The 260,765-nt window shown below is 45.9% G+C and overlaps 4 protein-coding genes and 2 long non-coding RNA genes across 23 annotated transcripts in view; 3 read left to right on the top strand and 3 right to left on the bottom strand.

Annotated features, from left to right (window-relative positions):
• Positions 1-20,759: 20,759 nt before the first annotated feature.
• Tulp4 (TUB like protein 4) lies at positions 20,760-149,974 on the bottom strand. Its single transcript, XM_005065919.4, is given in 16 exon segments — positions 20,760-25,162; positions 26,821-28,869; positions 28,871-29,337; positions 31,258-31,401; positions 35,284-35,377; positions 36,873-37,017; positions 37,751-37,895; positions 41,535-41,769; positions 41,928-42,152; positions 45,131-45,297; positions 58,147-58,281; positions 60,971-61,151; positions 75,106-75,267; positions 83,805-83,933; positions 122,349-124,282; positions 149,840-149,974. Coding segments are annotated over 15 exon segments (4,647 nt in total). The 5' UTR covers positions 122,601-124,282; positions 149,840-149,974; the 3' UTR covers positions 20,760-25,045.
• Positions 32,504-35,116, top strand: LOC121144444. Its single transcript, XR_005881796.1, has 3 exons — positions 32,504-32,926; positions 34,410-34,468; positions 34,965-35,116. It is a non-coding gene; the product is annotated as an uncharacterized LOC121144444 (long non-coding RNA).
• Positions 149,975-173,559: 23,585 nt separating the features above from the next.
• On the bottom strand, positions 173,560-178,219 carry Gtf2h5 (general transcription factor IIH subunit 5). 2 transcript variants are annotated; one of them, XM_005065918.4, is made up of 3 exons: positions 178,110-178,219; positions 177,201-177,273; positions 173,560-174,118 (listed from the first exon to the last, which is right to left on the bottom strand). In XM_005065918.4, exons 2-3 carry the CDS (start codon positions 177,233-177,235, stop codon positions 173,938-173,940), a joined length of 216 nt encoding a protein of 71 aa, XP_005065975.1. In that variant the 5' UTR covers positions 177,236-177,273; positions 178,110-178,219; the 3' UTR covers positions 173,560-173,937. The 2 variants fall into 2 exon arrangements, with proteins under 2 accessions (XP_005065975.1, XP_012982392.1); XM_013126938.3 differs by lacking the exon at positions 178,110-178,219 and adding an exon at positions 177,804-178,022.
• A 51-nt stretch (positions 178,220-178,270) lies between these two features.
• Positions 178,271-214,767, top strand: Serac1 (serine active site containing 1). Of its 6 annotated transcripts, none has more exons than XM_005065916.4 (17): positions 178,271-178,395; positions 183,452-183,552; positions 186,372-186,408; positions 187,101-187,237; positions 188,678-188,767; positions 189,531-189,662; positions 190,977-191,098; positions 192,928-193,056; positions 196,091-196,204; positions 197,332-197,494; positions 202,499-202,649; positions 205,251-205,392; positions 206,272-206,366; positions 207,499-207,596; positions 208,507-208,689; positions 211,802-211,945; positions 213,351-214,767. In XM_005065916.4, exons 2-17 carry the CDS (start codon positions 183,453-183,455, stop codon positions 213,458-213,460), a joined length of 1,947 nt encoding a protein of 648 aa, XP_005065973.2. In that variant the 5' UTR covers positions 178,271-178,395; position 183,452; the 3' UTR covers positions 213,461-214,767. The 6 variants fall into 6 exon arrangements, with proteins under 6 accessions (XP_005065973.2, XP_012965672.2, XP_005065974.2 ...); XM_013110218.3 differs by having other exon boundaries at positions 183,452-183,567; XM_040758138.1 differs by lacking the exon at positions 178,271-178,395 and adding an exon at positions 184,170-184,377.
• Positions 214,768-220,757: 5,990 nt separating this feature from the next.
• Positions 220,758-260,765, bottom strand: part of Synj2 (synaptojanin 2) — a 103,638-nt gene continuing 63,630 nt past the window's right edge. For 6 of the 11 annotated variants that reach the window (XM_005065914.4, XM_040758134.1, XM_013110188.3 and 3 more), the window contains 22 exons: positions 255,626-255,687; positions 253,099-253,195; positions 250,469-250,641; positions 248,783-248,864; positions 247,988-248,137; positions 247,717-247,882; positions 245,488-245,679; positions 243,422-243,503; positions 241,670-241,810; positions 239,844-240,036; positions 237,041-237,199; positions 235,049-235,205; positions 234,015-234,132; positions 232,752-232,970; positions 232,579-232,657; positions 231,993-232,161; positions 230,703-230,870; positions 229,338-229,472; positions 227,186-227,298; positions 226,117-226,225; positions 223,936-224,084; positions 220,758-221,879 (listed from right to left, as the gene is read on the bottom strand). In XM_005065914.4, the coding sequence (XP_005065971.1) occupies positions 221,151-221,879; positions 223,936-224,084; positions 226,117-226,225; positions 227,186-227,298; positions 229,338-229,472; positions 230,703-230,870; positions 231,993-232,161; positions 232,579-232,657; positions 232,752-232,970; positions 234,015-234,132; positions 235,049-235,205; positions 237,041-237,199; positions 239,844-240,036; positions 241,670-241,810; positions 243,422-243,503; positions 245,488-245,679; positions 247,717-247,882; positions 247,988-248,137; positions 248,783-248,864; positions 250,469-250,641; positions 253,099-253,195; positions 255,626-255,687 (3,642 nt within the window). In that variant the 3' untranslated portion in view covers positions 220,758-221,150. Of the gene's footprint in view, positions 221,880-222,742; positions 222,892-223,935; positions 224,085-226,116; positions 226,226-227,185; positions 227,299-229,337; positions 229,473-230,702; positions 230,871-231,992; positions 232,162-232,578; positions 232,658-232,751; positions 232,971-234,014; positions 234,133-235,048; positions 235,206-237,040; positions 237,200-239,843; positions 240,037-241,669; positions 241,811-243,421; positions 243,504-245,487; positions 245,680-247,716; positions 247,883-247,987; positions 248,138-248,782; positions 248,865-250,468; positions 250,642-250,952; positions 251,130-253,098; positions 253,196-255,625; positions 255,688-256,083; positions 256,290-260,765 lie in introns of those variants that run through there. The other 5 variants (XM_040758136.1, XM_013110192.3, XM_013110194.3 and 2 more) reach the window with 5 other exon arrangements.
• On the top strand, positions 251,210-255,039 carry LOC121144443. 2 transcript variants are annotated; one of them, XR_005881794.1, is made up of 3 exons: positions 251,210-251,335; positions 253,147-253,367; positions 254,472-255,039. It is a non-coding gene; the product is annotated as an uncharacterized LOC121144443 (long non-coding RNA). The 2 variants fall into 2 exon arrangements; XR_005881795.1 differs by having other exon boundaries at positions 251,213-251,335; positions 253,183-253,367; positions 254,472-254,661.

Genomic DNA, 260,765 nt, shown 5'->3' with positions numbered 1-260,765 from the left:
CCTAGTTCTGAACCGAGGAAAGAAGCTGGAAGAGAAATGAGCAGGAGAAACCGGCTGGAGAGCGGGTCCCGAGGCCTGTTTTGCAGGGAATGTCCAAGGCTGGAAGCTGACAACCGCGTTCAGCACCGCGGACAGATCCCAATAACACTCTCCCATTGTGGGCAAGGAAAGCATTAAAAATAAACTCCTGTGGTTGAAGAGGTGGCTCAGTAGTTAAGAGCATTTGTTTGTTGTTCTTGCAAAGGACCTGCGTTCGGTTCCCAGCACCCGCATGGTGGCTCACAGCTTCTAGTAATCCAGCTTCTTCTGACAGCCATAGGTACGCACAAGGTGCACATGTATCCAGGGAAGAGACACAACCACAGAAGACATACACAAAAATGTAAAAGAAATTATATATAATATATATTATATAATATATATTAAAGCCGGGCGCTGGTGGCACATGCTTTTATTCCTAGCACTCAGGAGGCAGAGGTAGGCAGATTTCTGTGATTTCTGTGAGTGTTAGGACAGCCAAGGCTACACAGAGAAACCCTATCTCGAACCACCGCCACCCCAAAATGGGTAGGGTTGGAGTACAGTTGCAGGTAGCAGAAAAGACATGGGAATTATGTGTAACTTAAGTCACCTGGGAGCCCAGGCAAACCACATTCCAGGGCCACAGTGATGGTTAGCTTTGTCAACTTGACACAATCTAGAAGAGAGTGTCAATGACAGGTCATCTGAGTTGGTTCTGTAACTGAGGTGGGAAGATTCGTGCTAAGGATTGCACCATCCCCTGGGCTCAGGATCCTGAACTGTGTGAATGGAGAACCAGGGCTGACTGCAAGCACACATGTGTTGTTTCATTCCTCTGTGTCTTCACTGTGGATGCAGTGTGACCATCTCTCAGGATTCTGCAATATGACTTCCTCGCTATGATAGATCAAACCATGAGCTAACAAACTTTCCTTCCCCAAGTTGGTTTTGTGAAGGCATTTTGTATGGCAGCAGAAACAAAACCAAGGCAGACTCATATTCCAAAAGTTAAACTTAATAGTAGGGACACACTGCTTTTTATTTCTTCCTCTTAAATTTTGATAATTCACCAACCAGTGGTAGCACCCACCTTTAATCACAGCACTTGAGAGGCAGAGGCAGGTGATCTCCACAGAGCAAGCTCCAGGTCAGGACTGTTACACAGAGAAACCCTGTCTCGAAAAACAAAAACAAAATTGATTTAACTCTTTGTTGACTAGCCAAGCTCTTCCTCTAGGCCTTATAAATCTTCCCATAACTATGAGAATGTTCACTTATAGAAAATCCTGTTCCTGTCTCATGGATGCAGTGGCCTTCAAGTACCCCCAACACATACAGGCATGTGTGTGCCCGTGACAGATTCTCAAATAGCTGAGGCTGGCCTTGAATTCATCCTCCTGGCTCTACTTGCCAGGTGCTGGGATTACAGGTGTGCACTGCCATGCCTAGCTCGTCTTTTGTAGAGATTTTCTTGAGGTGTCCAGAGATGTGGCTAAATGATCCTGCTTACAAGTGAGGCACAGAAACACCCAGGAACTCTGTGTTTGCAGGGGGTAGGGGTACACCTTGTATTTAATTGTCTAAGCACATATGCTTTCAATGGGCAAACACCTCAGGACCACACATGCCCCGAGACACTCCTCTGCTACAGCAAGGCCGCCTCCAAGCTCCCTGAGATCTCAGTTGCCCATGGCAACTCTCTTGTCATCTCCTTGTCCACTGGGGTCCACAAGAGAGATTCCGTCTGTGAGACAGAGACCCACTCCTATGAAACATGGATAGGTGACGTGGCTGATGGAGCCGATGGCTCCACGGCCCCACTGTGAATTTCCTTAGAGGGCCTGTCATGCCAATTTTCTACCGCCTGTGACTGAACCGGTGCTGAAGGCTGTGGCTTTGCGTGACATCTGCCATGGCAAAGCTTGATGGAGTAGACATGTCTCGAGTCCTTTTCAGAGACAGAGGAACCACCTTGTACAGGTTAGCAAGGCTGGGCCGGGGTGCTAACATGGTGCCAGATTATGTTGCATCACACTCCTAGAGTCTGCCACGCCTTCCATCAGGGTGAGATATGGAAACTGAGCTCTGTAACTTGCACGGACAAGCACAGTGGGTGTGACTGGTGTGACACTACATGGACGGGTGTGGCATCTTCTGTGGGCAGCTCTGGGGAAGGAAGGACCTCCACTCTGGAGTTAACATGTGGAGAAAGACTTGGAGGTTGAGAGACTGTGTGGAGGGAACCTGAGGTGCCCGCCACACACCACACCAACCACCGCGCGGGGGGGGGGCTGACGATAGGGTTTTCCTCAAGGCAGCAGACTTCACTCTTCAGTCCTCAGCTGCAGCAGCCACAGGAGCAAGCCCAGAGAAAGCAAGTGGCCCAGGCGATGCCACTCCACCAGCCCGTCCAGCACTGCTGATGGCACAGGCTGGTAAGTTTTCAGAATGGTCTCTTGCTAGAACAGAACAGACACAACTTGTCTGGTTTGTAGAAAAGGGTCCTGTCATTTCTTACTGGAGAGGGAGGGTCTGGTGGCCAGCATTCAAGGGGCCAGAATAAGGCACAGTGATGGAAACCACCAAAGAGGAACAAAATACATAATGTGTGCGAGGTGTGTGGAGTATTCAGACTTGCACATACATGCTCACCCGAGACCACACGGAGCTGAAGACACAGCCTGGTCCCGGCGCTCCAGAAGGCGCTGCTGTGTCCTTTTCCAGGACGAACCTTTTAAGCCTGACCTCTATTCTGGTTTCTACCATTGGACATGATGTCTTGTCTGTTTTTGAGCATTATACAAATGGGGCCACGTAGCACACCTTCCTCTGTTTGCTGAATATTATGTTGAGTATGAACATTTATGCTGTTGTATATTATGGTAGTTTTTGATACATAATATTCACATAATTAATCAGTCCCAAATGACTTAATTTTGTAAGATTTATGCAGGTGTCACCAGGTCAGCCCATTATCACCTGCCACTCTGCGTGTTCAGCTTAAGACAGGACAGCAACTACTTTAAGCTGGAGCGGCATGTGTGTGTGTATGTGACATGTTCACATGCCTTGCAGAGTCCTGGGGTAGCTTCCTTACAATCTACAACACAGTGCATATGTATTTCCTCCCATATGCCAGACCCAGAATTTTCCTCAGTCCCTTATGTGTCCATTCTGCCTTGATACTAAGTATCTTACATGACTGGAGCCATGATACATATGCTACCTGGAATTCTGCTCTTTCCCTAGTGACTGACAGCTGACAGAGGTACATCTTTATGAGATTTTTAAACACAGCAGTGTGTATTACAGTTCACAGAATCAGCTCCCTCTCATTTGCCGTTTTGTCGTTTTGATGGTTTTGTTGTTATAAGTAATGCTCAATAGTGCTTCAATGAATATGGATGAGGATAAATCTTCCTATTTCAGATTATACCCTTATAGTAAAAAAATGAAGCTACCGGGCTAAAAAGAATGTAAACATTATAAACATTCTTATCATGGAAAACATCAAACATATAAAAAGTTAATGAGTCCTTATTTTACGTGAACTCATGTGGTACTTTGAATTGGCTCTTGTCAGCTCATTAGGAGGTGTGACCTTGTTGGAGGAAGTGTGTCACCGTGGGGGTGGGCTTTGAGGTTCCCTATGCTCAAGATACTGTGTAGCAACACAGCCCATTTCCTGTTGCCTTCTGCTCAAGATTGTAGCCAGCACTATGTCTGCCTGCATGCCACCATGCTCCCTGCCATGATGACAATGGACTAAACCTCTGAACTGTAGCCACCACTTCAACTAAATGTTTTCTTTCAAAGAGTAGCCATGGTCATGGTGTCTCTTCACAACAATAGAAACCCTATGAATACCAGCTCAATAAACACCCATTCCAGCTTCAAACTGGGATTTACACTTATGTGGAGACAGCTTTAAATGAAAATAATGAATCTCCAAATATCTTAAAGGTGGAATTTAAGGCAAAAACTACTACCTGTGTTAAAAGAGGAGATACTTTGCTAGGCATGGCGATAAACACCTATAATCCCAGTGCTTGGGAGGCAGGAGGCAGAGGCAGAAGGATGGATAAAAATGAGATGAGCCTGATCTGCAGAGCAAGTTCTGGACCAGCCAAGGCTGCATAGTGGGGGTGGTGTGGGGTTGGGAGAATCTGTAGAACATTCTGAAGCCAAGGCTGCAGAGTGGGGGTGGTGTGGGGATGGGAGAGTCTGTAGAACATTCAGATTAATGTCTCTCAAGTCGTAGGTAACTGCGTGTCCTATCAATTTTCTTGCCTCTCCAATCTCCACAACAAATGTTGCCCATGATCAAGCATTTGACAAATACTGTTTACTGACGGAAGACTATAATATCCCTGTAGCTTAACTGGGAACTGACATCCAACCAAGGACTACGAGAGACTGAGAATTCTGTGAACACAATGACAGAGGGTCTGTGGACACAAGGTTTTCTATGAACGTCTAGTGTCAACACACATGCATAAGCACATACACTCCCATACAGCTGTGCACTCACAAATATGCAACAACATGCACACCACACACATACATATGCACAGAAATTAAGGGTATCTGCAGCTGAAGGGAATACAGGCGACCTTGCCTCAGAAAAAAGATGACAACATCCAAATACCACTTGAAATGAGTCCTTTGCCTCTTTGTCTTTTTGAAACAGGAAGTCTCAGGGGAAGAGAGAATGTTCCATCTACAGTCACTGCCTGCTTATTGATGACATTCTAAAGGGCATTGTTCCTCTTGAGAACACACGAGACTCTACAAAGAACCATCACACGGAAATGACTGCTCAGATCATTTTCGTTCTCTGAGATGAATTAAATAAAGGTCATTGAGAAGACCTAGAAAACAAGCTGGGAAGGACAATGAATCACAAATAGCCAAATGTGAGGGTTTGCGTCATCCTTCCTGAGAGAAGGGTCCTGTTTTCACGGCTCTTAGCTGAGACACCCTGAATGCATTGTCCACCAACAGCTATGAGAAGGTGCAGTTTTCCTGAGTGTGTACTCTGCGCCTGGATGCTTGGCTATCCAGCACTGTCTTGCTTGGTGTTCTCTGCCATCTTTGAGACAGGCATGATTAGTTTGCCTACTTTGATACAGGTAAGGCTTTCAGAAAATTTGCCCAGCATTGTCTCAGATTCTATCTGTATGCTGGAGAGGCTTTCCTTCTGCACAATGTGACAACACTTTTACCTCCAAGTGTCCTGCGGATTTCATTCTTGGATAGAGTGTACCATTTTCAGTGAGTATCTTCACCACAAGGAATGGGTGTGATATTTGGTCATGGTGCTTTTTGTGGCATGTTATTTGCATGTTTACACAGAATTAATTCATTTCTAATCAACTTTCTTCCCCAAGATTCCCCCAATCATCTGTGAGATGTCAATGATTTCAATGCAGGAAACAGAATTCATTCTTTCTCTTCTCAGTCATATACATCCAAGGTCAAATGTTAATTTATGTTGTATCCTAGTATGTAGGGACACAGTAAGATCTCCTTCTAGATGTATACCAACAGCTTTCAGCTACTCACACTTGCTTTGTCTTGATAAGGCTAGAGAGCCAGCCCATTACTGCAAGTGGTGGTACACAGAGCCCAGGAGTATAGCTCAGTGCCTGGCATGCATGAGGCCATGGGCTCTACTTCCAGACCCAACTCCGTGCTTTTCATGTTGCATCTATATTGGAGACTCATTGGCCTCCTCCAAACTTCAAAGTCTCATCAGTAAAGTTCCACTTGGACACCTGGATAGCAGTCACCAGTGTATTGTACATAACTTGACATTTCTGGACACTGATATTCAGAGTCTCCTCAGAAAAACGCTCATTGTCTTGTGGGCTGTTGTTGTGATGCAACAGAAAATTTACTTCTACATTATTTCTAGAATGCAACAAGAAGCTTTGTTCTTTGATAACCTCCCTTCCTGGAGTTCTATTACGCTATTATCATGGTACCCTAGTATATGATGTAGCTATTTGTCTCTGTCTAGGATTGTGTATCTAAGTATGTTAAAGAAATAAAAACTACTTGAGTCAAAATTCCCCAGAGAGAATAAATAAGAGATACATTTCTTGGATTTTTGATTTTTTTTTTAACAGTGACTCTCTACATAGCCCTGGCTATCCTGGAACTCATTATATAGATCAGACTGGCCTTGAACTCATGCAGATCTGCCTGCCTCTGGCACTAAAGGCATGTGCCCTCAACAGTCTTCAGTTAGCTGTTAACCCAAAAGGAAACTCAAATGTTCTAAGTCATTCTTGACCTTGGCTGATGAGTTTGCTGTTGTTATACCAGTTTCTAGAGGGAGAAAGAGAAAGAAAATGGCAAGTGAGGTCTAGTTTCCCTTCCTCTTGTCTTGTCTGGGTAGCATCAAAAGCTTTATGTTGGGAGCTGGGGTCAGGAAGAAATGTGCCATGGCTTCCTCTACCCAACCCTTCCCCTGGAATTATGTGAAGAACAGAAGTTCCTTCAGACTTGATGTAACTCACCAGTAAGATCATTTGTCTTTGACATTACTTTGCAGGCAGGTTTTCTACTAATGACTCAATTTCTGAGTGTTCAAAAGTATGGCACACAACATTACAACATTCATTTGATTATTCTTTACAATGGTCTCCATGTGAACTGATGTCCCTTTTCATCCTTAGAGTCATCTCCATGCTTTCCCTTTTATGTATCAAGCTGATATTTGTCTAGTTTTCCATTATGTGTTGGGAGCCCTGCCACCTACTTTTAGACCAGTACAATGGTCTCCAGATGAGGCAAAAGCCCACAGGAACAGTTATCATGGAAATGTTAAGCTACACAAAGTAGGGATGTCCTATGATATTTTACTGAGGGAGAAATCACTTATGTGAGAAGCCAAGAAAGCTGAGAACCAAAGGTACGCTTGCTGCTTTCTGAGATTCAAACCCAAAACAAGAGCAAGTCTCCTTCCGCCCAGCACTTTTATTGCTCATCCGTTCTATGTACCTGTGACTATGCCTGCTTGGGTGTGGTCAGCACTGCAGGTACATAAGATCTCTCCCTACAATTCCCCTTTTAGTCTAAAGAAAAGATTTAAACTTAAAAAAAAACTAAACACAATAAGACAAATTACGACAAACAAATTATAAATCACCAGGAGATATAATAATCTACCTATATCCTATCCTAAGCATATCTATTCCATCTAAACCTAACTTAATATGAAAGAGATGCCCAAGTCTGAACACCTCCTTCCAATCCTAACCCTAAAGAATTGAAAACTAACTCTAAACAGGTGTAATGTCAACAGTAGGAAAAGGAGGTGTAGTATTCTCAGAATACTTCCTGCTGAAATGGGATGACAATACCCTCATGGGATCCTGTAAGAAGAAAATGTTAATGTAGTGAAAGTCTCAGGAGGACAGGTTACAATATTTGTACCCAGTCTCTGTTTGGAGGGAGATGCTTGATTGAAGTTCTTGATTGGAGTACTTATCTTTACTGAAGTTCTTGTCTGAGGCTCTGGCCAGAGTGTAATAAGAAGGTGCACCATGTCAGCTAATTAGTCTGGAGTTGTCTAGAGCGATGTAATTCCATATAGGTTTCAGGGTGGTAATTGTCAGCTCAGATGCATCAAGTAGAATTGGGTGGAGTCGATGAAGTGGGGCCCCATTTTCTTTCTGAAGTTTTTGAAGATTGCTGTTAGGAAATTCCAAATGTTATTGTCAAAAAATTTCAATTTTATATGTATGCATATTGGGAAAGGCAACAATAAGGAAGATAGTGAATATGAGGGAAGTTAGACTTTCAGAGAAGAACTGAGTATAAACAGATGACAGTCCCTAGATTTTGTTTTCTTCTGTCTTACATCAATGCCTCCTTGATATAATACAATAACTCTTAATTTTATTTTAACCACATGCTTAGATTTAGAGGAGCAGAACCAAATCCAACTCCAAAGCCAGTGTTGGTTTAAGTGAATTGGGACCAAAAGAGTATTAGGAAGTAAAGAGAAATAGATTTTATAAGGATGTAAGTTGAGAGAATTAGACATTGATACCAAATATCAGAGTCTTCGTTGTTTGATGGTTCTTTTGGCTAGGAATCCTCTCTTTTTTAGGCATCTACACGTTAAGTGTCTTCCTGCCTTTTGGAGATAGGTTTTCCTGTTAAGAAAAGAATAAAACACTTCCCTTTCCTTTGTGAGGTCTCTGTATATGGCATGGAATATGACTTTGTAGATGAGCTGTCATCTTTTCTCCTCCCAAGGTTTTTCCTGTTCTGATCGAATCTTGATCAATTTTGATGGAGTCCAAAGCTTTTCTTCTCCTGCAGAAATAAAGGCAAAAACCCTTCTCCAACATAACACAAACCCTGGTTTCCAAACTGAGGTCATTACATCCTTGAAATATGCCAGCTGATTTAGTTCACAAGTTTTTCTTTTTCTGTAGTCCAGTGTATTTCTGCAGCTGTTTGTCCTTTCTCATTAGCATTAAGAAAGTTTAGTGTTAATAAAGCATTATGTAGTCTGTGTTTGGGGGTCTTTGTTCCCCCTGGCTGTTGATGGAGCATTTCTTTTAATGTGCGGTTAGATCTCCCAACCAGTGCTTGTCCTGTGGGATTGTATGGTATACCAGTTATGTGCTTTATGTTATACTATTTGAAAAACTGTTCCAATTTGCTGGAAACATGCTGGAGCACTGTCAGTTTTTATTTCTGCAGGTATACTCATAATGGCCATCACCTCTAAGAGGTGTGTGATAACAGAATCAGCCTTTTCAGAGCTAAAAGTAGTGGCCCACTGAAACCCTGAAAATGTGTCTATGGTATGGTGCACATATTTTAAACTTCCAAATTCTGGGAAGGGAAACACATCCATTTGCCAAATTTCATTTTTGCGAATACCTGTGGGATTACTGCCTGCTGGTAAGAGTTTGATTATAGAATGAACAGGTGGGGCAGTTTATTATTTCCTTGGCTTGTTGCCAAGTGATAGAAGCATCATTATTTAAGCCTTTGCTATTAACATGGTGTTTTTAAAAATGAAATTCTGAAGTTTCTAGCACACTTCCTATTAATAAATAATCAATCTCATCATTACCTTGTGTCAGAGGACCTGGCAGACCCGTATGGGATCTAATGTGTGTTTTATATATATAAGATGAGTTCTATTTCTGATAGTTTTCTGTAATTGTAAAAACAATGAGGTTAATTCCATATCATCAGGAATAAATTCAGCAGTCTCAATGTGTAAAGTGACACTCTCTGCATATGTTAAGAGGTTCTGTAAAATCCATAAGTATCATGAGAATGGCATACAACTTTGCCTTTTGTACAGAGTTGTAAGGGCTTCGAACTACTTTGCTTATATTTCCTGATTTATAACCTGCCTTTCCTGACTTGTTTGCAACAGTATAGAATGTAGGGACTCCAGGGATTGGCTTTTTTCTTACAATATGTGAAAGGATCCAAATTGTTTTATGAATTTGATTCTCTCTCTTTTGGGATAATTGTTACTAATAGTTCCCAAAAAGTTACTGCAAGCACTTTGCCAATATTCATTATCTTTCCATAAGGAGGAAATTTCCTCATTAGTTAAGGGCACAATAAACTCTGTTGGGTCCCTTCCAGCTAGTTGATGAAGCCTTAATTTGCCTTTAAAAATCAAATCAGAGATCTTTTCTGTAACATGTAGTTTTTCCTGCCACCTGCCTTCTCAGTCCCTAAATAACACACAATACACTATATTAATTATGAAGCCGTTAGCCATTTTCTTGGTCTCTTTTCAACTAGCTCTGACTTCATTATTAACCCATAACTGCTAATCTGAGTATTTCCACATGGTCTTCTCTTACTGGAGAAAGGCTCCGGACCTCTTATACCTCTGGTGTTCTACATGGTGACTGACTGTGCCTCTGTTTCCCAGAACCCTCCTCAACTCCTAGTCCCACTTATCTTTCTTCCCTATTGGGAAGCTTTATTTAATCAACCAATAAGACAACATATATATATAGAAGGACTTCCCGATCACTTTTCTATATATGTCTTCAGTTTTTTATTCTGTTTATGTGGCAGAAATATTCATTCTAGTATGATATCTTCCCTCTGCATCAAAATCCCTGAGGGGTATTCTCTAGAAGGTAACATAACCAGAATACAGTTTAGTTTTGGATCCACATGGTCCACATGTGCTTCTAGTATTCTTTTTTCTGCCCATTCTAATAATTTTTAAGCCTCAGCTGATAGTATTCATGGACTATTTAAGTCCTTGTCTCCTTTTAGGGCCATCTTTAGGTGTTTTTTTTTTTTCTTTAGGTGTTTTAAAGCACACCCTTCTACTCCAATAATTGTCTGTAGTTGAGAAATCTCTCCTAGTAGTTTTTGAAGATCATTTAGAGTCTGGTAACAGTCTCTCCTGATCTGTACTTTCTGTGGTCTAATTTTTTGTAGATCTATTTTATAACCTAAATAATTAATAGAATCTCCTCTTTGTATTTTTTCAGGGGCACTCCGTGATCCCCAGCGAGGTAAAATTTCCTTTACTGCCTGAAACATCTTTTCAAATGTTCCTTCCTTTGAATCAGTCAACAGTATATCATCAATATAATGGTAAATTATGGATTGTGGAAATTGTTTGCGAATTATTTCCAAAGATTTTTTTGCACAAAATCCTGGCACAAAGTAGGACTATTTAACATTCCTTGTGGCAAAACCTTCCATTGAAATCTTCTAATGGTTGAGAATTGTTATAGGTAGGTACTGTGAAGGCAAATTTTTCCCTATTTTTTTCTTGTAAAAGTATAGTGAAGAAGCAATCTTTAAGATTGGTTACTATAATAGACCATCCTTTAGGTATCAGAGAAGGCAATGGCATCCTAGGCTGTAGAGAGTCCATAAGCTGAATTACTTTCTTGATGGCTCTCAGATCAGTAAGCATCCTCCATTTACTAAATTTCTTTTTGATAACAAAAACAGGAGAATTCGACAGACTGGTAGATTCTTCAATATGTCCAGCATTTAGCTGTTTCTGAACCAGCTTTTCAAAGGCCTTTAGTTTATCAGAGGTCATAGGCCATTGCCCTACTCAGACAGGTTCATCTGTAATTCATTTTAAGGGTAGGGCTTTTGGTTGCTCTGTGGGTGTGGCACTATTATCCTGTGTCTGTATAGCCTGTATGGTTGGCATCTGTTTTCTGTAGTGCCTTACAATATTTTTTCTACCACCAAGAGTGTGTTTATGATTCATATCTGATACTGGAGGAATGTTAATCTGGGTATTTCATTGCTGTAATAGATCACAACTCCAGAGATTTATAGCAATGTCTGCGACACATAGCCTCAGTCTTCCTCTGTGTCCTTCTGGCCCTATACACTGAACCCATCTTGTGCTTTGTTTTACATGAGACAGAGTTCCAATCCCTAAGTATTGAACATTTACTTCTTGTAGGGGATTTTTGAGTTACGACTGGTGACATCAGTTCCAGTATCTACAAGGCTGATAATCACGTTATTATTTACCTTATATTACTTACCTTAACTGGTAATTTGGGTCTGTGATTCTGTATAGAAGTTTGCCAAAATATATGGTTTTTTTTGTTTCCTCCAGTTACGACTGGTTAATCCTCAGTAGCTAATCTATCATCCAGAGCAGCATTTATAATAGGCAGTGGATCTTCTAATTGTCCTAGGAGAGATTGACCTCCACAGTTACTGTTAATGATTGGACCACTTTTGACATGGGGGCCTTCCAGAGTCCCCTTGAGGAGTTTCCTGATTTTAACGAGTTACCTTGTTTGTCTGTGGTCGACCTATATTCATTGGTCCAGTGGCAGCCTTTGCCACATGGCCTACATAATCCAGAAGGCAGACCTTCTGTTTGAGTCATTCCTAGGAGGAGCAATATTTCTAACAATGCTTTGCGTACAATTTCTTCTTAGGTGTTCTATTCTACCACAGTTAAAACATCTGGTATTTCTATGTCTTTTTAAACCTCCAGAGATTGCTTTTCCTACCCAAGTTTCTATAGCCTCGCAGTTAAAGCATTTGACATCTTGGGGCCTCTTCAAAACTTTAGAAATAGCCTCTCCTACCCAAGCTTCTGTATCTTGATCTTTATATTCAAGGTTAGCTGTATACAGGACCCATTCCTCCAATGGTGTCGATCTTATTTTTAATGGCCAAAGTACTTGTTTGCATTGTGGATTTGCATTTTCATATGCCAAAGATTCTATAAGGAGTCACCTAGAATCTGAATCTGTTACCTGTACTTCTACTGCTCTGGACAATCTTTGTAAGAATTCAGTGAACCTTTCTCTTAGACTCTGTTCCACTTTGGTATAGGGTTGTATTTTCTCTTCTGGGTCATGAACCTTATCCAAAGCATTCAGAGCTGCTGTACATCACAAAGACAAGATGTGTTCATCATACGCAGCCTGAGCCTGTGAATCAGCATAAGCAACCTCACCAAGAATCTATCTTGGGGAGCTTCATAATCTTTCTTTAGGCCTGGAAGCTCGAGGGCTTTTGCTTCTTCCCTCCATTAAGCTCTCCATTCTATTTGAGATGAATTTTCCAGCACCGCTGAGGCTAATTGGCTCCCTTCCTTAAGAGTCACTCTGTTCGTGGTTGCCCATGAATTCAGGAGCTCCCTGGCATAGGGTGAATGAAGATCGTAATTAATAATGGCTTCCTTGATTCCCTTCAAATCCTTCATCAGTATTGACTCCCATCGATAAGAAACAAAGCCATTTGGGTCCTTTTTCATTGCTGGTTTTTCAGTGATAGATACTGGGAAGACAATAGGAGAGGGCATAATAACCTTAGGGAGGTCTTCCCAGCATCTGAGAGGTGTAGGTAAACCTCTGTCATGACCTGTTGCTTGTATGTCTGATTCTAATGTATAGATTGGAGGTCATCTAAGACTTGAGATCTATTTATTATTGTTTCCCTGAGCACTTGAAGTTCTTGGGTCAAATAAATTTCAAAGGACTTCATAGACTCTGTCAGCTTCTTGGATTCATTATTTATATGTGATTCCAAACATTTAATTTTCTCATCCTTAGATATTATCTGAATGGCATGTAAATTGTCCTCCAGGAACAGTGTTCTGTCTGATAGCTGGTGGTTATCCTCAGACATGGAATGAATTTTTCTGTAAGTTTTCCAACCTGAAGTTTCAATATTTGAATTTTATTAATGGAGTCATCAGACATGGAACGAGTTGCTTCTGATAGCCTTTTCATGTCATCCTGAGTTTATCCTATTTTGGCCATTAGGGCAGCAGTCATGGAACCAATCCTGTCCCCTAGTGGCCATTGTTACATTCTAGGGTGTTCAACCTGTCTGTCATTTCTCCATTGTCCTCAAGATTTTGGATTCTTGTCTCTAATTTACCAATAGTTTGCACAACTTCCCTCCTTACTCCCCTATGATCAAGCTCTCTCTTCCAGGATATTATGTGGATTATGAAGCTAATCGTTAGCATTAGACATAAATATATTTGGGGCATGTTATAATCCTCTCCCAGGATGTCATTCATTTAAGAAGCAATGAGATCCTAACCTTCTGCACCATAAGATTATCCGCCATTGGTATAGAGTAGTTAATGTTAAAGTACCAGAATACTAAGCTTACCTTCAACGATTTCGGGCTGAGGTACGGATCGTTACTTGCAGTAACTCGGTTTGGCCAGCAGGTGGCATAGGTGTACCGCCAAACTGTTCTATCGCGGAAGCTAAGCATATTCCAAAGAAAATCTGAAAAACTCTAAGCCTCTTTTACAGAAAATTAGTGGACAGTATTTTGTTGAAAGGAATGGAAAAGAGCCCCGCGCAGATTGCGGGAACCTGCGGGAAGGAAGGGGCCAAGTTCGGCAGAGGCTGGTAAGGGAGAAGACGGCTGCTCAAGAAATCCCGGGTGGGGCTCCCGTGGTTCCGAGCCTGCGGCGGGAACAGGACATGCTGGCAAGCAGGGATTCAGCGACTCTGTGGCGTGTGGGGCTGGGGCTGGCAGTGGCTGGAGAACAAAGGAGATGGAACCCCGTTCTGAGGAAGAAAACCCCGCCAAGCGGGAGAACCGGACTGCGTTGGGAAACCCCGTGACTTAGGGGGGACCACTCTGGGGGGGGGCATAGGCCACGCACGGCGGCTGGGTAAACTTACTTCCTGACTCCTGACACTGGACATCGTGTCAAAGTAGGGATGTCCTGATATTTTACTGAGGGAGAAATCACTTACGTGAGAAGCCAATAAAGTTGAGAACCAAAGGTCTGCTCGCTGCTCTCCGAGATTCAACTGGAACCCAGAGAGAGAGCATGTCTCCTTCCCCCAGCACCTTTACCCCTGTACGTATGGGTGTGGTCAGCGCTATGCCGTAAGATCTCCCTACACAGTCTGGCTTGGCTGGGACGGACTGCGTGACCTACACTCTCTCTTCTCTCTGATAGGGTTGATTCTCTTGGCAGTTTTAGTGGCATTTTATCAATCATGCATGGGAACCCCATTTTCTCTCAAATATTTCTCTTTGGGAGCTGATGCTTCTGGGGATGCCAGCTGTCACTTCAGACCCCGGAGCTGTTCTGATTCAGTGCTGCCAGAACTGGAGTCAGATCACCCCTATTTTGGTAAATATGTTCTGAACAATATTGTTCTTGAAAATGCGTGCCTATGTTTATCACCTTTTAGTTTGTAAAAACAGGATGTACCTGGCTTGATAATTGGCCAAGCTAGCAAAATGGTTAAGTGTTGTTTTGGGCTTAAAGATGTTTTGATGTAGAAGTTGGGAAAAACATATTTGACATATTTTTTTTTTTTGCTGGAGGCTAATGTTGGATGGGGAAAACTTGTTATTATGGAAAACATGCTTTTTTGACGTATAAATAAAGATGGTTGGAGCTATTCAGGGCCAGGCACTTGTGTGAAGCTCATCTGGTGGTTGACACTTTATTTCTTCGAGCCGATGCCTCTTTCCTGTCTCAGGACCGGAGTCCAGGCTGTGGCTGGACCGCAATACTCATGGATGGCCTAACAGGTGATCTTAGAAGGCTTTTTAGCCCTGGCCACCATTAGAGGACAGTAAGCAGCTGGCCTTCACCAGATCTTCACCATGCTGGCGTCATGACTTCATCCTTTACTCTCCAGAGTTGTGAGAATCCGCTGCAGTCCATGTAAGTCTGAGACAGTACTGGTGGTCTTCATTCTGCAATGCAGAAACATGGGGAGATGACTATCACCATCCCCAGTCACCCAAGTGCTGCCAATGGCTTTAAGCTGAGGAATACTGTAACACTAGTGACTTCCTTAAAATAATGTATGACATAGCAAACACAAGCACTCCACTCTGGTTGCCAAGTGGAATGGCCTGGGAAGAGGGGTAGGCAGCTCAGAGAGGCCTCTGCAGAGGTCAGTGAGGGAGGAGAGTCACAGAGGGTTTGGGCAGCAGTACGGGCCAGCAGGACTTGGGGGGGGGGCTCCAGGGAACAGGAAGGAGAAGAGGTACAGGTGTGACCCCGTCTCCGGGGCTCTGGAATAATAGATGTTGGGTGGATGAGAAAGAGCAAGGCCTGGCCCTGTCTCCTCCAAAGCATAGCTGGCTCCCAAGCCAGGCATCACGGTGACAGACACCACACGTGCTCACTCCGTGTGCCAGGCATCATGGTGATAGACACCCCACGTGCTCAGTCCATGTGCCTGCTGCGTGCTTACTGCCGAACCAAACGTTAGCCTCCACTGCCACTGCATCTGAGACAGGCCTGTTTGGGGTCTGAAACACACACACACACACACATCAGCTCAGACACGCTGGGATCGCTTCCAAGCAACCCAGAGAGTTTTCCAGGAATCTGAAAAGTGCTGCTGACTGCATAGCGGCCACTTCCCCTTTCAGGGACCTCTGGGAATGGACTATGGTGGGACAGTTACACCTCAGGTTGCTTTACACCAGACTTAAGTATGAGCCTGGGGCTGTGTAAATGTTAGCTAAACGCTCTATCACTGAGCTATAGTCCCGACCCTTATTTGACAGTACCTGCCTTCAACCTGCAATCCTCCTGCCTCAGCCTCCATGGTAGCTGGGTTGATGGCTTCGATGCCACCAGGCCTTGCCCATGACTCCTGTTTTCATGGGAAACAAACAAGAGTCAGGGGAGTTACATGAATGCTGTATCTGCCTCACATTAACAAATGACTATCCAGAGCGACAAAGAAGTTGCCACTGAACACCTGAGGGAGGTTACAACCGCATTCCAGACGTTTCACTGAACACACGCTTTCTACTTTTGTCTCACTTAAAAATGAACATGAAAATATCAACCAACATTCATATTGGAACTGCCAACTGGAACCAAGGTTGTTGCTAGAAAAATGGCCGGCAAGAGCTTTCTGCACCGGTAAGTTGGTTACGTGGGTTCCGATGGAAGTGCACTGCATACTTTATTATTTATAATCATATCCTGATTCGGGGTGCTTGGGTGCATGTGTATCACTCAAGCTTTTGTTCACACTTCTGATTCTGGAGTGGCGGTTGGTAAGCACTGGGTGGCACATCACTGTCCTCGGCGCTTTCCTCGGGCGAGCCGCATGAAGGCCAGGCCCACATCAGGGAACGCTGCGCTGGCATGGGCAGGGCATAACTTTTACTCAGCAGCAGGGTCCAGTGCAGCTGGGGCACCAGGGAATGAAATCCATGTAGCATGACTTCTAACAGGTCTTAACAATAAAATCCCAGAGTCAGAGGGCAGGGCTAGCCACTAGTTAACCATGGAGGCCTGGAGGTCTGCAGACAGACAGGAGGTGGTAAGGCCGGAGGGGACAGGAGCTCAGTCTTTTCAGCTGGGAAGGGGAGGTAAGGTGGCTGTAGTTTGCTCCTTCATGTCTCCAAACTCTCAGCATTCAACCCGATCTGACCTTCAGACAAGCAAGATGTTACCACAAATCCACGCCCCGATCAAGTAGCCCCTCACAGTGAACACCCACCACTCTACCAGCAGGCTTAATGGGTATGGAAACTGGGTCGGTAGACAGTGACCTGCTTCTTACATTTTCACAATTTAGAACCACACTGACGTCTGACCTCCCCCTGCTCTCACCTCTCATTGTTCTGACGCAAGCTAGAGCCATCCGAGAGGGGGGACCTCAGCTGAGAAAATGCCTGCATAAGATCCTGTTGCAGGGCATTTTCTTGTTCAGTGTTTGACGGGGCGGGGCCTAGCCCATGTGGGTGGGGCCATCCTGGGCTGGTGGTCCTCAGTTTTATAAGCAAGCACACAACCAGTAAGCAGAACCCTTTCCTGGCCTCGGCATCAGCTCCTGCCTCCTTCGGTGATTAACAGAGATGTGCCAGCATAAGGCAAATGGCTCTTTTCTCCTCTGGTCGCCTTGGTTATGTTTCGTCACAGCTGTCTTTGGGAGGACTGTGGAAGGACTTTGGCCTAGAAGAGCCACTGAGTGTTGAGGCCTCGTGGGCTGTTCTGAAGGAGCTTGGAAGGCAAGTGTGTAAAAGCGGTGCAGACGATGAAGGTTCAGAAGGAGGTAAACCCTCTACCCGGCCATCTGAAGTAATAATCTGTGGTTCTGGTCAGCTGACTCAAGAATCAGCTGGCTGCGATTATCAAGGGACCAGAGCCACTGAAGCAAAGCCTTTGCTTCTCTGGGACACTTGATGTTGGTCAGCTGGGGCTGAGGAACTGTGTGACATCAGCCCGGCATCACTGAGGTGAAATCTTCTGGGAAGTGTTTCCTCAGGGTCAGCTCACAGAAGCTGCTCCAGAGACAGCCAAGGTTGTGCCTCATGCTGGCAGCTGGACTTGGTGGTGCTGGTTTTGAAGGCACAAGGGGATCCTGGAGGGCAGCTGAGGCTTGGCACAGAGAGAGGCCAGGAGAAGCCATTGGTGAAGGCGCCCGCGGCCTTGGTGGCAGTTGAAGGCCCAGGATAAAAGGTGTCATGCAGAGAAGTTGAGGCTCACTGCTTTGGTGAGCCTGACCCACCGACCCTTCCTGGGAGCTGTATGTGGAGGACACTAGTCCATGCGGGAGTTTGGTTCTGAACACTCTCGCCCTCTTCCTCCACGCCCTGGGCCGTGCTAAAAACCATTGGATTACATTCCTAAAGCTAGACATCGAGGTCTGACCACCTCCTCTCCTGAGGCTGACTACCAGAGCCCAACCATCAAAAGCCCCCTTTGGCTCACCTAATTAACATGCCCACTTAAAATCAAACACCTCATCCTACCGTGGGGCTTCCCTTTATAAACAAACCATCATTTGCCTATGCTCGGCATCAGTCTCCTCCATGCAGACGTAGTCCATCTGGGACAGATGTCCCTGCCGCCAACCCCGTGTCCCCTTCCCTCCCCCCTCACCCTCTGCTTCCTTTATCACCACACCCTGTTCCGTTCTAACCCAGACCCCCCCCCCTCTTCTCTTCAGAAGGACACCTGCAAGGCCATCGCTGTTTTTCTGCCTGGGTCAGAAATGAGCCGCTGTAACTTCTCTTCCCTCTTTAGTAAAGGATCTCTCTGTGGAAACAGGTGTTTGGGTGTGGTTGTGCCTAATCCAGGGTCTGGAAGGCAGCCCCTGGCGTGTGGGAGTCCCCTTCAGCGCTCACTCTCCTGCCAGCTTCCATGGAGCTAAAGTTAGCTTTGCAGCTTAGCATCTGCTCGGAGGTGTGGTTAAAAGCTTATAAGCTCATCTCAGGCGAGGAAGCGTTTTAAGCAAGGGGAGACCCTTGCAATTGGGAACTGATGGGCAGGAAGAAGCTGAGGCTTAACTCCTAGGGGCCTGGGATGGATCAGAGTCTAACAGTTCTACAAGCTATGACCTACAACCTGCCCTTCCCAGCCTACATGGTGAGGTCTGTGGTCATCAAAGACACCACTTGGGCTTGCTTGAAACTTTTCCCGTAACTGCTGGAGAAGAGGCCCAAGCAGGGACTGACTCTTCTACTGGATGAGTGAGGGCCAGAGCAGTGGTTTTACACACTTTCACAACAAAGGAGCTGGAACATCCACCATTGGTAAGAAACCATACTCCTAGCCTCCTCCAGTCAAGCAGCAGGGGCTTGAGAAAGGCAGGAAGCAGAAGTCAGGATCTCGGATCCCGACAGCACCCAGAAAGAAGTACATCCCTTGAGAACAACCCTCCTACAGGGGCGTCACCTGAGTTGTACTCTGGTGTTTGGGCTGCTGGCATTTTCACTTGGAGGACAGAAAACCAGACAACACAAAGCAAAACAAAAGCCAACCCAAACGGGTCAGGTTCAGCTTTCCGTGACCTGTGAAGAGGAACTGTGCAAGACGTTGGTAGGTTCAACACCAGATCCATGAGGTAACGTCTCGGGACGTTTCGTGTCAAAGGAGGAATCATTAAGACCTTCTTTAGTCCAAGGAAGAGCTGACAGAGCTATGGCAGCCTCGGTTCCCATCAAAGAACGGGAATGGCATCAGGGTGACCCCAGGACCTGTCTACCCCGAGAGCCCAGGAGGGGAGGGCTGGCTGGCCCTGCCCAGGGGAGGCGGCTGGGATAGCGGCTGAGGACTGCTATGCATCCAGCCACTATCCATCGCGCTTCCTCCGTCTTTCGGGGTGTTGTGGAGGGGAGCGAGGCAGCCATAGCTGGGCGTTTGATGAGTGACTGCAAGAGCGCCTGCAGAGGAGCACGGGCGACAGGGGCAAATGGGACTCCTGAGTCTCTCAAGCGCTGAGCTGGAGGAGCTTCAGACTGCGTGTGACCGAGAGAAACAAGCTGGAGTTGAATAAATCCTCCAGACTCGCTTCTCAGTAACACTGGCAGTCACTTCACTTTTATGGTTCTGTAACTCCCCAGGAGCTCTCTTACCTTGTCTCCAGCTTCACTGAAGGTTCCCGCCGACTCGAGAGAACAGAGTGCTGGTTTTCATATCCTGCACAGTGCAGGAGCACACCTCCCTGTGGAGAGAGCACGGAGCAGGACACCCAGGGAAGAAAACGGAAGGGGGTGTGCACTGTCTGTACCTGACACTGGGCTCCTGCTGGCTTCTGCTCCACAGTGGAGTCACCTTCTTCACTTGAAGCCATCCGTCTGGCGGAGACTTAAAAAGACACCAGGAGCCAGGTTGCTTGGCATACGGATAGCTTTGGACGTTCAGCAGACAGCACAGATGTTTCTAAGAAGTGCAGAGAAGCAAACGTGCATTGATCTGTGCCCTTGCGAGGCCTGGCTGTACAACACAGCCGGTGACACAGCTTCGGAGCTCGAAGACCCACATGTGAAAGGACGGACACGGGAACACCTCCGCAAGGGCAAGGGCGGCCCGTCCGTCTTCCCTCCTAGGTGACTGGTTACAAACAGGTTATTATTACTAAACAGGGGTGGGAAACTGGGAGCCTGGCGTGACACAGGCCTTTAATCCCAGCACTAAACATGTGTTAGAAAAAAATTAATAAGCAGCACAGATCAGGTTACATGATCTGGTAAACTCAGTGTCATCTAAGATTATACAAATATTCCTAATGGGAATTCTTTCAAAAGGAAGAAGAAATAAGAAGTCAAAACAATTCACCAAGCAAACAACACAATCTGACCCCTCAAACTCAGCAGTGGAATGGACGGACAGGGACATTTCAGGGTTTTCAGTCATGCTGGCATTTCCCAAGCCAGCAACTGGGGGCAGGGATGGGTCAGAAGGTCATGCCAATAAAGGAGGTTAATTTTTTTTTCTCAAATGACCCAAGACCCATAATTCAACCTTGGCACACATGTAATTTTTTTGATCTGCAAAATTTTATTAAGCAACAGCTGGACAAATTACAATTTCAAATCATCAAGGAAAAAAAAGAGAGTATCTCATCTCAACAATAAAGGCAAAGTAATCTGGACAAACTACACCATTTTGAATGCAAACTATTAATCCCTTCTAGAAACTTCCTGCACAATTGCGTATACAAAGTACATACAAAGATAGGCAAATAAAGGAGAGTTCACTGAGAAGCAAGGGTGACTCTCAACAGATCTTGTCTGGAAAGTTAAACAAAGCAAGATGCTGGATTAAAAACAAAATAATAAATAAACAACAGCAGGGCAGGGAGGGGCTGATGTGTGCACAACAGGGCACGCTGTTCCCCAAGTGTGGACAAGAACATGCTGGTGGTCTCGTTGGGTCTGTGACCCATGCACCCCACAATGCACATTCATTGAAAAGTCAGAGAGGGGGAAGGTAGAAGCCAGCAGTAGCAAGAGTAGAGAACGTGGAAATTCCGCCCAAATTTACAGTACTAAAATAATGCATTTATGAACAAATGGATACAACACACCTTTGGTAAGTAATACAGGGCCTTTTTTCACTCAAATGTATAACCCATGCTTTTCTACAACACGAGAAAAAAATTATCTACAATAAACAAGATCTTAAAACCCGACCCTTCCCCTTAAAACAACTTGTAAACAGAAAATACAGACTCAGTTAAAGTCACAAGAAAACTGCACAAAGCTGGGGGTAAAAATGGAAACAGTATAACCCACAAGCCTCCAGAGTTCATCAGGAGACACACACAGTGGTGCAGAGTTCTGAACTGTATGCTACCATAAGGTCCCAGGAAATCAACTGACAGCTGGAGCCCCGCTAATGTTGTCAACCCATCCACAGCCCACACAGGGACAGCACAGGTTCCCATCCCACAGGCCCCTTTGTCAGAAAGTCTTTTGAATGAGAAGATGCAGCTCTCTTGCACACGAATGCTCTAAAGGAGGCAGGCTGTGAACACTCCTTTCTCGGCCTGCCCTCAATTTGAGGCACACACAGTCCCTTATTTTACTTAAGGGTGCCCACTGAGGGAAAGCACACTCACAGGAACTTACACTGTACTTGGATTTGGAGCTTCTGTAATTTTAGTAGACTAAAGATGATTCCAAACACACTTTAGGGGTGCTGGTTTCTGTTCAAGTAGACAGCTCCACCTCAGGATAAAAAACCTTTTTCTTTTCCTACAAAAAGACTATGTTTTGAAACATACTGTCACCCTCATGAAGGGGAAGATGAGTTGCTGAATTAGGCTACTGAAGCTAGAATGGAGTTTTCAAATTTGTGTAGACAACCCTTTCATTAAGAGATGGACAAAGTAGGCCAGGTACCCCCCCGGGACTCGCTCAAAGTACTCTCCAGCCCTGTGACAGAGCAATTCGACCCTGACCCCCTGACCTTTGATTACAGAATGGGCATTACACAAGGGAGCAGGGCTATGGGTGAAAATTACCAATACACAAAAGCTTTTGCTTCCTATGTCCATTAGAGCTCTGAGTATTTCTAGACTCACTGGTCCAGTTTTTCTCAGGATACAGATTGAAATGGGTAATTGCACTAACATCCATGACCTCTGTTGTGATGAGGTTAGAGTCAAACAAAACCTAAGGCTGGTTTCTGTTTACTAATATACTGTTTTCGTGCAAGGCTCTATGAAGCTGACTTTTTAAATTTAGGGATCTAATGAGACACTGCGACATTCACAATTGCTATTATAGCCATGAAGTATCTACAATTCTGTTTAAACTTGAGGAGAATCGAATCAAATGATGTTGACTGGATGAAACAATTTTTAAAAGAAGCCAATATCTTAAGTGACACTGTGTTACAACTGCTGCAGCCAGCAGCTTAGGGCATGTGTGGCACCCAGACTCACTCCTTAGCCTGGGAGAGGAGCAGACTGGGTGGCAGCTCACAGGCCAAGTCTCACTAAAGACAGGAAGCCTGCATTCCCATGGATGGAAAGTATCTTTTAGGAATGACTTCCTCCATATTTGATTTTATTTAGCACAGTTATAAAGAATGGCTTCTGCAGGTTCTGCAAAAACCCAGTTTGAGCTAAAAAAAAATGAGTGAAGATTATTAAGGTCTCTTTTTTGCTACTCTTATCTCAGGGATCTCTCGCTTCTTACTTTTAACTAAAATTTTCAAAATAAGGAGAAATACTATCTCAGGTTATGGTAGGTCAAAGAAACAGCCTATTTTGCATATAATCAATACCGAGATAAAGCACAAATGTATTTTTTAAGGGATTAAAGGATTTTCTCCCAATTCTCAAGAAAGTCACAAATTACTCAGCAAAAAACTGTTCTGTCATATTCTCTTTATTTTTAGCAGCAAAATATATTGCCACCAAGTAAGTCATTACAAAGGTACTATTTTTCTAAATAAATAATAAATTTGGCATAAATCACCAATACATAGCAACAAAATAGTTCCCTTGAATACCATAAAGAGTAAGATAAATAACTATCTTAGACAACAAAACAAAGGAAATTGCATTTAAGTTACTCCATAAACTCAAAGACTACAACGACATTGCACAACTAATGATAAGCACTGAAACACCTTATTAAGCAACAGAAATTTACGTAAACCAGCACAGTAATTCCCAACATACTATTCAACTCTTTCTGGGACAACTGACCCACCTAAGAATCAGCTCCCATACTTTAAATTATACAGTGGAAAACTCCAGTATCAGCTGGGAGATGTCCTTGTCAACATTTCTTTGGAATTTGGAAAGAATGATGAGTGACTTAATTTTGCCTAGATAAAGAAATCAGTTTCTCTTCTAATTCTTAAACCAAACACAAGAAAAACAAAAACAAAAACACAAAACAATGTTTAAGGTCAAAATAGTTTTCCTCTAGCATCTTCCACTTGTCAGTTTTCAAATAAAACCCCAACTTATGAGTCAAAGGCAGCAGGCAGTTCTTGTGCTCTGGTAATGAACAGCATCACAGGTAAGAACTACAGCATAGACGGGCTCTTACTATCAGGCTTGGATACTCGCCCAAGGCGTGTTCCCACGAGGAGAAGGAAGTGGGCAAAGAGTCTACAATCAGAGTGAAGTATAAAGAGCCAACTCCCTAAGCCTGACGTCGCAACACGCCTTCTCCAGTGGTCCGTCCGTTAGCACAGTCTATGCACCAAAGACAGTTCTTTTCTCCCTTACAGAAAGAACACTGCGGAGCTTTCCCCAAGATCTGACCACATCCCTGTCTTTTAATATCCTGGGAAGTGCGCAGATACTGCACTTATAACTGAGGGAAGCATTCAAATCAACTTTAATACGGCCGAGGGAAGGAAGGGTGCAACTTCAAATCAAGTCCCACTCACACTTTAGAAAACACAGAGCCATGAGACCTAAAGAGAAAGATGTTTCCAGTAAAATGCTCCAAAGGAGTAGACAGTGGAGGTATCTGGTGATTGACCAGTCTAATGACTGTGACAGAAGCCCAGCTCTGCCCCAGCCTGGATCTGGCCACTGGCGGCCCTGACCTCCCAAAGTCAGGTGGGACTCTGACACGAAAAACTCGTGTACCCTCGAGAGAGCAGCCCTTTTTACCAGTCACCCCACCAGCTCACCCAGGGTCTGCAGAGTGATGTGAGGCTGTCCCCACGGCAATCTCTCCCCTCGCACACCGCCTGCCAAGTCACTTTCACACTGGTGGCAGCACCATTGACCTTGGCTTACATGAGCACAGCAAAGGGCATTTGCATGCATGTCCTTCATTCATACAGGTACCTCCTAGTGAGCAGCACATACGTGCGAATTAATCACTGTCCTCCCTCACAAGACAAGCTGAATCTTCCAGAGTTTTGGTTGTGTTGAAAAAAATTACTTTGCACTAGGGATAATGTCAGAAGGGCAACAGAGGGCAGAAAAGATGAAGAATGAGCACTAATACACACTCCGTACATCTAAAAGAGCAGGCTTGAAGCAATCTGTCTTCTTTCCAAAGGCCCTTGTCCTAGTCACTGAAAAGTAAATCAGTAAAACATTCTATAGCCAAGCTACATTGCCTTCAAGAACACAAGATACCTCAAATTCTTGGCTTCCAAATACCACTCTATCAAAAGAAGAAAGGAGGGACGACAAAGGATAACTCAACAATTGACCATGCCTAGCGATCAGCACCCTTCTGGCCTGCTGGCTTCTTCTACTGCCGGTGTCTCTGGTCCTCCTGGGTAGTAGCAGCACATCTCCCTCCGAAGGCCCTGGCACGTCTCCTCCTGCATCTGTCTTCATTTTAGGCGCTGAGTCACATTGGCCAGGGCCACAGCGAAAGCCTGCACAGCTGAGAAGGGGTACTGGAAGTCTAGGATGTACGCGTTCCCGTCAATGCGTCCAAACTGCATCACCTAGGGAAGAGGTGCAGAGAGCAAACCCATGACTGGAAGAAAAAGCCAGCAAACAGCCGAGGTGCCAACTCCCAGGGAAGCAGAGAGCACTGTCCAGTGGAGCTCCAGAAACCCACAAAACTGAGTCTGGGGGCTCCTAGAGCTGACTATAGGTGTGTAGGAGAGGACAGAGGGTCATGGTTGATAATGCAAGGGGAGGCCAGGTGCTCGCACGAGAGCTACAGGGGCGATAAAGTGGGTTCCCCAGGGACGACGAAAGAAGACTTCACCTTCTGAGAGAGACCAGAGATGTGCCAACTGTGTCCAAGGTCTTTGCCCCAGAGCAGGCTTCCCTGTCACCTCTCTAGAATATCACGGCCTCCTTTCTACCATGTTCCTCCTTGTCCTGCTCAACTTGTGACTTTGGCCCTTCCTATGGCCTCGGAACATGAGATTACAGCATCACAGCATAGGGTACACACTTACTTCTTTGTAGTCTTTTCCCATTTTGAAAGACACACGAGAACAATTACCTCCATGTCTTTCAATACTCTTAAGTCCACTTAGAATAAGGGCTGGCAAGCTTTCTGTAAAATGCTGACAAACATGTTAGGCCTGTAATTAATACTTTGTAGAACCACTCAACTTTGCTTATGTTAGATAAAAGTAGTTGTAGACTTGAGCAGAAAGAACTGTGTTTCAACAAAACTTTATTTGTAAACAGAGGGAAGGGTCTAGATTAATCCATGGGTCAGTATGCCAATTCTTGGCTTCGAAACTGCCGGCAGTAAAAGTATTTGATGAGTTAATCAGGCAAAAATGAAATTTTAAGATGGACGGACTTCTCAGGGTAGTCAAGGGTGAAGGGAAGTGAGGGTTACAGAGGCCACTGTGCTGTAAGAGACATGGCTTGTCGTCTACGGTCCTGATCTGCACCGAGAAGACTGCCTCCTATTAGAGAACTAGAGGGTGAATTAGCCATAAACAGAGACACAAGCAAACAGTAACTAGGCAATTAAAACATTTAGGAAACGCTCACCCAAGGATCAGCCATGACTCCCATGACATGATGCAGTGTCACCAATGCCTGCAGCTTAACCTGGGAAAGTGGGGCCGGTTCTCACGTGTACATATGAGGTAGGGAGGATGGGGGGGTAACACTTCTCCACAGCTGGTGAGGAACAGCTGAGAATATATACGATATCTGTCTATCCAAACTGCACTGTCTTGGGGGAAGCAAAGCCACAAAACGAAAAAGCAGGAAAGAGGTAACCAGGTTTGCCAGCTCCTGAGGGAAGCAGGGCGCACAATCCACAGAAGGAGGAGGAGGGCAATACACAATGGCAAAAATACAAATATCAGTAATAAAAATGTACGCTCTTTGCAGATATAATAACAGATCCAGAAAACCCTAAACTCTAGGAGAAACCTGCACCTGAATGACGAGCCGGCCAGGGAATGGGTGGGGCCTGTGGTCTTTCTAGTCTCACAGGGTCATCAGACTAGTGATGTGTGCATCACTTGGGTTTAAAGTACATGAGCAGGCATCAGAAGGCACTCTGATGATGAGAACCCCAACCAGCTAGCGCCCCAAGAGATGGGAGATGTTCCGCGTTTCCTGCCTGGCCTTTCATGGGCTTCCTCCTCCAGTCCACAGCACTGGCCCGTTTGCTCCTTACCTGCCGCCCCTCCAGCTCGATCTGGAAGTTCTTGGCGGATTCCTGCGTCACCCTTCCTCCAAAGTCCAGCTGGTACACCTGTGTGGCTTCGTTCCACAGGGGCTGCTTGTTGGCCATCACATACACGAAGCCCTGGCTGCCCAGCCGCCCGTCCTCCTTCTCACTGGCCTTGCGGCCCTTGAACTCGTCCAGCTCACTGGCCGTCCGCAGGCTGCGCTTGCTCTTCCAGCCCTTCCTGCTGCCCTGGCCCTGGTTCATCAGCTCGTCCCCGCTGATGAACAGCTCGGGCTCGCTCTCCGAGCTGTCCTGGAACTCGCTCGTCTTGTTCAGCTTCTTGGACTTCAGCTGCTCCTTCTGACTTTTCACCTTCTTCTTCTCCCTCCCCAGACGGGGGCTGGAGATGAGAGAGTTAAAGTCACTCAAAGTCCTGGCGTCCTTTCTCACTTTGCCCTCAGTGATGGCCTGAACGCTGCCTTCCTCTGCTCGGCTATCCAGGCGCTTCCGGTTCTTCTTCCCAAATTTTTCTGTTCTCTGGGGGACGGGGCTTTCTGTCAGAGAGAGGACTTCTTGGAAATTGTCTGCAGTCTCTACCATCACGTCTGTGCCCATGTGGCTCTGGAGCTCGGCGGGTGGCGGGGACACGAGAGGCTTCTCCACCAGTAAGTGGGACTTGGAGGGGAGCGTGCCCTGGGGGTTCTGCACAGTCGGGCAGGTGCCGTAGGAACTCCAGGGGTGCAAGGCGATGGGTGGCAGCTGTAAGCTGGAGCAAGTGCTGCTTCCCGGGTACGTGGGGGGCAGGGTGCAATAGGAGAGACGGGGTGGGTATGCTGGCTGCAGTGCAGCTGCAGGCTCCTGCTGTGCAAACTGTGCTGGGGGCAGGACATCCTTAGGGGCACACGGGGCTTGCAGTCCAGGCAGAGAGGGGTTGTTATAGCTGCCTGGAAATGGCACTCCTATGCCATAGCCTGTCTGGAAGGTGGCAGTAGGGCTGACTGGAGACTTGGGAGACACAAAGGGCACTCGAGCTACATCCAGGTGCTGGCCTTGCCCTAGCATCAGAGGGGACAGTTTTAAGGGGTTGGGCACCGCAGGCTGTGCTGTCCTTTCCTGAGGGATCCAAACGTCCTCACCCAGCACAGGGTCCCACTGGTAAGGGGGAGGCCGCTTCACTGTGACAGTAGCTTCCGGAAGTGGGGGATGCCTCAGAGGCTTCTCCAGCTGACAGTGCTGAGACAGGGCCTCGTCCTCTGTGAAGGCTGAATTGACATAATCAGTTCGGTCCCGGGAGGCGTCAGGAGGGCTCAGTAGGTTGTAGGAGGACTGGGAGGCCAGCGGGGAGGTGCTGACAGCATGGGCCAGGGCTGCACTTGGCTGTGGGCTGGACCCAGCTCCGCTGCACTGGCTGCAGGTATACAGGGCAGGTGCAGGCCTTGCCGGCAGCTGGGCCACAGCCCCACTGGGGCCACCCTTGGGCTTGGCCAGGGGCTGCAGTGGGGCACGGGAGCTGTCCGCCAGCTGAGCCATCTTCAGTGCAACCTCGCGGTTGTTCCTTCGCAGGGTGGCATGGATGAGGCTGTTGTCCAGTCTCTGAGCAGCACTCCGCCCCTGGGCCAGATGACTAACAATTTCAGGGTACGGAGGCGGGTCCCCTGTGGGGATGGAGTATCGAGGGACAGTCAGGCGGTTCAGAGTGGCACTGGTGCAGGGCTGGAGGACCTTCTTCTCAGTAGCGGTGAGCCTCAGGGTGGCAGAGCTGCCCGGGCCAGGAAGAGTGTAGGTGCTCTGGGAACAGAGCACCCGCGTGCGAGGCCGGCACACCTCCTCCACATTGCCACTGCTGTCAAAGGTGGTGATCCTCTCATAGCCTAGCGGGGGCTGGTAGTGTGCTGCGGGAGGGCAGAGGGAGAAGTCGGCCTTCTTCAGACACACGTCCACTGGGGGCTGCGGTGGTGGCAGAGGGGGTGGGGGTGCTGCTGTGGTGGGAGCAGCAGGGATAGTTCCTGGGTAGGGGGGTGGGGGATTCATCTTTGCCACCTGGACCTCCTGGGGGGGCACTGAAAACCACCGCATCCCCCTCGGCTGCCAGCTGAGGCACGGGCCGCAGGGCCTTGGCCGACTTCTGCAGGTGCTCATGGTCTCGATCGCCATGGTCCACCACAGACAGCTGCAGAGGCCCCTGTGGGGGTGGCGGGGGTGGCGGTGGCGGCAAAGGCAATTGAGGAGGGTTCTGAATGATGCGGCCCATGTCTACACCTCCAAAAATCACCTGTCCAGGGTTGGAGTACCGACTGGAAACTGGGTATTGGGTGGCAGCTTCACTTGCATGCTCTGCTGCCCCTACAGCTGTTGTCTGATTGGTCAAGACATCCAGCTGCACATTTTGATTGGCCAGCAGGGACTGCACCAACCCTATGCTCTGTGTGGGTGACAGAGCTTGAGCAGAGCTGTGGATTGGTGCAATTGGGATGTTCACGGTACAAGGTGGGTTGTTTTCAGGGACACCCGATGCTCCGGTAACTGGGAGAAAAACAGAAAAAATAATGAATTGCAAACAGTGCTGTAGAATTGGGACAGAATAATCTGATCCTTTACAAACAAAATTAAACTATTAAGACTGAGATGCTCCTGCTTGGAGACAACGAGGCTGTCCACCAAGCTTCCCTAACATCTCAACCAACCAGGGAGTCTGCAGCATGGCCTGCCTGCTGAACATGGGCTGAGGCACAGTCAGAACATCTCAATGAACATGTTTGAACCTTCTGAATTTGGTACCAGGTGCCTAAGTAATACCACCATACACAAATGTCTAAAGAACTCTTTAGTGGTTATACTCACAGAATGCCTATGTAAAATAAAGTGGAAAACCAAAGACTCCCCTAGAATTATGTGTATTAGCTGAATGACCTTTCCCTATTTACTGGTTTTTAGCATTTCAAATAGCATTTAAGGTATAGCCAACCAAATAAAAGCATGTGGATATTCCATTTACTATCCAGTGGTCACTTCACAAGCCATGAGTGACTGTGGACAGGTGCTCAGAGCCACAGTCTGCGCCCGTGTTGGTGGCAGTGGGCTGGCTCCGACTTTGCTTCACTGACTAGCAGTGTCTCTTCCTCAGAGCCTGGTGTCAATGCTGCACAGAAATGAATAACTGAGCAGCAAACAGGTTCTAACAGGCTCATTATATAGGTTGTCTGACTCTGCACCCAAATAGCAGAATGCAGCCACCCAGATATCAAGTTAAGCCTGACCTCTGGGTCTGTAACTGTCTCTTCCCTGGGGCCTTCACTGAGATAGCTCATCCTCTGGCTGCAGGGATCTGGACCCCACCTCAAGCTTCTTGTCATTCCTTTGATCAAATAGTCTTTCGTGTCCAGGGAACAATGGCCCTAGGTATGTGCCTCTGCAGTGGAGAGTCTCTGTGGAGTTACAGCCACTGCCTGTGAGCCCTGAGGCTGTGCATTCCATGCTCTCAACTGAGGGCTACACACAGCAGTGGTAGTCACTGCAGCAACTGAACGTACAGGAAGCTGTTTATTGCCTCTGGAAGAACAGACATCAAAGGGAAATTATAAGCTGTATCTAAACTGGAGATTCTGAAATAGCAGAGCATGTGTCGAGCTTAAGTACCCAAAGCTCATTCATCAAAGGGTAGGTACTGGTGCTGGAAGTAGAGTCAAGTTTCTCAAGTGCCCTGGAGTAACTGAGAATAGTTAGACACAACTCCCTGGCAGCCAGTGGAAAATACTCTGACCTGTAAACAAGGCAGAACCTTTAAGAATGCCCCACTACAGTAAACAAATCTAAAGCTCACAGTTTGTAAAGTGAAATTTAAAAACGGTGTGCTAAATGCATCTCTAACTGCAACCAGGCCTCTATGAGGAGGCTTGCATTGCCTGGTGGAAGAGGCGTTCAAATGCAAAGGCTCTGAGTCCTGGAGACAGGGCAGGCCTGAGGAGCTGGGATCTGTGAGCACTACAGTCTCCAGAGAGACGCTGTCTAAGCAGGGATAAGAAGGCCAGTGGGTGGGGAGACACTGAGACAGAGTTTAGCTCTGACTTTACATAGCACCTCTTGTCTCGAGCTTCCTGCTTTGAGTTCCTTCCTGATGTCCCTTCATCAAAGACTGTAAGCTGTGAGGTGAAATGATCCTTTTCTTCGCTAATCTGCTTTTGGTCATGGCGTTTATATAAGCAACAGAAAGCACAGAAGACTGACAACATACGAGGTGAGACGTGCTCTGTGTCCATGCTCTGGTAGCTGCCCTCGTGACAAAAGACAGGTACTGTGGTTTTCCTCCCAAGCACCCCGAGTTTACTGAGTGAGGCGGGCCTTTCCAAACCGCACCAGCAACTGCACTCAACGACTCACCACTCTACCCCTTTGCATGACACACAAAGAAGGCACTGTGACAGACAAGTCCATGTAGTGACACACCTGGTAAGTCATCTTCATCTTCACTGAAAACATTTGGGTTGAAGACAGGTAGGTTAATATAGTCCATGGAAATCTTCCTAACTTCTGGGAGATAAATGGTCATCTGCCGCGGCTGGAGATGCAGCAGGCTGGTTTTATAGATGACTGGTGGGAGAAAGGAGCACAGTTAATGGAGGCATGCCAGCCGCGAGTCAGAGACTTAGCAGTGTGCTGGAGAGACAGGGAGGTCCATGGATCCCTCTGTTGGCAGGCAGATCCACCCAGGCTGGACCAGGAGCTTGAGTGGAGTGCTTAGCTTCTGCTGATGTATACAGAGCCATGTGAGATCAGAAAATTCTTAGTCTGTCCACAGAACCACAATTTGTAAATGACAAAAACATACCTTAGACTTAACTCCTTTGCCAAGAGTGGCAAGCTCAGGAGCTATCTGATGTCTGTGGGAGCCGGGTACCACAGATGCAGAAACAGCTGCTGCTGTTCAGAGCTCAGCTCTTATCTCACTGACTTTCACCTTTAGTGATCTGCAAAGGGACTTACAGGGACTTCCAGATTCTACTTACACCATAAGATTTAATTTGATTAACACAGATAATTAGGATAAAGCCTAAGTTGCAAATGAAATAGAAGGGATAAAATTAATTGAAAAAATATAAATCTAAGTTTCATAAGCAGGTTAAAAATGTTACATTTTTGTCAACTCTTTTATATTTAAATACTATTAATTTAATTGTGTATGTGTGCTTGTCTATATGCACATACATGCAGATACATGTGTGCCATGACACACATGTGAGGTTAGTTCTATCCCACCATCTCATAAAATTAGGGCATCAAACTTAGGTTTCCCAGCCTTTGCACAAGTGCCTTGACCCACTGAGCAACCCTTGTGGCCCATCCTTTATGTCTAAAGCTTCTTCCGTCCCATGACATTGCGCACGGAGACACTCGTACTCAGCCTGCTCGTAAGAGACGCCTCATCCTCTCTCTGCCACTGTCCCTCAACTAGCTCGGCCTGACAAACCAGTGCTGCTCCAGAAGCAGCAGCTTCTGCTGAGTCCTCTGTAAGAGGTGTCTTTTCCTACCCAAAAGTAAGAGAAGCTTTATTCACAGTCTCATCACTCTTGTCCACAATACAAATTATGAATTTTGGTGGGAAAGTTCTATATTGTTATGAGTTAGTGCAAAAGAGCTATTCTTTATTAGATCAATAAAGGAACTTTTTTTTAAATTGAGGAATTATTATAAATACCACTTGTCTACAGGGGAGAAAAACTCAGTAGACTACAATAATGATGGGAAGTTTTATTATTATTACTTTTTAAACTATATGTCCCCCTTTAATATAGCTTCTATGTAGCCCTCAAGCTACATGAAAAATTAAGAATAAAGAAGATTCATGGGTCATCACAGACACCATGGCTCTGTGTACCCATGGTCACAGGACTTAATGAAGGCCAACGGTGAGGACAAAGGTGGGCAAGCCCAGGCACAGCAATGAGCTTCTGGGGTCACCAGCAAACACATCAGGGCCATGTGGGACATGACCCTGCAAGTGTGTGGCTTTCCCCCTGGACCAGCAGAGGACGCAAGTTAACAAGAGGGCGGAGGGCTACACAGTGAGCCCATCTCAGGACGGTGATGGAGGAGGCGGGGCCATGAAGACAGAGAGGTCAGTAGTGGTGAGGTGCTGGCTACCATGACCCTCTTTCTGTCCCTCCCTCCTCTCAGGATCGCTTTCTCATTTCATGGGCGAAGTCTGTTCTAACGGATGGAGACATTATTAAACATAGGGGATACTAACTTTCTAAGCCCATTAGTGCATCATCTATTGTATTTGAAAAGATTAACAAGGTAACATGAGTAGCATACTTTCTTCAATCTAAAACTTGGCTTCTCTAATATAATCGAATGAAGAATTCTTTAAGCTTGGCAATAGCAACTATACAAACCAAATCCCTTTTCTAAAAAGTCAATGATTATGGGGCTGAAGAGATGGCTCAGCAGTTAAGAGCACTGGCTTCTCTTCCAGAGGACCCAGGTTCAGTTCCTAGGACCCATAGAGCAATCCATAACTGTTTGTAACTCCAGTTCCAGGGGATCTGACACACACACACACACACACACACACACACACACACACACACACACACACATATGTGTAGGCAAAACACGAATGCACATTGAATTTTATTTATTTAATTTTTTGGGTTTTTGGAGACAGGGTTTCTCTGTGTAGTTTTGGAGCATGCCCTGGAACTCACTATGTAGGCCATGCTGGCTTTGAACTCACAGAGATCCACCTGCCTCTGCCTCTGCCTCCTAAGTGCTGGGACTAAAGGCATGTGCGTGCCATCACCGCCTGGCAGAACATAATTTTTTTTTAAAAGTAAGTGATTAGGAGAACAACTCACATTGGACTAGCGTGGGCCCCGAAGACACCCCTGCTCTTGTTTAAGATCCTTATTGGCTTAGCTGTGGATCTACCTACCATAAAAGAAGGGTCAATAAATAAATAACTTTTCTTTATCCCAATCTTTATTTTAGGAAGGCAAAGCTTTCAGCTTATTGAGATGGAGGTAATGTTATTTAAACAAGTTAGCAAGACACAGGTGAATAAGAACATTTTTGTGGTCATCAGAGGGTTTCCATGTTATTGAAATATTGTGACAAACTTTCTGTGCAGGCAAGAGAGCTGTGCTGAGGAAGAAAACGAATTAGGGAAAAGGAAGGCGACTGCTCATGTAATGAATTTGACACTTCCTGGTCACACCCACGTGCACACTGCTGCACACTCATATCACACATAGCAAGCCCCACTTAGTGAGGTGGAGAACTACATCCAATTCAATTTTATGTTCCTTGCTTTAATTTTATTTGACCTAAAAAACTCCACAATGAAAGCTGTAGACCAGCGCTGTTTTAACAAACACCTGTAGGTGCACATAGGGCAATGGGTCTTCTGATTTGCAGGGAAGGTGATGGTGTCAGAGATGACACCTAGGGCCTCAAGCATGCGATGTGAGCGTTCACTGCTGCATGCTATGTAGATGCTCACTACCGCACCCTGCAGCTCCATCTCAAATGGGTTTTTAATGTTTGGATACAACTTCTATAGGCAGAATTCTTGAAAAACAATTTTCATTTGGTTGCAGAGAGCACATACTGGATGAAGGGCCAGGACCTACTTGGCCTCACCAACAGAGGCATGGAGGTAAGGAGACGACCTGGAAGATGAGGTGGAGGTGTGTGTGTGTGTGTGTGTGTGTGAGTGTGTGTGTGTGAGTATGTGTGTGTGAGTGTGTGTATGTGTGTGTGAGTGTGTGTATGTGTGTGTGCGTGCGTGTGTGCGTGCATGTCTATGACAACACATGGCAGGGAGAACAGCACAGCCGACAGCCATGCATCCAGAGGCCCAGCAAGCAGAGGGTCGCCGCCTGCCATGGGCAGGCCCTGGCAGCACTCCCACCTCTCCCCACCCCTGAGGTAAGGGCAGTGAGATACTACTGCTCACTTGGGTAGCGACTCTGATGAAGACCACAGACTGGGCTCTGGCCCAGCCTCCACTCCCCATGCATACATTTCCTTCTGTGTCTCAAACCGTCATGGGCAGGATGTTTATCAGATGACAAAAACAAGACTGATAAACATGTACTTCTTAACAGCCGACTAACTCCCTGGTCTTTAAGGCCCTGTTTCCTTCTCTTTAGAAGTTCCTTGTGCCTCAAGACCTGGACCCTGGAACCTGAATCTGCTCACAATGGACAATGTCTTCTAGAGATTCTGGCTACGCTAACTAGTTTCATAACAGAGCTTCTCAGGGGGAAAAAAATAAAAGTGCCGGGAACAAAACCCAGTAAGTACAGGTCTGTCTTTCTGACATCACAGTAGCTGGAGTCAGGGTGACAGACACACCAATCCTGTACTGTCTTAAGAGCTCACTTTCTACTTTAAGCTGTCACAGGTTGAAATTGCAACTTTTATTCTGATTTCCAAGTGGGACAATAAGAAAATGGAGTGAGTCTTTACCTGCACCGAGGTTGGTTGGCAGGAACGCAGCCAAGCCCACAATCTTAAATTTGGTTCCCCAGATATTGGATGTGACCTGAGCAAGATAGTTGTGCTGTGGGGAGAAGAGAGAAGAAAAGAAAGAATCTCAGTCTGTTTTCACACTGTCTGCTGTCCACTTAGTGCGAGTGCTAACATGAAAAGCACTGCGGGCAGACACCATCAGAAACATGAAATCTCCAACTTCTGCCACTTTTAAGATGAGAGATTAATTATAGCACAGTGAGCTCCCATGTCCCAGAGGTGGTGCACTGAGTTGGGAGTGCTCGCTCTGTCCCAGTGTACAGGGTCATTAGCAGCGGGGGAGGCGGCTCAGCAGTTGAGAGCATGTGCTGCTCTTACAGAGAAGTGGGGTCTGTCTCCAGTGGGCACACATATGCACTTGGTGCACACAGACACACATGCATGCATATATAAATATATCTTGTAAAAGCTACTAAAAGGTTGCGGATGTGGGTCAGTTTGCAGAATGTCCATTCAGCATGCATGAAGCCCTTAGTTCATCTCCAACACTGTATAAACTGGCCTGGCAATGCAGTCCTGTAGTTCCAGCTGGGAGAATCAGAAGTTCAAGGCCATCCTTGCCTACATGGCAAGTTTGAGGCCACTCTGGTCTAGAAGAGACCCTGTTTCAGAAACCTTTTTTCTTTTTTCAAAAAGGCCATTTCGGAGTAGTGATGTATGTTTATAGTTCCAACTAGTGAGGAGGATGAAGTGGGAATTTGAGGCCAGCCTGGACAAAAGAGCATGATCTTATCTCAAAGATAAGTAAAAAATAAAACAGGTGTGGAGGACTGTAATCTCAGCAATTGGGAAGCTAAGGTAGGATTACACTGAGTTGCAGATCAGACTGGGCTACTAGCTATATCTAAAGCAAACAAACAAACAAATTTGTAAATTAATAAAATAACAAAGCAATAACAACATAATGTGAAATAACAAAAACAATGTTAAATAAAATTGTAAAGGTTAAAAGGCCACCAAAGTGATTGGAACACCATTTTGCTCATTTCTCCCTTTCATCATTGATAGATTCTGCAGAAGTCAGCTGAGCTGAAAGCATTTTGTCTTTAAACCTCCCAGCTATCCCGCTGTTGCACCTCTATGCTCAGGGTGGGTATGGGTAAACTGCAATGGGCCAATGGTTCAAGCACAAAGAAGTGTTTAGGGAGCACCAGAAGGGTTAGGCACCACATGTGTGGGCCGGGCCAGGGCAGAAGCCTGAATTCACAGAGAAGGCATGAACTGAGCTAGGGCTGGAAGTGGAGGAAAGTTAGGAAGAGGTGGAGGAGGAGACTCAGGCATAACACAGGTACAGAGCACAAAGGCTGAGGAAGGAGGCGGGGCTGCCGTGGGGCTGAGGCCAGCATTCCCTCCCTAGAGCTGAACTTTAGTGCCACTGCAGGGCAGCAGGCAGAAGTTAGAGCCACTGTGTCGGCTCAGGTGCAGCAGTAAGCAGGACAGGAACGCTGGGAAGCAGAGCGGTGCTCCCAGGTAGCCTGATGGTTACAGACAGCACGGAGATGCCACTGTTAGCTATGCACGCCTACCTGCGTGATGTCTTCAAAAGGAAACTCTCTCCGAGTCAGGCTGGGCGAGCCCATGGAGGGCTTGCGCATGGGCAACCGGGGAGAACGAGAAATCTCTTGAGCAGCCCGGGGCAACTTGGGTGACTTTCGGGCCTCAATGCTGATCCTGTGGAGACAAGGCCAGATGGGTGAGACATGCAGAGAGGGATGTATCTGGGTCCACAGCTACCCAGTGAACCAGCAGTTTAAAAGATGAGCATCTGGGCATGTGTAAGGTGGTATGTATATCACACCTGATTCTGCATGCTATGACAGAACTGCAAACAAGCAAGAGTCTGTCAGTTACTGCCCACAGGTAAGCCTTGTCTGTCTAGTCACATAGCCATGACAACAAGAGAAGGAATATAGCGGTGGTGACACTGGCCCCTCTGCCTTCAGACAGCGTTACAGGCATAGAACTTGGCATTCTCTTCAATGCAACATGTCTACTATAAACATTTGTTTTCTTTTCTTAAACTGAAGGGGAAACAGAGGAGCTGGGAAGCAACGGCTGCTGACCTGAGTGAAGTCTGCAGGCCTTAGCATGCCCCTTTCTACCCTGGGAGAGAAAGAAAGGCAGGAGGAAAGAAAAGCTGTAACTATTCCACACAGACTCTTCCAGAATGAAAAGTGATAAGAAAACAAAAGTGGAATTGATCTTGCTGCTGTTCAAGTGTGAACTTCCTTTCCTTCATCCTCTCAAGGTTAATTTAGGCAGAGAAAATTCTAGACTTGAGCATCATTCTAGACCTAAGGTAGTTCAGAGTTCTCATTACAGTCAGCTTCAATGGAACTCTACTTTGAGAACAAACGATGCCATGTCATGTTGAAGGCACAAACAAAGGGATGCCTCTGGTTACCTTGGAAGTTTGGGCGATTTGCTAGCTCTGGAAATTTTGGGAGACTTCTTGGCAGCCCAGTCATCACTCAGTTCAATGTCACTGGAGTCTGAGCAGTTGCAGCTGTCAACCACAGTAGAAATCAAGCTGCTCCCATAGACCTCATCTGTAAGACACCAGACATCAGGTGTAAGCAACTGTCACTGCTATATAGGGCAGGCGGACTTCACTGACTTTCTCATTAGGCCAGAGGTTAAAAGAGAAAGAAGCAGTCCTTTCCTTTTACATTTTCATGCCCTTTCTAAGCAGAAGTAGACAATTTCTACTATTCTTCACTATGCCAAAAGCTGAGAATAAAAAGTTGACTATTGAGCCTCAGAACACTCAGATGACTACCTACCCAGGCTTGTGTAAACTTTCAATTAGACTAGAAAACTAGGCAGAGGGGCTAGTCAATAGATTTACTGGAACCTGCTTCTGACCTGGGAAGGCCCAGGCCATCCAGGCCTGCAGGAATCTTGCCGAGTTGGGCCCATGTCAAGGTCTCTGGGCAAGTCTTTTTAGGATGACAATTCTGGAACTGCCACAGGCTCTCTGGTGCCTGACGATTCCACCTTGTACAGCTGACCCCGTCAGAGAAAGGCAGACTCTGGGCAGAGGACTCGCACTGGTAGTTTTGGGTGGTTCTATGAGGACTCCACATGGAAGCCATTCCTGGAACTTCACTAGTTGGCCAGCAGACGGAGGTGCAGGGGCCCAGAATAGAGGGTAAGGCAAAGTGCCGAGTGGACAACACAGAGAACTACAAGCAGACGCCCTGCCACCACAGGTCTCTTCTGATCCCACCGCCCACACTCGTGTGCCACAGTCCTGCCTACGCCTTCCTTAATGTCAGTACCCATTCTTCAAACGGTTGTGCTGACAAAGGTTCACTCTCTGAAGAGCCTCACCAAGTAATCAGAGCGCAACATTCAAACATAATTAATTCAGAGAAAATGATGTGATCCCAACATTTAAAACATGTTATCCGGGCATTGGTGGCACACATCTTTAATCCCAGCACTCGGGAGGCAGAGGCAGGTGGATTTCTTTGAGTTCGAGAACAGCTTGGTCTACAGAGCGAGTTCCCAGGACATCCTCCAAAGCCACAGGGAAACCCTGTCTTGAAAAAACAAACAAACAGATGTTGATATTTCAAAGGATGAGTTTGTTAATTCCATTTGTCACTGAGTTTTTGAGTAGATGGTGGTAACAGGTGGACAGAAGCCTCTTTGTAACACATAGAAAAGAAGCTGGTACCCACTTTATGTCCCTTGTCACCCCTTTTTAAAGCTATTTACCAAAGCAGTGGCACATACTTTATATCTAGCAAGCCACAGTGTTGTGTCAGAGTTTGAGCACATAAAAAGGTTTGGTCCACATACAATGAACAGTGCTTTCTATGATTTAATTAATGTACTAGTCACTAGACCAAAGGAAGCTTAGTCATGACTCAAACCAAGAGGCAGGCTCAGGGAATATCTCCAAGTGTGTGAACTACACATCACTCAGACTTCCTCTCCCTGTCAGAGAGACAGGATGGTCTTGAACTTGCTACAGTGACTCTGTTCTTCAGATCTTCCTACTTTTCATTCTGAAATGTGAGAATTATAGACATGTCACACCATGCCTGGTTTATGGGGACACTGAACTCAGGATTTTGTGTGCTGGACAAGCACTGTATAGACCAAGCTAAATTTCCAACCCCATAATGGTAATTCTAATTGTCAAGACACTTGGTGAAAATTCCTTGCAGTAAATCATAAAAATCTGCCAAGGAACCCTGGTCCCAAAGCAGACCTCATCAGCTGATGTAAGAGTGAGCCTAGGACTTACAGTAGAATAGACCTATCTGGTGCTTTCAATGGTAGTGGTCCAAGGGCCATCCTGAGAAACAATGTTGTGGAGCCTAGCAAGGCTACATAGCTTCTCGTCATGAGACAGTCCTGGCTTTTCAAAATTGCAAACCACCTGCATCCTCTGAGATACTTTATCTGTACCATTTAGTTGTCAATTAGTCATACTGTGCCTTGTGACACAGGTTCTATTTCTGTCATGAGGTGTTTGAATTTGATGAACTTTTCAAGTGCTTAAACTGTCCTGTGCTCTTCAGGGTTCCCAGGGGCTCAAGTACCACAAAAAGTGGGCACTGACTTGGTGTTTGTGTATTCACTTTATAACTTTAAATTATAAAATTATTAAGATAAAACACTTCATTTCTCAAACGTGTTAGCAACTGAGCAGTCTGTATTTGGAGTGAGCTGGCAGTATGAACATTAAGAAAAACCAGGGCCGGGCATTGGTGGCGCACGCCTTTAATCCCAGCACTTGGGAGGCAGAGGCAGGTGGATCTCTGTGAGTTCGAGGCCAGCCTGGTCTACAAGAGCTAGTTCCAGGACAGCCTGCAAAGCCACAGAGAAACCCTGTCTCGAAAAACCAAAAAAAAAAAAAAAAAAAAAGAAAAACCAGGCAGCCAGGCAGGTAAGTCAGGACGTAAGTCAGCCTGGCCTTGGGAGGCTGCGGCCCCTTCTGCAAAGGAATTCAGACACATCAGGGAGAAAGAAAAGCATTCCCCCAAGAGACCTTAATACTCAGTCACAGCCCACGCTCTTAGAGCTGTGCCATGAAGGTCCTGGGAGAGAGATGCACAGTGAGAAGGATGCAGGCTTTGAGGTGCCTGGCCCTGCACCCTGCCTGACATCAGCGAGCTGTCCTCCCGAAGCCGTTCTGTGCAGTGTCCATTTCCTCCCCGCTTCCTGACCTCATGCCCACAATTCTACTCCTCCCTCCTACCCTTGGTAGAAAGATGAACATTCAGCATTGGAAAACTGCTTGTTTGTTTTTGCTTTTTATTTTACATGGGGACATTGGCAGAGAATACTACCATGATGTTGTGATAATGCCTAACCAACACACTTTGCGAAGACATGTAAATACTAGCATTGCCAAGGGAGGTTGAGGGTGAACAAGGCCACTGCTTTAAGAACTAGGGAGACCTTGGTCCCACGTGCTATGGTAGCTTCAGGGACACCACGGGAGACAAAGGCTAGTCCAACAGTGAAGTAGTAAATTGACACTATGCTATGACAGGTGATGGACACCAAGGCCAGTGCTGTGCACTCTGTGGCAGGGTTCACAGGGAGGTGGCAGGATTTATAAGCCTCAGGCACTCGCAGGTGCACAGACATTTGGCTGACAGCTAACTGGCATAAAACCCACAGTCCCTTCCTGGGGAGCCTCAGTCTAGGATCCTGTAGAGAGAGGCACCTTTAACATGTCTAGGCACTATTGCCCAAGAGGGGTTTTCACAAGAACAGATTGTCGATTCATGCTGGAACTACTGAAACTTCCACGGGAACCTAATGCACATAGCAGGTAACAGAGGCAAGAGCCCAGCGCTGAGGAGGCCTGAGGCTTCTGTCGTTGTTCTGGGATGGCAGGGACACCGCGTTTTCTACTTCCCCAGCACTACAGTAAGGTGCCCAGCGGCTGCGGGAGGGCCTGTCCCTGGTACTAGAAGGCTTGCAGGAGTAGCTTTTCCTGGGATGGAAGCTGACGTTCCCTGACACACATCGCATGCTGTGAAGACCGCCCAACAAGGGCGTTTACACAACTGCTCACTTAGCTGGGAACCAGGAAATGGAGTAACTTCCCAGAATGTTCCACAAGAGCATGTCTCAGAAACCGGAATTCTCACTGCATGGCTTTAGGAGTGACATTCCACAACCACACAAGAAGGGCTGCAGCTACTGCAGCAAGGGCCCACCTGACTTGCTGTCTGTCCGAGGGTCCATGATGACAAACTCTGGCCGCAGCTTGCTGATGCGCCTCCCCTTGAGGATGGGCACGAGTCCTCCCAGGTACTCCAGGTAGAGTGTGTAGCAGGGCCCCCCGACCTCTGGGTCATCCTCTGTTCGCTTCATGGTGCAGTGCAGCCGCTCATTGCCAGCTGAGGGGTAGCTGACAAAGTCTCGCATGTTGTTGGGGTCTGGAATCGGGGGCTAGAGGCAGGACAAGGTAGAAAAAGCACATCTGGGATCCCAGAAAGGGCAAGCGGACAGGCAGAGCACAGTCTCTGTGCCGCCCGGCTCCCCCTGCATCTCGCAGTCTCTCGTGGTGGAAAGGCAGGAAGGAAGACCAGGGAGGGTGAGAAGGCTACCTTGATGGTGGGGATGAAGGCAGTGGACAAGTAGGAACAGAGTCGAGGGGGCAAGGTCAGCTTGCTGACGTCCTTATCTTCTCGAAGGGTGCTGGCAATGGCTTGCTGGCACAGAAGCTGGAGGCTGGACACTCGGTGCTCTACTCGAACCACATACAGGGCTGGTCCTGAGGCCATAAGCAGCCGGGAGTCCCGATGGCCCCAACAGATGGAGATGATGGGGCGCTGCCAGGAAAAGGGGGGCAAGGGTCAGTTAAACTTACTTCAGGAAATTTCGTCCTCTGACAGTTTTGACAATGTTGGTTTTTCAAAGGACAGCAAAGAATACCAGCTATGTATGAACTGGGTTCTAAAAGCAGGGGTGACTAACTCAGGGCACACTCACCGATACTTCTTACACAGTGCTGGCCATCTCGATCCTCAAATTACCCAGTGCTGTTCCAATGAATTACAAGGGGATGAAGAGGTAAATCATGTGACCTTTTTCAATCAATTTTTCCAAGAGACAGCATTTCAAGGTCAAACTAACAATGGATGTGGGGCCCCAGACATGAACCCTGGGACAAATCCCCCGCTCTAAGCCTCACACTTTTTATGAGTCCAATGGGAACGCTGTGAGCATCACAGGAGAAGGCAGCACCATGGTCCTCTGGGACCCGTTACAGCTACAACTCAGGACTAGGTCATTGCTGCTCTCAACCATCCTCAAAGCAACAGGCCAGGAAAGGCAAACATCTCCCTTTGGAAAAGGGAGACTTGGGGCAGCAGAGATCCCAGGTAAGACTCTAGGGGTTATGAGAATCTCTGAAATCTCAAGCTGCAATCCAAATGTGCATATGTTAGCAACTTCTCGCACTGAAATAAATCTCAAACTCAAGAGCATTATCTAAGTAAGAATATTACATAAGCTGAGCAAGGCAGAAAAGACATGAAGGGTTGTGACAGAGAAACAGAGATTTGTTCACACAGATAGTGTGCTAATTTGATGAGGTCTCAGAGATTACAAGTAGAGATGTTGCATCCTTTATATGAATGACAGATAGGAACAGAATTTCCACAACACTTTAGTGGCAGCAAACATCAAGATAAAAGGAACACACAAAGACAATTCCTTAAAATAGCCCGCAGGGTCAGCTAATGTTAGTTTCAACTTCAAAGCAAGATACAAGGCTGCAGACAATTTATCTTGTATGTTTATCCATGAGGCTAGGCCACAGCTTTCCAGCCAAAGATGATGATGTGTTTATTAGTTATGGATCCAGGAACTCAAATCTGAGGGCTTCTAGAACATTTCAAGCTGGGCTTCTCCAACAAGGTGATTCCACAGAGGGTAGATCATTGAGGGAGGAACCCTGTTACCTCACAGAAGGCTTGATCATTGACAGCAGACCAACACTGTGTGCATGTGCCATTAAGCTCCGCAGCTACGCATTAGGACAGAGGCTCTAGTAGCAGCAAACTTACATTTACTCACTTATTTGCTGGTGGCACTGGAATCCTGCTGTGGATGCACACTAAGACTGAGCAAAATCCCCGGCCCTTGGCCTTCATTTCACAGACACTGGCTAACCCTTTACCTCTGCACGCGCCCTGTCCTCAGTGTAACATTGCTGACTTACAGCATGAGAACCAGTCCTCGACTTGTATAACAGGACACACTAGAGCTGGCTGCAGAGATACAACTTCTTCCCTGTGGTTTCCCACTCTCTCTGATAGATGAATGGATCTGCTAGGACAGCAGTGCTGGGACTGCAGGAGGCAGACTCCTGTCCTCTCTCCTACTCCTGCTTTCCAGGAAGTCTCTGTGTGATGGCTGATTATACGTCAGATAGAAAGTTATCCTAATCATGCATCTCTTCTTTATACCAAGAATTTACACTACTAATCCAGACTGTCCAGGAGGGGAAAGTTCCAATCGCCATCCATTTTAACAAAGGAAGCACATCTTCAGACCCCACTACAGCCTGGAGTCACAATAAGTGCTCACACGTATTGCCTAAGTCCTCTCGGCAGTCACACAGGCACTCCTGTTCCCGTTAAAGCCGGAGGAAAGTGAAATCAAGAGAGCTGGGTAATGTACGTCCAGCTACTGCTTGTCTTACTACGAGTGGCCACCTCTCCTAAGTACTGGTGTCCTGATACAACAAACAGCCTGAAGAACATGTACTACCTCACTCAGAAACTCAAATACCTGTCACTCAGAAGTAATGAATCCCACTCTCTCCCTAGCCCTTAGGTCTAGGCTATTCTACTGAACAAACAACAACAAAGCATGTTTACAATAAGACAACAGGACAGGAGAGACAGGCTCCACAGAGAGCACTGGCCAATGACCTAGTTTTCTACGGCAGGAAAGAACCCACAGGTTGGGTGGGGTACGAGCAAGGGTGCCCCACCCAGGGGAAGGAGTGGAGGACAGGAGAAAGCAGAGCTGCAGTGCTTCTGCACGGTCCAAGCAGGGCACAACACGAAAAGAAAATCAAGGAAAACATGCCTTGGCTTAAAGAAAGTGAGACAGTAAAGTAATACATGCTAGAGGCATTCTACACTACAAGGGTTCGGTGAAAAGAAGGTCAAAACTTTTGGACAGATTTGAAAGCGCACATTATGCAGTAGGTGTTAGGGTGCAGTTCTCTGAACTACGAAAGCAGAGCAAGACTTCTCTATCCAGAATGCTGCTGGGTCACAGTCTCTGGGACAGAATCATGAGCTATGTTTCAGGCTGCATTCACAAATACCCAATTAAACACAAAAGTCTTATGAATTTAGAAATACTGAAAAACTTCCCATCCTCTCCTATCTACCTGCTATGAAGGGGCCCCAGCTGCTACTCTTGCGTAACCCTGCCGTCTAGTGCGGTCTGAGACTGCCTTAGAGCTCTGTCAGTTCTACAACTGCTGCTCATATATTGAGTCTCCACGTTTCTATTTTGCACACACCTAAAGTCCGTCATCTCCGGGTTTCCTCTCAAGTGTCCAGATCAGAAGCAGATCCCTCTATTTTCTCTCTACTCACTTGATTTCAAACTGGAATTAAGCATTTTGGCTAAAAGGTAAAAAATGTTTTCTTCCCCATTTCCCTGGTTTACATGACATGAATCAATTGAGGGGGGAAAAAAACCTTGCCAAAGGTAATTACAGTAAGTCACTTATGATTATTTACTAAAGATGGAGCATAGCAACTGGCATTTCAAGTGTCCTCACCTGTACCAGCGTGTCCAGTGTGAAGATGTGCTCCCCTCTAACATTGTAGAACTTGACCACGGCACACTTCAGAAGAGGACCGTTGGGCAGCTCGCTGAGCTGGGGCTGCTGCTCCATCCCAGCAACTGCCAGTAAGTCTCCCTGTGTACACCACTGGGCCACCACCTCTGAAACCACACAGAAGGGCTGGTTAGCATGCAGACACAGCCTGCTTAACAGTCACATGACTGTCTTGAGTAGATTCAAACACAGAGCTCCCAGACAAAGTCAACAGCGGCTCAGCCTCTTTTTTCATGAAGGTACACCTCTTACAAGACAACACTCTACTGAAAACAGGCATTTATCACACAGGTGGGGATTGCCGTTCCTCTGGAACACAACTAACTCAGGGCAAAAACCAGATCTAATAAAATAGACACGTTAAAGCCAGGTATGAGCCTATAATCCCAGCTAATCAGTGGGCTAAGGCAAAAGAGTCATAGGTGTAAGGCTGGCCTGGGCTACATAGTAAGATCTCACTATTAAAGTATATATAGAGATATATACACACAAGAGAAAACTAAACAAATGCTGGCATGTTAAATATCTACCTCCAGTAGCATCATTCCCATAATAAAATTGTGAACTGCTATAAGAAAAGACCTGTGGCTGAGGCACGTTCTATCAGGGCTTTGCTACTTCAGGCCCATAGGCGACTAAAAGAATTTACTCATAAATTCTCCAGCTAAAAGATGAATCAAGGCAAAACCCAAGTTTACTAATTAATTAACGATGTTCAGGCATTGGACGCACATCTGCAGGAGAGCTCTGGCTTTTGTTGGACACCTATGACGATGTAAGACCAGGGGAAAGAACAAAGGCGGTCCTGTTAAGTTGTGGGAACACCAGACCTTGTTCAGAGACCCACTTCCCCATCAGCCTGGGAGTAGGTAGCTGTAAGACAATGTTTACTAAAAACATGTTTACTAAAAACAATACAATGCCCGGGGCAATAAGTTCCTGAAAAGGGCTGGCCCACGGGAACCACCCTGACCTCGACCTTTTCCAAAGACTATCCGCCTCTTCAGACCCACCCACCTCTACCTCTGGTGTCAGGGTATATAATAACCAGCCAGAATAGGAATAAAAGAGAGCCTTCTTGAGGAGCCTTTGGGGTCTGTGTTGTCAATCCCCGACACCCTCCGCACATTCTCGGACACAGACTGAGCAGCGGATGCGGCAATTGGAGGTTCCACTGAGATCGTGAAAGCGAGGTAAGTGGACAGGGTTAAGAAACGATGGGGAATAGTTCCGGGAAGCTAGAATCATTACAGTATCAATTTAAAAAGTTACTTAAAGGACATGGGACTGCAGTCAAGTCTAAAACCCTAGAAGGCTTTCTAAAATCCATTGAACGAGCCAGTCCATGGTTCATTACTGGGGGAAGCTTAAATATCCCAGATTGGGAGGAGGTTCGCCGTGATCTTCATAGACTTTTACGAAAACAGGGATCTTAGTCCTTGCCCCCTACGACATTCTCCTTATGGAGATTAGTAAGGGGTGCACTTTTGACATATAAGGTTCGTCATCGCCAGGTAGTTCAGGACACAAAAGAGGCTTTTTTAGAGTTACAAGAGACAGAGACTCAAGCCTCCTTGAGTTCAGGGGCAGAGAGTGATGATGAATCATCTGAAGAGACCCTGACTGAAACTAGAGGCTCCATTGTTAGTGAGGATGAGGATGAGTCTCTTAGGAACAACAAAAAACATGTAGTGGTCTCCGGGCACGACCCAAACAGAAGAACTCCGGTCAGAATCGGTTATATCCTTCTCTATCAGACCCAGAAAATGGATGTAGCTCAGACTCAGACTCGTCACAGTCTGAAAAGGACTGAGATCGCGGTCCTTAAAAAAGAACTAAAAAATACTTGAATTAAGGAAAGACAGAACAGGAAGAGAAACCCTTCTCCATACTCTGAAAAAAGGGACTCCTCCTATGATATAACCCAGTCCTTCTCCGACCTGGAGGGAAGACCCAAAGGAGGGGTCCAATACTGCCCAGTGGTGACCCCGGTAATAGAAGCTCCAGACCCGAACAATTCTGGACAGGTCATTTAGCGTCACAACCCTTTAAGTTTTAAAGATATAAAACAACTTAAAGAGGCAACTTTAAATTATGGAGTGCAGGTTCCCTTTACACTTTCCTTAATGGAATCTTTTGTGTCTCTTAACTTGACACCTAGTGATTGGCAGCAGCTTTGCCGAGCGACTCTATCAGGGGGAGATTATTTGATTTGGAGGGGTGAGTTTCAGGAAAGATGCAGCCAGACAGCCCAAAGAAATGCACAGGCTGGACAGCCCCAGAGAAATGTGGAGATGCTTACCGGGAGTGGTCAATATGCCACCATTCAGCAACAAATGCAATATGACATCGCAGTCTATGCCCAAGTGGCAGCAGCGGCCCAAGGGGCTTGGAAAGCATTGCCTTCCAAGGAAGGAGGGGATCATCTGTCCAAAGTCCTTCAAGGACCCTCTGAACATTTCCAAGACTTCGTAGACCGTCTCAGTCAGGTAGCAGAAAGAATATTTGGGGGCATTGGGCCTGCGATGCCAGTCATCAAGCAGATGGCTTTTGAAAATGCAAATAAATATTGTAAGGAAGCCCTTCGCCCCTATCGCAATAAAAGTCTAAATGACTATATCCAGATCTGTAGGGACATTGATGGGAACTTCATCCAGGGCATTCAAACCTTTGGAAAGAATCCTGATAAAATTATCCTTCCTTATGGTAAGGAGGAGGTGGAACATCTACAGATCTTCCATGATGGGTGGACCCTGTTTATTACATCTACAGGCGCTCAGGTTGATAACCATTATCCCAATAGCCCCTTGATGTCTTTTTTTAAACAACACCCTGTGATTTTTCCCAAGATTTTAAAGGAGAACCCTCTAGTTGGAGCTTGCGCAGTCTTTACAGACGGCTCCTCCAAGGGTTTCGCGGTGGTGGTTTCTTCTCAGGTGCAGAAGAGGGTACCCATAGGGCAGATGTCAGCACAAGCCGCAGAGTTGTTTGCTTGCTTGATGGCTTTCCAAATGTTTGAGGGAGAGCCCTTTAATTTATATACTGATAGTTTTTATGTTGCCAACATTGTTAGACCTTTAGAAACTTCTCCATATGTTCTTCCAACCTCCCAGGTTCGTTCTTTATTAGTTCAGCTCCAACATCTTATTTGGCAGCGCATCTACCCTGCTTATGTGGGATTTATTTGTGCACATACTAACCTTCCAGGACCCCTTGCCCAGGGCAATCAAATTGCTGACTCCTTGACCCGCCCTAGGGTCTTATTTACTCAGGAGCAGCTGGCCCACCAGCTCCATGAGCGGTATCATCTAAATGCCCGCTCCATTAAATTTCACACTGGGTGCCCCTTATCCATAGCTATACAAATTACCTCTCAGTGCCCTGATTGTGCCCCTTATCATAATTATCCCAATGAGGGGGTAAATCCCCGGGACCTCAGGGCCAACCATCTCTGGCAAATGGATGTCACTCACCTGCCACAGGCAGGGAAATTAAAATACATGCATGTCTCGGTGAATACGTATTCTAAACTGATTTTTGCCTCTCTCCACTCAGGAGAGAAGATTAAAGACGTTATTTCTCATTGACTGCAGGCCTTTGCCTACATGGGCGTTCCCGATGCCCTAAAAACAGACAATGGCCCTGCCTATGCCAGCAATCGCTTTGCTGCCTTTTGCAGGGAACATCACATTGTCCTTTCTTTTGGTATTCCTCACAACCCCACGGGACAGGCCATTGTGGAGCCCACCCATGCCACTCTCAAACAATATTTTAAGAAAATAAAAAGGGGGGGAGTATGTTACCTCCCCCAATATTCAGTTATCCACCATACTTTACATTTTAAATTTTTTGACCATAGACTGTAATAATTTGTCTGCTATGGAGAGAAATTTGAACAAACCCTCCCAGTCTTTGGGATGGGTCAGATGGAAGGATTTGATTACAGGAAAATGGCAGCCACCCACTCCCCTACTAGCTAGGGTCTGAGGGGCTATTTGTGTTTTCCCTCCAGGAAATGAGAAGCCCATTTGGGTCCCCAAACGGTGCATCAGGCATGTCGACCCCAATACTACTCTGGATACTAGGAATGCTCACCATGATAAAGATGATCCAACCATTGCTGAAGACTTAGGTAAGGGAAATATGGGCGCTGGTGAGGATCCCCCCCATGTTGATGCCAGTTAGTCATTCCAGCTCCCTGTTCATCAATTTTTATAGCACCAATAATACATTGGGAGCGGCTGCTGCCAATGAGAGATTAAAAACTCAGAAACTAAACATTCTGAGTTTCCCCCTCCTAAAGGGGAATCTCTGTTTTATTAAAAATATTTATTATCTCCTAGATTAAATCTCTAGGCCTTAGTCTGACCAAGGTCAGGAAAGAAGGGAACCCAAGAGATTGCCAGTGGCATATGCCTTTAATACCAGCGGCATACGCCTTTAATCCCAGTACTCAGGAGACACAGGCAGGCAGATCTCTTGAGTTCAAGGCCAGCCTGGCCTACAGGGCGAGTTCCAGGACAGCCTCCAAATAATACAGAGAAACCCTGTTTCGAAAAAAAAAAGGTAACAGTAAAGAGGTACTGGTATTAAGTAAAGAAAAAGAAAAAGACAAAGGTATATGGAATGGAAAATTTTGTTTGCATTTAAGTTGTATTTTGTGAGTCATCTCTAAAAACCTTTGGCCAAAAGCCTGGCCTCTCCACCTTGCATCTACGGAGTTACAAGGAGTAAGGTACGGCTGTACCCCATGACTGTTGCTCAAATGGAGGAATGATGAAGGGCATACAGGACTTTTTAACCTTTTTAGTTCAAGGATTGGCTGGAGTTGTTCCTTTACATAGATTTAAATTAAGGAAGTTTCATTTCAACAGACTAATCATGACCTAGGAAAAAAGGATGACCAAAAGATGCATGTATGTTCTGAATGTACGGTGTGGCTACACTGGTATGTATGACATGTGATTGTGAATGTGTGAGTATGAACTGCTTATATGATTAAAAGGATACTTAAATCCCTTCAAAAATAGTTAAGAAGCTACCTAGATTGCTTTAAATATAGCCAAAAGGAACATCCAGCCAGTCTGTTAATGTTTTAACAGAAAAGTTAGGATACAAATGAGGCCTTGTCAGCTAGTGAGAGATCTACAGGTTAGATTGGGAAAGACTGCTCACAGACTTCAAATAATTTTCAAAAGTTATTTGGACACAGTATATAGTTTACAATCTTTGAGTGATTTTCAGAAGTTTTTTGGGAACTATTTAATGGATATGTCCTTTTTAAAGGGCATCTACAAATAACCTAAGTAGTGATCCCAATTCACCTAGATAACCCAGTTAACCAAGGAGGATAGACAAATCCTTCTACTACTGTTATGGTCCAGCTTCAACAGTTCAAAAAATTTTTTTAGAAAATAAAAAAGGGGGAATAATGTCCCCAGTCCCCACATAACTCACCAAATAATACACTCCTCATTTAAAAATTTTAAAATGTGAATGCCAGTGAGCAATCTGCTTCAGACAGATTCTGGCATGATGGAACTTGAGCAACCATTGCTCAGGTCAAATGGAGACATCCATGCACTAGACAGTGGAGAAGACCCTAATTTGGGGTCGAGAGCATGTTTGTGTTTTCTTGCAGGAAAAGAATAAAGCTTTGGCAGCTGTCGGACCATTTGGTGAGATGCATGGAGCAGAGAAAAACTGGACCTGAGACCATGGGAGCCTACCTAAGCCAGTTTGAGTGAGATCTCCTAAATCAGTGTTCCAGACCCTTGATGTCATCGAATCTACAGCCTGAGAAAGAAAGAAAACAGTCGGTTCGAATTTCCAGTTTCTCAACAGGCCTGCTGCATCAACCTCCCGGACCCGAGAGTTTTCGTCCCGAAGCCAACAAAGAACTGGAAAGACTGTCTGCCCTTGACATACCTTGAAACAACAGAATTCATTTTGCCAGTTTTTCCCTTTGGGGGAAAAAAAGGACCCATTTAAAACATTTGGACATTGGTATGAACTGTGATGAGTGGCAAAAGCCTCTTTTCAGTATTTGAACAGGACATGGTCACTTGAAATATCAGATAGTGGTTCCTGTTTCTGGAATCGCACCTATGACAGTGTATTTTTCTGGAGAAATGCAACTTGTCTTAATGAGACAAAAAGGAGACTTTGGCTCAAGTCACATTCAGCTGAGGCTAGTGAGGTTAAATCAACAAACTGTATCACCACAGGAACAAATTGGTGCTCTGTGGATAGTGCAACAAGCTTCTTGTTCATATTTTTTATAATGCTACATGTGTAACGTCAATGATTGTGCCTAATGTATCTGTGCAAGTGCACTTTCTTAATGCTTTCCTGAGCAGATCGTGGAATGATTGCAAACTTTATCAAATTGTAAATGTAAATCACATGCGGGTTACCCTTGTAACAGAATATAAATCATGTGCGGGTTACCCTTGTAACAGACGAAGGCTGGTAGAATGTTATGGCCCAGATCTGGTGATGGGTATGGTGATGGAGAGGCGCTATGTCAATGGGGGTCCTGGAAATGGTGGCAATGGCGGTAGGCATTCTGGCTTTATGCCGAGCTCAAGCGTGCCTTGTTCCAGAGGCAAGAGATCCGTAACCAAGTATTGCTTTGCTTAGCCCATGGCAATCCCGATAGCCATGAAATTTGGTTACAGATGATTTAAGGATGAGGTTCTTCTGTTGACGGACAACCTGTGGGGAAGACCCCTCCCACCTAAGACAGGGGTTCAATGTCCCCAGAAGACGGGCAAGGGAGGGTGACCCTACTTGACCTAAGCCAGGAGTGCCTCATTAGAAAATAAAAAAGGGGGAATTGTGGGAACACCAGACCTTGTTCAGAGACCCACTTCCCCATCAGCCTGGGAGTAGGCAGCTGTAAGACAATGTTTACTAAAAACATGTTTACTAAAAACAATACAATGCCCGGGGCAATAAGTTCCTGAAAAGGGCTGGCCCACAGGAACTGCCCTGACCTCGACCTTTTCCAAAGACTATCCGCCTCTTCAGACCCACCCACCTCCACCTCTGGTGTCAGGGTATATAATAACCAGCCAGAATAGGAATAAGAGAGCCTTCTTGAGGAGCCTTTGGGGTCTGTGTTGTCAATCCCCAACACCCTCCGCACGTTCTTGGACACGGGCTGCACAGCGGACACGGCACTAAGTGGCAGGGAGCATTATGAGAAGAGACACCCACCTACAAATACTGGATCTTATTCTAGTACGAGCAATCATCTCTTGGTAAGATAAACAAATAAACAAAGTAATTAACACCCATTAACACTAATAAGATTCACAGTCCTTTCCCTCTCTCGGTGTTTTAAAATCACCATCTGGCTATAGAGCTCTCACAAGTCTATATCCACTTGGTAGCGATGTCGAACTGAATCACTGAAGGGGATTCACCATAACAACCACATACTTCAGAAGCCAGCGCTAGAATTCAGTGCCCAGTCTATACCAGGTCACATGTGATCAAACCCAAGTGGCAGAAGAAATTCTGATGCTAAAGCCAACACACTCTGTAGTAACTGAAGTTCTTTAATGTCCTCAAGAAGCTCAGAGAGCAATCCTGAGGCAGTTTGGCCTCCTGAAGCTTTCTCATTGAGCCAACACTAGCAGAGTAGGAAATAGGGCTGAGGTAAACAGTTACAAACAGAAAAGGCTGTAAGCACCCGAAATCATGCAACCATCAATAAAGTGGATTTTTTCATATAAGTTAAATTCAAACCAGGAAAAAGGGAATAAAAAAATCAGGTAAAATACCCTGGTTAACAAGATATTCACTACAACAGGAGAGGGACCCTAAAAGACACATGCACATTCAGAGTGCTCTGCACAGCTGACGCCAGACTGTGTCTAGAGAAGCTAGGTTATGATCAGGAGACTGAAATGACCTTGGGATGACATCATTCTGTCCATAAAGAAACCAGAGAAAATCACAGCAAAGCAGAAACAGCTGGATGGGGAAAAAATAGAGACAGCAATGTTTCCAAGGCTCCTCATCTAACACACCCCGCTTCATGGGTGAATGAACAACTGTACCCCGCCTCTCTCTCTCTCCCCCGCCCTTTTCATTTTGGACACAAAGTGGATTTGAAAGAAAACAAGTTGTTGTCTCTGCAGCACAGACGCACAATGCCTTCAAATGCTCAGAGCCAAGGCAAGCACACACTGAGAACTTATGGGATGTCTCTCGTACAGGTGCGAATTCAGACGAAGTAAGAGTTGTCATCTGCAGGGTGAGGTCTTCTCTCCCACGGTGGCTTCTGCACTGGCAAGGAGAGAACCTGTAACCCCACGGGACGCAACACAAAGTGTTGGCTTCTCTGAGACTTAGCAGGGCCCAGCTGTGCTCCATGGTACACTGGGTTACCTATGAAGCTCTGGCAACTAAGAAAAAAACACCTGGAATTCTCCACCATAACCAAGGTACTAAGTTCTCTACTGGGACAGAGTTCCTGGGACTAAAACTTCAAATAGTCATAAACGGCGGGGAAACCAGAAGAAAAGCAAGTATTCATTTGATTGCCAGCTGATGAGAACGACAGAGAAGCCCAGGCACGAACTGGGCTTTTTTTTTTTTTGTTTTGTTTTTCGAGACAGGATTTCTCTGTATTGGATGCTTTGGATGCTGTCCTGGAACTCACTCTGTAGACCAGGCTGGCCTCGAACTCACAGAGATCCGCCTGCCTCTGCCTCCCAAGTGCTGGAATTAAAGATGTGTACTACCATGGCCAGTTTGGGATTGTATGTATGTATACACACACACACACACATATATTGCTTGAATCACTTTGAAAAATAATCTCCAATGTTCTTCCCAAGATCCTTAATAATTTTATTAACCCTCTGAAGATGGTATTTGGAATACCAGTAGAGATGGCCAGCAAGTGCTTTTTGCAGAAGCCCCTTTTACTTTTGTTACAGCTCCTAGCATGCACGGGCCTGGCAGCTGCAAAGCATCTGAGTGGTCTGTTTCTATCTTCAACTACTTTTCTCGATATTTCAGGAGTCTGGGCATCTGGACCTTCTTACATTTACACACAGAAACTAGCAGATGTGTACTAGTCTTGTCCTGGTTGGCTTTAACAGTCAAAGTGACACAGCCTAGAAGGGTCTCACCTGAGGGACTGGCCTATGGGAATGTCTGTGGGGATTACCTTGACTACGATTTAAGTGGGAGGGTCCAGCCTATTGTGGGAGGTACCATTTTCCTGGGCAGGTGGTCCTGGGCTTTTTTGGAAGCTGGTTGAGTATAAGTCTGTCTGCAAGACAACAAATAGCATTCCTCTAAGTTTCCTGCTTTGAGTGCTGCAGGAGTTCCTGCCTTGACCTCCGTCTTTGATGGGCTATGACCCACAAATCCAATTGAAATAACCCAGTAGGGCATGCTTGGTACTTCACTGCTAGGCAGGTGGCGGAGACAGTTGAAACCCAATGAGCAACCCTATGTCAAAGAAAGCAGGCAGTATTTCAGAGGATGACACCCCAGGTTATTCTCTGGCCTCCAGACATACTCATATACTACATGGACACACACACACATACAAGCACGCATGCGCTCACACACACACACACGCACACGCACGCATGCGTGCACAGAAATAAAAAGAGGGTTACTTCTCCTTCTCCCCTCTCCTCTGGGGAACAGGGTAAGGACTGAAAAGTAGAGCATGTACTACATGAGGGCAGTGACAACAAATCCACATGAGCTAAGCCACAGAAGTCACAGCTTTCACTAAGTGACACCAACCATCTCAAAAACGGCTTGATTCTCAGAGAGTCCAATGAATTCATAGAAGGGGCAATTCTGGGCCTGGAGAGATGGTCAGCCATCACGAGTACTTGGTGCTGGAGGACTGTTCATAAAATGAAAAAAAAAAAACTATGCGCATGGGGGCTGGGTGGGAACACAACGGGACACTACGATGACACCTTTTGTCTTTTGCTCCCTGATACATTTGGTAAGCAATGTGAAGGGTCTCTGGAAGTCCATTACACCACCTGGGGATGTGCTGCCATTGCCTGTGTCAGAATACCTGAGCTCGTAACTCAAAGAAGGGGAGAAGGGAGCGAGGGCAGGCGGGAGGAAGGCAGGGAGGGCGGGAGGAAGGCCACAACAAAAGCCCATCTCTACCCCTTATATGCTATGCAGCATCTGAGATGAGTTACTCAGCCAAGTTCATCCCAAGAGGAGCTCCTCGGCAGCTGCAGAGAAGGCAGACAGAACCCAGACCTGCAGCCCCCAGAGGCTGCAGCACAAAGCCAACCCCGACAGGTGCTGCAGAAGAGGCTGGTCATAGAGGCAGGAGTGCTGTGGAACTGTGAGATCCACACGTGACAAGAGTTACAGCACTGGTGATAAAGGACATCACGAGTCCCCGTCTCCCCTGGCAAAGTTCTCTGAGATACTATACAAAGACCAAGGGGATCAGAGACCCTCAGCCTTCATCTGATCCTGAGGGGACGAGACTTTTTCCAAAGAACCAGGGTCACATCATCTTTAGTAGTCTTGAACCACAAGATCTGAACTCTCAGTGTCTCTGCCCACTCATTTTTCTCACATTACCATTGTCATGAGGTAAGGACTAGGCATCTCTGAACTTAGTGCTTGCTTCTTTCTATTATTTACTAATACAGACCGTGAGATAATTGTGTTAGTTAGGGTTACTATTGCTGTGAAGAGACACCATGACCATGGCTACCTTATAAAGGAAAACATTTCATTGGGGTGGTTTACTGTTTCAGAGGTCTAGTCCATTATCATCATGGTGTGACATGGTGGCATGTAGGCAGACATGGTGCTGGAGGAGGAGCTGAGAGTCCTAATCTTGATGCACAGGCAACAGGAAGTGGTCTGAGACACCAGATATGGCTTGAGCATATGAGTCCTCAAAGCCCACCTCCTCAGTGACACACTCACTTCCTCCATCAAGGCCACATCTACTCAAAAAAGTCACACCTACTAATAGTGCCACTCCCTATGAGCTTATGGGGGCCAATTACATTCAAACCTCAATAACAAATTAAAAATAAAATCTAAAACCAAGAACCACTGTTGCTGTTCATACCATATGTAAGACTGAATCTAAGCCATTTGATATCAGATCAGAAACAAACACTCTGATACCAAGGCAGGAAAAAAACTTACTTTCATACAGTAGCTAGTGGATGATAGTATCTCGGGTGAATCTAACTCTGAGAGACAGCACAGCACAGCACAGTAGTACATAACCATCCCCAGCTACAAGGCCATAAATAACTCAGACATCTCAGACTAGATTTACATTTCTCATAGATAATGACTATATGCGAAATTTATAGAAAATAATGAACTTAAAAACACACTACAGGGGCTGGAGAGGTGGCTCAGATGTGAAGAGCACTGACTGTCCTTCCAGAGGTTCTGAGTTCAATTCCCAGCAACCACATGGTTGCTCACAGCAATCTGTAATGAGATCTGATTGCCCTCTTCTGGTCTGCAGGCATACATGCAGACAGAACACTGTATACATAATAAAATTTTTTAAAGTACATTTAAAAAAGACTAACTTGGGTCACCTATTGTTTTCCTATTACCATAATGCATATTTGATAAGCCAAGGTGTTGATAACTATTCAAGGAGCAGATAGAGGGACAGGTAGATAACACACAGATAAATAAAAAGGTAAGAGCTTCCATAGCAAGGAGGGAGCTCTATGAAGAATAAATAGGAATGGAATGAAAATTACATTGCTTCGAACTGTAATAAGATAATTGATAGAGAACAAAATTCAGGATTCTACAGCTAGAGGCAGATCAAGAAAAAAGCAAATGTGGTTAAAAAGTTTAAAAAATGTTTTTTGAAGAAAAATAGAACTTCAGGTTAGGAGGTACATGGAGGAATTATAAGGGTCAGCCCCTATTTTTAAATTCATGGAAGACAGAACATTCAGAAAATAATTAACAGTGCATCACAAGAATTCAAGTTTGCCAGCAACAGAAAGAGTTACTTAACTCCTAAAGGGATTATCTATCTGTGGTATGAAGAGTTTCTGTTCTAGGGGAGCTGGAAGAGTAAATAATTCCTTACAAGTGCAGTTCTGAAACAGCAAAATGAAACAGACACCTAAGAACAAGTACAATTTCCTTTAAAATAGTAACTGTGTGGGTGGTACAGTTAAGTGCAATATACTGCTGCCAAGTGTGATGTGTATAGACATGACTCATTATATCCTCGAGGTTCCGGAAGTACCTAGAGAAGTAGCAGCTGCTGTCATAGCAATGACTCTTGATGATGGCCAGCTTAAGACAGTAACCAGCTGTCTCCCCACTCAGACCATAATAGGTTCCTATGCCATCTAGGACCAGAACCAGACCAGGATTAGCATTTAAATTTTTTTTCTATTTTGTCCCAGTGATCTCAAAACATGCAAGATTTTCTTTTTTTCAAAAAACCCAAGGTCACTATGTGTAAGTGATCTTGAATTGCACCATCAGAACAACCCCAGTAGCTCTGAGCACTAATTTTTCTCCTGAGAAAACATTTCCTCACAGGAAGGTACCAGCACTTATCATTGGCCCTCATGTACATGACAGTCTGGAACCTCCACAGGTCTTTCAAGGTAACCCACCCTACTGCATAATGATCAACTCCTTAGTCAGCCTGCCAAAATCCTAAGTGCTTCTGTGTAAAGGAAGCCTGTGTGCCATCTGCTGCCTCACAAGTGACAGATGCTGCCACCTGAGTAAAGCGACAGTCAGATGTAAACATCATCAACAACAGGCCACCCTGTGGAAGCAGACAAAGGAGGTGAAGATGAAGACTGAGCACTGGGACGCCAGATCCAAGGGCAGCTACAGACTTGGTAAGGTAAGCAGGGAGCTTAGCAGAGCGCCCACGTCAGGTGTACACAGCTCCCGCCTGTTGGGATAGGTGGATTTTGTACCTTTCAGCCCTGAACGGATGACAGTGGGGGACAAGTCATCGTAGTTGTTCATTAAGCTGATGTCTCCCGAGGTGAAGCTGACAGTGAGCAGGGGCTTGATGTTCTGCACAGGGATGGGGTACGCCGCAGGACCATCTGTGGAAACACAGGCACAATGGAGGGCAGACAAGGAGCACAAAACCCCATCCAGGTGTCTAGAGCTGCACTGCTGCAGTGCCTGCCTTAGTGACAAAACATCATGACTAAGGCAACTTACAAAAGAAAACATTTAATTTGGGGCTCATGGCTGCAAGGGGTCAGAGTCAGCAGGCAGGCAGGCATGGTATTGGAACAGTAACCGAGGACTTGCATCCTTATGTGTAAGTAAGAAGCAGAGAGAGCTAAATGGGGATGGAATGGTTTTTTGGAGCCCCAAATTCCATACCCAGTCACACACTTCTCCAAGGCATACCTCTCCAAGTGACATGTCTCTTAATCCTTCCCAAATAGTTCATCATCTGGGGACCAAGTGTTCAAACATGTGAGTCTATGGGGTCACCCTCACTCAAACCACAATGCCTAAAAGTTGTCTAACAATATAGATCCCAGGCTGTATGTTAGAGCATTATGTGTTTCTTCAGATATTAAGTGTAAATTATTTAAATGGTGTATAACATAATGAATGGTGGGAAAGGGGACAACAATGTTTTCTTAATTGTGGTCCAAAGCACAGAGCAAAAAGCTTCACTGAATGCTACAGGCAATAAGCATCCAAGGCAGCCAGTATTCGTTCCTTAAGTGTTCAGAGAGGGCAGGGCCCACTGTGACTCATAAAGTACTTTATCATGTGTGAAGTACATGGCCAACTGCCTCACCTACACATTACATAAGGAAGCAAAAGGCTGCAGAGATGGCTCAGCAATTAAGAGCACTCTCTGCTCTTCCAGAGGCCCTGGGTTTGATCCCCAGCACACACATAGTGGCTTACAACCATTCTTGTAACTTCAGTACCCAGAATCTACTGCCCTCTTCTGGCTTCTGCAGGCACTGCAGGCATGCGGTACACAGACACAGATGCAGTAAGAATATCCATACATGTAAAATGAATTCTTAAAAGCTGTTTCCCCCCCAGGGGGTGGTGAGACAGAGTTTCTCTGTATAACACTAGCTGTCTTGAAACTCACTCTGTAGACCAGGCTAGCCCCAAATTCACAGCGATCTGCCTGCCTCTGCCTCCTAAATGTTGGGATTAAAGTTGTGCACCACTATTGCCTGGCCAAAAATAAAAAATAAAAATTAAGAAACAGCCTCTCTGAACAGCTGGATGGTGAGAGCCCTCAGAAGCTCCTGTAGGTGCCACAGTCACTCTGAACTCATCTCCAACAGCCAGTCGGGGTGGCCTACTGGACACTCACCTGCTGGGTAACCCTGGATCACATCCCTTGTCAAATACCTCTGCACTCAATACCGCTACATCTAAAGGCAAGTGTGTGTGAGTCCTAGAGCAGCTCGTTGCTTCTGAGAAGTGCAGCTCTGGGTAGATGTCAGCAATCGCCTGCTGCCTCAGATGAACTTTAGACCTGCTCTGTAACCTTGGTCTTCGTACCCCACTTACTATAGTAAAATAAGGAGGAGTGAGTCTGGATCCCATTTATTTAAAGACAAGCATTTCATAGAAATTGGCTACTCTGAGGCTACAGAAATGTGACCAACATTTTATCAAGGCCGTGTCCCATCAGGAAAGGGTTAACTGTGGGTAACGAACACTCTCCCTTCTGCCACCCTTCTGGTAACTTGCTTTCCACATGTGACAGGAGGGGGAGACAGGTGCCAGGTAGACATGGCTGATAGTGGTCAAGCCCTTCACAGGATGGGATGCCTCACGATGGCAGGAAAGAAGAGAAACTATTCAATGCGTGGCTTCAACTCCAGGGTGCACAATAAAATCAACAGAGGACAGGGCCAGGAGTTGCATGACACCCTTTTAAACCAGGAGCCGTTCCTTCCCACCATTCCATAATGCATGTTCTAAAAGAAAGAAAGGAAACAAGGCAGTGCAGGCAGAGGCCAGCAGGGTAGTCAAGGCTCCCTTCAACTTTAGTTTCTTCCCTTTGGTCTCTTCCCCATCTGAAAAACAAACGCACTAGCAGAGGTAGGGGAGGCCTGAGTCTCAAGTCATCATCACTCCAAGTATCTAACACCAATAAAGCCTGCAGAGCAGCAATGGTCTTGCGACTGAGAAAGGGGACAGAGCACAAACAAGGACATGAAGGACCAGCTCCTGCTGCTGGTCTCTGGAACAGCAGAATGAATCTTTCTTTTAGACAACTGAAGCTAAGCTACTGGCTTTGAAACTGCTAGGGATTTGGCTATACCACATATTAAATTATATTAATAATACAGAATTTTTCATCTGCAGTGATCTTTATTCCCATTAAACAGCCAAGTCCCACAAAACCCTAGGGACAGCAGGAGACATATGTCTCATTTTATGTCTAGGAAACCCTAAGCCTCTGGAGTGCAATCAGCTCCAGCAGTGATCTTGAGAAAAGGGCAGCAGGGAAGGCTCACATCAACAAGAGAAAGCGCAGGCCAGTTCTGCTTCATTTCAGCCTAAGAGCTCTCTCCAGTAAGTTAGGAGAAGTGTGTGCGTGCGTGCGTGTGTGTGTGTGTGTGTGTGTGTGTCTGTGTGTGTGTCTGTGTCTGTGTGTGTCTGTGTCTGTGTGTCTGTGTGTGTGTGTGTGTGTGCGCGCGCGCACAGTGAACCTTCACTAAGTGGTGTCATTGTCTTTAAAGAAGTTCTCTCTGGAAATGCAGTAGAAGTGAGGGACAGCACACTGGTTACCTTGGGGAGGAGAGTAGTCATCTGAGTCTGTGTCACTCTCACTGCTGTCCTCCACCAGGAAGATGGGGTAATTCCAGGACATGCTGAGGATGCCATCGGATTCATGCAAGAGGACATGGGCCAGCATTCTGCCATGGCAGTCCATGACGATCACCTGTCCATCTGCTGTGCCAAACAACACCTGCAACCAAAGACCAGGGCCCGTGAACAAGCAGCAGTAAACCTCAGTCGCAATTTGTTTTAGTAACACAGAACACACAAACCACTGAGAACTGAAGATGAGAGCACAATGTCTCAGTTTCCTTTCTGTTGCTGTGATAAAACACCCTACAGAGGCAACATCAAATGGTCTGTTTTGGCTCTTAGTCCCAGGCAACAGTCCCCATAACGAGGAAACCACAGAGGCAGGAGGAGCTTTAGGTGCTGCCCACAGTCCCACATTCAGGGTCAGAGAAGAGTGAGGGCACATATGCATGCTCAGCTCACTGTCCCCTTTATACAGCCCAGGATCGCAACCGAGAGTGAGTGCTGCAACCCAGAGTGAGTGATCTTCCCACTCAACTAATGTAATCAAGATAACCCTCAGCAGCATGCATGCCCAGAGGCCACTTCCCAGGTGAGTCTAACCTTTTTTTTTTTTTTTTGCCAAGTTGACAACCATCAGAATTTTGGATACATAATGTTACTGGCATCATAATGACTAGATTATGCTATTCAGACATTTTCAAATACCAGAAAAACTTGCTTTACTGTTTTTGTTTCTTTTGTCTTCTGGCTAAAAGAAAGGGATTAAGAAAAGCTAATCATTTATTTTGAAAAATAAAAATTCAGCAGGAATTCATTAATACATTTGGTTGTGTAAGCATGTAAGCATGCTCCTAAAATAACTTTTTAATTAAAATTTTAGATGGCTTATAAAATAATGGGTTTCATTAATATATTCCCATACAAGCATACTTTTTCCTAGAAAAGTTTTTAATTAGCATGATTAGAATTCTTTGCACATGACAGTAACATCAATGAGTTAATAATGCAGTGGCACAGGCATGGCACTAACGTATCCAACTAATGCTTACTCTGGAGCTAAGCATGAAGCTAACCGCGTCATCACAGCAACAGGAACTTAGGGTTCACGTTGGAATGGACCTCAGAGGAGCCTGACACCTCAGTACGCTCAGGGCTACTCCCGAGGTGTTCTCTCTGATCCCACAATGAATGTAGGCAGGGTGTCAGCTCCCACTGAGAGCACCATGGGCCACCCCACACAGGTAAGTGTGTCACCAGCTAGACATCGCAAGAAGACCCTTGGGTCTCAAGAAGCATGATGAGCTCTACCACCGGCTCTGTGACAGTCTCTAGAGTGTTGTATTTTGTGCTCAACATCCATGTCTCACTGTATGAAGCATCTCAATCACCATCTGTATTTCAGACACAAGTAGCTTAGGAGACACCATGCAACCTGATCAAGTCACAAAATTGTCAAACCAGGGCTATCTGAAGCCTGCAGAGGGGTTAGATCTAGATAATGTCACAAGAATGGGACCATCAAGGTGGGATTAGGGATTGGTACCCTTCTAGGAGGAACTACAAGTTGTAGTTTCTCCCTCTCTACCTCCAAGCTTCAAAGAGATGTGAGTACCCAGGGCCAGCCATCTGCAAGGTGAAAGAAGTCCTCACCAGTAACCAAACTGGCTGACACCTTTATCTTGACCTTCTCATATTCCAGAAATGCGAGAAGTTGATGTCTGTTTCCGCCAACCCATTTACAGAACTTTGTTCTGGCAGCCTGAGTTGAAATCTGAAGGATGGGAGCTTTGTGCATCAGCATGCGTCTCCCCACGACCTGCTGTTGTGCGTTAAGCTCAGCAAAGTGTCTGCAAAGGGCAGGACAGGCCTCTGCATGCAGTGAGCTCAGTTTCTATTTTAGAGAGTGAACAGAGAGAGAGCAGCTAGAGAGTAGACATGTAAGTCTTTAAAATAAAGGACTGGCAATTTAATGAGTGACTGCCATTCAAGATCCACCCCAAAGCAAGAGAGAACACAACACCAGCCCCAAGAGTCCACTATGAGTTCATTCCAACCATGGCTCCCACAGGAGACAGTCCACTGCTGAGACGACTGAGGAGGATGAAGCCCACACCACCAGTCTAGCTGTCGGCAATGACTGAGAAAGCAACCGTTATGGAACAAGCATGCCACAGATAACTGAAGAACACTAATGCAACATGACATCAGATTTGAAAAACAAAAATCTCCATTCCGAGTTCTTCCTCACACCTCACACTTCCAATGAGAAAGGCTTATGTGAGGAAAGGCCTTCGGCAGAACAAGACAGGCAATAGTGAATGTGGGTGTGGAGGACTCAGTCTCTGGCCACAGTACTAGACAGGAAGGAGCGCAGCTGAGGCCACCCGGTGCCAGGGCTTCCTCCCCAGCACAACAGCCCCTTCCAAGCTCGTCCTTGTCTTACTGTTCAAGGTTAGGCCTAAGTCTTTTCTCTTAGAGACTACAATCATGGCAATAGCCCAAAAGACCTCAGAGCTATAGTCAACCCCTTGCTAAGTCTCTCTCCTAGGCCTTGGAATCACATATCAAACTGCCCACCTGCTAGATTCTCCCGGAAGTGTCAAAAGCCCTTGCACGACAGCATGTCCAAGGAGAAACGCGTGCTCCTGTCTTGGCACCACAGGCCTGCTTCCTGCCAGTACAGACTGGCTTTGTTCAGGCTCCAATGGCCAGCGTTTGTCTAGTACACAACGGTACTCTTGCCTCATGAGGGCTTCAGGGTTATCTGTCGACACTGAATGGATCTTATGCTAACCACAGCCTTCACTCACGGCACTCTATACGCCATTCTGGTACGGGCCAGTCTCTACAATACCCTTCAAGGGCAAGTCTGTACCCCAAGATGTCACCAGGTTCTGTGAAGAATGATCAGAGACTAACTGTACATTAATTTCTGCAAAACTCACTGGCTTTTGGCCAAATATTTCTATCAATCAAAATCTTGACTTTTTCTTTTCTTCTTTAAATTAAACCCAATGTTCATGTACTCCCATTTTCTTCCTACTGTGTCTTCAGGTAAGAGTTCGCATGAGACTCTGTAAGGTAATGCCGCGATTTATCCGCAGACAGCTAGTTAACGCTATCTCTGCATTTCAATCACTTTTCAGCAGAAATATAAAGTATTAGGCAGTTTCTTCTTAAAATTTGTTTTATTATATTTTTCAAATTATGCATCCTGTGTGTAGGTATATGTCCATCAGTGCTGATGCCTGCCCACAGAGACCAAGAGTCAGATCCCTTGGAGATGGCATTACAGATGACATGGTAGGTCACTTGACCTAGGTGCTGGGAACTAAACTCGGGGTGTCTGCTAGAGTAGGAAGCACTCTTAATGGCTGAGCCATTTCTCTAGCTCCATTTTTTAAAATCAACAATGTGATTTTAGTAATTCATATTTGTGCTGGGTAATTTTACATCAACATGACACAAGCTAAAGTCATCTGAGAGGAGGGAACCTCAATTAAGGAAATGCCTTCAACCTAGAGACCTAGGATAGAACCAAACACAACCAAGACAATGAAATGACTCCTAATGATATTTGCTATAATCATAGATTGGTGCCTAGAGCAACAGTCATTAGAGAGGCTTCACCAAACAACTGATGGAAACAGATGCAGAGACCCACAGCCAAACATCAGATGGACTTGGGAAATCCTGTGTAAGATGGGGAGGAAGAACTGTAGGAGTCAGAGGGGTCAAGGACACAAGAAAACCCACAGAAGCAAATAACCTGGGCTCATAGGTGCTCACAGAGACTGAACTGACTGACAACCAGGAACCTGCTCGGGCCTGACCAAGATCCTCTGCATGTATGTTTCAGCTGCATAGCTTGGTTTTCTTGTGGGGCCCCTAGCAGTAGTTGCCTGATTTAGGGACCCTTTCCTCCTACCAGGTTGCCTCAATCAATCTTAAAAAAAAAAAAAAAAAAAGGATGTGCCTAGTCATATCGCAACTTGATATACTATGGCTGGTTGACATCCATGGGAGGTCTGTCCTTTCCTAAAGACAAATGGACGAGGAGGGGCAACTGAGAGGACAGGAGGGACGGACACACATACACAGAGAGAGAGAGAGAGAGAGAACACCTCAATGAAATTGGGCTACAGTGCTTAATTAATGGGGATGGACCCGGCCCATTGTGGGTGGTGTGATCCACGGGCTGGTGATTGGTGGTCCTGGGCTCTGGTAAAGAAAGCAGGCTGAGCAAGCCATGAGGAACACACCAGTAAGCAGGACTCTATGGACTCTGCATCAGCTCCTTCCTCCAAGTTCCCATCCTCTTTGAGTTCCTGTCTTGACTTTCTTTGATGATGAAATGATGTGGAAATGTAAGCCAAATAAAGTCTTTGCTCCTAAGTTGCCTTTTGGTCATGGTGTTTGATTGCAGCACTAGAAGCTTTAACTAAGGCAGTATGTACATCTTTTTAGACGAGCACAAATGTTACCAGTGGTTTACAGTGAACTGTGAGCCACACTCTAACCCTGAGCGGGAAGAGAGGAAGATGAAGCGCCATTCCCAGGACTCTTATTTTGGAAGCAGCAGCATCTCACCAGTACCATTATCTTCTGACAGAATCCTCATCTACATTCTTGAGTAAGACTGGACCAGTGAACTGCATGTCAACAACACATGCTTCCACGAACACCTCTTGGTAACAGTGTGTAATTAGCAGCACTGGAATTAGTTCCTGAAGGAGGTGGCAACTTTTCCATAAGGGAGAAACATTAGCACGGCTAGTGGCAGACCTGAATGGGCTGCTGAGGACCAGAATGAAAGGACATCCTCCTTTTCTTCAGCGGAAGCCTCTGCTCTGACACACAACTCACACAAACTTCCCTCTCAAATGCAACAGTGGCCTTCAGAGGAGCTGCAAGGCTAGACATTACTTAACTAAAGAATCAGCTTCTAAAATGGGGCAGTTGTAAATGAAAGAACGGCTCACCTGACAGACTACTTCCTGGTTCATTCTGAAAAGACATGAAATGAAGTTTCATACCTGACTGCAACAACCATCACTCCTCAATCTGTGTCTTAGGGATAAATATGCAATTCTGTAATTCTGAGGACATCTCATTGCTTTGCTGCAGAAAAGACCACTTACTTCTAACCCAGCAGCTTCGTGCAGTTACCCTCTGCTGCCCAGAAATGAGTCTGTCCATTAAAGCAATGCCACAAGTTCTCTCCCCTCCTCCCTATAGATAGGTCCAGGAATGACTCTGTAGCGGTGCTACACTGCACAAGGGAGGCCCATCCTTATTTTAAGCCCTAAACTAATCATGCATGGGAAAGTTGAGGAGGACATGAGTCATCACAACTGAGGAAACAAGGGAAGAGTGAGCAGACAGACTTCTGCCTTTTCTGCGATCTCATCCTACCAGTATGCTACTTTATTTCTAGTTAGGAGCATTTTGTTTTGTTTTGCATGCATTCTGAAATTCTTGAGTGCTTGGTGGCAGAAATTTCTTTAACTGAAAGAGGTGCAGCTACTGTATTTTTACATTGTGTTTCACTTTTGTTGCTGTTTTGGTCACTGAGGGTAGCAATTAAGACCCAAAGCTGGGCACAGTGGTACACACCTGTAATCTCTGTACCCATCTGAGCCCAGCCTGAGCTGCTTAGCAAGACCCTGCTCCAACACACATTAGAATTCTGATTGTTCTTGGCGCTCTCTGGGCTCAGCTAATTACAGAATCACTAGATGTAATAAATTGTAAGATATATTGGGGGCAAGGCCGTCCCCTGTGGCCTCTATGCTGGCTGTGGGTCTGTTGTTCTGCTATGGGCATGGTTGAAAAAGAAGGAAATCAGGAGTTCTCTTCCAAGATGGAGAGCAAATCAGATTCAACATCCACCAAGATGGAGAGCAAATCAGATTCAACATCAACTTTACCTGACACTCCCAAGACGAGCGACACTCCACCATCACCCCAAACAAATTGTTTGGGAAAACAAGCTGTGAGTGGAACACTTAAAGAAAGATTAAAGAAGACAAGGCCTTCATCTCATTCTTTCTGAAGCTACTTAAAGTAGAGAAGGAGGAAAATGATGAGACCTTCTCGGAACCAGGAGCATGGTCAAAAGAAAAGAGCTCTTCAGAGTTCCGAGGAAGTCTGAAACACAAAGACAGTGCATCTGGAAAGGACAGCTCAGAGAATGTAAACACATGCAAATCTAAGTCACATGGTCTTGGGTCATCCAGTGCCCTCCAAAATGATTCTGAGAGTGAGAATACCAAAGGAAGATTAAAGGAAGATAAAGCAAATTGGCAAAGCAGGTTCAAGAGAAGGAAGCCTTCAGAGATTAAAACTCATCAAAATGTATAGAGTAAAGAACAGCCTGTCTGACTTGGAGTTGTTACTAAAGAAGTGGCGGAAGTACAGCCAGCAGCTGCTGTCTGAGCTGCAGGCAGGCATGTCTGAGGGTGACGAGAAACAGCCTCACCGAGCTGATCCACTATGATGGGGTAGACGAGAAAGTCGTGCACTATAATCCAAGTGAACAAGAATTTATAGAGGTTTCATTAGTTGTTGTTTTTCCTCCAGGCTTTTTTTCCTCTCCTTTCGGGGTGATGGGATCATGTCCAGGGCCTCAAATGTGCTCTATTCCTGAGCTATAATCTTGGCCCCTCTACAGAATATGTTTGAGAATGACAATGTGAAAGAGTGTTTTGAAGGGAAGAAAGATGTAAGCTGTTGTTGTGGCTTAGAGAAAGGTATCTTGAACAGTTTAGGATATTCTGATATATAAACAAAATTATAACATGAAGCTTTGTATTTTGGATATGTTTGCTAAAGAAAACATTTAAGTATTAAAAAATTAAATGATGTTTAAAAGCAAGTTTGGATAATTTTGGAAACCAGGTATAATATATTGATTTTGTGGCAAAAGAGTTTATATTCAGTATTAAAAAGTATTCTATTGAAAGTCTAATCTTCACCTGGCCTAAATGTAACCTGCCCCTCTTGAGTTTATGAACCTTGTCTTCATCTACTAATATATCTTTCGGTCTGCTCATCTAGCAAATAATTAAACCTATGTCCACAGAAACCATATTAATTAGAGATCTTTCATGAAATGTACACTAAACAAATGAAGAATGGGATGTGGGAGAAAACTGTTGTCTACACATCTTAAAGTCAATCTTCTGTTAGACTCTCTTATATGTTTTCCTACTACCACAGTCTGAGGATGGTTACCTGAGGGCAAGTGCCTGACCGATGGGTGACCTCCAGAACAAACTTTCCAGGTCTCCACAGGCATTCCTGTGGAATTGTCATGGCTGTCTTTTCATGCTTGCCCACAACAGCCTATGCAACATGTTTGCCATTGACACTGAGGGCATATATGTCTTGTCAGAGAGAGGAGATATGTGCTATTTTAATATAAAAACCATTCCCAATCACACTCCACTCAAAGACTTTGAGCCCTGACCTTGATTACACCTAACTGTGACCTAAGACAAGGCAGGATTTCAACACAAATGTTTCATTCACGCCCCTTCTACCTCTCCCAGCCTTGAGTGAACACTGATACTGTTTCTAAAAACTCAGGGTCATGTCCCTAGAATGACACTGGCCTCCCTCAAGTTCCCGCCTATGAAAGCTCAAGGTGTCTAAGAGAACTGGTTCCGGGCCACAACCCAAGACAGGTCCTATCTCCTGCTTTTGCTGGAGGTCAGCTAAGTGGATCCGAATCTTAACTCCACTTCCCGGTGCGTTCTTCCTGCTTTTCTCCTTCTTAACCGACACAGGGTCAGTGGGCCTCTTGAAAACAGCCTGTCAGGTCTGCATAGATGGCAGAGCAGCTCAATCAGCTTCCCCAGTCACTGCCAGCTAAAACCTGTCCTTCCTGGGTTAGCTTGTGCTGGGCTTGGTTTGTCCTTGGCACCAGTGACAGTTAGTCCTGTAGACTCTGCTCTGGTCACTACATATCTCAAGTACTGTGAGCAGCACAGACCCAGATGTTAGAACCTCTCAAATCCTAGGCTATAAGAGGAAGATTCCATACACAGGATAGGGATGTCATATGTTATTTTATTAGGGAAAGATCACTTACATGACAAACCGATAATCCAGGGTCGGTGCTCCCTGAGAAATGACCAGAACCCCAAGAGAGCGATACCTGCCTCTCCCTAGGTCTTATCCCACACCCCACTTACGTACCTGTGGCCATGCCCAAAGGGGTGCGGTCAGCACCACAGGTACCTAGTAAGATCTCTCCCTACACTAGGCTGGCCTCTGCCCAAATGCACCATGCCCAGCCTGCCACTCAGCGCTTTGGTGAAGAAGCTTATTAGTAGCCACAAGAAAGAAAACTGTTTTCATCGTATTTAGGAATGTGGTTGGAGAAATTTGAAGCATTTTAAAATCAGACTGGAAAGTTTTATAGCTGGCAGAGGAGAGGCAGGAGCCGTGTTTGAAAGTAGGAATTACATTAGGACGAGGTGAGCACAAACTCGCCCTGGTCCTGGGTCCTTTGCACAGGAAAGGATGCTTCCCAACAAGTCTAGACAGTCCACATTGACTTCTCCAACAAGTTAGGAAGATCCTAGCATCACTTGGAATCATTCATAAAAACTCAAGTGTAGATAACCACCTTGGGCCTCCTTTTTGGTGAGTGGCAAACTGGGCATTTGTGTTATTTCACAGGCCTGTGTTTTAGAGGCATGTCATTCTTCCTCCTTCATGCAACACATATTTAAGCACTGCTTGCACTGCTCATTTCCAAGCACAACTTCACTTGCTCCCTGGAACAGAATGAGAGCTGGGATACAGCTAAAACCACGGCTCCCTCCCCGCCATGGCAACCAGCTGACTGCCCCACGTGCTTCTGCTCTCTTGCTTGCCTGTGCTACCTTGTGGCTTTGGGGTAAATGAGAACTCAGCTAGATCAGAGGCTCCCAGGAGCTACCCTGGCTTCAGTCCACCAAGACTTCTCTTTTCCACTCTCACTGGCGTTGGAGTATTTATTTCAGAAAGATTCCCGTAACACATTACAAACGAATTTCCCCTATCCTGAAGCCAAGCACTGCTAACAACCGGAGTGTTAGGTAAAGATTTCTCCTTTGACAGCACACAGTCCTGCGGCAGGCACCCTGTCGCCATCAGAGGAAAGTCCCTGGGGACTGTTTTTTCTTGGGATTCTTCCAGGAAAAACAAGACCACAGAATCTCTTCCCATGTTACTACAGGTATGCATTCATCTTTTAGAATACATTCCCAATATTTGATTTTGAGGCTTTTGTCAGACAGACAAAGCCTGTCTGGTCAGCAGCTGGAGGGCTGTTACTCCGTTTGCCTTTCTGAAGAAGGGAGATCAATGTCAAGCTCTCAGCAACATTCATCAGTGGCAGCACAGGGGGCCAAGACCTTAAACCCACTGGTGCAATAGTGCAAATGTCTATGTTTCAAAGCACTTTCATATTCAAATGGGCTGGTCTCCCAAACCCAAGAAGACACAGGAAACCAATGTCAGTGGGTTCTTACAATGACAAAAACATCACTGCTTCATCACCCTGGACCAGTGTACGACCTACAGACTCTTTTGCTGATCATATCTGTTATTTTTTTTATGTATGCCATCCTTCCCCAGAAACCCTACAATTGTTCTAATATAAATACATGTTCTAATATAAACACTTCCCAAGTTTACTGAATGGTTTATACTAGTGCTGAATAAATGACAGTGACAGTCTAATCCAACAGGTATAGGCATCCTGGGAGAGAGACTCCAAGGCTGCAGGTGTCTTGTGGAAGACACGTAAGGACACTGTAAGCACTGGCCATTCATAAGCCAAAGACACAATGCTAGTGTCTCAGTCTTGACCTCAGCCTCAGAACCATGAAAAGTGAGTTTCTGCTGGCTAAGCCACCCTACCTGTGGTGCTTTGCTATGGTAGCCCGAGTAAAATATGCACAGTCCTCATCCACTACCCAATACCCAGACAGGGCTGCACTCCCTAACACAACACAGACTTCTAACACGAAGCAAATCCAACTTCCAGTACAATACTGAAGAGGTATGGGGAGAGGGGACAGTCTTCTCTTGTTCCTGATTTTAGAGGAATTGCCTTGAGTTTCTCTCCATTCAATTTGATGTTGGCTGTTGGTTTGCTGTATATATCTTTTATCATGTTTAGGTATGTTCCTGTTATCCCAGATCTCTCCAAGACCTTTATCATGAAGGGGTGTTGGATTTTATCAAAGGCTTTTTTAGCATCTAGTGAGATGATCATGTGATTTTTGTTTCTCAGCTTGTTGGATTACATTGATTGATTGAACCATCCCTGTATCCCTAGAATAAAGCCTACTTGATCATGGTGGATGAGTTTTCTGATGTGTTCTTGGATCCGATTTGCCAGTATTTTATTGAGTATTTTTACATCAATGTTCATGAGGAATATTGGTCTGAAGTCCTCTTTCTTAGTTGAGTCCTTGTGTGGCTTTGGTATCAATGTTATTGACACCTCATAAAAAGAGTTTGGCAAAGACCCTTCTGCTTCCACTGCATGGAATACTTTGAGGAGAATTGGTATAACCTGTTCTTTGAGTTTCTGGTAAAATTCTGCACTGAGGCCATCTGGGCCTGGGCTTTTTTTGATTGGGAGACTTTTGATGACTGCTTCTATTTCCTTAGGTGTTACAGATCTATTTAAATTGCTTATCTGTTCTTGATTCAATTTTAGTAAGTGATATCTATGCAGAAAATTGTCCATTTCCTTTAAATTTTCAAATTTTGTGGAGTATAGCTTTTCAAAATATGACCTGATGATTCTCTGGATTTCCTCAGTGTCCGTTGTTATGTCCCCCTTTTCATTTCTGATTTTGTTAATTTGCATGTTCACACTCTCAAAGAACCAACTTTTTGTTACATTGATTCTTTGTATCGTTTTCCTAGTTTCTACTAGATTGCGATTTCAGCTCTCAATTTAATTATTTCCTGGCATCTGCTATTTGTATTGTTGTTGTTGAATTCTAACTTTAAAGCATGGTGGTCTGATGAGATACATGGAGTTATTCCAATTTTTTTGTACCTGTTGAGGTTTTCTATGTTGCCAAGTATGTGGTCAATTTTTGAAAAGGTTCCATGTGGAGCTGAAAAGAAGGTATATTCTTTTGTGTTTGGATGGAGTGTTCTATAGATGTCTGTTAAATCCAATTGGGCCATAACTTCTATTAGATCCTTTGTATCCTTGTTAAGTTTCTGTCTAGTGGTGAGAGTGGGATGTTGAGGTCTCCCACTACAATACAAGAGTGTGAGGTTTTATATGTGCTTTGAGTTTTAGTAATGTTTCTTTTACGAACGTGGATGGCTTTGTATTTGGGGCATAGATGTTCAGAATGGAGATTTCATCTTGGTGGGTTTCTCCCGTGATGAGTATGAAGTGACCTCTTCATCTATTTTGATTGATTTTAGTTAAAAGTCTTATTTGTTAGATATTAGGATTGCTACCCCCATTTGTTTCTTGGGTCCATTTGATTGGAAAATCTTTTCCCAACCCTTAACTCTGAAGCATCATCTGTCTTTGAAGCTGAGGTGTGTTTCTTGTATGCAGCAGCAGGATGGGTTCTGTCTTCGAAGCCATTCTGTTAACCTATGTCTTTTTATGGGAGAGTTAAGACCATTAATTTTGAGGGAAATTGATGACCACTGATAGCTCATTCTCGTTTGTTTTAGAATGGTTGGTGGTAGTGGATTTGTATGTGGATTTCCACCACTTTTCCTTTTACCTGTTGGTAAAGTGGGATTATCTATTGCCTATGTTTTTCTGGTTGTAGTTAACTTCCTTGGGTTGGAGTTTTCCTTCCAGAACTTTCTGTAGGGCTGGGTTGGTGGATATGTGCATTGTTTAAATCTGGTTTTGTCATGAAATATCTTGTTTTCTCTATCTATATTTATTGAGAGCTTTGCTGGGTATAGCAGTCTTGGCTGGCATCCGTGGTCTTTTAATGTTGGGAGAATATCTATCCAGGACCTTCTGGTTTACAGAGTTTCCATGGAGAAGTTTGGTGTAATTCGGATAGGTTTGCCTTTATATGTTATTTGTCCTTTTTCCCTAGCTGCTCTTAATATTCTTTCTTTATTCTGTATGTTTGGGGTCTTGATTTTTATGTGTCGAGGGAATTTTTTTTTTTGGTCCACTCTATTTGGTGTTCTATAAGCTTCTTGTACTTTCATTGGCATGTCTTCTGACTTGCCTACACCTACCAGAAGGGAACCCTGGTCCCACACCAGGAAGAGGCACCTTCTGGAACCCACTGCAAGAATGGATGGAAGGAGACAATATAAAAACACAAGGAGCAACAGAAAAACCAATATGACATTGCCAGAGTCCAGATACCCTACACCAACAAGACTGGAACACCCCAACACAAATGAAGCAGAAGAGCATGACATTAATAACAACTTCACGAAAATGATAGAGGCCCTCAAAGAGGATATGAGAAAATCCCTTAAAGAGATGGAAGAAAAAACAATCCAAAAAATGCAAGAAATGGAAGAAAAGACAAAGCAAAAATTGCAAGAAACAATTCAAACAGTGCAGGTGCTGAAATCTGAAATAGAAACAGTAAAAAAAAAAAAAACACAATCTGAAGGAATGCTGGAAATAGAAAAGCTGGGAAAACGGTCAGGTACTACAGATGCAAGCATAACCAACAGAATACAAGAGATGGAAGACAGAATCTCAGGTGTTGAAGATACACTAGCGGAATTAGATTCATCAACCAAAGAAAATTTTCAGAATCTCAGGTGTTGAAGATACACTAGCGGAATTAGATTCATCAACCAAAGAAAAATTTAAGTCCAACAAATCTCTAACACAAAATATCCAGGAAATATGGGACACTGTGAAAAGACCAAACTTAAGAATAATAGGTGGCCGGGCGGTGGTGGCGCACTCCTTTAATCCCAGCACTCGGGAGGCAGAGGCAGGCGGATCTCTGTGAGTTCGAAGCTGGGCTGGACCGACAGCCTCCAAAACAATACAGAGAAACCCTGTCTCATAAAACAAACAAACAAACAAAAAAGAACAATAGGTATAGAAGGTGAAGAAACCAATAATATATTTTAAAATGATCAATAACCAGTATTATGAATGAGTCATTGTGCTATTTTACCATTGAAACCAATAGGGACAACAAAGGAACAGTTGAAATTCTACTTGAGGAAAGCAAGCAGAGCCTTGTTGTCATGAAGGCACTTGGGGCTCTGACTCACAGCCTCCCATCACACCCTCCAGGACCTTCTCACTGGCTCAGGGGCCCTTGGGGCAGTTTACAGTGTGGCAACGCATGACAAGCCCTTCATATCCTGTTTCTCCCTGATCTGCTAAGAGCTCTGTTGGTCTGCCATTCTCATAACTATGATCCGTCAGTGGCCTAGCCACACTGTACGCACCTACTCTGGGTAAGGCCCTGCTTCCCTACCACACAGAGAGCCTTATGAGTACAGCTGGACATCCTGCTTTGGCTCTCAGAATCCTGAAAGTATATTCCCAGAGTGGATGACAGACACTGGTCAACTGCTTCCCTGACCAGAGGTGATGGGGACACTGTTCACATACCGGCCCAATAACCTCAGCACCATCTGTGTTATCTTTTTATTACTACTCATAAGTGAACTGTACTAATTTTTCTCACAGAGGAATATTTTTCCACGCTATGACATTAGTTGAATTTTCTTTTCTACTTGTTACCTACTGATCAATTGGCTGTTTTTTTGGATTTTAAAAATGAATTTATATGAACATTTTATATAATGAAAAGAATTAGCTGAATTACCACATTAGGATTTCTTTAAACTTTCGTTTCATTTACATATTTTAATTTTCACCTGGACAGTGTTCTTGTTTAATCTTTCCCTTCAGTGCTGGAAAAGGAACTCCGGGCTTTATGCATGCCTGACAAGCTTTTACATTGGAAAAGGAACTCCGGGCTTTATGCATGCCTGACAAGCTTTTACAATGGCAAATGGTGTCCTCAGTGATTTGTGGTGCTGTTAAGAGGTGCCCTCAGTCTCCCCCTCAACCTGCTACAGTAACAGTGCACAGCGACATTTCAGAGCATTACCTGCTGGTCGTCAGGAGTCCATATGCCACACGTGATCTGGCTTTCCAAGTTGATTTCAGAAGACCAATGTCTTTGTCCACTGACAGAACCAACCAGGACAAAGCCATCGCGGTATGAAATAAGCGCTTGAGTCCCATCGTGGCTCCATGTGAAGTCACTCACCTTAAAGACATATAAAGGTCAGTTTACAGCATGAAAGGGAAAACACTTTTCATCAAAGCTGGGGCATGATAATTAATTTACGCTTCTGTTTAAGATCAAGATGGCCTAAAGACAACACTATAAAAGGGAAGGCTACAGCAGCCAGAGACGGTGACACATTCCTGGACTATGGCACACCGCAAGCTATCACAGTGAGTTCCAGATCAACTTTAGCTCCAAGATAAGACCTTGTCTCAAAATTCAAACAAACAAAACCAACCAATCAACCCCTCATCAAGAAAACAAAACCAAAACAGCAACAGCTAATCCATCCCAATCCCCAGGAGCTGGGTATGTACTGGGTGTCAGGTCAGCAAGACCCTGAGTTTTAGACCCAGCTCTGTGGAGGAGCGGGAAGATGGGTAAAGAGGGAGGGCAGCACAGTAAACATCTGCGCCAAAACACAGCAGGAACTGTGCGTCAGTACTGTCTGGGGCTTTTCTGTACTTGAATTCATTCAGCCTACAACAGCCTCCAAGGAAGTAGCATCACTTCATCTACAGAGAAGCGAAGGCGCGGATAGGAGTGAAATCACTTGACCTTGGCCATACAGCCAGTGAGGGAGAGAGCTGAGTCATCGCAAGACCCCGGCCCCAGAGCGCTGGCCTTTCCCACACAGCCTCCTGTATGGTTAGTGGCAGATTCTCCATCCTCATCTGTTGGTCACTTACAGAATAGTAAAGTCCTACTCTTGTACTTCTCTCACAGTACTAGGAAGGAATCCTCTGATCACAGTGAAGGGGTGGAACGCTTAGACTTGAGTCCCGAGTGACTCAGTGTTATTCAGAAATACATTCAAAAGCTGCTTTTCCATCAATTCTATGGGTTTTTCAATATTTCACTATTCTCATAACTCAGGGGTGGGGGCAGTGTGCAAATAATCAAGCCTGGGCTACAAGGGCAGCTCAGTAGTAATTACTTGATAGCAACCTTGATTCCAACCATGGACTTTAACCATTTAACCGTGTCCTCACAATTTGCAAATACAGAATTCTAAAAATGTGTACATGTGTGTCTGAGGGCATGTGCACAGAAGCCGGAGGAAAGCACCAAGTCCCCTGAATGTGACATTACAGGCGGCTGTGAGCTGCCTGCTGTTGGTGGGCACGGGAACCAAACACAGGTCCTCCAGATTTGGTGACCACTGAGCTAATTAATTACTCCAGGCCCCAGACACAGGATTTGACTGGGGTTTTTTTTTTTCTTTCTCACCCCCACCCCTGAGACAGGATTTCTCTGTGTAGTCCCAGCTGTCCTGGAATTTGCTCTGTAGAACAAGCTGACCTCAAACTCGGAGATCTGTCTGCCTCTGCTTCCTCAGTGCTGGGATTAAAGGCACGAGCTGCTGTCACTGCTGCCATCATTACCCACAGACACAGGACTTGATATATGTTATTAAAATATATTTAACTGTTTTCAAATATGCAGGAATTTGGGGGAGTCTGTTGTGAGACAGAGCCTTACAGAGAATGCTATGCTGACATATGTACACCAGCCTGGTGCCCTTGAACTCAGGCAATCCTCCTGGCTCAGCTTCCTAAAGCATTGATATTACACGATTGTACCCCTGGGGAACTGGAGTGATGGCTCAGTGGTTAAGAGCACTGGCAGATCCTCCAAGAGACCTGGGACCTGGGTTCGATTCCCAGCACCAACACGGCAGTTCACCACAGCCTGTAACTCCAGTTCCAGGGGAATCAGTCATCCTCATGCAGGCACAACCCCAATGTACGTGGGACTTAGGTTCCGGCGATATGGCTAAATGCACCAAGAAGGTCAGGGTCGTTGGGAACCATGGGACCAGCTATGGTGCCTCTCTCCAGAAAATGGTGAAGAAAACTGAAATCAGTCAGCACCCCAGCCAAGTATACTTGCTCCTTCTGTGCTAAAACCAAGATGAAGAGACAAGCCATTGGCACCTGTCACTGTGGCTCCTGCATGAAAACATGGCTGGTGGGGTCATGACCTCTGCCTTCACAGTGGAGTCTGCCATCAGAAGACTGAGGGAACTCAAAGACCAGAAGTGCTGCCGCCTGACACCTGCCTAGCCACGAATAATGGGTTAATTTACAGAAAGAACCTCCCATGTACATAAAAATTAAATCTTAAACAAAAAAGCAGGAGCGAAACACTAGGCCATGCTCACAGGGATTTGGTAAGTGGAGCCAAGGGTAAAACCCAGGGCTTCGCCGTTCATGCAAAGCACGTCTTCATCAGAGCCAGCTCTGGGTCCCACCTAGGCTTTTAAAAGGAGAATCTGTCCAATTTTATTTTTAATTGAATTTAGTTTGTTCATATTTTTTATTTTATTTTATTTTATTTATTTATTTATTTTTTTTTTTTGGTTTTTACAAGACAGGGTTTCTCTGTATTGTTTTGGAGGCTGTCGGTCCAGCCCGGCCTCGAACTCACAGAGATCCGCCTGCCTCTGCCTCCCGAGTGCTGGTAGTTTGTTCATATTTATTCTGTTCATTGATGTATTTGATCCTTCATTTACTTTTCAGTTGTACTACTGTTGGTTTCTTTTTAATCATAATCTTTACTGTTGCTTATTGTTGGAAATATTCTTTTAAAAACTTTGTGACATTGCTAAGAATATATTACATTTCAAGAAATAAAAGACAAACAGCAAAGAAAAGCCTTTCAACTGTTTTCTCAGCAGGGCTGCAGGCTGGCACTGATTAGCAGTGTCTACAATGCCATGGCCCTGATCTGTGGAACGGCCTTCCACAGCCGTTCTAAGTCACCTGATAAAGTCGCTTCTCTAGGAAAACTCAGAGCTCTAGCTTTAGATTGCGTTCTATCCACTTACAGGATCTAGTTTCTATGACGAACATGAAGTTTCCAGAAACAGCATATTACACTGGCAGTAAATTTGACATTTTCCCCAAAGATCATGCTATTCTTTACATGTACTTTAACTATGCGTCATGAAACAGTTACGATAAAGGGAGGAATGTCTTAGAAAGCTAAAGCACACAGCCAAAGCCAAAAAGCAGTAAATAGTACATTAGTTATTGTACTATTGTTTGGCTTCTTAAACCTACTTATAATCTCATATGGGGTCAAATAGTGGAATATAAGGTTTCCAAACTTTTGGCAGGAATAGAGAATGTTTCTGGGCATGCAATGACTAAAAATTAATCCAAAATCCAATACATAATGGGCCCATGGTGTTTCTGCCAGAGCCTGCGTGTTGCATGGTGAGAGTTCACTACAGGCTTGGTTCTGGCCATGCGATACCCACACGTGAACAGTGCACAGCCCCAGTGTGCTTGGGACAGCAGGGAGTGCGGCCTGATGCACCTAACTCCACCAGGCTCAAGTCTGTTACACCGTAAGACTGAGCTGTCTTTACTTCACATGCAAAGCTTTTTCTTGTGCACAAATATTCACTTCTTTTTTAAAAGACCTTTCATACATTCTACCGCTATCCTTCAGTATGTAGCATATGAGTGATCTTTGGATCACACTGTGGTAGAATGTCTGAGTTTTAAAATTTCTATTTTAGCTGCTGACTAGAGTTTCATAGAGACATTCATGAATTTTAGCTGGGGATTAGGACAGAATTTCCAACAATTTCCAACGTGGACTACATATACTTCTGCCATCTTGTGCCACATATTTATGCAAAAGGACATTTCCAGTATTGATAATTTAAGATCCAAATAGTGATCAATTCCAAAGTCTACTGAAGACACTGCAGCGTCAAATACTCAGCTAAGATTCAATTCTTCCCCCCACATGCCAGCTCTCCCTATGTGGTCTCCCACTGGCCTGGAATTTGGTATATAGTCTAGTCTGGCCTCAAACTTTGAGCAATTCTCCTGCCTCTGCCTCCCAAGTGCTGGGATTATATCTATAACCTATCATGCACAGCCAATATTTAATTTTTCAGAGAAAAAAATGAACACATTCATCTCGTTTTGCCCTGTCTTTAATAAGTGAAAAAAGTATATGTACATGAATTGTTTTAAAGTAAATTTTTATGACTTACATCAGTAAATATTTTATTTACATGTCCATTGTATATATTTATCCTGCAAGTATGTCATGGGAGAGAAGAGGTCCTAAGTGGACGAAGTAAAGCAGCCCTGCTCTACTGTGTAGTGACCAGCAGGGCCACAAGTGCGTGCGCTTGACCGGTCTACTGCCCGGCCTCTCCCATCTCTCCTTCTCTCCCTAGCTTCCGGTAGTGACCTCTGACCCAGCTATGAAAAGACACTTTTCAGAATTGGACCATAATACCATGTGGTACTTGTCTTTCTGTGGCAGCTTACTTCTGTAACACAACGACCTCCAATTCCACCCACGGGTGCGAATGAGTAATTTCATCCCTTTATGGGTGAATAGCATTCTGCTGTGTGTACTAATCAACAGTCTGAGGATCATATGGCAGCTCCAACTTTAATCTTTGGAGTAACTTCTACAGTGTTCTTCATGACAGCTGTACTAACATCACTCACAAGAGCATGTGTCTTAGTTAGGGTTTCTATTGCTGCAATGAAACACCATGACCAAAACACAAGTTTTGGAGGAAAGGGTTTATTTTTATTTGTCTTACACTTCTACACTGTAGTTCATCAATGAGGGAAATCAGAACAGGAACTCAAACAGGGCAGAAACCTGGAGAAGGAGCTGATGCAGAGGCCATGGAGGGATACTGCTTACTGGCTTGCTCCTTATGGCTTGCTTAGTCTGCTTTCTTATAGAATCCAGGACCACCTGTCCGGGGATGGTACCACCCACAATGGGCTGAGCTCTCTTCACAATCAATCACTAATTAAGAAAATGCCTACAGCCAGTCTTAAGGAAGCATGGTCTCAATTGAGGCTCCCTCCCTCGTTCCAGGTAAGTGTGTGTCAAGTTCACGTGACACTAGCCAGCACAGGGTGCATGTTCTTACTAGTACAGGGTCTCTGACAGCAGGCATCTCATCTCACTGGGGTTGTGATGTGCATTTCCAACGTTACTGATTTTGAACATTTCTTCATACACCTGCTGTCTATGCATATGCTTTCTTTTCAAAAGTATGTATTTAGGTCTATTGTCCAGTTTTTAATTGGATCATCTTGGTTTTTTTCTGTTGTATTCCTTGCAACTCTAAATATTAACCTCTTGTCAGATACATAGTTTGCAAACATCCCACATTATAAAGGCTGTCATTTCCTTTGTTATACAAAGCGTTCTGATTTGAAATAAGCCTGCTGAATAGAAGCAGGGGGATTAGGAACTCAAGCCAGCAGAAGGTCCGTACTTAGGGAGGTGGTGTCTGAGAGAACCAAGGACTTGGGGTGTACCTCAATGGTAGAGTCAATCCAAACTAACACCACCCCAACCCACCTCCACCTGTGCCTGTCTCCCTCTTCCCAAACTGGAAAAACAACACTGGAGAACAAGTATGTACGAAATGCTAGAAGAAATAGCAGAAGCCCCTCTTTGGGGCTCTTTGGGGTTGCAAAGACCTGCCAGCCTCGCTCAGTGAGGAGCCTCAGGTTACTTGAAGCTGAGCAGCACTTGGCCACACCACTGCCTGAGGCAGCTTTCCAGCAGCCCCTCGGAGTCTGTGCCTGGCAGAGCCATCCTTGGTGACTAACGAACGCTGCAGAAGAATGCATGCACTGTTCCACACCCACTCTGAAATAATGGCCTCATGACCATTTCCTGAGGAACAACTCCAGCACCGGCTCTGCCGACGGCTCCACTACCCTGCGCTCTCAGCAGATCATCTGCTGCTCCTCCTAAGCAGCCGGGCTCTTCTCTGAGCTGACTCAAGCTGCTCCGCCTCCAACACTGTTTCCTGCCAGACACTTTCCAGGTGTGCTGTGCTGTGCACACACTGCCTCAACCAGGGAGCAGCATTATCTGTGTGTGCATTTCTAAAATTAATGTCAGCCAGCCTAACTCTAACATTATCAAAAGCAAACAGGACTCCCCCAAATGTCAGTATTTAATGACAGCAACTGCTCATAGCTTCTAGGGTTTGAAGAATCAATTTTAAACAGCAAAAGAACAGAAAAAAATATCAATGTCACAAGCTAAAGCAATACTTCAGTAGCACCTGCAGGCACAGTCACCTGTGAGGACTGAGTGCAGCCAGGTGTTCTATAGTCCACATCAGCTCACCTGCCCCCAGGGATGATGTCACTCTACTTCTCTTAAATCTGACATGTCTGTTCTAAAGTCTCTATGGGAAAAATCGTGGAAGGATGTGACAGGCATATCAATTACACAGCTGCCAGATGGAGATAATGGGGTTGGAGTGTGTGTGTGTGGGGGGGTCCCTTGCCGAGAAAGGATAGTGCTGGAGTCGTGCTGCAGCCTGGCTGGCAGGGTAAGTCTTTCAAACAATAATAAAGTCTGGGCAGTTTGGGATATAATGTGAACACATGGATTTCTGCCAAAGAGAAACAGAATGGTTTGGAGCTTTGTTTTGTTTCTATTAGAAACAATGAGGTAGGATGTTTTAGGACAATGGGGTTTGGGTTCTCACTTTTCATGCCCATTAGCATCCTTGGACAAATTATTGAACACCTTAGATTTTTTTGTCTTCTATCTGCTGAGAATAGCAAATTTTCAGAATAAAGTTCCTATGAAGCTTGAGGGAAAACACATGGAATAAAACCAGCACTTGTAGCATATGTCTTAGTCATCACCACCAAAGTAAGTCTTATGAGGGCAAGCATTTCACTGGGGGCTTGTTCACAGCAGCAGAGGGTCATGAGGGCAAGCATTTCACTGGGGGCTTGTTCACAGCAGCAGAGGGTCATGAGGGCAAGCATTTCACTGGGGGCTTGTTTACAGCAGCAGAGGGTCATGAGGGCAAGCATTTCACTGGGGGCTTGTTCACAGCACCAGAGGGTGAGTTCACTACTGGCTCGTAAGATGTATAAGATGTGGCTGCATGCAGGCACGCAGGTGCTGGGCCAGTAGCTCTGAATTGAGTTTGGACTCTCTGAGGCACCTGTGGTGGTCACCCCTTTGCTGTCTTAGTCCATATGCTCATCTCTGTGATTGCTTCTCATAGCCTGGTGTCACCCTTAGCTCCTTTCTGACGCACTCTGTCTTTACTCTGAGGCAAGCAGTCACTCCAAGGACTTCCTGTTAAGCAACTGCTATGACAGAACTGGCCTTGGGTTGTCTGGCTTGCCCTCCAGCTCCTACCTTCCATGTGAGGCTGGCCTGGCCAGGACTGCTCCTCTCTGGTGTTTAAGGACACTCGTCAGAGGTGGCTCTTGTCTTCCGGAAGCAGTTCCTAATGAAGGCTTCTTGCACTGTTTTAATTATTTTCCTGCGATGGTCTCCCTGTACATTTCTAATTTACCAGACCATCATCTGCTCCTTTCTCACTTGGTATTTAGATTAGTTATAAGCTTCCCATATTTGAAAGACACAGACAATCGGGTGAGATAAAATTCCAATGCATAAAGATAGTATTGTCGGTGTTGATTAGACTGAGGCTCTGGCAGGAAGTTCACCACAGGAGGTCTGCCTCTGTGAAAAGAGAGCACTCTTTTTGTGTGTGAGATTACTCATTTAGTAGGTAAGCAGAATGGGGTCTCCTGGCACTGATAAAGCCTCATCTGTTTCCATCATGCCTCAGAGTGAGGAAAGGAGGAAATGGCACCTGCCCTGTGACACTAAGCATTTCAGAAGGAAACTGCAAATGCAGTAGTCCACAAGTCCATGAGAAGTGCATGTCACTTTGCAAGGCCACAGGCACGAGCTCTGTGGTCAAACAGCACAGGGCAGAAGCCCAGCCTTTGATTTCTAAGTGCAAGGTAGTTGTTTGGGCCTGTTTCCACATCTATAACAAGGTGACAGTAATGGTCCCTGTGTGTGACCTGTAGGCTCACAGTGCTACTGCCTCACAGCCCCCAGCATAGGGCCTACCTGTCAAAACAGTAGCCGCATGGTATCCCCAAAGTCAAATTTGAGGTGTGGAGATAGCAACTCTTTATGAATTCTGTGAGACAGAGACCTTCCTAACATTGCTTATAGGGTCTCTGCAGTGATGTAATTATCCATCTAGCTAAAGTGTATTAGCTTTTTGTCTGCATATATGTATGTATACCATGTACATGCTGAGTGCACACAGAGATCCAAAAAGGGTATTGGGCCCCCCAGAACTGGAGTTCTAGATGGTTCTGAGCCACAGACACCATATAGGTACTGAAAACCAAACCCAAGTCTTCTGCAAGACTAGTAAGCAAGCGTTCCTAACCACCAAGCATCTCTGCAGCCTCATTTAAATACTCAAGCACTCCTAACCACTGAGTATCACAGCCTCATTTAAATACTCAAGCGCTCCTAACCACTGAGCATCTCTACAGCCTCATTTAAATACTCAAGCGCTCCTAACCACTGAGCATCACAGCCTCATTTAAATACTCAAGCGCTCCTAACCACTGAGCATCTCTACAGGCCCCATATTTTTTTTTAAGTTGGTGACCTCTAAGCAGCAGTGCTTCACTGGAAGAAGTCTACCATCTACTCACCTGAGCCCCACGGTCATTGACCAGTTCCACAGACCACCTGCCTTCATACTGAATCCACACAAATATCCCTCCATCTGCATCACATGTGGCCAGTTTCTGGTACGGCTCATTCCATCTCACCAGCACAACCTAGAAAAGCAAGAAAAACAGCTGGTCAAGTTCATTTCCATAAGGATTCAAATCCCAGAACTAAACAGGAAAAGGATGGGAGACTGTAGGGATTAGCATAGGAGCTGGGTAAAGTCCACATGAATCCAGACACTCTTGCAATGGCAAGAAGACACACTTGCCATGTCCTAGAAGACAGAAGGCACCTGAACAAACAATGAAACATATACCCCGACATGAATACAAAGGCCCCGCCTGAAACCAGCGCCTGTCTCTCACAGGTGGAGATGATCTCTCATTTGCTGGTCCTGTACTGTAGAGAAGTGATTTTCACATAATTACCATTTTTGAATCATGCATTATTTGTTTAGTACAGAAAAAAGGAAAGATGAGGCTTAATTTTCTATCTTTTCTGGACTATCTTATTTCTGAACATCTCATCATCTAACAAAGTCACTGTGGAAAACACACAGTTGAAACATTTAAGTCACTTTGGGCTTTTCTGAGGGAAAACATGAAGTTATAAGTTTCTGTATCGGTTTGAATGAGAATGACCCCCAGAGGTTCATATCATCCTCAAAAATGATTAGGTACCAGAAGTGGCCCTATTTGAAAAGATTAGAAGGATTAGGAGGTGTGGCATTACTGGATTAGGTGTGGCCTTGTTGAAGAAAGTATGTCACTGGGGGTGGAATTTGAGATTTCGGAAGCCCACACCAGGGCCAATGTCTCTGTCTGTCTGTGTCTGTCTGTCTCCCCCCCCCCCTTTTCTGTGCTTCTGGATCAGGCACTGCTCCTGTGCCACGTTCCCTGCCATGATGAAGATAATGGACTAAGCCTCTGAAACCATAAGCAAGCGTCAAATCAAATGTTACTTTCATAAGAGTTGCCTTAGTTGTGGTGTGTCTTCACAGTCATAGGACAGTGACTAAAACAGCTTCTAACTTTGAGTATGGGAACCTAACTCCTTTTGTAAAATTAATATACACAACTAATTTTTAATTAAAAAGAACTTAAAAGTATAATTTTTGAAAATCTTAAATCTAGAGAAATTTCTTCCATCTTTCTCAATTATAAACACTATTTTTTGTTTTGTTTTTTAATCTAAAAAGGTACAAAGTCTAGGGACAGTAATACGTCTCCATGGGTAAAGGTACTTCTTCAACCGTAGAAACCAAAATTTGATCCCTGGAACCTGAGTAGAGGCACACAGAGCGAACCATCCACAAATCTGCCTTCTGACCTCCACACAAGTGTGTGATAGCACGTGTGCCCTCCTCGTCATAAACACCAGACTTAATAATAACAAAATTTAAAAAGGCAGGAAGTCTGCCAGGTGGTTTGTGAGTCTACATAGCATACACGTGGAAAGTCTGGGAGTCCCAATGATAAGGGTCAGGAACATCCATGCAGCAGTGTGCAGCTGCCTAGTCCCAAGAATCTGAGCCATGAAACCAGTATCTCAAGGTTCACCACGTGACTGCCCCCGTGGCTGTCTCCACCTGGTGACAGCGATGAACTCAGTGTCATTACCGCACTTGTGCTATGTGGCTAATGTTGAGTTGGAGGCTATGAATCACTTCCACCACGATCGGTGAGCTCAGAGCAGCCACAGGCACATGGACGGCTCTGATGTGTCGGTGGAGGACTGTCACTGATGAGCAAAAGCACTCCAGTCAATCAGGACACTCCTCTCATCTCTCCTGAGCTGTGCACTGTAATGGGTTTCCAAGCTCCGCCTTAGACTCGCAAGTTGAAGGGAACCTGAGGTCTAATGGACCTCCCCCAACGCCAGCCCCTCCTCATGTCTGCAGTACTTCCTCCTTCCAGACCAGCAATACACAATGCTGTACTTCTAACTATGCAGTGGGTACACCTCATCTGGAGACCTTAGGCTGATCCTAGTTTGCTTACCTCAACTTTTTTAAGAGGTAAAAAGGATTATGGCATCTTTATAACACTACTGAAAACTAAGTTTTGATTTTATTTTATTTTATTTTTTGGTTTTTTGAGACAGGGTTTCTCTGTGTGGCCCTGGCTGTCCTGAACTCACAGAGATCCGCCTACCTCTGCCTCCCAAGTGCTGGGAATAAAGATGTGTGCCACCATCACCCTGCAAGTTTTGATCTTTTGAACCCAGCAATCTTTAACTCAATCCAGCTGATGGCTACCCCACTCCAGTCAACTTGCAAGGATGCAGACACAAAGAAATCCCCCAGTTGTCCCATCCAGCCATGCCCAGCACTGACTGAGACTCCTCCCTTACTCTGCCAGCTCTGCATATGTGCTGTGGCTATCACTGTCAATGCAGGATTCGTGCTATTTTTAGTGTTTTCTAAAATGATAATAAAATTGGAAGCTTTAATACGTATCAAAATTCCCAAAGGCACTTTAACAACAGTAAATACTGCCTGTATGCTTAAGATGAGCTAAACACTGTTAGATGCCAAAGAAAGAAATTAAGGCATCTCTGGCCCCAGAGTTCAGATTACTCAACAGGCACAATCCATAATTAAAGAGTTGCAAATGTACAGAGGTGAGGTCTTCACAGGTATGGGTAAGACAGCAACAAATTAAGATTCACTTACGTAAATCTAGTTGATTTGTTTTTAAATCAACAGCTTAAGTCTTCACAATGACATTTGAATGTATCATAAAATTCAGAATTTCCTAACAGTCAATAAAGCCAAATTCCTTTACTCCCTTCAGATCTGACAGTGATTTGGCCTGAGCAAGACACTGCACACATGTGTGGCTGGTTACAAGCTGGTCTCTACTGACAAGCTTTCCTCCCAGTAGCCCATAACCATTTCAGAATGGCTATCAAAGAATGAAATGCGACTAACAGGAACACCGCATTCATGACTGCGCAGTTTTAAAATGATCTCTTTGGATGGGCACAGTGAACATTTATCTACTGTAAGGGTGTCTGTAAAATGGATGCTTCTGCCACTGGTGGGCACTGCCGTGTGTGATCACATACTTAGTTATCATCGAGAAAAAACCTCTTCATGGAAATAACCTGCAGTCACAGAATGACACAAACACAAAAGAGCAGAGGAGAAACCTATTTCAAATGATCTCTAATATTAAAGTAAGGTTTTTTTTAAAGATAACACAGTTGCTACTGTTGGATAAACAAGACATTCTGACTCAGCTTCGTCCTTCTGGAATTCTGAGTTGAGATGGAGCAATCACTAGAAATGTGGTCCTTACACACAAGCTTCTTCACCCCGTGTTCTAATTGGCACAACTGAGGAGGTGGAGACCTCTGAAGTAGAAGTCTTTCCATTGCTTCTGGGTTTAAAAATGAAGTAGAACTGCTAATGTTTGTTTGGCCTGTTCATCCTCATTTCCTCTCCTGTCTGCAGTGCACAGCTGCCCGCCTTATCTCCCAACAGCTTATTTCCTGTTCCCTAAATCCTGCCGCCCTCCTTGGCAATGTTAGGACATACCAGAGTGGTGAGAAATTACCAACCAGGGGTCAGCTGGAATCTCAGCTGCCCAGATCATGAAGTAGGTGCCATGGACCTACCCAGGCATCCTAAGCCATGACTTTCCTACCCTTCTAAGGGGAAACAGGATTAATTTAGTCTGCACCAAAGAACTTCTCCAGCTACCACTCAATTCATGCCTTTGAGTATCCCCCCCCCCCAAAAAAAGCAGTCTGGCTGGGTGGTGGTGGCACACATGCCTTTAATCCCAGCACTCTGGAGGCAGAGGTCGGCGGATCTCTGTGAATTCAAGGCTAGCCTCGTCTACAGAGTGAGTTCCAGGAGAGTCAGGGCTTGAAGCAAAATAAAACAAAACAAACAAAACCAGCTCTAATGTAAGAGCCACCCTATCAATTTATAGCAATCAATATTTGTTAAATGCCACTAAAGTTAGAGAAACCCAGACTCAAACATAGGACAGGACTGCTGGAGGCGGATTTGGGTTATAAGCTAAGGTCCGTGATATGCTGCTTCACTCCTCACACCTAAAGTTACTTCTAGAGAAAGCAAGATAAATGCCAGGTAGTGCCGAGGCTCGGCTTCTGAAGCAGGACTCTCCAAATGGCAGAGACACACACAGGAAATGAGTTCAGTGAGCAACTGTGCCACCAACGCTCAGGAGCGTTTCCTTCCATCTAAAAAGAGCACAACTTGAACAAAAACAAAACAACAGCCTCTATAACCCAGCTCATCTGATTCTGTTACTCAGTAAGTGAAACAGCAACAAGTTCACCTGCACAAAAGACAAACTATCATGAAAATGGTTATGTTAACAAAAGCAATCTACAGATCCAATGAAATTCCCATCAAAACTCTAGTAACATTCTCCATAGAACATTAAAAAACTGAAATCTAATAGGAACACAAAATGCATCAACAGTCAAAGAAGCCCTCACCGGAAAGAACAACCCTTAACAGCATCACGCTGCCCTACCTCAAATTACCTACAGAGTCACAGTGACAAAGGCCATATGAGGCTGGCACAGAAGCAGGCGCAGACACCAATGAAACAGAAAGGAAGACCTAAACGTCAACCCCGATAGTGACAGCCACTGACCTGCTGACAGAGGTGTCAAAGGCATACACTGGAAAAATAGCCTATTCAACAAATGGTGCAGGTTAAACTTGATATCCGGCTGCAGAAAAATAAAACAGATTCCTATCAATTCACACAACAATCAATTCCAACATCTCAAAGACCTTAACATAAAACCTGAATGTTGAAAAGGCTAGAGACAATTACAGAGAAAACAGAGACATAGACATAGGGGAGAGCTTTCTGACTGATCTTCAACAGCACAGGACATAACCCCAAGAGCTGGCAAACGAGATCACATGACAACGTAGAGAGAGAGCTTCTGCACAATGAATGGAGACGTCAGCAGAGGGAACACTTCACAGCAGGAGACAGTCTTTGCACTGCACTTCAGACAGCGAGTTAGTATCTGGAATACAGAGCAGCTATATATTTTTAAACTGGAAAACCACTGGCCTGCCAAGAGCGCTCGGCAGGTAAAGGCACTTGCTGCAAAATCTCACGACTCAAGGTTGATACCTGATAGTCTCCCAGTAAGAGGGGACTGACTTTTGCAAGTTGTCCTCTGAACGTCACACTCAAACTGTACCATGCATGGAAACACGTTTGTGCTTTCAAACATAATAAGCAAACAAGCACAAAATGCAGTAAAAAAAAAGTTAATAAGGACAGATAATAAATGACAACAATGAAAATATGGTCCAATGAAAACTACGATGATCATCCAGTTGCAAAGAAAAATGAAATATAAAAAGCTGTAGGAGAATAAATGGATCTGAAAATTATATTGAAGTAACTTCTACACAGAAAAGCCAAATCCTGCATGCCCTCTCTCTTATCTCTGTGGGCTTGAGTGCAGGCCAGGTCATGAAACTAGGCAGGAAACTGACCATAGGAGGGGGAGAGGGTTTTAAAAGAGAAGGCAGGGATAGGTAACAGAATGAACGTGCCACGAAAGCAGAAAGCTAACTACTAGGACTGGAAGGACACAGTGGCGAAGGAAGGGAAAGGAGCAGAGGGCTTGGAGAGTGAGATACGATGATTATATAATTATATAATTTCATATAAGATTACACTTGTGTGTAGTTTTGGAAGACCGATTTCATTACTCAGGAATTCTTTCTGTGTACATTCCTTCCCCCGTTCTGCCTTTTCAGAATACTGCACTCCATGATATAAAAGCAGAAGTTGCTCATCACAGTAGTCGCTGGGGTTGTTCAAATGGAACTCTGGCCCAAAGAACACGTATAGCTCTCTACAGAACACAGATGGTTAAGATCTATGTAATTCATTGTATGATTGACTGCTTAAGGCCAAAATCAGCAGAGAGTAGGACAAACAGGAAGGGACCTGGGCTCTGGGTGTTACGTATTCTAGGGAATATTGTGACAATAATAACAGTAACTACAATGCACTAACTAGGCCCCAACACACTGCTTAATTCTCTACTAACAGCATTACATGCATTTTCTCATTTAACTCCAGAGAGTTCTCCAATAACAAAAATTACGATCTGCCTTACTTTTAGTGATGCAGAAACTGAGACACACAAAAACTTGCTAATTTGTTCAAAGCCTCAACTCAATGGTGGATCTATATGTGAAGTTTGGTGGTCTAAGTCAAAAACCCATGTTCCTGAGCAGTCTCCTGCCTCTCCCCATACTTTTATCAGCTCCAGGAGGACTGAGGAAAAGTATAAAAATATCAAACCATGTAAAATCCCCAAAAAGCAAAACTGTAAAGGTATGTGTCGGGGTGGGGAGGGGAGGGTTGGAGGTTAAGAAAATAAGAAAAATAGATTAAACTCTAGAAACACATAAAGCGTTCAGATTTGTAGTGGAGACCCACTCTTGACCTCCATGAGGAAAAGTGACTACTCCACTCAGGTGTTGACTGAAAACACCATCACAACCCTTCTGCAGAGTACTGGGCTGTAGGCAAGTGACAAGGCTCTTCCATACTTCCGCTGGCCTTGACAGCTCTAGAGGTAAACACCGAGACCAGTGCAGAACTGTTATAGACAGTTATGAGCTTCTATGAGGGTTCTGAGAATTAAACCCAGGTCAAACTTAGGAAAAGCAGCTCTAAACTTAAAGTGTCTTAAACATTTCAGCTAATGAACGAATTACTTACAATCAAGATCATATACAGTGTACTTTAGGCTTTTCCCTACACAAGCCAAGCTGCATCTTATCATTTCTTTGGAGAGGGACTAAAAATTTAGAGTAATTAGAGAATTGAGAAAAGGACCTTCCTGGGTATGACTGTACCCTGTACAATTCCAGCATCAGGGAAGCTAAAGCTGGAGAACTGGGGACCTGGGTTACAAAGCAAGTTAAAGGCTAGAATGGGTTACAAAGGTAGATGGTATCCAAATTTTACAAAAGAACCTCAAGTCTGAGGATGAGCTTGCCCAAAGTGAAATACGTACTAATCTGAAGTCTAGGGCTTGATGCCAGAATCTGATCACTCCAGAAACCATGCTTCTTCTGCCATAAGGTGGTTTTTTAATTTTGGTCCAAATGCTGGTGTGTGAACTGCGATCTACAGCACAACTTCACTGGTCAGAAGCCCTGAGTGCAGGTGTGCACTACACAAGGGCAGACAATGTGCACAGTAGAAAACTGCTAAGAATGGTCAGGATGGTTTACCTTTAACGCACTGTCACCTCAAGTCCTTAAGCACAGAGGTACCCAGTCAACAGTAATTGTGTGGGTTTTGAAATATCTCTCAGTCATCACCAAATGCAATACAGAAATTTATATTCAGAGTGTCCACACACTGTGACAACTCTTTCTAAAAGAAAACAACAGGTGTTGGTTTTAGTCAGCCAACAGGAAACTGAAAAGCCTGTGTTGGGGACTGGAGTTGCAATCTAGCATTAATTTCAGAGTTCCTAAACCAATCTTTAGGAAGTTTTTCAAGGAGTTCATTTGCTCTGTCATTTCTTTGCATTGAATACTCCTCAGAAAATAACCTGATGAGTTCTGAACCATTCGCCGAATCAACAGTCTTTTCAGTCCCGCCCCCCAAGCCCAAGAATGCCTTATCCTTATCCTAGAAGCCTTGGAGCACAACGATGTTGAGGTCAGTGATGCAGAAGTCATGGCTCAGGTCACCTCAGCCCAATTTAGACAGCTGGCTGATCCCTATCAACAAATTCAAATGCCTAGTCAGAGAAAAAAAGAACCAACTAATACCAGTGGATTTAAAAAAGGATGTTAACAGGCTTGAAGTCCTTATGCTGAAAGTTGAACTGTTATCTGGGAATAGTGTTGAGCACCTGTCCTCCCAGCCACACGAGGAAGGCTGGGGCAAGAAGACCAGGAATCCAGAGAGCTGACATCAAAACAGCAACACAGAGTCTCTGGTTCTGTCTTCACAATCAATCATCTGTAGTGCTCCTCTGCATCCCCAGCCTTTCATATCCAGGTCAAAGTGCTGCTCGGGTCCCGTAGACTCCCTTGTCATCTTCATACTGGTATGGATGAGCAGATTTCTGTCTATTGCAGGACACCAATAGCACATTTCTGTTAACCTTTATAAGTTGCAACTCCTTACTGTCATCCATAGCCTTGAACATAGACAATTACCAAACAATGCAAAACTGCACCTTGAAGATAATTTTAGTGAAAAAATGTATGACATTGTTTGTGAATCTGTCAGGGAGGCCGAATATGATATTTTTGGATATAGACCTCAGCTCAATTCCAGAAGCTCGAATCTCCTGTTGTCTTTTAGATGTCTGCTGGTTACCTCTGGATGGCCTGGCCACAGTGGAGAATAGTTTCTAGTTTGTGTAACAATAGGCCTAGGCCCCACACCCATCATGGGGACTAGTGGACATGCCTGGGGACTAGTGGGATGTGTCTGAAGACTGGCGAGACGTGCCATTAAGGAAAGTCTGAGGGCTTGTGTACGTGCATTCTAGGACCATCTCTAGGGCTAAGGAATTGTTTCCTAGCCAGCCCTATAATATACATGATAATAGATGTCTTCTGCCAGTACCCCTGCTTTTGGAAAGCTATTTAAGAGGATGTTTGAATAAACCGTGGTCTCCAGTACTGACTGAGAGCCCTCCTGAAATGACAAGATGTCTCTGTCTCGTCCTTAACTGGGTAGATAGGACTTCCCTGACCCACACTCCCCTACTCAAGGTCAAACCCGGGGCTGTTCGACTGGTTCCAAACACAGCCCTAAAGACATCAGTCCAGAATAGATGGCTCTTGCAGCCTAGGACTGATAATGGTCAGACCCCGGCGTGGCGTGAACCCCTTTCATCTTAATCATTTCATTATAACCCTCACAATATTACCATAGAACAGATATGATCATGACCAGATGACAGCAGGGAACTAGCCAGGATATTAGCATAAGTTTACAAAGTAAAGCAGAAATGCCTGCTGGAGTGTGTACTAGACAGGTGGTTATATTCTGAGTGAGGTAAGGTGGCACAATGAGAATCAACACACCCGGTCAAGTTGTAAGACTGGGCCTGAGTTCAGCTTCTGGATCTTAGAGGCTGTGGAACTGAGAAAAATGGGCCGATCTTAGCCTCTAACTCAACAAACCACTTCTTATAACCTACAGTAACTAAAACACCTATGACACTCATCTCAATCTGACTTCTTATTGCATTTTGGACACAGCATCATTCCCTCGTGACTTCCCAAGAATAATGGCATTTACTATGCTCTTTTGAATAAGTTATGTGAAAAGGGTATTTTCCTAATTCATATATCACCCTTTGCTGTAACAACATCACAAATAATACTAGAGCTAATAATCGGTAAGTCCCATGGTTTTGTAACAAATTATCAGTGATGACATGGAAAGTGACATTTGTCCGGGTTTACTAGGTAGCTTTCCCTACCATCACAGTATTTAAAGCATCTTATTTTATCCGTACTATTTTAATAGACAGTGTGGGAGAACTATCTATTACTGTCATTTCAGAGCTGAGAACCTGGTTCACAAATTTAAGGCAATTTCACCAAAATAAACCCAGCAAGGAGAGGCCAGTCAAGGTCCTCAGCTCTGTCACCTCTTTACCGCCTAACAAACAGTGAAGAGGAAAGATCGCAGGGTATCTATGATATGGGAAGACTATTTTCCTGTCCTACTATTACACAATTCAAACTGAGAATGACTCCTCCTGCCTTGTGAGGCACAAGGACCCATGAGAAAGCTCAAAACTAAACAAACACAAATACAGCCAAGAGTTTCATGACCCAGAACAGACACCCAGTCAGACAAATTCCCAAACTCTGCTTAGGTTTTGCACAGAAGACCACAGTGAATCCTCTCCCAAGAATATAGGAGGTCATGGTGCACCTAAGTATCAAGCGAGAGTGATGTTCCCACCTCAATCACACACTCCTGTTTCTCTTTTAGACACACGCACCTAACCGTCTACTAGGTCACAGGTCACACCAAAAATAAAAGAAAGCATCGCGCTCCTGCCTGGGCGGAGCTTCCTGCTCAAGGGAGGCAGGTGTGCAAGTGGTGAGTGTGTTACACGCATCAACAGTGATGGTGACGGATCTGAACAAACACAGACCAGTGGCCACTTGGTTTTGTATTTCGTTAATAAGTATAAGTTTTTAAAGACGAGCTATTTGTGTGTGCGCGCACATGTGCATGCTTGCACACTTTCATGTGCTCCATGTTATGTAACATGGAGCCCAGAGGTGTGGGGTTCTCAGGAACTGCAGTCACAGCAACTGTGAACAGCCAGCTTTGCTAGGAACCAAACCCGGGTCCACTGCAAGGGCAGCAGCCATCTCTCCAGCCCCATAATCTGAGCTTTTAGAAAGGTAAATGAAACCATACCATTGTCACAAATTCAGTCTCTCACAACTCTAATCAGCATCAAGATCATGCAGAAGAAAAAAAAAAAACAAAGCCTCATGTTTGGATACAAGTTTATCATCAATTACTCATGTATTAAAAATAGTAAATCCTTGAAAATGAACCATCTCCCACTAACTCACCAAACATGACCCCAAGCCCCATTCAAAGCGGGTGCAAAGCTGCCGTCAAGTCTGTGCTCATGCTGCTCAGTGAGGCTGCTGCAAAGTTAGTGTGGGACTGGATGTAGGGAAAAGGGGCCAGTCAAAGAAACACACCCTGAGCAGAGCCAAAGAAACACACTTTGGCTCTGCAACCAGAGCTAAAGAAATGTACCCTGACCCTAAAACCAGTGCCAAAGGAACACACTTTGTCCCTGGAATCAGAGTCAGTGAAAGAAATGCACCCTGGCCCTAAAATTGGAGCCAAAAGGCTAAAAAGGACCAGAGAAAGAAACACACTTTGGCCCTGAAACCAGAGCCAAATCTGACCTTAATCCTGTGCAGAAAAGTAACCAATCCTTGAGCAGAGCTCTAGCCAATCTGAGCGCAGCACTGAAATCGGATCAATCCCTACCCTGGAAAAAACTTCCCCCGCCCCCAAGAATCCCTATATAAACCCTGTGTATGCCCAGCTTGGCTGGTCCAGCTGCTTCCTTCCAATAAACCCCTTTGGATGAGCTTTAGGTGAAGATCTTATTTTGCGGCTGAGACGGAGCAGAGGCAACCCTGGGCAGAGCAGAGCAGAGCGAGCAGGGCTGTAACACTTTTGCCCTGGAAACCTTCCCTTGGCAGAGTTGTTACACTCCACTCCCGCTCTCTAGGAGCAGAGCTGAACTGTAGCAACTTCGCCAGAGAAACCTCCTGAGGAGCAAAACTGCTACACTAGGCGAACATCCCCAGCTGGAAGACCCTGTCTTGCAGGAGAGGAGCTGATACACCAGAGAAGCCTTTCTCTGAGGCTGGGCTGTAAGCTGCTAAACTTACTACAACCTGTGGTGGTACTTGGCTCCCGAGCTCCAGGATACCTTTCCATCTGAGCTGTGTAACACTCAGTATCCTTGGCTCCCGAGTTCCAGGATACCTTTCCACCTGAGCTGTGTAGCACTCAGTATTCTGTGACTCCCGAACTCCAAGATACCGTTCCACCTGAGCTGTGTAACACTCAGTATTCTGTGACTCCCAAGTGCCAGAATACCTGACCCATTCCTGTTCCATCCTGTCCTGACCCATCCCGAAACGCTTACACTGCAGGGGCCTTCAGGTTCTGTGGTGTGTTCGCATGCCTTCTCAACTCCAAATGCTAGGCTTCCAAGGACAGTCTCAGATAAAATCATGCTGCTGCATCAGAACAAACGCAAACCTACTCGCTATTACAGAAAAAGTCTGTATCTTGTTTTCTTGGCTGTAATCATTTCCCCCAAGTCACCACAAATCAGAGATAAATGTCTAAATGAATCACAAGTTCCTACCGGGCCCTCTACCTGGTCTGGGCAGTGTGATACCTCAGCTCATTCTATGTTTGTCAACTGATTTTACCACCACAGAGCCTGGCAAAGTGCCTGGGCTCTTGTCAAATGGAAAAATCTTCTTTGAGTCATCTCCACTTAGATACCAGCAGCTCTTACAACAGTGTCCTGTCCTTCAGTGTGACAGTGCACACAAGGCTGTGTCAGGTGTGTTTCTGCGGGCATTTTATTATGTCTGAAAGTTGTTTGACAGGCCCAAGCAATCCATGTGAAGCATGAATGCTAAACACAGAAAGGCCATTTATGGGTTGAAAAGCATTTGTTTGGTGAAACTGTTTCCTAACTCATGTTATTGCCCAAGGAAAGGGAACTATATGTAGCCTGGATGCTGGTGAGAGGCTGTCCATAATTTCTGCTGAACTTGTAGAGAGGATCTCAAAGTAAACTCAAATCTCAAGTGATTCTCATCTTAACATGTAATGAAAAACAAAATTAAAAGCTGCTAATAAGATCTCAAAAGTATGGGAATATAGAGGGGGCTTGTCATTTTTACCTTCAAACTCTTCTACCTAGAAGGCATTTTCCCTTGTGTTTCAGCTTATTAAAATATTAGATTATAAAAAAATTACATTATAAGTACCTTTGTGTAGCCTGCTGTCTTGTAAAATTAACATACTCTAATAAAAATGTCTAAAAAGTACCTTCAACCACCCAGCAACAAAACAAGCTAAGACTGGTCCTTGTTTTCCTGAACAACTTAGATTTTTGGCTTATCATTCATTCTTTGCATTTCCTTTTAAGTAGCCCCAGGATTTCCCACCAATATTCCTGCCAGCTCCGCCCTGTCTACACTGTGGTCATCAGTCAGACCTTTCTCTTGTCTACTGAATTTTTAAGTAGTTTCAAACACCAGTTACACACATGGCTCCTGATTTTCTGCTACATCCCAAACCTGAACTCCTTTATGAAACTGCCATACTCTGTCTCCACTAGGATGTCAAGCCAGCACCCCAGACTTGTAAGAACAAAGCACAGCTCTGGAATGCTGGCCTAAAGGCTGTAAACCACCCTTCAACCCCACTGATTTCCCAGAGAACCTAGATTGTTCTTGAAGTTAGAACAAGGTTTTTATCTTTTTTTTTTTTTTTGTCTGTAATCATTTCCCTTCCTGTAGGCTTGAATGCAACTTGGAGCTTTTAACATTCCCAGGAATTAATACAGTTATTGAGGTTACTGTCCAAAATAATGAAAAATATAAACATGTTACTAAACACACAGAAATAAGCTTCAGCCTTTAGCCAATACTTTAAAGCTGCAGAGACCCTCCACACCTGAGCTTAGAGAAATGGCTCAGCTGTTAAGAACAGAGGACCTGTGTTCAATTCCCAGCACCCAAATGGCAGTTACTAGTTGCCTGTGACTCCACAGTTCCAGAGGATCTGGAACTCTCCTGTCTTCCCAGGGCCAACACCCCCCCACACAAACATTTGTATACAAAGAAAGAGAAACCCCATCCCTGACCACTCGTCAGCATAGTTGGGCAGCATGTCCCTTACTCTCATTACTGCAGTGCAGAAGGCTGCAGCACCTGTCTGTAAGTCCCACTCCAAGTGTTGAGGACTCATGATACCGACACTCACGGAATCTCAATAGGCTTTACTTGGAGACCCCCTGCTAAGACTCCTAGCAATAGTGGAGAGGGTGCCTGAACTGGCCTTCTCCTGTAATCAGACTGGTGACCACCGTAATTGTCAACAGAGTGCCTTTATCTAGTAACTGCTGGAAGCAGATGCAGAGATCCACAGCACTGGGCCTAGCTCTGGGAGTCCAGTTGACAAGAGGGAGGAGGGACTGTATGAGCAAAGGGGAAGTCGAGATCATGACGTGGGAACACACAGAGACAGCTAACCTGAGCTACTAGGAACTCAAGACTCTGAACCAGCAGCCAGGGAGCCTGTATAGGACCCAGCTAAGCACTCTGCATGTGGGTGACAGTGGGGCCCCTAGCAATGGGGCCAGGACCTGTCCCTGGGGCATGAGCTGGCTTTTCGAACCTATTCCCTATGGTGGGATGTCCTGTTCAACCTTGATGAAGGGGGAGGAGCTTGGTCCCACCTCAACTTGATGTGCCATGCTTTGTTGACTCCCATGGGAAGCCTGCCCCTTCCTGAATGGAGGAATGGGTGGAGGAGAGGAGGCTAAATGGAAGGTGGGGGAGAGAAGAGGAGGGAGGGGAAACTGTGGTTGGTATGTAAGATAAAAGGAAAAAAAACTAGCATATAGAATAACCTCAGAAAATGTTTCGTGCTTCTCCAAATGAAGAGGGTGGCCTCCCCACCAGACTAGTACTCCATCTGGCCATGAACTAATGGTCCTGTATTACTTTCTCCAATGCTGTGGTTACAGGAATATGCCACCATATCAAATTAGCAATTTTAAGTCCAGACTTTCTAACACTTAGCAGTCCAGGCACTGGATTTTGGGATATTTGAAACTTTAGAAACCTAATGTAGAAATCTGGGTTAACTTCATTATTGTCTATAAAATAGAAATGTTTGCACAGATAGAGAACTGTGAAGTTGACAGAGATAAAAGAACTATGGTAAGGCTGATAACACAACTCCATTATGCACTAATCCTTTGAGAAACAGCTATCTTGAGAAATGTTAAACTTCAACGACTTCAATGAACAGCAAAGGAGGCGCTTGTGACATCCTGTAAATGAAAACATACTGACTTTACCCATGACACCACAGCAGCCAGGGTCTGTGTTCATTTCCATGGCTCAGTAACTACTGAAGGCAGTGAAGATGCCCAGCGTCCGCTCAGCCCTGAGTCCATGTTGGTGTCTGCGGTGATTTGAAGGAAAATGGCCCTCAAAGGGAGTGGCCTTGTTGGAGGAAGTGTGTCACTACTAAAAATGACACATTTCAGACCTGTTCTAATGAGTACTAGACAGAACCAATTGTGAGTAAATTCAAAGATGAAAGGCTGAAACCCTGAGTGCTCATATAGCACATGCTGTATGTATTGCTTGTACTACCAATGGAAAAGGGGAAATGCTTCTATAAACAATTTTGTCTTCATTGTATTAAAAAGTAAACAGTGAGTTTGTGAAATCGCATGGCAATCAAAGTGATAGACTAGCTGCCTGAGTCAACGGCAGGCTTCATTGTCTTCCGTCTGGAACTCTCATGATGAAATATAAAATGAAGAACTGGTCCTAAGGGAAAAATAGAGTATCTTCTTTAGATTTTATAATTCTTCCCCAGTTGCTTTTATTCTTGGAAAATGGGCATAAATAAAATACCACCACCATTTGCAATCCATCACATCTGTAATCCACTCCTAGAAAACATCAGCATTTATTTCTCAGCAGCACTGCAAGCAGGCAGGCCTGTCCTATTAACAGACTCTTCACAGCCCCATTCAAGCAAGTCTGTGCAATCCAAGCTCCTAAATAATGGTTGATGCCAACCTGGAGTTCTGCCTCTACTCCCAGAGTGAAGTAAGCATCTTTCCAAACAAAAGAAAGCAGTGTTTTCACACTTGTCCTGAGACAAGTGCACTCCCTACTCCCTGTAAGCCCAGCAAGGTCTGTTTCCTGTCTCTATGGAATCAATCTAGTCTCCGAAGATGAAATCCTTTTCAGTCTAATTTAAAACTTTTTAAAAAGGGAAATGACAGAAGGAAAGGGAGGCAGGGAGGGATGGAGAACTAAATCATCTTTCCAACTGCTACAACTTAGTAGGGGCTTGATAAAATGTCTGTTGAATTTACCAACAACAAGTTCTAAAAATACACATTTTACAGTAGCTTGGAGATGAGTATTATGGGAAGTCCTTAGGAAAAGTCTGCCTGATTAAAAAGAGAACTCCTCAAGGAGTAAAGGCTAGAAGACACCCAAATTTTCCACTACCATTTTAGTTAAGTGCCCTCTCTCTGAAAAACATTAGTATCATCAAGCAAAATGTTCATGTAGAGACGCTCTCCACAGCCATTAAATGTAACTGAACACCATCATCTCCCAAGCCTGATCCATGTACAGAGCTACCTGGGATGATGAAGTCCACTCAGCTGAAGGGCATGGGCCACACTCTGTATTTACCTGGAGTCTCTCTCCTTGGTTTCTCACTTGGGGCTTCTCTAAGGAGCACACAACCAGGAAGCAGGGCAGGAAGTAAATGTCTCCCCTTCTCATTTCATGCCAGGAGCAAAACTGCACCATTTGGGCTTTCTGATAAAGCAAATACCTGTCTCAGAGGATTGTATGGACACTCAAAAGTCACAAATCCTACCTGTCACCTAGCACACAGTAGAGTGCAGAGGTGTAAGCAGGTGCTGTTGCTGTAATTCCTTTAACTATTAGTTACTAGATTCTGTTTTCAGTCACATGGAAGAGCTTTCTATGATTTAACATTTATTTACAGTTATATCTGCTTACACATACTTTCAAGTTCTTTCTAACTAAACAGAAATGCTATCAATAATTTCTGTTATCACTGCAAAAAGTGTTAAGTATCAGCCTGATTTCCTCACCTGATTTCTTCATCTTTATATTCATACTCAGTTTTTTCTAAGCACTACAATGCATGCCTTTTCATAACACGACAGTAACCAAGCAGCAAAAATAAAAACAAGTACTCCCAAGTCTACTTGCTGATGATAAAAACAAAAAGACAATACTTTAGAACACAGAAAGTCAAGGTTATTACAGATGGGATCATGAGCTCCATGTGCACTGGAAATATTTTTTATTTTCAAGTTTAGCTTACCTAGAATGTCACTGCAGAGCTGCATTTTTATTATGGACAACAGATCCCTACTACTCTCTTTAAACTTCTACGTATTTTCATGTGCAGGGGTGTTCTGTATGTCTGTACACAGTGTGCCTTGTACCCAGGAAGGTCAGAAGAGAACACTGGATCCCCTAGGACCAGTGTTACAGACAGTGTGAGCCACCATGTGGGTACTGGAAATCAAACCCAGGTCCTCTGGAAAAGCAGCCCGTGTGCTTAGCTGCTAGGCATCTCTCTACCCAGTTGTCTGCTATTCTTGAAGCACTCCAGGACCTTTCCAATCACTGCATACTACTCAAACTCTTAACATTGAAATTGATTTTTATTTAAACCTAATCTTTAAGATGTATGCCACACTGCACTATGTGTTGAGATGTCAGAAAATCAACAAGACAGTTCTGCTGTATGTACCTCAAAAGGTCCTGTAGTTCAATGCTAATAGCTTTCAAAGCATTTAAATCATTCCTGTCTCTACAGTCCCACAGTTGCTGTTCTGGCCTTTCTGTTTCAGAGGACCTGAGAAGGAAGTCAAATAGGCAGGCATCACAATAGGTCTCCTGAGAACCTGCCAATTCCTACCTGCTCTGCTATTGTTGAGGGCTTTGTTGCTCCCGTTATTCCCGCAAATTATTGACTAGCTTTCCTTTTTTCTTAAAAATAACAGAATGGACTTGTTTATTACTTTTTTTTAGATCAGGTCCCACTATGTAGCCCAGGTTGGCCTTGAACTCACAATTCTCTTGCCTCAGACTATGAAGGCAAGTGTACCACCACACACAGTTTAAGGTGGAATTGTGTCTTTTAAAACTTAGAAAATAGGAAATTCAAATCTACTCCCAGAAGAATGCTCTCAATAAGCCTCTATCCTGGAACTTAATCTAAGTAGTTCTTGGCAGCTATAATGCAAGGGGACCTTTATTTTAAAGTACATGGCTTTGCACAGTGAGTATACCTGTGCCAGCTAAGGAACTGAACACCTTGCTATACTCCCTGTGGCCTCAACTCTACTTTAGAATGTATTACTTGCCTGCCAGTGCTTTTTAGGTACCATTCACTGTGCTGCACAGATCACATGTCATTTCGCCAGTAATAATCTTAAAATTAAATGACATTATCTACAACTTGAAGCTGTATTTCTGGCACTTCTGGGAAACTGAAGACAAAAATGTATTTAGCCCCGACCACTGAGGCCAGGGGCAGAAGGAGCATCAGCTATGGCTCCAGGTAGGTCCAACCAGGGTCACCAGACATCATTTGTCTCCATGTTCAAAACTCTCTGTTGGCGTCTTTGCTGGCTCCTGGTATTAGAATATGGATGACAGCCACTCCAAACATCAAGTTCTCTTTAAGTCCAGTGGAAACGAACAAGACTTGCTTTCCCTTGACAAGCTGGCCCAAGTTTCTCTATGTCTCACTGCTCTTTGATACCATTTCACTGATGCCAGGAACACAGAGCACTTAAGTCTAGGGCATCACCAGCTGCCTCCCACTGGCCTGGACTCTCAGCAGGAAGCCCAGCTACAGGGTGGGATGGCATGAAGAGAGAGCGAACGCTATGTATCTTAGACAACACATGTCTCTGTATCTCTTACAGAGAAAATAGACACTTGGAGACCTTCTAAAGAATTGCTCACTGCCAAAACTAATCTGATTCCACTAACATCTTGTCACCACCACACAATTTACTCCCAGCAAACCAAAGAAGCTACTACAGCTTAAACTACAGACCTGGGTTTTGAATCCATCTCAAGAGTACATTCCATATGACACAACAGTGTTCCTCTCTGAACAAAACAAACAGAAATGAGAACAGGCACTTACACAGAACAAATCCACTGTGAAAACATGTAATTTTTGTGTTTTTGTATTTGTGGTTTGAATGTGCATCTCGTTCATGGCACAAAACCACAACGTGGACAGATGTGGAAAGAAAAGCTCCCTCTTGCCCTGTCTCCATGCCTCCTAATTCCCTTTGCATGGACACATCCCTTCTAGAGATAGTCTATATGTACAAAAATATATGAGTATAGACTTCCTAGGAACAAACAGTGCCATCATCTATTCTATACCTTGCTTTGGAAAGCATACCAGAAACTCACTCAGCTCCCATTTTTGGAGAGCCTTCGGGAAAATGTCTAACGTAGGATCAAACCAAGCTCTCCTGGGGATGCCCTGAGCCTCAGGGTCTGGCTCTGCCTGCTGCACTCTGTGCCAGGGGTGACTCAAAGCTCCCAATGCTCAGTTGTTCTCCCTTCTAGAGTGACATCACTACAAGTAATTAGAACAAAACAAAGGCCTGACATTAAAGCTGTGGCCTTTATGTGAAAATGTGTCGGTATTTTAAAAACTGACTCTAGTAAGATATAAAAGACACCCATGCAAGTTGGCACAATGGCTCTTTGAAACTGTAAATAAATTCCATCAAGCACCTTCAGAATAGTGAAGCTGCACCATGGCATGTTTTTCCACTCTTGCGGAACCCTTTGTGATCACACAGAACCCCAGAAGAGTGTGGTAGAAGACTCTGCACTACCCTGACTGGACAAAGTAGCTGCTGACGTGAAATCGAGAGAAAGCGCCCATTTACAGCACTTATTGCTCATGCCGAGGACCCAAGTTCAGCTCCCAGCACCCACGGGGCAGCTCCCAAGAAGCTGTAACTCCAGTTCCAGGGGACACAACACCTTCTTCCGGCATGTGGGGTACTGGTACACACATGGCATACGATCAGAGAGACACACACACATTAAAAAAAAAACCTAAAAATGATACAACAGCTGTGAGTTCGAGGCCGGGCTGGACCGACAGCCTCAAAACAATATAGAGAAACCCTGTATCGTAAAACCAAAAAAAAAAAAAAAAAAAAAAAAAGATACAACAGTCTCTACCATGCAGTCAAGTAGGTTAATTTCTGGACACCATTTTTATATAGAAGAAGTTATCCTGAGAAACACAATCTTAACTCCACAGCGGGAGGAACAGGATATTAACCAACACTTGGTGTTCTATTCTAGTGCCAGATAATTGGCAGTACCAGGTCACTGAAGGCACAGCAGACACCCTCCTAACTGAACTATTTTTAGACTCAATAAATTATTTGTGACCTGTACACACAACCTATAAGAGAAAGATGTATTTTTTTTTCATGTGACAAAATAGGCAATCAAAGGAATGCTAATCTTAACCAGCAGTAAGCCAACTATGATATCTTTCCAGGCTCCAATACAGAGGCTGTGTGGAATGAAATTACAACAATTTTTGTGTATAGATCAAATGCAGATATGGTACAATCCAGGCACCAAAGGCCACTGAAAGTATATATTCAATCATTAAAACCCCAGCTATTAACTGGTCAAACCCGAACACCAATAATCGCAATCTGTCTGTTACGCTGGGACAAATAGCAGGAGAGTCTGGAGTCAGTTAGTATAGATAACCAAGGAGCTGAGCTCACATCCCTGGCAAATGCTGATGCCACTCAAGTGAGTGTTTTTAGATACAGGACAGTTATGCAACGAGCTATTTCAATGATGCAATGGGCCCTCCTCAGTAAAGGCCAATAAGAGTAATCCAAAACAGTTTTCCAACTACATCAGAAGACTTCAAAGCTGACATGTCTAAATATTTTTGAGGTAAAATAAATAAAACACCTAAAATTTTTATGTTAATGATGAAAAAATATTCTATACTACAAGAAAAACCAGGTGGGATGAACAGGTTTATCCACAAATAACTTCTAAAATCAGGATGCAGTTGGTAAAAGACTCTCTTTTAAATTTGACTAGATGTTCCTTATTAAAAAGGAAATTACATGGCTGAAGACACCCACGTGCCCCCCAGGCCCCTCGACAGGCACAACTAGGATAAACGCTGTGTGATAGAGAGATATAAGAGGGAGTATGAGGGAGGGACATGGAGGGGACAGCAAAGCGGAGCTGTGCACACTGAGGAGAGGAGGGACTGAAGGAAGACCACGGTGAGGAACAGATGAACAAGAGGACAACCATCTGAGGCCATGCTGATGTCCGGGTCTGAAGCCCTACTGTAGCCAGGGTCTGTGTTGATATCTGTGTTGCTACAAAAAGCCATTTGGATGTCCATGGTCTGTGTTGCTGCCACGGGCCAAACTGATCTAAGTGGCCTGTGCTGCCACCTGAGGCTGTGGTGATGTTCTGGCCAGGGCTGCTGCTTAGGGCCACGTCTGGGTCCATGGTCCTGCTGTAAGCAGGGTCTGTTTCAATGTCTGTGGCCTGAGTTACCAAAGGCCATGCGAATGTCGTTGGCCAAGGGATGCCACCTGACACCACGTGGATGTCTGAGGGACATGCTGCTGCTAGGGGCCATACCGATCTGAGCGGCTGGCTCTGCCACCTGAGGCCATGCTGCTGTCTGAGCAACATACTGAGCTGGCCCCACCCCTTGACTGCAAAGGAAGAGCTGGTCCCACCTCTCAGTGGCCAGGAGCAGCAGCAGCAAAGACACAGTGTTGAGTGACAGCAGTACAGGAGAGGCGGCCCCGCCCCTTGGTGACTGCACAGAGAAGGGGAGGCCTGCTGGAGACCCGGGGTGACTAACTCAGCTACCACCCAGGCCCAGATCCAGGACCATCACACGACCTATGCCATCTAACCCTGAGCTGCTGGAGCCTGTAAAGGGGCCAGTCCAGTCCTGCAGAATCAGTCACAGGATCTCCATGACTCTGAGGAGTCTCAGGGGAGGGTACAGGATCGACGGTGTAGCAGAAGCCAGAGGCCCTCAACCAAACCACCGACTCATGGCAAGGAAAGCTGGGCAAAAGGGCATGCTGCATGACACACCGCAGTCCTCAACACCATTACAACAACCGAGTACATGATGAAGAGGTGGGCAAGATGCAAGAGTGGGGTGAGTCAAGTGTAGTGACATCTATGGCAGCTGTGACAGCAGGCTGCGAGCGGCAGAGGAGCAGGTCGCTGCCCAGCAGGGTCGGACAGATGTGGTTTTGTAAATCTTAATTTTTATTTATTTTCTTTTAGGAGGGGGTTACAGGGTGGAAGGCATACATGGAAGGACTTGGAAATGAATGTGAAATTCCCAAGGAATCAATTAAAAAAAAGAAAATTATGTAATGAAAATGGAAGTAATAAAATAAGCAGCTAGCTTTTAGTCCGTCAGGAGACTATCTTTTCATGTCCCTCTCCAAAAGGAAATGAAGATTTTTAACTATATACCTTTCCAAACAGTGCAGGCCTTTCCTGAGAGAAAGTGTATATGCTAATTTGAAGAAATAATGGTAAGTGGCTTGCAGCCTTCAAAGACACATGCTAAAAGATTTGAGCAACAAGCTGTAATTTGGGGATTCACTGCCAATTCAATGAAATAGAACACAAACCCACTAATTAAGGGGGGATCAACAAAACTTAAGGCTGGAGAGATGTCTCAGCAGTAAAGAGCACTAGCTGCTCTCTCAGAGGATCTGGGTTCAAGGGCCAGCACCTATATGGAGATTTATGACCCTCTCCAGTCCCAGGAGATCCAATACTCTTTCCAGGCACTGCATACAGATGGTACACAGACACACATTCAGGCAAAACACCCCTACATGTAAAGTAAACATAAAGTCAAAGTAAAGTAGATTACACAGGCTTTCTAGGCTCTCATCTAGGGACTCACTGCTTGTGTTTGCAAAGGACAACACACTACTATGGGGACACTATAATACAACTCAAAACTTTATAGGAACTTTCTAAAACTACAGTTAAACACTACTCTAGTGAAACAGTCAGTGCATATGGATATATCACATATAACGTGTGTGTGTGTGTGTGTGTCTACACATAACTAGATGATAACACGGCCTGATTTCATCACAGAAATCCAGTGTTGAACTGGTAAGATGGGTCAATGGATGGATGCATGTGCTTGCCTTCAAGCCTGATTACCTGAGTCTGATCCCCAAGACAAAACAATATGACAGAAGGGGAGAACAGACTCCAACTCCCACAAGTTGTCCTCTGATCTCCAAACACTCTCCATGGCGCATACTCCCACCCCTACACACATAAAAAAGTGCAATTCAACTGCACTGTGCATATGTGATACTCCCCACAGTAAGTGCAATAACAAAGAATGCAACACTGTTAGTATAACATGATAAATTCAAGATAAATTAAAAGTCAAAGAAATAGAATTTAAAATTAGAAGTTTAAAAAGATGTATGAAAGTTGGGTGTGGTGCATATGTCTATAATTCTAGCACTCTGAAAGTAGAGGCAGGAGTTTTGGGTGTAGAGGTCATCTTCAGCTATAAGTTCAAGGCCAGCCTGGACTATGAGACACTGTCTTTAAAAAAGCAAAGCAAACCAAAGTCTAAAAAATGTTTAGCAAAAAAGAAGGCAGGAAATAAATATCGAAGACTAACAGCGGGGAGGAGGCGCACAGAACAGTATGGGACGACACAGAAGCAAGATGAGGAGAAAACTGGTAGGCCTGAGCACACATTAATAATTGCATGAATGAAAAACGTCTAATAACATAACCCTTGTAACGTCTGAGGATAACTGTTTCCAGTGGCAGGAACAGACTGCGCTTTGTGCTGACCCCGCTGGGTGGGCTTTTGACTGTCCAAGGGTCATTTTTCTTAATATGGACCTGAGAGGATTACTCTGATAATCTTCTATCTCTTCCAATATTAAACATTAAGTGACAAAAAGCTGCAGTATGTATTAATGGACGATGGCTTCCCCTTTCACCTCATTTTCTGGTTACTGTTACCACCCATGTTGTGGCAGAAGCTAAGTTTCCATCAGCTCTACATTGACTCATCAATGGTGTTCTCTCACCAATCCTGGAGATCACTCAGAATCACTATCAACATGGAGTCTGGTTTTTAAAGCATATGTTAGAACATGGTGTTGTGTAGCAGCTTCCTCTCAGAGTACAACCTTCCATTTTGGAGCAAGCTTGTTAAGAGCTGGGATGATGCCAGTAGATCCTAACAATCTAGTCCCCCAAGGCCAGACCCAAAAGGCAGAGTCCTGAAGAATCATTGCTAGCTTTAAAGACCCAAGGCCAAAAGCTAAACAGCAAGCATGATGCTAATCCACAGAAAGGCAAATGAAATAATTAGAATAAAATGTAAACCTTTCTGTATGCCAAGGCCAACTCAGCTTAAGAAGGGAAGAAAAAGATGTGTAATTTTAATATGCTTAACTACCAAGTTAGAAATCATGTTAGTTCCTTTGGAGAACATAACCAGGAAAGGATGCAAAAATAACCACCAAAGAAAGATTCTTCTTCAGAAAAGAAAAAGTGGTTGGGTTCCTCCCTTCACGTTCCATCAACATACACAATCACGAACAAGACTCGTTTCCTTCTAGGTCAAGGGAGAAGAGGGAGTGGCTGGTGCAGAAACCCACATAAGGGAAAGAACCAATCACGGAAGACCTTCTGTGAGGGCTACCTTCTGCCATCACCTTTCTCCCTATCCAACATCCAAGAGTTTGTATTGTAGACAAGTAATGAGATGGCTGCGTCTCACTCACACCAACTGCTGCCTGCCTTCTCATACCCCCTACAAACAGCCCGGTGGGCAGGGCGTGGCCCCTCTTCTTCTGTTGGGGGAGCATTATCAACATAAGTGTTATTGCTTCTGAAAAGAACACAATGACATCATCAAAATATTTTCCTCCAAGTCATCTGTGTTCCACTCAGGCCTTTAGAAATTTCTATGAATTGTGTATTGTTACCCTACAATGTTACTCCTGTCTTCCAATAAAAGGTCTCTAAATGGCCTTTTTATACCTAAGGTAAGGCAGATGTGTGGTACAACTAACTCATAGAAGACACCCGCTTATCTTACCTAGTTATCTGTAAGAACCAACAAATCCCTTTATTGCTTGTCACTCACTGTAAGACTCACCAGGGAAGTCCCCTTTGTAAAAAGGTGCCAAGTGCTCAGAACAAGGCATAGACTGATTTGACACAGTGAGTTTTCCCAAATGCCCCAAATCTATTGAGTAAAGTGTGTATGTCAGAGGATTGAGGGGTTTGTTTAGATAAAAAGAGGAATCTTGCAGCTGACCTAAGGTGAGCTGTGCCTTCGTGGTGTTCAGTCTACAAGTTTGTTTTGAGCCTTATGTAGTTCTAGGGGTCGTGAGCTTACCTGCCATATAGACCAGAAGTCAAAGATCTGTTAGCCTTGACTTCCTCAGTGTTGTGATTCAGCATGCCTTGTCGTGTTGAGTCCATTGCTTAGATCAGTAATGTAGGACAATGACCAAACCTCCTAGATGGTTCCCTCAGGCTCCCATAAGCTGGGGTTACAGGTGTGTTCCACCACACCTGGCTTCTGGGAGTTAAATTCTAAATGAGAGAGGCCTGAAATACAATGTTCTGAGGAAAATAAAATGGGCAGGGTCATTCTAAATAGAGTGGTGGCCCTGGCTGGGGTGTGTGGCTCATTTGGAAGGACTTTTGCCAATATCAGAAACCAAGAATAATCTTGGTGCCTCACCAAGGATGGCACAAACAGTAACTTGGCAAGGCAATTCTTGCTGAAAAGTGGCACACCAGAACCCAGAGAGACTGGCAAGCACACCAGAGCAGGCAGGTCATATAGCTTTTAATTTGGTGACTATCTTTTCCCCATTGGCTGGGGTTAGACCTCATAGCCTTTCACAATTGTCCAGGTTTAAAACAAGACACAAAAAGGAAATGGAAGGAAAGGGGCAAAGGGTTAGGTCAGCTGCATAAATTCTGGTCAGAGGCACATTCACGTGCATATGTGTGCAAAGCAATGTTTTTCCCTCACACCCAGCAGGTTCTATCCCCAGCAACATATAAACCAAGCATGATAACTCATGTCTGAAATCCCATCACCTGGAAGGTGGAGGCAAGAAAGAAGTTCAAAACTATACTTGGTTACCTAATGGTTTGAGGTTAGCCGGAAATACATTTTACATGTTTCTAATAGTAGAGTGGTCCTGGGATAGCTAGCTCTAAATAAAAGTAATGAAGACTGGTTTAAAAAAAAAGCCGGCGGTGATGGCTCACGCCTTTAATCCCAGCACTAAGGAGGCAGAGGCAGGCGGATCTCTGTGAGTTCGAGGCCAGGCTGGACCGACAGCCTCCAAAACAATACAGAGAAACCTTGTCTCGTAAAACCAAAATAAATAAATAAATAAATAAAATAAAAATAAAAAAAGAGGACTCTTAGTAGGGTGAGGACTCCCTGTGTGCCTGCAGAGGGATCTGGAGTGCAGCACTCGCAAAGCACACACGATTCTTCTTTGCCTCTATGGATAGCTCCCTGACGCGTGCATCAGTTTCTGAAAGAACACCGTGTTTAGTTCCAACCCTGCTTTTGTGTCTTCCCCACCCTGAGATACACACGTCCAAGGGAGAAGCAGAACTGTGAGTGGAAGAGAAGGGCTGAAAGTCTACAAATCAGGTACTTCTCCTGGACTAGAGCATTAAAAACCATATCTGTGTGGTGCTTGTTCAGTCTCCTGGAAATTCTCCAGTTTAGTCCACAAAGTATCCAGAGTCACACCAGGACGACTCACTGCACACAAGAGGACCTAAGTCAGGGTAGGGAGGTGATGGGGGAAGTCCTGTACATTTGTTAATAAAGCACTGCTGAGCCAATAGGAATCTAGATAGGTGGGACTAGGATTCCAGAAGGATTCTGGGAAGGAGAAACACAGGAGAGTCAGCATGTAACCGCCATGGGGTAGGAGCCCGGAACTATTCTCCAGTAAGAGACATACTTACATTAACAATTATGGGGTAATTACTTAAAGCAGAGCTAGCCAGTAAGAGACAAGCAAGGCCAACAGCTTCATAATGAATATAGCCTCCTGTGTGTTTATTTGGGACTGATGCGGCTCTGGAACCAGGCTGGCGGGAAGGCTTCTCACAAGGAAAAAGCTTCCCTTTACAGGGAGGTATCTAGCCTTACTTCCTACGTGGCTGAAAGGGCAGGCCTGAGGGAGCACAGTCCATGCTTCTGAATACTGTATGTGAGTGAGGCCCTAAGCAGCACACGGTGAGAGCCAAAGTTACTTTGCTGGGCTCTGACCAACAAACCACTAGGCATCTAAGTTCTTGGAGACTTTTCTGGGCACAGGATCACACCTTTGGTGTAGCTCTGCCAGCTGATGAACATGAGGGCAGATGGTATACCACACTCTCTGCTAATCTAATGGAGCTGCTGGCATCTGTGGGCCTGCTGGCTTACCATGGGCATTTTTATGTAAGATCTCAGAAGTACAACACGAGCAATGCTGACACCTGGGAAAGGCAATCTTCTCAGAATGTTCTTCCCGCAGAAGCCAACACTTACATCCCAAACCGCCTGGTAGAAGACAGACCTCCAACAAATGGCACTGGCCAGCAGTGAGTGTCCAACAGGCCTCTGCTTAACCCTGCCCCTCACAAGAACAGTGCATCCTCCTTTCCTGTGTTCAAGAAAGCATGCTCTTGGGAAAAGCTCTCGTTTCTGAACAAACAAAACCTTGACTTAGGAACAGATTAAGCAAATTACAACTCAAATAGCAGGTGACTAAATGTCACCAACACAGTGCCTCTGAGAACTGCTGGAAAACCCAAGTACCTTCCTATTGGTTCCCTGGCCATCATGGGGCTACTGAGGGCTCCGCATTAGCTCCCTGACTCCTCTTTCTTTCACACTGTGCATCTTTAAAAACAGCAGAACAACCAAGACATGTCTCACCATGTGGCCCTGGCTATCTGGGGGCTCTCTACAGCTCAGGCTGGCTTCAAACTAAGAGAGCCTCTACCTCTACCTCCCAAATGGTATCAGCTCCCATGCCCAGCACATTGTGTGTGCATCCTTTAAAAGAGCAAACGAGTGACTCAGTGTCTTCAATTTCAGGTGCACAGAGTATCTCTCTCCCTCCTTACCTCTAGATAAGGGTTAACTCATCAGTAGAGGGTAGGGGAAGTGTCTTCACAAAACCTCTAACAGCAAAAAGGTATTTGACAGCCTATTTCTCATTCCTGCACTGTCTCCATAGTTTGAGTCAGGGAGAACAGGCAAGGTTTATAATATACAACCTCTCATTTTAAATAATAGCTCTGAAGCCGGTCAGTGGTGGTGCATGCCTTTAATCCCAGCACTTGTGAGGCAGAGGCAGGTGGATCTCTGTGAGTTCGAGACCAGCCTGGTCTACTAGAGCTAGTTCCAGGACAGCCTCCAAAGCCACAAAGAAACCCTGTCTCCAAAAAACCAAATAAAATAAAGTAAGTGCTTTACAATAAAATGGAGCTCTTTGACACCAATGTGTCCTGAACTGGACTCTGTTCAAAATAGTAGACTCATCTTAAACAAAGTGACTAAATTAACTGTCAGGATTCTCCAAAAGGGTGACCAGTGTAGTGGCATCTTGTTTCGCCAAGGAGAGGGAGTCAACCCCTCCTCTTCCTTATAAAGGGTCATGGCTGCACACCTGAAGCCACGCCCCTAGGATCTGGACCACAGCAAGTTCACTGGGGAAACAAGATGTTACTACAGACCAGTCTTAGTGGCTACCTGTACATAGACTGAGAAACTAAAGAGATTTTAAAAAGATGTATATCCACAATTATATCACTAATTACAATTCTAACTACCTTGGTGGTAATCTCTCCTTAGTTCAGCTATGTAAAGAAGAGTTTTAAGACAGATGGCCTGGCATGTCTGAGTGTGCTTAATTAGTGCCTGCCTTGCCATAAGGAAGCCAGAGATAAGGCTCTCTAATGATTACAAAGTGAAGTTGATTTTCTTACCAGCAGTACTCGAGTCGGCTTATAAGCTAGAAGTTAAATATGCATGGATTCTGCTATAACCTGCATTTTAAAAAGGCTTTATCCCCCACATACTAATCAGGCCCCATCTTGCTTAATTCCCAAAAGCAAATGAAATCAGATGCATACAGGGTAGGATGGCGAAAGACTAAAACATGACTTTAAAACTCTGATTCAACATCTGGCAATAAAGACTACCATATTTGACTAAATTAAAAACAAAATATTAGTAAGCCTTTTTCATGGTAGATACTCCAATAAGCAAATCAAAAGTTGTATAAAATATTGAGAGAAATATTTGTCATACATGTCAAAGACAAAGGACTAATGTCCCCAATATACAAAGACTCAATTTTTTTTTAAGGCATGGTCTTATGTAGCCCAGGCTGGACTCAAACTCCTATTCTGTCTCTTCCTCCTGAGTGCTCATATGACAAGTATATTACCACCATACCTACCTACAAAGAACTTATAGGAGCTTGAAGGTCTGAAATACATACAGTTTAGTGGTAAGTGTGCAGTTAGCACACACAAGGTTCTAGTTCAATACCTGGCACCAAAAGTTAATGAATTAATGAAAATAAATATGAACAAGACAGAGTGACAAAATTCCTAAGTATCAATGGATGAAGGGGACTGAGCACAGAGGCACATGCAGAAATGATGATTCCTCTGGGGCTTGAGCCAGGAGGCCTCGGGGTCTGAGGTTGACCAGAATAGCACACCAAGACCCATAGTTCATAAGGTAGAAAAAACTGGGCCCTGGATATTTGGGAAAACAAAACAACCTCAACTTTATTCTTAAAAAGAGATGCCCATTACAGGATAGCATCTGATATGGGGTAAACAGCATTTTTTTTCTTTGAGTCTGGGTCACTTCTATGAATATACTTTCTAGTAAGCCCATCCATTTTTCTGCGAATTTCATTTTCTTTACTGCTGAATCATTCTGTATTGTGTATATGTACCAGTTTCTCCTTACCCATTCATCTGCTAGCAGACTGGCCTCGAGGAGTACCTATAAATAGAACAAGAAACTAAAAAGATTACAGAAAGGGAAAGACTATATTCACAATTATCTCCCTAATTCTAACTTCTGGGCGGCCATCTCCAGTGACAGGGCAGGTGTGGGTACAACCTGAGGCTTGAAGGACAGGAGAGGGTGATGGAGAGTGAGGCAGAAAGACAGACACAGCAAAGGGACCTGAGTCATGGAAGGGGCGAAGACACATATGTGAAAACTCACATCACATCTGGCCCCTCACGGAGGAAACGGAGGCCTCAGGAGTGCAAATTAGACTGAAACAACAAGCTAGCAATAGGGCATTTCAGTAAGAGTGACTATCCTAGGTTTTTGTTCTACCTTTTATCTATGCTTATCTATGCCTTTTATCCAAGGTTCTAAGACTTGCCTTTATGATTTCTATAGGAAATCTGAAATTACACAGTACAGGACAAGAGCTGACGAGCAAATGAGCACTTGCAAGGTAGCTAATGCAATTTAGATATGCTGAATTCCAAGACTAAATACTTTTTTAAAACAGTATAAATACCACTCAAACATCTTATACCAATTATATGAAGAAATAATATTTTAGATATATTAGGCTACATCTTATTAAAATTAATTCACTTGCCTATTTTTAAAAACAACTCACATTTAAAAAATTTAATATTGGATATGTGGTTAATACTATACTGTTACTGCACAATGGTGATCTGGGATATGATTCACCACCTTTTTTTTTTCCTTTTTTTGAGTTTTAAGAATCATCACCAACTTTTAATCCCAGTACTGGAAGGCAGTGGCAGTTAGATCTCTGGGAATTCTGGGCCAGCTTGATCTACAGAGTGAGTTCCAGGATAGAAAGGGCTGTGTAGAGACTGTGACTCAAAAAAGAAACCAAAATTAAGAGAAAATTTAAGAACTCTTGTGTTCTTAAACAATTCCTTTGTTAAAGAGAAAAACGTTTTATATTGAAGATCCTAACTCCAATAATCTTGAAAATAGGCAATCTGGTACTTTAAGGATAATTAAAAGGGAAACTAAGTAAGTACTCTTGCTCATGTGCAGTCACTCCCTAAGTGATCACGATCAATTACTTTTGTTTCTGTGTGAATAATATCATTTCCCCAAGTCCTAAATATTAATTCAAAGCATCTTACAAAGTCATTAAACATTTACTTCTGCTACCAAGAAGTCTATAAGCTTTAACAATTAGTGCTTCCAATGTAATTTTCTACTTAATGCTCATTCCTGAGGGTCTAAAAATATAAGCAAAGAAGGAAAAAGATCTTAACAGTTTATACATTGTTAGATGGATAGGTTACACAGGGAGGAAAAAGGATGCTATTGCCTGGACAGAAGGTGTTCTGTGATAAAGAAAGATCTCTAAGACAGACAGTTTCTTCTGTATTTTAGAAGATCAAATCTAAGCAGGCCAAGTGGAAAAACAGCATATGTCACTGAGCATTCCCTAAAACAGCAGCAGTAAGGGAGAAAGCAAATGTAGGCTTCCAGAGGCACAGTAAAGGCACCCAGCAGCACAGCCTGTTGGTTTTGGAAGCTCAGAGTCAAGCGTGTGGATAGACTCAACTGGAATTCCTTCCTACCCCGGCCCACACCACATCCCAGGGCAGCTTTAACTTTTAAACCCAAAACAACAACAACAAAATGATGCCCACCATCAACTGTTCTAAGAATTCATTTCTGCAATTAGACCTTAAGAGCTGGCTGAAATGTCTAACAATTCTATGTACACTGCAAGCCACAAGTCAGGTTCTGTTGTCTTGAGAAGCAGCTGCACAAGCTTCCTGTAGCACATGCTCAGGAGCGCCTTGCAGATAAGAAAGCAACACACCATAGGTCCCCAAACATGGTGGAACTAGTGACAGCAGCCTGGCCTCTCACACCCCTACAACTCCCATTAGCTGTTGTAACCCTGCTGTGCTCCTCACCTCACATTCCACTCCTCCATTCAGCAGTCACCAGGTCATTCAGCAGAGAACCTCAGCTCGACCTTCCAGCCAGCCAAAGACATGCAAAATGCAAATGAAGAAAACCCTAGGGACTGTGACAGGCTCAAACCAGAGAGAGTTGGGGGAAACTCACTGAGATCGCCAGGTTCTTGCATCCCAGGACAAAGAACTGTACCAGAGCACATGGATATTAATAGAAACAGCTTATAAATAAAGACAAAAACAGTCCCAGGGATGGGAGAGAGCTGGTGATCTGGAAGAAGACATGCACTAGGACGCGAGGCTCAATACCCTTTACAGGAGATCTACACAGCACCTTCCTCTCCCGCCTTTGTATGCAGCAGCTGGCATCTTTCACACGTATGTCCCATCTGTTGCATCAGGTAGGGGAAGGCTTCAAGTCCTCTGCAGACCGGCTTCTTTCACTCTGTCACTCTTAATGCCAATGTCTCCAGTCCCTATTCCCTTACTATCCACAGGATGACGGTGGATCAGAACACATGTTTCCAGAATAAATAAAGAAAACTATTTAGAGTGCTATTGCTGAGATGAAACCATGACCAAAAGCCAAGTTGGGGAGAAATGCTTTACTTGGCTTGCACGTCCACACTGCTGTCCATTATTGAAGGAAACAAGGACAGGAGCCCAAGCAGGGCAGGATCCTGATGGCAGGGACTGATGCAGAAGCCATGGAGGGTGATGCTTAACGGGTTTGCTTCCCTGGCTTGCTCCGCCTGTTTTCTTATAGAATGCAGGAACGCCAGCCCAGGGATGGCACCACCCTCCCCCCAAGTCACTAACTGAGAAAATGCCTGACAACTGGATCTCATGGAAGCATTTCCTCCTCTGATGATTCTAGCCTGTGTCAAGTTGATACAAAACCAGTCAGTGCAGGAAGAAAAGGGGGGAAGGGAGGGGACAGATGTTATATAATTCCTGCACTGGGGAAGCTCAAGAATAGGATCCCCGGGGCTTGTTGACCAGGCAGTCTACATATAGTATGGGAGACCCTGTCTCAAAAACCAGTCCCTAAGATTGACACCTGGGGATATCCTCTGGACCACCCCCACACACACACACGATTAAAATAGTAATACAAAATCTTAAAATTTACTATTTTCGCCGGGCAGTGGTGGCACACGCCTTTAATCCCAGCACTCGGGAGGCAGAGGCAGGCGGATCTCTGTGAGTTCGAGGCCAGGCTGGACCGACAGCCTCCAAAACAATACAGAGAAACCCTGTCTCGTAAAAACCAAAAGAAAAAAAAGAAATTTACTATTTTCAGGTTCTTACAAAAATACTGGAAAGTAAGAGGCACTAGGACCTAAGAGGAGAAAGAAGCAAGGGGAATACCCAAGATGATGATCACAAAAGGGAATTGTGGAAACCAGATGGGCAACAAGCCACTGAGCAACTCCAACAGAGAGAGATGCAGCGGCACCAATGATTCCCAGGTGGATGGAATCAGTGAAGATGAAAGCACTGAACAGAGTACTCATTTCTGTACTCACGTCTCATTTCCTAACATTTTTCTCTGAAAATGCTATCTTTTAATGGCGTTTGGGGATGCGACCATGCTGCCTTCTTCCCTCCCACAAACAGCTGCTGCTGCTTTTATCATGACTGTGTCTGGCCCCACCTGACCCCCAGCCTTGCCTTCCCCAGTCACCAGCACTTCACTGTTCAGCGTCCAAAGCACATGTTACAGTCACTCACAACTGTTCACTGTGTGCCCGACACAGCGCCTCTTCATTTCCCGTTTTGGAAGTCATCTCATTTGGAAGGAATACAGAGCAAAGTCAAATCCCAAGTCTGCCATCATCTAGTCCTTGTAGCCTCAAGAAAGCTCTCATCTCTGAGCTGCAAATCATTTTACTGTATAGCAAGGTTAATACTAAGTTGTAGAGAGTTGTTCAAGGGCTAAAAATAATGGACATACAACACATGAAGAATCATGGAACATATATGACAGACAAGTGTCATCAGTAACAGCAACACTATAGCCACCTGAATGGTAGCCATCGAGAAGCCCAAGTCATCGAGGCTGGAACAGTCATCACTGTCCAGCAAAGCTCAGCAAGGTCCAGCTCAGCATGGACCTTCAAATGGTCAAGCAATCAAAATGAGCCCGGGGATCGCTCATTCTCTAGCTTGACCAGAAAGCTTCTTTGATGACGTGGGTCCATAGCATAGCATCTGACGTCCATAGCAGTCGGTAGCGATCAGCTCAGTACACAGCCACCACACACTTCTTCAAGCATGGCCTCATTAAAGGGGGCAGAGAAGTTAACTGTGGCAATGTTTTAAGATGTATCATACATGTGCATGGAGGAGCATTGCCAGTGTGTGCAGAGGTCAGAGGACAACTTTTGGGAGTCAGTGCTCTCCTTCTCCTACACAGTAAGTACTTGTGCTCTCTGAACCAAGAGAACAGCCAGTAAAAGAGCCACCGCTCACGATCACTGAACTATGCTGCTTGCTAACTACAAACAGACTACCTATGAAGAACCTATGAGAAATAAAAGCTTTGTGGGCTTGCTGGCTTTAACACAGAATGAATTTTCTCAGTAGAATTAGTTCATATATATTAAATGTTAAATTCTGCAAAATGCTTCTGAACTGAAAGTTTTCAATGCCATAGTAAAACCCATTACTTTGCATCATGTTAACCTACCAATTTTAATTTTTAAAAAAAGTGTTTTCAGCACTACAGATTTAAGAAAGCTTGTCATCCTTGTGTCTGGCTCTGAGTCTTTACCACAGAGCATGACAGCCATAAAACTGAATTTAAAAGATCCTTATTGGGCTGGAGAGATGGCTCAGAGGTTAAGAGCACTGACTGCTCTTCCAGAGGATCTGAGCTTGATTCCCAGCACTCACGTGGGAGCTCACAACCACCTGTAACCCCAGTTCCAGGATTTCAGATGAATTTTCTAAAAATAAGAATTTTCGGGCTGGAGAGGATGGCTCAGAGGTTAAGAGCACTGACTGCTCTTCCAGAGGTCCTGAGTTCAATTCCCAGCAACCACATGGTGGCTCACAACCATCTACAATTCAATCTGGTGTCCTCTTCTGGCGTGTAGGCAGAACAATGTATATGTGATAAATAAATCTTTAAAAAAAAAAAGATCCTTATCATTACCCAGACATTTCTGATTTTTCTAGAACTGTGATGCATGCCATACAGTGGTTTTAAAAGAGGGGGAATGTACTTTAGAAATAATTTTATAATATTGTAATAACTCTTGGGGAAACGAAATATGTATTGTTAAGTACAATCTCCAGAAATCCCAGGGAGATCAGAGAAGCTTAACTGCTGGCTCTTTGTCTACTGACCCAGGGAGCACCAAGGGTCCTGGTTTGATGGGAGGGGCTGGGGGAAAGGAGTGACTATGACCTGAGACTACTGAGATCCAATCTTAAATCTCATATCAAAGTGGACAGTGCAATCTGGAACCAGAGAGAAAACAGAGCAGACAGAAGTGTAGGCATCATAAGATAGGTGGGATTAAAGGCAAAGACAAACTTTAAAAAGCTGTAGCCCCTCTAATACTTAAAGATGGGATGGACAAACTTTAAAAAGCTGTACCCTCTAATACTTAAAGATGGCATGGAGGGAGCTAAAAGAAAGTAGCAAGTCAAGGCAGAAGGGTTATAGGAGGCTCTGGTATTCCGGAAAGAGAGAACTCTGCTCATGACATAGGTACATCAAGTGCCCAAAGGAAACCTGTGGGTTCAGCACCTTAAGGTCACAGGAAAGGACAGTGCTTCATCAGAGCAATGATGGGAAAGAGGCCACAACGAACTGGATAGTTAAAAGAACAGTGTGAAGGACTAAGCAGCACTTTCTACTAAGTTTGCCAGGCCCACGGAGCAGATAACTTCAGGAAAGCACTGTCAGTGCAACCACAGGGGTCTGTTCAGTGTGCAGAAGGGGAGCATGTCAGAGAAAGCGCCTCACAGGATGTCCCGTGAGACCACACTACAGGGGGAGTGGAGGATTTATGGCTGGCTTCTAGAAGCATCCATAACTAAACACTCATGTCCACAGCTGAAGTGATGGGCAGATAATGAGAAGCCTCACTCATACCAAGTCAGATCTTGGCATTCTATTAACAAATATTCCCATGTCAGAGCTCTTGCATTTCAAAATTGTGGGTAGGGGACTATGGATTTTCATTTAATACAAGTTTTGAGAAAACAGAAATAAGCTGAAGAGCCTCGGAGGGCTTTGAATTAAATTCCAGCTCCCCTCCATACACACTACATGAACTTAGACAAAATGTCCATGGTCTATGAACTTGGATGGTATCTGTTGTGACTCTTCTGGGAACCGTGGAAACAGTTACGAGGCTGGAAACTTCTAGTATCAAGGTTCGTACTGGAAAGTGAGATAACTACCTCAGTGTGCTTGGGACTTCCCTGGATTTATCATGGATAGTACCACATCTTGGGAAACTAGCACAGTTGGTCACTCCACTCATCAGGCAGTCATAAATGGGACACATTCCAATGTGAAAAAAAACTGAAGTAAATGAATAAAAATGTACAGCGAGGGGAAAATGACTCAAAAGAGTTTCAGCAATGAAGCAGGTCACTGCCTACAAATTACAGAGCCCCATGTGGCAGGCAGAGCTCTTACTTCACCCAGTCTTATGTGTATAACCTGTAGTCCTCTTTCAAGAATGGGGTGGGCCTAGCCAATTCAGGGGCCCTTCTCCAGAGACAGGGTCAGAAAGACTGCACAGAGTGGAGAGGCTCACATGACAAGTTCACTGAATGAATGGCCCCTTAGGCCCAAAAACCTATCCACAATCCCAACAACCTGCATGAGCATACTGTGTTACCCAGACTGAGAGATCTTGAGCAGAGGATACACTGTATGAGGATTTCAAAACTACAGCACTGTGAGACCTGAGATTTACACCGCTTTCAGCAAGCATATTCATGCTGGTTTATTGCATATCTTTAAGACAGTCCCCAAGCTATGCATATGCAAGGCATGTGTTTTATATACCTACTGCAATAAGTTTTAAAGTATCTGTAAAATATAATTCCTAAGTGTAAAATTCTCCAAAAATTAATAACAATATTATGTATATGCATATATACAAAACTTACTTTTAGTGAGAAAGTTCAAACTCATCAGAAAGATATTAGTAAATTAAACTCAGACTGAGAAGCAGACTCTCAGCCTGGCTTTTCAACTGAAATTTTCAAATTTCAGTGGTAGAGTGTAAAGTGGTATAACCGCTTTGGAAAAGTATTTGGCAATTTCTGTTCTTAAATGCATACCAACACTATGACTCAGAAATTGTACTTTCTGAGTGCACAGCTAGCTCTACCAAATGATATACATTGTGCATGCCTGCTCACAGCAGTTATGATGGTTACAGGCAAAAACTAGAAGAAATCCAAATGCTCATCGATAGAATGGACAAATGGGGTGTTTTATGTCAATGGGAAACTAGCATCAGTTAAAGGCCAGTCTTACAATGTGCACAGCAGGGGCGATTCTTAGATTTTACTGAGTAAAAGAAGTCTGACTGTACATGATGAGAAACATGGGTGACCCTTCAGTGAGGGTGTGCCTTCCTGATGCACAGAAGCATCTCTACAAAGACCTGATGGACACTGCACCAAGAACATCTATGAAACAGAGAGTAAGCTCGCAGAATGTGCAGTGTGCCCGCTGCAGCCTTGATCTGGGACTTGAGTTTTCATAACTATGGACAGTAAATCTATACTGTTTATAAACTACCTGATAACACGATAGCTAATTACAGCAGCAAGAAGGGTCTAAGACGAATGTAAAGTCAACAGCAGGTCCCCACAACAGGCACTGGGACACTCCACAATTAATCTGGTGGAAATTTACATGTGAAAATATGCGTTATATCGCTACACTATGAATGCTGAGCTCCTCTCTAGACCCCAACGGTGAAATATAGCCTAAAGGGAAGGCCTTTATAAAGGCAGAGTACTCCTAAATGGGATTCATGTTCTCACAGAAGATCCCAGAGGATCTCTCAACCTGTTCCCAACAAGAAAAAATTTGTTAGTGTATCCCCATCATGTCCACAAAACCCTCTTAAATTGGCAACCGAGATTTCAGAGCAACCTCCAGAACTGTGGGGCGTGAGTCTGGGTTGATCATAAACTACCAAATCTGTAGTATTTAGTTACAGCAGTCTGAATGGACTGACACATATCTCAAAAAATATTCTTGCTTTTGCATAACCATCCAATGACATTTTTAGACACCCAAAATCGTCACAGATTCCTCATAAGAAACACTCAAATAAGCTAATGAACAATGAAGCATATTACCATGGTGTTATACAGATAAACTTAGCAAGAAACTACCAACCATGGCCTTCTTTTAAATACAGAGTTAGCACTTGAGCATTTCTCAACAAATAGTAGAATAAACCACATACAATGCCACTTTTGGTTTTAGAAAGCCAGAAGAATCTATTTATAAATATAGAACACATAAATGTAAGTACAACAGAGCTTATACAATGTGAAAACAGTGGGTCTTATCAAATGAATGACTTTTTACCTCCAACTAGGTGTTAAGCCATCACCACAGAAACACAGTAATCGGCTACTGAGGCAGAGGTAGCACCACTGTGACTTTCACACTGAGCCTTAGGATAGGACACTCCCTTCTGTGTCATGGAAACCAGGAACCTAAAAAGCTGATTAGGATCACCTAGTGTGATTCTTCTGCCCTAATCAGATACCCCACAGTGGGTATCCCCCAAACAGCTGTGCCCTTCTCAGGAGGGGAGAGCAGGAAAGGATGGGGACACGTGACTGACTTGTGGAAGGACAGGACACCCTGAACAATGCCCACCTCAGCATCTATCTTGGTGACATACAGGAGACGAAATTCACAATATCAAGTCTCACTGCCACCAAGTCTAGGAAACTGAAATAAAGTTTGGGGCCAGGGAGGAGGTTCAAAAAAGACCACTAGACACAACCACAGAAAAATGGAAACAAAATCAGAGCTCACCTCACTGTTGTGGCCTCGCAGGTTGAAGTTGATCCTCTGTGGAGTACTCCGGTCTCTGCGACAGTGACTAGAGGTGAAAGTCACCCCCACCACACCACGCCCATTGCCCGTGGCCAGCCACCCTTCTTCATAGTAGCGCCTTCTGCACACAGGCTTCTCCTTCTCGCTCTTGGGGACACGCCCTTTCCAGGACAGACACAGGATGTTGGAGTCACTGCAAAGCACAGGCCCATGCTCCACTGCTGCATACATATTTTTTCAATGAATTATTTCACTTAAAAAGAACTGAAAATTTCAAACCAAGTTCTTTCATTGGCTTATTTTTGTGGCTGAACTCAGTTGGTTTTTGTTTTTCTCCTTTAGTTATGAATGATCTAGAGTCTAATTAGGTCAATATTTTATAAAGATCCACCAAATGCATAGTGAAAAAAATCCCTCTATAAAAGATAACATCAGTCTGCTAAGAAAGATAATGCCTAAAAGCACATGGGGTCCGTTCTCATTTTCAAGTTTTTAGGGGGAAAGCATGCCAATCCTTTGGAGAAAGAGCTCTGTTAGCAAGTGGTGATGGAGAATCAGTTCTCTTCGTCGTCACTCAGTTTGGTTATTCTCAACCTGAGATTCCAGTTTCGTGTAATGTGATTCCAGAGATAAAGGGTTGCAGACACATGGATTTCAAGTAACTTAAGGCGTTGAAGAATCCCTCTAGCTGGAATTTTCTACTCAAAAGTTCAAATGCAGACAATGAAATACAGGATTACCTTCTTTCTGAAGCCACCCTCCAGCACATTTTCTGAACTAGACGAACTTCTGCTGTACAGCTGAAAAAGGTTGCATAAGGGAAAGGCACACTAATGTGCAAAATCAGACTCGAGCTCGTGTGCAGACAGCAGCCCAAATTTTAGCAAGAAAAACACTTTTCCCCACTGTTCACAACCAGAAGTTTCCTGTCTCAAAGGCTGGCCCTGTGTCCCTAGGAACACGTGGCTCCCTAGAAGGGACTCCTCCATTGGTTGGAGCACCCCTCAGTGCCATAGGGACTGAGGCAAAGCCCCTCCCCTCACTGGGGCGCAGATTAGAGCTGCACTCAACCTGGAGCTGGTGCTCTCCTTACTCCTGCTTCTGCCTGGTAAGAGGCTGCAGGTGTTTGCTTCTCCTTAAACGCGTTTCTCTGCTTTTTTGCTCCTAAAGATCATGTATTCTTCTAGCTTGGTGGAAAAGAAAGCAATCTTAGAATTAAGTCCATTAAATAGTCTTCCTCTTACACCCAAGTCTTTACACCATCCCTCCAGGCGTGTTATCAGCGTCCTCCAAGCTGGACCTCTCTCTAGAGCGGCTCTACGCTCTGCTGAAGATACCTACAGGTTCTCGTTCAAGCCTGTTCACACACCTTAGACCAAGAAGGGTTTTCCTTGATATTTATTTTGTAGTTGGCAGTTCCAATTAGAATTTTAAAATACCTTGTATTTGCAGGAAATAAAAAGACAATAAATAAAAATTTTTTTCAAATAGTTAGCTAAAGACACAAAAGAATCGGTTCCTTTTCAGATCTCTCCCCTCATGCAAGCCGCAACCACAGTAAAAGCTACTGAACTTCAGTCCAGAGTTCGAAGGCTGCTCCTTCTTTGATCTTGAGGCTTAGAATGTGTAATTTTTTTCTTCTGCAAACTTGCTCTGCCCAAGAACACCATAAGGAAAATTTGTCATTAGTGATGGACTGCTCTCCACCGACTCCAGACCCCAGTAGTATGAAGTTGTTTCATCTGATGCTTAATTTTCATCAGGTGCAAAATTCCGCGTGTGTAGACAGAGCCTGTCTTCTTAGGAAGGTTTTGCATGTACAGATGCACTCTTCAGCTGGCACTTGATGTGCTTGTCTTCCCAGTTAATTCAGGAACTGTCAGATTACTCATGACTTGAAGGCTCTTACAAACCTGCAAATCAATCACAAAAAAATAGGACATATGTATATATTTTAAAATAAAAGTTCTAACAAGCAAGTGCTGTAGCTGAAACTAATGAATAGTTCTTACACCTATCTGATGAAGTCGCTGATTGTAGTAACTGGTAAAACCCAAGTAGTAAATGCATATGAACACTCCCAGAAAAACAAGACAAGAATCTTGTGACCTCAGTGTCTTCAAAACAAGAAATTGTTCTAGGAATGTGTTTTCATGCTCCTCCCAGGTGTAGCAGATAGAAGTAAGTTTACCTCAGATTACTCATTGCTTGCTGATGTTATTCAATTAAATGTTTAAACTATCTTTTACACGCCTCTGTGGAGCCATGTGCAGCTTGTTCTTGTGACTGTACACAGCTTGAACTCAAGAGAACTTTACTCTGTGACCTTTCCTAATGCTAAGTATAAATTGTCTGAGGCTCTGAATGAAGCTGGCTGTAGTCTGCCTCATTAATGGGGTCCATTCTCCCAGGCCCCACCACCTCTAGAGCAGTGATATGTGTCTAGTGGTAAACTCTGACATCCCAGAGCAAAAGTGGAAGATGCAGCTAAGGAATCTCACAAGGCTGACAGTCCAGAGTGAAGGGAAATAAGATTAACCACAGCACACTCAAGGAGGAAATGTCTCCTGAGCGGCCACCATAGCCTAAGCTGAGCCGGCACTGGAAATGCACAGGTCAGTGAGTCTAGGCCCTGAGTCAAGAAGCACCAGCACGGTGGGAGAAGAAAGACAGGCAACACGGACTTCTTTACCAAGAGATCAATGAAGCAAACAACAGTCAGCAAAAGCTGTTATGAGTTGAGATCCCTAATCTGAAAAATCCTGGGTCAGAAATGCTACTTTCAGATGGGAGGTGGTCAACCTTTACAACTCTGCAGCCATACTCACTGGGCAGTACGGTTCCCATGTAAAAGGATATTCAAAAACAATTCACTCTGATTCTATTTTTAAAGTAGGAATAAAGAATAATGCAAAAAGGGGTACAACTAAAGACTAAAACAACACTTCCTACCGAATGGTCATGTTCTGAGAGTGACCTACTGAAGAAAGGATAAAGGCTGAGCAAGAACTAAGAATGTCTCCATTACCAAGGGCCTGTTGCTCACCTGCACATCCACAACCTCCCAGAGCTAATACAGCACTTCACAAATTCTTACATCGAGGTTGGAATATTTTAAGTGAGGTTTTCAAACCTCACTAGTCTAAGAGTGACAGAAATAAGACTCAACATCTCACGCCAATACCATCCTTTTCCACCAAACCACACTGCCAAGATTAACAAGAGTCACTTCCACACCCTTGCTGCTGTAAAACAGGAAAAGCCTTGTGATTATTTGATGAGAACAAAAATTAATCAAGACCAAATTAAGTATTCTCAAGCTCCAAATATCTAGAGGAGAAAACAAATGACTTAAAGGAAGAAAACTGTGAAATCTCAGGAGTAGAAAGTTGGGGAGTCAGGTAATTTTTATCATCTACATTTTTTTTTTTTTTGGTTTTACAAGACAGGGTTTCTCTGTATTGTTTTGGAGGCTGTCGGTCCAGCCCGGCCTCGAACTCACAGAGATCCACCTGCCTCTGCCTCTCCAGTGCTGGGATTAAAGGCGTGCACCACCACCCCCCGGCTTATCATCTACATTATTAAGACATCATGTTTTGTGGTATCTCTTGTTCATGCTATTAAGTGAAAGTCAATTTAGCTAAAATAGGGGATTATATCTGGTTATTATAAGAATACACACAATACTTACTGGTAAATCCACTGTGTAGATAGTTGGCAATCCCCTAAATTTTTAATAAAGTACATAGCAACATTCGAAAACACAAACAACCAGAGTGAAATTTCCTTTTAGAATGACAAAGATAAGAAGTAACTTCCCAGCAAGCATGGTCAGTCAGCACAATGTGGATGTGGTGGCAATCATTTCCCAATTCTGCTTTATTTTTCCAGAAAACAATGTGGCAAAATGCAGAATGTGATTAAGCCAATGTTATTAAAACTAAAACAAAGAATCAATGAAAGATGTCCACAAAATGTGCTATTCAGAGCCGGGCGGTGGTGGCGCACGCCTTTAATCCCAGCACTCGAGAGGCAGAGGCAGGTGGATCTCTGTGAGTTCGAGGCCGGGCTGGACCGACAGCCTCCAAAACAATACAGAGAAACCCTGTCTCGTAAAACAAAACAACAACAACAACAACAACAACAAAAAGATGTGCTATTCAACACTGCCCAAATTCCAGTTGGTATATTACTGAGAGGCAGGGGAGTATGTCATATAAAAGTGGAAAGTACCCAAAATCACCTTTAGCTATACATCTAATTAACAGGTAACAGAATGTAATGAAAACAGATTAAGAGAGTTAAATAACATGGGAAAACACAACTGCTATGATCTAAGAAAATTTTGATATGCCCCCAAATTGTTATGTTAGCTCCTAATACTCAGGGGGATATGCTATCAAGTTTGGGATCTTGGGCTGGAAATACAATGTAACAGTTAAGAGCACTTATTCTTTCAGAGGATCTGGGTTCAATTCCTAGTACTCACTTGACAGCTCACCAACATCTGTAACTCGAGTTCCAAGGAATTCAATGCTCTCTTCCGAGGGTACCAGGCACATGCGGTACGTAGATATACACACAGGCAAAACACTAATACACAAAAATTAAAATAAATAAACCTAAGAAAGTTTTAAGAGCTGGGGACCTCAGGAAGTGATTCCATCATGTTATAGCAGTGGAAAGAATGAAGAGAGTAAGACAAGAATAAATTCAAGATGACAAGTTAGGCCATGTGTTTTCCAAATTCCCTTAAAATGATCAGAGATAGAAGAAGAAGAAGAACTACAGAAAACAGAGACCAATGGTTGACCTTCTAAATTACCAAAAGACAAATGGGAGTGTATGAGATCAGACTGGCAGGAAAAGTACCGGAGAGCTTTGATTCAGTTGAGCAAGTACACTACCTCAACCAACTTCTATCGCTTCCGTCAGGGGCTAGCAAAAGAATGACACAGAGAAGCAGACTGACTCTAAAGCTTTTCCTGTACCCGCCAGGCAGTGGGACAAGAGGAAAGGGGAGCAGCACTGCAGTTAACTGGAGAGCCGCGTAACGGGCTAACTAGGAATGGATCCAGCCTGTCTTAGCAAAGCAGTGAAACCCTTAGTGATCTCCAGCACTCACAGAGGGCCACTGCTAGAGCTGGGCAGAGGACCAAAGATCCAACTGCGGGCATTCTGGATCCTACCCTCCCACTAAGTACAGTTAACTGTCTCAAAGGGAATGGAGCCTAGCTTTGATCACGCTACATGGATGAGAGGTGCTCTGGTTTTCCAACTGGGTGTGACACTGACAAACCAACTTAAATGAAGGCAACCACACTGTCGAAATATAATGTATTTACATGATGGACAATTACCTACCTTCAAAAACTCTGAGAAGTGCCTGATAATAGATGAATGGGTAAACAAAATATAATACATACATACATACAGTTATCCTCTAACCTTAACAGGATAGAAAATTCAGGCACATGGTACAACAAGAATTCTGAGAACACTATGCTAAACTTTAAAAGTCAATTCCAACATGACAAATACGTATGGACAAACACTAACAGGGGACACCCAGACTGAGGGGAGGTTAACAGTGTACAGTTCCAATGTTAGAGAAATTACCATGTTGCATGCTATGGCGGCTGCCTGGTACTATGAACATAGATAGTACGACTGAATTATACTTATAATGGTTAAAATATTTTATATATTCTTTACCACAGTAAATTTTTCACAAAAAGGAATTATGAAAACTATATAAAATGCCAGGCTTAGTGACAAATACCTGTAATCCCAGAATTCAGGGGTTGAGACAAGAGGATCATGAGTTTGAGGCCTGTCTAGGTTATATGGGGAGGAAAGAGAGAAAAGAGAGAGGGAGTGACAGACAGCCAGACCAGCAACAGAAATATAAAGGAAAAACTTTCATTATATCATTTTAAAATTTAAGACACAGAGCTATTTATGGTCTCAATTGTAATTATGAAAATGCACATGAAAAAAGCATTCAAGAGAATGCTATACTTAAGAAGTATGCCAGCAGGACTGCAGTGATCTACCCATCTTATAAGCATGCTGTGGGCTGGACATACACAGCTCAGTGACAGTGTGTACTCACAGTTTGAGCCACTGTGTTCCTGCCCCAGCACCACCAAAGAAAAAGAAAGTAATATAAATGTACTCTAAAGTTTTGCTATTTTTTTATGCTCAAACTCATGAAACAAAAACAGCAAAAGGAGACAGTACCACAATGGCAAAGCTCGAGCGTCTGTAACCATAAAGCTAGCCATCTCCATTCTTGCCACTCCACCTTTGATGTGAAATGTTAAAGCTTCACACAGTTACAATATCTGAAGACTGCAATGAACTAAGAACCAAAGGGGAGCTCTGGACATGCAAGTTAGATCTCATGTTGGGCACATAAACAATTTTGCTCAGATTTTCAGTTTAGGAAGAAAATGTTAGGACTCAGTTGAGCCAAAGTGGGCTAACAGCGAAAATGCTTTCTTTCTACTTTTGTGTTTTGCTTTTTGAGTTTTTTGTTGCTGTGGTTTGAGACAGGGTCTTACTACACAGCCCAGGCTACACCAAACCCACTATGTAGCTCAGGGTGGCCTCAAACTCATACTCCTCCTGCCTTAGTTTCCCAAGTGCTGAGATTATAGGCTTACACCAGCCTGCCCAGCTCACAGCTCTTTTAGCTGAGCTCAACTCTTCTGTGAGAGAAGTGTGAGCACTAAGTAAGTCCATCAAGTTATAATGGGGGTGGGGGACATGATCAGAATACCTGCATGAAAAATTGTCTTCAGTGAAAAGGAAAAAAATGAGATGGGCTAAGACTCTAAAGATAGTTCTGGACAACCTACTGGAGCCCTGGTATTGTGCACACTTCTGTGAAACAGTATTTGCTCTGCCTTGAATCAAGAATACTACAAAGGCCAGAAGGCTGGACAAATGGCTCAGCAGTTAAGTATAATTGTTCTTGCAGAGAACCCAAGTTTGGTTACTAGCACCAAACGGTGACTGACAATATATAACTCTAATTCAGGGGATCCAATGCCTCTTCTGACCTCCAAAACCTCCTGCACTCATGTGATGTGCAAACTTCCAATCAGGTGTAGACAAAATTAACACATATTTTGTCTGCCAGGTGGTAGTGGCGCACGCCTTCAATCTCAGCACTCAGGAGGCAGAGGCAGGCAGATCTCTGAGTTTGAGGCTGGCCTGATCTACAAAACAAGTTCCAGGACAGCCAGAGCTACCCAGAGACCCTGTCTCAAAAAAACAGAAAGAATTAAAGAAAGAAAACTGTTTAAACACTACAAAGACCAAAGGTGACAACATTTGTAAAGATGATCTGAACAATGCCTTATAAACTACAAGGTACCAAATGCACAGTATTAATTTAGTCTGTGTGTCACAAGTCAACATGAAATTTAACCCCTCATATTCCCTTCTGTTTTGTATTACTAAATGGTCACACTGAAGACATGAAGTCTCATCACTTCCTGGATTTCCTCCAGCTCCACCGTGTAATGATAGAGGTATATTTTAAGGCATTCTACTTAAGAAAGAGCATTGCAGAGACACCCCTGAAAGTGTGCAGAAGGCCATCAGAGGACAGGGTCACATGGAATACAGTAGTGCTCCCAACAGTGGGACTCTTTCAGCACTACTGTGGGATGAGAGGGTTCTGGATCCTTTAAAGCAATAACAAATATCCCGAGTCCTTCGTGGGCCGGACAGGCAAGGAGCATGCTGGAGTGGTCTTCCAGTTGCACACCTCATAACTGTGATGCTAAGCGGCTTTTTTTCAGCGAGTTCAACTTAGCCTACCGGGCAAAGTAGCAAGGAGACCCAAGCCTACAGCCGGTGGTCAGTCAGAGGGACAGGCAACTCTCCAGCCTTGCAGCTGGCATATGTCATGTGAAAACTAAAATCTGAGGGTCTGACATGAAGTCTATGTGAAGTCAGAGCTGAGCTCAACTACAAGAACTCTCTGCTAGCAGCAGGCAACTAATGTTGAAGCATATGCCTCATCCCTTACATATTGTTTTGGTATTCAGTCATGAACGATTTAAAGATGCAATCACTGGAGCTGAGGATGTAGCCCACTGGTACAGCGTTTGCCTAGCATGTGTGAGACCCTAAATTTGATCGCAGGACAGGAAGAAAAAAAAATCTTACAATAACTAAATGATACTTCATTTCCCTTGACTACTGCATATCGATTCAGAATGCATATACAATGTTCAAACTAAATTTGTTTGTTTTTGTTTGTGTTTGTTTGTTTGTTTTTCGAGACAGGGTTTCTCTGTATTGCTTTGGAGCCTGTCCTGACACTCTGTAGACCAGGCTGGTCTCGAACTCACAGAGATCCATCTGCTTCTGCCTCCTAGGTGCTGGGATTAAAGGCGGCACCACCAACACCCCACTCAAACTAATTTTTGATTTTTGAATCCAACTGACAGAGTCCTCAAATTCACACAGGGTGCTTATATGTGTAAGCAATGGAGCAAACGATGAACACCCATTTTCCACAGCCTCAGAAGCCAATGGATACCACACTTTTAAACCCCACTGCATGGGGGGTAGTGAATGTGGGGCCAGCCAGAGCTACATAACTAGCCAGCTTCACAACACCCAGAAGCAGAAACCCTGTCTCAAAGAAAAAACAACAAAAGTCAGTGGAGTGTTACTAACCGATGGGTAAGGGACCCTAATGAGAGGCATGACAGGGAGGACAATGGACTGCCAATGCCTAATGTGAAGGAATACACTGTAGGAAAATTCACATTCACAGAACTAATTTGCACTTTTTATTTTATTTTGTTATTATAGGAAGGGGAATGAGTACAGGCTCACACAGTATGGCGAAGGAAGGTCAGGATACATCTTCTGCGGACTCTTCCCTTTCAGCTTGTTGAGACAAGGGCTCTCTTGTTCCTGCTGCTCCATGCTCAGGGTAGCTGGTTCACAAGCTGAGTGAGGAGGAATGCTGGGACTACAGATGTACACCATCGCATCTGCCTTCAAGGATTCTGGAGACCAAACAGAAGGCTTGTGCAACAAAAGTGTTTGCACCCAAAGAGGCATCTTGCCAGCCCAAATTAGAGATTTTAGAACAGGACTTTATAAGAGAATTTCTTCTGATACCAAGCTCTTCCTGCGAATTTAAAATATAATTTAAAATGTTTTATTTACATTTAATTTTCCAAGAAATAACATCTCCCACATCAAGTTACCCTAATGATTAAACTTTGGCGCAATTTCAACGAGCTCAAACAATGCTACGAAAATGGGCTCTAATTTATTAGAACAGTTGAGCAACTTGTTTCAGATATATTTAGTTTGTCCATGTATATTTTTACTAAAACCCAAAGTAAAAGCATCGTATTAATAAACAAGAAATTAGCTGGATACCTGCAAGAAAAAGGAACTGGAAAAATATTTCCCAATCAATTACACCATACAATTTGGCTAAACATGAGGATAACGCATTACAATGACCGGAAGCAGCTGACCACTGGGACAGATGTCCAATTAATTCTACTCATTTTAATAAACAAGAGACGTGATCTATAGAAAGCATGTTGAGAATTTGTTCATTTCTTCGTCTTGCACCATCTGTGGTCAGTGGTGGTGGGGTTTTACTTAGTATTTCATCTTATTGCAGCTTTGGTCAGTGGTGGTGGGGTTTTACTTAGTGTTTCATCTTATTGCAGTTTTGGTCAGTGGTGGTGGGTTTTACTTAGTATTTCATCTTATTGCAGCTTTGGTCAGTGGTGGTGGGTTTTACTTAGTATTTCATCTTATTGCAGCTTTGGTCAGTGGTGGTGGGTTTTACTTAGTATTTCATCTTATTGCAGCTTTGGTCAGTGGTGGTGGGTTTTACTTAGTATTTCATCTTATTGCAGTTTTGGTCAGTGGTGGTGGGTTTTACTTAGTATTTCATCTTATTGCAGTTTTGGTCAGTGGTGGTGGGTTTTACTTAGTATTTCATCTTATTGCAGTTTTGGTCAGTGGTGGTGGGTTTTACTTAGTATTTCATCTTATTGCAGTTTTGGTCAGTGGTGGTGGGTTTTACTTAGTATTTCATCTTATTGCAGCTTTGGTCAGTGGTGGTGGGGTTTTACTTAGTGTTTCATCTTATTGCAGCTGTGGTCAGTGGTGGTGGGGTTTTACTTAGTGTTTCATCTTATTGCAGCTGTGGTCAGTGGTGGTGGGGTTTTACTTAGTGTTTCATCTTATTGCAGCTTTGGTCAGTGGTGGTGGGTTTTACTTAGTATTTCATCTTATTGCAGCTTTGGTCAGTGGTGGTGGGTTTTACTTAGTATTTCATCTTATTGCAGTTTTGGTCAGTGGTGGTGGGTTTTACTTAGTATTTCATCTTATCGCAGCTTTGGTCAGTGGTGGTGGGTTTTACTTAGTGTTTCATCTTATTGCAGTTTTGGTCAGTGGTGGTGGGTTTTACTTAGTATTTCATCTTATTGCAGTTTTGGTCAGTGGTGGTGGGGTTTTACTTAGTGTTTCATCTTATCGCAGCTTTGGTCAGTGGTGGTGGGGTTTTACTTAGTGTTTCATCTTATCGCAGCTTTGGTCAGTGGTGGTGGGGTTTTACTTAGTGTTTCATCTTATTGCAGCTTTGGTCAGTGGTGGTGGGGTTTTACTTAGTGTTTCATCTTATTGCAGCTTTGGTCAGTGGTGGTGGGGTTTTACTTAGTATTTCATCTTATTGCAGCTTTGGTCAGTGGTGGTGGGGTTTTACTTAGTGTTTCATCTTATTGCAGCTGTGGTCAGTGGTGGTGGGGTTTTACTTAGTGTTTCATCTTATTGCAGCTTTGGTCAGTGGTGGTGGGTTTTACTTAGTATTTCATCTTATTGCAGCTTTGGTCAGTGGTGGTGGGGTTTTACTTAGTGTTTCATCTTATTGCAGCTTTGGTCAGTGGTGGTGGGGTTTTACTTAGTGTTTCATCTTATTGCAGCTGTGGTCAGTGGTGGTGGGTTTTACTTAGTGTTTCATCTTATTGCAGCTTTGGTCAGTGGTGGTGGGGTTTTACTTAGTGTTTCATCTTATTGCAGCTGTGGTCAGTGGTGGTGGGTTTTACTTAGTGTTTCATCTTATTGCAGCTTTGGTCAGTGGTGGTGGGTTTTACTTAGTATTTCATCTTATTGCAGCTTTGGTCAGTGGTGGTGGGGTTTACTTAGTGTTTCATCTTATTGCAGCTTTGGTCAGTGGTGGTGGGGTTTACTTAGTGTTTCATCTTATTGCAGCTGTGGTCAGTGGTGGTGGGGTTTTACTTAGTGTTTCATCTTATTGCAGCTGTGGTCAGTGGTGGTGGGGTTTTACTTAGTGTTTCATCTTATTGCAGCTTTGGTCAGTGGTGGTGGGTTTTACTTAGTATTTCATCTTATTGCAGCTTTGGTCAGTGGTGGTGGGGTTTTACTTAGTGTTTCATCTTATTGCAGCTGTGGTCAGTGGTGGTGGGGTTTTACTTAGTATTTCATCTTATTGCAGCTTTGGTCAGTGGTGGTGGGGTTTTACTTAGTGTTTCATCTTATTGCAGCTTTGGTCAGTGGTGGTGGGGTTTTACTTAGTGTTTCATCTTATTGCAGCTTTGGTCAGTGGTGGTGGGGTTTTACTTAGTATTTCATCTTATTGCAGCTTTGGTCAGTGGTGGTGGGGTTTTACTTAGTGTTTCATCTTATTGCAGCTGTGGTCAGTGGTGGTGGGTTTTACTTAGTGTTTCATCTTATTGCAGCTTTGGTCAGTGGTGGTGGGGTTTTACTTAGTATTTCATCTTATTGCAGCTGTGGTCAGTGGTGGTGGGGTTTTACTTAGTGTTTCATCTTATTGCAGCTTTGGTCAGTGGTGGTGGGGTTTTACTTAGTGTTTCATCTTATTGCAGCTGTGGTCAGTGGTGGTGGGTTTTACTTAGTGTTTCATCTTATTGCAGTTTTGGTCAGTGGTGGTGGGTTTTACTTAGTATTTCATCTTATTGCAGCTGTGGTCAGTGGTGGTGGGTTTTACTTAGTGTTTCATCTTATTGCAGTTTTGGTCAGTGGTGGTGGGTTTTACTTAGTGTTTCATCTTATTGCAGCTTTGTTTGACTGGTTGGTGTTTGTTTCTGCCACAGGTTGCCCAGACTGGTCTCAAACTCCTGAGCTCAAGGAATTCTCTCACCTCAGCCTCACACACTCTACTTGGTATGTTTAGCCTAAAGGCTAAAAGAAAGAGACTGGCCGGGCGGTGGCACACGCCTTTAATCCCAGCACTCGGGAGGCAGAGACAGGCGGGTCTCTGTGAGTTCAAGACCAGCCTGGTCTACAGAGTGAGTTCCAGGACAGTCTCCAAAGCCACAGAGAAACCCTGTCTCAAAAAACAAACAAAAGAAAAAAGAAAGAAAGGAAGGAAGGAAGGAAGGAAGGAAGGAAGGAAGGAAGGAAGGAAGGAAGGGAGAAAGAAAGGGAGAAAGGAAAGAAAAGAGACTGAATCCTTGGAACTAGAGTTAACAGATGACTATGAACCAACATGTGGGTGCTGGAAACTACTTATAAGTCCTCTGCAAAAGCAACCAAGTACTCTTAATTGTTGAGCCATCCCTGAAACCCTTTGGTGTTCTGAAAACAGGATCTCACTACATATCTGAAACTGACCTCAATAACTATTTGGCCTGAGCTGGGCTGGAACTCAAGACTGTCCTGTGTCAACCTCCCCAATGCTGGGATTATAGGCACCATACACTTCATTTTAATTTTTAATGCAAGGTCAGATAATTTCCCAAAGTTAAATAACTTTACATCTCCTTCTATTAAACATGTTTACCTCACCTAAGAGCACTGTTCTGTTACAGTTACCATGGGAGTAGCCACTTTCTACATCATGCATAAGTTTTCCCAGAAATTCATTAATTTGGTGCAAAAGTAATTGCTATTTTTACATTTGTCATCTGATGCTAGTTGTCTTAGCTGGGGTTTCTAATGCTGTAAAGAGACATCATAACCATGGCAGCTCTTATATAAAAAAAAAAAAACATTTAATTGAGGTGGCTTACAGGTTTAGTCCATTTTCATCCTGGCAGCACACAGGCAGACATGGTGCTGGGGAAGCAGCTAAGAGTTCTACATCTTGATCTGCAGTCAACAGGGGGTGAATCGTCTTCCACATTGAGCACAGCTTGAGCATACAAGACCTCAGAGCCTGCTCCCACAGGAACACACTTCCTCCAACAAGATCACACCTACTCCAACAAACCTACACCTCCTAATAGTGTCACCCCTGTGGGGACCATTTTCTTTCAAATCACCACATTCCACTCCCTAGCCCCCATAGATTTGTAGTAATATCATAATGCAAAACTACATTCAGTCCAACTTCAAAAGTCCCTATAGTCTATCTCAATAAGTCTCAAACTTATTTAAAAGTGTGTTCAAAGTCTGGTCTGAGATTCATGCAATCTCTTTAACTGTAATCCCCTGTAAAATCAACATCAAAAATCAGATCACATACTTGCAACATGTAATGGCACAGGGTATACATTATCATTCCAAAACATAGGAAAGGGAACATAGTGAGAAGATATTGGACCAAAGCAAGACTGAAAACCAGCTGGGCAAACTCCAAACTCTACGTCTCCATATCTGATGTAAAAATGCTCTTCAGAGCTCCAACTCCATTCAGCTTTGTTGACTGCACTTCTTTCTCTTGGGCTGGTTCCATTCCCTGTTAGCAGCTTTCCTAAGCAGGTATCCCAAGACACTGGCATCTCCAAGATCTTGGGGGTATCTGAGGCAATCCAGGCTTCATGCAATGGACTCTCTAGGCCTCCACTCAGGCACTGACACATGCCTAGCCTCAGCAGCTCTCCTTAGTCACAATGGGAGCTTCCATAACTCCTCCCTTCTATCTTTGACTCTAAAGCCAGAACCACGTGACCAAAGCTGCCAAGTTCTGCCGCTTGCTGGAGCTGGAAAATGGCCATCTTGTGCAATTACATTTTCACCAGCTTTCTGCTTTCAATGGTTTCCTTCACTGCCTAGGTTTGCCTACCCTAAAATTGGATCTGCAGACCAGGGAGGCCTCAAATTCAGAGATCCCTTATCCTTTGCCTCTGAAGTGCTGGGATTAAAGGCATGCACCACCACAATCAGCTCTAAACTTTTCTTTAATTCCTTTTTACAAGCCAGAAACTTCATTGGATGGGATCTTGCCCTGGCGTCACTATGCCCTTTATCCCATTTCTTAATCTCTTTATTTCCTTAAAAATAGGACTTAGTTCCATTCCACTTCCTGATGCTCGTATTCTCCTCAAATTGTACATTTTAATGAATAGAGATGTATTTGAGCCTAGTTACAACTATTTAAACTTCACCGTCTGAAGATGCAGATCCTTATGGTAACCCAATAGACATGAGAAGGTAAGTCTCAGACACCTGGATCTTCAACATGAAAGACAGGAGTGCTGGCTAGCAGTCGGGTTCTAGCTCCTTTGTCAAAAGAATAGAAAACGCTAGTCTGTGATGGAAGCTCTGAGGGAAGGAAGCTAGCAATTAATTGGGCAGGGGGTGGAGAGGTTCCAGATTCTGCCATGTAGCCCCCCAGGGTCTGCTCTGGTCCCTGGTCTAAGAGTTGGAAGAGGAGCAGACCCCTCCAATAAACTACTTTTGTCATTTTAGATCAATGAGGACTCTTTACTTGTTACCAAGAATTCCCTGACTAATAGAGGGCTTTAGAGACTTTTTCCCTTTTGTGGAAGAGGCAACACAAAACCCTATGGTAGCCCCAACCCAAGCCACAGCTGATCTTAAAGATATTTTCTGGTAGGTCACTGGGCTACAGATTAACTCAAGTTCACCTATCAATTGAACTGCTAGGTGAAAAGGGAAATGAGTATCCCATTCTACTGTTACTTTGCGAGTGCAACACATGAGAGACAAGGCAAAATTTGGAGGATAAGACCAAAGACCAAAGTCATGCATGGTGGTGCATGTCTTTAATCCCAACACTGGGGAAGCAGAGGTTGAATGATTTCTGTCAGTTTGAGGCCAGCCTAGTTTATATGGCTGATTCCAGGCTAGTCAGAATTACATAGTGAGATTCTGTCTTTAGAAAAACAAACAAGGTTGGAGAGATGGCTCAAGGCTGTTCTTTCAGGGGTCCTGAGTTCAATTCCCAGCAACCACATGGAGGCTCACAACTATCTATAATGAGATCTGGTGCCCACTTCTGGGTGCAGACATACATGCAGGGAGAACACTGTATACACGATAAATAAATCTAATAAACAAGAAAGTAAAACAAACAAAATAGTCAGATATGAGCCGGGCGTTGGTGGCACACGCCTTTAATCCCAGCACTCGGGAGGCAGAGGCAGGCGGATCTCTGTGAGTTCGAGACCAGCCTGGACTACCAAGCGAGTTCCAGGACAGCCTCCAAAACCACAGAGAAACCCTGTCTTGAAAAACCAAAAAAAAAAAAAAAAAAAAAGTCAGATATATTGGCACATGCTTGCAATCTCAGCACTGGGGAGGCAGAGGCTGGAAGATACACTGGGTTCATAGAGCAGCCAGCCAATCTAGCAAAAACTGTATATCCCAGAACAGTACAAGACTGTCTCAAAACACAAAGTAGACAACACATGAGGAACAGCATCTTCTGACTATACACACACACATACATACACACACTCACACACAAAACAGTACACACATGCACTTGTGTATGTGTGTCTACACACCAAAAAAAAAGATAAAATGGTAAATTTGTTACATTTACCATAACCCCCCAAAAGGGCTAGACACAGACAGAACCCCTTAGAACACACACTAGGGGCTGTGGATGATAGACATAAATAATATGACCCTGGCCCACTGCGTGGGCAGAAAAGAACTGTCTCTTCAGGGAGCAGGGAGAAGAGGGCTGAAGTAAGCCCTCTGGATAGTGCTGAGACCCGATCAGCATGGTCTGCACATTACCAATCCCTAAGTATTTCTACATAAACGGAACAACTCCTTACTCCTCAGAAATAGCTGCTGGTTTCCTGTCAACCAGACAGATGGCAGCTCAGTAGAGCCCTGCTTCCATTATGCCAACGTGGCAGGAAGTGCACCTGCCACCACCTGAAACACCAATCCCTCCTACCTTTACACAGAAGACTCCAAACACATCTAACATCCTACCTGGTGCCAACTGACCAGCATCAGGGGAGGTGTCTGCTCACAACTCAACAGTGACAAACTATGAAGGCCTAACCATCCTATTGTTAATTACAGAAATACTGTAGCGTTTACTACACTTCCACTGTAGAGTTCAGACAGGATCTCTGCCTGATTTTGCTAGATTTAGCCAGTTTTGCTAATATACTTAGATGTATGGGAATCAGAGCAAATCATATTACATCAAACCTGGAGGAAACCTGGGGTGATGAGAAAAGTTCAACTTGAGATACATTAGATACATACATCCTACTTTTTTTTTTTTTTGCAGTGCCAGAATTTAAAGCCTCTAGAAGCTCTTAAAATAAAAACCAAAATCTTTAAATATGGTATGCAAGGTCCAACATGAAAAAAGATCCTTCTCACCAAGGCACTGGCATTTCCTCTCCCACACATCAATAAACTGACGCTTTCCAAGAAACCATACAGTGGTGCCAAGCATGGTAGCATATGTCTCTAATCCCAGAGGCAGAGGCAGAGAGGCAGGGAGCGAGGCAGGGAGGGAGGCAGAGAGAGAGGCAGAGAGAGAGGCAGAGAGAGAGGCAGAGAGGGAGGCAAAGGGAGGTAGGCAGATCTGTGAGTTTGAGGCCAGACTGTCTACATACTGAGTTAGTTCCAAACAGCCAAGGTGACATAGTAGCATGCTTGTTTCAAAATAAAGTAATAAATAAAAAGCAGGAGAAAGAAAAGAAACAACTCATACAGCAGAAACTGAGGGAAAAGACAGACATATTTGCCTCCATAAGGAAATTTCAGCTTTGATATATCAAAATATGTCACAGACATAAATCTGAAAAGCAAACAAACTGAAAATATTTATAATATACATGTAAGAAAATACAGTTCACAGTAAATTCCAAATTATCTTGAAAAAAAAAGCTACTTACTTGCCTAAGTGTTTGTTCTATGGCTACAACTGTTCTCACACATTCCAAACATATGACGTGTACAAACTCACATTCCAAATCTCATTAAAGTAGATATCCCTTCCCACTGCATCCAACGCTTGTGACTCCCACAGCCAAGGTTCCTCTAAGGCTTCCTCAGCTAAGGGCTGCAGTAGTCTCAGTGTTACTAGATGGAATCAAACACCATGACCACAAGTAACTTGGGGAGAAAGGGGTTTATTTGGCTTACATATCCTAAACCCTAGTCCACTCAGGGAAGCCAAGGCAGAACTCAAACCAGAAGGACCCTGGAGGCAGGAGCTGATGCAGAAGCCACGGAGGGTGCTGCTTACAGACTTGCTCAACATCCTTTCTCACAGAACCACAATGAGCTGGGCCCTCCCCCATCAATCATTAACTGAGAAAATTCCCTACAGGCTTTACCTACAGGCTGATCTTATATCAGTGGTTCTCAACCCGTGACCCTCTAATACAGTTCCTCATGTTGTGGTGACCCCACAACCATAAAATTATTTTCATTGCTACTTCCTAACTGTAACTTGCCACTGTTATGAATCATAATGTAAATATCTAGGTCTTCTGGTGGTCTTAGGTCTCAATTGAGGCTCCCTCCTCTCAGATAACTCTAGCTCTGTCAAGCTAGCACAGAACTAGGCAGCACAGCCAGTTTGTCTTTCATTACTAATCAAAGGTCCCTGTTTTGACAGGTAGGTTGGTTGGTTGGTTGGTTGGTTGGCTGGCTGTTTTTTATTTGTTTGTTTTTTGAGACAGGGTTTCTCAGAGGATCAGCCCTGGGCTGTCCTGGAACTTTGTCCAGGAACTCACAGAGGTCTGCCTGCCTCTGCCTCCCAAGGGCTAAGCTAAAGAAAGGCACGCACAACCACACCTGTCTCCAAAGTCTCCTTGATCCTATAGTTTCTCCTCTCCAGATCAATACATCAAACTCTATCACTCCATGCCTGCAACAGCAGTCAAGTCAAGACAGGTGTGAAGTCTCAGGAAGAGTTAGTCTGCAATGTCAGAGCTACACTTGAAGTCAGCACCAGCCATGAGCCTCAACAGAAAAGCAAGCCGGAGAACAACTCAAGTGAGGGCCTTCTCACACCTATGGCTCCATTTTCTGGGACAGATAGAGATTCACATACTCAAAGAATAAACATGTATCCTACTAATTTAATAAATTTCATAATTTAAATTACAGCTGACCTATCTTTGGGCTGGAGAGATGGCTCAGCAGCTAACAGCACTGGCTGCTCTTCCAGAGAACCCAGGTTAAATTCCCAGCACCCATATAATGGCTCACAACTGTCTGTAACTCCAGTCCCAAGGACCCAACACCCCCTTCGGGCATCTATGGACACTACACACATACAAAGTATACACACTCACTCACACACACACACACACACACACATACACATAGGCAAAACACCTATACAATCAAAATAAATAAATAAAGTAATTTTAGGCTGATCTATCTTAACATCATTTTGATTAATGATTCTGTATATTTGTTTTTGGTTTTTTGGGGGTTTTTTTGTTTTTTTTTTTTTAAAGGCAGTGTCTCACTATACAGTTCTTGGATGGTCTGGAACTCACTCTGTAGACCAGGCTAGCCTGAATTCACAGAGATCCAAGTAATGGGATTAAAGATGTGCACCACCACACCTAGTGAAGTGTGACTGGTTGACTGGTTTAAATTGTTTGTGAATAAAAAGGGAAGAGATGCTGGGTAGTGGAGGTGCATGGCTTTAATACCAACACTCTGGGAGGCAAAGGCAGGCTAATCTCTAAGTTTGAGGTCAGTCTGGTCTACAGAACAAGTTTCAGGACAGCAAGGGATACACAGAGAAACCCCCCTGTCTCAAAAAACAAACAAACAAACAATAAACAAATCAATTGAACAGACAATTAAAATAGAAAATATACTTCTTTCCAAATGTTCTCATTAATATACAGTGTACCTTATCAAAGTAAGAATGGCATTAGTCACATAACCATATTAAAATGAAGAAACAGTGGGCATAAAGGGGTGAAATTCCACACACAAAATAACAGAGACCAAGAAACAAACTATCTTTTTACAGAGAACAAAGCATGGCCATGATAGCGCTGAACTAATATTTTTTTCATTAATTGAAAGTTTCATCTCAGTAGATTTTCTTCCAGTAATGCTAGATAACCTATGTCGTAAGACAGATAATTCCTAAATCACTAATGATAACAGACAGTAGGAAAGAGCAGGTAGACAGGAAATAGAGAAAGAAAGTGGACCAAATCCCGTTTCTGGGAGCCCATTCATACCCAGTGTGTGAGTTAGACCAGATCCCACAGCACAGTTCCCTCTTCAGATACCTCACCTGTTAAGGAATTTCTTCCCGCCTGCCTGGTCCCTGTGCCAAATGAACATACGAGACTAAAGTATGAAACTGTTAGCCAGTGACTAGCGTTTCTTATTGGCTAACTCTGTCTTAATTATTAAGCCATTTCTATTAATCTAAGTGCCTTACTGGAGAATGCCGAACCTGCAACTCCTTTGCCTGCTACATGATGACTGCTCAGAGTCTCCACAAAGAAGAGAGCGATTTCCTGTTTGTCCCTGCATATATCCTGATTCTGCTCAGCTATGTCACTTCCTGACTGTCTGTACAGACCTCCAGACCTCTATGGTTAGCTAGTGGCAATTTATGCCCAGCTACATCACTTCCTGGGATCACATGACTACTCTCTGGCTACACTTTCCAGAATCCTCCTTGTCTCCTAGTCCTACCTACCATCCTGCCTGGTCAATCAGTGTTTTATTCATCAACCAATAAGACAAACATATACACAGAAGAACCTTACCCATCACTCACGTTGGGGTCTGCCTCACTGCTCATGAGCACCAAAGGAGGCTGCACTCAAGCCAATTTTGTTAGTCACTAACAATCTAGTGAAAGGTTCAATAACTGACTAAAACTAAAAGGTTCAAGCAATTGGCTTAAATAGACCTACAGAAGCCAGCAGTGACGCCATACTTGCCCCAAGTCTGGCTGGTCTCATACACACAAGAGAGATACGTCAATTCCTCAAAGTCAAGCACATGCCATCCTCTGTGTCACAAGAAGAAATTCCCCATCTGAATGTGGGTGAAGGACAACCAAGGAAGATGCATCAATATGATACTCAGATAGACAAGGGGATGATCATACCTGAGAAACACAGAAGCCAAGAAACAAAACTGGTACCCAAGCCTCACAGAACTAAGAATGACAGTCACATCATTTCTGAATCAACTGATCAACCTGCCACCCTCTATCTTCAAAGAAAACTTAAGTTTTTTGTTTTTTGTTGTTTTTTTTTTTTTGGTTTTTCAAGACAGGGTTTCTCTGTAGCTTTGGAGTCTGTCCTGGAACTAGCTCTTGTAGACCAGGATGGCCCCCAACTCACAGAGATCCACCTGCCTCTGCCTCCCAAGTGCTGGGATTAAAGGCGTGCGCCATCAACGCTCGGCTAAGATATATTAATAAAACCTCTATGTACAATAAACTTAATACATTAAATGTTTAGAAGGTTGATTTCAAAACACCTCATGACCACTGATGAGTTTATCTCTACCTCTATAAAGAAAAGCATTTTCAACCTAATATTTCATTGTTGTGTTGCAAAATTTTTCAAAGCATTTCAATTGAGCAAAACTTTAAAAATAAGCTGGGCATAATTCCTGCACTTGGGAGGCAGAGGCAGGCGAATCACTAAGTTTCAAAACAGTCAGAGGTATATATAAAACTCACACTCACATACGCACACACTCAAAAACAAAACCCCAAAACACAACAACAACCAAAACAAAAAACACTTTAAAAATATATTCCATACAGCCACTCAGCCTGTTCAAAACCCAGGAAAGGTCTGAAGTCATTAGTCAAAATTAAGGACTGATGCACTCAGATAAAATTGAATTATGGTGATAATCTGTAAACCTCACACTATTATCAGCACTTTGCTGACAACAGAGACCCAGCAATGACATAGCACAGTCCATAGGAGGACAGAAATGCAAAACAAAGCAAAGTAAGATGCTATGGATCCAGCCGGGCGGTGGTGGCGCACGTCTTTAATCCCAGCACTCGGGAGGCAGAGGCAGGCGGATCTCTGTGAGTTCGAGGCCGGGCTGGACCGATAGACTCCAAAACAATACAGAGAAACCCGGTCTAGTAAAAACCAAAAAACCAAAAAACCAAAAAAAAAACAAAAAACAAAACAAACAAACAAAAAAAAAAAAAAACAAAAAACGATGCTATGGATCCAAGGAGGTGAGGAACCAATGTTCCAAAAAGGTATCATGGATAGATTCTGGGCAGCACTCCAATCCTACACTACTTAATGTATTCACAAGTTCCTCAGACTGGGTGGAGCAAAGACACAAAACAGCCTCTTTGTCATCTCGTGTGGTACCAACACCTCTCACCTACTTTCCATGAACATTTTAACTGTCCCAGGACTCGCAGTTCAGCCTGTTCACCTGAGGACCTCTGACACTACCACTTTATCACAGCTGCAGAAACAGTGATAAATCTACTCCACACCCAGGAAAAGGGAGAAGGACATGGTACTGGAAGGGTTTCCTATACCAGCTCTAGAACTCCACTAGAGTTTGAAAAGTCACATATAATTACAAACCAAGAGTAAGTGCCAAGTAGTTTATGATAATCTCTTTTGTTAGTGGGAAAAGAGCATGTATCCAGTGAGAGGAATAACACCTGTTCATACCTTTAGAGTGGCGGGGTTTGTTTTTCATGTATTTGTTGACACAGGGCCTTGCTTTGGAGCCCAGTTTGGCCTTGAACTCACAATCCTTTTACCTCAACCTCCCATGTGGAAAGAGTATAAGCACACACCACCACATCTGTCCCTGAGCAAAACTGTTTTCAGAAGCTATTGTTGTAATTAGTAATTAGCTAGACCAACAACTAAAACACAAGAGTCAAACATTTCAATTATTCTTTGAAAAAGCCAAATTCTCAGCCTTAGCTAGACATTGATAGACACAATACTACAGAAACTTAACTCAATGGCTCTAATATGCCCATTCAAAAAGATACTCAAACATTAAGATTAGCAAAAGGAAAAGTAATTTAACAACATAATACCTCCCATAAAGTGTTTATAAATTCTTTTGTGTAAATTGAATAGCTGAATAGTTTTTAAGTGAAAAATCTTACATGGTAACACATATTGTCTTCTTCAAAGCTTATTCATTTTTAGCCGGGCGTTGGTGGCGCATGCCTTTAATCCCAGCACTCGGGAGGCAGAGGCAGGCGGATCTCTGTGAGTTCGAGACCAGCCTGGACTACCAAGGGAGTTCCAGGACAGCCTCCAAAGCCACAGAGAAACCCTGTCTCGAAAAAAACAAAAAAAAAAAAGCTTATTCATTTTTACTCTAATTATGCTAGTCAAAAAAGTCTTAGTATCTAACCTACAGACACTACAAAACCATAATTTATAATACTACACCGCTACTCTCAAAGGCTTCCTAGATAATTATGGTTTTGTTTGTTTGTTTGTTTGGGAGACAGGATCTTACTATGTAGCCCTGGCTGTCCTAGAACTTCCATATGTAGATCAGGCTGCCTTTGAACTGAGATCTGCCTGTCTCCACCTCTAAGTGCTTAAAGGCATAAGTCACCACAGCTGACTACTGTATTTTAATTCTACTCTTGACATACTTGCAGGGTATGTTGACACCTGTAAGTACTAAAACTGCTAGTCATGAACTGACATATTTAAGGAGGAAAATAGCATAATTTTTCTTTTTTTTTGGTTTTTTCGAGACAGGGTTTCTCTGTGACTTTGGAGGCTGTCCTGGAACTCCCTTGGTAGTCCAGGCTGGTCTCGAACTCACAGAGATCCGCCTGCCTCTGCCTCCCGAGTGCTGGGATTAAAGGCGTGTGCCACCAACGCCCGGCGAAAATAGCATAATTTTTAAAAGACCTTAGAAATCAAATTTTAGAGGCTGAAGAGTTGGCTCAGTGGTTAAGAGCACTGGCTGTTCTTCCAGAGGTCCCACATGGCAGCTCACAACCGTCTGTAACTCCAAGTCCAGGGGATTCAACACCTCACACAGACATACAGGCAGGCAAGACACCAATGCACATGAAATAAATAAATCTTGTTTAAAAACTCAAATTTTAATGGTGACTAATAGCCTTCTATGAAGGCAAGAGAAAAAAAACACAGAATTGACACACACAAGTCCTGACATGTTAAAGGAAATGATGATTAAAGGGAAAAGAAATACCAAGTTCATCTGTCCACTGCAATCTGATGGATAAATGGTAATTCAGTCAACATTTCTGAAGAACACATTTGCTTTTAAACAAACAGGCAGTAGGCGCCGATTTCCTTGTCTTCTTTCTTGAGTTAAACGCATCCCAACTCTCCTTGTACCTTCTTCTCAATCCTGTGGAATGTCAACTGACAGCAAAACTATTCTCAGAATCTGTTTACGCTCATTCTGAGCATGTGTGTTTGTGCATGCATACCAACTTTTCCTATTATTTCTGAGGATAAATTCCTAGTATGTAGATCTAGGTCAAACACTTGTGCATTATTCCTAGATAGCTAACAACAGCTCTTCAGACTGAAAACATTCATTTCAACCTCTTCTGCACCTCAGAGTACATCTGTCTCCCTTCATGTGTCCCAGCCCTGGGAATTACTATCATCCTTACTCACACTGCACACTGGCAGATGTTCAAATAATAAAATTACCAAAAGAAGGAACAGAAGTCACAGTAATACCATACTGTAGCTGGTTTTAAATTTTACCAAATTCGCTTGCATTAACTGGGGTCTAAATCGCCAACTTTGACAGCAGAAGATGGCATCTCAGACCTGTGCTCAAGCCGCCATACTGAAATTCAACTGTCCCTCAGTATCCATGGAGGTTTGGATCCTATTCTTCACCCCGTACTACCAATGCACAAGAAACACAAGCAATAAATCAATGTATTTAACATCATGGGGTTAAAAATCAGTAAAACTCAGTTTCTTCAATACAAGTTACAAAGAGAAAAAAGATGGAGAACCTATGGACTTCAAAGAGACTTTCAGAAGCCAGGTATGGAAGTAAGTACACACCTGTAATTCCAGCACTGGGGAGGCTGGATGATTACAAGTCCAAAGCCAGCCATAATAATTTCCAGGACATCCAAGGGATACATAATGAGACCCTGCCTCAAAAAGAGAGAGGGAGGGGGGAACAAATCAGGAGGGGAGGAGAATGCTAAACAAATTATTCAATTGCAATGTATAGACCTTATTTGGGTCTCAATTAAAACAACTGTATGATAATTAGGGAGTAGTAAGTGGAGACCTGATATTGTGTGTGTGTGTGTGTGTATTCTTTCTGAAACATCACAGAGCAAAACCAGAGCCCCTCACACTCTAGACAAACACTCTCAGTGTTGAGGCACAGTCCTAGTCAGAAATGTGGGAAGGGGTGGCATCTGCGGTAGTCAACTCTCCCTTCTACCAGGTGGGTTCCAGGAATCAAACTCAAACTAGGCAGCAAGCACCTTCACTCACCAAGGTATTTTTATAACCTAGAAATTATTTTTTAAAATAATTTACTGTGAGGGGGCTTTTTTAGACCTACACTAAGATATAGACAAAATTACAAGGCAGCTGATTTTCTTTTAAACCATCCAATGACAGGAAGGAAGAGGTAACCCTAAAATGAGGATGCTGTGGACTTGCTAAAGCTGGATGGAGAGAAAATGCTTCAGAGTATATTAGTGACTATCTTTTCTTAATAGTTAAAATGTTCCATGATAAAAAATAACTTGTAGCATGCTCAAGATCCTGAGTTCAACCTCCAGTAGCACTACAAATAATAATAACAACATTTAACATCTAAAGAAAGATTTTCCCATGTCCTTAGATTCTATTTCTAAACGTGTTCGGCTTTGACTGAGTTTTTAGAGCTCAACACGTATGGAGGTGCTTCATGTGTATTACTCCTATGTTCCTAGCTTGTCTGTGTATCCTTTCACTCCCATCATTTCTTGCTACATAGGCATTTAAAATAAGGGCAATTCTGACATGCTAACACACGGATAGGCCTTGAGGACAACATGTTAAGTGAAACAAGCAAGTCAGAAAAGGAAAATTACTGTGTGGTTTTAGCTGTGGTCAGTTTCAGAGGCAAAGGGGTGTTCCAGAAGCCAGGAGAAGGGAAAGACACAAAGTTCTTGATTAATGGGCTCCAAACTAGAAACCTTAGTGGTAATTGTTTCTTTTAACAATGAATGAATTTACTTCCACTAAATTGTTCAAAAAGGCAGAGGTAGGTAGTAAAAAGTATCCCTGCATTTATTATATACTTTATCACAAAATAATTGTGTTAAAATATAGTAACTAAATTAACGTTACCCCCGCCCAACTAAAAGAAATCTGGCATTGTTATCTCAAATTCCATACAGTTTCAACAGTCTCAGTATGGGCAAGTGAGCTTTGGGAGACTGACAAGACTTCAAAGGCCCTACCAGGAAGGAATGCAGTAACTACACCACAGCATCACACCCTGAGGTCTACTCAATGTCTAACACAGCATCTCACCCTGAGGTTTACTCAATGTCTAGCACAGCATCTCACCCTGAGGTCTAACTGCGCTTTACCAACACATGGGACCACCAGGCTGCCCCCACAGAAAACAGGAGAAAAATGGATGATATGAAGGTGGTTTAAGGCATGAAGCCACTGATTGCCACCTACCCTATCCATGCTCACAAGAGCCATTCAATACCTTCCTGAATCCCGCCTGCAGCAAACTCAACAAGAAAACAGTGTTCACATTTGGTTCTATAACCCATCCAGAGAGAGGGCTGAACTCTAGAGTGGAGAAAGGTTGCTGCCATACTTCGTTTCTTAGGATCTCAACACCAACAGTGGATGATTCAATTTAAAACTCTCTTCACAAACAACATCAACTGGTACTACTATCAATAATAACCTCACTAATAACCTCTACTGCTATTACCATTAATAACAATAATAATAATAACAACCTCTCTTCAGGAGGCCACGCTAAGAGGACCGGCTGCTCTTGGAGGACCTGGGTTTGACTCCTAACGTCCACCTGAAACTCAAAAGGGTCCATCACCCTCTTTTGGCTTCAGATAGCAAATGCATACATACACTCAGGCACAAACACATAAAGTAAAACTAGAAAGACACGGAGGAGAGCTATAAAAGGGAAGGAAGGAAAGGAAAATTCATTATAAAATAAAAGCTGGTTTCAAGTATCATTCATCCTTTTAAGGGTTAAAATTCCATTTGAAGTTTTAGGTGGGGGAGTTATGAAAAACTAAATTCAACTCTTATGTCTCCGTATAAGAACCAGAAAGCTCAGTATGATGCACATTCATTGTTTCTAAGTTATTTAAAATACATGTAGTTATGACACCGTCATTCCTCACAACATGGGTTCCTACTCATCCTCCGAGCCTGAAATCTCCACACGGTGTTAGAAATATTTTTCCTTACATGACTTCCTATAACTCAGTACAGCGTGCTTCCAAGTCTAGAGGGCAACACCTCTCCCATCACCTGAAAATACTGCTATTTTTCACAGCCCTTACTAAAACCGAGTCTTTGATGTTTTAAAGAAATTCTCATCATCTAGTAACTGCTTCACACAAATTACTCTTCTTTAATTGAGGAGGTAAACACTAGATTTGGCTATTCACAAATGCTCATACAATCATTTCTCCAGCAGCACCTCAAGAAAGGACACACATGACTCCCATTCGGAACGACGCTATCACTGCGTTACTTTACGTGGGCTCCTGGTTGCCCACCTGAAGGCGGGGGTGAGAGGGGGGTGTTTCCTGTGGGTTTTCTGGGTTGCAGTTTGGCTGCATGCAAAAGCCCAGCCCTTCGAATTCATCCCCTGTCTCAATAAATAAAAAGGAAAGAAAGCCGGGCGTTGGTGGCGCACGCCTTTAACCCCAGCACTTGGGAGGCAGAGGCAGGCGGATCTCTGTGAGTTCGAGGCCAGCCTGGTCTACAAGAGCTAGTTCCAGGACAGCCTCCAAAGCTACAGAGAAACCCTGTCTCGAAAAACCAAAGAAAGAAAGAAAAAAGTAAATTCTAAAAAGGGAGTCCCCAAGTAAAGAAACCCTGAAAACAGTTCCCTCCCCCAAGGGGACAGATTATCTCCAGAGGGAGAAGTCTTCACCTGACTTTCTGATTACCCGGGCAGGCCGGCAGGCAGCAAGAAGAGGTCTCTCTAAGTGGCATCAAGCCCACTGACGACTGTCAACCCCTGCACCTCCAATTCAAGCCACAAAGCTAGACGGCCCTCACCTTCCCAACCAAGCGGTGCCTCCACAGAAGGAAGCGGACACCTCCTTGCTAACTGGCCCCAGACGATGAAACTTCGGGTCAGCATCAGGAGCTGGGTTAGGAGGGCGCGGGGGCGCGGAGGACGGCTCGGCGCTGGGGGCGCAATCTCCGTGATTTGCCAGAGGAGACCGCACAGGCTCCAGACAGCGGGAGCGCCGGGGTTTCCATGCAGCTGCCACGACAGGTGACCGGGCCGCTTTGCAGACAGACACTCCGCTCACCCGCTGGCTGGCGGGGCTCGACTGAAGGTGGGGAGGGCAGGAAGGAGAAAGAGGGAAAGCAGAGCCGCCCCGGGACCCCGGGCACGGCGGGGAGGCCGGGCCGACGAAGCCGGTCTCCCCGGGAAAACCGTTGGGATTTTTTTTTTTCTGTCTCCCACAATTAAGGAGAAGATGGTGATGAAGAAGAAGAAAAAATGGCTCCAAGCCAAACGCCTTCTGATTTACACACGCCCGCCTGAGCTCCTCGGTCGGCCCATCTCCTCGCACGCCGGAACAAAAGGCGAACCAGCGAGCGAGCGAGCGAGCGAGGCGCGGGCCGCCCGAGCTGGGGGTCCGCTGAGGGGCCCCGCGCCGGCCGCTGCCACCGCGCCCACCGCCGCCCCGACCCCGCCGCCCCGGTCCCCGCCGCCCCGGTTACCCCGCCGCCCCGGTCCCCCGCCGCCCGGCGCAGCCTCACCTCCCGAGCGGCCGTGGCGGCGGCCCCGCGCCTCTCCGCCTCCGCCTCCGGCAGCCCCTCGGCGCCGCCGCCGCCGCCGCCGCCTCCTCCCCCCTCCCCCCCGCGTCTCGGCCGAGACTCCGCCTCCCTCAGCCGCCGCCGCCAGTCGGGCTGGGGGGCCACGTGACGGCGCCACGTGACCCGGCGCCTCCCAGCCAGCCCCGAGCGGACCCGCGGCGGGGGGGCGCTGCCCGTGGCGAGCGCGCGCGGGCGCGGGCGCGAGCGAGCGAGCGGGGTGCGGTCTCGAGCCTCCCACGCGCCGCCCGCCTCCGTCGCGGCCACGGCGCCCAGCCGGGAGCACGGTACCTGGAACCTCGCCGCCGCCGCCTCCTCGGGAGTGTGCTCACACGCGACCCCGCCAGCGTTTGCCAGCGGGGGCCGGAAGTGGACATCACGCCGGCTCCCACCCAGAGCCGCGGGCGAGCACACGGCGGCTTGTACTATGAGCCAGCGTGGCTCCCGTGGAAACAGCCATTCAAGGACCTTGGGTGGCGCCGCTGTCGTCACGTCAGTGCTCCCTCCAGTCGCTCTAAGGGAGACAGGGACCCGTAGCGTCACGTTAAGTCCCACAGGCGGCGAGGCTTCACACACACACACACACACACACACACACAGCCAATCCCCCCTCTGTTAAATGGATGGGCTGAGAATGGAAACTTCTGCCACTCCTCGGGTTTTCCATCGTTACAAAGAAAGCGTTGCTGGGTGTAGAGAATGCGTGGCTTAAAATTTAAAAATAGGCGAGATCAGCATCTTTCCTTAAGGCAAGGCTAAGAACAGGAGACGCTCCCTCCAAGTGCGAGGCACTGCTTTCTATTTCTGCCTGTCAACGTTTAAAAGCATTTCACGGTTTTGTGGGTGCGCGTTCGTTACAGACAGGGTCCGTCTTTAGCGCAGGCTGGCCTCAAACTCAATTCTCCTGCCTCAGCCTCTTGAATGCTGCGATTTCCAGCCACCATGCCTAGCCTATTCATAGTTGCCTCTGTTAATTCTATCAGAAGTCTGAGTAAGAGTCCGTCAGGCTCTTAACACTGTGTTGGATGTTTTACAAAGGTTTTAGCTTCTGTTTGTTTTTTGAGACAGGGTCTCACTGTATTGCCTGGAACTCTGTGTAGACCAGGCTGGCTTGGAACTCACGAGAGCCACATGCCTGAACAACATGGGTGTTCTTTCTGTCGCAAACACTAACATTGTATCTTACTATTCTTTCTGTTCTCTGATTCGTAACTGATTCCCGTGCCTCGCCCCTTCCTGACCCCTGAAAGGTCTGTTCTCTTTGATGACATTTTCAGAAGGAAGGTGGCTTGCTTAAGCTTGGGTCTCACCTGGGGACTCACTGGAGTAATCTGTTAAGTCGGTTGTGAATCTGCATGTTGCGCTTTAAAAAGCTTTCCAATTATGGAATGAAGAGAGTTGCCTCTTATTTAAATATCTGGAGCAACTGGGAGCCAGTGGTACTGGCTCAATTCTTAACTGGCTTCCCTTTGACTCTAAGTTCAAGCTGGAGAAAAACTTCTTCCCACTCTATTAAAATGTGAGGGATGTGGGACTTTTTTTTTTTTTAACATTACATTCTCTTCTGCCTTGGGGATACACGGTGAGCTCAGAGTTGAACTGATAGTCATTCTGTCTTAAGAGCATGATGACATAAACATTGTGTACTCTCCATTGTGTGGCTGAGCCTCTGAGAGGGAACATGGGGACAACAAATGATGATGCTGAACCACCACACCGCCCCACCCTAAAACTGGTCCAGCAGGCACAAGGGCTCCGCAGTTATAACTTGGTGACTCTTGGTCCCTCCTCGACTCTCCATCCTTCTCTTTTGGTTTTTCGAGATAGGGTTTCTCTGTGGCTTTGGAGGCTGTCCTGGAACTCGCTTGGTAGTCCAGGCTGGTCTCGAACTTACAGAGATCCGCCTGCCTCTGCCTCCTGAGTGCTGGGATTAAAGGCGTGCACCACCACCGCCCGGCTCCATCATTCTCTTGACACCCTATCTACCACAATAATGAGAGACCCAGATCCTGGGACCCCAGAGATCCTGTTGCTCTCCTTCCTCCCTGCTACCCAGTATCGATGTGGGTATCTCCCTTCCCTCTTGGCTGTCACACAATCTAAAGCCCAAAGTCTTTGCTGCCAACCCTTCCGCCACCAAGATATTGAGCACAGGCCCGTGGAAACTGGATCCTGGACACTGGGAGATGGCAAAGGAGCTTTTGGAGAATAAGCTGCAAGCCCGCAGTCTTTCAGTGTGTCCTGAGAGCCAAAAAAAGTGCGTGCCAGCTGAGACTTCATTACTGGAAGCGCACAGTCCTGCAGCGTAAAGGACAAATGCCCACATCCCCTGGACTGCTCTGAGCCGAGCCACAGCCACGCTCCTACCAATGCTGGGTGCTACCAGTCACGTGTAGAGGGACTGTGGGAAGCACAGGGCAAACTGTGAGGATGAGTGTGGGGTAAAAACTATAGTCTTATGCCGAGCAGTTTCTCAAGTAGCTGCTGGCGGGAAGAATGTCTAGCCCCCAAAGAAACTTAGGTTCAGCTGCCGGAGCTGGGCTTGCCATCATTACTGAGCTCCTGCTCCGGACCACACTGCCCAGAACGAAAGCTCTGTGCGGGGATTAGCAAGGTGGGACGCTGGTTCAGATAAGGAACGAGCCCATATCAGGGTGACCCTAGAGGAAGTGGATAGCCAGTCCTGACTGGTAGCCTTGGCTTTGCTGACACCATTTTGTTTCTCCAATGGGCTGGGCTGGACACTCAGAACAACTTCAGTTCCCATCCGTGCTTCTGCCTTAGAGCCTAAAACTCCAATCAGCCAAGTCTTTCCTCTTCCCCCTCCTCCTCAATGCTGCCCAGCAAAATCACAGCTGGACCCAAAGCCGAGGGCCAAAAGACTGCTTGGCTCACTGCGGAAGGGGGGAAATGGGGAACGAGAAAACAGCTTTACAAAATGAGGTCAAACTTTCGCGTCTGTCCTTGGTGCAGTCTGAAAGCAGAGGGGTGGCAGGGTGGCCCACATGGCCCGCAGCTGGGGCAGCTTCCTCCTTCTTCCTGGTCTGTCCTCTTGCTGGTTCAAAGGGCACCTGCATGGGCTTGGCTACCCCAAAACACTGTTTCTGGAACTACGCTAATGGCTAATGGCACCTCCCCTCTTGCTGTTGTTTTCTGTCTTCTGTGTTGTCTTCTGACAGGGTCTCATGCCTGAAACTCATGACCTTCCAGTCGAGCTCTCTCCAGAAGGCCAGGGTAACAGGTATGTGCTCCCATGTCTGGCCCTCGATTAGCAGAAGTCACTAGAAGGGAGAAGTTACTTATAAAAGAAACTCGCATTCCTGTGGGAGAAATGAGACCAATACAGCAGGTCCTCTCTTGCATAAGGCTGTCAAGACCAAGCCAGGCGGTGGTGGCGCACGCCTTTAATCCCGGCACTCGGGAGGCAGAGGCAGGCGGATCTCTGTGAGTTTGAGGCTAGGCTGGACCGACAGCCTCCAAAATAATACAGAGAAACCCTGTCTCATAAAACCAAAAAAAAAAAAAAAAAAAAGGCTGTCAAGACCAGAGGCCGGAGGGTCGGGAAGGGGGTTGAAAGTGAGGTTATTGAGAGAGTAGAGGGAGACGAACTCTGTGTCTCTCCTGTGGAAGACCGTGTCAAGGTGTTACGGGGTTATACACTGGAACAGTTTGACTCAGACTTGAAGATGCAGTTGCCCTCTAGGAAACAGCTGCCTTATGGTTTAGCAGCTGAGGGCCATAAAGTCTGAGGTTGAAGACACCAGAGTAAGGTAGCTGGAGCGGAAACCACATCAAACACATTAAGCGCTCTGTCTCACCAATGTTGGATAACCCATTGGCTCTGCTGTGTTTCGTCTTTGTTTTAACCACCATGTGGAAGAATGGATCAAAACTCCTGAAGCTGTAACAGACTGTGGGCAGAGCTCAGTGTTGGAGCACTGTATTGATGGCTCTTCTCTGGCTGTGATAAGATGCCATGGCTAAGGCAGTTTGCAGCGGGAAGGGTTTACCTGGGCTTATGGTTTCAGAGGGATGAGAGTCCGTCGTGGCTGGGAATCCCGGCAGCGGGAATGGCTGGAAGCTCAGGAAAGCCTGGAGTAAGGAGAGTAATATAGGAATGGCTCTTGGTTTCTGAAACCTCAGAGCCTATCCTAGTGACACACTTCTCCCAGCCAGTCCACACCAGTCAGCTGGTGCCCAACCGTTGACACGGCAGAGCCTCTGGTGGGCATTGCCACTCAAAGCACAACAGGCCTACTCCTAGAATGAAGACATTCAAAAGAACCCATGGGGCTAGAGAGGGGCTTCTTACAATGGTCCCGTGTTCCCATCCCAGCATCCACGGGGCAGCTCACAAATGCCTATAACTCCAGTGCCAGGGGATCCAATGCCTTTTTCTGAACTCCCCAGGCACTGGACACACACGTGGTACACAGGGATACATTCAGGCTAAATACTCATACAGAGAGATAGCAAAGATTTTTTTTTAAGGATAGGATCACAAGATGCGGGTTGTAATTCGTGTTTGCTGTGGCGCTTAGGCAAGCTTGGGCACATTGCTACTTCTCTCCAGCCTGCCTGAACGATTCAATCTATGAATGGAAAGAGGGTACTGGTGTCTGATTCTTTGAACTCTCAAATTGTATGCTGCATTTTTGGGGGGATTTGTAAGGTCTCTCTGTGTAGCCCAAGCTGGCCTTGAACTTGTGACAACTCTTCTGACTCAGCCTCTTGAGAGTTAGGAGGGTGAGATTTACAAGCCTGTGTCATTATGCCCCACTCTGATTTTGGTTGGCAAGGGTGGTTTGAGAGCTTGCATTTCTTACTGAGGTTCACGAAGAAAGAGAAGTAGATTGAATTTCCTGACACATGACTTCTCCATTGTTTGGAGGCAACTTTGTTTTTGTTTTCATTAGGCCACAAGAAACCAAGGAACAAAGCTAATTACAAGGTAGTATAAGTCATGGCCAAGCAATTTTATACCCCAGTCAAAAGAAACTATTAAGTACTAAGTATAAAGTCCCAAAATGAGTTTGCAAGGGCCTTGCACCAATCGACATCAAGTTTACCTCAGTTTACAATAAAGGGGGGATCACATTTTAAAGTTTAATTTTCATCTTTACCCATCCTTTCTATTTCTGTCCCTCCCACAACACTCATTTTATTCCTTTATCCATGAATCCGAGATACACGTTATAGTCAGTTACATAATAACCAGTTATCTGGTTATTAATAGTTTTAATCCCAACTCTTGGGAGGAAGTGGCAGGTGAATCTCTGTGAGTTTGAGGCTAGCCTGATCTACAGAATTCCAGACAGCCAGAGACACACAGCGAGAGTCTTCCTCAAAAGAAAGTTAAAATAGCCGGCTAAAAATCACTAGCGGGATCAATATTCTGTAATTACTCTGTTTTGGAGGCACCTATCATATGCTGTTTGTAGCAAGAGCCGTTTTCCCCTTTATGTGTGGGTATGGGTGTGGCCCATTACAGGTGTAGACGTCAGAAGGGCAGTTTTCAGGGTTTGCTTCTCCCATTCCTCCTTGGGGCTCCAGGACTGAACATAGGTGCTCAGGCTCAGCTGACAACACCAACTGAGGCTTCTCATGGCTCCTCCGCTGCTTCTTAATGAGGCAACGAATGAAAATATCCCCTCCCTCCTACACAGCCCTGCAGGGAACTGAGGTGAGCTTGATAGACAGAAGTGCGTGCCACTTTGGGTCCTGAGAATGGTTAAGCCTGTAAGGGAGAAGTCTAAGTCCAACCTGAGAATGCTTAGCCTCTCCTGCAGAAGACTCGGTATCCGTGGCTGCTGCTGCCATCTTGTGACCAGGAAGAGGAATCAGGTGACACAGGACTGGAACAGAGGAGACAGGGGCTTAGGCCACAGACTCTGAGAAACAGTCATCCTGTATCTATGAGCCACATACCTTTGCAACCTTGAAATGTCTTTTTTCCTGGCATGATAAAATGCTTTGACAATTTTAGATTACAATTACAAAATCTTCCAGCTGTTTCAATACATTTTTGGCTCCGAGGACCTCAGCCATCTTTCTTCCCATCGTCCCTGATTAGGATTCCAGGTCTGTGGATTACTTTTGCCATTTACCCTGAAACTCCACAACAATGCTTTGAAAAGGGACATGGCATAAAATGTAATACAGGAGTTGTACATGAAGTTAATAGAAATAGTCAAATTCTAAAAAAACAGACAAGCAAGGTGTGGTGGTACACATACAGGCCATGATCCAAGCACTTGGGAGGTGGGGGCAGCCTGTATTACAAACTGAGTTTGAAACCAGCCTGGGTTACATGAACCCAGTTTCAAAACAAAACCAAACAATTAAAACTAAGTGCTTAAACCATCATCTCTTATTTGTAAAACTGTTAGTTTTTAATCTAAATGCTTTAGCCATTTTCATTTTAACCAGAAAAAATAACAGATTTTTTTTTATAACTGCAAACCAAAGACTTGAAAAATGACACTTAAGCCGGGCGTTGGTGGCACACGCCTTTAATCCCAGCACTCGGGAGGCAGAGGCAGGCAGATCTCTGTGAGTTCGAGGCTACACTGGTCTACAGAGTGAGTTCCAGGAAAGCCTCCAAAACAATACAGAGAAACCCTGTCTCAGAAAAAAAATAATACCAAAAGAACAAAATATGAATTATTCTCCACAAAATTACATATTGCTCCAAAGAGAATAATTTATTAAACATTTAATAACTTATACTTGAATAAAACTAGACAGAAGGCTGAGTATGGTGGCTCAAAGCAGTCAGGGCTACATAGGGAACTCCACGGCATCATCAGTGACACTGTAGGACCCGGCCTCAAAGTAAAACAGTAACAGAGACTAGAAAGAGGAAGAGACTGTCTGAGGGCCTGGCTGTTAGGTGCTGGACCACAGAAGTGAGCAGTCGTGGCAATGATCCACCTATACTAAAGCAACCTCACAGCTACAAAATAATGCATGAATCTGGGATTCTATGGCAAAACTGTAGATTGTCCACCCTGTCCTTTCGGAGGACAGCCCCTCCACTGCAGTGGGGCCAGATAACTGGTGCTTGCCCATGGAGCAAATCAGAGCTGTTGATGAAGAGACTAAGAAAGAGGAGTGCTGTCACGTCTGCTTCTCAGCCTGTGTCCGAGAACGTGCGGAGGGTGTCGGGGATTGACAACACAGAGACTCATTCAATGATATAAAGAAAACTTTAAACAGGCTCCAAAAAGGTTCAAGAAAAACTTCCTAAGAAAGCCTCCCACCAGAGAAGCTTCTGCTCTCTCCTCTACCCTGGCTGGTTCTGCTCTGACACCAGAGGTGGATGTGTGTGGGTTTTGAAGGTGCGGTTAGTCTTTGGACAAGGTCGAGGTCAGGGCGGTTTCCGTGGGAAGGCCTTTTCCAGGAACTTATTGTATTGTTTTTTAGTAAACATGTTTTTACTAAACATTGTCTTACAGCTGCCTACTCCCAGGCAGAAGGGGAAGTGGGTCTCTGCTCAAGGTCTGGTGTTCCCACAGAGTGCTTCTTCAGGCTCCTGTCTGCCAGGCAGCTGCCAAGAACTTGAACCCAGGGAATTAAACTAGATAGAGCAGGGCTGAGTTCCCAAGTCTCCTGTGAGAGAGGGCAGCTAACGGAGCACAAAATTAATGCTATTTCCTTAAACCTTGGAAAACTGCAGCCAGTATCAATCAGTATAAATACTAACCTATTTTGAATTGCATTAGTCTATCCAGAGTTAGAAATGTTGAACCTCGGGAAAGAAAAGCAAGTCTCAAGTTCACAGCTGTATCCACACTCCAGGCCTAGCATGATGGCAGGTGGCAACTGGACATGCGACACACGTACCCGATGCACAAGTGGATAAAGATGGAAAAGCAAGTCAGCAGGTGATGAGTAATGAAAGGACTTTTGGCTCATTTTCCTAGGGTTCAGAGAGGCTCCACCTCCTAAGTTTCCAGAACTTCCCCAGATTGAACCAACTGGAGAGCTAGGATTTAGCATATGAGCTTATTTTATGGGGACACATTTCATGATCAAACCATAACAGCAATGATATAAAAATATAATTGTCCCGACCCACAGGACATCAACCTGGAGCAAGAGACCTAAGGACCGGGGATGGGGACAAGAAGACAGGAAGGAACGACCACAGGACAAGCAGCTGATCATGTGGTAAGTTTTATTTTTCTCAGGGCAGTTAATATACTTGGTAGAGCAGGAGAACGGGAGGGGGAGGGGGTGAGAGGGCTGCTTTGCGCACCATGTGTGCACGTAGCAGGGTATTAAGCACATCGAGCAGGACATTGGCAAGGTAAAACGTTCAGGAGAGAGAGGAACGGGTGGGCTAACGGCCATTGCCTAGGTGATGGTTAGGGCTGGCTGAGTTTGGACAAGCTTTCTGGGTCATGGCGTTCCTATGTTCTACCTATGCTGTTTCTCCCCCAGAAGGCTCCTTTGTTAAAGCTAATGGCCAATTACGTAAATCTTTAGACTTTAGAAAGTACAGGTTTGGCTCCAAAAGATCAAGGTACCTGAGGCGCTCTCAACATATAATAATATGGAACAAAATAACACTAGCATTTGGTGGGAAATATTCTAAATACCAAATAATTGAAATAAGACGAGATCAAGCTGGTTTTGCAATAGGGTGTTTACCTGGTAGAGTTAGAGCACGGATCAGGCAATTTCTTGGCACAGGTATGAGATGATCAAGCTCAAGCTTGGAGGTATGGTTAGACTAGTATTGCCTTGACAGTATTTGGTTGTTTACATAGAGCACGCTTAGGTATTCATCAAGAAGTCTATCTTTTGCTGGTTAGAATATTGAGCACTGGGGCTGCAGAGATGGCTCAGCGGTCAAGAGCACTGACTGCTCTTCCAGAGGATCTGAGCTTGATTCCCAGCAACCACATGGTGGCTCACAACCATCTACAATTCAATCTGGTGCCCTCTTCCGGCATGTAGGTAGAACACTGTATATGTAATAAATAAATAAATAAATCTTTAAAAGAAAATAAGAATTTCAGCCAGGCGGTGGTGGTGGACTCCTTTAATCCCAGGGCTTGGGAGGCAGAGGCAGGCAGATCTCTGTGAATTCAAGGCCAGCCAAGGCTACAGAGTGAGTTCCAGGACAGCCAAGGCTACACAGAGCAACCCTGTCTCAAACAAACAAACAAACAAGCAAACCAAATCACAAAAAAACCTACAACAACAACAAAAAAAGATAACGAAGAAACAAAGAAATCGGTTTATATTTGACTTACTGCTACATTTTACTGACCTTGCCACATTTCAGATGTGATAGACAAGTTGCCTAGCAACTTGAAATTGGTGAGATATGTCCCCTTTCCTTGACTTAATTTTATGTCAAGTTTCTCAAGGACTATAAGATAGGTAGGATGGAAAAACCCATAACACACTGTGAATGAGTTTTAAGAAAAAACTACTCATGTGGTCTACATGTAGGATACTAAATTACTTTGGATAATATCATGGTCTAGAATGCCTTATTTATAACAATGACACTATTTCAGAGGCCTCTGGCTGGTAAGAATATGCTTTACACACACACACACACACACACACACACACACCATACAGGGACTGGAGAAATGACTCAGGTGACTTGTGTTCAATTCCTGGGACCCACATCAGGTGACTCACAACCAACCACCTGTAACTCCAGCCCTAGGTGATCTGACACCCTCTTCTGGCATCCACCGGCAACTGTTACACACATACACATATCACACACAGACACGCATGAATGCACATAATTAGAAATAAAATCTTTTTTAAAACCCCATATACTCCAGGTGTTGGTGGCGCACGCCTTTAATCCCAACACTCAGGAGGCAGAGACAGGCGGATCTCTGTGAGTTCGAGGCCAGCCTGGTCTACAGAGCGAGTTCCAGGACAGCCTCCAAAACAATACAGAGAAACCCTGTCTCGAAAAATCAAAAAAAGAAAAAAAACCATATACGCCACCCCCACACACCACACACACACACACACACACACACACACACACACACACACGCACGCACGCACGCACGCTCATGCAAAGAGAGAAAGATGAGGACAGAGTAACATGGAAACATAATGATAAATTCGAGTCTAAGGCTAAGAAAGCTTTTGGAGTCTTCTGTTGAGCCTCATCAAAAGAAGGAAAAATACTTCTGAAATCTCCAGGTAAGGAAGTTTAGAAACTAAGAAAATATTCTTTTGTCAATTTAAATGTAAACACAATCTTTTTCTAGTGAAAATTCAGCCTGAAATTCAAGCCAAATTCCTTTAGTGCTGTGAACCACTTCTGAGGAGAAATACACATATACACAGAGTAGCAGTACATGACTTCCCCATAATGGCCTAGGGAATAAGACTAGGACAAATTCTAGTGTGGGTGGGTGAGGTCTACATCCCCCATGCAGGAGCCTTAGTATGAGCCTCTGCTTTAAAAAAAAAAAAAGTCTTGGTAAGATCGCCTCCTACTGGAAAAACTTACTCAATGCTATAAATTAGACTCCAGATTGAGATTCTGATGTCTACTTAGCTATTTATTGAGTCAGGGTCCTGTTCTGGAATTCCATGAGCTCAGAAGATCTCAAGGAATTTTGAACACAGGTACACACTGAAGAACCAGGCTAAGACGTGTGTGTGTGTGTGTGTGTGTGTGTGTGAGTGTATGTGCGTGCCTGTGTGTGTGTGTGTGTTGTACCTAGGGTCTCAAACATTACTAGCAATTTCTCTGCCATTGAGTTCCACCTCCAGTCCAGGGTTCAAACTTATTAATATTTGTTCATCTTTATGTGTATGTATGAATATTTGTCTGCATATAAGTGCACAGGCGCGGGTGTGGTGCTCACAGAAGTCAGCAGAGGGTGAGATACCCTGAACTAGAGCTGGAGAGGGTTGCGAGCTGCTGTGCTGGGAACTGAGCACGGATCTTCTGAAGGTGGCAGGTGCTCTTAGCTGCTGTGCCATCCCTCAAGCACTGCAACTTTAATGCATCTGATAGTGTCGTGTCAGTATGCAACAAACTGCTTCCGTACGGCAGAGGGAAACAGCTCACGTTAGGTGCTAAGTTTTAAAAAGCACTAGTTTCAAATGCATGACAGATTAGAGCCAAGAGTGATGGGTCAATCCAAATGTTTTGGATTTTTGGAGCAGGGTGCTCAAGCCATACTTTATGTGTCTGTCATACTCTCTCTCTCTCTTGTATTGCAGTCTGAGCTCTGTGTCCCTTTGCCCGGACCCCAGTGCAATCTCAGAGGACGTGGAGATATCCCACTCACTGCATGCTTAAGTGCTTGCCTGTGGCATTCTCAGCTGTTACTGTCATTTGGGAAAACAGTCTTAGATGTGTGTTAAGCACTATATATTAATGTATAACCTAGTGATTCTATAGCTAAGGATCTTTAGGATGTATTTGAAACTTTTTTATGTGTGTGTGAATGTATGCCACATGAGTATCTCAGGGGAAGTGTGTGAAGAGACCATAAGAGGGACCTTGACCTCATTTTGCTGGAGTTACAGGTAGTAGTGAGCTATATAACATATGTGTTTGGAACTTAATTGTAAGAGCAGAAAGTGCTCTTAACTACTGAACCATCGCTCCAGCCTGTTTCTTTAGGAAATAATCAAAAAGTTCTATATAATAATAATTATTATTATTATTCTACTTATTTAAGATACTAGAAACCACCTAAATTCCAGCAATAGGGAAACAGCCAAATAAATGGTGACATTATATATATATTATATATAAACATACATGATATATATTGCCATCATCAATACCTGTGTTTTTTGTTTGTTTGTTTTGTTTTTCGAGACAGGGGTTCTCTGTGGCTTTGGAGGCTGTCCTGGAACTAGCTCTTGTAGACCTCGAACTCACAGAGATCCGCCTCCCTCTGCCTCCCGAGTGCTGGGATTAAAGGTGTGGGCCACCACCGCCCGGCTCCTGTGATTACTTAAAATGGGGTCCATGCTTACGAGGTCGGCTGTTAACTCCTGAGTTCTTCCTCAACCTCTTGAGCAGCTGATACTGCAAGCGTGCAGCCTACACCCTTCTAGTGGGTGATTGGTGGGGGGTGATTGGTGGGGGTGATTGGTGGGGGTGATTGGTGGGGGGTGATTGGTGGGGGGTGATTGGTGGAGGGGTGATTGGTGGGGGTGATTGGTGGGGGGTGATTGGTGGAGGGGTGATTGGTGGAGGGGTGATTGGTGGAGGGGTGATTGGTGGGGGGTGATTGGTGGAGGGGTGATTGGTGGAGGGGTGATTGGTGGAGGGGTGATTGGTGGAGGGGTGATTGGTGGGGGGTGATTGGTGGAGGGGTGATTGGTGGAGGGGTGATTGGTGGAGGGGTGATTGGTGGAGGGGTGATTGGTGGAGGGGTGATTGGTGGGGGGTGATTGGTGGAGGGGTGATTGGTGGGGGGTGATTGGTGGAGGGGTGATTGGTGGAGGGGTGATTGGTGGAGGGGTGATTGGTGGGGGTGATTGGTGGAGGGGTGATTGGTGGGGGGTGATTGGTGGAGGGGTGATTGGTGGGGGTGATTGGTGGAGGGGTGATTGGTGGAGGGGTGGTGCTGGGCATAGGACCCAGGGCTCTGCAGGTGCCAGGAAAGTGTTCTACCACTGAGCCATGCCCGCTGCCCCAAAAGTGGGATTTTAAAAAGAAGTCATGGTCACATGGAAAAATGCTTATTTTCCTTCTTCCCTCCATCCCTCCCTCCTTCCCTTCCTTTTTTTTTTGTTTTTTTTTTTTAAGACAGAGTCTCACTCACTGTGTAGCTGTGACTAGCTTTGAATTCAGTGATCCCCTGCCTCTGCATGCCACATGCCCAACAAAATTGCTGGTCTCACCTCCATAGGTGGGCACGTGCACGCCTGCACTAACGGCACTGGTTCTCATAAGATTCCAGGACCCAGCTCAGACTAGGCCTGCGTTAGGATTGTGAGTGGCAGACAACTTAAATAACTGGATCTCTGACCAAATTCCTTCCAGAAGACCAAAATACACGTCATACAGGCCCAACTGCAAAGTTAAAACAAACAAACAAAAACCCCAAAACATGTGATCTTGCTGGACAGTGTTGGTGGCGCACGCCTTTAATCCCAGCACTTGGGGGGCAGAGACAGGGAGATCTCTGTGAGTTGGAGGCCAGCCTGTTCTACAGAGTGAGTTCCAGGACAACCAGGGCTACACAGAGAAACCCTGTCTCGAAAACCAAAATAAAACAAAACAAAAAACCAAAAACGAATGATCTTTAAATAGGTATCAAGGGCCTGGGGGCGGGGGATAGCTCAGCTGGAAAAAAAGATGCCTACTGTTCATACTGTGTATGAACCCTCAGCAACCACACGTTGAAAAAAAAAAAGCACATTTCTTTAATGCCACCTGAAGAAGGAAGGCATCCAGGGTCAGTCTCTGTCATCTACCCACGGGTACACTTGTGCACACCCCCGTATAGACACGTACACACAGCACACTCACACCAAGGGGCGGGGCCCGTGGCTGCAGTGACACTCTGGGGTAGAGTAAGTGAAGACAGCAAGGGTGGGGGATGGCACAGTGAGCAACAGCGCCTGCCAGGCAAGCGCAGGGTGCTGTGTCTGCTTTCCAGCACCCACGGGACATCCGGGTCTGGACTAGTGAGTAGCCCGTGTGCTGTGTGGCGAAGGGAGAAAAGGGGGGTGCTGACCCGTGCTGACTACCCAGTTTAGCTGAGAAACAGCAAGCTCGGGTTAGGGGAAAGACCCTGTCAGCCAGGCCATGCCGTTTTGTCAAGCCTCTTTATCTTATTTGAATGGTGATAATCCCCTCAAACCACAGTAATTTGGTTTCCAGAGTTGCAGTAACTTTTCTAGATCCTTGCTTTCTCTACCCTAGTAGAAATTCATAGTCAGCCTGGCTGCCAATCATGTGGCAAAGACCCTCCCCCTTCCTATGGAACCTGTCACAGGGACTGCAACGTGGCACTGGGCAAAGCCAGAAACTAAAAGAGACCAGGAGGTGGAAGAGGAGAACTGGAGTGTCACAAACAGTATTAGGGACTTCGGGTGTTAAAGGGACAGGACAGTGGGAAGGTGGGTGCCTCGGGAAAGGGTGGGAATGAGGTGGACCTGTTAGCTGAAGCATCCTCCTGAGGTCCCTTTCCTTACGGACTTCCATTCAGGAAACGCGGGGTTCTTGCCTTCAGAGCAGAAATGCATTTCAGGGCTAGTAAAAACCAGAGTTGGAGCTTATTAAAAATACGCTTTGGGGGCTGGAGAGATTGGTCGGCGGTTAAGAGCTCTGGCTGCTCTTCCAGAGGACCAGGGTTCAATTGCCATCAACCACGTGGTGGCTCACAACCATCTGTAATGAGATCTGGTGCCCTCGTCTGGTGAACAAGCATACATGCAGGCAGAACACTGTGTATATAATAAGTCTTTTAAAAAAATATGCTTTGAAGGGCTGGGGAGATGGCTCAGCCGTTAAAGGCTAGGCTCACAAGCAAACTATGCTTGTATGCTTTCACATGGGTGTCAGCCTTTCTGTTTACCACCCACCACCTTTCTCTAAAGCATACAAGGACGCAATAGAGAGCAGCTGTCCCTTCCCACCTGCAAGGTAGGACAGCTTGGAATCCATTCTCGCTAATGCAATTTTGACCCTATCCTTTTAAAATTCTTTTTAGATTTGTGTGTGTGTGAATGTCCTGTCTGCATGTACGTATAACGTACACGCATCATATGCACGCCTGATGCCTGCAGAATTCAGAAGGCAGCTTTGCTGCCCTGGAACTGCAGGTACGAATGGTTGTGAGCCACCACGTGGCTGATGGAAGCTGAAGGCACAGTCTGCAAGAGCAACAAGTTCTCCAGCCCTATCCCTGCCTGCCTTTCTCACAAAGCAATCCCTTGAGACTGTATTTGCTGCTTGGGATTAGGCGACAGGGTTTGCACACATTAATACCATAGCTGTCATTTGCCTTCTGGTCTCAGATTTCCCCCCAGAGTCGAGGAGTGGGTTCAAAGGAGTGTAGAAAGTAGCAGGCTGAGCCGGGCGTTGGTGGCGCACGCCTTTAATCCCAGCACTCGGGAGGCAGAGGCAGGCGGATCTCTGTGAGTTCGAGGCCAGCCTGGTCTACAGGTCTACAGAGTGAGTTCCAGGACAGCCTCCAAAGCCACAGAGAAACCCTGTCTCGAAAAACCAAAAAAAAAAAAAAAAAAAGAAAGTGGCAGGCTAACGGTCCTAACGAACCTTCATCTGACACTTGACGGCCATTCCTGGATCCCACAAATCAGCTAGCTTCCTCCCTTCTTACCCTTCTGGCCCACCCTCCTCAATGGTCAGCTGGATTAAATGTTGATGTCCCCAGCTTTGTTGGCAACATCCAGTGCTGTAAGCGGGAGGGAGTGGGTACATGCCTTCTTCTATCAGGACCCATCTGGGGACAGCTTGACTCTGGCCCCACCACTGTCACAGAGTTTCTTCACTGCCCGTCTGTGAGTTTGTTGGCCTCGTCATCCACAGTAAATGGTAAACACAGGTATATTTCCTCTATCTCCGAGGCAGATTTGGTGGGCACTGGGCATCTGATGATGGCATAGTGGTCAAGCTTGCTTCTCTTGGGCAGGAGCATCAAGGATATCTGGGCTGCCTCAGGAGTCCCAGGGTCTCTGGGCCACCCGGTGGGTAGCATAACCTTTCGTTGCAGTTATGGATGTCTTTCAGTGCTGCCGTTGTTTGGGTTTGGGCTTTGGGAGAGGCAAAACCTTGCTCCTTCACTTACGCACCATCTTGCAAAAGCAGGAGAGTGTCCCAGTCTTTCCCGTCCCACAGCGGATAGCTCATAGTAGTTCCCCTCCATTAAGCCTTCTACCTTGAAGCCACTGCTACTGGTCTGGGACCAGTGGGGTCTATCAGAGCTGTAGCATTTTCTAATCCCTTCAGCAGTAGCACAAATGGAATCATGAGCTCCCCAAACACTTGGTTACTAGACAAAAAAAAGCTACTACCAGGGGCCACTGCTTCCCCTGAATAATGAGCTTGTGGTGAGATGTCCTAGAATAGTCTATCAGCTGCCAATTTACTTTCCAGGGACTATACCCCCAAAATGTTGTGGCTTGGGCTCCTGGATTCCTAGGAAGACAGGGAGGTAGGTACAGGAGGAGGACGGAAGACACTTTGCTCGTCAGCTTGAGGATATGGGGTTTGCAGGGCAAAGTGCCAAGAACTCCTAGAGACTCAGACTCCCTGCCATTAGGATGACATTAAAGTAACCCAGTGGGTGGCATCTTGTGGATTCAGAAGTTCGTCCACAAGGAAGGCCCTGACCCTGACAGTGTACAGGTCTGAAGACCAGCTATGACAACTCTAAAGAGTTGTGTTCTCCCAGCACTCCGCAGAGGCAGAGGCAGGAGGATCAGGACTTAAAAGGCCATCCTTGGCTGAAGAGGTCATTATTGTTCATATTTTCTTTCCAAAGATGCACTGACTACAAGTCATAGGTTGCAAATAAAACACGATTTGATGGTTTTTTGTTTGTTCGTTTGTTTTTTCAAGACAGGGTTTCTCTGTATTATTTTGGAGCCTGTCCTGGAGCTCACTCTGTAGACCAGTCTGGCCTCTGCCTCCCAAGTGCTGAGATTAAAGGCAGGCGCCACCAACGCCCGGCTCCATGTCCTGTTTGAGTTCAGAACTTTTTCAAACTTCTGTGAATTCTTTTTTCTTTTAAAGATTTATTTATGGCCGGGCGTTGGTGGCGCATGCCTTTAATCCCAGCACTCGGGAGGCAGAGGCAGGCGGATCACTGTGAGTTCAAGACCAGCCTGGTCTACCAAGTGAGTTCTAGGACAGCCTCCAAAACAACAGAGAAACCCTGTCTCGAAAAACAAACAAACAAAAAAGATTTATGATTTGTTTTATTATGTAGACAGTGTTCTGCCTGCATGTCTGCCTGCAGGTCAAAAGAGGGCACCAGATCTCATTATAGATGGTTGTGAGCCACCATGTGGTTGCTGGGAATTGAACTCAGGATCTCTGGAAGAGCAGCCAGTGCTCTTAACCCCTGAATCATCTCCTCAGCCCCAAACTTCTGTGAATTCTTTGTGTCACTTTATCAGTTTTGTTTATCTCTCTGGGTACATCTCAATTTTTTCTCAAAGTGAAACTAACTTTCCCACCTTAATTTAACAAAACATAAATAAAACCACATATCCGCAGACCTTAATACATGCAGAAGTCACTGAGAATTTGAGGAAGACAGGAGTATGACACACATGAACAAGTTCATAGGGCTTTTAGAATACCACCTTCAGAAAGATCCTACATGGCAGTGTTCACATTATAATCCTAGCACTCAAGAGGCTTTAGTAGATCTTGAGTTTGAGGCTAGTTTAGGCTAAGCTGCCAGTTCTAAAATGCAGAAAGACCCCTCTTTGAGAAACTAAATACTGAAAGGATTTATAGTTCCATTAAAGAGATTATGCAAAGTAGGGGCTGAAGATGGCTTAGTGGTTAAGGGAACTTGTTACTTTTGCAAAGGACCTACATGGTGGCTCACAGTCACCTGTTACTCCCAGACTCTTGTGTGGGGCACATTCAGACACATAAAATAAACCTGGGACCAAAAAAAAGTAAAGTAATTATGCTCAGTAAACAGAAAATAAACAAATGGATAAGATTTCTTGCAGTCTATATATATATATATATATATATATATATATATATATATATATATATATATATAACCTTCTAACCAATTAAGAATGCTACAATTACTTTGTCATTCTAGTCAACAGATCCAAACCATGCTAATGGCTGTCAGTAAATAAGACCCTGCAGCTACTTGGGGAAACAGTTATCTAATTAGTGGATTTTAACAAAAGCTGGTTCCTTGCTGGGTAGGCTCAGCATTTCCTTGGCAGTAAAAGGGAACAGATGTGTGATAGATGAGCCTACTGAAAACCAACCCCCTCAGCAGAACAGATCCAATCTCCTGCACACCCTGGGCGGCAGCAGCAGCAGTGAAGCCCTTTGGCAAGGTGGGTGCTCTGACCCTTAGGACAATTAAGTCTGGTTAAGTCTGGGTTGAAGATAGGTATCAGTATCTTGTAAAGCTCCCAAGGTAGCCCTAAATACTTAAGAAACCAAACTTTCCCTCCCTCCCAAATAGAAATCTTGGTCTCTCTCTCTCTCTCTCTCTCTCTCTCTCTCTCTCTCTCTCTCTCTCTCTCTCTCTCTCTCTCTCTCTGTCTCTCTGTCTCTCTCTGTCTCTCTTTCTGTGCACGCACGCGCTCGCGCGCGCGCACACACACACACACACACACAGAAGACCACCTTCAAGAGTCAGTTCTTGGGGTCTTCAGGATGACTCAGTGGGTAAAGGTCCTTGCTGACAACCCTGGTGATCTGAGTTCAATCCTTGAAACCAAACTTCTCCCATGATTCTGAGGAAAGAACCTGACCCCCAAGAACTGACTTCATCATACGATGTGCATGTGCTCTCTCCCCCTCTTGCGCGCGCGCACACACACACACACACACACACACACACACACACACACACACACACACACGTTCCTACTCCATGCTTTATGATACAAAGCAGATCAGCAAATTCACATGTGCAAGTGGCATGACCACTGCAGGTAACCCCATGTGCTGGGATTGTGTACACGTGGCATGACCACTGCAGGTAACCCCATGTGCTGGGATTGTGTACACATGGCATGATCGCTGCAGGTAACCCCATGTGCTGGGATTGTGTACTGTGTTTTCTTCCTTTGTTTCCTTTCCTCAGTCTGCTGCAAGGACACAGCACTTGCCGCGCCTCCTGCGCAGCCTGTATCTGAGAATGTGGCGAGGATTAATGACAGAGACCAGTCCGTTATATTAAGAAAACTTTATGCTCCCCAAATCGGCTTAGGAGAACTTCCTAAGAAAAACGCTTTCCTTTAGAAAAACTTTTGCCATCCATACAGCACAAATTTCCAACAGCCCTCTCACACACCTCTCACACAGACCTCTCCTTCCTCCTGGCTGGTGGTTAAATCTCTGGCACCAGAATCGGGAAAAGCAGGGAGGAGCTAGCCATCGGGAAGATCAAAGTCAGGGTGTTTCAGTGAGAGCCCTTATAGCCCTTATCAGGAGCTTATGGCACTGAATTGTTTTCAGTAAACATGTTTTCAGTAAACATTGTCTCGCAGCTGCCTGCTCCCAGGCTGATCGAGGAGTGGGTTTCCGGTCAGGGTCTGTGATCCCCACAAGCACTCATTCCTAGTTAGCAGTTTTAAGGAAGTGCAGTGCAATAAAAGTTCAGTAGGTTCACACCTTTAAACCCAGAGCATCTCTGTGAGTTTGAGGCCAGCCTGGTCTACTGAGCGAGTTCCAGGACAGTCTCCAAGGCTACAGAGAAACAAACAAACAAACAAACAAAAAGCTCAGTAGCCAAGATATGGACGGAAGCAGCACTGGCAGGTTTGCACCAAAGCAAACTCAGGGATATCTGAAAACAGATTTGTAACAGAGAATAAAATGAGCAGAAAGAAACAAATCTGAGTATTGAACAGTAAGCCTAGATGAGGGGAGTGAGTTCTGGTGTTCCACAGAATAGTAGGATGACTATGCCTTACAATGGTACACACATTATTACATTGATTTGACAATCACAAGTCGTATACATGGGTCAAATTATCGCAATGTGCCCCATAAATATGAAGTTATTATGTGTTGGGCAAAGTTAAAATGTTCATATAAATGAAAGTTTTAATAATGGAGAATTAAAAACTTTTTTTCTGAAGAAAACAAAAAAGCACTAAAAAAGCACTAAAGGTTTTTTTTTTGTTGTTGTTGTTGTTGCTATTTTTGCTTTAAAAACAAGGTCTCATTATGTAGCCCTAGCTGGCCTGGAATTCACTATGTAGACCAGGCTGGCCTTGAACCCACAGAAACTCCCCTACCTCTGCCTCCCGAGAACTGGAAGCTGTGTGAAATTTTAACTGAAAACGTGGGTGCAGTAGGGTACAGATGAATGGTATAGCATTTGCTTAGCATGTCCAAATCCTGGCTTCAATCTTCGGCACTCTTCGACTCCCACCCCCAAATAAAACTTGCCCACCAGAAAACTTAGGAATCCTCTACCATCCGAAGCAAAATACTCCCAATTTTAAAAGAAAACAAAGAAACTCAGAGTGGTTTGGTGGTGTGCACGGATTAATCTAACAGTTGGGACACACAGGGAGACCCTGCCTCTACAAAGAAAACAAAGCCCTTCACATATTCCAGGAAAAATGAGCGATACACTCTTAGGTTTAGTTGTAAAATTTCAAATAATAAACACAACAGAGAAATAACTGAGAGAGGGACTGAAAATCAGCAGGGCAAGAACCCAAGGTGAGCAGAACCCCTATAATCCAGGAATTCACAAGCGTAAAGTCTGCAGGGTCGGGGTGGGGTGGGTGACGCACACCTTTAATCCCAGCACTGGCGAGGCAGAGGCAGGTGGATCTCCTTGAGTTCTAGGACAGCCAGGGCTACAGAGAGAAACCCTGTCTCAAAACACCAAAAAAGAAAGAAAACAGAATAAAGCCCAGAGTGGACTGAATGCCTGAAGGCAAACAAAACGTGTCTGTCTTGATAAAACTGATGCAGTAGTGGTCTGTGAAACGTTCCTCACCGCAGCTTTCCTGATGGCAGTGGTCTCTACTCAACTCCAGCCAACCTTTCTTCAGACAGCTCTTTCCTCACTTGTCCCTGTGAGATGCAGAGAAGCTGGGGGATGCACTGAGGAGCTCAAATTTCCTTCCCTGGGTTCCTTGAGGCATAGGAAATCACATGCCCAAGATCTCGGCATTCCCTCAGTAGTGTTGATAACTGCCCTATCTTACCAACAGGGATTTTCCCCTGCAGCGGCAGAGCGGAGATTCCCAGCCTTGTGCAAGCTAGACAAGAGCTCTACCGTTAAGCTAGGAACCCAGCCCCAGTGACCGCTGCTTTCTAAGAAACCAATCAGTAGTCGCTTTAACAGATCTTTCAGTGTTACTGTGTTACTTTTATGTTATGACCTGGTAATAGAGAGAACAACTTAAAGGGGAAGAGATTTTAGCTGCTGGTTTTGGGTTCAGCCTGTGGTCTCTTGGGCCCTCTGCACTTGTGTAGAATCTCCTAACAGCAGGAGTACATGGGTGAGGAGGCTCTTCCCTTCCCTTTGGACAGGAAGCAGGAACAGGGCATGGAATCCAGGAGAGGCCAGGGCAGACACAAATCCAATGCTCCCAGTGACCTTCATCCAACTCAGCGCCATCACTCCCAGTAACGCCATCACATTACCAACCCACCAAGCTACTAATAACCCACAGATTACATCAGAGCTTCACCATCTGATTTTCTCTGGAAAAGCCATTAGACATCCTAGATGTGCTTCGCTAATCCTGGGGGTATTTTGTTTGTTTTTTTTTGAGACAGTGTTTCTCTGTGTAGATTTAGCTGTCCTGGAACTAGCTTTTGTAGACCAGGCTGGCCTTGAACTCAAGAGATCCACCAGCCTCTGCCTCCTGGGATTAAAGGCGTGTGCCACCGAGGCCTGGGTCTCTATTCCTATCTTAAAAAAAAAAAAGCCTAATAGGGATATAAGTAAACTTAATTTCTCAACACCTTGTGATTAAAAAAAAAAAGATTTATTATGTGTACAGTGTTCTGTCTGCATATATGCTTGCAGGCCAGGAGAGGGCACTGGATTCTCGTAACAGACAGTTGTGAGCCACCATGCGGGCGCTGGGACCTCTGGAAGAGCAGCAGCCAGCGCTCTTAACCCCTAAGCCATCTCTCTAGCCACCCCCCCACCCCTGTTTTCGAGACAGGGTTTCTCTGTATTGTTTTGGAGCCTGTCCTGGAACTCAATCAGTAGACCAGTCTGGTCTCGAACTCACAGAGATCCAACTGCCTCTGCCTCCCGAGTGCTGGGATTAAAGTTGTTTTGTTTTTGAGACAGTGTTTTCTGTGTAGCCTTGGCTGTCCTCAAACTCAATTCTGTAGATCATACTGGCCTTGAACTCAGAGATTTGCCTGTCTCAGCCTCCCAAGTGCTAGGGTTAAGGGCGTTAATTTTTAATGTAATCTCCTATGAAATCATGTAGATTGTTTTTGTTTTTTTGAGACAGGGTCTCACTACGTGGCTCTGACTAGCCTGGAACTGTCTATGTAGACCAGGATGGTCTCAAACTCAAGAGATCTATTTGCCTTTGCATGTTGAATGCTGGGATTAACAGGGTATACCACCATACCCACCCTTGAATTTTGTTTTATGCTTTGAATTCTTTTTTTTTCTGAAAAGTACATATAAGCAGACTGTCAAACAGCATAAAGAGAGTAATACTTGATTTAGCTGAATTTAGAGCATATGGATAAAAATGTAAAATTTACCCCCATTAATGCTGATCTCACTGCATTTTTTTGTTTGAATCATTATAATATGTATTGTTTACATATATTCACAGTTTCACACGACCTAAGAGTTCAACCGTGTGCACGTCTTCCAACCCTCTCCAAGTATTAAGACAACTACTGATATCTTCCTGGGTGTTAGTTGTACACTCACACACTTCTACTGCATCTGGTTCTGCATGGGCACACTAGTTAGTTGTACACTCACACACATTTCTGCATCTAGTTCTGCATGGGCACACTTGTTAATTGTACCCACACACAGACACAGACACACAAACTTCTGCTGTACCTGGTTCTGCACAGGCACACTTAAGGAAAATGTCACCAACACCGTCAAACTACAGTCTCAAAGCAGAGCTTCTTTCCCACTTTCTAAATCTGCAGTAGAAAAATGCACACTTCACAGGATCAGGCAAAATTAATAACACCTCAGTTACAACGATAATTTAACCAAACTCCACTACTTTTCTGGTCTATTTAATTGGTGTTAAAAAAAAAGGCAGGGGAACCATTTATGATTATATTTAATTATGTTTACTTATTTGTGTGGGAGGGAGGTATACACAGGTTAGTCAGGAGACAACTGTGGGAGCTCTTCCCTTCCCTGGGATCAAACTCAGGCTATCATAATTGGTAGCAAGGGCCTTTACCAACTAAGCCACCACACCAGCACAGATAACTATTTTAATAAATAATAAAAGCCAAATTGCAGCCAATTGTTGGTTCTTCTTAAAAAAAAAAGAAAATCAGGGCTTTCGTCTGAATCAATGGCCCTGCAACCTTCCCCCACAAAATGCCCATAAAAGGTCTACACGCTGTAGGAGACTCTGAATGGGGCCTCCCTCATGTCTGTGGTTTGTAATTCCCTCGTGCTCAACAGCTAGTATTTTCACTTCTGGGTAAGAGAAAAGGCATTCTGGTCCATCAGCTCCCCTACTCGCTCCTGGAGGACATTGACCAGCTCCGCAATGACAAACACATGTGTGTCATCAATGTCTTGAATGATGAACTTCTTCCCCAAGGCATTGGACTCATCCAAGTACAGCAAGAACTGCTTCATGGCAGGGTCGCTGTGGAGACAAACAGATTATAGGGCACCCTGTGGTCAACCACACAGACCTGAGCAGTTACATCTGTGCACGATCAATTTTTAAGATCATCTTTAAAGTTCAGAACGATCACCTAATATCTTGTTTTCTCTCAGCTTAAAGTATTTGTGATTCGTAGCCAAGACTTCACGTTAGAAGTCAAGTTCGGACAACTTCAAGATGAAGGCTTTTAAAAAACAACTTGTCAGTCACAAGAGGAGACGATATGGCTATCCCTCTGCAGTATAACAGGACTTAGACCTACAGCTTCCTTAATTGGTTTAAAAAGCAACGTCCATACTCACTGACAGAGACCACAGGGAGAAGCAAAGAGGGCTGAAGAGGCTACTCTAGGAGCCCATGGGGATGGGCAAACCCAGCGTAGCGGGCTTCTTTCAAAGGCTGACAAAGAGACAAAGCCTATGAAAACCACACACTGTTTTCTTGAGGAATGCGCTTCACGCCGAGGGATGAACAGCTTTTTTTTTTTTGGGGTAAATTCAATCGGTTCTAAATGTAATACAGTAATAAGGATAAACAGGAGGTCATAGTAATAAAAATAATAAAACTGCTATCCCCCTCAGTGATGTGGATTATTTTGCTACTGTTTAAGCTCAGTGAATTCACAGCTGATGCCAATTACTCTCAGTAATAACATGCTAAGAGGTGTTAAAACAGCAACTGCTAAATGGTTATAACGCCTAGGATGTCTACATTTTTCTGAATGAAAGGAATTTACATAATTCAGTGAGGAGCTAAACCACTGGACCCAAGGAGTGCTGTGGCACTCACTTCAGGGCCGAGTGACGTTTGCGGATGACACGTTATCGCTCTGTTTCAGCTGTATCCTGTAACGTCTTCATTGTAAGCCTCCCTGCCTTCCCCATATCCCAGTTGGGACTTAGTGCTGCAGAGACCCAGACTCCCGGGGGACTGGTCTTGGAAAGCCTCGTTCTACATCTCCTGGTTCAGCCTTTTACCTTCCGGAACTATTTCCTGCTCTAGATTCCCTCCTACCTCAGCAGTTGGTTGGGTTTTTTTTTGTTGTTGTTGTTGTTTTTAAACTGACTTTGTTAGAATTTCATCTTCCCAAAGTCTAAAACTGCATTAGCCTTATGGTAGCCCATGAATCATGTTACTACAGAGCATTCAATATGCTTTAAAAGTAAAAGATACTGGACTTTGAAGGTGTTTTGAAGACTTAGTGCATGGGGCTGGAGAGATGGATGGTTCAGTGGTTAAGGGCATTGCTGCTCTTGCCGAGGACCCAGGTTCAATTCCCAGCACCGATATGGTGGCTCACAGCCTGTTCCAGATCCAATGCCCTTGTCTGATCGCCTCAGGCACAGACACACATAAAAAAAATTACGACTAACTTGGGCCACCTGTTTCATTTTACACTTTAATGTAGTTACTAGAAAATTTAAGACTATGCATGTGGCTTAAACTGTATTTCCAATGTACGGTGCTGCTCCAAATGCTGCAGGTTTTCTAGGATTTGACCTTGCTACTCCCTCAGCTTTGCCATCACAGGAAAAGCATCACCACCGTCTGTACAATGACTCACAACGGGGACACAGAAAAGGAGAGAGTAGCATCTCCAACGAAGGCAGCGAGTGTCCAGAGGACAGGGCTTCCAACAAGGGAAAGCTGGAGGACGAGCTCAAGGCTTTGAAGGGAGGGACAACACAGGCCTCTATTTCAGGTTGCTTTGAGGAACTCAGCTCTAGACATTATTGTGGCTTCTTGCTTCTCCTCTGGAAGCTATGCTAAGGAGTTTACAAACCTGCTCTGATTGGCTCTCATTTATTTTCAGGGAACACATTCTGTAGTGGCAAAAACGTAACCAAGTTCCAGTATTATTTTGTTTTTTACTCTTTTAAAGACACTCACTATGTAAACCAGGCTGGCCTTAAACTATCTCTGAGTGCTGGGACTAAAGGCGTGTCCCACCTTTCTTAATTTTCTCTCTTGCCTGCCTGCCTGTCTCTCTCCTCTCTCTGTGGAGACAGGGTTTTTCTGTGTAGCTTTGGAGCTTGTCCTGAAACTTGTTCTATAGACCAGCCTAGACTCGCACTCAGAGATCCGCCTGCCTCTGCCTCCCGAGTGTTAGGATTAAAGGCGTGTGCCACCACCACCCGGCCTAACAGTTTCTCTCATCAAGGCTAATCTAACACACATGCCTCTGATCGAAAAATTGTTGGAAATAACACTAACTGCAATAACTTAACAGACAATGAAATGTAACATCAGCAAGAAAACCTACCAACAAAGTCTGTCCCACTTATAAAGAAAGCTTACGGAGATTCAAAGTTGAAGCCTTGCTTTCATTTAGATAGAAGGGATCAGACCCTCACCCAGCCCCTGCTTTAGCAGCCATGACAGGCTACAGAAAGACTGTAGGCCTCTGACACAAGGAGACTCCAGATCCTCTGGTCTCCCGGAGCCTAGGGCCAAACTGAACACAAAGAAACTCCAGGACCCCTCCTGTCTCCTAGACACTTGGTTCCTGGGAACTGTTTTGCCACAAAAGAAACTCCAGGGGAACAAAACCTCCCTGTAGTCTCCAGGGTACAGTTCTAAAAACTATTGGTATCTATGTACAACAGCTACCTGCAAGTAACAAGACAAAGCCATAAAAACCACAGAATGTTCCCTCTGAGCACTGACCAATGAAAATAATTGGTACACAGATAGTTCATGCCAAAATATGATTTTGAAAAATTCTCCTAATTGTTCCCAGATGTCAAGCAATCAGAAACCAACCTGTAACTACTGATGTAATCCTGTGATTTTTGTCTTTAAAACCTAGTAATAGACAGGGAACTTCACTCCCTCTGGAGGCTGCTGCCTTGGCTAACCAGATGGGGTCCCTGTCATGGTTGGATGAACAATAAAACCTTGCTTTTGCAGTTTGGTGGGTCTGTCTCCCTGGTGGTCTCTGGGGATCTTCGAAACTTGGGCACAACATAGATAAACAAAACAAAAATTTTGGAAAAGGCATATATACACAACAAGATCCACTGTGTCAATTTAAAGCTCATTAAGTTTTGAAACTACGAACCATTCTATAAGCACTCCTTTCAAGACGTTGACCATCTTCTCACAGGCAGGCGGTGCAGACGAACTCAAGAATGCTAAAATAAATAAATTTAATTTAAAAAGGATAAAGTGACATAAAACCCCAAAAAATTCAATCTACTCTGGGGATTTATATCTAAGATGAAATGAAAAATGTCAGTATTAAAAAGTTAACATTAAGGCATACTGATAGCCCCATTTTTACCAATGCTAAAGCAGACTATTTGGAGTATTAATGAAAGCACAAATCCTACTTGCAAATAGATTTTACTCATGGATAATTGATCCTTAAAAAGCTCCAACCCGTTGCGGGGTGCACGTTTTGAAGCCAAGACCAGGCTGGGCTACATAGATACCCTGGAACTCAAAAAAAAAAAAAAAAAAAAGAGTCCATTACTCCAACTCAAGAACCCCAACACAGGTGTTAAAAGGGCTCGTTAATCAAATGTTGTTTTTATATCCAGGAGAACCATACAAAGGCAAGATTACGGGGGGAGGGGATAGAAATCACAAAATGGTAGTTCTGAAAAGGGGACATCCAAGCAACAGTGGTTCACAGCCTCGCTTTCCCGAGGAGCCCAAGTACCTAGACAAAGCAGGCAGCTTTAATTTACAAGCTCCTCGGTCTCCAGATCCTGTGTTCTTTTGGCCAACAGACTACATCCTCCAGCGATCTGAGCGAGAGCCAACCGAAGGATCCCTCTGGTGTCTGCACCCAGGATGGGAACCTTCCCGTGCAGGGAAACCGTGACGCAGTCCGTGACGGCCCCGCGTCCCCCACACCGCGGGCCCCCGGAAGGGTGAGCGGCTCCGACCCGCCCACGGGTCCCGGAGGCTCCGTGTCTGTTCTCCTCCTCCCCTCCGTCTTGCAGACCAGTCCCACGCAACCTACTTTTCCAAGCTGCTCAGAGCCCGCAGCGCTCCTCCGCCCACACGCCCGGGAACCGTGGTGGCGTCGCCGACCCGCTGCGCCTGCGCCACGCGTCATCGCGCCCGCGACGCCCCTAGTGGGTGGGGCGATCGGCTGGAGGCGGGGCTCGAGGGCGGGGCCAATCGCCCCGGGGGCGGGATCACGTGCCTTCAGCCGCTGGCCGAGGGCTCTCAGGTCACTAGTGGCGGCGGAGGGTGGGTTGTGCAGCCGGCTGTGTCCACCCGGAGCGGAGCCCATGAGCCGGCAGGTAGGACGGGCGGACGGGCGGGCTCGTGGGCGGGCGAGGGCGTCGCTGCAGCTGCGGGAGGGGAGGGCCATGGCCCTGCACGGACACGGCGCCCCGTAAGGTCGCACGGCCTCGGAGGAACCCGGTGACCCGCCACGGCCCTTTAGGGCCTGATTCTGGCCCTTTCCTTGAGTTGATCCCTGCGCTTCTCTGCTTGCTCCTGAGGCTTGGAGGAGAGCACCTGCGTGCGGGTGAGCCCTCCCGGGCTCTGTGATCTCATGAGCCGCACCTGTGTCTTTAAGGCCACATCTCGCTCTTCTCTGACTTGGGAGACTGAATAGTTGGGATGCAGCTAGGTTTCTAAACCCTGTAACCGTCATTTCAAGGTGATGGCCTCCGGAAGGTTCTGAAGTTAATCCCACTCCCAAATTCGGATCTTTTTTTTTTAATTAGTTAACTTTTTTTTTTTTTGCATTGGTATTCTGCCTGCATGTATGTCTGTGTGAGGGTGTTGGATCTTGGAGTTAGACAGTTGTGAGCTGCCATGTGGGTGCTGGAAATTGAACTCCGGTCCTGTGGAAGAGCAGTCAGTACTCTTAACCGCCTAGCCATCTCTCCAGCTCCCGATCTGTCGTCTTAGTGGACTTGTGTTCTCAGCAATGAGGTTGTAGCTTCTTGATCATTATGTGACCACATTTAAGCTCATGCCAATTTTTGCTTCCCCCTTATTTCCCTCTCTCGGTTCTTCAGGTTTCTTTAAAACATTTTTATTATATTTATTTGTGTCTACACGCATGTAGGTTGGGGGTGGCATGTGTCTCAGTGCACGAGTGGAGAGGTCAGAGGACAATGTGAAGGGGTCGGTTCTCTTGCAGCATGTGGATGCTGGTGAACGCAGTTCACCAGGCTTGGCAACAAGCAGGTGCATTATTTGCAAGCCTCTTGCCAGCCCTGTTCCCTCGTACTTTTCCCTCTTGTTCTTGTCCACATTTTCCTGCTGTACCCACCCTTTTAAAACTGCCCCAAGTTTGCTCTTCCCAAGAGAATTTGCTTTATGTTCTTTCTGCTACAGTAATGATCCCCAAAGCTCTTTTTTTGGGGGGGGGTTTGAGACATGGTTTCTCTGTATTGTTTTGGAGGCTGTCCTGGAACTCACTCTGTAGACCAGGCTGGCCTCAAAGTCACAGAGATTCGCCTGCCTCTGCCTCCCAAGTGCTGGGATTAAAGGTGTGCGCCACTAACGCCTGGCCCCAAAGTGCTTTTAAACAAATATCAACAAAGTGACTCGAAAGTTATGTGGGAGAGGCAAGAATCTCGAAGAGCTCTTCCTGAAAATGAAGAGCAAGCAGGGCATGGTGCCTGAAGCTTAGAATTCCGTCCCTGTGGATGCTGAGGCAGGTGAATCAAGCTGGAGGCCAGCCTGGCTTACATAGCAAGGCCCTGTCTCAAAGAAATAAAAGAATCAAAACTGTAGCCTTCGTATGGCCCGGCATCAGGACTCGGTGTTTACAGCCAAGCATGCACCTCCCTGTGCTGTGTATTTAAGTGGAGAAGTGGGTTAGTAGGGTCACAGAGCTCAGAATCAGGCCTGTGTGACACATGGTCAGCTGGCTTTTGAAAAGATACAGAGTTATTTGACTGGTGAGAAGAACGTTGTTTCAACATTTTATTGGAACTATTGGGTCTCTGTAAGTTCACTTATCATCAGAATACATAGCAACTTAGCCGGATAGCAGGTAAAAATCACTGGTGGCTCTTACAAAGGACCCAAGTTTGCTTCCCACAATGGCTCACAATCACCCATAGCTTCGGTTCCAGGGATTCTGATGCCCTTTTCTGACCTCCAAGGTCACAGCACACGGGGTACATGTACACACATGCAAAAATTAAATCTTAGGAAAATTAACTTAGAATGGACCATAGACTTAAACATAAAATATAAAGCCGGGCGTTGGTGGCGCACGTCTTTAATCCCAGCACTTGGGAGGCAGAGGCAGGCGGATCTCTGTGACTTTGAGGCCAGCCTGGTCTACAGAGTGAGTTCCAGGACAGCCTCCAAAACAATACAGAGAAAGCCTGTCTCGAAAAACCAAAAAAAAAAAAATATATAACACAAAACTGTCTTAGAATCATAAGAAAGATGACATGATGTGGACAGTGTTTTTTTGTTTGCTTTTTGCTTTTTTTTTTTTGCGAGGGCGTTTCTCTGTGTGACAACAGCTCTGGCTATCCTAGAACTCACTTTGTAGACCAGGTTGGCCTTGAACTCAGAGACCACCCTGCCTCTCTGACTCCTGGGTGCTGGGATTAAAGGTGAGCACCACCACCATCTGTGCACAGTGGCTTTTCAGGATACAGAATTCAGTAACCACAAAAGAGAGGGAATTGATAAAATTGAGTCTCAGAACTGCTCATCACAATGTCATCTTAGGGAAATAGTCAGGTCCCGACAATGGAGAGGGCAGCCGCAGAATATCTTCACGTACGTCTGATAGAAGACTTACTTCCAGCACACATAAAGAACCCATAGCCAACGTAAGCAGGCAGAAGAGATACTTCAGCAAAAGAATATACGAATGGCCAACATGCATTTGAAAAGGCCTTCAGCATGGCTTTTTGGAAGTTTCGTAGTGAATGATAGTGAGGTCTGAGGTGTACCCGCTCACTAAGAAGGCCGAAGGCAATCCTCAGCTAGCATGCTAGACAGCCGGCCCCCTGCTCTGCTGGGTGATATTAATGTGGTAATTGTGCTGAAACATTGAACATTGTTTTCTGACCCAGCAGTCTCACTCCTGGGGAGTATACTGAATAAGTATGAGAACGTGTCTACGCAAACTTGTATCACAATTCTCACAGGAGCTTATGACAGGCTAATACTGCAGCCCCCCCCCCCCATGCACACATCACATTCCCTGGGACCTGCGATTATATTTTATGTGCAGCAAAAGGATTTCACAAGTTAAATTCTAAGTTTACAGACCATGAATAGATGTTTTTTAAACAAAAACGATCCTTATTTATATAATAAGGGTATATAATGTATTTTGGTCATGTTTACTCCTCATTACCCTCTGTTATTCCCTTCCCAACCTGTGTAATGGGAAGTTCATTTTGGCCTATCTGGGAAAGCCTACTGTATTCATGCAGCGACCCTTAAAGTAGCATAGGATGTGACAGGCCTGGCAAGGAGGGGACAAGCTGTTGTTACTTCAGCAATATAGTGGACAGTCTGTCGAGGCCCTAATCTAGGAGCTGAGGGTGGCTCCTTCATTACCAGCAAAGAAATGAGGACTTCAGTCTTACCACAGATTGACAGATTGCAACTGAATCCTGCCAATCACCTGCAAGAATCGAACTCAGCCTCAAACCCACATGAGGGAAATACCGCCTCCCCCCCCAGCGTACTTGGCTTTATATAACCATCAGCATCATGTGACGGAGTTCAGAATCCTGTTGTGGACCCTACTTCCATGCTCTCAGCAGAACTAGTTTACTAAGCCAATGAGAGGACATCTGAGAAGCAGTTAAAATTAACTCCCCCAGCCAGGTGGTGGGGCCCGGGTTTTTAATCCCAGCATGCGGGGTGTGACTGCCAATGTCAAATATCCTTAGTCACCCTCCACCTTATTTTAAGAAAATTTGTATCACTGTTTTGTGTGTGTATGTGTGCCACAGCACCCGTGTGGAGGTCGGGGGGGGAGCATGCAGTTGATCCTCTTTCCACTCTGTGTGCCCCCTGGATTAAACTCAGCCTTGGTGGCAGGCACTCTCCCCTCACTGACAAATCTTCTTGGTGGCATCATAGTTTTTGAGACAGGGTTTCTCTGCAAACCTGGAGTTGGCCCATTTGGCTAGGCTTGCTGGCTACCAGCAAGCCCCAGGGAAACTCCTGTTGCTTCCACAGTGCTGGGATCATAGGCACAGTGCTGAGATCGTATCCACAGTTCATAGGCTCCGGCTTGTAACATACCTCCAAACTCAGGTCCCCATACTCTCCTTGCAAGCATTTTACTGGCTGAACCATCTCTAGAGCCTTGAAATTAAAACTCTTAAGTCCAGCCTTTGAGCCCATCAATTGGAAGTATCTGTGATAGTCTATGGAGGTATTTCACACTGCACTATATATCAGAGCACATGGGACTCTCACAGGAAACAGCCCCACAGATGTGAGCTCTTCATCTAAGATGATAAAACCAGAATCAAACGCAGTACGAGTTCTGACAAAGAGGCTTGTATTTATAGAAAGTGTTCAGGAGGCAGAGGCAGGCGGATCTCTGTGAATTGGAGGCCAGCCTGGTCCACATGGTAAGTTCTAGGACATCCAGGGCTACGTAGAGAGATCCTATCTTTTAAAAAAAAGTTAATAAAAAGTAAAGGAATATTTAGAAACTGTGTGCATTAGCTCGATGCAGCATCATGTACCATCCCAAACTGCCATTTATTTCTTATTTATTACTGATCCATCGGGCCAGCCAGGGGGCTGGTTAGACCAGAGCAGCCTCGCTTGCCCGGCGGCTAATGCTGGCTTTGACTGGCATTTGTCGGGTGCCTTAGAGGGAATTCGTTGTTTCTCTGCATGACTGTGGGACCTTCATTTATGATGAGCAGACATGATTTTCTATGCTTCTGGTTTTTAAAGGACTTTTTTTGGGGGGGGTTTACGAGACAAGGTTTCTCTATATTGTTTTAGAGGCTGTCAGTCCAGCCCGGCCTCGAACTCACAGAGATCCGCCTGCCTCTGCCTCCCGAGTGCTGGGATTAAAGGCATGCGCCACCAACGCCCGGCTTAAAGGACATTTAAGAACATTAAATGTCCATGTTAGGATTCTGTTTAATAACTTGAATTTTCCTGATATCCTATTAATTAGTACTCACAAGTGAACACAACTTGAACAATGTATGAGCCAGCAAAATTTATCCTAGTAAAGTCTGGTTTGTTTTCAGGAGTAGAACCCTGAGTTGAGATTTTTTCCCCCTCAGTTTTAAGTTATCTAACTGCGGGCAACCCACTGTGATAGTGACATGTCCTTGGAGTCAGAAGAACCAAATTACCCTTGTTATATTACTTCCTACACAGGATGTCCCTTGGTGCTTACTGTGTCATCTGTTGCAGAAGAATAGGAACCTCTGCTCCCCGTTTAAGAAGTCACATGCCCTGGAGAAATAGCCAAAATATCCGTGAGTACAGTTCAGGTAACGCCATTTTCTAGTAGAAATAGTGATGAGATTGTGGCCGCTTTCCTGCATTACAACGCTGAGAGCCCATTCTGAATCTCTCGTTTGCTTATGTCTTCTGTACTATGGTTGACACTACATTTGTAAGTCCAGAGCCATACAAGATCCCTTTTCCTCAGGAATTCTTTCTCCATCTGTCGGGTCAGTTCATGCTCACTTTTCCAACTTAAGCAGTACCGTGTTCTCATTCAGCACATGCTCACTAGGCTCTTTGTAGAGTCAGGGACCTCCGGCTAGGTTCTGGGGATACAGTGCTGAGCCAGGAGAACACTCTCCTTGCCCTGTGGAGGCTCAGGATGTGCTCTGATCCACCCCACACTGTTGCCTGGCACCCGAGGCCAAGGTAGAGCCATCGTTTGCCATTTAGTAGAGTTGGGATGGAACTTGGTAAATTATCTGACTTCTCCCGTAGATTAAACTCAGAGGGCAGTGTCTTGTTCAGTATTCTGACCCATTACTGATTATCATCTAAGGCATGCAGGAGGTGTTCCGGTAGTGTGTGTCAAATAGAAGGATGAAAAACATACCTCCCCTGAGCACTAATTCTCTTATTTGTATAGCAAGTGTGGAACATTCGCGTACACTGTGAAGAGATGTCTCTGCCAAGGCACCTTCTGACTAATAAAGAGCTGAATGGCCAATAGCTAGGGACTTCCGGGGAGAGAGAGGAAGAGGAAAAGGAGTCTGGGCACACGGAAATGCCAGGGAGACACCGAAGAGGTCAGACATACTGTGTAGAGTATAAGTGACTGAGCCACATGGCAGAAGGTAAATCTAAAACAGATTAATTTAAGTTATAAGAGCTAGTGGGATAAGCTAAGTGAATGGCCAAGCTTTCATAATTAATAAGTCTCTATGGTATTACTTGGGGGCTTGTGATCCAAAGATAGTCCCACAACAAAGCTGACTACAAACCAGGCTGACCTTGCTCATCCTTCATTTATTTGACAATAAACACCAAGGATCGCCTGTCTGCACTGCACAAGGCGCTGCTTTCTGCCCTGAGGTGACAGTGTTGAAAAAGATGAAGTCCCTGTCCTCAGGCTGTTTCCTGTGAAGCTTTAAGATAGACTATTGGAGTTGGGTGTGGTGGCGTATGATGCCACGCCTTTGATCCTAGCGCCCAGGAGAGAAAGGCAGATGGAGCTCTGTGAGTGTAGGGCCAGCAGGATCACACAGTCAGACCCCGTCTCCCCAACAGACCTAAATAAAAATGCCTGCTGGGCTGGCAAGGTGGTTCAGTGCATGAGAACGGTTGCTCTGCAAGCATGAGACCCCAAACTCGGATCCCAGAGCCATGAAAGTAAACAGCTGGTGTGTGCACGCACCTGTAACCCGGCGCTGGGGAGTGCGGGACAGAGGTAACGTCACTGGGGATTCTGGCTGCCGGCCAAGCTCCAGCTCTGTGAGAGAACCTGTCTCAGCGGAGTAAAGCAGAGTGGAGAGAAGAATAGATGTCCTCCCATGGCCTCCGTGCACCATGCATAGACATGGGCACCTGTGCATGAGAGAAGCATGCACACGCGCACACGCACATGCGTGCACCTACCTATTTTTGCAGTAGATTTTTTTAATGTAGGGACTTCTGATTCTGAATTTTAAATAGGAAAATAAGCAGGAGCAGAGAAGAAAGCCTTTGCTTCCTTCGCTCAGTATTCCCAGAATAGCAAACTTCAGAGTATTGTGTTTACCTTTAGTGGGGGGAGAAAAGGGAGGATGGCCAGGGAGATTGAAAGGAAACATTCTAGGAGGCTGGGGATGTAGCGCAGGAGAAGAGCATGTGTCCAACACGCGCAAGACCCTGTGTGTGACACCTAGCGTTGAGAGGCACACTGTATGATGTCCAGCATTGACAGGCACACTCAAAGGTCAGTAAGAAACCACAGTTGGCAGCATTAGAGAAGAGAATACTGGCTGCTCCCCGAATCTTCATGGTGAGGGCCAGAGGAGGCCACCAGGAGGCCATCTTGGAGTGAGAACTGTCCCAGAGAGTCGCACAGTCAGGAAGTTCCGTGTCTTACCACTGCAGACCTTCTCATTCCCGTTCTTGTAAAGGCCCATGAGTTTGTGGGGGAGAGCCTCCTTTCTAGATCTCCATGTGTCTGACTTAAGTAGAGTGAGTGCATGGCCAACTTCCTGCTCAGCAGTCTAGGGTTTGAATATTTTGGAATGGCTGTGTATTGAGTAGGCAACTGTCTGCCAATAAAATTTGACTGTTTGCCAATAAAAATACATTTTAAAAATGTTTCCAAGGTCCAAATAAGAGCTTATAATCTTGTTGCCTATATTTAAATGGGGCCATGTGCTCTGTGGTGCTTAAGACACCAAATACACAGTGAATACTTGAGGGGGAAGTCAGTTTATTGTCCCCACTTGACGGCCAATCCCTGTGTGGAGGCTGGGACCCTTGGTGGGCCCACCTTGCCTCTAGCAGAAGACCCTCCTGGGTCACACTCAGCGGAAGTCTGTGGTCCGGGATATGTAGCGGTGGCACAGGGATCTGGATTCCTTGTGACTTGGTTTGGGGTACAGCAGGAGCTTGGAGGATGAGTGTGGGAGCCATAAGCGTCAACCATATGGTACTTGGTGCCACCATGCATTATAGCAGCTGATAATACATATAATACACAATGTAATAGATGACCTATACAACAAAAATTAACTTTTGGCCCAGTTATACACAAAAGGTTTGCACTATTGCCCATTTCTTTTCATACTTTCAAAAATGAAATCATGTTGATTTTTCCTCTTTCTTTTTGAAGGGAATATAATAAGACTCACTGGATCCCTCATTTTAGGGTAAGTATCAGTGAGCAGCTAATGGCTTCATGATACCACAGTTGGAAATCTTAGCAGAAGCGACTGTTAGCATGGCATAGCCACGGATGTGGGATGTCAGAAGGTTGAGCATGCCCCTGTAGAAGAACACATGTGTACACAGTTATAAAATGTGCAGTGGCATCGCATGTCGTAGATTTAAACTAAAAGTGCCCTAAGTGTCCATTGTAGGAGAGTGGGTAGGTGAGTTGTGGTAAGTGTACTATGTCGTGAGGGGACTGTGTACAGACGAGTGTGGGTGACTCACACACACACAAGGCTGAACAAAAGAACACATGTAGCCTCGTCCGTTCCCACAAAGCCAAGCAGCACTGTTGCTTTAGGGCGTGCACACAGGTAGCAGACACGCGATGAAAAGCAAGGACGATTGGGTTATTGCCACGGGTCGGCTGTGAAAGAATGAGCGAGCACACTGTTAGCCTTGGGGCTGCTGTCCTCTGTGTCTTCCGTGGACGTAATCACGCAGCCACTCACTGATGTTTGAACCCGAGATGAATGTGTACACATATGTACATCTGTGTGTGCGCTCACATGTAAAATGACACTTGTGTGTTTTACTGTATCCCATGTTTGCTAGTAAAATAGAAGACAGTTCACTATGAAAAGCTCGTGGGTCATGTTCAGATCTTGATTTGTAGGAACTTCTTTTTTAGGGGTTCTTTATTTCTTACATACGAAGTTCTGGCCCTGAAGAAGTCTGTAACATTAGACACTCAGGTGGTAGAAAGAGAGAAAATGAAGTCTTACATCTATGTGCACACAGTCCCTGCAGACAAGGTAGAAAGTCACGGTAAGTTTTGTGGTGAGTTAACTCATCTTTCTAAAATAGAGGCTAGTTGTTGAACGTAAAAATGGGTCTGGCAGGGCAGCCTGAGCCTTCCGGGAGAGTCCGCAGAGCCCGTGTGAGACAGGTTCCTACGTGTCTCAGTCACTTGGATTGCTCTGAAGACAGACCATGACCAAGACAACACTTACAGAAGGAAGTATCTAGCTGGGGGCTTACAGTTTTAGAGGTTTAGTCCTTTATGATCGGGCAGGGAGCATGGCGGGGTGCAGGCAGGTGCTGGAGCAGTAGCCAAGAGTACACCCTGATCCGTACCCAGGTGGGAGGCTGGGTATGCATGGGCTTTTGAGACCTCCAGTGACTCACTTCCTCCAACAAGGCCACACCTCCTAATTCTTCTAATCCTATCCAACAGTTCCATACCCTGCTGACTAAGCATTCAAACGTATGAGCTTATGGGGGCCACTCTTGTTGAAGCCACCCCAGCAGGCATGAGCTAATGGCCACATTGGGACTTCTGTGTCTCCCCAAGTCTTTAGCTCCTTTAGAACAGGGTAAGAGCTGGCCAGAGCCCTTGTGTCTGATCCTGAGTTCCTTCTTCAGGGGGGCCATCAATTCAGTTTGACAAGTGCAAATGCTTGTTTTGACATTTACCTCAGAGACTGTCATGCTGTAGGGGGTGACTCATGCCATCAAATTCATTTGGCAGATTGAGAAATATGAATTCAACTTATTTATTGCTGCCATCTGTGACCAAGCCTGAGCGGTCTGTCGATGCTAGTTAGGACATCCCCTTCTCAATGTCGAGGTTGCTTGCAGGCCTCTTGGTTACTTGATAGATGTGAGAGTCTAGCTCTGAGGTGTCTTCTCCTCAGCTCTGGGCAGCCTGGTGAGCCCCCACCCACGCTGCTTTGAAGCTCTCTGTCCTAGATACCAGCCCTCATGTCCCCATGAGCAGGTGACAGTCCCTGCGTGGGATTGGCTTCCCTGCTCCTTCTGAACTGTAATCACCACGCCATCTTTATTGCACTGCTTGTTGGACTTGAGCATCCCTTAGGGCTCCTTACAGTTTGGGTTGTGTACACTGTCACCACCTCTGATAGTCACCTGTCTGGCGAGGCTCAACCTCATTCTTAAAGCATTTTCCAGCTTTAGTTCTCGGTCGGCTATTGACAAGGAACGTTCTTCTGAATATTAGCTTCTGTTATTCAGGATTTCTGTAGTTGCTCTTCTCATTCTGTTTTTACTTTCTCCTTGATCTTGTTCTAGAGTCCAGAGCATTCTGTGCTCCCATAACAAATGCTTGCATTTAATAGCGACAATAAGAGGTTTTGTTTTATGTTCTTTATGATTAACTTTGGAGCCTGGTTTATGTATTTCTTTTTGAAGTATTGGGGCGTGATATCGAAAGTGCACACTTGGTCTTACTTGCTGCCATCATTTTAGGGCTTGCTTGGCAGGCAAGAAAAGAACTTCACAAAGCAGTAAGGAAAATGTTGGCAGCATCAGCCAGGGTACTGCGAAGCCCCTTTTCTGGTACGTGTAGACACGAGTCCTCATCACTGGTCTGGTACGTGTAGACATGAGTCCTCATCACTGGTCTGGTACGCTTATCACTGGTCTGGAAGTTGTGTGAACAGCCAATCAAAGACTAAAAATGACCACATAAAAGATAGCATTGAGCCGGGCGGTGGTGGCACACGCCTTTAATCCCAGCACTTGGGAGGCAGAGGCAGGCGGATCTCTGTGAGTTCGAGACCAGCTTGGTATAGAAGAGCTAGTTCCAGGACGGCCTCCAAAACAATATAGAGAAACCCTGTCTCAAAAAACCAAAAAAAAAAAAAAAAAAAAAAAAAGGTAGCATTGAATATTAAAAGTATACATGTCATACTTGGATCAAACATTTGGTCATCATCTGCATCTGCATTTAGCTCTCTATTACAAGTTATTGTCTGACATAACAGTGAATATAAAGAGATTTTGGAGCTGGGAAGATGTCTCAATCAGTAAAGTGCTTGCCCTTTATGTGTGAGGATCGTAACCCAGAACCTCCATAAAAAGCCAGTAAGTGAAGTACATGCCTGTGGTCTCAGTGCTTGGGAGGCAGAGACAGGAGGGTCACGGGGCTTTCTGGACAGCAGCCCAGCAGGCTTGGCAAGCTGCTTCGATTCTGATTCGGGGATATTAGATGCATGTAGTGTACACGCAGACACACAGCATGCATGCACCATGCAGGTGTACAGGTGCCGCCTTCACTGTTTGTTTGCCGTGTCTCTTGTCTGTCGTGTTCTTTTTGTAGACTCTTTCAGCACGGTTGACATAGAAGACCATGACTGTGCAGTGTGGCTGCTTTTAAGGAAGAGCCGGGAGGATACTAAAGCTTCGAGGCTGGAGGCTGTGCGGGAAATGTCAGAGGCCCACCACTGGCACGGTAATGCGGACCCGGATCGTGGGTTAGCCCCCTCTTGTTTTCTGCTATAAGAGAGAAGGGGAATGGGGCTGAGGAAGGAAAACGAGTCTGGCAGTCTTGCTATGGAGATACACACACAGTCTCTCTCCCAAACACCTGAGAATAACTCCATGCTAAACCGGAAAACCTGCTGCCCTGGCAGTCCAAGTGCATTTGGTAAGGGCATCTCTCAAACTGATCTGGCAGTCCAAGTGCATTTGGTAAGGGCATCTCTCAAACTGATCTGGCAGTCCAAGTGCATTTGGTAAGGGCATCTCTCAAACTGATCTGGCAGTCCAAGTGCATTTGGTAAGGGCATCTCTCAAACTGATCTGGCAGTCCAAGTGCATTTGGTAAGGGCATCTCTCAAACTGGAGCATGTTCCACCAGAACAAGGTTATACTAGTTCACCGAGAGAAACACCTCATCCTGAGTTACCAGTTTTCATATTTGAACTTCAGATTTTTTTTTTTGGAACTTTTTTATTTTGTTTTTTCAGGACAGGATTTTTGTGTAGCCCTAGCTGTCCTGGAACTCAGGATGTAGACCAGACTGTCCTCAAACTCACAGAGATCCACCTGCCTGTGCCTCCGGAGTGCTAGGATTAAAGGTGTGCACCACCACTATTATTCTGAACTTCAGATTTTTAAAAATTTATTTATTTAATTATGCAATGTTCTGCCTGCATGCCAGAAGAGGTCACAGATCTCATCACAGATGGTTGTGAGCCACCATGTAGTTGCTGGGAATTGAACTCAGGACCTCTGGGAAAGCAGCCAGCGCTCTTAACCGCTGAGCCATCTCTCCAGCCCCTGAACTTTAGGTTTTTAAAAAAATTAAAAAAGTCAGGCTGGGCGGTGGTGGTGCACGCCTTTAATCCCAGCACTCGGGAGGCAGAGGCAGGAGGATCTCTGTGAGTTCGAGGCCGGGCTAGACCGATGGCCTCCAAAACAATACAGAGAAACCCTGTCTCGTAAAAACCAAAAAAACCAAAAAAACAAACAAAAAAAAGTTACTCAGAGCATGACTGGGAGTGTTGAGGAGAATTGTGTGATTGATGCAAACTTAGCCAGTTGGGCATTGAGCTTCCTGGGTGTGTGGTAACTGAGCCGTACTGGGTGTTGAGCTTCCCGGTACTATAGGTGCATCTGAGTTGTGAAAAATACTTCGGAAATTTGGGGCTAGTAAATTGTAGAACAGTTTAAGAATTGGGGTACTCTTGAATAACTTTTTATTTTGTCTTGTGATAACTTCGAGTTAATCTTGATGTTAACGAAAACTGTATTTTCCTAACAGACTACCAGTACAGGATAATTGCTCAAGCCTGTGACCCAAGGACCCTTATTGGTTTGGCACGAAGCAAAGAAAGTGACCGTCGCTTTTTTCTCCCACCCCCTCCTTTGCCATCTTTAAAAGAAGTAAGCAAGCATAGTAGTCTAGGGAGGAAAAGGCTGAATGCCTGTTGTAGCGTGGGGCAAATAAACAGAGCTGGTGCCTGTCTGGGGAGAACGCGTGAACTGGGCGCAGAGCTGAGATCTTAGTTTCCGCGGGGCTGGGACAGAGAGTCTGTTCTGCTAGGTGACTCTACAAGATGTCAGCACCCAAGAGAGGGTGCCTCGTAGTCAGTTTTTTGTTGTTGTTGTTTTTTCAAGATAGGGTTTCTCTGTGTTGTACTGGCTGTTGAGAACTCTCTGTACATCAGGTCAGCTGCCTCTGCCTCCTGAGTGCTGGGATTGTTTTGTTTCAAGGTTTATTTTATTTTTAACTATGTCTGTGTACCTAGATTCAAGTGAGTATGCGCATGTGAATACAAGTGTCTAGGGAGGTCAGAAGGGGGCAACAGATCCCCAGAAGCTGGAGTGACCGGTGGTTGTAAACCACCAATGGGTGCTGGGAACCGAACTTGGGTCCTCTGCAAAAGCTACGCATGCTGTTACCTGTCAAGTCATCTCTCCAGCTGCTTTGTTGTTTACAGACAAGATAGTCCTCATCCCGAGCGCTCTTGACATCTTAGATCAAACAGTGTCCAAGGAGGCTGTTCTGGGTACCTCAGGGTATTTGGCAGTATTCCTGGACCCTGCTTTGGAGATGCAAGGAGCCCCCCAAGTTGTAACAAAGAAAATTGTCTCCAGACATTGCTAAATATGTCTTGGGGCTTAAAAATACTCTTGGTGGGGCAGGAGAGATGGCTCAGTGGTTAAGATCACTGACTGAGTTCAATTCCCAGCACCCACATGGCGGCTCACAGTTGCCTGTCACTCCAGTTTGAGGGGATTCAATACCCTTACAGAGACATACATGCAGGCAAAATACCAATGCACATAACAAAATCTTTAAAAAAAAAAATGCCCCTGGTGAGAACCATGGCCAGAAGCATGCTGAACTGCAGGCATCTTCAGCACTTTCCTTAGGTAAGAAAACAAAACTGAAACTTTGATGTAAACAGTAATTTGAAAAATAGAAAAGTGAATATATAATTATCACAAAAATGAAATCTTAACAAACTCCAGGCTTAATGATATCTTTAATTATTAAGGGTATAACTCATTTTGAGTCAAGATATCAAGAAGTCCCTAAGGTAAAAATTGAGTTACAATTTGTAACAGTTCCTTTTTCTGCTTGTTTATTTATTTTTTTTAAAAGATTTATTTATTTATTACATATACAGTGTTTTGTCTATATGCCAGAAGAGCACACCAGACTGAATTATAGGTGTTTGTGAGCCACCATGTGGTTGCTGGGAATTGAACTCAGAAACCCTGGAAGAGCAGTCAGTGCTCTTAACATCTGAGCCATCTCTCCAGCCCCCTGCTTGTTTATTTTTAAGGTTTTATTTTGTAGGTATGTGTGGGGCCTGCATGTATGTACATACACTACATGCATGCTAGGTGTCCATAGAGGCAGAAGAGGGCACCCAGGCTCCTGACATGGAGTAGCAGGTGGTTGTGAGCCATCGTGTGGGTGCCGGAACCAGACCCATATCCTCTGCAAAAGTAGCTAGTGTTCTGAATTATTAAGACGTCATTCCAGCCCTTGAAATAGGTCTTTAACTGTGGCAGCAGGCATGTGAGTGTAGAACCCGAACGAATGAGTGTGTGCCTCCGCCTTCGTGGCTGAGTACTCTCCAGATCGCAAGCACTGTCCATCCTGTTCTTACTGTCTTGTCTCTGACTCTCCGGGTGTTCTCTTTGGTACACTCGGTTGTTGGGCTAGTGTCTGAAGACTATGTCTTTGCCTTTTACTTCAGGATTCCTCCACTGAAGAGGAACTCAGGCGTTTGCTGGCTTCTCTACCTCAGACTGAGCTCGATGAGTGTCTCCAGTATTTTACATCCTTGGCTCTCAGTGAGAGCAGCCAAAGCCTGGCCGCGCAGAAGGTTGGTTTCTATCTTTTTCAGCAAATGGTTTGAGCACTCACCCTTCTCTAAGACACTATGCTGGGGCTATCGTTAGGAACCTCAGTTCGATTGACCAGCTGTGGACTCTTTGCTGTGCACTGGGCTGCGTGTTGTTGGGAATCACAGAATGATAAACATAGACGTGTATAAGAAAGTTTTGGGCTACAGGGATCCTTAGCTTGTGAGCTCGTTTATTGTGTTGTAGGCTCAACCTCTGGTGTTGCACACTTAGTGTCCAGAGTCAGGACTGGGGCACAGCTCAGTGACAGCGCCGGCCAAGCGTGCTCCAGGGTTAGGGTTTGATTCTCAGCATTTGAGTTGATACATCTAGGCCTGTGTTCTAACGTGAATCTAGATTTGATTATCCAGCCTCCTCTCCTTGGAGCATAGCAAGAATCTTGAATTTAGCCGATCAAACCTGCCTTCCCCTGATACAGCCCTTACCTCTTGTCTTTATTTCGGTTGCTTAACTTGCAGCCTAGTGATCGTGCTCCTGCTCAGTCTTCATGTATACAGCTGCCGGCACTGCTGGCCATTGCCGTGGGCACACACTGAGTCTGTTCTACAGCCACCTGCTCTCACGAGTCTTCTCCACGGTGTTGGCTTCTGCTGCTTCTTTTACTTCCTCAGTGGTTTTAAAATCTCTTCCGGATTCTTGTATCTGTTCCCTTTTAGGGTGTTGATTCTGCTTGTGCTGTTTTTTAGCTGGTGATGGTGCCTTTCCTTGGTTGTGGCTTTGGACTGCATGCAGCCTCACTCTGTATGAACTGTTTCTAGTGAGCTCCAAGCGCTGTGGATGTTAGATTTGTCCCCACACAGCAGGGTCTTTTCTCTCTCCTTGAAGGTCTCTTGGTGTCTTCCCTCTTGAAGGAAGGAATTCTATGGACCAGCACAAAAGACTGTGTGTGTCAGGAATGGGCAGAGGCAGTCATAACACAGGGGGCTGGCTCTGTGTTGTGGGTTTTAAAGAAGTTTTTATGATTCATAAGGTTAGTGGCATATTCATGGTATAAGGCGACCCTTCCCTTCTACATCATGGTGACAAGCTCTCCCCTTTATGGAGTGTATTCCCATGGTCCTCTAGAAAAGCGTATAAAGAGGAGGGATGCAGTCCCTTTGTTAGTGCACATGTGTGGGCAGATGCCATGGTGCCTGTCTGTAGCTTTAAGAACATTTAACCACAGCTGGGCTTTGTGAACATCAGGAGCACAGCTGCTAAGAAACAGCTGTCACGTGACTGCCTCATACCCAGACCCTTTGAGACTGCTCAAGGACCCTGATGGATCTGAGTCTGCTGGGTAAGACATTTTGTTAGTTTTAAGTTGGGGTTTCTCACCGAAGGCTGGGGCCAGGGCTTTACCCGAAGCAGAATGCAGAGTGGAGGCTGCCTGTGGGCTTGGTTCCCTTCTTCCACTCCTCACGGCAGTTTCTCCCATCGCCTCTTAGACGACATTCCAAGTCCTTGCTTTCGATGGAAGTCTCAGCTGTAGCCCCCAAGAAACGCCTAAGAAGGCAGTCTACACTGAACCTCCTAGGCTCTATGTTGTCTCCAGTTCTAGCACCCAGGGTTTCTCGTCATTTCTTTTTCCCCCTTAGAGCTTGTGTGTGTCTAACAACATTTGAAACATTTTAGACTTTTTCCTAGATGCCTGAGCTTTTAGCTCATCTTGTCAGTGTAGCCAGAGTGATGTTACAAACCTTAGTAAGAACTGCCTTGTCCTGCTTAAAACTGCCCAGAGACTTCCTCTACATGTTAAAGGAAGCCCTGTATGGTCTCTGTGGAAGGCATGCATGGACTGTTTACTAACATGGTTGCCTTCAGGTCGGAAGCGAGGGTAGCAGAGTAGACAGTTGCAGGATGCAAAAAGCCTGTCCAGTGGCCAAAGGCATGAAAGCTGATGGAGTTCTTTACACAGGTCAGAGGGCAAAGACCGGCTTGCAGCTGTCAGCACCACTCTGGATCCTGGTCACAGTACTTAGTATCTAGTAGTACTTGCGACGCTTCGTTTTCTGATTGAACATGTGTGTGTGTGGGTGCGTGCGTGCGTGCGTGCGTGCGTGCGTGTGTGTGTGTGTGTGTGTGTGTGTGTGTGTGTGTGTGTGTGTACAGGGGTCAGCATCAGGGATCTCTGGCTAGTTCTTTGCACCTTAGTTTTTGAGACAGAGTGTCTTGTTGAATCTGCAGCTTGCCAGTTCAGCTAGATTGGTTAGCCAGCGAACTGCTGGGAACTGGAGTGTGCTCTTCCTCCCAGACCCAGAGTTGAGGTAACAGATCTGCACTCCCTACCTGATTTTGTGGGTGCTGGGGGTCTGAACTTGGTTCCTCGTGCTTGTACACAATCGCTTTACCCACGGAGCTGTCTCCCCAACCCCCTAAGTACACTTACTCTCTCACGTGAGTTTCACTTTCAACTGGGAAGAATTAAAGACCACCATGTTTTTAATATTTTTGTTTGGTAATGTCTTTCCATGAAAATTTTTTTTATTATTAGGTTTTTAGTTGACTTCACTACCCTAATCTGTATGAATTAGTAACTGCTGAAGGAAATGACGTCAGAACACTCTGACCAGTGGACAAAGAATTGACTTTGCCAGGAGAGGTCAGAAGTAAAGAGGAGAAAGGATGTTAAAATTGTCCTGGGAATTGCCTGATGTGTTCTCTATTCTAGAAAGCAGTAGAAGTTTGCATAACATTCCCTTTAAGTTTCCAGAGTATCTTGAGGCATTTACTTATTTGAAATTCCTAATCTGAATATGTCACACACTTGCATGTTTGAAATCGCTAACTTGTATCTATTACACAGATGTAAATACTTTGTCTTTTTTTTTTTTTTTTTTTTTTTGGTTTTTCGAGACAGGGTTTCTCTGTGGCTTTGGAGGCTGTCCTGGAACTCACTTTGTAGACCAGGGTGGCCTCTAACTCACAGAGACCCGCCTGCCTCTGCCTCCCGAGTGCTGGGATTAAAGGCGTGCGCCACCAACGCCCGGCGTAAATACTTTGTCTTAACACCAGGGAGGACTCTGGTGCTTTGGAGGAAATGGACTTCCATATGCCGAAAGCTTTGGTGAAGTTCCCTCAGCCACAGTGGAGATGTTCTGCCTAGAAGCTATAGTAAAGCATTCAGAGGTAACTTGCATTCCAAAATATGGCTCTCCATATTTTGTGAGAGGGGGGAAATGAGGAGGAGTAAGCAGTGAATATGATCAAAATACATTGTATGCAGGTATGAAATTCTCAGGGTTACTAAAGATACTCTCCTTTTAACATTCCACTGTTAACTGTTAGAATTAATAAGAATGACTTAGCACCAGTACATGACTTTCAAAAAGGTTTTATTGTATTAATTTTGTGTGTGGATGTTTTGTCTGTGTACTGCATGCGTGCCTGATGTTCTCGGAGGCCAGCAAAGGGCCTTGGATCCCCTGGAACTGGAGTTATAATGATGAACCACCATGCAGGTGCTGGGAATTGAACCTGGGTCCTCTGTAGGAACAGCAGCCAGTGCTCTTAGCCACTGGGCCATCTCTCTAGTGCCCTGTTCCATGTTTTAAACAACTCTTAATCGCACATGAAGGAGGCAGCCCCTGCTCTAGCGTGACATTTGTCTTTGATTTGTGCTGCTTCTCCCAGATCGCTGTACACGTAGTGTCAGATAGTTAATTTCCATAAGGTATCAGTCAGAGAAGAAAGGGAAATATCAGATTGCTGTGCAGCTAAGTTATCAGTACTAGTAATTTCTAGGCATTTTGGCGTTGTGGTAATTGCAGTTTGCTTATTTATTAGACAGGGTTTTGCTATGTATCCCTGTGTAGCTGTATGCTAGCCTGCCCAGCTATAGTTGGATTTAAGAGAAGGGGGGGTGCAAAAAGCCTAGTGGTACCCACAAGTGAAGTATGACATCACCTGGGGAACATGCCAGGCACAGTGTCCAGTTGCCGATGATGTCTGAACTAAGCAGATATGGTGTGGATGCCAGAATTTGCATTTGCCACCCAAATGGCAGCGTAGTGTAAAGGACCCGCCCTCATCTGCAGAAGCACCGTCCTCCAGGTTCTGAGCTTGCCACTGTGACCTGATGGACCTGATGGGAACCGTGGCTGTAGCTAATCACCTTTGATTCCCACCTGTGGAGTGGAAACCAGGAGGGCGTAAGAGGGGCTGCAGCCCTGCAGCGCAGGGCAGGCAGGGTGTGGGAACTCACCCTTGAGGCGTGAGTGGTGCAGTGTAACGGGAGCTCTGTTAACTTGTGCTAGATCCCCTCACACTGTGACCACATTGAAGCAGGCGGGGGCTTGCAGCTGCTGCAGAGGCTCTTCCGGCTTCACAAGGACTGCCCCACAGTCCAGAGAAGCATCATGAGGATCATTGGAAACATGGCCTTGAACGAGCGTCTTCACCCTGCGATTGTCCGCTCAGGTAATAGCCTTGTGTGCATGTTCTCCAGTACCTTAGCTCATGCTACATCCATTCTCCAACAGACTCAACACTCTTGGGGTTTTCTTGTTCCACACTGAGGGCTTAGCACAGAGAGCCATCATGGCGAGCACACTTTGGCATGAAGATTGTTGAAATTGTTGATGTGATTTAGTTAACCAGGAGGCAGACAGAAAACAGACCCATTGTAGAACTGATTCATTTCCTCTGCAACCTACGAGCCACCTGTGAGGAGACACACACCTGCCATCCTCCCTGCTCACCCTCTTCCCCTTCCCTCCCTTTTAGCAATATGAGCACACAGATTACTCTTTCAGATGTTTTTGAAGTTTATAATTTATTACTGTACTTACTAAACCAATGCTAAATTGTCTCATCTTTGGCTAGGGGGGCCCAGAAAACTGTCATATCATACATATGATGTATTGTGTGTGTGTGGTGTGTGTGTCTGTGTGAGTGTGTGTGGTGTGCGTGTGTTTGTACACTTCTGTATTAGTTACTTTTCTGTTGCTGCCATAAAACATCATGACCAAGGCACCTTAAGGAAGAAAGTTTATCTGTGTGGTTCCAGAGGGATGAGAGTCCAGCGTGGCAGGAAGGCATGGCAGAGGAGAAGGAAGCTGAGAGCTCACACCCTCAACCGTAAGCATGAAGCAGGGAGCATGAACTGATGTGGAATGAGACTGTGAACACCCAAAGCCCGTCCCCAGGGACATGCATTTCAACAAGGACACATGTTCTAAATATCCGCAGACTGAACCACCAACTGTTCAAATATGTGAGCCTGTGGGGGACATTCATTCAAACCTTTATAACATACATACATATGTACACACACATTCGTGCATGCATGCATACATACATACATGTTGTACTGGTTGGTTTTGCATATTAACTTGACACAAGTTAGAGTCATCAGGGAGGAAGGAGCCTCAGCTGAGGAAATGCCTCCACGAGATCCAGCTGTGAGGCATTTTCTCGATTAGTGATCAATGGGGGAGGGCCCAGCCCATCATGAGTAGTGTCATCGCTGGGCTGATGGTCCTGGGTTCCATAAGAACGCAGGCTGAGCAAGCCAGGGGAAGCAGCATCCTCAGTGGCTTCTGTATCAGCTCCCGCCTCCAGGTTCCTGCCCTGCTTGAGTTCCTGTCCTGACTCCCTTCAGTGATAGACTATGAATCTGGACGGGTAAGGCAAATAAGCCCGCCCGTTCCTCCCTAACTTGCTTTTGGGTCATGGTGTTTTGGAAGCAATAGAAATCCTAACCAGACACATACACATACATAGACATATATTCATATATATATGAGAGTATGCAGATACATGCTCATATACCTTTGTATGCTCATTCTTGTACACACGCATATTAGAAACTATGAATCGACCCTTAGGTAGTCTTTAGATCAGCAGATGTTGTTATTGTCATTTTTGTTTCTAAGATGGGGTCTCACTCTAGCCCTGCCTGAGACTAAAGGCGTGCATGAGTATTTTGGCCGTATGTAAGTCTGCACTACATGCGTGCTTCATGCTATGGAAGCCGGGAGATGGTGCCGGATCCACTGGAACTGGAATTACACACAGTTGTGAACTAACTTGGGGGTGCTGGGAATTGAACCTGGGTCAACTCCCACATCAGCAGATTTTAATTTTAATGAAATCAAATTCAGAAACCAGAAAATTTCCTGAGAAGCATGAAGCGGCCCGAATATTCACCTTTTAGAACTAAATATGACTCTGTCACATCTGTGAGATTTTACAACTCTTGGAAAGTATCACAGCTATTCTTTATTTTTCCTTCCTCTTTCATATTGAGTCATTTCCTCTTTCTCCTTCCCTACCTCCAGGCTGGCCTTGAACTCACTGTGTAGCTGAGGACGACCCTGAACCCTGATATCCTGCCTTCCCCCACTGAGAGCTGGACTCACAACCATGTGACACCACTTTTTTTTTAATAACTTTTTTTTTTTTTTGGTTTTTCGAGACAGGGTTTCTCTGTATTGTTTTGGAGGCTGTCCTTGAACTCGCTCTGTAGACCAGGCTGGCCTCTAACTCACAGAGATTCTCCTGCCTCTGCCTCCCGAGTGCTGGGATTAAAGTCGTGCACCACCAACACCCAGCCTAGCCTTTTTTTTAAAAATAGCTTTTGTTTGGTTTTGGTTTTTTGAGACAGGGTTCTTTGTGTTATAGCCCTGGCTGTCCTGAAACTCACTCTGTAGACCAGACTGGCCTTGAACTCAGAGATCCCTTGTCTCTGCCTCCCAAGTGCTGGGATCAAAGGTGTGTACCATCACGCCTGACTTTTTTTTTTCTCAAAACTATTTATTAATTTTATTTTATTTGCATTGGTATAGAAGGTGTCAGATCCCCTGAAACCAGAGTTACAGACAGTTGTGAGCTGCATATGGGTGCTGGGAATTGAACCCCGGTCCTCTGGATGAGCAGCCAGTGCTCTTAACCTCTGAGCCATCTCTTCAGCCCCCCACGCCTGACTTTTTAAGTAGAAATTTTTATCACGCATTTGAGCCTTGCTTGTTGTGTGAGCTGTAGTAAGATTTTTAATTTGTGTATTGAGAAGCAGACCCAGGTGACAGCTGTTAGCGTCATCCTGCAGCTCTCTGTTGCAGATGTGTTGAGGAGCCATGACGCTGGGAGGGCATCCCACTAACAACGTGTTACTGTATTCTTGAAAACCGCCAGAATCGATTGAGTGTTCTCACAACCAGAAGTGGTGTGTGCAGAGACGCACACTGAACACGTTGCAGAACAACAGAGTGGGCTGGTGAGGTGACTCAGTAGGTTAGGATACTTGCTGCCTAGCCTCACAGAACCCACATGGCTGAAGGACAGAACTGAATCCACAGATTGTCCCACAACTTCACATGCATGCACACAAAGTACAAATCACACTGCACACCATCACACACACGCGCGCACACACACACACGTTATTTGACACTGCACACCATCACACACGCGCACACACACACGTTATTTGTAACGTAAAATAAAAAGTATACAATGGAGCTGGAGAGATGATTCAAGCATTATAGGCCAAGGCTCATGACCAAAGAAGACAAAAAAAGAGATAGTTGAGAGAAGAAATGAACAATTCAAAGAAAAAAACTTTTTGTTGCTATCAGACTACTCTGAAACCTGTGTTATGGCAGCAGGCGTTAATTTGCTCATTAACTGAAGTTTGGACCACATTCCGAGGGAAGGGGTGCCCCTGCTCCACAGGGCAGTCCAGCGGCGGGGTGGAGGGGACACGAGAGAGCGAGTTCCTCATACATGTCAGGTGCTGATGGGTACAGCTGGGCTGGAAGATGGTCAGAGCTGTGAAATACCTTCACTGAGGTTTCATAGCACATAAGGGGACAGAAATTTGACTCCAAATGTCTCTTCAAGGCCCATATTGTGCTAGAAGTCGTGTGTGTATATGTGTGTCTGTATGCGTGTGATATACAAGCAGGCACTTGTTCATACTTGAAGTCGTGTGTGTATGAGTGTCTGTGTACGTGTGATATACAAGCAGACACTTGTTCATACTTGAAGTCGTGTGTATGTGTGTGTATATGTGTGATATACAAGCAGGCACTTGTTCATACTTGAAGTCATGTGTATGTGTGTCTGTGTACATGTGATATACAAGCAGGCACTTGTTCATACTTGAAGTCATGTGTGTATGTGTATGTGTGTATGCGTGTGATATACAAGCAGGCACTTGTTTATACTTGAAGTCATGTGTGTATGTGTGTGTGTATGCGTGTGATATACAAGCAGGCACTTGTTTATACTTGAAGTCATGTGTGTATGTGTGTCTGTATGCGTGTGATATACAAGCAGACACTTGTTCATACTTGAAGTCGTGTGTATGTGTGTCTGTGTACGTGTGATATATAAGCAGGCACTTGTTCATACTTGAAGTCATGTGTGTATGTGTGTGTGTATACGTGTGATATACAAGCAAGCACTTGTTCATACTTGAAGTCGTGTGTGTATGTGTGTGTGTATACGTGTGATATACAAGCAAGCACTTGTTCATACTTGAAGTCGTGTGTGTATGTGTGTCTGTGTACGTGTGATATACAAGCAGACACTTGTTTATACTTGAAGTCATGTGTGTATGTGTGTGTGTATACGTGTGATATACAAGCAGGCACTTGTTCATACTTGAAGTCATGTGTATGTGTGTCTGTGTACATGTAATATACAAGCAGGCACTTGTTCATACTTGAAGTCATGTGTGTATGTGTGTGTGTGTGCATGTGATATACAAGCAGGCACTTGTTCATAGTTGAAGTCATGTGTGTATGTGTGTGTGTATGCGTGCGATATACAAGCAGGCACTTGTTCATACTTGAAGTCATGTGTGTATGTGTGTGTGTATGCGTGTGATATACAAGCAGACACTTGTTTATACTTGAAGTCATGTGTGTATGTGTGTCTGTATGCGTGTGATATACAAGCAGACACTTGTTCATACTTGAAGTCGTGTGTATGTGTGTCTGTGTACATGTGATATATAAGCAGGCACTTGTTCATACTTGAAGTCATGTGTGTATGTGTGTGTGTATACGTGTGATATACAAGCAAGCACTTGTTCATACTTGAAGTCGTGTGTGTATGTGTGTCTGTGTACGTGTGATATACAAGCAGGCACTTGTTCATACTTGAAGTCGTGTGTGTATGTGTGTCTGTGTACATGTGATGTACAAGCAGGCACTTGTTCATACTTGAAGTCGTGTGTATGTGTGTGTGTATACGTGTGATATACAAGCAGGCACTTGTTCATACTTGAGAAGACAGATACAGCAGAGCTGCCTTTCCCAGCAGCCTCTTCCACTCACCTGTCTCCTGAGAGGCGATGGCCCCTGATGAATTAATTGCATGTCCTGTGTCTTTCCGGACCTTTGTGTGCTTGCTTGTGTGTATATGTGCATGCACGTACTTCATACATGTGCTTAGGATGTCTGTTCTTTTCCCCAGGCTGGGTTTCTATGTTGGCAGACGTTTTGAAATCCTACCACATTATGGAGGCTTCCCATGCTGCCAGAGCCCTGGCGAATCTAGACCGAGAGACTGTGTGTGAGAAATACGAGGATGGGGTGTATGTACTCCATCCCCAGTGCCGAACAAGGTGAGCATCGCATGGCCTAAATGATCGCTTTCCAAACTGGAAAGTGGTTTCATTTTCAATTGAAAGAGAGGGAAAGACCTCCAAAGAGAGATCCAAGAAAACGACTCACAGCACCCATCTCTGTAGGCTAGCTATCCCCTTCTGTTTCCTGGTTCCAGCTAGTGGTGTGCCCAGGACTAGGGAAGAGCTGTGGAAGGAAACAGCCACCGAGTTGTTGCAGCCCGGACCCTTCCCTGAGCTAGATGAGGAAGAATGGAGAGCCCGGGGCAGACCCCCTGAGGGGCCTGCTTGCCCACATTCTTCCTTCACCCCTGGCATTCTTAAGTCAATCTGGGGATGTACGATATTTCTTTGAACCGAACTCCACGTCTCTCTTCACAGGAAATTAAAAATAGTCGGCTCCTCCGTCCCCACCAGCTCCTTCAGTCTGACTGCAAGAGGTGCTGACAGGAGACAGTGGCAGGGCCCCTGCCTCTGCCCCACAACCGTCAGAGCCCTGCTCCCATGCCCAGTCTGGGGGGGGGCTGCCTCACAAGACCCTTTTCTGAGGGAGCAGGGTCCCAGCGTCCCAGGGTCAGTGCTTTGTGCCGGGGGAGCCAGGATGAGCAGTCACGCACATCATGGGAGATCTGACATTCAGAGGCTCAGGGTCACTGTTGAAGGTTGCTGTTGAGCTGTTATCACTAGGATCCGGGGTCCCCTTCCAAAGCAATACAGAGAAACCCTGTCTCGAAAAAACCAAAAGAACAAAACAAACGAACAAAATTTTCTTTTTGCAGGGGATTTATTGGTTCATTCTAACAGGCAAATAAAATGTTAGGATGATCAGTGCAATCCTAGCTCCCACACCAAAAAGAGGAAGAGGGTTATTAGTTAAGTGTGAGTGTCCATGGCTCAGGCTTCAGATTGTTTGGAACAACATGTTCCAAAGTCAATTTCTTTTTTTTTTTTTTTTTTTGGCTTTTCGAGACAGGGTTTCTCTGTGGCTTTGGAGGCTGTCCTGGAACTAGCTCTTATAGACCAGGCTGGCCTCGAACTCACAGAGATCCGCCTGCCTCTGCTTCCCAAGTGCTGGGATTAAAGGCATGCCAGACAAAGTCAACTTCTTATCATCACAAAAGAAGAAAGTCATGAGTAAATACATTTACCAAATACTCTGGTGGGAGGAGCATCAGGTAGGCGGGGAACAGAAAAGCAGGGAAAACTCCAGAACAGGTTTACCCATCACCTGGTGACATTTTAGCTTTTGTTTGGTGGAAACATTAGGGCCTGTTCGGAGGCATTTGAGGAAAATCAAATCATTAGGTTTTTCCTCACACTTTAAAAACATTGTTTCTGGCCGGGCGTTGGTGGCGCACGCCTTTAATCCCAGCACTCGGGAGGCAGAGGCAGGCGGATCTCTGTGAGTTCAAGACCATCCTGGTCTACAGAGTGAGTTCCAGGACAGCCTCCAAAGCAATACAGAAAAACCCTGCCTCGATAAAACCAAACCAAAGCAACCAAACAAACAAAAACCCCATTATTTCTGTAAAAAAACAAAACAATAAAAATCCATGTTTTTAAAAGTCTTCATATAAAACAGAAAAAGGAAAGCCAAAGATGAGCCCCCTAGTGGTGTAAGGGGGAAGTTTGGTCCCTATTTAGTGTTTTTATGTGGGAAAGAGGAGAAAAAGCCCAGCAAAGACAACAGTGAGGCTGATAGTTTTAAAGGTTAAGGGTAACACAGGAGCTGGGTTTGAATTTTACTTAGGATTTTTACCTCTGCCTAGGACTTTTAGTGTACATACACACATACACACGCCTACCTTGGACTGTCTAATGGTTCCCATTTTTTTCAATTAGTGTAATTATTAAATTACATTAATTGTACTGGCGTACAGAGTAACAGTTCTCTCTTTCTTGCACTTCTGGCTCCTGTCTCAGTCTTTATTCCTCTTCCTGAACATGGCCTACGCTAGTTGGCGGGCTTGAGTTTGAGTCGGATTTGCACAGGCTTGCAGCTGCAGCTCCCTTTCGGCTCCCCCGAAGGCTGAGTCATCCCACGATGACTCAGGTTTGCTCTGCCAGCTGTGAAACTGTGAGGGAGGTGGTCAAGGTGCTGGGTGCCACCCCATGTGTGTCTTTCTGGCTGAGTCAGCAAGTTTCCTTCCAACTCTGGAATGAGGCGTGTTGCCTTGGGTTTCGCCATGAGGTCACTTCAGGTCCTGGGGAGGTCCCCCTGACATTTCTCATGTACAGTGGCCTTGCCATCATATGAGCATATGTTGTCTGATTTCTCAAAGACCTTCATTGGTCTGTGGAATGTTTCCATAGACTTATTTAGAGGGTAACCTCGTGGTAGTGTGGCTCCCATCCTGGACCATGGAATTCATTACAGGCGCTGTGGTGGTCTGCCTGGCTAAGTGTGTCTTTTCACTGAGGGAGCAATGGCAGTGCTGTGCCTGAGTCACAGTTCCCAGGATTCCTCAGCAGCCCTGTGTTGATGAAGTTTCTCCTTTGCGTTGTGTCAGCCTGCCGAAGCCTCCGCAGAGAATGCCGTGTGGCTTGCCACAGGAGTAATGCATTTATTGTGCTTCTCTTTCAAACTCTCTTCCCTCCCAGCCAGCCCATTAAAGCCGATGTCCTTTTTATCCATGGCCTTATGGGGGCAGCGTTTAAAACCTGGCGCCAGCACGACAGTGAGCGGGTTCTGACGGAGAGTGCTGAGGTGGATGAGAACAGGTACACCACGTGCTGGCCCAAGGTAAGGAGCCATAGCTGCGACTGTCGCCACGCTAATGCACAGTGGCGTGCCGCACTGTGCCGTAGTCCTTGTCTTGTGCCGCTGCTGTTCTTTCCCTGGGAGACACCTGTAGGACATTACATCGTCAGCTGGGCTGGTGACTCTGCATGTGTATTTTGTTTGGGGTGTGTGTATTCTGCGACTCTGGAATAATGCTCAATGAGTGATAAAATAGGATAAGAGTGCAATCATGCGTTTTGATTCATCATTTAAAAGAACACAGCCATATTTCCTTGTACTAGCCAATTTTATGCGCTTACTAGCCAATTTTATGCGCTTATTAATTATAGAGTTAGAACAACTGGATGATATAATTCTCCTTTGCAGTTCCTTGATATTTTCTTCTCCAAAGAGCCACAACCCCAGAATGAATTCATGGGACGCGATGAGTTTGAAGTCCGTTCAGGGGAGTCTGTGTGAATCGTGTTCAGGGCTTTGTTCCCCTCCTGCTTCCTCCAGAAAGAATAGCGTGTTCTTCTCTCCGTTGCTGCTGAAGTCTGCATTGACAGCCTCCAGCTCCCAGAGACAACACAGTTAGCATTAGCTTCCAGTCCTCAGACCTCAGGGTATTCCAGCAGAAAATGCAGTCTGTTCTGACATAACAGCTTTATACTAAGAGCTAAAAGCCTCCAAACAAGTCTTGATTTTGGCAATTGCAGAGTAAAATCGACAATGTTCTCATACCTTCATTTGCCTTTGTTACAAATATTGATGGCATTCTGTGGCCAGAGCTGTAAAGAGACAGAATAGTTTTCTCAGCATCCTAGCCTCCGGTATATCCCAGCAGCCTCTGTAGTGTCTGTTGCAGCCATATGCTCACGAGCCTTTTGTTTTACCTAGACGTGGCTAGCCAAAGACTGTCCTGCGCTGCGCATTATATCTGTGGAGTATGACACCAGCCTCAGCGACTGGCGAGCAAGGTGCCCCATGGAGAGGTAACATTGGAGGGCACACTGGATGGGAGCAGGGGTAGGGCTCACGCCACAGTGGATCTTCTAAGTGTTGGGGATTGAGCTCAGGTCTGTGCATGTTCGGCAAATGCTCCAATCCGCCACCATTGTCGTCTTCCTTTTAGAAGGCGTTAGCTTATAGTAATAAGTAGTAGTCGTTTAGATTCCACCTGTCTTTGGCTCCTGATAAGGCTCACGTAACTCTGAAATAGGAAAGGACCATGGATCTCTGTCAAAGCCTTCACTTCTGCAGGTAAAACTGGTAGTTGCTTGTGTGTTCACAGTCCTCCTGGCTGAGGGAAGCGTAAGGAAAACGGTACCTAGCAGTTTTGACGTGGGTCCCTTTTGTCTTAAGCAGCAGTGCCTTCCTGAGTTCCAGGACATAGATAGCCAAATCCCAGCCTTGGCTCACTGTGCAGTGTAGCAGGTCATCCGGTGTCTGTGACGCTTTGTCACAGAACTGGTCTGGTTAGTGACTCAGCATGGTGCTGATGAGGATCCCACATGGGTGCCCCAGAAGGATGCCAACAGAGGGACACCCAGCCCCAAAGCAGCACTGGGGAACCTTTGTTCTCAAAAAAAGGGTGTTACAGTTGAAGAGCGTGAAACTAGCAAGCTTTATGATAAGCTGTGAAGTTAAGTTCCCTTTTGGTGTGAAATCACTCTTTTTGAACTCTGGTGACCATTTCCTAGTATTTAATGCATAAATCCAATGGTGACAGCTTGACATCCATAGCATAAACAAAGTAGGAATAAACTCAATCAAGTCTCTGGGACATTTTGTTGTCAGGGGATGGATGAAGAGAGATCCCCCACCCCCATACCTAAGTGCACAGGGCAACCGGGACGAGACCCATGTTCAACCTGTAAAACTTGCCAGAGCCATTTGATATTCGGATAATGTGTGCTTAGTGTGAGTGGCCTGTTTTGGGCTTAGAGAGTTCTAACTATGTGAGTGTTGATAAGTTTCAGATAGAGAACGAAAGTGGCACAGCCTACACTCCAGAGTGAGAGCCAGTAGTGTTGAACAAGCAAACGTTCTTGTCTTCAAAAGTTAGGTGGCAAGATTTGGGGGATGGATACCTCCCGTCATGCTTGCTGTTTTCGTTTTGTTCAGAAAGTCCATTGCATTCAGAAGCAACGAACTTCTTAGCAAGCTCAGAGCTGCTGGTGTTGGGGATAGGCCAGTGATTTGGATATCACATAGCATGGGAGGTAAGGATGGTTTCATCTTCATAGGGTGACCATCATGAGGTGGTTGTCAAGGTTACGGCCAACTGAAAGTTCCGCATCTGTCCGTCTTACTTAACTAGTCTCCCCAGCCCAAGTTAATGTTTTAGCTAAGCGTTTTAAAGTTGCTACTCTCCTTCCATGCTAATAGCAAACTGGGTGGGGGGGCACGGGTTGGTGACTTGGTGGTTTCGGGTGGTCATTATGAGTCAGCCTCACACTGCAGACTGTTGACCAGTCAGACTCAGTTAAGCAGGTGCTCCCGGAGGCTTCCCTTTCCTCCTGGCTGTGCTCTTCTGCATTGCCAACTCTACCGTTGCACGTGTGCTTCTAGTCCCGGGTGCCTGTGCTGCTCAGGCGTGCTCACCGTTGTTCTGTGCCTGGCTGCTGTGCTTGGGACCTGCCCTCACTTCCTCTGCACACCCCACTTCTCCTGCCCCCCCAAACCAGCTCTCAGCTTTCTCCATATGCCCAGCCCTGGCTTTTTGCCGGAAAAGGTGCATCTAAACATAACCCTTCTGCTTCTCAAACGTCCAGTCACCGTCCGGTGTCTCTGCATTATCTGGTTAGGTGCTCATGGGTGCCTTTGCCATCGCTGCTGGTTCTCCTTGGCAGGATCTGTAACTTGGCACTCAGTACTCTCCCAGTGCTGGGCTTCAGTGGCCGGCACCCTGCAGGCCTGACTCTCCTCACTGAGGCAGTGGGATCTGAGAGAGAAAGGTCTGTGCCACAGAGCAGTCTGCGGACTGGTTGTAGACTCATATTCCTAATTCTATGTAGTGTCATTATAGTAAAGGTTTTTATAGAAATTATTGAAATTTTAGATTTTGTCTTGTTGGCTTATTGTGTTGTAACAGAGGGAAGGAAACCATGGACTCTTTTTCTCTATGATTAGGTCTTCTTGTCAAAAAGATGCTGTTGGAAGCCTCTAGGAACCCAGAACTGAGCACTATTATAAACAACACCAGAGGAATGATTTTTTATAGTGTCCCACACCATGGATCACGTTTGGCTGAATACTCGGTTAACATTCGCTATCTTCTCTTTCCTTCTTTGGAAGTCAAAGAACTCAGCAAGGGTAAGGCTCTATGTTGTGAAGGGAAAGAGGGAGAAAATAATTTCGTCCTTAAAATTCCATCTTGTTTTGAATTTGCATATAACTTTTAGCTTGGCTTGGTTTTTGATACCTCTTTTTGGTTTTAACCAACTATCTACTCGAGTATAGCCATAATTTTTATGTTGTCTCCAACTATTCAAACAGACAAATTATGACTTTTTCTTCCAAGCTAGTAAACTGCCTTTTCCATGAATTGGAGAACTATGCACTATCAGAATACACATAAACTTTTGAGACAACCTGTAATAGAGCAATGTGTATTTGTCATCAACACATGGGTTCTAGCCTAACATGTGATTTATTCTAGAGAACACTGTGCACGAAGATGTGTATTCTACCGCTTTGGAGAGAACGTCCTAAGAATCCACGTTAGGCCCGGTTACTGTGTGTCATGTTTTGGCTTCTTTGGATGACCAACTGTAGCATAGTGGAAAGTAGGGTCTGGATGTCTCCAACTGTCTCTGCATGTTGGCTGCATGCATACATAGGATCAGTTCAGGAAGAACATGTAATAACTATCTGTATATAGCCTTGCCTTTTGACTGTTTCTAATTTTAAGCATGTTTTGTCTGACAAGAGTATAATTATCCCTATAGATGATTAAAGTGCATTTCTTTTTCTTTTTTTTTCCGGTTTTTCGAGACAGGGTTTCTCTGTATTGTTTTGGAGCCTGTTCTGGAACTCGCTTGGTAGATCAGACTGGTTTCGAACTCACAGTGATCCTCCTGCCTCTAGGATTAAAGGCGTGCGCCACCAATGCCCGGCTTAAAGTGCATTTCTTGTAGACAGCACATCACAAGGTCTCTGTCCATTGGGTAGAGATTATGAGTCATCTACCTGTAGGGTTATTTAGAAGCTCTCTTGCTGTTCTGTCAACTGTTCCTTTTCACCTGTATCTCCGTTCTTCTGGTGAACGTGTGTTGTCATGTGCTTTGATGACACCTGTCTTTTTTTCCTACTGCTGCTGAGTCTCCTCAGTGTCTACTAATCGAGGACAGACTTTCCTAGTCCATTTTGAAGGATAGTTTTGCTGGGTATAGTACTCCTGGTTGGCAGTTTCTTTTTCTGATGTTTTGCATATGTCATTCCATTCTCGATGTTTGACATTTTTAAAAGTTATGTCTTGGTAAAGTTATTATTGAGTGTCTCTGGGGGCCTCTGAGCTTCGTATGCAGACATCTATACCTCTGGATGTTTGGAAGATTGGCTATTATCTTATGAATCAGTTTTTCATTGACTTTCAGTTTTCTTCACTTTCTTGAGTTTCCATAGTATGAATCTTATTTCTTTCCCTCCCTGCTTTCTTTACTTGTCAGCTGGGTTCAATCAATCCTATCATTAAGGTCAGAGGTTCTTTTTTTTCTCTCTCTCTCATTCTAATCCATTACAGAAACTGTTTTATAATTTTGAGTTTCAAGTTCTGATTGTTTCTTTGTAATGATTTCTGCCATTGGTCTGCTTCTCGTTCATAGTCTGAATTGGTCTTATTTGTGTTGTTTAATCTTTTTAAAAAGTTTCCCTTTTAAATTGTGTGTATGCCTATGTATGCATGTGTTACCTCACACATGAGTATAAGTGCCTTGAGAAGTCAGTGGCATTGGATCCCCTGGAGCTGGAGTTACAGGACATGGGTGCTAGGAACAAAATTCAGATTCTGCATAGGGGCAGCATGTGTTATCACCTACTGATCCACCTTTCCAGCCATGTTGTTTAATCTTTATTCTCTTCTAAGTTTCCTTAAGCTCAACATTTTTAATTCCTTTGCAGCCATTTCTTAGATTTCCTCCAATTCTATTTCTGAAGAAGTCATGCTTCCCGCATGGTGTTATGCTTTCCTTAGTAATGTGCTCCTTTGTTGATGCCTGTGCATTTAGGGTGGTATTCATCCCTTCTAGTTTTATGAAGACCCTCTGAAATTAGCAGAGGTAATGAGTCCACTAAACACAGACTTGAGGGTGTAGACCCAAAAGAGATCTTTCCTAGGCCCCTGGGATCTCTAGGGCTAGAGGTGGTGGCAGCTAGCTATGTAGTGCTGTGGGCCCGATGGCCCCTCCAGGTCTCAGGTGCTTCCTTCCCTCCCTGTGGCCAAGCGATCACAGGATGCCTCTTTTCAGCCATCTTGGTTCTGATCTTCAGCTTTTGTGTTCTTACAGCCCAGGGTTATTTTTTCTTCCTTGTTTGGTGGTTATTGTTTATTTGTGTCTTCTTGGATTGTGGCTCTGTGATCTTATCATCCTGAAGATACTGGAGTACTCTGTAAGGTTCCTGTGTTTCAGAAGTAGTCTTAATCAGACTTCTGATGTCTGTGCATTTCTTTGTGTTTAAGTCATTGTCAGTTGTCATCAACCTCATTTTTTTTTTTTTTGAGACAAGGGTCTCTTATTGATCCTGGAGCTCATTGATTGGCTAGACCGGCCAGTAGGCCCCACAGAGCCTCCTGTTGTTCCCCTGCCCTGCTAGAGCTAGGATTACAGTTGTGTAGCCACAGATTATAGGGATAGAAACTAGTCCTCGAATGCATTAGTCAGGTCTCTCTAGAGGAACAGAACTGATGGAGCACGCGCACACACACACAGGATTTATTACAATAACTTACAGGCTATCTAGTCTAACAATGGCTGACTCCTAATGGACAGTCCAGGAATGCAGTAGTTGTTGGTTCAAGAGGCTGGATGTCTCAGCTGGTCTTGAGTGCGTGTCTGAATCCTGAAGAAATGCTCTGATGCCTGTGGAGTAAGGGCAGAAGCTCTTTTCTCCTTGTCCTCCAGAAGCTGTGGCCCATATCAAAGATGGGTCCTCAAGTGATCTGGGTCTAAGGTGGGTCTTTCCTGCCTTAAATGATCCAGTTAACTGAAAAACTTCACAAGGTGCCCAGAGGTTGGGTTTTAGTTAATTGCAGGTGTAGTCAAGTTGACAGCCAAGAACAGCCATCACCTCAGGCTTATACCCGCTGAGTATGTCTCCTGCCCGAGTCTGCTGTGACTCAGGGTTTTCCCGTCCTGTGTTACAGACGAATGAATGTGTCCTCAGTTGAATGATCAGGACTGTCACGGTCTCCCTCTGTGCCTTACAGATTCTCCCGCACTCAAGGCGCTACATGATGACTTCGTGGAGTTTGCGAAAGACAAGAACTTCCAGGTGCTGAACTTTGTAGAAACAAAACCAACATTTATCGGCAGCATGATCAAGCTACATATAGTGCCCGTGGAGTCAGCAGGTACTCACTCTTGAGGCACGTGGCCGTCGGATGCCTAGCTGAGGGGACCCAGCATTTAGTAGATGTCAGTTTTTATATCCAGTGTCTTGGGGATGTACAGGAGAAAGTTTAGTAACAATCCAGAGCCTACTTTTTAGTAACATGTTCAAATCACAATGTAAGCACACAGCCTTGGCTTTAGCCCCGGTAGAATAGATGACAGCAGCTCTAAGGCGCCAACGGTGGCGCTTGCATTAAAGAGACTACCAAGCACTTCTGTAAGCTAGCCTAAAAGAGGCTGCAGAGAAACCTTAAAGAAACCTGTAGTAGATGTAAATGCTGTAGTAAATGCAGGACATAGACGTTTGGAAGATTTGTAAGTGGAAGGTGTTCGGGACTACTCAAGCAGTGTTACCATGAGTGGGGGTAACCGTGGCCTGCTGCCGTAGCTCAGACTCACTTCCAGGCTCTCCTCAGAGCCTCCTGATTACTTTGCACCATGGCCTCCCAGGCATCTCACGGTGAAATGCCTCCCTTGACTGACCGGGTCTCCTCAGCTTGGGTATCAGCTCTTGGAACTCTTTTCTGAGGCTGGCTTAGGTCCTATCCTGGCAGCTCATAGCAGTGGCAGGCTCTTGGCAGCTAGGGACAGTGATAATTCTTAGTGTGCTAATGAGCTTTGTCTTTACCTCAGTGTACACCACACGAGATGGAAGGGTCCCCAAGGTCCTAAAGAAACTCTAGAGAGGAATCCCGGGTCCTAGGCTGAGGTATTGCAAAGCAGCTACGTGAGGATTTCCAAGCATGGTGGCCAGACGTCCAAGACAACCTGAAACTTAAAGCCACAGCAGAGCCAGTCTCCTGAGCAGCCGCCCATAGCATTGTCCCGTAATTGTGACTGTCCTTGTATTACTCTCCTCCCTCCACTCAGCGGTGACTCATTGGCATCTCTTGTTACCTGCATCCAGGTGGACTCATCAGACTGAATAGCAGATACCCTTTCCAGTCCCTTGAGCAGTCAGATCCTGAAGTACTAAAGCCTGTCTCCACATCTTCCCACAATCCTTTATCCCACCCCCCCCCCACTGCCCCCACCCCACCCACAGTTCTCACATACTCCCCCCCACACACACACTGCCCTCACCTCACACACACTCCGGGAGGGATCCTGGGGATTTGGCTCTAGAATGGGTTTCACGTGGGACAACCCCATTCTTAGAAGAGCAGCAGAATGGTCTGTATTCGCCTGCAGGCAGGGCCGTCTCTGCAGTGCAGGAACTCGGGCTGTTCTCGGAATGCTCATGGAAACTGGGAAAGTGCAGATGGAGCCGACACTCCTGGGCTTCCATTTTCACCCACGGAATTAGAGTTTCACTCAGACGAGCTTGACCACCGTCTGCTTCATTGACACTTCTGTTTTCTTCAGATTTAGGCATTGGGGATCTAATTCCTGTGGATGTCAACCATCTGGACATTTGCAAGCCGAAGACAAAGGATGCTTTTTTTGTATCAACGTACTCTACGGTTCATCTGTGAAACTTTAGCCAGAGACCTTAAAAACTGACAACCGCCTTCTTCCATCCTTGGCGTGAATACAGTGCAAGAACCATGGCCTTCTCCTTGTTGAGCTCCGTGCGGTTCTGCGCAGTCACGGTGGCAGCCTGGTTTGCAAGTGTGGTGCAGACGGCAGGACGCTGCTCTTCATTCGAAGTGCTGCATGGACCTGGAGGTCACAGGGGAAGCACGAAATTGTTTCTCTGTCCAAAAGAAACTCCGCCACTGGGCTTGGAGCTGAGGGACAGAGTTACGTTGGCCAGAGTGCCTGTCCGCATGAGACTGTCCCAGCTCATCCCAAGAGCCCTGACAGGCGACTCAGCGTACCATGAAAATGCCATTTGGAGAGAACAAACTAGAACTTAGAGGCCGTGTTTGTCATGGGTGCCATGTGCTGTAATGTTCTAGTGCCAGTTTTTAACTGTTAATATGCCCGTTACATATTTGACACTTCCTCACTGGTTCTCACACGCCCGGTTGTATGCATGGGTCAGTCTTGTGTACTTCTATTTTTTCATATTACTGAGAAATCAATTTTTTTCTAAATATGCTTTCTAGGACATTTTCACTATTTGTGCAGTAATGTGCTCTGGGCACTGATAAAGTAAGGATCAGCATATGAAGAAAACTCTGTGGAGCTGTCAGACATGCTAACCGTGTGGCAGCAATGCGCTCTCATTCTCTGCATAGTGCACAGCTGTTCTGTGTCCCTTAGAGACACTTCAAGCACGGACTAGGAAGTCATGCTGACGGACTTCTTTTGTGTTTGAGCATTACTGACATGAAATTCTTTTTCTTTTCTTTTGTGATACTAAGGGATCAACCCTGGACTTTGTGCATGCTAGCCAAGTACTCTGTCACTAAGCTACATCCCAGCCCCCGATTTTTACTGAGGTGTTCAGAGTTACCAGCTGTCTCCACGGTCCATTTCAGACTCTTTATCATCCTCAAAGCTCTCTGAGCAGCAGCTGGTTTCCCCTTCCTCTGTCCCACGCCCCCTGGTGAACACTAATGCACTTACCATCTTTGTGGCTTTACCTGATGGTCATTCATAAAGTTGATGGTTCAGCCTGGTTGCTCTTAGCATAATGGTTCCACCCGCCATTGGTCCTTTCCTGTCTCTCTGCTTCCTCCCTGCCACGAGGTGAGCGGTTTTGCTGATCCTACCGTTCTGCCCTGATGCCCATTGACTGAAACCATGAGCCAGAGCAACTCTTTCCTCCTTGAGCTCTGCTGCCCAGGTATTTGTTGTAGCAGTGAAGGTGAATACAGTAGTGCTTTAAAAGTGAGGTCCTGGGTGTGTTATTGAATTACTGTTGCTGTTTTTCCAACAAGACAGCATTTTTGCTGTTTACACGTTGGAAAGGGCATTAATCGCCAAGGTGTAGACGAGGTTTATCATACACAAGACCAAGGGGAAAGAAATGATGGACTTTGACAGCCTAGAGCAAACGCAGCACAGGCTGGAGGTGCACTTCTAAAGGCAATGTACCCTGGACAAAGAAAGGACTGAAAACAGACGGGTACAGTGACATAATTCAAAGGCCCCAGAACATTACAGACTGGACAGACGTGCACCCACTGGTACAGGGATGGCTTGATGAGCACAGAAGCACAGTAGCAGCAGCAGGACAATACAAAGATACTAAACGACATGCAAGCTGTTTGCAGCAAGGTAGGCGCTGGCTGCTTGGGCAGGAGACCCGTTTGCCTTTAGTGACTGCATGAAGGCAAACAAGGGAAGAATGAAAACACCATGCTTTAAAATGCAAATACAATCTCTAAAAAATAAGTAACACGCCCACCTCATTTTAGAAACATTAATAAGGAAGGGAAGAATTACATCCTTAGCTAAATTGCCCTTGAAATGGGTATCTATAATGAGCAGATACAGTCAGGCTGCAGAACTCTAGTGTTGATGCTGTCTAGCTTCAGCTTGAGCTTACATAAATTACTATGTGTGGTATAATGGAATGGGACATAATCTGGTATATAACAGGTGAACATAGATTTCTAGAATAATGTTAACTTATGGACACATTTGGAGTAAACCAACTATAACTAAAAATATGTTGGTGAAATCATTAAAAAATATATCCTGGGCTGCATATGATAGCATATACCTTTAATAACAGGACTCAGGAAGCAGGGAGATATCGGAGTTCAAAGCCAACCTGATCTACATAGCCCATTCCAGGCCAGTCAGGGCTCCGTAGTGAGATCTTGTCTCAGAACAAAGTCCTGCACATGGCCACAGTGTACCACCGGGAAGGCTGAGGTAGGGGAATAGCTAGTTCTGGGCCAGTCTGAGCTGCAGAGTGAGACCTCGTCGTCTAGAAAAGCAAACCCAAATGCCCAGCCCTCTCCAGAAACATGTCTTACTTAAGTTAATCATTTCCCTTGGGTCAAAGAAAAAGCAAAGTTACAGCTGAGCAGTTGATAGCAAGGAGAATAATTCAAAGGGTAAGGCTAGGCTTTGCAGGTTTGAAAGTTGAAATACCTTATTATATATGAGAAACTGAAGTAATGGAAACACAGTGCGCCTTTAAAACTGGAAAAAATTAAATGCAGACAAAGGAAACAGTTGAAACATGAAAATGCATAAAAAGCAGTTGGGAGAAATTGTAGAAGGTGCATCTTATAAAGACTTATCTAAAATATACAACTTTTAAACCTCAAAGTGAGGAAACGAAGCCTTACTAAAACCATAGCCAGGGGCGCAGAACCGTCACCAAAGACACACACAAAGGCTTATGAAGGTGTTCATCACATGGCATCATTACATACTTAGTAGAACAGTCAAAATATCAAACAGTGCCAAGTATGGACAAGGATGCGGGGCCACGGAGACTCTGATCTGTCACAAATAGGAATGAAAAACGTCAGCTACTTTGGAAAACCACTTGGCAATTTCTTAGAAAACTCATTCTTAGCTTTGGTATGTAATCAGGCGAGTGGAAATTATGCTCACACAAACCCCTTCATCCACAATTGACAAAGCCTGGGAGCCACCATGATCTTCAGTTGGTGATTGGTTCATCCTGACAGAAAACTCAGTACTATGAGGAAACGTGCTGTCATCTCATGAAATGACAGGAAGGGACCTTACATTCCTGTCACTGGGTTAAAATGGCAGCATGGAAAAGCCACATACAATATGACTGCAAATCTGACATTCTACAGAGGGCAACAACGGACAGGGACCGAGTTCCTGGGATTGGGAGATGCATAGGAGCAAGGTTCCGTTTAGGGCAGTGAAACAGGTCCAGTAACGCACTGGTAGAAATGGTAGACCATGTGTCTTCACACCTTAGGATGCACAGTGCAGTGAGGCCTAATGGGAAGCCAAGGCCATCAGAGGCAATGGCATCGGGTGTGGATTATCAGCTGCAGAGTATCAGTGGGGGTGCTACCTGTGGGGGAAGGTGCCATATGGGAACTCTATTTCTATCATTGGCATCACTCCTTCCCAGGCAATAGTTTGCATTGCAGTGAGTTTGAGTCCAGCTCCTACCACTTTGGAACAAGGAATCTGCAGTCTGCTTGTCCCTTCCTTGGCCAAGTCCAAGTCCACAGACAAAGCGAGTTCTTCCTGATTTACCACTTTGAGATGACCAGTATAGTCTTACTCCTGAGAAACGTGACATTAGTCACTGTATTTTATGACTAATCAGTTTAGAAGAAAACATGGGCAAATTTTTTTTTTTTGAGACAAGGTTTCTCCATTAACAGTCTTGGCTGTCCTGGAGCTCACTCTGCAGACCAAGCTGGCCTGGAACTCACAGATATCTGCCTGTGCCTGCCTCCTGAGTGCTGGGATTAAGATGTGCACCATCACAGACATGGGCAGAATTTAAAGAGTACAGACTCCCATCTGTTTCTGTGAGAAATGTATATATACACAGTTAATCCATTCCTCAGTCTGCCTTAAAGGCCTTGAGAAGACAGAGTCTAGGCTCTCCAAGTCTCACACACAGTGGTGCCTAACTCCCGTGTGTGGTCCCTGAAAGCCGCTTTCACACGATACATTCTAGGCTTTTTTTCTCTTTACATTTAGTTTCCGTGTGTGCGGGCATGTGCACACACCACAGGTCAGAGGACGACTTTAAAGTTATTCCCTCCACCCACTAGTGAGTCTTGGAAATCACACTCAGGTCTTAAGGCTTGGCAGCAAGTGCCTCTGGCTACTGAGCCACCCCTTGGGCTCTGAAGCCAAAATTCTCAACCTTATTCTCCTATTTCTAAAGTGTTTGATTATTGAATAGCAAAACATCACACAGCAACAACTAGCGATTGCAGTTGGGCATGGTGACACACACCTTTAATCCCAGCACTCGGGAAGCAGAGGCAGGCGAACTATGTGATGTATAGGCCAGCCTGGTCTACAGAGCGAGTTCTGGGTCAGCCAGGGCTGCACAGAGAAACCCTGTCTTGAAAAAAGCAAAAGAAAAAAGAATTAGCAATTACATTTGATGTAGTGGAAGGCTGGTCAGAGATGAGTCCCGAGTTCTCTTCATATCTGAAAGGAACTCCAATTTTAAAAAGACAGGGATGATTAATAACATATCCAACATTAGGACAAATTACCAACTCAGCACACACTGCAGACTTATTACTAGTCTCTGGGTATAATTTTCAGTTTTCCTTCCCAACGAAATGGCCATTCTGAAGCCAATGTTTTAGCACATGGCTTCCCTTATACATGTTAGGGACATTTTTTTTTTAATATCTCAAACTTCAGCAACTTTAAACCTCTGTAGAAGTTTCTTGAGATTTCCTAATTTCAGTCACTTTTTTTTTTAATATGTAGGAAGCCTAAAAAGAGGCTCTCCTAGGGTCAGAGAGACCATGTGAAAATGTCAGTATCATACCTGAAATACTGCGAACTGGAGCATGTTTCAAAGCAGTGGCTACATGCGGTCTCATTAACTGAGGCAGACCAAAACCAAAACCCAAACCAAACCCAGAACAGAATGAAGTCTTCCGGGTGGCGGTCGCTCATTGCTGAAGTTATGCAACTCTACTGTTACTGGCTTAAGCCATCCTCCAACTCGTAATTGATGCTGTTTTAAAAGTAAGGTAATTCCAACTGTCCTTCTCCCCCCCCCCCCCACTTGAGACAGGGTCTGTCCTGGAACTATGTAGACCAGGCTGGCCTTGAACTCACAGAGATCCGCCTGCCTCTCTACCTTCTGAGTGCTGGTATTACGGGCGTGTGATACCACTGCCCGGATTCTTCGATTGTTAACGCGACACTTTTCCTTTTGGCCCACAGTCCTGGGTGTGGATTCTTCACTTTCAGACTCCCGGGAGGGGCTGCTTCTCTGAGGGGCACTGGCGCGTGGGTACGGGCTCCTGCGCCTGTCCTCCCCTGTGTAGGACGAGGAAGAAAACTACAGGCTGGAGTTCTTCCCTCACCACAGGCCACCCTGTGGGGCTGACCTCCCTGCTGCTGCCTTTCTGACTGGGGGTTGCATTTATCTGCCACCAAATTCACCTCCTCTGTGGAGGGAAAAGAAGGCACATAAAGGAAGAGGGCATCTGAGTTAACAAACAACAAACCAAAAAACAAAGAGTCTTCCACCATGACTGCACTCGTGGGAAGACACACCGTGGCCGACCCTTGAACGTCTTCAGGCAGCCCACCTCACTGCCTCCTCTGATGCAGTCTAGGTTTTTGTTTGTAGAACATTCCAGGTGAACCACATAACCCTCTACCAAGTGCCTGCACGCCACAGAAAGCACTTGTATCATCTCCACACCATCTTTTTCCTTTATCTATGTTTATTGTTTTTCCTGCCTGTACATCTGAGCACACAGTGCTCTCAGAGGCCAGAAAAGAACATTGGATCCTGTGGGGTTGGGGCCGCAGATGATTGTGAGCCACTATGTTGGTGCTGGGATTCAAATCTAGGTCCTCTGGAAGAGCAGCCAGTGCTCTTAACTGCTGAGCCATCTCTCCAGCCCCATACCCTCTTTTATAAGTACTAAATATGCATATTATCTACTCAATTTCTAAGTCAGTGGCTCCTTTTTCTCTCATCAGTTTTCAGATGAATGTAGACACTTGGAGTTTTGTTGCTGAGTGCCAGGTTTAAATAATTCACAAAATAACTTCTGAGATCCCAGCAGTCTGGTGGGTAGAAGAGTGAATGACATGCCCCAGGTGAAATGGCCCTGACTATCCCAACCATCAGCGTCCACTGCAGGACAGCACCGGGCATTGCTGTGTGAGTCTATGATGTGAAAGACTCCTAAGTATGGAAGCTGCCATAATAAGATTTGCTGATGAATTTCTTTCTGGAAAAGGACCTTGCTCTGTCGCCCAGGTTGGTCTTGATCTTGTGACCTTCCTAACTCCTGGTCTTTTTCAGCTAATGAACTTTTCACACACAAAAATGTGATACCTGCTTCAAATAGAGTCTAGGGCCCACAATATTTTTAAAATATAAAGCAGCATCGTGGTGTCTTTGTCAGTTCTTGGAGAGAAGTATGAGAAATGCATGAAAATGGGGAGAACAAACAGACCCAGATTCCAAGCCCATACTCCATGTCCCCGAGGCGCTCCCTTACAGAGTCATGTAGCACACTCCATGCCCCGGAGGCGCTCCCTTACAGAGTCATGTAGCACACTCCTTGAAGACATCATACCCTACACCAATGAAAATCAGTCATTGTGGCCCAGCACGAGTTTTCCCATTTTGTGCTTTTATGGGACATGGACGACATGGAGGTTTCATCCAGGGGGTGAATATAAATTGGCTTATGCAGCACACCATAATTCAAGGCCATGGCCATGTACAGGACCGTATCTGAAGGAGGGTTAGCTCATGGTGTACACTTGACACCCAAGCTGGCATTGCCACCAGCTGCCACAGCACTCATACATCATCAAAGTTAATACCCACAGGGAGTTGCCTGAGTGTCTGTGGGAGATCTATTCCAGGACACCCTGAGGTGTCCCAAATCCTTAGATGGCCAAGTCCCCAGTGGCACAGTATTTGTATAGTCCCTATACATCCTCTTGTAGGTGTGCAGCTGTGTTCAGATGACTCACCTGTTACACCGTAGTGTTTATAGAATACTGAACACACGCATGCTCCGTGCAGACGAGCTCCCTCTGCTGAGCTGGAGCAGCAGCTCCTGCAGCTATGAAGGACAACTCCATAAAAAGGGGCTCACGAGAATGGAGGTCGGGGCATGCTGTTGACCTATCTGCTGTTTTCAACCTGATTTTTTTTTCTTCCTTAGCCTGGCTTAAAGTGGGCCAGAACAGCTCTTAATGGTCCCAACTGCTTTTAATGTTATGCTTTATGAACCTACCACTTACCCCGAGTCTGTAAGACACAAACAAAAATAACAAGCAAACGGCGTACACACATTAAGTTGAACAACCATTTAAGATCCAGTGGGTGAGAGCATCTTGGGCAGCTAGATTTCTTTCCTTTAAATTTCAAATGCTGAATCCTACGGCACATATCCTATTCCCCTGAGAGCAAGCTTAGAATGCACAGGTCTTGAATGAATCACTTTGGTGACTGCTGAACAACTATACTGACTAGGAGACAGCTTCTATAAACCACACACGAGGGGCAGACAAGCGGTGCCCACACGAGGAACATCTGGAACGAGAGTGACTTCAAAGTCGGCAGGGCATGTCCTTGCCCACAGATCAAACGCCTAATGTCGTCCTCTTGTCTTTGTTACTGGCCGTCACCCAGTGACTGAAGTCTTTTCCCCCATGGTCTGGTGGGAGCCCCCTCTCAGCCACAGAGGTGCTGACCTGTGCCGGGTCTCCATGTGTCCTCTCAGAGTTCCTGGGCCCCAAGTCTAAAGGGTCCGAACTCTTGGATAGCCAGGTATTATTATTCAACAGCTTGGGGTGGTGGAGAAGGCTCCAGAAGGGATCTGGATCATCACCATGGAAGAAGACTGCCTTGGGCTCCGCCACTCTGGGGTCATCGGTTTCAGCGCTTACGGCAGACGAGGTGCCAAGAAGACCCCCTTGCGGACAGAACGCATAGGCTTCGGGCTGTGGCGGGGGCGGAGAGCTGCTGGGGCACGTGAGGCCCTGGAGAAGCTGGCTGTTGTCCTGCAGCACCTGCAGGTGGAATGCAGCCGGTGCCGACTTCTTCCTCCTCGGGGGCACCTTGGGAGCCAGAGGCGGGGCCTCCAGAGGCGGGGCCTCCGCAGCACCTGTCATGGGAGGAGCTTCATCGAGTGCTGTCTTGCCGCTGCTGGGCCTCCTCTCGGTCCCTTTCCCAGGCAGAAATGTTCTTGGTTTGGGAACAGGCAGGGCTTGAGGGGCTGCTGTGGGGAGCGGGGTCTCACGGCTCATTTCCTTGGGAGCGACTGTAAAATGGACGGGCTGCTGTTCAGACCGTTCTTCTGGCGAGGTGGGCTGAGAAGAGGCAAGGAAGAGTGTAAATGTGGAGCCGGAACGTAAGGAGTGGGCACCCAGACAACACTCAGTAGGGGATAGAGATGGGGGAGGCCGAGGCAACCAGTTAGAGACTGGGAGCCAGTGGAGCCACGGGGTATGAGGACGTCCAGGAGAAGCACATGGGCCAGCATGGGCACTGGACCACTAGAGGTTTAAAACCAGAGCCACAGTGGGTAATTTACAAAGACGTTGTCTTGGTTGCCTGACAAAATGGGGCTATGTTCTCCCCTCGTTCAGTGAGAAGCCTTCTGGAACACTCATGAGGAGGCTGCAGGCCTAAGCAGGTGATTCGACATGCACCGTGGCGCCCTGGGAGGGAACCCGTTGCAGCGGGAAGGACTAACGGCTCTCCTTTCTCCTTGGATCTTTTGTATTTCGATACAGAAGGAGGGGGGAGAACTTCACACAGGGACCCCCTTGTTTAGCTCTGCTTTTAAACTACATGGTGCCAAGGGAAGCTTTGGTACAGATGGGGCCGGGGAGTTAAGCCAGGTCCAGGTCCAGTGTTTCCTTTTGTTTTTAAGAAAGAAACCAACAGGAAGCATAAGCCTTCTCCACCAGCCTCGTACCAAAATCCCCGTGCAGCCACTGAAGAAACCACCAAACCCTGCTCCTGCAGACAAGAAAGGAGGGGGAGTTCATTCTGCCACAAAGCGTGGAAAATGAACAGGCGGCACCAAGCCAATGCAGCAGGACAAGATGCACAACTCAGAAGACAGAAAGCGAACTTAATAAGTACGTAGGCGCATGCCAGAGCGACCTCTCACGCTGGTCAGGCTGGAAAAGCAATAGTCACTCTATGGTGCCCTGGCAGGGATTACCAAGTGGCCCGCTCCTAGAACTGGGATCAAACAGAAGATCCAGAGGTATCTACAGGTGTCAGTCTCTGTGCAGCTACTGTCCTTACAAACTCATGTCTCTGCAGCAATAAGCAAGGCTGAGAAGCTTGCGAGCCAGAGCAGAAAACAATCTGCAAGGAAAGTGGTGAGAAGCTGTTGGGTCTGCGGGAGACCACATCCTGTGAGCCTGCGGGAGACCACGCCCTCCCTGTGAGCCTGCGGGAGACCACGCCCTCCCTGTGAGCCTGTGGGAGACCACGCCCTCCCTGTGAGCCTGCTGGCTATAGTTTTTCTGTGTGTGTGTGTGTGTGTGTGTGTGTGTGTGTGTGTGTGTGTGTGTGTGTGTGTGAGAGAGAGAGAGAGAGAGGTTTGATGTGTAATAGCCTCTGTGGGGGTGTGTGGAGTAGTACCCCTTTACAGGGAGGTCTGGAGGAGATGGGATGTCCTCCTTAATCCTCCCCACCTTATTCCTTTGAGACAGAGTCTCTCACTGAATCTGGAGCTAGGCTGGCAGTCATTGAGCCCCAGCAATCCTCCTGCCTCTGCCCTCTACATCTCTGGGGTTACAGGTACATGTACACCTGTATGGTACTTTTTACGTGGATGATGGGATCCCAACTCAGGCCGTCAGGCTGGGGCAGCAAGTGCTCTTACCACTGAGCCATGCTCCCTGGGCCCCGTGAGGGCTTGTCTAATGCATTTAGTCTATGCATGTGAAACCACATGCATGTACCACACACAAACAGCAGCACTGGACCACTGAGCCATGCTCCCTGGGCCCCGTGAGGGCTTGTCTAATGCATTTAGTCTATGCATGTGAAACCACATGCATGTACCACACACAAACAGCAGCACTGGACCACTGGGCAGAAAGCACCTGTGGCAGTTCCCTGTGAACTGGGATCATTCAGGACGCGGCCTCTCTGTCTGAGTGAGAACCTGCAAAGGACAGTGAGCTCCTTGTTCTGCTCAGCTGAGGCCAAGATGCAGCAGGAAGAGGAGGGAAAAGCAGTTGCCAAACGAGCTGTTTTTCCCTCTAGACTTGGCTAAGTCCGGGGTGCAGGTGGGTGGGTAGAGAAACCAAATACAACTTCATGTCTGTCCTTGACAAGACTTTATGTAACAAGGCCTTGAGCCACCTTGGAATGAGTGGCTCCCATGTCTTGGCTTCTTACCTTTCCTGTCCTCCTCAACGTTGGCTTTTTGATGGCAGGAACCCTCGGAGCAGGCCGGCGGGGGAGGACTGGGGGGTCCAGGGAGGTCTCCGGCTTAGAAGACCCCTGGTCTCTCAGGGGCATGGCACCTGGGGCCAGTTCTGGGACACCTGAAACAAAATCACTCAGTTCAAGCGGGAGGCGATGGAATCCACCGCACGACCTACCATTTAGAGAGGCTACCCCTCAGAGCCATAGGAATCCAATTATGTTTACTTCAGCTACAGAGAGGTCTTTAGAGCTGCTCAGTACTAGACAGTCAGGTCTGGCCCCATAGCGCACAGTCACCTCCTTCTCAGGGGTGGGGGCCTGGGACCCACGGGACCTGAGGAAAGACCAGTAAGACCACGATTCCAGACAGAAAGTGTCAGATGTTTCTCAAGGAAGACGACCCACAGGCAACAGAACCTCAACGGGAGCGTGGACAAGACAGTGTCACATGGAGATGGTGGCAGACTGCAAACTTCGAAATGTCACCAACGTGTGTCTCTAGAGCTGTCTGCACTTCATGTGTCACCAAAATATAGCTCCCTACCTTAAAAGTTTCCCATTTTAATGGTTTTTAATGTATCCACCGAGCAGCACAGGCATTAACACTAACCAATTCCACAGCATTTTTGTTCTGTCAAAAGGAAACCCATTCTTTCTTCCTCCTTACAGCTTTCAGTCTGTGGGTCTACCCAACACAGTCATCGTGTACGTGTGGGATAACACATGTGATTCTGTGTCTCCACGGACATCATGTATGTGTGGAATAACACAGTCTGTGATTGCATGTCTGGCTTCTTTCACTCAGTGTAACATTTCTAAGGCTTACCCTTACTGTTATGTAATATGTGCCACTGCATTTCCACGACTGACTGATACTCCGCTGTATGAATGCACTGTATTTTTATTCATTTATCAGTTAATAAAAAACAAAACCACCTGGACTGTGTAATAATCCTTCAACAATGTTTCTCAGGTTTCTAACCCGGACCCGCTGCCCTCCTTTAGAGCACCGAGAATCCCAAGTCAGATGAAGACCGTGGATAATACAATTGGGCTGTTATAATATACCCATATTTCTTTACAAAGGGTATAATCTCTCCTCTCCAAAAGGGATTCTGGATTATAGTCCAAAACCAAAACAGCAGTGTTAGTAGCAGTGATAGAAAAGAAAAGAACGGGAGAAAAAGCTTCCAAGTAGGACAAGGAGGGTTCAGTGAGGAGCGACAGAAAATTAACAGTAGTGTGGAGGGGGAGATGGCCCAGCCTGGAGCACAAGTTTTATTTACACTTGCCCACAATGTACAAGGTGAATTTTGTGTTTGCAGCAGGGACAGAATACACAATGGTTCTTTGTCACCCAGCTGGCAAATTGGATGACTTCTTACAACTCTAACCTTTTCCCAAACATGTTTATATTTGTATATTTATCGTATGTGGAGGGACACAGAAGTGCCACGCTGCACTTGGGAATGTCACAAGATAACTGGGTAATCAGTTCTCCTCCCATCACATGAGTCCTGGACTGAGCTCAGGTCATCGGGTTCACTAGCCCAACATTAACCTTTACAAAGGTTTCATTTGAAGCTGGGCGGTGGTGGTGCATGCCTTTAATTCCAGCACTTGGGAGGCAGAGGCAGGTGGATCTCTGTGAGTTTGAGACCAGCCTGGTCTACAAGAACTAGTTCCAGGACAGGCTCCAAAGTCACAGAGAAACCCTGTCTTGTAAACCAAAAAAAAAGTTTCATTTGTTTATCTCTAAAATGTTGTCTAATCATCATGAGCTTATATACTTCCTGAATTTTGAGTATATAATTGTAAGTGGAAAACATATCAAAGACAAGTAAATAAAATACTAAAGGCTACTATAAATTATTATTACATCGAGAGAGAGAGACAGAGACAGAGAGACAGAAAGAGACAGAGAGACAGAGAGAGACAGAGAGAGAGACAGAGAGAGAGAGACAGAGAGAGAGAGAGAGAGAGAGAGAGAGAGAGAGAGAGAGAGAGAGAGAGAGAGAGAGAGAGAGAAAGAGAAAGAGAGAGAGAGAGAGAGCACAGACTCAGGTCGTTTCTAGGCCACTACCAGTAAGAGGATGAAATGGGACTCGGCATTCCCTTTTGGCCAGGGAGGTGGTTCCCAAGACAGCCTACCTCCACTAGCTTCCAGGAGACACCGGATCGCTGCTTCTGCCTCCTGAGCATTGGTGGTTTTGATCTGCTTGACGTTGTAAGGTTTACTTATTCCAGTTCTAGCCTTGGGCTTGAGGACAGAGTTGGGAAGAAACACGGATTAACACAAGCACACAGAGTGTACATCACCTGCTTATCTGTAGAGGTGGCAGGTGGCCCACATGTGACTGTGAGCTATGCAGAACCCCATCAGGCCATGTACATGCCCACTAAGTCTAAACCACGTCTCTCAATGGCCTTCTCTACCCCCCCGCCCCAAGAATAGGAAAGCAATAAAGGCTCACAAACAGGGTGGTAACAGACAGGGCTTTTGTAATGTAACGCTCCATAGCCAGGCAGAGCTGGAGCACACAGTCTCAGGCCACGCCTTCCCTGATCCGTGTGGATATGAAAACGCCTCCTCTCCTGGGTTCTCATTTCCTAACAGAACCTTCGACCTCTTCACTCAGCACCCGGGTCACCCGAGAGCCACTTCCATTACCATACATTCCAGCCTGCCTTGGCTGCATACGCCAGCCTGGCCCAGCTCGCCAACTTCACTTCCTGGCCACTGACCTCCATCTGCATGTCCATCAGTGCTAGGACTCCTCCAGAGGAGTCCCCCTGCCTTCTCCCCTTGCGATTCCTCAGAACCAAGCTTCAGCAGGGCTCAGGCCCAGGGGTCCTCTACCCTTACACCGAAACGGCCAACACATCTGAATTTTCCCTTTTCCTTACCACTCAATGCCCTATAGATCTAGGGGAAGCTGAGAACAGCCAAGGCACGAAAGAGGAGTCTGGAAGCGGGCAGTCTGCTCCGCAGGGACACTGGGGGTTGTTTATCCCAAGTGTCTTCCGCAGTGCTCAGAACAACAATGTCAAGAAGCTGCAACCAAGTGTTAGGGCTTCTGGATGAGTGATGGGCAGGGAGAGGGTTAAGGGGACAAGAGTTACATATTCCTCGACAAGGCGTGACCCGCATGACCTTGGGGTGGGGCACTCCCTCAGGGTCGACAAAGCTAACCACTTCCCCGGGAGCCCCAGGACTCACTGGTTGCTGAGGTGCTCCTGGAAGAAGTTTCGCAGTCTGCAGGATTGAATACTGCCCGTGAGTGCCAGAGGAGATGGAAGCATCTGAGGCTGACTTCTTCACCACTAAACCGGCTGTGAGAAGACAGAGCATCAGCTTCAGTGACTTGGTGACATGCCAGCCACGACAAGAAGTTGGGAGGCGGCAGCAGCAAAGGCAGACACAGCCATGGTTGGGAGTGCACAAGCCATACAGACTGCTCAGGGCAGGCCCCATTGGGGAAGTGGGTTAGCAGCAGAGCGCTCACACAGCAAGGATGAGGCCCCAGGCTCCATCCCCAGCACCACAAGAAACAAACAGTTTTCCTGGGTTCTCTAGCTTGGCCTATTGATACAGACTGTCTAGGGTAGCAGGACTGAAATGCAAATTTAAATCCAACACACAAGGGGTTTCTAATCTTCTATACAAACCCACTAATGTTTGAGTGGCTTAAAGCACATTATCATCAGGACCAATCCATTTCAAATGCTGTCGTTAAACAATGGTGTATGTGTGTCTGGGTGTGTCTGAAGGTGTGTGTACAAAGTATCTGTTTGTATATGAGGACGTGCCCATGCCACCGCACACGTGCAAGGACAGAGGATGGCCTTGGGTGTGGGTCCTTATCTTCCAACTTGCTTGAGGCTGATCTCCCACTGCATGCACTACACTCTAGGAGGGCTGGCTGTCAGGTTTCTGGGGATTCCCCTTTCTCCTCCTCCCCACAACATGTAGGAAGGATGCTGGAATTAAAGACAGCACTCCAGCGCGTGCTTTTGACACGAATTCTGGTGTGGTGAGGTGCACAGAGCACACCACAGCGGGAAGGCCATCAGGCACGCGTGACAAGTGCTTTTACACGCTGAGCCATCTCCCCAGCCCTAAAACATTTTTTTAAATGTCTGAGAGGCGATAAAAGTCCTGGAGTCCCCAACTCAAGTGAAATAAATTATGTTACATTTTGCTTTTAGCCACTAACGAATAATTAATGACACAGTGAAACAAAAAAAAAAAAAACAAAAAACAAAAAAAAACAAATGACCAAGCAAAAACGATAACAATTTGTTAAAATTTTCTTTTGGGCAGAATTAGGGATAGAATCCAGTTCTTTACGAAAATTAAGCTGGCACACAACTCCAGCCCTTCAATTTTTTTCTTTTAAGATAGTGTACAAATGCCCATGTATACAACTGGAAAGACAATGGAAATGTTTTTGATTAAAACTGTTACTGTAGGTAGCCAAGTAACTTTTAAAATCTTGATTCTTCTCTATGATTCTTTATTTTTTATTAAAGCTCTAAAATAGTATGACATGTAAATTTTATTTAAATGATTTTCAATTTACCCTTTTTGAGACACAGTCTCACTAAGTAGACTGTACTGGCCCTAAACTCTTCCCCTTCTTGCAGCAGTCTCCAGTCACAAATTATCATTTCTATTTCACAAAAGTGGAGAAACACTTGTAGTTTGACACTGATTACTGCTATACATTAGCTATGGGCAAACCAGATTTTGAAAGGAATGGCTTAGAAAAGTCTGTGTTTGACTCTCACGGTTTGGGGGAAAGAAAACTGTGACAGTATAAAACAGAAACAAATCAGAAGCAAGCCACAAGGTTATTTTGAAATTAAGGCAAGTTTGATGGGAGAAGCATAGCAAGAGGGGCTGGACCAGCATCCTGGGAGAGCCTGGATAAAACAGGGCTCATCCCTAAAGAGCGAGAAATACAGAAGTAGGAGGTGGATCATGGCCTGGGCTAGCGGCATGCATGCTTGGGTCTCTGGGTGAACCAGATTCATAAAGAGCAGGTCTGGGCTTCTGTCAAAGAAACAAGCGCCTGACTGAAAGGTTAGAAAAATTCCCTCGGAAGGCTATGGCCATTTCTACGTTAACGGCTTCAAATTTAAGGTGTCTGGAAGCAAAAGCCAAGTTCCTGAATGAACAGCCTTATAATGGCTTTGCCCTGAGAAGCCAATGACCTCCTACAGGGGACACTACCTAGACTTGGACAAGGAGCCCTGGGGGGTGCAGGGTGGGGGAGGAGCAGCAGTCTAGAGCTGTGTTTTCAGTAGCAGGAGGTGTGAGGTTATTCCCAGCAGGCATTGTGGCAAGCTCAGAGCAAGCAAAGTCTTACTTGGAGGGGGGGGTCTCTGTGGTGGGTGAGGTGGCCGAGGCCTACCGGGGACAGACAGGGACCTGCTCGGAGAACGGTGGCGAACATCCCCAACAACTTCCAGCTCCTGCTTTAACGTCACCAGGTCAGCATCGTCTGGAGGACATGGCAGCTGTGAGAAAGACGGTCTCTTCCAAATGCAAGGGCTAGAAAGGGCTTTGTGCGCAGAGCACGCTCACCATAGGAGGCGAAGCCTCACGGGATACCCAGCGAGTCCGATTCAGAAGTGACAGCCCCTCTGTGGGGGTGAGGATATACCCAATGCCTGCTTGGAACACTCCATCAACTGTGAGCCTGGTTTCCCAGACTTGAGAAACCCTGGCGTGTTTCAGAGCACAGACCCACTTCCTTCCCAAAGGATCAGGCAACTCATCTACACAAGCAAACGTCACAGCGAAACCAGAGCTGCTGAGCTGCACCCCACCGTAGGGAGGAGAGTCTAATTCCTCATTCTAAAACGTGACTGCTGATTTGGAAGCTGAGAGAGTTTCCCTCCTCGCTAGCTCTTGGATACTAGAAGCTTCAGCTAGCCACTTCCCAATGCCCATGGCTGGCCGTGGGACACTCCTCTGAGAAGATCCAGAGTGGCCAACGCTGTAGGAGAGAAGAGCAGGGGACGGAAAGGCCACTGATGCTGACCTGGTGTCATCCACCAGAACTGCCCCACGTGCCTTGCCAAATCTGAATCGCAAGATGTCCAAACCAACCAGCGCTGCTGGAGTGGCAAGTACCGATCGGCCCCAGGACCATTATCTAGTCACAGAGACATATGGGGGTCTTTGGACCTCTCTCTTGACAGGAAACCCCTTAATTACAGGTCAGCCACGCTCTACGTCTCCAGCCTTAGCTCAAGGGTCCTGAACCCGTTGGCTAACGCTTCTCTCCAGTTAGGGACATAGAGGTCTTGAACCTGCTGGCTAATGCTTCTCTCCAGTTAGGGACATAGTGACTGACAGTGGAGGGCAGGTGGGAAATTTTGGATAGACCAGAGTCAACTGAATCTAACCCTCTGCCATTTAATCCAGGATATGAATTCATCCCCCACATTCTAAAATGTAATGATGCCACTGTATAATACGACATTATGTGAATGAGACAACGTATCAGGGTGTGTCGATATTGAATATATCTCTTCAGAGATTCAGTCAGAAAAGTACTGTGGGACAAAGTCACAGACGTAAAACCAGCTTCTAGAGAGCTGTGACCCCTTGAGTACACAAAGGACACAGGACCCACATCTCTGGGTAGATGTGTCATGGGGGGCACACACTGGAAAAAAGAGGACACTGTTCCATCCCCACCCCAAGAAAGTGGGGGAGCAGCTACCTTTGTATGTTGGATGTTGCTTCTTTTTAGATAGTGCAGGAGATTTGCTGGAAGGTGCTGAGGAGCTCATGATATCAGAAGAGTCGTCTCCGCCAAGTTCACCGTCTGAGACCACAGGCTGGCCAAACTCGTCCACTAAATAGTCTTCGTCATCTTCTACAACATCCCCTTTGAGGAAGAGCAAGTCACACGAGGGTGAGAGTAATCAGGATACAGAGGCCAGCCTTCCACCAGCGGGGCTGTCTTGCTGGCTGTCAAGCACTGGCTTCACTGTTATTACCTATGAGATGGTATCTGTGGGGACGTGTCCAGAGAGGAGTAGATAGGGAAAGAAGGCTCATGCTGATCCCTTGGCTTGGAGACCCAGCCAGAATAAAAGATGACACTGGTATTTTCTCTCTGCTTCTTGTGCACTGGGAGGGGAGTAGCCACTGTCACATGCTCCCATGCCACAAAGGACACGCCTTGCCAGAGTCAAGACCCAGAGTCAACAGAGCCAAAGGCTATTGTTCTAGTTAGATTTCTGTCAATGTGACATCAGCTAGAGTCATTTGGGAAGAAGGACTTTCAATCGAGAACATGATTCCCTAAAATTGCCTACAGATAAGTCTGGGAGACATATCCATAACTGGTGATTGATGTGGGAGGGTCTGCCTGGCCCAGGTGCCCATGGTCTTAGACGTTATAATAAAGCAGGCTGAGCAGGCCATGGGGCACAAGCCAGTCACGAGCACTCCTCCACGGCCTCTGCCTCAGTTCCTGCCTCGAGCTCTGCCTGACTTCCTTCCATGATGGACTGTGGTGTGGAACTGTAAGCTGAAACAAACCTTGGCCTCCCCAAGTTGCTTTTGGTTGGTCATGGAGCTTTACCACAGCAATGGGAACCCTCACTGAGACAGCTACGGACCTATGAGCTGCGAGTCAAAATGAAGGATTCCTCTTTTTCTGTGTCGGGAATTTGGACACAGTGAAGCCAACGTAACTAACACAAGAATTCTATGAGACTCTTCCAGCAGCCATGGGAGCCAGCCAGGTCCCCAGGCCAACTTCCCACCTCAGTTCATGCCCTTCGCCGACAGCCTCTGAGCCCCCGTTAATATACGCGAGGACACCTTGTCCCTTTCCACTTCCCCGAATCACCCCATGTGTGACCACTGGGACATATGGATGTGACCCACAGCTAATGCACAGATGCAACTTTCACACTTGACATGTCCTCGGTGGGGTTTTGGGCAAGGCCTGCCCATCAACTAGAACTCTTTGCCTGTCCTTCCTGACAGGGTCACTCACCTTCTGACTCATAGTCCAGACTCGTGAAGTCGAAGTTCTCCTCCAACAAGCAGGAGTTGGCGGTGGGAGACACGGGGGCCATGCTGTCCCTCTTCCGAATGAGCTCCTCTCGCAAGCCTTTCAGCCAATCCTTCGTCTTAGGTCGTATCTTCACGGCTCTGCCTTTCACCTGGGGGGCCGACCAGCAAGCGAGAACAAAGAAGTCACCAGTTCGCTTGAGTCACAAAATGCTTCTCTCTCCAACCTGTGCATTCATCACTTTGCTAAGGGAACCCAAAGTCTGGACCTCAGGTGAGCTCAGTATGGCTCACACACATTTGGTTGGAATAGAAATTGAACTAGCGCCTCTAGCTTCTCCTTTGCAAATTTAAACCCAGTTCTTATCACAGTGAAACTAGGTGTGAGCTGCACACCCCTAAGCAGTCTTAGGAGAAAGGAGGAAAGCACTCTCCATCGGGTGGGAGCAAAGGCTCAGCAGGAACCACGCTTCCAGCTTCCGCAAGCGGAACACAAGACCCAGACGGAGAATCCCAGCTGCTATGCACCGTGGCGCCACACAGGTAGGGCACTGGCCCGAGCTACTCACCTTCATACCATCCACGTCCAGCACACTGAGAGCCGAGTGGCTATCTGCAAAGGTCACCAGCATCTGCCCTTGGTTGATCCTATGAGAGAGATGAGCCAGTAAACACTGGAACTTAATGCAGTTGTCCAGGATCCTGCTGACACCCCAGAACATACATCTGAGGGGAGGGTTACCTGACCAGAATAATCGTCCCATAATTCCCCAATGTCTGCATAAGCTCTGTGCGCAGGTCCTCGGGAAATTCATTCTCCTCTTCTAGGGTTGGGGACTGAAGGTTCACAACAACAGTGGCATCCAGCGGGCCTTGGACGGAGGACACTTCCTGGAAAACCCTCTCCCGGGCTCCCACGTCAACCTCTTGTACCTCCACCTCCACGATGGCCAGCACAGGTCTGCATCAGGCATGAGGAGAAAACGGTAGTGAACAGTTGGCCTAGGCGGGTGTCACACCCCAGCCTCCGACCTGCCTCTGTCCCCCTGAGCTGCTAGCCGTGAACTCACAGGCTGCCAGTCCTAGGCATCGCATCTCCTGGAGCACAAGTTCTCCACATGGTTCCATGGCAACCCATGCTAAGAGTCTCAAAGCACCGTCCCTTTTTGTGAGGAGAGCTCATTTCTAGGATTTGATTATGAGGAAATGCCAGAAACTAGGACAGTTCCGACTCACTGGGTGACCCACATTTACCACTCTCCTCGTCCCCCCCTCCCTCCCTCCCCCTCCCTCCCTCCCCCCGCACTTAGACAATACTGGTAGAAACTGCAGGAGAATTAAATCTCCCTCACTTGCACTGTTTTATGCTATCTTCTACCATTTCTTGTAAGGTGTTCAACAGCAAATAAATGCCCCCAGGGGCTACCGTCGGGCTGCCCTCTCCCCTCACACCATCTGCTGTCTCCTTCCATTCTTAGCCCACAGCGGCTGAGGGTAAATGACATCTCAGAGTGTCTAACAACCCGAACCCCAGATACAAAAACTGAATGGCGTTTGGCACAACACAGACACTGCATGAAAAGTGTCATCTGTAGGTGAATGGGGCAGTCCCGTGGCTCTGCTCAGAGCCGGACGGTGGCTGCAAAGGAGTGGACCAGATCTGTGAGCTGCACAGGGTGCAGCTTGAAAACTACCAGGAAAGCCAGCTGTGCAGTGCAGCGGTTGGGAACGCTTCAAAGATACAACACTGGACAGGGTGTATCTTTGAAATCTTCATAAGTGACATCATTTATGATATAGAACAATGACAAAATGCTAACAATTATTACTTCCCAATGGTAGGTACACAGGCTGTCCCTCATACACACACACACACACACTCACACACTCACACACTCACACACACACACTCACACTCACACACTCTCACTTGAATCCTTATAGGAACCGCGTGTGGGTATCCTACGGGAAGTGGAGCCAGTGTTCTACCCAGAGAGGACCATACCTGTGGTCAGATGCCTGCAGCTCTGCGCGGCCGTAGTACTTGAGAGTTCCTGGAGACCAGGTATGTCTGATTTTGGTGTCACCGTCTAGATCATTGTCTAGAAGGTTGAGTTCTCCAGCTGCTCACAGGGTCCCATTCAAGAAGCCAACAGCCAACAAGAGACACAAAACCATACCCATGCATATGAACGTAAGTAAGGCTGCCTGCGGCAAAGACATCTCAAAACGTCTTTGTACCTAACGAGCTTGATGCAGGCTCATTTATGCTCCCCCTCCCCCCAGCTTGAACTTTGGTTTGGGCTGCTCTGGGACTGGGGTGGATAGTTTTTCATATGAAGATTACCAGGCACCCTTGCACCCCCCATTCCCGGCTCAGGCCTGAAACTAAGGCCCAGGCTGCAGCAGGCCTCTGCCTCTGAGACCTGGGGTCTGCATGGCGAGAGATGCCGCGGCTCAGAAGCCAGGACTCACCTGGCCCTGCCTCTAAGTGCCCAGGGCCCATGCGGATGCTCTCAGACTAACCTGGAAGAAAAACTCTCTCTTCTACTGGAAGCTCTAGTTTCCTGGCTTTGAAATCTCCACAGACCTTTCTTTTGAAAAGTGGAAAAGCCCGTTTGTGGTCTAAATGAAAGGTTGACCAGCTCTGATGAGCTTTGCCTCCCTTCTAGGCATCAATGATTTCCCAATACCTTCACAACTAACTGATTAAAAAAAAAAACCCAGTCTTGCTCATGTTTCACTTAGAACTGAGGCTTTCAGAGGCAAGAATTTGGCTGAACAAAATGGGCCGAGTGGTGTGAGGAGTGGTGAGGGCTAGCCCAGGACTTTTCTCCTCTTTCTCCCCAGGATGAAGGGCAGAACAGGAATACAGGTGGGTCAAAGACGGTGACATCTAGGAATGACTTTATCGTGTGGCTGATTAATTGAGAAAAATGTGACCTACACCGCCAGGCCCCTGGGCTGAGCGACTGGTTCTTTCCCTGTGGCATTTCCCATCTGCCCCCGTTTTGTCTCCGACACGCAAATGGCACTCACCTGTCTTGTCATACGGATGTTTCTTCCTCCACCACAGCACTCTGTCTGTCCAGGCTGGGGTACGGCACTTGTCACTTGTATCGTAGGCAGCTGACCCAACATCATATTTGTAGGTGGGTCCAAAGTTAATGGTTCCTTCATGGAAGTCTTTAAAAATCTATTCGGAGAAAGAAATTACAAGGCTATCTTGGGGTGGGGGAGAGGTACATTCCAAAGTGTTCTAAAAAGCAATAGACTCTATATTTGCAAATATGTCTAATATTGAACATATATATATACATATATATATATATATATATATATATATATAGTTTTTTGGTTTTTCGAGACAGGGTTTCTCTGTGGCTTTGGAGTCTGTTCTGGAACTCGCTCTGTAGACCAGGCTGGTCTCGAACCCACAGAAATCCACCACCTCCCGAGTGCTGGGATTAAAAGCGTGTGCCACCATGCCCAGCTTCGTTTATGTCTTTTAATAGCTGGGCGCACAACACACACACACACACACACACGCACACACCCCATTGCAGTACCTCACTTCCCTCCTGTGTCCCTGCCAGACACCTCTGTCACCCTTGGAGACAGAGAAGGGACCATGGGACAGAGATCACTATGTGCTCATCTGGGCATTCAAGCACTGGCATACAGAAGCTCCATCACTTGATGTAGCAGAGAAGGCAGCGGGAATTAGGTAGAGGCAGGAAGAAGAGTATAGGGCGACAGGGCTCATCTCTATACTTCACAGTTAGGCAGAGCAAACTCCCATACGGTGGCCGAGTCTCACATTTTGGAGGGAGAGATACCTTCATTTCTCTTTCCCCCCGCATTTAATTAGTTGCTTTCGCAAAGGCAAATGGCAGGCTCACATACTTGCTGCTAGGAAAGCAGGGCTTTGAAATAAGCAACAGTCCAGCCGTGGATACCTGGAAGCTGGCTGCTAGGGAACCGAAGACAAGTCTATAGTCCAGTGGTCCTCAGCCTTCCTGATGCTATGGCCCTTTAAAATACAGTTTCTCATGTTGTAGTGAACCTCAACCACAAAATTCTTCCGCTTCTACTTCATAACTGTAATTCTTTGCTACTGTTATGAGTCCTAATGTAAACATCTGATACGAAGAACAGCTGATTCATGACCCTCAAGGCGGTCTTGACCCATGGGTTGAGAACTACTGCTAGACCTGAACCTGTCATTTATGCCATGGCCTTTGGAGACCTCAGAAGCCTGGGCCATGGTGTGGCACATGTGCACTCTGTGAGAGACAATTTTGGAGCAAATGGTGACCCGGAGTGCTGACTGCATGATACATAGTTCAACTTAAGTCTGTTTTGTTCATAAAAGGAGTATAACGTGCAGGACACACTGGAGGAGTCTATGTACAAATGAAGTGTGCAAAAAGACTCTATTAGCATTCTCACCAACAAGAAAGGGACAGCACCAAAATATTCTGAGTAAAGTCCAAAGTGTCACCCAGTAGTTTCTGAGGCCAGAAGCAAAGCAGTTCCTAAAAGACTGCCCGTGTGTGGACAGGCGAGTGCATTTGGAATAGGTAGGCCATGCGCACCAGTATTCAACAGCTCTGACGGTATGGGGGGGCACTAGAAGGCAACTGTGACCCCGGCTGAGTGCAGACCCTCTCTGGGGCACCTTAGAGGAGCTGACTCCATCCGTCTAAAGCATAGGACAGTGCGTCACAGGTGGCGGACAGTCAGTACCTCACTCCTCCCACTGGGCTGAATGCTATCCTTCAGTGACAGCCCCTCAGCCTCAGCAAGACACAGGGTCCCTGTGTGCGGCCGGCCAGAGCCTAGTTAAGTTCAGCAGTCTCTGTGACTGCACTCTCCTGATTTTCTCACTTCACAAGGTCCTACGTGCTGTCTACACCACCAGAGTCAGAGTTAAAGCCGCTCACAGTTTCAACACACCAGTACCAGCACTTAGGAGATGGCACTCCACGCCATGACAGTTACTGGAAATGTCTTAAACGGGCAACTTACTTTCCCACTTGACTTCTGCAGCTGTAACTGGTCAAATTCTATAAGTTTCTTCCAATCTTGGCGTTTAACAAAATAGAAGACTTCCTCATAAGTAAGATCGATGCGGTAGTTGAAATCGCCACACCAAAACACGTAATCATGTGAAAAGACGTTTCTCCCCTAAGTTGTAAAGAACATCACCAAGCGTAAGGGAGGTGGGGGAGGGGCAAGGAACAAGCCTTTGGGCATTTCTTCTAAAATATTAAGCCTTCCACTGAAATGTGTCATTTTTACCTAACCCTATAAACCTTCCAGGAAATCCTTAATTAATTTGCTTCTGTTTTATTTCATTGTTTTTTGAGACGGGGCCCCATGTAGCCCAGGACTACATAGCTGAGATAACAAGTGTGCAACTCCACGCCCAGTTGTATGTAGTGCTGGGTCAACATGAGCTGTATCCTCAGCCCTGCTTTTCTATTTGATAACAGTGTTCTTGAGCGGCCCAGACAAAGCCCCCAAACCACTTTAAAAGCACTATACCAATAATCTCTCTATCACCGTACTCTTACGTCTGAATCTTGAGGTATGGAGACAGTGTGCAACATTGTAAACTTCTCCATCTCCCTCCCTCCCTCCCTCCCTCCCTCCCTCCCTCCCTCCCTCCCTCCCTCCCTCCCTCACACCCATCTTGGGGCCAATCAAGAGCTCTCCCCCCAGCACAATGGCAGTAGCTGTGACATACAGACTGTCCATAAACCTAGGGCTCTGCTCCAAGTGAACCCTATCCTCACAGAATCCATGCAGCAGACACTAAGGTGACCGCTCCCTCTATGTATGTGTTGTGTAACTCACCGAAGACCGCAAGGCTGGTGCATGATAAAGTTGAAACTTGAACCCAGATCTGCCTAGCTCTCCCCACCACTATGGTATTCAAATTTGTCCACTCAGGCCGATGGTACAGACAGGCTACGGCGGCCCCAAGCAAGCGGTGCATTTCTCTGTATCAGTGGAAATGCTTCCCATGCTGCCAAGTATTTTGAACATGACCACATGTGGTGGTTTGAATAACAATGGCCCCCACAGGCTCCTGTAATTGAATGCCTAGGGAGTGGCACTATTTGAAAAGGTTAGGAGGTGTGGCCTTGTCGAGGAGGTGTGTCACTGGGGATGGGCTTTGAGCTTTCAAAAGCCCATGCCGGGTCCAGTGTCACTCTCTTTCTGCTGCCTGTGGATCTGTAGAACTCTCAGATATCTCTCCAGCACCACGTCTACCTACATGCTGGCATGCTCCCTGCCGTGCTCATCATGGACTAAACCTCTGAAACTGTAAGCCAGCCCCAATTAAACACTTCCTTTTTTTGAAAGAGCTGCCCAGGTCATGGTGTCACTTCACAGCAACAGAACACTGACTAAGGCACCAAAGCAAAGTGATTTTAAATTAATTTAAATTTAAATAGCTACTTGTGGTCGGTGGCTATTGTAATCCACACACAACCAGTACAGAGAACTAATTTATAAGTTCACTCGACTTTTCTTTCTACAGAAGAAAAGGGGCCATATAGTAAAATTTTCAATTAGTAGACTGTATCCCAAGTATACTGTTTCAAAGTTTCCATTTTCAAGTAAGAAAGAGTGGACTACATATAAATCAAAAATTTCCCAACTTATTTGTTCTTTAACTGGAGAAATAAAAACAACGGTGAGGATATGGATACTTATAATTGAAACCAGATGAACTTTTGCTGTGTAGAGAATCCTTGAGTTTTCTGAGACAAAGTTTCTCTGTGGCTTTGGAGGCTGTCCTGGAACTAGCTCTTGTAGACCAGGCTGGTCTTGAACTCAGAGATCGGCCTGCCTCTCCCGAGTGCTGGGATTAGTGGCGTGCCCCCCCACTGCCTGGCGGGAATGCTATTCTTTTTTTGTTTGTTTGTTTGTTTGTTTTTCGAGACAGGGTTTCTCTGTATTGTTTTGGAGGCTGTCCTGGAACTAGACCACGCTGGCCTCGAACTCACAGAGATCCACCTGCCTCTGCCTTCCGAGTGCTGGGATTAAAGGCATGTGCCACCAACACCTGTCTGGGAATGCTATTCTATTCTTAAAGGCTCTATTCTCATAGAGGACTGATGGGTCCAACAGGAGAATTCCAGAATCCAACCAGGCTGCAGGGAGCTGGAGGGATCGATGGCAAGAACATCTGACCCATACTTTTGTGTCTGGTCAGTGGGACTCACACATCAGGCTGAGGTGTTGGGACATCGTCTTTGTATGGGAAGGAGAACACAAAAATCTGTTTGAAAATAAAGTGCATTGGCTTCAGCAAGGAAATCTCTAGGTTGTCACTAGAGGGCAGTGTGGTATGTGTTTTACTGGAGACCTCTAAGGCTTTTCAGTGCCAGTTTTGGAAACGGGAGTTCCTGGCTCAACAGCAACACAGCTATGGGTGTGTGTGCATCAGGAGGAGATAAAAAGCCCACTGCGACCTCCACGAAAAAGGAAATCATGCTGCTTGAACTCAAACGTTCTTCCCATGGCCACACTCCTTTTCTTCCATAAACTGAACTGGACCCCCCCCCCCCCCCCCGCCAAGTGCACCCAAGGAAGTTGAAGGGGGTGACAGAACACCGGGGGACTGGGCGGTCGCCCCCAAGAATAGCAGCAGCACACCTCCCCTCCCCCATGGCGGAGACCTTCAAGGCTCCTGTTAGCAGCCCAGAAAGCCACTCGTGGCCTAAGCGAGCAGGCAGGGCCCAGCGCCCAGGGCCCAGCGCCCAGCGCCCAGGGCCCAGCAGCCAGCGCGCACAGCTGACCCGCGTGCCTCGCTCACCGCGGGGAAGGAGAGTTTGTGCGTGATCTCCCTGTAGTCTTCGTTCCTCTCCTTCACCTGCGACTGCCCAGCCGTCAGGTGGCTGCAGATGAAACAGAAGCTGGTGCTGTGGAACTGGAAGCGGATGCCCACGGCGCCCTTATTCCCCGCCTTTCCCCCCATGCCGGTCTTCACCGTGTCGATGGCAACGTCCCTGTAACAACAGCAACAACAACCTGTAGCTGAGAGCCTGGGGTGACCACGGTGGGTCCTTGGCACCCGCCGGGCGAGCACTTGCCTGGGTGGGATGCGTCTCTGTCAGGTCCTCCATCAGCGCCCTGCGGCACCGGCAGACACATTGCTCCCGTGCCCGCCCCAGTTCCCGCCCCAGCAGGAGCAACAGGTGAGTGGTAGTTTGGAAGAAAATGGCCACGGAGGGGAGTGGCACTGTTGGGAGGTGTGGCCTTCTTGGAGGAAGTGTGTCACTGCGGGGGTGGGCTTTGAGGCCTCTCTCTCTTGCTCAAACTACCCTCAGTGTGACAGTCAACTTCCTGTTGCCTGCATGCTGCAGCGCTCGCCCCAGTCCCAGCACCACGTCTGCCTGCACGCTGCCATGCCCCCCTTCATGGTTAAAATGAAACTATAAGCCAGCTGCCCCTCTTCACAGCACCGAAAGCCTGACTAAGGCACAGGCGTCTCTCTGTTGTGCCTCCCACACCCCTCAGTTCTCACGAAAGTGCATACATACCCTATGACGGGACAATGTGCAGTTAAGGAAGCAGACCTTAAGTTGACCCGGGAATCAGTCCCACAATGCCCTTCTCCAAATGCACTGGGGATGCACATCCTTGTGTTGGGCCCTGGGACCAGACTGCTGGCTACTCAGTGTTTCTGTGAGCAGGCCACAGCTGGGGACTGCCGTTACACCGCCCCAGGGGAGACGTGTGTGTGTGTGTGGGGGGGGGTGACAACCTGCCCAAGGGTTGAGTCTAACAGGCGTGAGACCAAGGGACAGGAAACTGAGGACAAGGTGAGAAGACCTCAGGCAGGTTGGGAACACCTGCCACTCGTCTCCCAGGACTTATCGTTAACCTTTACCCATATTTCTATTAAACCTGGGGCAATGGCCGAGCTACCCTAATAACGCGACGGAAGGGGTGGGGCCTAAGTGGGTTTTTAAGGTAATGGAAGATTGTGAACACAGAGCCTAAGGCCACCACAGGGCATTCTAGCGGCCCTCTCCATACGCAGATGCTTGGCCAGGTCTCAGGCCACTCATTAGCAGTTAGTAACCCTGATGCCACCAGCGACGTGTGTAGCAATAGGAGACGACGAGAAAGCAGGAAGGCAAACTCCTCCAGGGTCTTACCTACACATGCCCGCTCCTAAAAGACACCTGTTTCCTAAGGCTCACTGTTACACTTAACAAAGCCAGCACCTTGGAGAGGTAACAACGAGGTGAAACGAATTCTACCTAGAATTCTGGAAGAGGTGAACTCATTGGAGTTTCCGAGCAGTCCCCTTGCTCAGAGCGTTTCCTGTCTGGGAAACGTGAATGTGACACCTGCTCCTTGCCCTGCCTGAGCTTGCCTGATATCAGCCCTGACTCCTCCTCAGGCCGGTTTCCTGAGTTGGGATTTTCCCATGGTAGCTTTCAGTTGCCAGACAATATTCAATTCAAGCCCATTTTCCCCTCAGGAGCTTTGCCCTGTGTATTGAGAATAAAGGGTAGGTCTTGTTTCCTGCTGGCGTTGGAGGGGTGGGGGGGCATCGGGAGGAAGCCGCAGAAGAAAACGCAGACTCACAAGCCCCTGCTCCCCAGATGCTTATAAACTCCGTGTTCTTACCTGATGAAGGGGACATGGTACGGACGTACAAAGATATAAAGGCAGACGCCCACCAGCTGCGCCGAAGTCAAGAGGATGTACCTATGAGACCGGGAGATGGCTTTCTGAAGCTGCTCACCCCACATCTTCCTGTTGGTGGTGCTGCAAAGGCAAGGAAGTCAAAGATGCCGAGGGCTGCTGTAGGGAGCGCCCAGCTCCTGCCGCCCATCATCCACCGCCATCACCCACCGCCCAGCACCCCCTGCCCAGCTCCCACCGCCATCACCCACCGCCCAGCACCCACCGCCCAGCACCCACCGCCCAGCTCCCACCGCCATCACCCACCGCCCAGCTCCCACCGCCCAGCTCCCACCGCCCAGCTCCCACCGCCCAGCTCCCACCGCCATCACCCACCGCCCATCACCCACTGCCCAGCTCCCGCCGCCCACCCCGCGGGCCTCCATCTGTCTTTTCTACTGGTTGATTTCACGCAGCCTGTACTCCCGAAATGAGTGTCAGCCATCAGTCCTTCCCACTGACGTCTACACGGTTTTGCTTTATTTTCGTTGCTGTCCATTATTTTGTGACTTTTTTTGGTAGTGAGGTTTGAACCTACAGCATCCTACATGATAGGGCAGGAAACCACTCCTGGGCATCCTCAACCCTCTTGTCACTATTTGAGACAGTAACTCATTAACCTGCCGGGGCGGGCCTTGAACTTACTCTACAGCCCGGGCAGGCCTTGACATTCACAATCCTTCTACCTCAGTCTCCCGAGTAGCTGGTGTGACAGGTCTGTGACACCAGGCCCAGTGGCTCCCGGGCCCCTGACACTCAAGCACAATAAGGATCTGCTAAGACCTCCCACAAGCCTGCTTTATTTTATTTTAAAAGCTCCTTAAGCGATGAGGAGATGGCCCAGTGGGTTAAGAAACTTGGCACCAAACCTGACAACCTGAGTTCAAGCTCCAAGACCCACATGGTGGAAGGAGACAACCAGTTCCCACAAGTTGTCCTCTGAGCTTCACACACACACACACTAAATACGTGTAACCTTAAAAATTAAAGAGTTCTTGGACAGGTGTTGGTAGTGCACGCCTTTAATCCCAGCATTCAGGAAACAGAGGCAGGCGGATCTCTGTGAGTTCGAGGCTTGCCTAGTCTACAGAGCGAGTTCCAGGACAGCCTCCAAAACCATACAGAGAAACCCTGTCTCGAAAAATAAAAACAAAAAACAAACAAAAAAAAATTAAAGAGTTCCTTTAAGTAAGACTGGGTCACTTATGGGGCAAATGTCTGGCTGACTTTATATCAAGTATTGATCCAGTGGTTTGGGGTCTCCCCTTTCTGCCTGGTGTTATGAGAAGGGGCTTCTCAGCATCTCAACATCCACTACCAGGCCCTCGCCCCTCACTTTCCCCCAGGCATTCTCCTACACACACACACACACACACACACACACACACACACACACACACACACACACACACACACACACACCCGTCCCTCTGACTCAGCCACCGCACAATGCCCAGGCTGGAAGACTTCACAGAAGAAAACACCAGTGCCTGCTTCTGTCTGTTTAGCCAGCAGGAAGAGGGCCAGAGCACTTCCTCAGCCAGTGAGTGCAGGCAATGCGGCCAGAAGGACCCAGACAGCCAAGGCCTTGGGCAGCTGGCCCAGAAACAGGCTGACTCTAGGGGTGCTTGGAGCCCTGATCCTGGCAAGGCATCTGGTCCAGGGACACCCTGATCTCCATGCCCAGCCCCTTACCTGGCATTGACAATATTCCCTGCACTCAGCTCCACCATCTCTTCAAATCCCACGGCAAATACATCAGCGGGGCTGCCATCGCCTGGGGAACAAGGCAAGAGATCAAAGAAATCACAGCGGCCAGATCCTGAGTCGCGGAGTCCTTTTCATGCTTCCTGACCACACCTGCTCATTGCTGGAACCCAATGAGCCTGGCCACTCACAGGGGACCAGCCACTGGAGCCTACCCTCACTCCCTCCTGTGCTCACTGCCCATGCAACCTCTGCCCTACCCTGTATTCAGTCAGGAACAGTAGGAACCTCTAGTTCTTACTCTACAAAGGGACAGCAACTGCTGTGTCACCAGGTCATGTAGCATTCAAATTGGATACCATGATTAAAACATTTGATTCAGCCTGGTCCATCTCAAGAGCATTCTCTCACCCTTCCTGGTGACAAGTCTCTCCAAGCCAGACCCTAAGTGACCACATCATTTCCTGTGTATTTTGTGGCTGCTTGTGGTTAGGAGACACTGCCCAGGAGCACTGATGGACAGCGTCATAGATGCCTGTGAGCCGTAGAGCACAGTGAGCGGGAGCTGCCACTCCTTGCTACAATGGAGACCAGTGCTTCATAGAATCCCTACAGCCCTTCGATGGAGGACCTCCCGGACACTTCTTCAGACACACATGGACCCCAACCATCAAGACCAGACAGTGCTCCACATGAAGGGGTGAGATGGTTCCCGTCAGGGAGGAAGGGGTCTCTCTCCAGCAAAAATCCAGCAAGCTTTTCCATGTCCTCCGCTGGCCACATGGTACTTAGCGCCTTAGTGGACAGGGCTGAGAGCATAGATCTGCTTGCTCTTTAAATGAAACACCTGCTTTCCTCTCTCTGATTCAGTGGGCAACAGTAAGGTCAACGCACCCTTTATCCTGAACCTGGAAGGTTTCCGGTGAGCCTACTGCTATCTCCCCAGTAATATCACTGCCAAATGGTCATCAGTGTGCCTTGACCACCACCCTTTTGTACAGGCAGAGGAGATTCACCATGGCATTAGGGAGCTCTCCTCAGTGAGGGGTGCTGAATATCCTTGGTAGTACTGAGCTGCCTCTGATGTCATTCAGAAGACTTCTGGGTACTTTAGCAACGCTAACACAAACCACCAATGACTCGGTGACCCTGAACTATAGCCCCCCAATACCTTCCCTGAGATGCGGGTCACGTGTGTATGTGACAAGAGAAGATACGTTTATTAAACTATGAGTCACTCATCACCTGTTCCTTATTTAGGAATGCAGGAAGCAGTCAGGCCTCTGAATAAAGGAACACTCCTGCAGGCTAAGTAATCCTTACCCAAATGCTTGGGATAGAAGAGTTTCAGGTTCTGGATTTAGGAATATCTGCACAAGTGTAATGAGATTATCTTGGGGATGGCACCCAATTCTACACAAGGAATTCATCTGTGTTGTGTACACCTTTGCATGCGTGCATACACACACACACACACACGCAGTAGTTTTATACGTTTACAGTCTGCCAAGCTTTGACTGTGACTCATCATAGGAGATCCTGAGTAGAAGACCCTCCCCCTGGGACACTGTGTCCCTATGCCCATGTGATGTCACAGCAGTGCTGACAAGTTCCAGTTGCTCTAGCAATTAGGATTCCAGAGTTCCAGACTGGGACTATCTGTGCTGGTGTAGGCTTGGAGAAAGGTAGGGATGAGGCAGTTGCCAGCATCCCCCACAAGCCTTGCTCTAGCCAGCTCCTGATGGCAGTACCTACAGACGACAACTGTCCGGTCCCTTTCCCCCCACCCCACAACAAAATCCCTGCACGTTTAGAGAAAGGCAATCCACTCCCTGGAAACTCCTCCATGCGCTTGGAAAAGAAAAGGCGTCTTAAAGGTAACATGACGCCGAGGGGCAGCATTCTAGAAGGTGAGACCATGGTGCTTTTTAACATGCTGATAAATTAAAATGCAAATGCTGATACCAAATTTTACAAGGTAACGTGCATAAAGTCAAGCTGCCGGGGTGGGCTGTAGGGAACCGAACTTGGCTTTCCCAAGCTGCCATTCTCACCCTGCCAGTCCGCTGCTCCTGAGAGCTGCGGGGCATCCAGGAGCCAGTCCGTGAGCTCGGCTGTTCCCAGAAGATTGCTACGGAATTGTTTCCCTCCGTTGACATTCCAGGTCCCCACAGCAATTTGGACCCGCTTGAAATTCGTGAATTCTGACTGGCGTTCGGTCATGGCCTTCAGGATCCTGGGTGTCACTGTTAGGAAGCATAAAAGGCATGTGATCTGCAGCCCAGGCTGTAGGGACCCTCTAATGCTGTCCAATGGGGGCCGGTCAGAGAATGTCATTCGTGAGTTGTGAACGGCCGAGCTGAACATGGTCCATAGGTAGAAGACAGAAGGCTAATACCCACCCTAACCACTCTGTTTTCCTATCTGCGATAAGCGTGGGGCTGGACATACAACTTCCAGCTATAGTTCGAGAGGCATGGGGCACCCAGTGACAGGGGAACTCGGTGAGAAAGCCTAGCACTGACCCTGCAGCCCACCATCTACAGAACAAGGCACAGGAATAAAAGTGAAGTCAAACTGCAATAAACCACGTAACTAATGTGTCATATACAAATAATGGTATGGTATACACACATACGCATTCATGCCTATACGGGACGGATGAAGGATGGATAGAACACCTTACCAACCCACATCTGCATTTTTGCATTTGCCTTCCCCATCCAGCAAGACTGTTTTGTTTATTTGACCTCAAGCCTAAGGCATCAAAAAACAAAGCATTGCATCTCTATCTACTTAAGAGATCCAAAATTTATCCACTGTTTTAAAAGTTAGCAACTTCTGGGACTGGAGAGATGGCTAAGGGTTCAGAGCACTTGTTGCTCTTACAGAGGACCTGGGTTTGATTCCCAGCACCCTCATGGTGACTCAAATCATCTGTGACTTCAGTCCCAGGGAATCCAACTCCTTCTTGCGGCTCTAAGGTCATCAGACATGCATGTAGTGCACATATGTACATGCATGCAAAACATTCATATACATAAACAAAATAAATATATTTAGAAAACCAGAGGCTTAAATCCCCTGTTTGTCACTAAGTGAGCTCATGATGACACCTGGAGTTGGCTCCAATTTTCCTGAGCTGGAAATTAACCCCAGAGCAGATATTCAGTGTCACCTTGGAAAGTTAAGTGTTCCCCAACTATGGAACAATGAAAAGTGAAAGGCCTATATAAAACTAACATGGGGTTCATTTATTTTTCCAAAACATCAGAAGCTTCTAGAACTCAAGTAAACACCTGACTCTGCCCTTCCACTTTCCATTAAGGGTAAGTTCACAGCCTCTAAAGAAAAAGACGTCATGGAAAGTTCCCTTAAAAAACCAGGCCTAATGACACAGTGTTTGCAATCACATACTTGGGAGTCTAAGGCAGAGGGATTAAAAATTCAAGGCCTTCCTTGGCTACAGTGAGTTCAAGGCCAGAGTGGGCAGCTTGGTGCTCAACATGCAAAGGAAAAGGATACTGGCAGTGTCTATATCCATGGCCCAGCACTAGTCAATCATGTGCCAGGCTGTAGGTTTGATCCCTAAGCGCCACTGCCACCGAGACAAAACTAGCCCCAAAGAATCCTGACAGCCCTATGAGAGTGGATGCATCCCCAGCCCCAGGGTTCAACAATGCTCTTTCCTTTATTTCTGGGGGGCCCTGAAGGACTTGAACATTCGTGGAGTTTATCCTATGGAACTGTGGCATCTGAAAGAAAATGGCCCCCAAAGGGAGTGACACTATTTAGGAGGTGTGGCCTTGTTGGAGTAGGTGTGGCTTTGTTGGAGGAAGTGTGTTACTGTGGAGGCGGGCTTTGAGGTCTCATATATGCTCAAGCCATGCCCAGTGAGACAGTCTAATTCCTGTTGCCTGCCTGCAGGCTGCCGTGCTCCCTGCCATGATGACAATGGACTAAACCTCCGAGACTGTAAGCCAGCCTTCAATTAAATGTTCTCCTTTATATAAGAGTTGCGTTGTCACGGTGTTTCTTCACAGCAATAGAAACCCTAAGACAGGAACCTAGAATCAGTGCTTTCTGGACACCGAGGGACATTGGTACAGGGACGTCAGGCTGCTTAGGTAAACTGATCAAGTCAGAACATGGACCAGACCAGACACCCCACCTCAGATCACATGGCTGGGTGTGGCGGGGCCATTAGCCTCATCCACCGTCACCCGCGCCTCCTCATAGCCTTAAGGTTGTGGACGCCACATGTAAAGGCGGGCACACATTACTTAGAAGAGCCGTATTGTCCAGCAGCATCCTTCCTTTGTCTGTGGACTCTTCGTTGTAGACATCTCCAACCAGCAGCAGCTTAATGGCCTCCTGCTTCACGCCGTCAAAGAAGTTGGACTGGATGGTGCGAGACATGGATCGGGCCCCATCTTTCAGCTTCCCCACCTGCAAGGGCACAACACTCGGTGAGCCAGACCTAAGGGGCCTTCCCTCCTGCCCCCTCAACCTGCCCTCCCACCCTGCCCTCCCACCACCCCTGCTCTGCCCTACCTTGGCCTTTCCTTCCAGGGCCCTGCTCCCCGTGAACACCTTGCTCAGCCCATGCCCATTCAGAGACCACATGGCTTTGAAGGACTCCACAAAGCGGTCAATGATGGGCTTCGAATTCAGCCCCAGGCTCTCAAGCTGCAGATGAAGGACCTGGGAGGGAAACCAACCGTGGTTATCACCCGATGCCTAGAAAACCTCCCGAGGCCTCCAAGTGAGCACCTTGCTCATCAGACTGCCCTCAAGCCCAACTCCCCCAGACTTCCCTTAGACCATGTTCCCAGCCCCCCTTTGATGGCCTGATGCCAGACCAACCAACATTACTGTTGGGAGGTGGTGGGGAGACAATAGCAGCACAGATGGAGCTGTAGGCAGTTGGCCAGGCCTAGCTCTATACAGAATTTTAAAGATTTGTTTACTTATTGTGTACACAGTGGTCTGCCTGCAGGCCAGAAGAGGGCACCAAATCTCATTACGGATGGTTGTGAGCTGGGAATTGAACCCAGGACCTCTGGAAGAGCAGCCAGTGCTTCTTAACCTCTGAGCCATCTCTCCAGATCCAGAATATCTGCTTAAGGGCACCCTAGGCCCACAGTGTTTGGGACGCATCTCAGCAGACATATAAATAAGTACATCTATGACAGGGAAAGGCATACGGGGACTACAAGCAGGAAGCCACCAAGGAAACCTCTCTAAGTGGTCCCCCTCCACATCCCTGTCACCTGTTCTATTGCCCAGTAAAGCCACCCTTGCCCCACTGACAGCCCCGGACCTGGCGCAGATGGCTCAAGGACTCACCTCCAGAGCAATGAAGCACTGTACAGTGTTGGTTCTGTCCAGACAGTCGAGACAATTCATCCGCAGAGTGCCTTTCTGAAAACTTAGGGCCAGGAGACAGGGAAGGATCGTGAGGTGTGCTTGGAAGGCAACAGCTATAGCACATGGCCTGGTCTGTCTGCTCCCAAGGGGACCTACACCACAAGAGAGGCCCTGCCTCCTCCCTAGCAGTTCAGCAGCAGGCCAGAGCACATCCCAAGAGACCCTGACTTGTAGAAAGGACAGGCAGACCCGAGGACACGCTCTCAGCAGCCCCCATCCCAGGTCGCTGGTTCTTGTCATCCACGACAATGACATTCTACAGCACGTTAGCCGGTACCGAAGCATCCATCACTCCAGGGAGAATGTAAGACCCGTGCGTGTCTCTGACACTGTATCAGCTGGTCAATAATGACCTTGCTTTGCATGTTTTTGTTCAAGGATATACACACTGGTAAGTACACACATACACAGGCAAACTTGGGATGGTGCAACTCAACCTTTCGTTTTTCAATTTTATGGGGGTTTGACACATGATGGGGTTCATCAGGCAGTGGCACTCCCGTGAGTCGAGTGACACGGGCATACTGCCGTTTCGCTAATGCGACCCTCGCCAACTTGCATTGCAGCTCTTGGCTGAAACGAGGTACGCCTTGTGTCTCCTGCGCAGGGAACAGCCTTGCTGTCTTGTGTTTGGAATGCTAGGCAGCACCTTGGCACTGAGGTTAAACAGGGGACATCACCCAAAGGAAGCACAAAAATGTGGAAATCACAGCAATCAGTAAATAGTGAAAAGATACTTTCTACAGGAAGAACTGAACCATGGCAGTAGAGCATGGCCTTGACTCACGGGGGGGGAGTTTTCACTGTGCTGCATGTGTCTGAGTAACGGTGAACACGTATGCGGTGAGGAGACTCTGGGGTGCCAGGGAGTTTTAGTGAGGAAGTGAATTCATAAACCTGAGGTCTCCTGATGACGGACTGTGGTGTGGAAGCTGGAATTCCTTTACACTCCACCCAGAACAGGGTCCCTCGCAGCCCAGTGACATGGTACTATGGCTTTGCATCAGCTGCTCTCACAGGTCCTGTCCCGGTGTGGCTAAGTCATGTCATCTGAGCTTGGGGTTGGGGTCGGGGTGGGGTGGGGTGGTGTTTCGTTTTGTTGCTTGGGTTTGTGGTTGATTGTTTTGTTTCTGAGACAGAGTCTCAGGTAGCCCAGGATAGCCTAGAACTCGCTGTACATGACCTTAAAGTTCTAATCATTCTATGTCTACTTCCCAAGTACTGGAATGACAGGTGTGTGACACTGTACTTAGTTCTGCTTGATCTGGGGACTGAACCCAGGGTTCCATGCATGCTAGCCCGGCGCTCTACCGACTGAGCTACATTGCCAGCTTGGCGCTCAATGTTGTAACTGTATGTTTGGACATGCCTTTTTCCAGAAAATCAGGCATTACCATCTTTCTCACTAAATTCAGAAGCATGTCTCTGACTAAAAAAGAGGGAGCAGAGAAGATCGGGACCGCAGAAGCCAACGTCACAGAGCTTATGTTTCGGGACACCACAGTGTGCAGTCAGGCAGCCAATGTTGGAGTATGTGTCCAAGGTGCCCACAGCCTCCACAGTGACAACTCCCCAGCAGGAGTCTGACGCCCCATGGAAACTCACCGTGGACTTACATTCTCGCCCTTCGCAAACACGCCAAAGTCATCCCAGTGAAGCTTTAACTGGGGCCTCAGCAGGTTCTCCAATTTCTCTAGCTTCCCGCCTTTGGCAAACTGATGGAAGTCGAAATTTATCATAGGTGTGTCGCCTGCGTGGCAAGAAGCCCAGAGCAACTTCTGAAAAGGGAAAGGAGAGGGTGTGGGCATACCGACAGAAATGACTTGTAAGAAAGGCAGGGCGGGGCCTGTGGTTCTCCTCCAGTGGCTTGGGGGCTTTGGCCACCAACTGTCACCCACGAGACTGGATCTATCTGCTGGCAGATTGGCCCCGACCTTGAAAGGGAAACACAAGACAAAGGCCTTGTGTTTTGGGGACTGGGTGGGTGGGGGCAGGGAGCTGGAGGGCACAGAAGACACAAAAAGCATCTTGCTGAGAAACCCTGTCTCAAAAAAAAAAAACCCACAAAACAAAAAAAGAAGCATCTTGCCTTTGTAAGAGCAGAAGGTCCCCCTTGGGCGAAAGAGCCCACAGCAGGAATGTCTCTCTGGGGAACATTCCACTCTTCCTGGGGCTCAGAGGGCACAGGTGAGGGAAGGTTAGAGCTGTTCTTCAGGTGGCCCGAGTGCCCGGCCCTCAAGAACAGCGACATGAAGCAAAGCCATGCAGCTCATAATCTAGCTCCTGTTGCCCTGGTAACCAGCCCCATTCAGACAGGCACCAGCCCTAGGAGGGTGGGCTCAGCAATAGTTGAGTCTCCAGACTGAGACGGCCAGCAGGATGTGTAGGGTGGTGAAGCCTAAGATGGAGGAGATGTTGCCCTACATGCTCCAGAGTAGCGGAGCGGGGACACAGAGAGAACGGCAGACCAGGGTAAGGGGTGGGGGTGGGGTGGGGGACAATGACAGAGAGACACATATCAGAGCTATGGATGGGTCAGGACGCAGAAGCAAGGCCTCCTTCCCCACACAGCTTCCCTGGCCTGTCAAACGTCCTCAGCCTGCTCACAAAAGCCCCCTGGAGCAGGAGACAGGCTACATGCGTTCCTCAGCCACCTGTCTCTGGACCTCACTGTATTAACCCAACATCTGCTCAGTCAGAGGTTCTGAGAACTCCAAAGAACTGGATGGCCCCAGCCAGTCAGAATGCAAATTAACATGCTCTGCCCCTTCGAGAAAGTCGTGTCGGGAACAAGAAGCCCATGTAACTAAACAAAGAACTTAGTGGCCTTGCCCAGCTGTGGAATGACAACCACTGGGGCCCCGGCTGCCTGCTAGGCACTGGCTTCTCCCTGGTAAAGGATGTTCAGGAATGAGGGCCAAGGCCCGTCTCCGAGTAGCGTGTTAGGTCTACCTGCTCAGGAGCCATCCTTAACTCCTGGGACATCTCTGTCCTCTGGGCATAAAGGAGGCCTTCACTTCAGTGCCGGGGAGGGACTGAACATGTCCTTTCTAGAGCTCAGACACGAAGGATTTGGGGTTTCTGTTGTTGTTGTTAGAGATACTGAGATTGATTTTCTTTATTGTCCCTTTCCCCTCACCTCCCTTAAAATAAGCAGTCAGCATAGCTGCCAAGAGAAGTGGGAGGAGAGATTTCGTGAGCTTGTTGCTCTTAGCAACAAGCTAAACAGGAAAAGCAAGTCTGGCCAAAGAGAACTGGCAGCCAGCGAGCTCCTGCTCCCCCCCAACCCCTCTCCCCAGGGGTTAGGGGGCAGTGGAAGCCACAAAGGTCACATCTCTACCAAGGTGACCTTAGGGTGTTTCCACAAGGGAGAACTTCAAACAACCAGAGAGCCTTTTCCCACTAAGCGAGGCGGTGGGGCCTTGGCAGTTTGGGGGCTGCCTCAGTTCACCGAATCTTCAATTGAAGACTGCAGGCTCTGTGGCTGAAAAACCCGAGTGGCCTCACCAGCTCCGTCTCCTTCCAAACCCTGTCAAGATCCACTCTGCCCAGGAATGGAAAGGAGCCTACCAGGAGCTGGCACAAGCCCTCCCCCAGCTGCCCAAACACAACCATACGACTTGAAGGCCGTGCAGGCAGAAGGAAGCCACACGGGGTCTGCTTTGAACCATGAGCACAAACGCCCTGGGTGCTGGCAGGTGGGGCCTCGGAGGAGCCAGGGCACTGCTAGGCTGCCCTTCTGTTCTGGCTTGGAAAGCAACTCCTCGGGGAAGCATGGGTGGCCTATCTGCCTGTGTGGAGCTCAGGGAAACAGCTCTGTTTTGACTGAACACATTCTCCTATCCCTCAGCTCATAGAAAGTAAACTTAAAGTATTAAAAGCCCGAGTCGTGGCTGGAGAGATGGCTCAGAGGTTAAGAGCACTGGCTGCTCTTCCAAAGGTCCTGAGTTCAATTCCCAGAAACCACATGGTGGCTCACAGCCATCTGTAATGAGATCTGGGGCCCTCCTCAGGTCTGTAGGTGTACATGCAGACAGAACACTGTATACACAATACATACACAAATAAATAAATGACCTTAAAAAAAAAAAAAGCCCAAGTCATCTAGTGCTGGGCTCTAAAAGCCCATGCGGGGCACGTGTTGACCCGAGTACTGACAGGGCTGCCTCAGTCTCAAGGCCCCACCACTGGCCCCTCCCTACCCAAGCCCAGCTGTGGAGGAGGGTGAGCCTTACCTTGAAGGCTCTGTTGAGTACCTCCTCACCACCTCTGCTTCCCAGCAGGTTCACGACCACCTGTTTCCCATATTGCTCCTTCAGAAGTACCATGTGCCTGCAACGGTATCGGGGTTGGCAGCGACTCCACAGTACCCAAGGCCAGGCAGCCTGCGCCTCCATCTCAGCATTGGAGATCCGGGACCCGCCATGCCCCTTAATCCCAAGCGTATAGAGGAGGAAACCCCTTCCTCCTGGCTACCATCCCTGCTCATCTGAAACTCACGGGGGTAAGTCAGCCCAGGCAGCTTGAGTGGAAGTCTCGGGCAGGAATCCTGTCTAGCATGTGAGACTTTTAGACAAAGCTGCACTGACCTCCCTATAGAGAACCACCTAGAATGCCCCGTGCCTCAAGGGCTCAACACTCCCATCTCCAAAGTTAACCCAGAGCTTCTTTCCCTTGGTGGGACCCTCCTCTTCCAAATTAGAACCACTGGGGGATGAACTTCAACCGACTGCCTCCCAGGTGCTGCATTTACTGTGAACCCCAAATGTGATGATATCACAAACTGTGCAGTCCACATTTCACCTTCAAATACTATAGAGGCACCAGTTCTTAATCTTTATCATAAGTTTGCCAAAAGTAACTTTATTTTTCCTTGGGTTTAATGTAGTCCAGGCTGGTCTCAAATTCACTACATAGCCAAGGATGGCCTTGAGCACCTGGCTTCCCAGCCTTCACTTCTCAAACGCTGGAATAACAGGCATGAGCTACCATGCTTAGCCCAAGTACCTTATAATTGTTCTGTGTAAATATAGAAAAGAAAGAACGGAAAGATATACACTGTATGGTATTTCAAGCGGGTGAAGTGTTAAATTTGTTTTTTCCTTCTTTCAACATTTTCTCTTTTCCAAGTTTCTACAATTTATTTTCTGACATTCATTTTTATAAATATAGTTATTTTTAAGTTCGTAAAGAACTATTTTTAGCCCGAGGATTAAAAAAATATCCTCTTGCTTGTGTTGAGTGATATCACATGATAGAGAAAGATTTAGGAGTGGGTCCGCTGACTAGTGGACCCCAGTGACAGGTGAAGCTGTTTCCAAGGCCGCTAGTTGCACTACCATGTGGGACTTGGCCGCCCAAGGAAGGGACAAGAAGAGAAGGACGCAGAGGCTCTGCTCTCAGGGATTTCCCAGAGAAGGTGTGTCTCTGCCTGAGGTTGGACACACACGTTCTGTCTCCACTGAGGTTGCCGGCTGTGCTTGCCGTTGGATGGCCCGAGTCCTATGCTAGCCACATATCTAAGCCACATCCCGCCAGACAGCTTCTTAGAAATAAGGCCCGTCCAGGCCTGGTCTCCCTGTCTGATTCCTGTTTCCCCTGTCACCAGGTTCCAAATTCCAAGAGTGGAAGAGAAAGACTACAATTCAGCTGTCCTTTCCTGCCGCCGAAGCTGACTCTCTGGAAGAGACCCCGTGCTCTCTCATTTACAAAATCCAGCTCACCCTCCCTGAGCAGAGAAGTTGCAAGAATTAAAGAGGGTAAAAGAAAAGAGGCCAGGGATCAGCACCTGGGAGATGATTCTTCTTTGTTCCCTCATCTAAAAATAAGACGATACTTTTCACGATGAGATATGCCATTTTGGCGTAAGGCATGGTCTGTCAGGAACAAACCAAGCAGGACACTGTCCCCTTGTTAGAATTTCAGTCTACACCTACTACATTCTGGGAACATCTAGCATGGACCAATGTTAATCAAAATGACTGAGTATGTCATCCCTACAACATCCAAGCCTGTTCTGGAAAAAGACTAGATTACACAAAAAGTCTGCCATTTACAGCAACTGACTAGGTAGTCACAGGTGTGCTCACATTACCAGTGTTACATAGATTTCAAAAGTATATAAGCAAACACAAAGCCAAATGAAGCTTCAGTACTCAAAGTTCCCTTTGAGAATTGTTGTTAAAGATTTTAAAAATTAGTTCTTAATTAAAACCAAGATCTTTTAAAGAAGCTACTGACTATTCAAGTACAGATTATAAATAGCTCCAGCTAGCAATGGTTTTCCCTAAGCAGGCTATAAAACAGCATGCTATGGTCCAATTGTCTTTCTTCTTTTGAAAGGAAGTGTATATATCAAAGTTTTTATCTACAATACATAAATAACTGATAATGGGTAAAATTGAGGGACTTGGAAGTTTACATATTCTTTTAATTTAAACCTTACTATACTTTTAACCAGAAATAATACTGATACAATTCAGATTATCCCTTATTAATCAAGAGTAATTGGTGAATCTTCATTCTAAGAAGAAACTAACAAGATAATTACAAAGTGCTACTCACTGATGAATTCATTCTCAAGGAGACTTAAGAACAAGCAAAAAAAAAATCCCAGTTTATGAACTCCTTTCTTGGATAAAGGACCTATGTAAGAGGAAGATTTGATCCAGGCCTGGGGGTTCCCCTTTCCACTGTCCTACCCCTTGCCACGTCATCTGAATGGAGGATGGGAGGTCTTGGATGGTACCCGCTGGTTCTTACCTTTCAAAAGCAGGGGCGTTGGCCTCTAGGCCTCTGTGTAGTCTCAGATGATGGGAGCCAACCTACAGAGAGAGAGCACAGAATGATGACAATGATGGCGTCCTCACTCCACAGCCAGGCTGCCTGTGGCACCTGCTTGGCTATCTCTGTGGCTCATTCCCCGCTAAGGCAGGCCAGGCACTCCTGACTCTGCTACCAATGCTCCCAACCCTGCAAGGATTGGTATCCCCAGGTCTACTTTGCAGAGGCAGGGTCCCTAACTACAGTGTGGACCGTGCCAGCAAAATCCTCCCATTTCTAGTCTTCCTAAAATGCCATTGTGGCAACTCCCTGCACCCCAGCCTGAAGCCCCTTCTGTTAAGTGACACCTGAGGGCACGGTGGACCACACCACGTTGTCCACACCCAGGCTCAAGAGCTCTCTGCTATAATCATCTAGGCCATACATTGCTTAGTTACCGAGTGCTGAGTCAACATGTCACCGAGTACCCAGTCAGGAACAAAGTCAGGAAACAGAGTCCCCAACCTAGATGATTCTCATCCAGCTATGGTCACCACAGAAAGACCCCAAAACGGTGAAAGGTTCCAGCAACTCTGCTCAACTTGGGATAATATAGTGGAGACTGCGCTGGGACCAGTGGCTCCACAGTGTGGCATCTGGATCCTCTCTGTTTGCGCTCTCTCTACCACCTCAGGCGAGACGGGCCATAGGCAGAGGCCCAGAGCAACAGCAGCCAACAAGAAAAGGCGCAGACCAGCCCAGAGTGGAACAGGATGGGCCCAGCTATCACGATCCTACCACCACGGCTAACCTAACATCAGTGCTAACCCACTCTTGGGAACACAAGGAAATCCAGGGCACCACTCCCACAGGAATAACCAGAGTAGGAGATGTGGAAAGGATCCGAGTCTCAGCCAGTGGATTTCAAAGTGTGACCCCTGAGGCCCCTGGAGACAAGTTAGAAACGCTAAGTTGCAGGTTCGGCTCAGAAACCGCTGAGCCATATTTCTGAGGGTGGAGTCGGGAATGTGTGTTTCACAAGCCTCCAGCTGATTCTTAGATGCATACCCATTGTGGTTTGGCAGCCCGGGTTTTGACTCATTTCCTGTCTCTTGCTAACCCCCTTTGCTCTGGTTACACCAGGGAAAAGATCAGCTTGGGGCTGAATCCACAGTGCAAAGCTACGGGGAGCTCTGGGACTTGTGGGCATCTTGGCTTCATGTCAACGCCCTCCGCCTTCTAAAGTGGCAAGAACTTTGGGTAGGAATGGAAGAGGATGAGAGCCGTTAGTCTGGATTCTCAGACCCTGTGTCTTGTCTCTGCCAGCGGCTCTTCTTTCCTCCACCTCTGGCCTACTCTAACCCTTTTCCTGGTGTCACCTACTCCTGATGCGGTGTGCCGGCAGGCTTGGGAAGGATCTGCAGAATAAAATCTCCGTTAGCCTGGTGTTGCTTGTTTTTAGTTTCCCCTTCTTTTCTTCAACCTCAGCCTCTCCCCTCTGGCTAAAGGACCGATGATCCTCGCCTGAGCCCTAAAACTGTCAGTTTAATCTCATACCTTGCACAACTGAGTTTATAGTCCAAGTCACAAGAACGCCTTCTGGGGTCACAGCAGAGGTCCAGCTTGCACTCAGGGCCCTGGTAGCCAGGGCTAGCATCTCCAGGCTCTGCGGTACCTACTGCTTCCACCCAGAGGTTGGCAGTACTCTCATTGCAGCATCTGCCACTGGGGTCACCTCAGGGACACTTCTGAGGGTCCTGTGTCACCGTGCTGCACTCCAACGCTCATTATGACCACGGTCCAGCACGTGGCTATAGCTCTACTAGCTTGTGAGCCGACCACGGCTCGACTTGCTGCGGCCATGCTGCCAGTGCTGCCAGAAGCAGACAAATGGCACAAATCAGCTCTCTTCACCACCAGACCGCAAAAGTGCCTGGGTTCCCAAACACTGAGCCAGTACCATTTCCTAGATATGAACCTCGGGGGCTACAACAACGCACCTGCCTTCTTTTCTACCAGCATTGTCTCGCCCGAGTGGTTCTAATCCCCAAGTCAGTCCAAATGAAAAGGACCCCTTCTAGACCTCCAAGTGGTCTCTCTTCCACCCACCTGGGCCATCTGCCCCTCCGGAGAGCTGCTGCTCAGAGCTCAGACTTCCTCTGCCACAGCTCTACTCATGCACCACTGTCCCGCGCCTGCCCCTTGCTCCTTGAAGGCAAGGGCTACATCTGATCCCAGATGTCCAGTGTGCACAGAAAAACGCTCCGTCAGTTTGCCTAGGACTTCTGACTTCCTGTCAGTGTGAAGCATAGGGAAACAGCCAAAGACATGGTCTTTGTGTTGCATGGCTACATCTGAGTCCTGCTTAAGGGGAGAGACCTCTTACCAGCGGAAGTACACAGAGCCACGCTTCTCCCAACGAGGCTTGTCCTAGTTTCCATCATTACTAACCACAGCTACCATTCTGAGTGCTGTGGGGTCTAAACACTATGCTAAATTCTAGTACGTACTATGATTCTTAACCCTCTCTATAACCCCATGAGGGCAGGTATTCTCAATCCTACTTTATTGAACAGTAAACTATGGTTTAGCGAAGATAAGTATTTCTTCAAAACACCTTGTTGTTACCAAGTGGGATACCCAGGTCTCTGTAGCTTCATCACTTGTCCTCTGGATCCTGGGACAGACAGCCTTGCAACCTTGACTGCTCCAGTGACTGGGACAAACATGAGGCTGTTTTCTGTTGGGCTCGCAACCCCACGGCACCCATCACATGGGTTAATTTGGCCCTTGGCTTTCGTTCCTCTCAACTTGAAGGACTTTTCCTTCCTTCCTTTCTTCACCCCAGGGCCTCCTGTGCCATCGGCCATCTTATTCCCTGGCAGGGTAATGGACGGGCACACGCAAAGGTGCCGGCACCATCACACTCCCAAGAACACGGGCAGCAGTGTTTGAGAGAGAAGAGGATGAGATGAGATGCTGTAATCTACTCGACATCTTTCCTCCACTTGGCTCCATCACGTGAACTTTAAAGCAGAGGCCGGACTCACGTGTGGCGGACACGTGTCTGTGCCAGTCACAGGGATGAAGACCCTGACTTTGGCAAAGGGAGTACTCCCTCCCACACAAATGAAATGACGGACACACCCCACCATAGGCTCTGCCGGAAGAGCCTGAGCTTTAGGGGTCAAATTCTTCCTGGGGCTATTGTAAGCTGCACAGCTATCAGCACGGGACAGACAAAATTATTAAAAGCACATAGTGCCATGTAGACTAGAGGCCCTGGGGTCAGCTCGGAGGGCATCATGCCCACGACTCCCAGAAGACTAGAGGCCCTGGGGTCAGTTCGGAGGGCATCATGCCCACGACTCCCTGAAGATGAAGCATCATCCCTCAGCCCTCCTCGACTTCCCCAGTGGCTCTCCTCATCCCCCGCAGGGTTCACGTTCCCTGTCACAGGCTCAGGAAGGCGCTGCATTGCAATTTAGAATACACACCATTCCCTGGCACATCTGGGCATTTTTCATCCTACCTAAGCAGGAAGAAAGGGCAAAATTGGAGACGGAAAAAGACTGGGGAAACTAATCAGGATATATTATATGAGAACAGAAACTATTTTCAATAAAAGTGGGAAAGTGAGTGGGGGGGGACCAGAACTACTCTTTGCCTCGTAGTTGCTACTAGATGTGGACTACCATGCAGAGCTGCCCCCACCTCTCTGAAGATGACATCATCTCTCTTCTATGGTGGATGGTGTTTAGAGGATAAATACAGGCATTAGGCCCAAAGTTAGCAAATCCCAGATAAGACTTATGAAGACTCACCCTTTAAACCTGTGTTTGAAGACACCACAGAGGCTTTGCCAAAGGACACGTGTTAGGAATCTAAAGGAGCAACAGAGCTGCCTCGATCCTACTCTGTGTCCGTCTGACGCATAGTCATACTGTGACTACACAGGCTGTGTTTACAGCACTGGAGACCAAAGTTAATTTACACAGGGGGACGACTAATAAGCTGAGTCTTGTGTTTTAGATGAAGGAGACCAGAACACCAAGAGGCCTCGCAATCAGACAAAAAAAATCCTCAAAAGAATAGGAAGATGCTGGAAATGGCCAAAAGGAGGGGACAGAATCCCGAAGCCTCCCAGCCAGGAGGTACAAGAGAACCTCAGGACAAAAGTGAGGCTTGTATCTTAGCAACCCTGAAAGCCCTGGGGAGACAGGCAGGCAGGCAAAGATTTCCCAACCATCGTGACCCCCAGTAGGACCTGGAGCACAGCCTCTCTCTTTCAGAAGCTTACGAGAAGGGATCCCCTATAAAGCTGGGAGGGTGACACACATTTCAGGGCCTTTCAATGACCTGAGGCTGTCATGATCGATTTCTGGAGTTCTGATAAGTTTTGCATGAACCTAACGGAGCTTCCCGGATTCCTCTGTATAGTGTGTTCACTTGACCTGTGTGTCTCTGCTCAGAGTCCAAAGGAAACCCAGATCTAGAGGAGAACAAGTGTCAAGTGCCTTCCAACAGCCTAGGTTAGAAAAGGAGCTATCCCTGGGATTGTAAGCTCTGCCAGAGATATAGGGGTGGGGCTGCAGGTAGGCAGGGGTGTTACGTACGCATCAGCCCCGACTCCTAGATCAGAGCCTATAGAAACTGGGCAGGCTGAGGGTTCCCATGGTCCGAGCTGGAGCTGGGAAGAGCGTGGCTGCCAAGTGGCACGGGTGTCCCAGCAGTGGTGAGACTTTCCAAGTCTGAGGCGGGGATGAGGTAGAGCAGCTGCCCAGCCTGCAGGAGACCCTGGGTTTGATTAGCACTAGAGAAAAACAAAGCAACTATTCTAAACTGGGGCTACAGAACTTGCTATCACACTCTATAAATGCCAAGATGCACTGAACTGTATGCATGCGCAGTTTATGGTAGAAAAGTTATAGCCCAATAGAACTGTTTGTTTGTTTGTTTATTTATTTATTTATATTTTTCCGAGACAGGGTTTCTCTGTGGCTTTGGAGGCTGTCCTGGAACTTGCTCTTGTAGACCAGTCTGGTCTCGAACTCACAGAGACCCACCTGCCTCTGCCTCCCAAGTGCTGGGATTAAAGGCGTGCGCCACCACTGCCCGGCAGAACTGTTTAAAACACAAC

Source organism: Mesocricetus auratus, unplaced genomic scaffold, assembly GCF_017639785.1.
Source record: "Mesocricetus auratus isolate SY011 unplaced genomic scaffold, BCM_Maur_2.0 Super-Scaffold_100018, whole genome shotgun sequence".
Classification (NCBI taxonomy): domain Eukaryota; kingdom Metazoa; phylum Chordata; class Mammalia; order Rodentia; family Cricetidae; genus Mesocricetus; species Mesocricetus auratus.
The sequence above is the reverse complement of the archived record's forward strand: the minus strand, read 5'-3'. Positions and strand labels throughout refer to the sequence as shown.

Bases quoted from the DNA above. Each gene is read 5' to 3' on its own strand.
- Gtf2h5 (XM_005065918.4), bottom strand. From the start codon at position 177,235: ATGGTCAACGTCTTGAAAGGAGTGCTTATAGAATG. The intron at 174,119-177,200 runs GTTCGTAGTTTC...TTGTCTCCACAG, and splicing joins AAAGGAGTGCTTATAGAATG to CGACCCTGCCATGAAGCAGT.
- Serac1 (XM_013110218.3), top strand. From the start codon at position 183,453: ATGTCCCTTGGTGCTTACTGTGTCATCTGTTGCAGAAGAATAGGAACC. The intron at 196,205-197,331 runs GTAACTTGCATT...AACTTGTGCTAG, and splicing joins CTATAGTAAAGCATTCAGAG to ATCCCCTCACACTGTGACCA. The intron at 211,946-213,350 runs GTACTCACTCTT...TGTTTTCTTCAG, and splicing joins AGTGCCCGTGGAGTCAGCAG to ATTTAGGCATTGGGGATCTA.